We start from the raw sequence: 288358 nt of genomic DNA on the forward strand, positions 1-288358 counted from the left end.
CATTTGATCCACAGATTTGACGTTTCTTTCTGTCAGTGTGGGGTCATCTTCCTGTACAACGGCGGCGGCGGCTCTCAGGAGCTGAGGTACCAAGCAGCCAGGATGGTTTCCGGGGAGCCAGGAGGGGGCGATATTGAGCGCTCACTGATTGGTCACCAGGAACGGCAATCTCCGAGGCCTGATGATAGACATGGAGGTTATGCGGCGCCGTTGCTAGGTTACGGGCTCTCTGTGTTATGGCAGGAGTCTGTGCGCCCTGTTATCTTGTATGTGCTAAAGCGGCGATGCTGTGGTGCTGATACAGACATATGTGTCTGTATGAGAGGACAAGATGGGCACAGATGACTAGTCAGGAAATAAACAGGTTACAGAATAATATGCAGACTACCACACCAGCACAGCCAACTCCTATAGATTGTCCTCTGGTCAGTAAGGCTTCTTTCCATACATATTATTCCACATGGTCATCTATCATCTATCCAAGTATAATGGACCAACATACAATAATGATTTCTACGGATGGAGAAGCTGTTTGTGCACGGTCTCTATAAGGGTTGGCCTACATACAGATTTTTTGTTTCACAGCAGCCGCAGTCCACAGGAATACATTTAGTTACAGGATTGTCACTATAATACTGGGGCGATTGCAGGGTCATGGTTAATGTAACCTCATACACCTATATGAGTGATGGAGTTGTGCCACAGGTAGTTTCTGGTCACACAACAGGGAATTGCCAAATATATCCCCAGGCTTGCAAGAAACTTTCATGAGGCAATCATGTGAAAAAATATTAAAGAGAAAGAAAAAGGTTGATGTGGTCACTCAGCTTTCCCAGTATCTTGTAGTCAGTATGATGGAGGTCACTCAGCTTTCCCAGTATCTTGTACTTAGTATGATGGAGATCACCCAGCTTTCCCAGTATCTTGTAGTCAGTATGATGGAGGTCACCCAGCTTTCCCAGTATCTTGTAGTAAGTATGATGGAGACCACCCAGCTTTCCCAGTATCTTGTAGTCAGTATGATGGAGGTCACCCAGCTTTCCCAGTATCTTGTAGTCAGTATGATGGAGGTTACCCAGCTTTCCCAGCATCTTGTATAGTAGTCAGTGTATTGGAGGTCACCCAGCTTTCCTAGCATCTTGTAGTCAGTATGATGGAGGTCACCCAGCTTTCCCAGCATCTTGTAGTCAGTATGATGGAGGTCACCCAGCTTTCCAAGTATCTTGTAGTCCGTATGATGGAGGTCACCCAGCTTTCCCAGCATCTTGAAAGTTTCACACAGTGCGCCATCTACCCTAAGGGCCCTATTCCACTGGACGATTATCGTTAGCTTAATCGCTAACGATCAACGATCTCAAACGACCGCTTTGAGAGTTTCTTGAGATCGTTAGGGCAATTCAATTAAGCGACGGTCGTTAAATCAAGTCGTTTTTGCGGTCGTTTCTAGGTCGTTGTTCGTTCGCTTCACATTGATTCAACAGAACGATACGCATGCGATTTATGTACAAGTAGGTTTTTTTTTTTTTTTTGGTCCACCTATATGGGTGTTTTCAGTCAGTACGGAATCCAATCAGCTTCCATCTTGGAATCCATCTTGGATTAGTGCAAAACTACAACAGAACTACAACTACAAGTACAACAGATCGTAATTTGAAGACCCAAGCCTTTCAAGCCTTTCGCCCTCATCCACTCAACTATTCCTAGGCTATTGTTCTCCATCGCTAACCAAATCGCCGCACGTGACGCTGCCTTCGTTTCCGCCACGTGGCGCTGGCTTCGGCGGCCTACACTTCCGGTCGACCAAAACCCCTTTGAATCGATCGTAATTTGAAGACCCAAGCGCGGGGAAAAGTTCAAGCCTTTCGCCCTCATCCACTCAACTATTCCTAGGCTATTGTTCTCCATCGCTAACCAAATCGCCGCACGTGACGCTGCCTTCGTTTCCGCCACGTGGCGCTGGCTTCGGCGGCCTACACTTCCGGTCGACCAAAACCCCTTTGAATCGAACGTAATTTGAAGACCCAAGCGCGGGGAAAAGTTCAAGCCTTTCGCCCTCATCCACTCAACTATTCCTAGGCTATTGTTCTCCATCGCTAACCAAATCGCCGCACGTGACGCTGCCTTCGTTTCCGCCACGTGGCGCTGGCTTCGGCGGCCTACACTTCCGGTCGACCAAAACCCCTTTGAATCGATCGTAATTTGAAGACCCAAGCGCGGGGAAAAGTTCAAGCCTTTCGCCCTCATCCACTCAACTATTCCTAGGCTATTGATCTCCATCGCTAACCAAATCGCCGCACGTGACGCTGCCTTCGTTTCCGCCACGTGGCGCTGGCTTCGGCGGCCTACACTTCCGGTCGACCAAAACCCCTTTGAATCGATCGTAATTTGAAGACCCAAGCGCGGGGAAAAGTTCAAGCCTTTCGCCCTCATCCACTCAACTATTCCTAGGCTATTGTTCTCCATCGCTAACCAAATCGCCGCACGTGACGCTGCCTTCGTTTCCGCCACGTGGCGCTGGCTTCGGCGGCCTACACTTCCGGTCGACCAAAACCCCTTTGAATCGATCGTAATTTGAAGACCCAAGCGCGGGGAAAAGTTCAAGCCTTTCGCCCTCATCCACTCAACTATTCCTAGGCTATTGTTCTCCATCGCTAACCAAATCGCCGCACGTGACGCTGCCTTCGTTTCCGCCACGTGGCGCTGGCTTCGGCGGCCTACACTTCCGGTCGACCAAAACCCCTTTGAATCGATCGTAATTTGAAGACCCAAGCGCGGGGAAAAGTTCAAGCCTTTCGCCCTCATCCACTCAACTATTCCTAGGCTATTGATCTCCATCGCTAACCAAATCGCCGCACGTGACGCTGCCTTCGTTTCCGCCACGTGGCGCTGGCTTCGGCGGCCTACACTTCCGGTCGACCAAAACCCCTTTGAATCGATCGTAATTTGAAGACCCAAGCGCGGGGAAAAGTTCAAGCCTTTCGCCCTCATCCACTCAACTATTCCTAGGCTATTGTTCTCCATCGCTAACCAAATCGCCGCACGTGACGCTGCCTTCGTTTCCGCCACGTGGCGCTGGCTTCGGCGGCCTACACTTCCGGTCGACCAAAACCCCTTTGAATCGATCGTAATTTGAAGACCCAAGCGCGGGGAAAAGTTCAAGCCTTTCGCCCTCATCCACTCAACTATTCCTAGGCTATTGTTCTCCATCGCTAACCAAATCGCCGCACGTGACGCTGCCTTCGTTTCCGCCACGTGGCGCTGGCTTCGGCGGCCTACACTTCCGGTCGACCAAAACCCCTTTGAATCGATCGTAATTTGAAGACCCAAGCGCGGGGAAAAGTTCAAGCCTTTCGCCCTCATCCACTCAACTATTCCTAGGCTATTGTTCTCCATCGCTAACCAAATCGCCGCACGTGACGCTGCCTTCGTTTCCGCCACGTGGCGCTGGCTTCGGCGGCCTACACTTCCGGTCGACCAAAATCGTTAACTGCATTTCAACCGAACGATTATCGTTTAGATACGAACGATTTAGCGATAATCTGAACGATAATCGTCCAGTGGAATAGGGCCCTAAGGCTGGCCCTGTCCAGATGGAGCATCCATGGTGTATTTACACAGAGAAATTTATCTGACAGATTTTTTAGGCCAAAGTCAGGAATGGATTTGAGAAGAGGCGAAATCCCAGTCTTTCCTTTATGACATATTCCGTGTTTATAGTCTGTTCCTGGCTTTGGCTTAAAAAATCTGTCAGATAAGTCTCTCTGTGTAAACGCACAGCCAATCACTAGCTGCGGCTGTCTCAGCCAGTGGTTGGCTGTGCGGCCTGTCACCTTAGAGGCCAGCTCTGCAGTTCCAGTGGCAGCTGTGGGACCAGGCAGAAGGCAGGAAAATACAGAAGAACGGACAAAGGCGTTGGAGAGCGTGAACAGGTATGTATAAACGTTATTATTTCTTTCACACATTTATACACACATAGTGATCCGCAGTCAGTGGACAATGATTTTAGGTCAGGACCAAATGACATGATGAGCCGATGACTGCTGTCATCAGTTCATCATTGTATTTTTTACATGGAGCGGTAATCTGCCAAATCGGCCTGATTCAGCCGATTATCGCTCTGTGTATTAGGGCCCTAAGATATACATGTTTTGTTATATGTTATTGTACACTCAGATTACCTTCTGCAGGACTACTCCTGTGCTGCATCCATTCTGTTGAATTCACTACCTCACACCGACAAACCTTTTCCTTTAACAAGATGTAAAAGAACTTTTTTGTTACCTTCTTATATATTGCTGTATATTTGTTCCACCACCAGGTGTGTGAACTCATTATTAGTCTTATGACATGGACTGAACCATGAACTGTCATTTAGACTCAAATGACAGCCTTAGAAATATTCACCAACTCTGAGCTGATGTGGATTTCCACTAAAATTTACACCTTGAGGCTATGTTCACACTACGTAAGTTTCCGTCTGTAGCGCGTTCCATGAATAAGCGTCCGGAGACTTACGTAGTTTGCGTATAATGGAAAGTATACGATGTACGGCTGCACAGTTCACACTACGTACGAACTTACGCCCGGATCGTACGCGGCGGCGTAAAAAATAAACCAGACCATTGTTTGCGGACGAAAATGCCGTAACTTACGCCCGTAGCGTTACATGCGGTCCCGTACGTAGTGGTGATTTCTTCATTTTTGCAGCTTTTTGTGCCGATCCAAAAGGTTCTGTGGGGTGTCCGGGGCTAGGCGAAGCTTTCCAAGTAAAAGACCGCTGTCAGATCGCTATGTAGGGCACTCGGGAAGCGTAAGTAGACTTCGGGCGTAAGTTCACGGTCCGTACGTAGCTGGCCGCAAGTAGCGTAAATCTCCGGTCGGAGTTTACCGCTTATATGTCCGGCCGCGAAAATATGCGGCCGGACATATACGCAGTGTGAACATAGCCTAATCTTATAGTGCGTTTACACGGAACGATTATCGTTCAAATTTTCGCGATAACCATCACACTTGAGCGATAATCGGCTTGTGTAAACACAGCAAACGATCAAGCGACGAGCGAGAATTCGTTCATTGTGATCTTATAACATGTTCTCAAATCGTCACTGGTCGTTCACTAAAAATTTGCAGATCGCTTAGTGTAAAGAGTCTTTCAACGATTCAACGATTAGTGTGAGACAGGCTTAAGCGATCTTAAATCGATCAATAATGATTTTTCCAAACGATATATCATTCCATCTAAACCCTGATTGTTATAAAAAACACATTGTTACTTTGAAATCGTTAATCATTCGATTGGGCAAATTATCGCTCTGTGTAAACGCAGCATAAGTAAACCGTGTGGGGGGGCGAAGCTCCCCACTTGTTAAAAATCACATCACCATTATGGTAAACCACACACACATTGCAAAGTATCGAGAAGGTCATTACACGTAAGATTCAATTTTTCCACTAGTATGTGGCAAATGGCATTTGTTTTATAAGGCTATACATAGTAGCGTGGTCATTATTTTTAGTCAAAACCAGGAGTGGGTCCAAAACACAGAAAAAGGTAAAAAAAAATTATAGTTATAGTTTTTCTCTGTGTCAGTTCCACTCCTGGTTGCAAGATACTTCATTTGAACATAGCCTAAGGATTTTTTACTTTCCTGTGTGATTATGGAGCATAGTTGCTGGACCCGTCTTTTTTCAACCCTGTTAACCTCGTGGTGGCGAACTTATGACATGCATGCCAGTGGGGCCACTGAGAGTTCAGTCTCTAAATGGTTTACCATTACAGTTATAAACCACGTAACTGTTCCCTAAAGACAACAGTTCTAGAATATGGGGGGGGGGGGGGGGGGGGGAAGCAGGGCCGTTTCTATAGGCGGGCGGGCCGGGAGACCGCACGGGGCGCCGACAGCTAGAGGGCGCTGGTGTCACCCCCGGCAGACTGCCCGCGTCATCATCTGCCCCTCTGGCCGCCCCTCCACCTACCCCATCATCTTCCCCTCTGGCCGCACCTCCACCTACCCCATCATCTGCCCCTCCGGCCGCCCCTCCACCTACCCCATCATCTGCCCCTCTGGCCGCCCCTCCACCTACCCCATCATCTGCCCGCCCCTCCACCTACCCCATCATCTGCCCCTCCGCTTCTGGACCAATAACCTGCGGTCGCGCCGCCCGCAGCTCCGCTCAGCTTGTGGTCGGAGGCAGCATTCTGCCTCCGGCCACAAGAGGCTGCTCTCTCCCCCTAGAGCTCTGGCACACGATGACATCACTCGTGCGCTTGTGCTCAGAGCGGGGAGAGAAGACGCGGGACGCAGGACCTGCTGTGCTGCATTTAGGTGAGTATAATATTTTTTGCTTTATACAGAAAGCCTGCAAAGGTGGGAGGGGATCAAAACAACAGGGGAGATGCCTACATGGGGGTGGGGGGATCTAACAGGGGAGATGCCTACATATGGGGGGATCTAACAGAGGAGATGCTTACATGGGGGGGGGGGGAATCTAACAGGTGATATGCCTACATGGGGGGGGGGAATCTAACAGGGGAGATGCCTACATGGGGTGGGGGGGGGGATCTAACGGGATACTGTATGCCTACATGGGGGGGGGGAATCTAACAGGGGAGATGCCTACATGGGGGGGATCTAACAGGGGAGATGCCTACATATGGGGGGGATCTAACAGGGGATATGCCTACATGGGGGGGATCTAACAGGGGATATGCCTACATTGGGGGGCGGGATCTAACAGGGGAGATGCCGACATGGGGGGGGGGGGAACTAACAGGGGAGATGCCTACATATGGGGGGGGGATCTAACAGGGGATATGCCTACATGGGGGGGGGGATCTAACAGGGGAGATGTCTACTTTGGGGGGGGGGGGATCTAAGAGGGGAGATGCCTACATGGGGGGGGGATCTAACAGGGGAGATGCCTACATATAGGGGGGGATCTAACAGGGGATATGCCTACATTGGGGGGGGGGGATCTAACAGGGGATATGCCTACATGGGGGGGGATCTAACAGGGGAGATGCCTACATGGGGGGGGGGGGGGAATCTAACAGGGGATATGCCTACATGGGGGGGGGGGGGAAGAGGGTGAGGGGGCTAAACCATAGTGAGGTTGCCTACATAGCAGGTGAGTAGGGCTAACTAACAGAGGAGATGTCTAAAGGGGGCAGGGGGCTAACTGCCAGGGGGAGTGCCTACCATGGGGGATGCTATCTGCTGGGGGGCTAACTATCTAAACTGCCATGTCTCCTACATTGGGGGTTACTATGTATAGGGGGGAGGTTTAACTATCAGGGAGATTACACACAGGGTGTATGGCTAAATGCCTAAGGGGGTGGGGGCTAACTAACGGGGGATTACCTACAGAGGGAATACTACATACTGGTAGGCTTACTATTGGGGGATCCCTACCTGCTACGTGCTGTGGAGACTACCTACAGGGGATTAGCTACATTGCGGACACTACCTATTAAGGGGGGGGGGGGGGGCAACCTGCACAGGGAGGCCTAAGTTCTATACAGAGGCACACAGGGGGGGCCTAACTTCTATACAGATGCACACAGGGGGGCCTAACTTCTATACAGATGCACACGGGGGGGGGGGGGGGGGTTACTGCCTAACTTCTATACAGATGCACACGGGGGGGGGGGGGGGCTAACTTCTATACAGATGCACACAGGGGGGCAGCCCACATACCTAATGACTTTACTGCACATGACACAAAAATGTGGAAGTTGTTGAAAAAGTGCGGAGCCTAAGATGTTTGTCTGGCAGGTTCAGAAGAGATGAATTGTTGCTGCAAGAAATCGTCATGGTGGTCTGGGCCAGAAGGAGAGGAAAAGGAAAGTGACGCCTCGGATCAAAGAAGACGTCACCTGTGAGTACCTGAATGACTTTTTTTTTGCCTCAAGTTAAAAAGGGTTGAATAACACTGCTCTATGCCATAATACACACACTGCTTCTCTCTAGTAACAAATGCCCCCCCCCCCCCCCCCCCCCCCCGACAGCGCTTTTAGCAAGATTCGCCCTGTAGTTAAAATTACCTAGGAACGGCCCTGGGGGGAAGATACAGACATACACATAAACACAGGGCCGGCGTCAGCACCCGGCTAACTAGGGCAAATGCCGGGGCCCACAGCTCCTCTAGGGGCCCAGTCCCGTTTGTTACTACATTTTTTTTGTTAGTAAAAAAGAAAAAAAAGTGTAGTAACAAAGGGGACTGGGCCCCTAGAGGCCGCATGTGACAGTTAGGGGCCCACCGATCCATACTGGGGTCCCCGGGCACCTGTCTTCTTTCACAAATCTTCCCTACAGCCGAGTAGGAAAGGACCTTTCAGTGTGAAGGACCTTTGATGATGTCACGGGTCATGTGATCAGACATCTGACCTGATTGAGGGCAGCACGGTAGGCTCTGCAAACTAAGTGTTCTGTATGTACTGGTTTCTAGTTGTTCTGTGTATAGAGGTCCTGCTGTATATATATATATATATATATATATTACAGCAGGACCTCTATACACAAAACAACTAGATATCTGTATGTATGTATGTATGTATGTATGTATCTATCTATCTATCTCCTATCTATCTCCTATCTATCTCCTATCTATCTATCTATCTATCTATCTATCTATCTATCTCCTATCTATCTATCTATCTTCTATCTATCTATCTATCTATCTATCTCCTATCTATCTATCTATCTCCTATCTATCTATCTATCTATCTTTCTATCTATCTATCTATCTATCTATCTATCTCCTATCTATCTATCTCCTAATCTATCTATCTATCTTTCTATCTATCTATCTTCTATCTATCTATCTATCTATCTATCTCCTATCTATCTATCTATCTATCTATCTATCTATCTATCTATCTTCTATCTATCTATCTATCTATCTATCTATCTATCTATCTATCTATCTCCTATCTATCTATCTATCTATCTATCTATCTATCTATCTATCTATCTATCTATCTCCTATCTATCTATCTTCTATCTATCTTCTATCTATCCAGGGCCGGCGTTAGGGGGGGGCAAGCAGGGCAAATGCCCAGGGCCCCCATCCCCCAGGGGCCCCCTACCGCAGTTCCAGTGGAGAGGAGAGCACAGACAGCATCCTGCAGCGTCTGTGAATGATCCCTGGCTGCTGCTATCAGGGGTCACGCAGAGGCTGCAGGACGCTGGTCTCGGTGTCTGCTCCCCCTCCCCCTAGCTCCTCTCTGCACGTGACTTCCTGCTCTGGTGTGGAGCTGTCGGGACGATGGAGGAGAGGGCTGCCGGGTGAGGATGACAGCCTGCTGCTGCTGCTGCTGCAAGGAACATGAGGGGGATTCACCACTACAACCAGCATGCTAGAGGGAGTAAGTATACTGTATATGTAGTGTGTGTATGAATGTAAGTGTATAATAGATGAATGCAGTGTGTATTACATGTCAAGTGTATAGTGTGTGGGCTAGATGGTTTGTATCTGTACAATGTGTTTTCGTGGGTGTGTGAGTGTGTGTATATATATATAATGGTGTGTGTGTATTAGCACTGCTGACTCCAAGTGTTGAGGTGAATAGACTGTATATAGGAGCTGCAGCCATTCTCCAGCCTCATCAGTCCTATGTAATTGCTGCAGCTCCTATGTACAGTGTATGATGACATCACCAAGGCAATACGGTGTATTTAATTGGGAAAAAAATAAGGTGGTATTCAGTCTTTAGGTGGTGGTCACTGTATGGTGGTAATATTGGTCTGTATATAGTGTCATTATGCAGTGGTCACTCTTTGGCATTAATATTGGTCTGTATATAGCATATATACTGTATATAGTCATTACTGCCATAGATTGACTACCACATAATGACACTATACAGACCAATATTACCGCCATACAGTGACCACCACATAATGACTCTATATACACACTATATACAGACCAATAGTACAACCATAGAGTGATCGCCACATAATGTTGGTCTGTATATAGTGTGTATATAGAGTCATTATACAGGGGTCAGTCTATGGCAGTAATTTTGGTCTGTATATAGAGTCATTATGCAGTGGTCACTCTATGGCGGTAATATTGGTCTGTATATAGAGTGTATATAGAGCCATTATACAGGGGTCAGCCTATTTCAATAATATTGGTCTGTATATAGAGTCATTATGCAGTGGTCAATCTATGGCGGTAATATTGGTCTGTATATAGTGTGTATATAGAGTTATTATGTGGTGGTCAGTCTATGGCGGTAATATTGGTCTGTATATAGCGTATATATAGAGTTATTACTGCCATAGATTGACTGCTACATAATGACTCTATATATACACTATATACAGACCAATAGTACAGCCATAGGGTGACAGCCACATAATATTGGTCTGTATACAGTGTATATAGAGTCATTTATTATACAGTGGTCAGTCTATAGCGGTAATATTGGTCTGTATATAGTGTATATAGAGTCATTATGGGGCGGTCACTTTATGGTGGTAATATTGGCCTATATATAGTGTGTTTTCTTCAATAACGGTATGGAGGTAATATTTGGTCTGATTATAGTGATTTTTTTTAATTAATTTTTTTAAAGCAATTCATATAAATAGTTCTTGTGTTTACACCACTAGCGGCAGTCCTGACATGTAACGGCAGTCCTGACATGTAGGGGCAGTCCTGGCATTTAGCGGCTGTCCTGGCATTTAGCGGCAGTCCTGGCATGTAGCGGCAGTCCTGGCATGTAGTGGCAGTCCTGGCATTTAGCGGCAGTCCTGGCATTTAGCGGCAGTCCTGGCATGTAGCGGCAGTCCCAGAATGTAGCGGCAGTCCTGACATGTAGGGGCAGTCCCAGAATGTAGCGGCAGTCCTGACATGTAGGGGCAGTCCTGGCATGTAGGGGCAGTCCTGGCATTTAGCGGCAGTCCTGGCATGTAGCGGCAGTCCTGGCATGTAGCGGCAGTCCCAGAATGTAGTGGCGGTCCTGACATGTAGGGGCAGTCCCGACATGTAGGGGCAGTCCCGACATGTAGGGGCGGTCCCGACATGTAGGAGCAGTCCCAAAATGTAGCGGCGGTCCCGGCATGTAGCGGCAGTCCTGACATGTAGCGGCAGTCCTGGCATGTAACCTTCTGAACTGAGTAAGGGCCCTAATACATGGAGCGAAAATTGTCCGAATCAGGATGCTATCGCTCTGTGAGGACGCTGGGGAACATGATCAGGTAGTATAAATCACAGACACGGCCTGAGGACACCGGGGAACGTGATCAGGTAGTATATATCTTTATTGTTTACTATATACAGCAAGGATTGCGCACACATCACTAATGATATACTGTATATATACACATAGGGGGAGATTTATCAAACATGGTGTAAAGTGAAACTGGCACAGTTGCCCCTAGCAACCAATCAGATTCCACCTTTCATCACTCAGATTCTAAGTAGGTGGAATCTGATTGGTTGCTAGGGGCAACTGAGCCAGTTCTTCTTTACACCAGTTTGATAAATCTCCTCCATAGCTTTTGCTGTAGTAGGCTCTCTAAGCGAGCTCCATTCTACCAGATTGGCGCTCACTTCTGCAGAATATCAGGCCGTGTAATACGGCCTTAAAAGTGGCCGTACACTTCCAATAACTGCTGGCTGAACAATCCTTCAGCTGACCATTATCTCTCCCATCTGGTCCCGTCCTCCCCATACACAGAAATTTGGCACATCTGAGTTTTCCTGTGTTTTCTATAAGAGGGGAAAGCCATAGCCATACAGATCTGATGGCGGCTTATCTCTCTTAGAACAAAGAGGTTGGGCATTAATTTTCCATCAAGCTCGACCCCCTATGTCCACTGATATCATCTGTCAGAGGACTGTCCAGAGAGCCCCATACACCTTACACTGATGGCCGAACCCACCACGAGCAACAGGTACCACCAACAAAAGAGTAAAATGTATGGGGACCTTAAATTGTTGCTAAAATATTTCAGCATTTGGGGCCCCACCTTTAACTTTGCCCAGGGCCACATCTAGTCTAAAACCGGCCCTGTATCTATCTTCTATCTATCTATCTATCTATCTATCTATCTATCTATCTATCTATCTTCTATCTATCTATCTATCTATCTATCTATCTATCTATCTATCTATCTGTCTGTCTATCTCCTATCTGTCTATCTATCTATCTCCTATCTATCTATCTATCTATCTATCTATCTATCTATCTATCTATCTATCTCATATCTATCTATCTCAGGGCTCCAGACTAAAAAATTTACCTGGGAGCCATTGGCTCCTAACCTGAAAAATGTAGGCGCCAAATAGAATATTTGGTCGCCAACATTTTAAACCATGTAAAATTAATGTTATGTTAAATGGGACTTACTGTGTGCAGAGGCCACGGCAGCCTCCTCCTCCTTTAGATTCTTTCTTTTCTTAGTTTGAAAACGTTGAACATGGAAACTTGCAACTTGACAACCATATACAGTCTGACTCAGTACTTCAGCTTCACTTGGCTAGCCTTTTAATGAGGCTTACTCTTCTGAACTTGAACTTAAAGGGAACCTGTCGACCCCCGTGCCGGGGTGACAGGCTCCCAACCCCCCGTTAGAGCCCCCTATACTCACCTCATCGCGCCGGGTCCCGCTTCTGAAGATGGTCGGGTCACGGAGATCTCAGCCGCTGCAGCCCGGCGTGCACACTGAGAGATGGTCCAACGCTCATAGAGAATGACGGGAGAGTCCAGCGCTCCGTCATTCTCTATGAGCGTTGGACTCATCTCTCAGTGTGCGCGCCGGGCTGCAGCGGCTTAGATCTCCGTGACCTGACCACCTCCAGAAGCGAGACCCGGCGCGATGAGGTGAGTATAGGGGGTTCTAACGGGGGGTTGGGAGCCTGTCACCCCGTCACCGGGGGTGACAGGTTCCCTTTAAAAGCTTGCAACAGTCTATACATACTGAGCTAGACTTATGACTGCAGCCATAGTGACCCCCCACAAGATGTGTATATAGATAGATATATCTCTCACCTAGTGACTAATGCAAGTGACCCCCTACAATACACACACCTGAGGGGCCCTGATAATAATAATTGTGCATATATCTATCTCCCAGTGTCTGCAGCCAGTTTGCCCTACACTTATAGATGGCCCCCTCCTTTTATAGATGCACCCTCCTCCCCCCATTATAGATGACCCCCTCTACCCCCATTATAGATGCCCCCTCCTCCCCCATTATAGATGCCCCCTCCTCCCCCCATTATAGATGCCCCCTCCTCCCCCCCCATTATAGATGCCCCCTCCTTCCCCCATTATAGATGCCCCCTCCTCCCCCCATTATAGATGCCCCCTCCTCCCCCCATTATAGATGCCCCCTCCCCCCCCCATTATAGATGCCCCCTCTTCTCCCCCCCTTATAGATACCCCCTCCCCTTATAGATGGCCCCCTCTCCCCCCATTATAGATGCCCCCCTTCTCTTCCCCCCATTATAGATGCCCCCCCCCTTTCCTCTATGCTAAGCAGTATTTAAAAAAAATAAACACACAAACTCAACTGACAACCCGCTCCCCCGGCGATCCTCTTCTTCTTCAGGCGCTGTCCCCGGCTGATGCGCGGCTGCCGGGGGTGTCCCGTCCTATCCCCGGCAGCGCGGCGCGTCAATGAGCTCTCTGTACGTGCGCTTCCTGTGCCGGAAGTCAGGGCCCCAGGCAGCTCACTGATGCGCCGCGCTGCCGGGGATAGGATGGGACACCCCCGGCAGCCGCGCATCAGCCGGGGATATATAAAGAGACAGCGCGCCGGGGCCAGTCGCAAATGGCGCCCAGATTAATAAATCTGGGCGCCATTTGCAAAATGTCAGTCGCATTGGCGACCATTTTGGTCGCCATCTGGAGCCCTGTATCTCCTATCTATCTATCTCCTATCTATCTATCTCCTATCTATCTATCTATCTATCTATCTATCTATCTATCTTCTCTCTCTCTCTATCTATCATATGAACATGGTGAGACCTCTAGTTCTCCTATATACAGGTCCTGCAGTGATATTCAGTGTGTATGTATATATATATATATATATATATATATATATATACACTGTATATCACTGCAGGACCTGTATATAGGAGAACTAGAGGTCTCACCATGTTTATATAATATATATATAATCATGCTGGTGCTGCTAGTTCTCCTGTATACAGCTCCTGCTCTGTGTGTGTGTATGTATATACACACACACACACACACACACACAGCAGGAGCTGTATACAGTCCTGACTACCACAGAGATCAGGAGATACAGGAGGAGAAAGATATGCAGCAGCCGCATGTTTCTTTTGCTGCAAATCTTTCCTCACCTGTCTCTCCATGATTTGCTCCTCAAAGGGGCCCGCCGAAGCTCTGTCGCCCAAAGGGCCCACAAAAAGCTGGAGCCGGCCCTGCATAAACATATTGATAGAAATGAGATATAAAGTTACAAGATACAATGTAAAATATTTAGGAGATAGATAGGTATTGTTTCTTACTTGTCACATTCAGCAACGTCCCATCACCAAGTCCAGATAATCTTTCACTATGATGTAAAAAGCTGACTTCACAGTAATACATTCCAGTGTCTGTGAGATTCACTTTGTGTATGGTGATTTTGGCTGATCTGGTTTGGATGAATACTTCTGTGTCGTCTCTGATGATCCGGCCGGTGAAATCCTTACTACTATTAGACACCACTTGCCCAATCCTCGGTAGATGTCTGTACCACTTGTAAAACCCAGCTGTCACATCCTCTGCTGCAGAGACGTTGTAGGTACATGGTAAGGTGACATCACTGCCTTCATAGCCATATACTACAGGGTCCTGAAACACCTGGATCATCTGGGAGAGGAACCCTGATATACAGATATATTACACGTTACATTCAAATTCAGATAATTGGCAGAAAATCAAAACATAAAACAACAAGGAATCCCATGTAACCCTGCTAGATGCTAAAGAGAATCTCTAGGCCCTATTAATGAGAGGAGAACTTCTGGTGTCCTATGCCAAGCTCCCTGTGATATCATCTGTAGCCATGAAAGACACAACAAGCTGGACACAAAGCTTACCCTCCAGAGCTCCCAGTATGAGCACCACCTGCACTTGGCTCATCATCCTGCGTATTGTAGTCATGCACTGAAGCCTCTGTTCATCTGTACAGGAAGTGACCAGGGGTGTCGCAGACTCCTGGGTACAGATGACTGCAGAACAGAAATTACTAATGAAGAGTGAGCGTCATACTCCAGGCCACAGTTATTTGTGGAAATCTCCAAACTTCTCCTTTATGAATGCACACAACAATGCCTGCTCACCCTGTGCAAGTGGTTTGCTAGTAATGCTGAGCATGTTCATGACTTCATATACAGTACATACATCTTAGGAGGGAACTTTCATTTGTCTGTTAGGGTGTCACTGTCTTTTAGAAAAACTTTTGACATGCTCAGAGACATATGAAAAGGTTTGATCAGTTGTGGTCTGGGTGCTGAGACTCCCAACAATCGATATAATGAGTGGGAGGAAGCTCTTAGCTGAGGGCTGTTTCTCGCCAGCTTTCTCAAAGCAGAGAAGTATAAGCTTACCTGAACACTTATGCCCCTATTCCACTGGTCGTCAGAGGAGCAAACGAGCGCTCTCAGCGCTCGTTTCCTCCTCGTTCCCCGCTCGCTGCCGCCGCTATTCGACGCGGCTGCAGCGAGCGGGTGAGTGCGGGAGGGGCGGCGGGGAGCTGCGGGGGGGCTGCCCGGGGGATTGCTAGATCGTCCGGGCAGCCCATAGGATATAGCAGCATCTGCTGCCGACGCTCCTATTCAACGGAGCGACGGCAGCAGATCGCTGCTATATCAGTCGCTTGTTTTTCAACATGTTGAAAAACAAGCGACTGCAACGATCAGCCGACATGAACGATGTCGGCTGATCGTTGCACTCTATTCCACGGGACGATTATCGTCCGTAGCGGCCGATATCGGCCGAATGCGAATGATAATCGTTCCGTGGAATAGGGCCTTTATTCTGATTCCTTCTAGCAAGTGGTGGGGGACATGTCATAGGTTTCTTTAAATGACAGTGACACATTAAAGGGGTAGTGCGGTGCTACACATTTATTCACTAAATAACACACATTACAAAGTTATACAACTTTGTAATGTGTGTTATGTAAGTGAATGGCCCCCTTCCCCATGTTCCCCCCATCCCCAGAAGTGTGGTGCATTATACTCGCCAAATTACTGTGGACTCCGGCCGCCATCTTGGGACAATGACATCATCTTCAGGAGGCTGGCTGGACTGCTCCAGCCCTCCCTCATGTCGCCCCCCCCCGGCGCTTCATCAGCTGCTCAGCCACCAGTAGCTTTGGCAGATCAATATTATTATAAAAAAACTGTTTAAGGGTGCCTTCACACGTACCGTATCGCTGCGTATTTAACGCTGTGTATTTATCGCTGCATTTTTATCGCTGTGTGTTTGGTGCGATTTTTACATGCGAGTTTTGATTTTCACACGATTTTCATGTAAAAATCACACCAAACACGCACAATAAAAACGCAGCGATAAAAACGCAGCGTTAAATATGCAGCGATACGGTACGTGTGAAGCTACCCTAACAACACATTGTACATGTGGGAGTTCTCCAAGCACCAGAACAGCTACCAGGTTATGGCCATTATCACACATGACCATGCCTTGTTTTAGCTACAGCGCTGAGACCCACAGTTCCTTCTGCTGCATTATGGCGTGCAGCACCTCTGAGACGCTGTGCTTCTTCTCACTGAAGCTGATGAGATTTAGCACGGCCTGTTGACACTTCCCCACGCCAGTGCTGCAGCACTACCAGCTAGCTGCTGAGGGCCATGTTACAGTGCATGTTCCTGCAATCCAGACTCTTGGCAATCGACAAGACTGGACTGTGTGGATGACTGGGTGGAGGACAGATGAAATATAAATCGAGAAGGAAGAGGAGAATGAGTTCTCCGAGCCGTCAAAGAGGGTAATGGAAACTGTGATAGAAAAAAGGCCAGCAATCTTGGGCGGGGGTAGCAAATAGCCCTTCCCTGGGTGTAACCCGGTCCCCGCCTCCACAAAGTTCACCCAGTGTGCCATCAGGAAGATGTAGGGTTCCTAGCCCACAAGCCTTTATCCATGTGTCGGTGGACTTTTGCATTAACCGTATTACTCCGTATTACGCCTGTACGAATAAGACACTTGTTGGTGCTAGGGTGGCACAGCAGGAAAAGAAGTGACAGCTAGGGAAGAGTAGCGAGGTACGGTGTCTGCCATCAGGTAATAAAAAGGCTTCAGTTTCAAAAAGCCTAAAAAACAGCATCTCCAGGGCCAGCTGTTTGAAAATGTGGCCATTTAATGATTGTGCGTGATGCGCACTTCCGCCTGCAATTAAATGATTTGGATATAGACAACTGAAGGGACGTGGCAAGAGATTGTGCAGGCGAAGGGGAAGCAGAAGGCAATGGAGCAGATAAAAACAAAGGGGCAGATGCAGCATGTGTGCTGATGGACTGGACTGCAGTGTGAGCAGCCAAAACAGGGGAAGAGGCAGTGGAGGGCACCCACTGTCGCAGGTTGTTGTCTGTTGGCTCTCTCCTATTCAGTCCAGCGCTTGGCTTCCAAGTTCCTTCGCATGCCGGTGGTGGTCAGCTTGCCATTTTTAGAGCCCCTACTCAGCTTGGAATGGCACAGTGCTCAAAGCGCTCTAAATTTGTCATATGCACACACATTAAAATATCTCCACACCAAGGAAGAATGAGCCCTCGATAGGGGAGCTTAGCGCGAGGGCCTGCTACGGGGAAAAGCTGTGACCCTGCTGGCTCTAGCCTGCCTTATTCGTATGGACTGTGATCTGCTTCTGCCCACCCCACTGCCTCTTCCTGCCTTTTTACGGTGCTACACATTCCTCCACATCCCTTCTGCTTTCCTTGTTAGACATGACACCAGGCCAGGTCGGGTCACTCACTTTGTCGTCCACCACCTCCTCTTACACTTCCTTACTCTGCTCCTCCTCCTACCCACTGGACGTACCAGAAGCCTCCCTTGCTCAGCAATTTACACTCAAGTTTCCGTTCCACACCATCATCAGTCAGAGATGGAGGTGTTTGGGCATCAGTACAAATAAAATTCTCAGGTAGCTCCTGCGATTCATGCAGTACTTGAGAGGACTCAAATTCAGGAAAGGGACCTCAGAAGAGCTTCTGGGAGTGAGAAAGGATGGGATCACTCGGTTGGTAACATTGGGAGTCTGCAATCCAGACTCTTGGCAATCGACGAGACTGGACTATGTGGATGACTGGGTGGAGGACAGATGAAACAAACATCGAGAAGGAGGAGAGGTTCTCCGAGCTGTCAAAGAAGGTAAAGGAATCTGTGAAAGAAACAAGGCCAGCAATCTTGGGCAGCAAGTAGCCCATCCGTGGGTGTAACCCGGTCTCCGCCTCCACAACGTTCACCCAGAGTGCAGTCAGGGAGATGTAGTGTCCCTGGTCACGAGTGCTTGTCCACTTGTCGGTGGTCAAGTGGACCTTTGCGTTACTTCGGGCATGCCTGATGTTACCGGACACGTGTTGGTGCAAGGGGGTGGAGCAGCACAGCGGGAAAAGTAGTGACGGCTAGGGACCGAATACCCAGGGACGTCATCCGCCATCAGGTTGAGGAAGGCTTGCGTTTCCAAAAGCCTAAACGGCAACATCTCCAGGGCCAGCAGTTTGGAGATGTGGCAGTTTAACGTTTGCCCATGTGGGTGAGTTGTTTCAAAATGTAAAGAGGACGGTGTCTGACCACATCACGCACACAATAACAGTTAGCGGTGGGTGCTGTTTGATCTCCCCCTTGCCTATGCCATCTGTAGTTGTCATAGGCAATGTGATTTAAAAGAGGGTGCAGGAAAATTTTTCTTTCACTTACAATTTGGCTTTCTGTCCATGCTAATGTAGAGGAAAGAAGATTTCCTTCATTTTTTTCCACTTTAAAAAGAGGTTATATTGTGTTTGGAGTGTATTGTTGATAGGCTGTGATAGTGGCGTAATAATGCGACTTGGGCGTGTTAGACGCACTCAGTCATGCTTCCCCTACTATCCCAGTTGCATTCCAGAGGCGTGTGCATGATTTCCTGAGGTGTCATTGTGGACTTTGAAACCTAAATTCGACCACTTGGAGGTCACCAAGAAATTAGCATTTTTCTCCTATAGACTTTAATGGGGTTTAATATTCAATCGAATAGTCAAACATTGCAGTCTGTCCGAAAATGTCACTACTCGCTCATCTCTAATGACCATAAATAAATAAAAAAATAAACATATCCTATCAGAACAAAATATGAAAAGGGTAAAACCATCCCACCTCCACACTCAGGGCCGGATTAAGGAAAGGGCACCAGGGGCATGTGCCTCAGGGCCCCCACCACAAAAGGGCCCCCACCAACCCGAACCAGGAAGCAGGGTTCCAGGTTCTGGCTGGTGCATTTTTATTATTTTTTTTTTCAACCCCCCCCCCTCTGCCGCCCCCCTGCTCCTTCCTGCTCGGCAGCGGTGCACAGTGGTGTCATTGCGCCGAGCAGGAAGTCCGGGCACCGCGTGCTGCTGCTGTGAGCTTCCGTGCCTGTGTGTAACAGGCTGTCTGCCGGAAGCTCACCTGGCCAGCCTGCCTAACCTGCCCCTCGGCCGATCCCCCTGCCCCCAGCTTCTCTCCCTGCCCCTCCAGCCCATCGGCCGATCCCCCTGCCCCCAGCTTCTCTCTCTGCCCCTCCAGCCCCTCAGCCGATCCCCCTGCCCCCCAGATTCTCTCCCTGCCCCTCAGCCGATCTCCCTACCCCCAGCTTCTCTCTCTGCCCCCCCCCAGGTTCTCTCCCTGCCCCTCCAGCCCCTCGGCTGTTCCCTCTGCCCCCAGCTTCTCTTCCTGTACCTCCAGCCCCTCAGCCGATCCCCCTACCCCCAGCTTCTTTCTCTGCCCCCCCAGATTCTCTTCCTGTCCCTCCAGCCCCTCAGCCGATCCCCCTGCCCCCCAGCTTCTCTCCCTGCCCCCCAGCTTCTCTCCCTGCCCCCCCAGCTTCTCTCCCTGCCCCCCCCTAGCTGCTCACCCTGCCCCCTGCTTCTCCCCCTGCCCCTATCACCCCAGCTGCCCCATCTTCTCCCCCTGCCCCCCAGCCTCTGCCCTGTCACTCCAGCTGCTCCCCCTCCCCCTATTACCCCAGCTGCCCCCATCTTCTCCCCCTGCCCCCCCAGCTTCTCCTCTGTCACCACAGCTCGTCCCCCTGCCCCTATCACCCCAGCTGCCCCCCATCTTCTCCCCCTGCCCCCCAGCTTCTCCCCTGTCACCACAGCTGCTCCCCCTCCCTCTGTCACCTCAGCTGCTCTCCCTGTCCCCCAGCTTCTCCCCCTCCCCCTGTCACCCCAGCTGCTCCCCCTCCCCCTGCCCCCAGCTTCTCCCCCTGTCAGTGTCACCCAAGCTGTTCCCCCTTTCACCCAAGCTGCTCCCCCTTCCCCTGTCAGCCCAGCTGCTCCCCCTGTCCCTGCCCCCCTAGCTGCTATCCTTGCCCCCCTAGCTGCTCCCCCTCCCCCAGCCACCACAGCTGCTCCCCCTCCCCCAGCCACCCCAGCTACTCCCCCTCCCCCAGCCACCCCAGCTACTCCCCCTGTCCCTGTCACACCCAGCTGCTCCCTCTGTCCCTGCCACCCCCAGCTGCCTCCCTTCCCCAGTCAACCCCAGCTGCCCCTCTGCAGATGAGTTGTGGTCGGAGAAGTCTTCATGATGGCTGCACCAGATGGAGAGGAAAGCAAAGAGTGAGCGACAGCAATTTGAGAAGACGTCACCTGTGAGTCATTAGTAACTGCACTGTAATCACTTCTATAGTGTGCAGAGCCTGGGTACCAGTGGGGTCTAAATAGGTCAGTGTATTGTTTGCGGTAGTGTACTGACACAGCCCCGCAGTCATTACAGTACACTAGCGCAAACTTTTAAACTAGAATCCAACAACTCCCAGCATATCCTGAGGGCTGCAGACTGTCACTACATGCTGGGAGTTGTAGTGCCTGCAGCTGTTGTAGTTTGGTCCTAGGTGCATTATACACTGGGTGCTTTGTGGGAGATCAGAATACATAGATCTGTGGCGGCTCAGTGTAGGGAAGTGACCCCAGAACAGCACTAATAGGGGATAGGGGGAGATGTTTTTGTTCTATCCCCTATCAGTAATGTTCTGGGGTCACTTCCCTACACTGAGCGCCCACAGATCTATGTATTCTTATATGCCACAAAGCATCCAGTGTATAATGCACCTAGGACCAAACTACAACAGCTGCAGGCACTACAACTCCCAGCATGTAGTGACAATCTGCAGCCCTCAGGATATGCTGGGAGTTGTAGTACACTATAGACAGATGTATTGCTGGACCTTCAGGGCTGATGGTTGTCAGCCACAGATTGCAGCCACCAGTGATTTATTAAAGGGTTGTCCTCTCAGAGACTACAACTCCCAGCATACCCTGAGAGCTGTATAAAAGTAGGGGGTTCTGAGAGTTTTAGTTCAACTGAAAATGTTTTTAACCCTTAGCCGCACCAGGGCGTTATTGTACGTCCTGGCAGGAGGTTCCTTTCCGCACCAGGACGTACAATAACTTCCCGGCTCCCGGTGCTCACTGTTTACATAGACAGTGACCGGGAGCCGCGACTAAACTGTCAGCTGATAGCTGACAGTTTAGTGTCGGTGCCGCCGGACTCCCTGAAGGGCTCCAGCACAGGCGATCGCCGGCATCAGTGGATCGGTAACGATCCACTGATCCCGGTGAAGCCAGCAGTAAACCCCCGGTCCCGGTCTCTGCCGAGTTCAGGGATCCGGGGGAAGCATGCTGGCTCTCTGCACCTCCCCCCCAAGCTGCCAGGCTCCCTCCACTGCCGCTGCACGGCTTCCCCCGCCACCGGGATCCGCCTCCTGCCACGGGGATCGCCCTCCTGCCGGGCTACCCCTCCTGCCGCTCGCCCTCCTGCCGGGCTCCCTCCAATATGGGGATCGCCCTCCTGCCGGGCTCCCCCCCTCCACAGGGATCCCACTGCTGCCGGGCTTCCCCCCCCTCCCCCTCCGATCTGGGCTCCCTCTGCTGCCGCGAACCCCCCCCCCGACCCCCCCCCCCCCCCCCCCCCCCCTCTCCCTGCCATGGCTCCCTCCATTTCCATTTTCTCCCCCGTTGCTGCCCCCCACTGCCGCGGCCCGGTACTCACCTGGCAGGTCACAGCAGGTCGCTCCTTCCTCCTCCTCCATGCAGCACTCCCTCCCCGGTCCCAGAACTCACTCTAAGCTTCGGGATCCGGGGATGACCCCCTCCTGCTGCAGCATGTACCAGCGTCTGTCTAATGACGCTGGTACATGCTGCTATATACTGTGATTGACAGCTCTGTGATCAGAGCTGTCAATTACAGTATCTGATCGTTCCAGGAGGGCAGAGCATGGATGCAGGCTCTGATCCCTCACTTTGTGAAGAGATCAGAGCCTGCATCCATATACTGTAAAACACACACACAAATACACACATAATAATAAAAAAAAAAACCTCCCCTGAGATCTCCCAGTAATAAGGGAGATCTTAGTTGGTGTCTGTCAGTCAGCGTCCGTTAGTAAGTGTCAGTGTCCGTTAGTGTCATTGTCAGCTAGCGTCCGTTAGTGTCAGCGTCCATTAGTAAGTGTCATTGTCCGTGTCAGTGTCCGTTAGTGTCATTGTCAGCTAGCGTCCGTTAGTGTCAGCGTCAGTGTCCGTTAGTAAGCGTCAGTGTCAGTCAGCGTCCCTTAGTAAGCGTCAGTGTCTGTCAGTACGTATCAGTCAGAGTCCGTTAGTAAGCTTCAGTCAGTGTCCATCAGTGTCCGTCATTCAGCATCCGTCAGTAAGCATCAATAAGCATCAGTCAGCATCCATAAGTAGGTGTCAGTAAGTGTCAGTCACCTTTTATAAGTCAGTGTCAGTCAGCATCCGTTAGTAAGAGTCAATCAGTGTCCGTTAGTAATCATCAGTCAATGTCCTTAAATAAGCATCAGTCAGTGTCCATTATTTAGTGGGAGTAAGCGTCAGTCAGTGTCCGTTAGTAAGTGTCTGTAAACGTCCGTACATTTACTGCTAGAGCTGGAGTGTACATACAGACAGAGGTGCTCCTTCTCTTCTGAGCCATGTTGTGCGTCCGTACAATTTTTTACGTTCACAAATTGGGTATTTTCTTACTCAGGAGAAATTGCTTTACAAATTTTGGGGGGCTTTTGCTTCTCCAAGCTTTTTGGAATTTGGAAAATTTGGGGTTTCACTAACGTGTAAGTGTGAAAAATGTGATTTTTAATGTTCATGGGCCCCTTTTGCAAAAAACTGTGAAAAACTTGTGGGGTCAAAATGCCCACTGTACCACTTGTTACGTTCCTTAAGGGGTGTAGTTTTTAAAATGGGGTCACTTGTGGGGGGTTCCCACTGTCTCAGCACTAGGGGGGCTCTGTAACTGTAACATGGTCTCCTACATTTATTCCAGCCAAATCCACGCTCCAAAATCCAAAGGGTGCTCCCTCTCTTCTAAGCCATGTTGTGCGCTTGTGCAGCACTTTATTTCCACAAATGGGGTATTAATAAAAACTGCAGATTCAGAGGAATAAATGTTTTATTACATTTTACTTTTTATAGCTGGTTTGGTATGAAAAAAATAGGATTGAATTGGGATCTCTGCAAAGAAAGTGGAAATTTTTACTTTCCACACTTTCTTTGAAGTTATTCCTGTGAAATGCGTAAAGGGTTAAAAAACTGTATGAATGTCAATTTGAATACTTGAAAGGGTGAAGATTTCAAAATGGGGTGAATTATGGGCGTTTTCTTGTAAACAGGCCTCTAGAATATGCTTCAAAACTGATCTGGTCCCTAAAAAAATCTGAGTTTAAATTTTCACAAAAATTTTGAAAGTTGCTACTAAACAATTACGGTCTCTAAAATCCCCCAAAAAAGTTAAAGCATGTTCACCAAATGCTGCCAATATAAAGTAGACTTGTTATAGATATGAATTAATCAATAATTTATGTGGTATAACTATCTTCCTTATTGGCAGAAACTTTCAAATTTAGAGAAATGCAATAATTTTTACATTTTTCACAACATTTTGGAGTTTTTCACAAAAAAACGCTAAAGGTATCGATCCAAATTTACCACTAACATAAAGTAGAATATGTCACGAAAAAACAATCTTGGAATCACAAGGATTGATAAAAGCATTCCAAAGTTACAGAGGCATAAAATGACACATGTCATATTTGAAAAATTTGGCTGTGTCATAAATGCCAAAACTGGCTGTGTCCCCTAAGGGTTAAGGAAGCATTTGTCACAGATACAGATGAATCCAGAAAAGGATGGGGTTAGCATGTCGTGTCTCACTGGTTCTATATTGGTGGGCCCCAAGGATCATTTCCACTGGTGGGCCCCTGGTACCCCAGTCCGACACTGGACAGAAGCGGTCCCCCACCATACACCACGCTGGGGCTCAGGGGTGTGTGTGTGTGCCTCAGCATGCAAAGTGCCTTGGGCAGCATGAATTCTAAATACAGGCCTGCATCTATGGCAGGGTCCCGCGGAGAACTACAGCTACCAGGACACCACTGGGGATTGGGGGGGAGAACTACAGCATCGCTACATTTAATAGTGATGTACGACTGATGGCTGATCGAGCCTTATCATAGGCTCTATAAGCAAGCGCCAATCTAGCAGAACGGCGCTACTTACCCAGGAGATCAGGCTATGTAATATGGCACTAAGACTGTGGCTAAGAGCACACAGAAAGTGCTGGGTTCTTACATTGCATTATTAACACAAACACAATGTGAGAACCCACCCTGATACTCACCCCCTTCCCGCACCTGTCTCTAGGGCCTGGCATCTTCCTCTGCACTGCAGCCTTTAGTGACTATTCACGTGCACAACAGAGGAGGATGCTGAGTCACACATGGTAAGTCCCCCTTTTTTTGGCCAATAAGGCAATTCCAGCTCTGCAGAGCTTTTTGGAAAAGAAGTTTGGCAACTCCTTGCGCCTCTGTCTCTCTAATCGGGTGCACCTTGGCGCGGACATTTGGAGTTCTAACTACTGACAAGGGCAGTATATGTGCATCACTGCTCATTGGATAAACATTCCTCTGGAAAAGGCACAGCGGCAGCCACAATGAATTGAAGTCACACCACTCTGGCCTCCTAGGCTAATTTAGGGCCAATATTCAGCCGACATCGTTCATGTCGGCTGATCGTTGCAGTCGCTTGTTTTTCAACATGTTGAAAAACAAGCGACTGATACAGCAACGATCTGCTGCCATCGCCCTGTTAAATAGGAGCATCGGAAGCAGACGCTGCTGTATCCTATGGGCTGCCCGGACGATCAGCGATCACCTGGGCAGCCCCCCCCCGCAGCTACCGCAGCAATCGGGGAACGAGGAGCAAACGAGCGCTGAGAGCGCTCGTTTGCTCTTCTAGACAGCCCGTGGAATAGGGCCATTAGTCTACCACTGTCAGGCTGTCCTGCACTTGCACGGCCTAGGTGAATGCAGCCATTTTTATGTTATAAGTCATCTGGGCGACTCTGAGATGGTTTTCTTTCCAAATATTGTACCTTACGACGTTTAAAAATGTAAATTTTTCAATTTAAATTCAAGTTTAATAAAAATGTATTTTTTAACTCAATTTTAGTCAATTTCGAATAACATTTTTAAATTTTATTCTATTTTGATTAGAAGATTGCTCAGTTCCTGTTATGAGTGTCCAATACAGGTCAAGCCCTGACCCGCATTCTGGTGCTGTAGTCATTTGATTTTGATTCTATTTTTTATTTTTTAAAGTTTTTAAATTTTAATTTCAATTTAAAATTTTAGAATACTTCTGTCTGGGCTCCGGCCCCATTCGCCATTCTCTCTCCCTCCTGTACACTATGCTGGGCTCCCCGCCGGAAGAACCACCTCTCCCATTTCTTGCTGCCTGGGAGGGAGATCTAGGTATTTCCTTCTCTGCGGCTAAAGTAGACAGAATCTTCACATGCACCCATTCCTGTTCCATCTCGTCTCGCCTGCAGGAAGCGGGCTACAAATTACTCTCACGCTGGTACCGAGTCCCCACTCGACTCCATCAGATTTTTCCGGAGGTCTCGCCATTATGTTGGAGAAATTGTGGTGAAGAGGGCACCCTTGCACACACTTTCTGGACCTGTCCCAAACTGGTACCCTTCTGGAAAGAAGTGTGGCGAATCTCCTCTACCTTTACTGATCACCCGCTCCCCTTCTCTCCATCGCTCTTCCTCCTGCATATTTCCGACATCTCTCTGAAATCCTACCGGCGCTCTGTCCTCAGCGCTTTGTCCTTGCTGCGCAAGCATGTATCCCGGCCCTATGGCGCCGCCCTGAACCCCCCCAGTATCGCTATGTGGTTCCGCAAAATCGAGGACATTAAACACATGGAAGACCTCACTGCACAGTTATACGGACGGAACTCTAAGTTCTTTCGGACATGGATTTACTGGGAACGATTCACCGAGACGACCGAGTACAGGACGCTTTTGACTCAGTGAGGCGCGGCCCCCCGGGTTCCCCCCTCCCTCCCCCCATTTTTTTTCTTCTTCTTCTTCTTCTTCTTCTTCTTCTTCTTCTTCTTCTTCTTCTTCTTCTTCTTCTTCTTCTTCTTCTCTCTCCCCCCCTCCTTTTGCTCCCCCCTCCTCTTCCCCCTGCTTCTTCATCCCTTTTAGAAACTACTCCTCGGTCATGGTCCGAGTGGTAGTCCACTTTCTTACTTTTTCATACCCTTTAAAGGTTACCTCCCGTTGGGGGTTGTGTAATGCACTTGGTGTCTGTACCATAATTACCTGTTGTTGTTGTTTGTTTCTTATGTTCTTTCATGAGCGATTCTATGGATGTACCGTTTTCCCTTTTGAGTGTGTGTGCACTGTTGTTTTTATAAAATTGAGAATAAAAAAAATAAAAAATTTTAGAATACAATTTGACACGAGACACCAATCTCACATTTGCTAGGATAAGTTAGGAAAAGGTTATATACACACTATTGTATTCACTATTATATACAACACACTACAATATACTAATAATAAACAATATAACTAACTAAAACTCATTTTGCATAGATTCCTCTGCTCCTTCCCAGGACTAAGGGATCTCCTAAAGATGGCGCGGAAACTTTCTACCAATAAATAGAAGAAAATAGGCTTCTCACCAGTTTGCTGTTATCATTGGTCTGACTGGAACCAACTCACTCTGTAGCTACAGATCGAATACTACGACGTCTTCTTGACTTGAATTTCTTCATTTTGAATTTAGATGCAGCATATAAAAGCTCACAGCTGATGCAGACATCAAACTCGGACGCCCAGGTACATCCTCACCACGGACGTTTCGGAGGCATAGACTCCTCCTTCCTCATGCGCGAATACTTTGTATACACTTCAGCCACTCGTACATGGCATGTAACACCCTCTGCCAGATCCAACGCAATTGTGGACCACAACAACATCGGCTGATTTGCCATGTGCCAACGCAGTGTAAAATCCTTTCACATGTTGAATCATCTGGACCAACAGTGATTATATTTTGTACACTGGAGGGGCGGGGAGGTGTGTTTAACCTCTTAACAACCCATGCGCCGTTAGTGGAGTTCAGAGAGGGGCCGTGCCGTGACCACACTCTAAACTGCCGCAATGCCGGCTGCTTTCTGTCGGGATCTACTAATCCTGACGCCTCATAATGACATTTAAATGCAGCTGTCAGACATGACAGACATGGCTCGGTATTCTATGTATCTGTTCTGCAGCAGACCAGAGTAAGGGTGCGTGCACACTACGGAATTCCTGTGTATGAGCCGCGGCGGATTCTGTCACTCGTACCCGAACGCAGCAGCGCGCATCTCCTCCCGTGCCATAGACACTATTCTATGCACGGGCGGATTATGCATTCTGCCGAAACAAGTGACATGTCAATTCTCTCGGCGGAGTGCGGAATCCGCCTGTGCATAGAATAGTGTCTATGGCATTGGCGGAGATGCGCGCCGCCGCATGCAGGTACAGCGTTATAAGGATGGGAATAGAGCAATTTTAAAGAACATTTAGTTTTTTAAAAAGATTTTTTTAAAGCTGCTAAATAAAATAAAAGTTATACAAGTTGTAATCGTAATCGTACTGACTTGAGGAACATATGTAACATGTCAGTTTTAAGGTAAACAGCGTAAACACGAAACCACCCCAAATTTTAAAAAAAAGGGTTTTATTTTCAATTTTACCACACATATAATTTTTTTTCTGGTTTGGCAGCATATTTTATGCAAAAGCGCTATGGCCTTTTAAACACGAGGAGGAAAAAACAAAACTGCAAAAATGAAAATTGGCTCAGACCTTAAGGGGTTAATATATCTGCCCTGACTTCTTTGATGGACTTTTGCCTTCACCTATCACTTGGGAAAGTTAATTATTGCACCTGTACATATGAGAGCAGGGTTGTACATGGGATCATGCTTGAAAATGGTGATTAATTCGCCTAAACGTCCCATTGGGACATTTTTGCTGTGCTGCACAGCGTTGTAATTTTCTTCATACGTTTGATGGAATAAACACTTTTTCACTTTGAAATTTGAGTGCTGCAGAGTATCTGCTTGTTATCTATCTATATAATTGTTTCTCTATATTTCCATATATGCCCTTTGCAGGGTAAGCACTATACTGTGCATTCCTAAAGCAGAAGGTTGGAGGTTTCCACAAATAACTGTGGCCTGGAGTATGACGCTCACTCTTCATTAGTAATTTCTGTTCTGCAGTCATCTGTACCTGGAAGTCTGCAACACCCCAGGACACTTCCTGTACAGATGAACAGAGGCTTCAGTGCATGACTACAATACGCAGGATGATGAGCCAAGTGCAGGTGGTGCTCATACTGGGAGCTCTGGAGGGTAAGCTTTGTGTCCAGCTTGTTGTGTCTGTGTTGTGGCTACAGATGATATCACAGGGAGCCTTACATGGGACATTAGACAGTCTCGTCTTCATATAGTCCCATCATTACTAGGACCTGGAGGGATTCTCTTTAGCATCTAGCAGGGTTACATGGGATTCCTTGTTGTTTTATGTTTTGATTTTCTGCTAATTATCTGAATTTGAATGTAACGTGTAATATATCTGTATATCAGGGTGCCTCTCCCAGATGATCCAGGTGTTTCAGGACCCTGTAGTATATGGCTATGAAGGCAGTGATGTCACCTTACCATGTACCTACAACGTCTCTGCAGCAGAGGATGTGACAGCTGGGTTTTACAAGTGGTACAGACATCTACCGAGGATTGGGCAAGTGGTGTCTAATAGTAGTAAGGATTTCACCGGCCGGATCATCAGAGAGGACACAGAAGTATTCATCCAAACCAGATCAGCCAAAATCACCATACACAAAGTGAATATCACACACACTGGAATGTATTACTGTGAAGTCAGCTTTTTACATCATAATGAAAGAATATCTGGACTTGGTGATGGGACGTTGCTGAATGTGACAAGTAAGAAACAATACCTATCTATCTATCTATCTATCTATCTATCGCTACATTGTTTCATTTATCTATAAAAATGGAAAATTGGCATAAAGTATAAGACATCAGTTTGAGTTTCCTGGTGTGACCCTTGCCTCCTTGTCAGTACAGAGGAAGGAGAAGGAGTCATAGGACAGAAATTTTGGGCTAAACTCCGCCTTTGCTAATGAGTCAAACATTTATTTGCAATAAAGGTCCAGTTGGTGGCAACAAAGAGTAAGGTCTCTTCTAGAGATGAGCAAACCTCGAGCATGCTCGAGTCGATCCGAACCCGAACTTTCGGCATTTGATTAGCGGTGGCTGCTGAAGTACGCGTTTCTGCCAACCATGTCCTTCATCAACTTTTCAAAGCTGATGAAGGCCATGCTTGGCCGAAACACATACTGCTGTGAATTTTGATGCATTCATGCACTGAATAAATGAACAAAAGAACTTATTGGTGAGTGCTGGGTTTCCTTCTCTACCTGCTGCTGGAATATACAGTTTCCACCACAAGCACCACCGACTCCTCGGAGTGCTGTCCTTCCATCTTTACTACATACTATGATGCAGTCATTCTCAAAGACCCACAATTCTATAATACCATTCAACAGATTACATTATCCACCAGACATTCATAGATCTATGGACTACATCTCAGATCTATTTACAACGCATCAGATCACACGGTGCACCAGACATGGTTTCTAAATGTGTAGGGATCTCTAACACCTTTATTATATATTTACCTGTTTGTCCTTTCAGTGTTTGGTCCTCAACATGTGCTTCTTCTCAGATTTTTCAGACATTTTAGAAATTGGAATCATGAACAGTTATGTCATTGTGGTCCGGATGGCTCTGGGGATCCTGGCTTTGCTCGCTGTTCTGGCGCTGTGTTGTGTACACTTTGGTGAGTGATGATTTCTAGAGATGAGCGAATAGTGAAATATTCGATAATTCGAATAGCTCCCGATATTCGACTATTTGACAGAATATCAAATCCCATTATAGTCTATGGGAGAAAAATACTTGGGACCTGGAAATCAATATTCGACCACTAGGAGGTCACCAAGTGCACAATGAAACCTCAGGAAATGACGCCAACACCTCTAGAATGCATATGGGACAGCAGGGGACGCATGCCTGGGTACATGACCGTAAAGTAGAAGTATACCTTTTAGTCTAGCGGTACTTGCGTACGTTTTAGGTGGTGCGTAATATTAGCGAATGTTTTTTGTTCTGTTTATTCAGTACACTTGCGAAATACAATTGTTTGCAGAGCTATATATTGCCCAGCCAGTGGTGTGTATTGCACACATGTATATACTGCATATATATATATATATATATATATATATATATATATATATATATATTGACATGTGAGGCTGGACAGCACTGTGTGGCTCTGTGGCTCAAACGGGTGCTTCAACCTCCAATGGTCGGACTCCTGGACCACCTTAGTAGTACAATAAAGTCGAGAGGCAGCACTCCAGTATTCAGTGAAAAACAAAAATGATTTATTCACCCATCGGTGTGCAACGTTTCGATCTCCAAATGAGATCTTTTTCAAGCAACAAACAAGAGTGGGGCACAGACTGGTATATAACATCAAAGCTCCACCTCAATCAATTAATTACATCATAGAGATTATCATACATAAACATAATCAAAATCAGTGCATCGGTGTACGTAATGCATAATTCATATATATACAATAATAATAGTGTGTAAGGGCTGTGGTTATAGTCCATGATCGGCATAAAATAACTGTACATAGTCCATATATAACTGATAATCAAAGAGTCCATGATCCATAGGGTTAATGGAGGGGGCCGTACGGTGGTGCAGTATAGGTGGTGCAGTACGATGTATGACTAAGCGGTGACATCCCTTCAGCCCTCCAGATAAACAAAGTTCTAAGGTGATGTTATTGGTGAGTATGACGAGCCACGATCCATAACCAGATCGGAAATAAAACATAAAAGAATTAATACCGACCTGGCAAAACCTCATACCATGAGTGATGTGACAATGTGAATCAATATACTGTATATACAAGAGGGAACTAATACACAAAACCACCGGCAAAGTAGGATATAGACTGGGACTACTGGGATCAGTCACATAAAGGCTCTCAAAGAAAAATCAACATTTAACCCTTTCGGGTGCACTGTATCTAATTTAGCTATCCACTGTGCTTCTTTTCTTTTTAACATATTCTGTCTGTTTCCACCCCGACGTGGAGGTGGTATATGACCAATTATGCAGAATCTCATTTGTTGTAATGAATGTCCATGTTGTTTAAAATGACGCGGCACTGGTAATTCGCACATAGGGCAGGGGCATTGTAGAACGTAAATAATAAACTCTGATTTGCATGTTAAATGGTATTTTAGTCTGTATTGTTTCTGTGTGATGGGATGTGTGAAATAATCCCCTTTAAGCATAAGTGGACAGTTATCACAACTCATACATGGGAAACTGCCAGGTTTTAAAAAGAGGCAAGATCAATCTTGGATGGGACACAATCTGCATGCATATATATTGATTCACATTGTCACATCACTCATGGTATGAGGTTTTGCCAGGTCGGCATTAATTCTTTTATGTTTTATTTCCGATCTGGTTATGGATCGTGGCTCATCATACTCACCAATAACATCACCTTAGAACTTTTTTTATCTGGAGGGCTGAAGGGATGTCACCGCTTAGTCATACATCGTACTGCACCACCTATACTCCACTTCTCTATACCACCCTGGGCATCTTTGCATGCTATGGATTTGCACACAGTAGACAAGGAAGGTTCCAGTCCAGGGAAGAAGGAATTTTCTCTTTTTTCCCCCATGAAAGACATGGTACCAACCAGCCGAACAAACTCCCCGAGTGACACCGTGTGGGTGCTGGGATAACTGTTGGGCATGCTGTAGCACTCTAGCTGTGATGCTCTGCCTCTCTGGGAGTGTGCTGCCATCGCATCTGTGGTTGGAAGGTGGTTGCTATGGAGCCTGAGATGACGCTTTCGCTTAAGGGCTAACTTTCCATTTCCAAGATGGCTCCCGGGACTTGCGATCCTCGGCGCGCGTACGCAAGCTTCCGATGATGACCCGATGTGATGACGTCCTTTTCAGCTGTCCCAGAGGATATGCGTTTCCCCCTGCGCATGCCCGGTAATGCTGTTTACAAACGGAGACATCCACATGGAGCGCGGGATGGAACAGCTGATTGATAAGTTTGCCTGGTGAGTGACGGCCCCCTCCATTAACCCTATGGATCATGGACTCTTTGATTATCAGTTATATATGGACTATGTACAGTTATTTAATGCCGATCATGGACTATAACCACAGCCCTTACACACTATTATTGTATATATATGAATTATGTATTATGTACACCGATGCACTGATTTTGATTATGTTTATGTATGATAATCTCTATGATGTAATTAATTGGGGGAGGCACTAGGGGTGGAGCTTTGATGTTATATACCAGTCTGTGCCCCACTCTTGTTTGTCGTTTGAAAAAGATCTCATTGGGAGATCGAAACGTTGCACACCGATGGGTGAATAAATCATTTTCGTTTTTCACGGAATACTGGAGTGCTGCCTCTTCTCGACTTTATTATTATATATACAGTATACTCATATATAGACCAAAAAACGGCCTGTCCTCTAGCCCACTACACAACTCCTATACAACGGACAACAGTATAATCAATAATAGTCTTTATTTAAATTCACATAAAAATTATTTCAGACAAACAATATTAAAAAAGCCATAATAGCCATACACATGGGGCGAATAGTACACAGGAAATATTTGAACAGTATTGCACAAGATCCAGTAAACCAGTTATGTTACAATCTATTAGTATTGGTTCATTGCACGTGTGATCGGTCTCTTGGCAACGCGCCGTGACGTCACACGGGGACCCGTCCATGTGACGGATCACGTGATGTAGTCGCGCTGCCGCGCCGGGTGCGATCACGTGGCCGGAAGTGAGGACGGCGTCTGGAGGCCGGATTCTCCATTAGAGATCAGTATATAAGGGACCTTGGGATAGGGGAACATCACCTCCTAGAGAAAGCTTTGCGCGAAACGTGCGTTGGAGGGGAGCGTGCATACACCCTGACCACAGGTACTGGATACTTTATGTAATCTCACCCTTCTCTATTAATTATTTTGTGCTGCCACTGGGTTTTGTGCAATATAAATTATATTCACTCTTTGAAGGGAATTGTGCAATGAACCAATACTAATAGATTGTAACATAACTGGTTTACTGGATCTTGTGCAATACTGTTCAAATATTTCCTGTGTACTATTCGCCCCATGTGTATGGCTATTATGGCTTTTTTAATATTGTTTGTCTGAAATAATTTTTATGTGAATTTAAATAAAGACTATTATTGATTATACTGTTGTCCGTTGTATAGGAGTTGTATTATATATACAGTTAGGGCCAGAAATATTTGGACAGTGACACAAGTTTTGTTATTTTAGCTGTTTACAAAAACATGTTCAGAAATACAATTATATATATAATATGGGCTGAAAGTGCACACTCCCAGCTGTAATATGAGAGTTTCCACATCCAAATCGGAGAAAGGGTTTAGGAATCATAGCTCTGTAATGCATAGCCTCCTCTTTTTCAAGGGCCAAAAGTAATTGGACAATGGACTCTAAGGGCTGCAATTAACTCTGAAGACGTCTCCCTCGTTAACCTGTAATCAATGAAGTGGTTAAAAGGTCTGGGGATGATTCCAGGTGTGTGGTTTTGCATTTGGAAGCTGTTGCTGTGACCAGACAACATGCGGTCAAAGGAACTCTCAATTGAGGTGAAGCAGAACATCCTGAGGCTGAAAAAAAAGAAAAAATCCATCAGAGAGATAGCAGACATGCTTGGAGTAGCAAAATCAACAGTCGGGTAAATTCTGAGAAAAAAGGAATTGACTGGTGAGCTTGGGAACTCAAAAAGGCCTGGGCGTCCACGGAAGACAACAGTGGTGGATGATCGCCACTTTCTTTTGGTGAAGAAGAACCTGTTCACAACATCAACTGAAGTCCAGAACACTCTCAGGGAAGTAGGTGTATCTGTCTCTAAGTCAACAGTAAAGAGAAGACTCCATGAAAGTAAATACAAAGGGTTCACATCTAGATGCAAACCATTCATCAATTCCAAAAATAGACAGGCCAGAGTTAAATTTGCCGAAAAACACCTCAAGAAGCCAGCTCAGTTCTGGAAAAGTATTCTATAGACAGATGACACAAAGATCAACCTGTACCAGAATTGTGGGAAGAAAAAAGTTTGGCGAAGAAAGGGAACGGCACATGATCCAAGGCACACCACATCCTCTGTAAAATATGGTGGAGGCAACGTGATGGCAATGGCATGCATGGCTTTCAATGGCACTGGGTCACTTGTGTTTATTGATGACATAACAGCAGACAAGAGTAGCCGGATGAATTCTGAAGTGGACCGGGATATACTTTCAGCCCAGATTCAGCCAAATGCTGCAAAGTTGATTGGACGGCGCTTCATAGTACAGATGGACAATGACCCCAAGCATACAGCCAAAGCTACCCAGGAGTTCATGAGTGCAAAAAAGTGGAACATTCTGCAATGGCCAAGTCAATCACCAGATCTTAACCCAATTGAGCATGCATTTCACTTGCTCAAATCCAGACTTAGGCTGGGTTCACACTACGTATATTTGAGGCTGTATATTTGAGGCTGTATAGCAACCAAAACCAGGAGTGGATTGAAGACACAGAAAGGATCTGTTTACATAATGTTGAAATTGATTGGATGGCCGCCATTTAATGGCAAATATATGCTGTTTTTTTAAAACAACGGCTGTTATATTGAAATAATGGCAGATATTTACCATTATATGACGGGCATCCACTCAGTTTCAACATTGTGTGGACAGATCCTTTCTGTGTTTTCAATCCACTCCTGGTTTTGGTTGCTATGAGGACCTGACAAGAGGAGCAAATACTGCCTGAAATATACTGTGTGTGAACCCAGCCTTAAGACGGAAAGACCCACAAACAAGCAAGACCTGAAGGCTGAGGCTGTAAAGGCCTGGAAAAGTATTAAGGAGGAAACCCAGAGTTTGGTGATGTCCATGGGTTCCAGATTTAAGGCAGTGATTGCCTCCAAAGGATTCGCAACAAAATATTGAAAAAATATATATTTTGTTTGGGTTATGTTTATTTGTCCAATTACTTTTAAGCTCCTAAAACGTGGAGTGTTTGTAAAGAAATGTGTAAAATTCCTACATTTTCTATCAGATATTTTTGTTCAACCCTTTAAATTAAACGTTACAATCTGCACTTGAATTCTGTTGTAGAGGTTTCATTTTAAATCGAATGCGGTGGCATGCAGAGACCAACTCGCGAAAATTGTGTCACTGTCCAAATATTTCTGGCCCTAACTGTATGTATATATATATATATATATATATATATATATATATATATATATATATATATATATATATCCACTTTCAGCATTACGCCACTATCACAGACTACAACTATAAACTCCAAACACAATATAACCGCTTTGTATAATGGAAAAAATACTCTGACAACTTATTTCCTCTACATTATCGTGGACAGAAAGCTAAATATTGACCAAAAGAAAATTTATCATGCAGCCATTTAAATCACAAAAAGCAAAGTTGGTGTGGGGATTACTTTAAAAGGCAATAGAGTCTCTCTCCCCATGCTGTTTAGCCAAACAGCAGTCCTTTTATTTTTTGAGTCTCTTTGACTGCTCCAGTAAAGCTGGACCCGGATCAGCTGTGGAAATAACCTACAGTCACTGTCTAAAGCTACCGGTTCACTTCACCAAGGCCAGGCACCTCGTTGACACGTATCTGTCCTCTAAAAGGACAAATAGTATCTTCTCAGAAGGCCCATCAGGTGAGCCCTCAAAAAATTAGCTTGAGGCCCATGAGGTGAGCCCTCAAAAAAAGTGTATAGAGGCCTATGAACTTAGGCCCATGAGGTGAACCCTCAAAAAAAATTGTATTGAGGCCTATGAACTTAAAGGGGTTGTCGGGATTTTTCAATAAACTAGCATTGCATTGACCTCTGTTGGTGTTGCATATTCTACATACACTTCTATTTTTTATTTAGAGCGCCTACTGTGTTTTCAGCCTTAGTCACATGACCACTCTGCCTGTGTTTTCTTTACTTCCTGTGATATTCTGTTCCCTTTCTGTTTCCTGTTCCTGCCAGTGAGGGAACAGTAAGTCATAAGGTGGGTGGGATTATGCATATATTTCTTTAGCACTACCCCTAACATCTAACTTACATCTGAGCCCAGAAGAAACTGCAGCATGACAGACCACAATCTCTGTACAGCACTGCAGCATAGGTTGGAGCTATAAACAGTAAATAAAGGAGCTATGGGGCTGATTTATCAAAACTTGTGCAGAGGAACAGGGAAGCAGTTGCCCCATAGCAACCAGTCAGATTATAGGTTTCATTTTCCAAGGCCTTTTTTTTTTAAATGAAAGAAGCAATCTGATTGGTTGCTACGGGTAACTGCTCCCCTCCACAGGCTTTGCTAAATCTTTCCCTATATTGTTACTATTGTAGTGCAAAGATGTACAGTGTTAGGGCAGTGCTGCTGCTGTGTGTAATATGGAGAGGAGAGAGGAGACTTCACCTCATGTCAGTCACCATTATATCTATTTCTTGCTGAGGTAAACTTGTAACAGATTCCTGGCTCATTGAAACCCCACCCACCTGTAGGATGGCTTTTGTAGTGTTTATGTAATCAAGGACTACAACTCCTATCATGTACATGTGTGCTGGGGTTTGAAGTCCTACAACAGATAAAAGTGTGAAAAAACTAGTTGATTTGATAACATAAGTAATTGGCAGACACTGAGCCACCATGCTGTTCAAAAGACACTCGTAGTAATACAGACATTCCCTGCCTATAGGTAGAGTGGGCGGAGCTAGATTCAGAGAGAAGGGAGGGGAGCTACAGGCTTGCAGAGCTGTGATGTCACTGCTGACCCCTGTGACCTGGAAGTTCTTTATGTAAACAAACACAAAAAGCAGCATTAGAGGATGCCCAGGGACACAGAAGCGAAAAAAGGTTAGAGAAAACCATTAAGGGAAAGAGACAGATTACAAATTATTCACATTTTCAATAAGAAAAAAATGTTGGACAACCTCTTTAAGCCCATGATGTGAGCCCTAAAAAAAAACTGTATAGAGGCCTATGAAATTAGGCCCACGAGGTGAGCCATTACAAAAATGTGAACATGGCCTTTCAGGTGAGCCTTGATATTTTTTTTTTTAATGGCCCATTTCTATGGTAGTGGATGAGGGGAAGGGGGAAATGGGCCATTTAAAAAAAAAATATCAAGGCTCACCTGAAAGGCCATGTTCACATTTTTTTTAAGGGCTCACCTCGTGGGCCTAATTTCATAGGCCTCTATACAGGGGAAGGGGGAAATGACCTAGAGCTGAAACATGCGACTTCACTTCTCGAGACTTTCAACTGGTGGAGAAGCAAAGTCTGGGTCTATCCACTGGGCGTTCATTTTGATGAGCGTTAGCCGGTCAGCACTGTCAGTTGACAGCACCTACAAGGCGTATAATAGGAGTTTGAGCCACGTGTCCAACCCAGTATGTGTAGGGCGTCGAGAGACCAGGGAGGACAGGGTTGTAGTCGGCCAGGTACTCCCACAACATCCGCCGATACTTGTCCCTCCTGTTCGTACTAGGCCCTGCCGTGATGGAACCTTGGCGAGGGGGTGCCATGAACGTGTCCCATACTTTGGAGAGTCTTCCCCTGGTAGCCGTGGACCTGATAGATGTCTGGCTGGGAGGAACTTACTTCTCTGCCACCAGCAATGGAAGGTGGGAATATCTCCATCATATTCTGCAGCAGTTCCCTCTGGTACTGAAGTATTCTGGTGGTCCTCTCTGGAATGAACGAGGAGACGTTATCTTTATACCGGGGGGCCAGCATTGCGAAAACCCAGTATTTTTTGCTCCCCATTATGTGGACAACCCTTTTGTCCCTTGCAAAGCAGAACAACATAAATTCAGCCATGTGTGCCAGGCTGTGAATTGACATCACTTTGCTGCCCCCACCAGAAGGATTGCTCAATATTTCCTCCTCCTCTTCCTCCTCTGCCTCCTCTTTGTCCCATCCTTGCTGTACCAATGGGATGCAAAAAACTGCACCACTATCCTTTATTTCTATTGTTGTAAAAACGATTCTATATCCAGTATATGGCTGTATACTGTTAGTGTGGGATAATACCTCTTATCTTGCTACCACTGATTTGCGCAGTCTGCGTCCTGTAAAGGCGTTGACCAGCCCTTTATTTCTATTGTTGTAAAAACAATGCTATATCCGGTATACGGCTGTATACTGTTAGTGCGGGATAAATTAAAAACTATTTGGTACAGCTAAATTGTATTGAAAAAAGTTAAACGGCTACTACAATACATAGCGCAAAGCGAAGAGGACAGGGAAGCGGAAATGCTGCTAGGGTTTTAAGCTGCGGTCAAGTGATTGGGGATACAGCGTGTGCTTCAGAGGGACGTCCAGTATCGCATGCATCCACCATCCCTGGCTTTATAGGAAAGTGTTTGAAGGGGGCGGGTTACACAACTATCGAGGCCTGGTCAGCGTGACCAAGTGTTACGATGGATGGTAAAGAGTGCTTCCAGTCATTTATCCACTAACCAGTCATCCACTCACTCCAGTCTCGAGGCTAGCCAAGAGTCTGACACTCATGTTTCCAAACCTGTATACTGTTAGTGTGGGATAATACCTCTTATCTTGCTACTACTGATTTGCGCAGTCTGCATCCTGTGAAGGTGTTGACCAGCCCTTTAATTCTATTGTTGTAATCTGGTACAACTAAATTGTATTGAAAAAAGTTAAACGGCTACTACAATGCGTAGCACAAAGCAAAGAGGACAGGGACGCGGAAATGCTGCTAGGGTTTCAAGCAGTGGTCAAGTGATTCGGGGGACAGTGCGTGCTTCAGAGGAACATCCAGTATTGCATGAATCCACCATCCCTGGCTTTATAGGACAGTTGTGCAGGGGGTGGGGTACACAACTGTCGAGGCCCGATCAGCGTGACCAAGTATTACGATGGATGGCGAAGAGTCGTTACAGTCATTTATCTACTCACTCCAGTCTCGAGGCTAGCCAAGAGTCTGACACTCATGTCTCCAAACCTGCACAATTAGTCCATCATAGTCATCCCACCCTTGCCCACTCCGAGGAGCTCTTTTCGGGTCCTTTTTTCCCAATTGGACAGTATTCAAATACTTGATCAATCCCAAGAGCTACCTGAGGATTATATCTGTAGCGATGCACAAAATCTGGAGCATTCGCCATGTCTAGTTTATTTTGCTGTTGTGGACCCGCAACCTGAAGTCGTGAGGACTGATGATGAGGAGACCTAATTGCCGTTAAGCCAAACAGTTAACATGCCCAGTGTGCAGGAGGAGCAGCAGAGTGAGGAGATAGAAGAGGAGGGGCTGGACGATGAAGTGAACGACCCAACCTGGCAAGGGGTGATGTCCAGTGGGGAAAGAAGTGGAGGTGTGCAGGCCCGCGCAGCACCAAAAAAGGCGCAAAGAGGCAGAGGGATGTTCAGAGGTAGAGGACAGACGAGTCATCGAAGGCAGGCCAGAGTCACCAGGGTCGAAGCTTTTCCCCGAAGCAGCCAGTGACGCCAAGCTCCCCCCTTGAGGTCACGCAGTTCTTTGGTGTGGAGTTTTTTTAATGTTTGTGCGGATGACAAACTGAGCGCCACGTGCACGCTATGTCACTCCAAACTAAGTAGAGGCTCGGAGAAGAGCAAATTGACCACAGCATCACCTGGAAGCACTGGGCTCAGTGGGAAAGAGCAAACGCAGGAGAACCTGCGCCCGGCGTTGCCACTGCTGACTCTTCCCCTGTTCTCTCTGCTAGCGCTACAGTCCAGACCACCAGCCAGGACATCTCACCATCTGCCTGTGCTTTGGCCACTTTGGGACCTTCTTCAGCTTCCCAATTGCCTGTGTCTGCTCCTTCGCAGGTATACTAAGAGGTGTTATCCCACACACAGAGTATACAGCCGTATACTGGATATAGTATTGATTTTTAAAATAATAAAATTAAATAACTGATCAAGTATTTCACAGAACGCAGACTGCGCAAATCAGTAGTAGCAAGATAACAACTATTATCCCACACACAGAGCATACAGCAATATACTGGATATAGTATTGATTTTTAAATTAATAGAATGAAATAGCTGGTCAAGTCTTTCACAGTACGCAGACTGTGCAAATCAGTAGTAGCAAGATAACAGCTATTATCCCACACACAGAGTATACAGCTGTATACTGGATATAGTATTGATTTTTAAAATAATAGAATAAAAAAGCTGGTCAAGTCTTTAACAGGACGCAGACTTTGCAAACCAGTAGTAGCAAGATAACAGCTATTATCCCACACACAGAGTATACAGCCGTATACACTATCAGGGGGTGTCTGAACACACTGCCTGTCTCACAACAGCTTCTAAATCTCTTCTAAATCGTTTTTATAGTTTTAGCCCTAACAAGGGCTTTTGGGGATCCCTTCCTACCTAACTTCACCTAAAAGCTTTCTCTCCTTGGTATACAGTCTGTCCCTCTCTAGCTCCAAGCAGCAACTGACATGAATCTCAAATGACTATTCTAAGATTCAGGAAGTCACATGGTTTAGCCAGCCAATCACAGTTAGAGGTTTTTTTTTGTTGTTTTTTTTTTTTTAAGTCCTGCCTATTCCTAGTGCCAGGGGATGTGGGAGGGTGAATCAAATTTTTACTGCGTTTTTTCTCTAATATTCGACTACAATCCAATAGCTTGTATAGCGTACTATTCGATCGAATACTATTCGCTCATCACTAATTATTTTCCCTTTGTTGTATATGAACTCTCTCCAGTACAATCATCCAAAGTAATTGTTAATTATTTCTTTATTTAGAATACATTGGCATGCAGAAAAATGAGGAATGATGGAAGGATTTCCAGGTCAGGAGGGAGGACTCACATTACTCATTCATTGCTTTTTTAAAAAAATCTTAACAATTAATTGTAATCTATAGATGGTTGGCAGTGTTCTTTGTTCTTGTGTCCTCTCCAGTAAGATATCAGGGATCATTACATTTGGTGCATGATCCAAAATGGGTTAACTTCTTGGTCTTATATTTCTGTTGCTATTTTTTGCGCCATGATGTGTTCTTTCTATCGATACCTTAACTGTGTATATGTGACTTTTTGATCGCTTTTTATTACAATTTTTCTGGATTTGATGCAACAAAAAATGCACAATTTTGCACTTTGGGATTTTTTTTGTGCTTATGCCGTTTACCATACGAGATCAGGAATGTGATTTATTAATATTTTGGGCGATTATGCACGCGGCATTACCAAACATGTTTGTTTATTTATTTATTTTTTATTTATAACATGGGAAAAGGGGGTGATTCAAACTTTTAATAGGGGAGGGGGCTTTTTATTAATAACAACACTTTTTTTTCCTTTTACACTTATACTTGAAGCCCCCCTGGGGGACTTCTAGTATAAGCACTCTGATCTCTCATTAAGATCTATGCTGTATAGATATACAGCATAGATCAATGAGATTAGTGTTCTATTGCTTTTGGCTGCTGCAGCCAAAAGCAATAGAATGCTGAGCCGGGATCAGCACCATTACGGCGCAGACCCCAGTCGGCACCAGACACAGATGTTGTCGCGGAGGAGCGATCTCCCTACTAGACACCAGGGAAAAGCTGCAATGAAGTTTTCAGATGCAGCAGTCAACTTTGACAGCTGCATCTGAAGACTTAATTAGCGGGCACGGCAAATAGTTGCGGCCCCAGGCTACATACGGCACCCAAGACCGCGGCGGTTCAGAGCGTGGACGCCGTGCGGCCTCGCTCTGAATGCCCCCACCCGCACGAGGACGTACAGTTATGTCCTCGTGCGGGAAGGGGTTAAAGTAAAGGGCTTCACGATTATCGAGCTGTCTAATAGGCTTGGTAAGCAAGCACTGATCTAGTGGGGACATGTTTTTTGACTCATTTTCCTTGTGGTTTCTATCCCTAAGTGATTTTTTTAATTGTTTTTAACAATACGGTGTGTTTTTGCTATTTGTATCAATAAAGCATTATTTCTTTACTGTGGTGGGTACACCAATTTTTGTGTCCTTTCTTTCTCTTTTCCTTGGGATGTGTAAACCTTCCATATCAGTAGACATGAGTAGAGAGTAGGGATGTCACGATAGCAGCTACAGTTATGGCTGAAAACATGAGCACTGGGCAGACCCTTAAATCAAATAAGTCTAGCGCTATCAACTCTTCAGGGGATACCACAAATGAAGCCCACGTTTCTTACTTGTTATATCAGATATTGGAGAAGTACCTGCATTAGAGTGAAGTTGGTCGGATGTGCTTCAATTGTACGTGGTGCAATAATCCATGTTCTAAGATACAGTGATGTGATGTGAAAGAGTGACAAGACATCTCAGGCTTGCTCTGCCATTCAGTAGAGTCAGGACCCTGCTACAGCCACTGAATAGATGAGCGGGCCTGCCAACATCATGTCTCAAGCCCTAAGACCAGAAAGCGGACAGAGACCGGGGGACCAGAGCAGCATGATGTCCTGGCTGGAGTACCCCTTAATAAAAGTTGCTGTAAGCACAGTTTGAATGCAACATTATATCTACTAGGATCCCAAACCAAAGAATGAACTGCTGGCAGGTCTCTAGACAGTTGAGTTACCCCTATACCACAGCTCCAACACATTTGGGCTCAGAGATTCAACTATATCTGAGTGTTTCTTTCAGACACAGCTAAGCTAGCAGGAGGCTGGGCAGCATTGATTATTCTTGAAGAAAAGGGAGAAGGAAGGAGTGGTGAGGTGTGCCAGAGTGCAGCACAAACAACTCCTGTTTGACTCTTCATTACAGTACAGTACAGTGTATAATCCGCTACACAGACAAATTACCAAAAGGTACCACGCTGACTAGGGGACTGCCAGCTACAGCACATTGTCATCACCATAGGTAGCTGACAGATTTGCTTTAAGTGTTCTATTCGCTGATATGCCATAGTAGCTATGTACGTCAGTAATACATAGCCACTACTTTTAGCCCTCTCCACCCTCGCATTGTTTGTTAAATCACTAAATACTCTTCAAATTACCTGCATAAGAGCATTTAGGGTGTTGCTCCGGGCCGGAAAGCAACGCCGCGGCCAGCCCAGTCCGCACCCGATGCATATTCAAACTGCATAGTGGGCTGTATACACTGCGACTGCGCAGGGAAGCACCGGATGCTTTCCGCGCATGCGTGAACCCCCCTACGCCACCAACGATCCTCTCGGAGGTCCCTCAAGACGTAAGTATAAAGTCTTTCCTATACTTACATCCTGAGGGATCGGCGGTGGCTCGGGGGGTAATTTGCATAAGAGCATTTAGTGATTTAACTAACAATATGGGGGCGGAGAGGGCTAAAAGTAGTGGCTATGTATTACTGACATACATAGCTACTATGGCATATCAGCAGGTTCTCTGGGAAGAACCTGCTGATAGTACCGCTTTAATGGAAAATAGTCCATAGGTCTGGAAAGTGGTCATTTGGATACAAAGGAACTGAAACCAAGTGGATTCACTATTACCTTTACTAAGTAAACCAGTTTATGTTCATGAGAATTAAAGTTAATTGGGAAAAGCAGAAGTAAAATTACATGTGGTTGCTCTACTTCAATATCAACAGCAAATGTGGCCTATGTGGTGTGTCACATAAATATTTTCATTTAACAGAGGAATAAAACATATATCTAATTTTATTTGCAGTCCAGGCACTGTAGCAGCAGTAAATTGTGTCTTCCCAACATGTTTCCAATGCAATGTGCATACTTAATCATGGCATAAAATTAAAGCATGTTTAACACCACCTGTAGCAATAACAAATCTGATCTAAAGATTAAGGGTTCTCTTGCATCTGCTTTTGATCAGGGTTTTTTTATGCAGTTTTGAAGCCAAAACCAGGTGTGGATCATAATGAATTAATGTAATATTATAGGGGTACTCCATAGATTAAAAATGTGTTTTTAATACTTTGTTTTAATCAAGTTATATTACTTTGTAATATAACTTTATAAGAAAAAATGCATTGATTTTTATTTAAAATCACAGTCCATTGCCAGGCAGCAGTAAGGGGTGCACAGCAGTGTTATACAGAGCAGAGTTTATTCCCCCATTTATTGTATATTCTTACATGCAGTACACAGGGCAGGGAGGCTGCCTGACACGATTGTGGTGTCGGGCAGCCTCTGCACTGTGAGTGGTGAAAGCTCTCACTACTCACTCAGAGCACTAGAACAGTGCAGGGACTTAGCAACTGCTGGGTTAGAGCCTCGCAGTTCCCAATAAACGGTGGTGGCAGAAGATGGGACGTGTCGCCTCTTACTGCTGCCAGGCACTGGAAGTGTGTTCGCAAATAAAAAACTATATTACAAAGCAATAAAACTTTGTTAAACCAATGTATTAGCAAAAAAATATTTGTGTTGGTCTCCAGAGTACCCCTTTAATATATAAATAGATGTCTATTCTACTCATGTTTCCTATTGGCTTAAAGTTAGCTGTACAGTACTAAAAACAATATGTGATATGGTACTGCATTGTGTAAAAGTGCTGACAGTGTCACAGACACACCACTGTGGTAGTGGCAGCTCGTTGCAACAATGGCCGTGATTACCGCTGAAATTACATTATGTGAACATGGCCTTAAAGTAATTGCTTACAGAGAAATGCAAATGGTCACTATTAAAGAAGCAGTCCAGGCTTTTCTTTTATTCTTCCTTCGCTGCAGGCTGTCACATATACTTACCAATGATGATCGGTGCCGCTTGGATCCTGCGGGCGCCCACCTTCAGCTCTGTGGCTTAAAAGGTCAGAAGTCAGGGTCCCCAAGGGCTCTCATACAGATGGATTGGTATTCCTGTCTTCTGGCCTTCAATAGACCCGTAGAAAGAAGAGGGGTAAGAAGAGCTGTGACGTCCCTGCCAGTGGGATCCAAGCGGTGCCGTAGGACCGGAATGAAGCCACGCCGTGGGACACCGATTGTCATGCTGTAAACCGCAACTAAGCTCAAGTAACTGTAACTCCACAAAATTACACTAGATGGCAGCAGAGTCCATCTAGTGCTTTCTACTAGATGCTGAACCTTCTCAAGCAAACTTTTAGTGTTAACAAAATTAAGCTACGTTATGCTGCATTTACACGAAACGATAATTGGCCCGATTGTACAATAAACAATGTCGGAGTAACGTTTTTTTTCCACAACGGTCAGCGTTTAGATGGTACAATATATCGTAGGGAAATTCGCTCTGCGATCGTTTTGCGATCGCTTAAGCCTATCTCACACATTCATTAAATCGGCGAACGACTGTTTACATGGAACAATCTGCGAATTTTTTGCGAACGACGAACGACGATTTTGGAACATGTTGTAAGATCAAAATGAACGATTTCTCATTCGTCGTTTGATCGTTCGCAGCGTTTACACATACGATTATCGCTCGAAATCGATCGTTATCGCACGATAATCGTTTTGTGTAAACGCAGCATTAGTCTTTGTTAGGAGCACCTGTTGATGGTTCAATTCAGAGTTGATGGGAAGTATAGCTATTCTTCATATCAAAAATGATGGACGCCACAAAATGGGTCTACTGGGAGGCATTGATGTCTGTTGTGTGATGGCACTGGCACTTTGTCTTGGCTTCTGCTTACAAGAAGAGAATAATAAGCAACACGTGTATGCCTTGTCCATTTATATGAGGCATGCCTCTAACTCAGGGGTGTCAAATACAATTCCCATACTTTCCCATAACCCTAAAATGATTATTTATGAAGATATAAATTGGTGGAATCTTAAAAAATAATGCAATATGGTAACTTTTGGGGGGTACCTGTGTCTACATAATGCACTATATCAGGGGTCCTCAACTGGCGGACCGCGGTCCGAACCCGGACCGCGGAGGCCAGCTGTCCGGACCCCTGGTCAGACCTCCTAACCGCCCGGGACGGAACGGATCCGGGGCGGTTAGGAGGTCCCGCTCCCCACCGCACTGCCTCCCGCCCCATAGGCGTACTGTCCTTAGATGTCAGTACGCCTGTGGGGCTGGGGGCAGTGTCGGTCCGGCCCCCGGCTAATACGCGCTCTCTGGGGATGTCCCAGGGATTCCCCAGCAGAGCGCGCACCACAGACCTCAGTGTACGCTGCCGGCCTGTCCTTCCCGGAAGTGCAGGCCGGCGGCGTACGCTGAGGTCACTGATGCGCGCTCTGCTGGGGAATCCCCAGGACATCCCTACAGAGCGCGTATCAGCCGGGGGCCGGACCGACGGGAAGAGAAGACAGCCGCAGCGGGGAACGAGGTGCTAGGTGAGTTGTTTTTGTTATTTTTTTTTCTGTCTGGGGGGCATCTACAAGGGGGGAGCGCACAAGTGGACTATATACTACAGGGGGACCTCACAGGGGGCTATATACTACTGAGGGGGCTATATACTACTGGGGGGAGCGCACAGGGGGCTATATACTACAGGGGGGACCTCACAGGGGGCTATATACTACTGAGGGGGCTATATACTACTGGGGGGAGCGCACAGGGGGTTATATACTACAGGGGGGACCTCACAGGGGCTATATACTACAGGGGGAAAGCACAAGGGGGGCTATATACTACTGGGGGGGACCTCACAGGGGGCTATATACTACTGGGGGGAAAGCACAGGGGCGCTATATACTACTGGGGGGAGCTCACAGGGGGTTATATACTACAGGGGGACAGCGCACGGGGGGGCTATATACTACAGGGGGAGCTCACAGGGGGCTATATACTACAGGGGGGAGCTCACAGGGGGGCTATATACTACTTGGGGGGAGCTCACGGGGGCTATATACTACTGGGGGGAGCTCACAGGGGGCTATATACTACAGGGGGAGAGCACAGGGGGGCTATATACTACTGGGGGGAGCTCACAGGGGGCTATATACTACTGGGGGACAGCGCACAGGGGGCTATATACTACAGGGGGAGAGCGCACAGGGGGGCTATATACTACTGGGGGGAGCTCACAGGGGGCTATATTCTACAGGGGGAGAGCGCGGGGAGGCTATATACTACTGGGGGGAGCTCACAGGGGGCTATATACTACAGGGGGAGAGCGCACAGGGGGGCTATATACTACTGGGGGAGCAACAGGGGGCTATATACTACTGAGGGAGAGCGCACGGGGGGGCTATACACTACTGGGGGAGCAACAGGGGGGCTATATACTACCAGGGCAGTCACCCCCTTTGTACCTAATATCAAAGGCCTGGTGAGAGAGAAAAAAATGCCAGTTTTCCCGCTAATAAGCAGCAATTCTGTATATAAATAGTTGAACGTTTGTGACAAAGTAACAAAACACGTTTCCTACTGATGTTCAGCTCGGACCTTCACCTGACAATAGACCCCGGTAAGTGGCCCCTCACTAAAAGTTGTTGAGTACCCCTGCACTATGGTAAAAGCAACATGATACCATTATTCTATAGGTCAGCCCGAACACAACCACATGCAGGTTTACACAGATTCTCTAATGTTATATATTTTTTTAATTAATTCTTTTTTTTGGCAATTAATTATTAATAAAATGGGGCTACAGGGCTGTACGGGGTGTAATTTTTCCCGCCATGATCTCTAGTTTTTATTAATACCATATTTGTGATGATCGGACGTTTTGATCACTTTTTATTATTTATCACATTTTTTTTATATATAATGTAACATAAAATCGGTAATCCTTGCACTTTACCCCCTCTGTTTGTGTACGCTGTTCACGATGACAATTGTTATATTTTAATAGATTGGACGATTGTTATATTTTAATAGATCGTTTCTTTATTTATTTTATATGTTTTATTTATATAATGGTAGGGGGTATTTAAACTTTTATTGGGGGAGGGGCTTTGGGTTAGTGTAATAAAGATTTTAACTTTTTTGTTACACATTTTAAGTTCCCCTGGGGGACTTTTACATTCATTACTTTGATTTCATACACTGATAATTGCTATTCCATGCAGGCTCAGTGAGCAGATCGCCGATTGGACCGCACGGTGGCAGGTGAGAGACCTCCGGCAGTCCGTTACAATGATCGGGACCCCCGCAGTCATACTGTGGTGATCCCGATCGGTAAGTGACAGGGTACTCCCCCTGTCACTTACACTTAAATGCTCGCGACGTTTAAGGGGTTAATGACAAGCTGCAGCGCGATCGCTGCAGCCTGTCAGTAACTGTGAGGGCCGGGCTGTTCACTGCAGTCGGCCCCCACCTCCTACGAAGCGCGCTCCGATCCGGAGCGCGCTTCATAGCAAAGGACGTACCGGTACACCCAGGATCGTCAGGGCACAGACTTCCGGGGCGTACCAGTACGTCCTCAGTCGACTAGGGGCTAACAGCTGCTGCTGCCCTAGGCACTAAACCTGCAGACGCCCCATCTTCACTCACCATTAAGCATTATGATTTCCTAGTTTCTGAACATCATATGCATACATCATATTCATCTGATCAGTCTAAGGCCGCGTTTCCACATTTACTATATGTCACGACATGCAGCCGAATGCCAGACCCTCATGCGATAACCAATACAATAGGCATATGGCCAATAATCCTGGTAACAGCACATGACTACTTGGTTTGTCTGAATCACATTTTTCATGGTTTTTAATTGCTTAAAATATAAACAAATTTCCACATTGAATCAATAATTAGATCAGTCAGCATATTATCTGAAGGAATTCTCACCACAGGGTTGGTAGATTGGTAGGTAATAGCTCCAGGCAGCACATTTAACACAGCCACACCAGACCTGACCAATACCACCATACTGTGACTGGATAACACCGCCACACCAGACCTGACCAATCCCACCATACTGTGACTGGATAACACCGCCACACCAGACCTGACCAATACCACCATACTGTGACTGGATAACACCGCCACACCAGACCTGACCAATACCACCATACTGTGACTGGATAACACTGCCACACCAGACCTGACCAATCCCACCATACTGTGACTGGATAACACCGCCACATCAGACCTGACCAATACCACCATAACCCCCCCCCCCCCCTCAAAAAGACACCAGATTTACTGGCAAGTCTGAAAGGGAGGTGGGAGCCTAGAAAAACAAACAAACAAGAAAAAAAGTTGTCACCTTCCCCCTGCTCCCAGGTGCTGCCCCAGGCCCTGCTTGTATTCCCACATAGATTAAAGTGACTGTCCCAGCAGTACATTTGCTTTAAAGGGGTAGTGCGGCGCTAAGGCTAGGTTCACACTGCGTTTTCAGCATCCATTTAATGCATCCGTTTTTTGAAAAAAACGCATAAAAAACGGATTGCAAAAAACGGATTCATTTGTGTGCATCAGTTTTTCCATTAACTTCCATTATAAAAAAAAAACGGATCCTTTTTTTTGACGGACCAAAACGGACAAAAAAAACGTTGCTGACCCTATTTTTCTGGACGTTAAAAAATAACACACATTACAAAGTTATACAACTTTGTAATGTATGTTATGTATGTGAATGGCCCCCTTCCCGTGTTCCCCGACCCCCGCCCATGTACCCGGAAGTGTAGTGCATACTAAAATGGTGCACTAAAAGGGTGCACAGCAGTTGGTTCTGAGGTGCAATGCATGATGGGAGATGTAGTTTCCTGGCTGGGTGCCCTATTCTAAAACTGGGATCATGTGTAAAAGCTTGAATCTGGGACTATTAGCAGCGTAGACAAGTGGGAAAGGCTTCAAACAATCAGTGGGGGATTGGTGAGTGCACCTTCCCGATGTGAGATGGATGATGTACTGGCTTGCTAAGGATGTGAACCTGAATCCTTAGCCTGATGTACGTACACTATTGGGTTTGATAACCGCTATAAAGAACCTGGACAGCTGAGCTCTGGTGACGATGAGAATGGGCTGTACACAACAACAATGGGCTGTGTGTAACAACCACAGGAGCCTGCTAAACAGGGGAAGCCTAAGCTCCAGCAGATTTCATCATCAGTTGAGCATTGCTTCTGTTTGTTTAAGACAGGGCTGTCCAGGCAGGATGGGAATGGTAGTTTTGCAACAGCTGGAGGGCCGAAGTACCCTTTAAAGCAAGACATCACAAGAAACTGAAGAAGACTACATAGCAGCAATAGGCTTGGGCTACACCCTGATTTATACCATCACATACAATGCACATCCAAGGGTAGCAATGTTGCTCTGCCTGCATTGCAGCTAGTAAAGGTGAATCTGATCAAGTTGTTTTCTCCATAGATGTCAGCAAGCAGTCCAATTTCCAACCAATAATAATACATGGAGACGAGACGTTCATATCAAGTTCATTTTATTCTGCTGTGACAGAAATATCTTGTAAGGGGTCAACCGATTACTGAGTACAACACAGGATGTGACACAGTGAATACTATGGGGCACAGCCGGACAGGGAGACACATCATTCATATACAGGTCAGGTCATTGCACTTTGCACCACTGTAAACTTCATCATTTTATACTTTTAAATAGAATTTCATAATTTATATATATATATAACTTTCCCATTATCTTTCTCTTACCACCCTCCCCCCCACCATGACACCTCCCCCCCATATAAAGCAAAAGTGAGAGTAACTCTAGAAGGTCATTCCTGGAAGATGTAAATAAGTCTGGAGACAGAACTTTCCTGGGTGTCACTTGAAAGCCACTGTTGGCCATAATGTCTCGTCTTCTCTGTCTACAGGAATATAATAAAAGCTCCCTTTATACACAAATAAAAGAGTGAGCATAGTAGATGGATTTGAGGGTATGGCCTCACGAGTAGCTGCTCATAATCTTGGATTTTTTTGTCTTTTTCTAATCTTTTTTTCCCTAGCTTTCTAACATAAACATTTACACGCTGTACAGGTATATATATATACAGGGTGGCCGTAGGAAAGGCCAGCGACATCACCGACAACTATGCCAATAGATCATTACTAAGAGCTTCGGCACCCAACCCACTAATAACCTATACTTCAATATCCTTAGTACAAGGGCACACTCCGGAGACCACAACTATGCATGAGGTGGATGGGTGACATACAGATTTCTATAGGTCACTGTCCAAGCTCTCACTAATTCCCTATGATATTCTACGTTCTTAGCAGAAAGAGCAATGGTAATATCCATCTGTCATGTGGCTAGACAACTCTAGATTCTTCCCTGGTGATCAATCCTCAGCTGGTTCATATGATGTGGATGATGTCTCTGTGCTTTCTTTGTACTAGCATTGTTCTGTATTCTCCGGGGTGAGAATTCCACGCCTCTGCTCTATTTTTTTGATCATTTGAATACTAATAAAACATTCTATGGTAATTGCAGTGATTGGGCTGTTATATGGTCTCCAGATATGTACAGTCTTATCGTAAACTAACAACCACTGAACCTGTTCATTATTGAGATCCTGCGGTCGTCCTGTCAGCAACCGTCATGCACTTTGGACCTTTTTATTTGTTAGTCTTTGTTCTTTGACTAGAGTCAATCGGATGTGCGCACATTGGCAGATGGGGGGGGGGGGGGTAACTCTAAACTAGACACACAGGGAGATACTGGGGGGCAAATTCCATCCTAACAAGAATCTGCAATCATTAAAAATGAGATGAAACCGTGCACAGTACAGAGTAGCGAGCCATGCATCAGGACAAGACACAAATCGTACAGGCTATATGGCTACTAGCCTTTGGCAAAATCCTTATTAGAGTCAAACATGCCACTAACATCATACACACAGGGCTATAAACATATCAACCCAGGGTCACAGATTCAAATAAACCCATATACATAATAACATTGAAATTCTGATAAATATGGACACAGCATCGACCACCCCTCCCAACCTCCCCCCAAGACCTGTTGCATAGACAATTAGACATGATCATTGAATGAATGGAAGCGCCAATGGATAGACCAGTGTCAGCTCTGAGCATGCTCAACAGGACAGGGATCGCTTCACAGTAAGCGGACAAAGGAGCAACGTTACAATACTGTAGCAGTTCAGGATGGGGATGACTTGTTCCATAAGGGCGCATGCGGCAGAAGGACAGACGCTCGGTGAGGGTGAAGACCGTCTCTCTGAGCATGCCCACTGGAGATGGCTTAGGACTTGAAGTGCACAGTTTATTCGTCTTTAGAAGAGAGAGACAGGAGGACACGCTCCCGCCATCTTGTGCTCTTTATCTGCTCTCTATTGCTTTTAGAGAAACCCAATGTGCGAAACCAATCAAAAAACCAATAATGATGAGCAATAAATAGACAGAAAAGCAAAATAAATATATGAGGTATATGACAAAACCGAATCGAGATGTTAAGGCTGCTGAAACCAACACAGAAAAAAACGCGACAGATGAGGAAACCGCCATTGGAACGGCTCATTGATGGCTTACTAATCAGTGACAGATATGCCTGGCCGCCATTTATTCTTCTAGGAGGCGGCTGATAAGCACACTGCCTCTCAGAGTCCTATGGCCTCATGCTTCAATAGGTGAACAGTGAACGGTCCTCACGTCTCCTCTTGGATTTGGTATTTAATGGTCCCCTCCCCTGACAGAGTAGGAGCACAGGATACCACGCCTCAGAGATGGAATGATGTCAGAATGTGGAGCTTGTCACTCCAAGCCCTATAATCAATGCTCCTGAGTGGAGATCTCAGGAAGATACATGAAGAAATAATATATGCAGAATCCTGGACTCTGAGTGTAAGATCTAGGTGAGAGAACAAAGGGCGCCTGCCGTGGCTGAGAAGTCCTATCCAATGGCACTGGGCATCCCCTTTCACTGCTCTCTGGAGATTGTCCTTTTGTGGCCTTATATACACATGTATAGGATGGTAAGGTTTCCATCACTCCTCAAACAGGGTGACTTCTTCCAATACTCCAGCAGCATCTACATCCCCTGCAGAAGACTGAAAGGAAAGGACTGGTTAATTGTGTGCATGATGGCAAAATACTATTTACAAATGTGAACATTACATGAGGACCCTCAATGACACTCACTAGGTGCACTGTGCAGTAGACAGCCCTAGATTAGATAAGGTCCTGATAAACAATGCTGTTCCATATGCTTAGGATGAGAACTAGAGATGAGCAAACCTCGAGCATGCTCGAGTCCATCGGAACCCGATCGTTCGGCATTTCATTAGTGGTGGCTGTTGAAGTTGGATAACTGCAATGACACTCCAACATGTGTGCACACAGCCCTAATTTCACTGCACACTTCTGCACAATTAGAGAAATCAGTGCAACACCTGCTTCTGGCTGGTCAGAGATGGTGAATCACTCAGGGGATTGGGGGATCCAGCCAAGCCTCCTGGTACATTACGCCCTGCCCCCTGTCTGCATCATCAGCCTGATCTCAGCAAACACACACAATGTGAGACAGAGGCATGAAAGATTTGTCTCCTAAGGGGAGATAGCAGAAGGAGCAGGAGACAATGTGGATTTGCACAGGGGCCATTTTTTTCACTTCCTGGATTTCTATCAGCTACCAGTTTGGCAGAACCGTACAGATACGGTAATACATTGTATAGACACAAATATTTAACTGTTAATGTACTTTTAATAGAAAACTAATTTTTCTTATCCGGAGTTCCCCTTTAATTCCAAAGTGCTATACAAGCCATAGAGGGTGACAAACAAGAACATTACAAAATCAAAACACATTATATGAATAAGGTAAATGGCAGACTGGTACATGGGGATGGATGCCCAATCACAGGATATACAGGACACTATATCACATTATATACAGGACGCTGTATCAAGATATATAGGACCCTGGATCACAGGGTATACAGGGGGGCACATGATACACTGGACACTGGTTACCAGAACATACAGAATACTGTATAATGGGACAGACGTAGAGGACAATGAATTGTGGAAATACAGCACACTGCATCATAGAATATACAGGACATTCGTCACTGTTCTAAAGGGGCACATTTTAGCATGTATCTACACTATATATTATGAAAGTATTTTCTGTGACAAAACAACAGAGGATATTTCTAACACATGACCCTGATGTCTTCTCTTTGTGTGTTTTTATATTTCGGGGTTCCCTTACCAGTTTGACTTCAATCTGCATCATAAATACATGCTCCATATGGAAATACTCACTTTTATACCCAGAGTCCAGCGCTGCAGGTTATTATATCATGATTCTTCTTCAGCTCTCCATCTTGGAGCAGAAATAGAAAAAACAAGGTTAAACTAAACGCCATAGTGAAGCAATGTAATAAAAAAATTACCAGGTTCATATACTTACTGCATGGCTCACAGATAAAGTTAATGGCTCTTACAAATGGAGTATACTGTATGCCATACACAGAATAGAGAAGAAATCAGGCAATACCTTTTGGAGGCTAACTGAGTATATTTGATTGTAAGCTTTCGAGAGTCCAGCTCCCTTTTTCAGACATGATCATTGTCCCATATATATAGGGGTGTATGTATCATTTGCACATGAACACTTTTTCTGTGCTGTGCAAAAATGTCCAGTCCATGTGCAAAAATTATTATTAGGAGCACGGGCCTTGAAAAGTTTGGAGCATTTTTTTGGCTAAAAATAAAAGGCTAACAAATTATGTCAGGGTCTGACTGGAGTACTGCTGCATGATTATTTTTGCGCAAAACCAAAAATTGCACAAGATAAATCTGGTTAAATAGTAGCTAACATAAAACCAAACATGTTGCACCTTGGACCTATGGACTGATTTTATCTGTGGTTTTCTGATAAAGGATATAGTTTTATGGGAATGGACTTGCCGTGGATACCTTTTTCCTATTGTATTCTGCTAACATAAAACCACACCGCCTCTGAGCTAAAACTAAAATTGAAAATGATGCAGCCAGCGTAAACTGCTGAAAAACAGAGCAAATGGCTTGATAAGTGCTGCAAAAAAAACATAAGCTGTGCAAAAGAACACTTTTTTTTGCCAAAATAATGGTGCAAAATAAATGATAAATACCCCCATAGTGTATCTTTCAAACACATATTGAAAAATGTATTCTGTACTACTCTGTACTATAAACTGTCTGGGCCTCACAGGCTTCCATAGCTGGCAGACCTAGAAGTAGAGATGAGCGAACCGGGCCAAAGTTTTGGTTTGTACGAACCCGAACCATTGCCATTTGAATCCCGCTGTCTTCCCATTCCGTGGGAAAGGTGAAGACAGCCAGAGTCCTGCCTGGAACACAGGAATACAATCATAGGCTGTATCCTTATTTTCCATCTCTTCCACATCTCTTTCCCATGCAACAAGAAGACAGCACGAGTCAAATGCCAATGGTTCAGGCTTATACGAACGAGAACCTCAGCCGGGTTTGCTCATCTCTATCTGGAAGCCATAATTTTGCCTCCTGCTGTCATGACAACCATCGGAACCCTGCAATCACATTACATTGGGGTTGTCAATCGGCAACGGGGAAGCCCCTTCAACTCTAAAGATGCAGAGGTCATTACTGATCACAGCATCTATGTGGTTAAATTGCTGAGACCAGTGTTCTTGGTAGCTGCAGTTATTTACAGCTGGCTCTTGACGCGGATTCTGTGGCCTCTTCTTCTGAGCCCACAAAATTGGTATGACATAACTGTACAGCATGGTTCACTAAGTTAAAGGAAACTATCAGCAGGTCAGACGAATCTAACCTGCTGATAGCCCCTTATAGCACCCAGGACTTTGGCGCCAGTCCTGTGCTGTTAATTGGAGTAATGTTTGCTCTGTTGCACTGTTAGGAGCACTGCCGCATCATCGGCCCACTCCTTCTTATGATAATCAATGGAGCAGACAGGCCAGATGATGATGCAGTGCTCCTAACCACCCACCTAAGCAAAGATTACTCCGACTAACAGCGCGTGACCAGTAAAGAGGTGGAAGGTAACACACACCTGCTGATAGTTCCCTTTTAAAACTCACCGTGACTTAGTTACGCCATGGTGCCAGGGGTTATCCAGCGCTACAAAAAATGGCTACTTTCTTTCAGAGACAACACAACTCTTGTCTCCAGTTCAGGTGTGGTTTGCAATTAAGCTCTATTCACTTCAATGGACCTGAGCAGCAAAACCCCACCCAAGCTGGAGACAAGAGTGGGGCTGTTTCTGGAAGAAAGTGGCCATGTTTTTCTAGTGCTGGATAACCCCTTTAACAACATGGCAAATACATAGTGATATATGATAAAAACAAGTCAAATTTTTACAATGCATGAACTGACTGCTGCCTTTATACATGGTAACCACCATTACTCCCACGTCCTTGACTTTTCAATTACTTCTTCTCTTCTGTGTAACGCTCTTTCAACCAGTGTAGAAATCTGTGAGGGAGCTTTAAATACCCAATACCACTCAACATCCCTTCTTCCCCATTATATATCTATCCCTAATCCTCCCTTACTCTAAAATATCCACACCCATCTATACATCACTCATGCATTCTCCTAGTTAAAGCGACTCTGTACCCACAATCTGAACCCCCAAACCTCTTGTACCTTCAGTTGGCTGCTTTTAATCCAAGATCTGTCCACGGGAGTATCTGTGCCCTAACTTTGCACCACCCCTCCGTCCCTCCTCCCCACCCTCTTCATCATTAGGAATGCCACTGGAAAATTTTCTCCATGCTGAACATGTGTTTAACGATCCAGCCCGTGTGCAGGGCTAAAACAGCTGATGAATAGGAGACAATCTGTCTGGAGCATTCCTAATGATGAGGAGGGCGGGGAGGAGGGACAGAGAGGTTGTGCCAAAGTTCAAAAGTTGTTTTTTAGGACAATAACTGCATCACCTGCCGAACGGACCCCAGGACAGATCTTGGATTAAAAGCAGCTATCTGAAGTGGTTTGGGGGGTTCAGGTTGTGGGTACAGAGTCACTTTAAATGTAATGTGCAAACCAGTGGCGTAGCTACCATAGAGGCAGGGAAAGCGGTTGCTATGGGGCCCGTGGAGGGAGGGGGCCCAGGGAAGATAAGAGCCTCCTGTGTCCTTTTGCTTAACCCCTTATGTACTGCAGTGTGCAAGTGACCCAGTGTTCTCTTACATGCTGCAACACAAAAAAGGGTTAACAATTAGCTCTCTGCCACACTACCCTGATAACCTCTGACCTCTGTTCTCTGAGCTCCTGCAGAGGTCAGGGGTTATCAGTGCAGGAGTAGTGAAGGAGAGAGCTAATTGTCTTGTGTATTAACCCTTTGTTTGTGTTGCAGCATGTAGGAAAACACTGGGTCACTTACACACTGCAGTAAATAAAGGGTTAAGCAAAAGGTAGTCTGCTCCTGCACCTATGTATATAACCATGAGGCTCCTAATACGCTGCTATAGGTAAATACAGTGGATGGACAGAACAAGCAGACATTGGCTTCCTCCTCTGCCAGTCACTGTTGTGGCTGCACATGGGATTCTGCCTCTGGCCACAAGAGATTTTTTTTTTTTTTGCCACATCACCGAATATATATATATTATAGTTTGTAGGGGGGCCCCATAAAGTTTTTTGCTATGGGGCCCCATGAATCCTAGCTACGCCCCTGGTGCAAACCCATAACAAAGGCAAATGTAGAGCAAGATGGAGACTCACCTCAGATCGTGCTCACCAAAACGAGGAAAACTTCTTGCCAAAGGCAGACACAGCTGAAAATAGAAGACAGAGTTAGTTAAAGACCATGATGTCCATGTTGTAAGGAGACAATAATTGTGTACAGAGGCATAAAAGGGAGATTTATCAAGCTGTTTAATAGTAAGATTGTCATTATTGCCTATAGCAACAAATTCAAGCTCAGCTGTGCTTTTTATATATGAAAGCTGAGCTATGACTGGTTACTGTGGTCGAAACAGCTTTATAAATCTTTCCCATCACTACAGGTACCTTCTGTCTACTGGTGAGAAAGTACAACAACGACCCCTGTCTTTATCTCAAGGCCTTATTACACAGAGCCGATAATCTGCTCATTTAGGCCGATTTGGCAGATTATGGCTCTGTGTAATAAGACAATGATCAGCCGAAGGAATGATGATCGGTTGATGGCTGTCTTTCAACATGATAAAAAATCAACAGCCGTCATGCATACTTATGCGTCGAGGCTCCCCCAGTGTTCTGCAGCCTTTATCCTGCGATTCATGCTCTCCACAGCCGCCTCTGACACTTCTGCCCCATATCTTTACTATTATGGGGCACCAGGACACCAGGATAACAAGGGTAAGTATAAACTTAATTGTTTTCTAATTGAAAGCAAGGGATGCACAGACATTGCTAACAATGTCATGATCGTCAAGCTGTGAGCTCAGTAAGCAGATGCTTATTCAGCAATATGGCCTTTAGTTATAAACTGCCACATGACACTGAGGGGCCAGAATCACTGATGAATTAATACACTGATATTCTTCACTGAAACACTGATGTCCCCAACCTGTTATGGGTATCATACACATTTAATAATATCTTTCATACGACATATAATACACTTTTATCATACACAATATGATATAAACACATCATATCATACACCAAATACCTGTCATACCATATATCATAGATAATATCATGCCATACCATATATCATTCACATGTAATACCAAATATACATCATGTCATACCAAACACCTGTCATATATGTATAATGCCAGACATCATACACTATACTGTATCATACCAAGTGTCACAGAGTGTCTGGAGAAGTGGTAGATAGGGTATATATTTGCCCAAGATTCCTCATGTCTCTTATATAAAAAAAAGCAACCAGGAAAATAGAGTGGCCAGAGATCAGTGGTTTCTGCAGTTCTGGTTTGGGCAAAACCAGTTAGCAGGGCCTGTGTTGTTGGAGTGGGTCATTTGCTCAGAAGCTGTGAGAGCCATAGTGGTACGTACGATTCTGTTATGTTTGGTGCCTGGTATTAGGCCGGCACCCAGTCAGTCAGGTATCCTTCTGTTTATTAGGTGCCGGACAGGCATAGGCTTTTGTTTCTTATGTTTTATTTCTGTACCTCAATCTCTAAATAAAACTGGATGAGGTCAGTTGTACTAACTCCAGTTGTTCTGCCTGTGCCTGTTAAAGTTTGCCCATCTACCCAGGCGACGACTAATCCGATACCTAATCCCCTACACAAGTATTCTCCAGTAAATCCATATTCCTTATGTCGGACTGTGTATTACACCATATGTCAAACTCCTGTTATATCACTTAGCATACACCAAACATTTGTCATACATGATAAACCTGCCATATTACACATCATACATGTCATACCACATATTATACAGATAATAATAAATATCATTAAAGGAGAATTTCCATGAAATTTTAAAAAAAGGAGAAAGGCACTCGCCCCCATGCCTCCATAGTGCTGCTCCTGCTGAAGGCTGCCGGATGTCATTTGCTGATGGAATCCAGGTACGTCACGTACTCTGCTCTTCCAGCTGCAACATCATGGCCCGGCTGAGTGATTGCCTACTCAGCCAGTCAGTGACTGGGGTGGTGTCCTGTCCCAGTCACTGACTGGCTGAGCAGGCAATCACTTGGCCGGGTATGTAACGTTGCAGTGGGAAGCGCTGCTGGACAGCGGAGGCTGTCAGCTGGACCCGGGAGTGGAGCTACGGGGCATGTGGATGGGTAAGATTACTTTATCTATTACTTTTCTGCACCCCCTGCCTTCCTCCCTTTTTTGAATTTCACAGGACTTCTCCTTTATTTCATCATTCATGTCATATCATCACACTCCTGTAACACATCATAAAAACATTATAATTATAGTAACCACAAATGCAGTGTGAACCCAGCCTTATCCAGAGACTTTTTCTGCTGCTGCCTTACCCTCGGTCAGTTTTCCTGCTTGTTCAGCTGCACCTCCAGGGAGGATTTTGGAAAACACGCTTTCACCTTCGGGGGCGGGCTGTCCTGGTGCAGCTCCTGTTGTGGTTGGTTTTGGCCCAATTTTTGCACCTGTAAAAGAATAAACTGAGATGAGAAGTCTAGAGAAAGTTTCTAAAGTGTGTCATATGTGATATTCTTCTCCAGAACGCAAAAACTGTCATACAAACGTTTCATTCACACCTGTCTGAGATGTTATTTTACACCTCCTACGTTTTTTTGTCAGCAAAATGAAAAAAAAAAGAGACATTTTATTGCTAAACAACTGAACTGTGGTGCAGTGACAAGGACACTCTGCAGGACTGACATGTTCCTAAATTCACAAACGTTGAGAAACGTGATGGTGTCTATGCGTTTTGGTTGATCTTCCTGAGCTTAAACATGATTCCTTTGAGTGTACTTACTAGGCTTTGCTCTCACTAGCCAGAATCCTGCTCCACACTGACAAGGGGAAAAAACCCTGAAACAGCTGTCTGTGGATAGACTATAACTATGTACCTTGCCTGGGTCAAGGTACATAGTCCCTGGTCATGTGATGCCATGCTTGAGTGTGGCTTTTTGGAAAGTGGTTTCCTTGACTGGAGACCCCCTTGGCTTGGTTGTTACTTCCCAGTAGAAGGTCTGGCTAGCTCACTGATGTTGAGAAACAAGTCATGGTGTCTCCACAGTATTTTTGCATATTTGTCTTCCAAGGGGCAATGTTCTTAGATTCACTGATGTTGAGAAACACATGATGGGGTCTCTGTGGTGTTTTGGTTGATCTCCCTAAGCTCCACCATTATTCTTTTGAATGCACTTACTAGGCATTGCTCCCAATAGCCTGATTTCTGCTCCACACTGTTGAGGGGCAAACAGCTGTCTGTAGATCGACATCTTGCTTGGGTATTTCCAAGGTCATGTCATGCTTGACTGTGGCGTGTTGGAAGGTGGTCCCCTTGACTGGAGACTTCCCTTGGCTTCCTGGTAGAAGGTCTGACTAGCTCACTGATGGTGTGAAACATGTGAAGGTGTCTACATTGTGTTGTGGTTGAACTCCCTGAGGTCAACAATCATTCCTTTGCATGCAATGACACTTACACCTTGTGCCACTGACTCCTATTGCCGCTATACCTCAACAGCATTGTCACTCAGTGACAGTGACAACCATTTGCACTGTCTACCAGCTGTACTGACAGCCAGTGGCATGGTGAACATCCAGCACAAGTAACACCAGTGGCACTTACATTTAGTTGCATTGACACTCAGGAGCACTGACAGCCAGCTGCATTGACGTCCGAAGCGCTAACATCCATTGTCTTTGACATTTACCTAGGAAGCTCTCTGACTACTTAGAGAAGGAGGTTACACATAAACCCCAAATTTGTTCAACCTTCCGAACACTTCATGTACTACCTAAGATGCTTGTTCCTTCTCCCTGACAGTCCATTTCTCATGTCTCACTTTTGGACCACATACACAGTTGACCCCATCACTTCCAAAACCTGAACTTACTTTCTTCATGGGGCAACATGGTTCCAAGAGGCTGCCTTCAGACTGCTGATTCTATACACATGACTATGTATAGATGGTAACATATAAGACTATGTATGACTGGTAACATGTATTCTATACAGACTATAATTTTCAATCTGTGTTTTATGCTTAGCTGTATTACTTTGGCTATTACTACCTCAAGTGGTCTAATAGTGATAACCCTAATGATAGGATCCCCTCCTGACACACAGCTGATGGCCCTGGGCTGTGGAGTGGAACGTTTCCGTCTGCTGCTAGACGCACCTGCAGGAGCTGCTGGCACTGATGTCTGTGGACCCCTTCCTGGCTGAACTGCAGGCTTTGCTGCCGTCTTGGAGACATCCACTGGTTCCACTTTTGGCTGGAATAGATCAAGCAAAATGTTGTATTTACAATGTCCACTTTAAAATATAATGTATATAATATGTAAAATTCAGCAGGGAAGAACAGACAATGATGACCCCACGGGAATACAAGCCATATGTGTGTGTTAAGACTTAAATCATACTCATGTTGTGAACAAAGTTTATGTAAAGTATATGAGCACAGCATTGGGGAGAGTAACTATTTGCAGTAACTTTTGACATATTCTCAGATGTGTCTAAGGTTACTGATCATAGGTCTCTGGGGTGCAATGAGATCCCAAGATGCAGTGGAGGGCAGTACAAAGCATTGTTCTCTACTCCCCAGCCAGCAGGACATCCTATTTGTTGCACTCTCCTCCCAGATGTATTTTAAGATCGCAGCAGGTCTCAGGAGTGAGACCCAGTGAGGTCAGTAACTGTTTACATGTCTGAGGACATGTATCCAAGAGGATCCAACAGCATCCAGGCAAGTTCAAAAACAAAAAACTCAAGTATTTATTGAGTGACCAAGTACAAAGCTATGTTTTAACCCCATATGGTCTTTATCCAGCATGGTTGACAAACACTATCTGATTGGTCACTCAATAAACTCAATTTTTTGCACTTGCCTGGATGCTGTTGGATCCTCTTGGATATAATGTATGTACAGAAGCCTTCAATTGTCATTACTGGCATTCCAGCGTGCATTCCTTTCCAAAAAAGACTACTTAAAATATGCTGTTGGTCTGTTTGTTTTGGTTATGTCTGAGGACATGTCAAAGGTTATTGCAAATTACAGCAACACTTTAAGGCTGGATTATACAGCCCAAGACGTGCTATAAAAGAATACCTCCTTGACTGGCACTCATTTACAGAGCCAGGTCTGCATGAACAATCGCTGGTTAATCTGTGTGGCCCTTTTGCTTTCACCAGCCGTTAGCCACACACATCTCTTATTACACAGGGAGATGTCCGGCCAACAGATGATTATTTTATTGACATATCAAAACTACTAAGCTAAATCTTTGGCTGTGCAGGCATGGTGGGAATTGTAGTTTTGTAACAGCTGAAGGGTCTGAGTTTGACAATCCTGATAAAAGCTCCAGCATCAACTATAGCTGTGTCCAGTGGCGGAACTACCGCCGTAGCAACGGTAGCGGTTGCTACGGGGCCCGCCGCATCAAGGGGCCCGGCCCGGCCAGCTAGTCCTTGTGTCCTCTCAGAGTTCAGTTTCTCCCCGGTTAGGCCACCCGGGGAGAAACTGTCTGGACTCTGTATTTGAACTATGGACGGGCCCGCACCTACCCGTACGTACGGGGCCCGCCCCGGCATCTGTCCCCGCCTCTGTCCCCGCGGCCGCCTCTCACGTAGCTTAGTCCCCGGGGCGGCGGGCCGCCTCCGAAGTCACTGCTGAGCCGTCTCCTCCCCCACGTAAGTGCACGCACGCACTCACGCAGGTCCTCTCTGCTGTGCCGTACCGTGGGGGAGGGGGCGGAGTCACAGGCGCCATTATTGAGGCGGACTGACGGAGAGCAAGTGACTTGGGCCCCAGAGGTATCCCTGCTGCTGCAGCTGCTGAGTAGCTGCCTGTCACTGTGTGTGTGTATGGGGGGGGGGAAATGATGATGATGATGGGGGGGGGCAGGGGGGGGAAAGATGATGATGATGATGGGGGGGCAGGGGGGGAATGATGATGATGATGATGGGGGGCAGGGGGGGAATGATGATGATGATGATGGGGGGCAGGGGGGGGAATGATGATGGGGGGCAGGGGGGGAACGATGATGATGATGGGGGGGGCAGGGGGGGATGATGATGGGGGGGGGCAGGGGGGGAAAGATGATGATGATGGGGGGGCAGGGGGGAATGATGATGATGATGATGGGGGGGCAGGGGGGGAAAGATGATGATGATGGGGGGGCAGGGGGGGAAAGATGATGATGATGGGGGGGCAGGGGGGAATGATGATGATGATGGGGGGGCAGGGGGGGAAAGATGATGATGGGGGGGCAGGGGGGGAAAGATGATGATGGGAGGGGGCAGGGGGGGAATGATGATGGGGGGCAGGGGGGGAATGATGATGATGATGGGGGGGCAAGGGGGGAAAGATGATGATGATGGGGGGGGCAAGGGGGGAAAGATGATGATGGGGGGCAGGGGGGGGAATGATGATGGGGGCAGGGGGGGAATGATGATGATGATGATGGGGGGCAGGGGGGGAAAGATGATGATGATGGGGGGGCAGGGGGGAATGATGATGATGATGGGGGGGCAGGGGGGGAAAGATGATGATGGGGGGCAGGGGGGGAAAGATGATGATGGGAGGGGGCAGGGGGGGAATGATGATGGGGGGCAGGGGGGGGAATGATGATGATGATGGGGGGGCAAGGGGGGAAAGATGATGATGATGGGGGGGGCAAGGGGGGAAAGATGATGATGGGGGGCAGGGGGGGGAATGATGATGGGGGCAGGGGGGGAATGATGATAATGATGGGGGGGCAGGGGGGGAATGATGATGGGGGGGCAGGGGGGGAATGATGATGATGATGATGGGGGGGCAGGGGGGGAATGATGATGATGATGATGGGGGGCAAGGGGGGAAAGATGATGATGGGGGGCAGGGGGGGAATGATGATGGGGGGGCGGGGGGGAATGATGATGGGGGGGCGGGGGGGGAATGATGATGGGGGGCGGGGGGGGGAATGATGATGATGGGGGGGCAGGGGGGGAAAGATGATGGGGGGGCAGGGGGGGAAAGATGATGATGATGGGGGGGGGGCAGAGGGGGAAAGATGATGATGATGATGGGGGGGCAGGGGGGGAATGATGATGATAATGGGGGGGCCAGGGAGGAATGATGATGATAGGGGGGGAATGATGATGATGATGGGGGGCAGGGGGGGGAATGATGATGATGATGGGGGGGCAGGGGGGGAAAGATGATGATGATGGGGGGGCAAGGGCTGGAATGATGATGATGATGATGATGGGGGGGGGGGGATAATGATGATGATTATGATCCCAGGCCCTAATAAGATGCAGGCCAAAATCATGGGGGGGGGCCCAATGTGAAAGTTTGCTATGGGGCCCTGCCATTTCTAGTTACGCCCCTGGCTGTGTCCCAGTCAACGGTAATCTGTGTTAATAAATTACTTATCCCAATGGCAACATCTTAAATAATAAAGATTTGCTTTTGAAAGATGCATGCACTACACTGTGTACTACAGTATGAGGGATATAGAGGTGCAGAGATAGCAATCACTCCAGGGCCCTGGTGCCTATGGGCGAGAAAAGTCCCCTCTGGTACATAAGATGCTTTAATGTTGAGGCCCGGTATTATAAAGAACTTTCTTTGTGACATCTTTAGCTGTTCTCAGTTACCATGTTGATAAGGGTCAGGTAAGGTTTACACTGGCCCTACATTATAGTTGTGTCTTACTTACTTGTGCAGATTGCTGAGTAGGTTGCAGGTTCTGCTGTGGTTTCACCATCTGTTGTGGCTGCTGCTGCTGTGCCCGCAATGCTGCCTGTCCTTGAGGCCCAGACTGCTGCGGTTGTTGTCGAGAAGCAGTCTGTGTCTGGCTCCCGGGTATTTGCTGCTGCTGCTGGGGTTGTGGCGGCTGCTGTTGCTGCACAGCTGTCCGAGATTGCTGACTTGGGCCTTGCTGATGCTGTGGCTGCTGATGAGTTGTTTGATGCGAAGCTGTTTGATGAGACACTGGCTGATGAGCAGACTGGTGAGACACTGGCTGATGAGCAGACTGGTGAGACACTGGCTGATGAGCAGACTGGTGAGACACTGGCTGATGAGAAGACTGGTGAGACCCTTGCTGTGATGGTCCAGTTGCCTGCTGTTGTTGTCTGGAACTCTGTTGCTGTGGCTGCTGTTGTCTTGGTTGCTGCTGCTGACCAGACTGTGGCTGTCTTGCTTGTTGCGATCCCTGGTGATGAGGGTCAGATTTCTGCTGTTGTGATATCTGGGACTGTCTTTGGGACTTCTGTGTTTCTGAACTATGGTGATAACTAGATGATTGTCTTGACGGTTGAGAATAGTCAGAGCTTTGTGGATAGCCAGATTGTGATCTAGAATCTGATTGTTGTGACTTCTTTAAAGAGGATGATGACTGGGAATGTGAGCGCGATTCATGTCTCCCTTGATCTCTTGGGTGCTGTTTAGATGATCGTCTAGACTGTTCATCCAGGTGTCGGGAAGAAGAAGAATGCCTTCCAGAATCTCCATGATGTCTATGTTCTTTAGAAGAATGGCGAGGCTGAGAATACTCTTCAGGTTGCCACATATCCTCATCAGGAGGTTCATCATAATCATGATATGTATGTTTGACTGGCATTTTCTTTTGTGAGGAGGAATAATACCTTGATCGATCAGAACGCGCTTCTCTTGGTTTATCAAACCAATCAGTTTCTTCCTGACCCAAATGATAGGCTTTAGAAACCAAAAAAACAAACTGTGGTCAGCTGCGGTGACCAATGATGAAGACAAAAGATACTGAAGCCATGCAACAAACAAGAATCAGAATAGGACATGCAAGCATGGTCAGAGATACACCAAAGGGCCAATACTTGTCTGTCACAAATCACTGGGAGTGCACCATGTGATAACACACATAAAATAAAAACAAACAAAAAAAACCCACCACGAAAACTGCTGATAAGCACCATGCTGACACAAAGTAACGGCAAAAAGATGAGGTGGGAAGGCACAGCATGCAAATGCAGGAAAAGGCAGATTTCTTTATGACGTGCATGAGACAATAGAAATGAGGTAATTGTCTCCAGCATGCTGAGACATCACCACTTATAGTCTTTACCTTCACTATCTGACACAACACAGTGGGAATCATCCATCATGTAAGCTTCCTCTTGTTTATAGGTATGATTTCTTGGCACTTCTTTAACATGTTCTTGTACGTCAGGCAGTGAGTGGCTGGAACAGAACTGAGGACAACTGTCCACTGCAGACTGAGACATGGAGCCACCAGATGACCGAGAACCACCAATGGACTTCCCAAGAGGGCTTACAGGGCTTTCTTCTTCTGAGGCCTGTGTCCGCATTGGAGCCCTTCCTCGACTTTGACTCATTGTAAGACTTGAAGGTTTGGAACTTGATTTGTGATATCTATCTGAACTGTCTCGTTCATAGGATTTGCTTCTACTGCTCCCTGAGTCTCGACTTGTTTTTTCTATCCCATAACTGGATGCTGAGCGTGAGCGGCTTCCACTACTATAAATTCTATCATCTTCATCCACAAGATCTCTATTGGAAACACCGTAATATTTCTGCTGTTCATACACATTTTTCTTTAAGCCATACGTAATCTCATCTTGAAGTTTCTTAGCTCTTGAAGACACACTGCTGCTGTTGCTTATTGATGAAGTCACCGTGTATGAAGCTGCCAAGTCAGACTCTACGTCTTTAGCCTCCTCGATCGGAGAAAACTTGGAGATTTTCTGTTCCATTCCTTGTTTTCTGTGTTTGCTTCTCTTGGATGACACAACAGCGGGTGCAAGATTCTTGGAGGAATGTTTTTGCATTCCAACACTAGATCCATGCTTCTCTGATCGTGTACAGTGCCTAGAATCATTATCGCCATAATAATAGGAACTACTAGCAGAGTCTCGCCCATTACTGTCATTGCTTCGTTGGTAGCTGCTTCTCCCTCTGTAATCTGCACTATGGTGATCATACACATCTTCTTCAGACTCTTCCTCAGCTCTGGAATAACAGCATGGCTTACTTGAAACATCACTTTCCAAGTGGCCATTTTTCTCTTGTATGTGGCGTCCATTACTTTTCTGCTGCAGGGACTGGGGTGCAGGTTCTACTTTTTGGCTTTCTGATGATGGCGGGTTCTCTTTTGTTAGTTCACTGATATCCTCAATCATTACATAGTTTCGAGGAATGTTTTGTTCAAGGTTTGTATAAAGAGAGTCTGAGGGATAACTATTGGTGGGGCTTTCTGCTCCATTGCCCCTTTCTGCATGTCTTACTTCTGTGGCCTTGTACTGCTCATAATTACTGGCTACAGTTGTGTTACTAAAGCCAGTGTCAGCAGTTGCTGATGATATGACTACTGTGGGGTTTCCAATTACCTCATAATTTGTAGGGACTTTATGCTCTAGATCAGCAAGTGACGTTTGCCTAGGTTTCTGATGAGTGCTCTGGCTGTCAGTTTGTTGTGGAAAACCTGCATGTAAAGAGGTTTGTAATGGAGTCTGGTTGGCATAGGTGGTTTGGGCTTGATAAGGGTTTGGTGGCCTAAAACCTGCATGATTCTGAAGGTCTGTCTGATAACCTGTTGTTGGTGCAATATTGTGAGTTTGATATGAACTTTGTGCAGAATAACTGGGTAACTGGGATTGGAAATTGTTTTGTGATGGACCATTGCTAGACACAGGATATTGTGGATGCTGAAACCTGGTCTGTTGGGTAGGGACAGAAACTGGGGTCACTGCTTGGCCTGTAGAGTATTGATAAGTGCCAGATGTATAAGAGGAAGATGAGGTTTGAAACTGTTGTGTGGTCTGAAAATCCGAATACTGTGCTGCAGAGCTGGTCCTGTTTAAGAGGGTGCTGCTGTCATAGCCACTCATTCGCATATTGTTGAGTTCACTATCTGACATGTAATCTCTATTTTCACCCATGGATCTGAGGTAAGAGAAATCTCTAGGTCCCCCTCTATCTTTAACAAGGGATTCCTTCCTCTGAGTAATGCCAAGTTCTAAATACTTCAGTTTAGCATCAATCTCCTTTTCTTCCTCTTCCAGCTCAGCCTGCTGTTTACGTAGTTTAGTTGATTCTTGCTCTACAATCTTCAGATCATGGTCAATGGTTTTAAGAAAACCAACTTTTGGCATCTGTATGGCTTGGCCTCCTGTCATCTTCTGGGTAAGATTCGGCATGTATATTTGGGTATGAGCCTGACTGGTGGTCAGTGGAAGGTGAGCTTCATCAGGAGGAGGGCTGGGCAGGGTTCGCTTCACTTTGCGTGTCAAAGTATTTGACTGGAAAGCTGTAATCTACAACGAATAAAATAGATGTGTAGACTGCCAAACAACACAACATAAAATAAAAAGCTTACAATGAAAAGAACAGAACTGTTCATTAAAAAAGAAAAATGTACAAAAACAACTGTTTACTGTCAACTATCCAACTGTCTTCTGTCTGATATCAAGTCTCTAATCAGCCATCTCTGTACTGTTTACTATTAGCTGCCTGCTACTTTCTACTGCCATCATTTATCAACTATTTGCTGTCCAGCAACTGCCTACTGTCTTCCATCTTCTGCTTAAACTGCTAACTACTTACTAACTGCTGTCTCCTATCTACTGTCAACTATCTACTGCCAGGTGCTGTCTTCCATTGAAGGTCTGCTATCTAATATGTGCTGACTACTGGCCAAAAAAGTGAATATATGGTGTGTAAAAGAACAAATCAGCTATGCATTGATCTGATACATATAAAGAAATGTAGACCATTTTCAGGGTTGGACAGCTGACTAACTGGTAGGGTCAGGAGTGTGGAATTATTGGCACTTTCATTACTGTTAATAGTTAATATCTTTGGCCCACTACAATCAATGGGTGTACAAAAAGTGGTCTACAGAACAATAGCAGCGTGTTATAGTTGCTCTTTCTTGTATCTAATGTAAGGGGTTCCCATGAAAGATATCAATTTACCCAATTATGGCACATTAAAATTATTTGTGCTAAGAGTTTCTTTAAAAGCATGCAGAACTACAGTACTGGTGGTATGAATTCACTGTGGAAGGTAAGAAGGGCGATATGAGTAGCAGACAGCTTCTAAATACATTTATCTGCTGCTCTTAATACTGTAGTCTATCAGTACACAGGTTAAACTTGTCCAACATCAGAGCATGTAACTGAATCACTGGTACTAAAAAAGGGCTTGGAACGTGTTATTTCTGTAGGTGGGAACCAGCATGATGACATGTTATACAGTAGGTGTCATGAGCAGCACAGAGTGTTTATGGAACGTGAAAGCTTTACCCATGCTTTTCCACTAAAATCTACAGATACCTTTGGCCTCATGTGATGTTAAAGTGTCACTGTCGTTAAATTTTTTTTTTGCAGAAATCAATAGTCCAGGCGATTTTAATAAACTTTGTAAAACAAATATGCCATTATCTTCATGTAAAAAGACTTTCCCCAGGTCCCCCCTCCTCTCCTTTCTGTCATCCACTCCTCAGAATCAGGAAATCTCGACTGTTTTTTCATCAGTCGGATCTGTCTGGTCTATGAAGAGGGGAGGGTGGAGGAGGAAGGAGCCAGATTAGTGGGCAGCTGAAAGCCGAGAACAAAGGATTGCACAGCAGGGGAGCTACAGTATTCAGAGCCCTAATTAGAGGTCAGAGAGGTCCTTGGTGCCTGTCACAGGAGAGAGCCCAGGATGTGAGTGTAAATTAACTCTTTGTTGTCCTGTTTTTGCTGCCTTTACTTTCTCTCTCCATAGGAAAACCATGAAGACAGGGGGAGAGCTTCAAACTGCTTTTTCATGATAAAAATTCATTTTTTGGCTAATAAACCCAATTACAAAGTTTCTTAAAATCGCCTGGACTATTGATTTCTGCAATAAAAATTTTAACGACAGTGACACTTTAACTCTCTATTTATTTGGTTAACAAATTCAAGAACAAGGTGGAACCATTCTGTGGACAGAATAAGGTGGTGCCATATTCTTCACAGCGAAGAATAACAGGCTCTTCTCATAAAACATAGCAGAGAGGACATAATTCGTCTGTGCAAAGGTCCATCACTGCTCCTATTAGTGTCTGTAACCTAGATACATGACCCATGATAGGCAATGTTTCAGAGGATCACTCTCTTTTTATGACTATAAACAATAAATAAGGTAAATCAGATTTATGAAAGGGGACATATTTTTGGTTCCTCTTCAGGCTTTTCAAATTTACCATATTGACGCCATCTTGAGAGACGTCTCACTACATTGTCTATTCTCTACTATGTCTATTCATTAGACCTTTTACACTTTGCTCCATGCAATAAAAAAATATGATCACATACTATACAATAATGTATAACTATGCCCCCCAATCGTATCACGTTGCTGTGATGCCCAGTTATTTGGCGGCAGCATTCATGGCCCTGGTGCTGAAAAATGGGAAACTTACAAAAGTGCTAAAAATAGTAAGAAAATCCAGAGCTCCACTAACTACTAAATAAATACATGGCAGTGTTGTTTACTAATGCTTACAAGAAAACATAAAACTTAAAATAAATAAAGTGACTGAGAATGAAACAAAGGGAACAGTGATAAAGAGTGCTGGCTATACATGTGCAGGGCGCGGCCTCATGTGTAAGTCTAGCCAATATCAGTACAATGCAGGATACTGCGCTATGTCTCTTACCTGACCACCTTGCAGTAACTGATGCTGATACAAAGAGAACCTGTCCTTGGCAGACTCTTCAGATGTAGGACTTAGGGGTTTAGGATCCGACAAAGATCTCTGCATGGTTTTTATTGGACGGGGTAGGATCTGTTGTCGTTGTATAGTTTCAGCTGTAAAATGTTTTTGAGGGGTAACATGGGCTTTGTTCAGCCTTTCACTAGAAGCAAATGTAGATTCCAGTAATCTGTGGGGTGAAAGTGGTGACACTGGTGAATACAGAACTTGGGGAGACTTGGGGGGCTGTCGATTAACTAGCTGAGAAAGTGTATCTGCTGGCAAATGTGACTGGTAACCAATTTCCAAAGGGTCAGGCTTCTTCTTCTCAAATTTCGTGGCTCCTTGTTGTCTTGGCATATTACCATCCAATGGCCCAGAGGTTGCAGTCTGTATATTAGAATAAGGGGATATAGTTGTAGGGACATTAAGCTGGGGGACCACAATACCATGTGACTGAGTTTCTGGTTCTGTCTGGCACGCAAGACTTTCGCCTTTCTGTGTCTTTTCTGGAGCTGATATATACTTTACTATTTCTACTTTGGGATCTGGAGTGGTTATATGAATGGATGGTGAGACTCTCTGCAGCTGGTCTGGTTCTGTCTGGACAGAGCAGTCACTAATGGTCTGAATTGCTATACTCGATGTTCCTTTAGAATCATGTTTGCTATCTGAACTGGAGTCAGAATGTCGAGAAAATCTTGATCTACGCCTGCGTGTTGGTTGTTCCCATTCTGCATTGTCTTCATCATCTGTCTGGACACTGCAGTCTGTGCTTCTCTTTGTTCGGCGTCGACGTGATATATAAAACCTGTCTTCACCATCCTCATCATCAGTTTGTACACTACTATCTGTTATCTTCTTGACAATGTGTGGTTCGTGGTTGTCATCTGTGTTGTAGGCATCCCTGAGACGTGGCATTGAGTTTCTTTTCTTTATAGTTCTATTCACTTCCCACTGTTCATCAGTTTGTAGTGACATCTCTGAGGCCGAGTTAGTAAGTGGCCTCTGAGGTCCCGGATAGCGTGGTTGCCCCTGAGCATCTGGAATAGGTGGAGCCATAGCCATGAATTGTGGGTTTACAGGCTGCCAGTACTGCCCACTTTGAGCAAGGGTTCTTTGCATTTCAGTGGCAATTTCTGATACTGTCTGGGGTGGAAGTCGCACGGTCTGATCACAGGCTGGAGGGATTGAAGTCTTTTGCCTCTTCTGCTCTTCCAGTTGCTGTTGAAGCTGTTGCTGTAGTTGTTGAATTTGTTCCAGCTGCAACCTTTGCTGTGCTAGTTGTTCCCGTTGCATGGCGAACTGAGCTTGGCGTTCTTCTTGCTGTTGTTGAAGCACTTGGTGCTTAATTGACTGCAACTCTTGGAGCTCTCTCTGCACTAGCATCTGTTCTTTCTCTCTGTGACGCTGCAGCTCTAAGCGTTCCCTTTCTAGCTCTTCATGTAATCGGAGTTGCCTCATTGCCTCTATCTCTACTCTTTCCCTTTCAATCTGTAGCATGTGCTCCTGCTGTTTTCGCTGTCGCTCTTCTTCTTTTTCTTTTTCCTCTTTTTCAGGCCCAGCTTTAAACGCAACTGACTGGTTCTCAGTTACAGTCTTTTGCTGCGACTGACCATTTTCTTTGGAAGAACTCTGCACTCCTGAAGATACAGGTGGGACTTCAGCAGTGACATCTGTGGTTGTTGTATCTGCACATATATGAGATGTTACTATAGAGGCTGAGGCTACTGTTGAGGCCGGTGGGAGTGATGATACAGTGGTTGAGCTAACTGAACATGTTGTACTAGCTGGAAAGGTGCTGGCAGGTTTTCCTAAGTAAACAGGGGTATCAAATGTTGATCCTGAAGAAGTAGGTGGAAACCTATTTACTGCTGGATAGCGATATGCTGACTGGGGCCCCAATGGCATCCTCGGAGTAACAAGTGGCACCCTAGTAAGACTGGCTAGAGGGACAGCAGTTATGCTGCCGGTGGCATATGGCCTATACAAACCTCTGATCATAGGTCTTAAAACAGGAGCTGGTTGTGTGGTGATAGGTAGTGTAGAAGCTATAGGTGTATTGATAGTTGAGTAAATCATACCATCTGCTGCTCTCACAGTAGCTGCAGGTGGGTACATCTGTCTAATCGTGCTAGATCGTGGACCTGGTATATTATATTGTGCTAAATTTCCAAAGCCTTGACGGGTTTCTGAGAAATGAGGCCCATACATCATGTTTTGCCTAATAGGTGCCACTCCTTGCTGATTTGACAGCAGATTGGCACCTGGCCCTGTACCAACTGAACTAGGTCCATACTGCATTAGATCTGGGCTGTTTGTATGCCGCCCCCCATACTGGTCCATAGAGTTAAGAGCAGCACACATTCTACTTATTTCTCGAGCTGTTGTTGCACTGTATTGAGCAAGATTTGACTCTTGAAAGTTAGAAAGATCTCTAGCAGAATATCTGTAGTCAGAGTAAATATTGGACATTGAACTATATCGTCTTATGGGTAGTGAACTGTTAAACAAATCAGTGGGCTGGCGGAGGTCAGTAAATGAACCATACTGTAATCCCTGACCTATGTAGCTTCCATCACTGAAGTTCATGCTGTAGGAGCTTTTCATTGTGCTTAGATCCATTGCACTGTCTCCTCCTGGAACCTGGTAAGGTTGATACAAACCAATATTGGATAAATTAGTCTCTGACATGGATGAATGCAGCCTTCCTGGAGGGCCATAAGGGTAGAATTTCTGCTCATCATAAAAGTTCTGGGCAGGTGCAGAAGGCGGGGGAGGTGGTGGCACCATAGGTCTTGATTCTCTATATTGATAGTTTTCAGGCATTTCTTGTTCTCTCGGTCCGAAATACTGTACTCCTTGTCTAGCTGCCTGTGCAGCATCCACTGTGCCTTTGTCTGGTACCTTCGAGGAATTGTAAGCACCAGCACAACTACCACCAAAGGGGAACTTGTAGACTACATCACAGCACACTACTTGGCTTTCAGGCTTCATCCCTGTAAGATCTAGGGCATTTGGAGCCTGTTCTTCTGTCATAAGTTTTGTAACAGGGCCAGACACCTTCTCATCTAGGTGTACCATCATGGAGTGAGGCTGGCTTCCAGCAATATTGATAGGAGGATGTGGAGCTTTAGACTCAGGAACACTCTTATAATCTGTAAAACCCATGCCCTGGTCCTGTTGGAATTGTCTGGGCATGGCACTGATGTTTGCAATGTTTTGTGTGCTACCAGGTTGTGACCCTATATCTCGTTTAACCACAGATGTGACCTGACTAGAGAGGTTATATCTTGCAAATATGTCTTTCTGCAAGTTTCCTGCTTCTTCTGGTTTGTCACTACTTCCTCTCATTATCCCAGACTGGGCTGTCTGTTCAATGTGTTTGGCTTGTGTTAAGCACACTGCATTTCCTGTCCCTTGACCAAAATCTACCCTGTTCTGATATGGATCTCCATACACTATTGGCTTTTTTGGCTGTGACACAATCATAGAGGAAGCAACAGTTATACTAACAGTTGTGGCTGTACCAATAACAGCATGAGGTTGTTCTTGGGCATTCAAATTAACAATCAAGGGCTGGACAGCAGTAGACTGGCGTGCTGGAGATGGGTCCATTGTCAAGGAATATCGCCTAGATTCAGTGGCTAAAGATGTAAGATCCATGCCATGATCAGTCATAATCACTGGGGCAGTTTTCATGGCTGTCCTTAAATCAACCGCACTGCTGCTCGGTTTGGGACCAGGCTCCACACGTGATGTTCCAGGAATAGAAGAGATTCTACACAGTGATATATTTTCTGGTGGCAAGGAACCCCAGTTAAAGGTATTGCTGGAACCATCTACCATAGCAATGGGCTGACTTTTAGAAGAAATCATGTGCATTCCTGAAGATGGAGACCTTTCTATGGCTGTGTGTGTCTTAGTATAGCTAGACTGTATTTGTTCTTGCTGAGACTGTGAACTACTGACTGGTGTTTGACTGTAGCTATGAAGAGTTTGCTGACGATTTAATCTAGTTGGTGATGTGACTGGGGATGTAGAGGAACTGACATTTTTAGGTTTAGCTTGGATGGAGGTATCGGATGCTAGTGTTATAACCATGAATGGAGTTTCTTGAGAAGACTGCTGTCTAGACAGACGAGGTGACCTAGTGCGGTCTGGTGTCTGTGTTCCTTGAGCTATCATAGGCGATGTCAGTGCAGAAGAATTATCCATCCGATTAATGTTCTGAGTCTGGGATGAAAACTCAGCAGTACTTCTGCTTCCACCAGAAATATTTACTCTAGGCGAAGAATGGGTTGGACTTTGTGTGGGTGAGGTAGGAGACAGGGGAGGACTTGTACTCTTGAAGAAAGATATCACTTTTGATGTCAATGACACTGAATTTGTCCCGCTGCTTTGCCCTTTATCTCTTGATGCATTTATCTCTGTGGCCATTCTATTTTTATATTGCTCTTCATTTGCACTATAGTCCATGCTTCCTCTAGATTGTCCATAGCTTCTATGAGAAGGAGATGCTCCCTCAGCGTTTGTACTAGGGGAGAATGATGTAGATGTTTGAGTGGTGGAAACTTTGCCATAGTGATAAGTAGATGATATTGCTTTTGAGCTAGGAACTGAGGATGAACTATGAAGTTTTGTCTGATCAAGTCCATCTTTAGAAAAGTGCTGTGTAACCCGGACATCTGGTATGACCCGGCCAGAGAGGCTTTCAGAAGAAGCAAATGACACTGGGGCAGAAAGCTGAGTTGGGCTTGTACCAGGAGTAAGTGGACCACTAACTTGTTTCAACATCTCATTGTAAGCATTCTCTGCATTTAAAAATTGCTTATCAGCATAGGCTTCCACCTTCTTGTCTTCCTGTAAGTCGATTGATGATGACTGATGCATTCTTGATATATTCTGAGAGGTTTGCAAAATTTCATCATAAACTGTTCCAGGTGTCGTTAAGTCCATGTTAAAGTCATTTTGAGAACCTACACTTCTACTGCTGTCATAGCCATAATCATCAATATATTGATACTCATAGTTGTTCTGATTCTGGCTACCAGCATAGCTGACCTGCTGATAGTTATTTCCATAGATGATATTCTGCTGTGATTGCTGCTGTTTCTGGAACAGTTCAGCTTTTCTCATCATTTCTTCATAAACCTCCTCAGCACTCTTTAGAGGTTTATTGCCAGTTGAGGAAGTGGAAGTTTTTTCTGTTGGAGAATACAAAGACATAAATGATGGCAAGTTGTATTCACTCCCTGATTTATATAATTTAGAAGCAATCATTTCAAAACCTTCTGCTTCTGAATCAATGGAAGGAGAATATTCAGAACAAGAAGATCTGTGCAGTTCTTCCATCTCTGCAGCTTGCCTCATTTCTTCTGTGGGTGACGCATCCTCTATGGGAGACAGATTGCTGGGTGGTGTCTTTGATCTTTCTCTTCTTCTTTGGGCTCTTAGTTCTTCTTTGTCTCTTTTTGTCTTGCGAGCTGTACTTCTGATCCTTTGCTGTTCCACTTCTCTCATTTTTTCCTGTTCTCGTAATAGTTCTTCTTCTTCTCTCAATTCTTCTTCCTCTGATGAATCTTCAATCGTGGGTAATAAAGGACCATGTGAGCGATGGCGAGCTTTCCTCTGCTGCTTGACCTCTTCTAGACGCTGTCTTCGACTAGGACTGCTATCACTGTCTTCTTCAAGTGATGACAATGATGTGGGCGATGTTCCGCTTGTGTAGCTTGGTGTTGTTGCAGGTAATGTAGAAGAGTATTCTCCTCTAGATCGTTCTTCTGGTGAACCAGTTAAGCTTTCCATCTCTAACTCTGGTTCCCTATCTAGACTAATGTCTGTCTCCTGGTCAAGATCAATGTCTCTGTTATAGTTATTTGTGCTATTCAACTCAATAGTCTTAAATCGTCTAAGCCCTCCTTGAGTTGCGGACACGTCTTCTTCCTCCTCCACATCTACATCTTTTCTACTGTCATCGTACACATCACTGGAGTTATAAGCAAGAGACCTTTTTGAGGAGGAAATACCTTTGGCTTTTTCTGCATCTGTTTTGTGTCCATTTTTACTACTGCTGTATTTTACATGGTTATAAGGTTGATCGTCATCGTCCAGATTGTCTTCTTCTGCACTCATTTCTAAAAGCTGTCTTCTCATAAATTCTTCATCTGAGAAGCCTCCCTTTTGTTGTCTTAATGGTAATGGAGAGAAACCTTCACTACTGTCTTCCACATAATCATGGCGCAGCCTACTTCCAAAATCATCTGAGGACTCGGTACACTCCTTCTGATCCCTCTGATTTTCCCATTCCAGTGAATCCTCGTCTTCTTCTAGGATATCTTCTAATTCTTCATCAGAATCAAAAGCTTCAGGAGTAATGGATAGTGACTTAGGCCTCTGCTTTTGTTTTTGATCTTCTCGTAAGCCATGCAACTTGTCACCTTGGGAAGAACCTTTTGATTCCAACAGTGGTCTAACAGTACTTTCCAATTTGGTAAGCTCCGAGGGGCTTGGCGGGCTGCGTTGAGATATACCTGTTGCATTTAATTTCTCTTCTTCTTGCTGCACCAGTCCAGCAATCTCACTTTGTGAACTGGAGATTCCATCAGAGGAGTATCCTGTGTCACTTAGACTTTGAGGGCTGCGGGACAAGTCATGGGAATAAGGCTTGCTTATATCCTGCAGAAAATCAATAATAAATGTAGTTAGTAAAATAGGCACAGTCTAATGTAGCTTACAAATTTATTGTATTCATTAAAAGCCTTTTTTGTGGAATGGTAATTCATTAAAGAACTTGCTACAATATTACATGTGCAGTTGACTTATGGTGCGTTTACACAGACAGATTTCTCCTCTTTTTAAATCCATTCCTGGCTTTGGCTTTCAATCAGTCAGATAAATCTGTCTGTGTAAACGCACCATAACAAAATGTCCTTACTGTGAACACTATAGATAAGGTATAAAGTCATTGTATTGCAATTTATCTAAAGACTACACCTTACAGCAGGCTGTAGTAATAAGTCCATCCGAACCCGATTGTTCGGCATTTGATTAGTGGGGGCTGCTGAACTTGGATAAACCTCTAAGGTTGTCTGGAAAACATGGATACAGCCAATGACTATATCCATGTTTTCCACATAGCCTTAGGGCTTTATCCAACTTCAGCAGCCACCGCTAATCAAATGCCGAAAGTTCGGGTTCGGATGGACTCGAGCATGCTCAAGGTTCGCTCATCTCTAGTTCTGTTCCTTTCATATTTCTGGGTTAAATTTTAAAGGACAACTCCGGCGGGACCCCCCCCCCCCAAAAAAAAACACAGACACACACAGACACCATACTCACCATCCCTCCGGTGACGATCGCCACTCCATTCGCCCGCCGTCCGCCTCACCGTCACCTGCCTCCGCCGTCCAGCGATGTCTCTTGCTTCCGGGTCCATGAGAGAGAAAAGGCTGCCAGTGCGCTTGCGCACCGGCAGCCTTTTCATTGGCTGGAGCGCATCACATGGCTTCCAGCAAGTTATATAAAGTTATATAACTTTGTAATGTGTGTTAAAGGGAACCAATCACCCAGAAAATCAATGTAAAGACAAGGATATGTGCTGATAGATCACCCAGCACACTTCCCAAATATGCCCCTGTAACCTCTGTGCCCCCCTCAATTAGACAGTAATCTTACTTTGTTCAGGTCACGCGCTGTATGTAAATTTTTGCTAAGTAGTCCTGGTGGGCGTATGTAGTCCTGTTGGGCGTATGTAGTCACGGTCCGGGGGCGTATCTAGTCACGGTCCTGGGGAGTATCTAGTCACGGTCCGGGGCTGTAATCACGCCCAGAGGGGCGTGATTCGGAGGCTTGCGGTCCAGTGACGTCATCCGGCGGCTTGCGTTCCGCGTCGCGGCCGCGCCGACGTGTTCGGGAACCCGCGCATGCGCAGTACGGCGGGAGACGACGACGTACTGCGCATGCGCAGGTTCCCGAACACGTCAGCGCGGCCGCGACGCGGAACGCAAGCCGCCGGATGACGTCACTGGACCGCAAGCCTCCGAATCACGCCCCTCTGGGCGTGATTACAGCCCCAGACCGTGACTACATACGCCCCCGGACCGTGACTGCATACGCCCACCAGGACTACATACGCCCACCAGGACTACTTAGCAAAAATTTACATACAGCGCGTGACCTGAACAAAGTAAGATTACTGTCTAATTGAGGGGGGCACAGAGGTTACAGGGGCATATTTGGGAAGTGTGCTGGGTGATCTATCAGCACATATCCTTGTCTTTACATTGATTTTCTGGGTGATTGGTTCCCTTTAAATAAGCCAAAAAAAAATGTCTGAGTTGCCGGAGTTGTCCTTTAAGAATACACTTGGTTAGGAAAACAAAATATCCAACCACCTCCTGAGATGCCCCCCTTAAATTCTATAAGCCAAACATAGGGGAGCATTCTGAATCTTTTGTCTGGAAAAGAAAAAAAATCTGCAAACTGTTTCTGTACTTATAATAAAAGTCAGTTGTGGGCATTCAAAAAATACAAGTCAGAGGGGGCAACTGTAGCCTTTAAACATTACAAAGAAGTCAACAAAACCTGTAAAAATGTAATAAAAGCAGCAAAAAATCACAATGAAAGGCAGGTAGCCATAGATAGCAAAAGAAACCCCCAAAAATTCTTCAAATATATTAATGTAAAAAAACCAAGCTCAGAGCATGTAGGACCCCTAAATAATGGTGATGGGGAGTTAATAACTGGGGATCAGGAGAAAGCTGAGTTACTTAATGGGTTCTTCAGCTCTGTATATACAAAAGAAGAGGATGGAGCTGTGGTGGGTGGGGCCAGTACTGAGGTGGGTGGGGCCAGTGCTGCTAACACATGTAATGTACTGAACTGGTTTACTATAGATATGGTCCAAGATAAATTAAATAAACTCAATGTAACCAAAGCTCCAGGGCCTGATGGATTACACCTCAGAGTTCGTAAGGAGCTCAGTTCTGTAATTTCTCTACCCTTGTATGAAATATTCAGTGATTCTTTGCTTACTGGTATTGTGCCGAGGGACTGGCGTAAGACAAATCTAGTGCTGATCTTCAAAAAGGGCTCTCGAACTTCCCCAGGTAACTATAGACCTGTAAGCTTAACGTCCATTGTGAGGCAACTATTTGAGGGGCTTATAAGGGACTACATCCAGGAATATGTAGTGGCTAGTAGTATTATAAGTGATAACCAGCATGGTTTTACTAAGGATAGAAGCTGTCAAACCAACCTAATACGTTTCTATGAAAAGCTGTTGATATCGTGTACCTGGATTTTGCAAAAGCGTTTGACACAGTTCCTCATGGGCGTCTGATGGGTAAGTTAAAGTCTATCGGTTTGGAAAGTTTAATGTGTAACTGGATTGAAAACTGGCTTAATATTCGTACCCAAAAAGTGGTGGTCAATGATTCCTACTTCGAATGGTCCCCGGTAATAAGTGGTGTACCCCAAGGGTCAGTACTGGGCCCCCTTCAGTTTAACTTGTTTATTAATGATATTGAGAATGGAATTAACAGCAATGTTTCTATCTTTGCAGATGACACCAAGCTTTGTAGTACAGTACAGTCTATGGAGGATGTGCAGATGTTACAGGATGACTTAGACACACTAAGTGTTTGGGCGTCCACTTGGCAAATGAGGTTCAATGTGGATAAATGTAAAGTTATGCACCTGGGTACTAGTAACCCAAATGCATCATATGTCCTAGGGGGGGTTACTCTGGGAGAGTCGCTGATAGAGAAGGATCTGGGTGTACTTGTAGATAATAGACTACAGAACAGCACACAATGTCAGTCAGCTGCTTCTAATTCTAAGGCCAGCAGGATATTGTCCTGCATTGAAACAGGTATGGACTCTCGGGACAGGGATATAATATTACCGCTTTATAAAGCTTTGGTGCAGCCTCATCTGGAGTATGCTGTCCAGTTTTGGAACCCGATTCATAAAAAGGACGTCCTAGAGCTGGAGAGGGTACAAAGACGGGCAACTAAACTAATAAGGGGAATGGAGCGTCTTAGTTATGAGGATAAATGGCCCCTACAAGAAATATGGGGAAAAGATGTTCCAGGTAAAACCCCCTCAAAGGACAAGGGGGCACTGCCTCCGCCTGGAGAAAAAAAGGTTCACTCTCCGAAGGCGAAAAGCCTTCTTTACCATGAGAACTGTGAATCTGTGAAACTTTCCACAGTCTACCCCAGAATCTGGTCACAACAAAAACAGTAGAGGGCTTCAAAACAGGGCTAGACAAGGTCTTAGACCAAAATAACTTAAGTGCATATGTTTAGAACCTATCACCCCTCCCCCTTCCCTGTATCCATCCCCTCCTTGGTTGAACTTGATGAACATGTGTCTTTTTTCAACCGTATTAACTATGTAACTATACTGTATGGGCACTTGACTTTGAACACACAGAGTGGGGCCAATAACCTGTATTAAAGGAGAACGCGGCCAAAATTTATTAATTTTTGTATGTTATTATATAAGCTAAGTTAGACAAATTCCTAATGTACACAAATTATGAGAAATGCACATATAGTGCTATTTTCCTCACTTTAGTAGTTTAGACAGGCTTCAATTTCTCTAAAAAAAAAGGTGACGTCACAAATGGGGTGTATTTACATGTAGCAACAAGGGGTGCGGTCAGGGGCGGGCTGGGCCGGGGGGCAGGAGGGCATGTGCCCCCCGGGCCGGTCTTCCCCACCAATGAGTGGGCCGCGACGCGCGGCCGACTCTCTACAGTAGTTGAGACTGAAAGAATAGCGCGGCCGGCCGCCGCGCTATTCCCTCAGTCTCTTCCGGGCCGCCTGATCCCCCCAGGAGCCGCAGACGTGCTGTACGCAGGCACGTCTGCAGGCACCTACATCAGGTCCCCAGCGGTGACGTCACTTCCCTGACGCGCCGCTGAGGACCTGATAGGAAAGGGAGAGGAGAGGAGCCGCCGCGCTGCAGCAGCAACAGGGAGAAGCTGCTGCACACTGAAGATCCGGCCCGAGGAGAGGCGAGTTGTTTTTCTTTTTTTTTTAAACCCATTAACATGTGGCCACACCGGGGGGAGGGGGGGGGCTATTCTATGAGGGGGGGTGCACAAGGGGGCTATTCTATGAGGGGGGATGGACAAGGAGGCTATTCTATATGGGGGGGTGCATGGGGGCTATTCTATGAGGGGGGATGCGCAGGGGGGATATTCTATGAGGGGGGATGCACAGGGGGGGCTATTCTATGAAGGGGGATGCACAGGGGGGCTATTCTATAAGGGGGGATGCACAGGGGGGCTATTCTATGAGGGGGGATGCGCAGGGGGGCTATTCTATATTGGGGGGATGCACAGGGGGGCTATTCTATGAAGGGGGATGCACAGGGGGGCTATTCTATGAGGGGGGATGCACAGGGGGGCTATTCTATGAAGGGGGATGCACAGTGGGGCTATTCTATGAGGGGGGATGCGCAGGGGGGCTATTCTATATTGGGGGGATGCACAGGGGGGCTATTCTATGAAGGGGGATGCACAGGGGGCTATTCTATGAGGGGGGATGCTCAGGAGGCTATTCTATGAGGGGGGATGGACAAGGAGGCTATTCTATATGGGGGGGTGCATGGGGGCTATTCTATGAGGGGGGATGCACAGGGGGGATATTCTATTAGGGGGGGGGATGCACAGGGGGGCTATTCTATGAAGGGGGATGCACAGGGGGGCTATTCTATGAGGGGGGGTGCACAAGGGGGCTATTCTATGAGGGGGGATGGACAAGGAGGCTATTCTATATGGGGGGGTGCATGGGGGCTATTCTATGAGGGGGGATGCACAGGGGGGATATTCTATTAGGGGGATGCACAGGGGGGCTATTCTATGAGGGGGGATGCGCAGGGGGGATATTCTATGAGGGGGATGCACAGGGGGGCTATTCTATGAAGGGGGATGCACAGGGGGGGCTATTCTATGAAGGGGGATGCACAGGGGGAGCTATTCTATGAGGGGGGGATGCACAGGGGGAGCTATTCTATAAGGGGGGATGCACAGGGGGGGCTATTCTATAAAGGAGAATGCACAGGGGGGCTATTCTATGAAGGGGGATGCACAGGGGGCTATTCTATATGGGGGGGGGTGCACAGGGGGCTATTCTATATGGGGGGGGTGCATGGGGGCTATTCTATATGGGAGGATGCACAGGGGGGGTTATTCTATATTGGGGGAATGCACAGGGGGCTATTCTATGAGGGGGGGATGCACAGGGGGAGCTATTCTATAAGGGGGGATGCACAGGGGGAGCTATTCTATAAGGGAGAATGCACAGGGGGGCTATTCTATATGGGGGGATGCACAGGGGGAGCTATTCTATATTGGGGGGATGCACGGGGGGGCTATTCTATAAGGGGGGATGCACAGGGGGGCTATTCTATAAGGGAGAATGCACAGGGGGGCTATTCTATATGTGGGGATGCACAGGGGGAGCTATTCTATAAGGGGGATGCACAGGGGGGCTATTCTATGAAGGGGAATGCACAGGGGGCTATTCTATGAGGGGGGATGCGCAGGGGGAGCTATTCTATGAGGGGGGATGCGAAGGGGGAGCTATTCTATGAGGGGGGGGGATGCACAGGGGGAGCTATTCTATGAGGGGGATGCACAGGGGGCTATTCTATATGGGAGAATGCACAGGGGGGCTATTCTATATTGGGGGGGATGCACAGGGGGGCTATTCTATGAGGGGGGATGCACAGGGGGCTATTCTATGAGGGGGGGATGCACGGGGGGGGGCTTTTCTATAAGGGGGATGCACAGGGGGAGCTATTCTATAAAGGAGAACGCACAGGGGGCTATTCTATGAAGGGGGATGCACAGGGGGCTATTCTATGAGGGGGGATGCACAGGGGGCTATTCTACGAGGGGGGTTGCACAAGGGGGCTATTCTATATGGGGGGATGCACAGGGGGGGGCTATCCTATATGGGGGATGCACAGGTGGGCTATTCTATATGGAGAGATGTGCAGCGGGGGGCTATTCTATATGGAGGGATGTATTGATGAGGATGTTGCTGGAGCAAGAAGCCTAAAATGTCTGTCTGACAGATCCCGTGGAGAGGAGTCATGGCCAGAGAAGCCTTCATGATGGCCGGAGCCGGATGGAGAAGAAAAGGAAAAGTGGACGTCTCTTCATGCAGAGAAGACGCCTACTGTGAGTCACTGAATGTAACTGCACTATAATAACTTATAAGGTCTTTTAACTTATCAGGGGTGTCAAACTATGTCCCTCCAGATGTTGCAAAACTACAATTCCCGTCATGGTTTATCTGTCCAGTCATGATGGGATTTGTAGTGTTGTAACAACTGGAGGGACGGAGTTTGACAACTGTGTTCTATTGTCAGTGTTCTTATACCGGAGATAGATAGGAGATAGATAGGTGATAGATAGATAGATAGATAGGAGATAGATAGATAGATAGATAGGAGATAGATAGATAGATAGATAGATAGATAGATAGATAGATAGATAGGAGATAGATAGATAGATAGATAGATAGATAGATAGATAGATAGGAGATAGATAGATAGATAGATAGATAGATAGGAGATAGATAGATAGGAGATAGATAGGAGATAGATAGATAGATAGATAGATAGGAGATAGATAGAAGATAGATAGGAGATAGATAGATAGAAGATAGATAGATAGATAGATAGATAGATAGGAGATAGATAGATAGATAGATAGATAGATAGATAGATAGATAGGAGATAGATAGATAGATAGATAGGAGATAGATAGATAGATAGATAGATAGATAGATAGATAGATAATGGATAGATAGATAGATAGGAGATAGATAGATAGATAGATAGATAGATAGGAGATAGATAGATAGATAGAGAGATAGGAGATAGGAGATAGATAGGTAGATAGGAGATAGATAGATAGGAGATAGATAGATAGATAGATAGGAGATGGATAGATAGATAGATAGATAGATAGATAGATAGATAGATAGATAGATAGATAGATAGATAGATAGATAGATAGGAGATAGATAGGAGATAGATAGATAGGAGATAGATAGGAGATAGATAGATAGGAGATAGATAGGAGATAGATAGATAGACAGGAGATAGATAGATAGATAGATAGATAGATAGATAGATAGATAGATAGGAGATAGATAGGAGATAGATAGATAGATAGATAGATAGATAGATAGATAGATAGATAGATAGATAGATAATAGATAGATGATAGATAGATAGATAGATAGATAGGAGATAGATAGATAGATAGATAATAGATAGATGATAGATAGATAGGAGATAGATAGATAGATAGATAGATAGATAGATAGATAGATAGGAGATAGATAGGAGATAGATAGATAGGAGATAGATAGATAGATAGATAGATAGATAGATAGGAGATAGATAGATAGATAGATATCCAGTAGGAAATAGCTATCTAGCAGTTCATTATGTATCTTTGATTACACATGAGATCACAACCAGCAGACACATTTTAATAATGAGAACCTTCTATGGGGATGATCCTGGTATTTGTACAGTGGATGTTAGTTAGTAATGGCGGTGGTGGTGAAGGGGTTGTGATATTTGTTTCTTTTATACTGGTATTATTGGTCTTGTTATACTGGATCTCAGTTATGGTGTGGTGCTATTAGTTAGTATGGGGTGGTAATGGTTGTGGTCACAGTGACAATATATGTTTCTTATATACTGGTGTATTGGATTTGGTCAGTAACGGTATATTTCTTCTATCCCCTATTAGTTCTATTCTGGGGTCACATCCACACACTGATCCCCCACAGAACTATGTATTCTGATCTCCCACAAAGCCTCCAGTATACAATACACCAGGAATCCTCCAAGTACAACAGCTGCAAACACTACAACTCCCAGCATTTACTTACAGTCTGCAGCCCTCAGGATATGCTGGGAGTTGTAGTACATCCTCTGATAACAGCTGGTGCTGCAGAGATTCAGGGCTGATGGTTTTAACATGATAAGAGAACCAAAAGGGCATTACAGCACTGATAACAGGGTCACCGGGTACACAGCATGGTACCTTAAGGGTGCATTCACACAGACAGATTTAGCTGACAGATTTTTGAAGCCAAAGCCAGGAATGGAGTTGAAAAGAGGAGAAATCTCAGTTTTTCCTTTATTACCTGTTCTCTGCTTATAGTCTGTTCCTGGCTTTGGCTTCAAACATCGGTCAGATAAATCTCTCTGTTTAAAGGCATCCTAAGGTACTATGCTGTGCACCTGGAGCTAGGTTCCCTTTAATCCAATAGATGTATATCACAAGGGCTTTTCGTGGCTGGGAACACTGGCCACAATACTATAATTCTGTGGCGCATGTGTAATCTTCCTTTCCCGCACTTATTTGGGGAGGGTAATACCAGGTAAGGGCCAGGGTGGTGGATGGGCCGCTAGCCTGCCAGTCAAGGGCCAGTGCCGTGTGCTTGCCCCCCAGGCTAAAATCTGCCAGCCAGCCCCTGGGTGCGGTATATGTAGACATTACAAGGTAACAATAGCTCGGGCCTTTCCTGTACTTTACTCACAAAATTCAGCTACTGTGGCCCCCTCAATCCCCCCCCCGCACTGACAGGAGCCCTGCAGTGCAAAAATCCCCCCCCCCCCGAAGACCCCCAAACTAACCCTCCCCCCGGGCAACCCGATCTCATTACAAGTAACACCGCAGCCCCGTCCTATGTGCTGGATGCTACCCGCCGCCAACTCCCTCACGCCCTAAAAGGAGCCTCCAGTGAAAACATTCCCCCCCCCCCAAAGACCCCCAAACTCCCCCCCTGGTCACTGCGAACGGAACACCAACACGTACCAACTGGGTGCAGTGTGCAGTTATTGATCATGTTTGGCGGGAGAGAGGCAGCAGGGACCGCAACAGAGGAGCGTTCGCCACGCTGCACACAGGATAGACTGGTAATCCCGTCGTATCTCCCGTCGAACATGATCAATTACTGCAGCGGGAGAGAGGCAGTGGGGACACACTTTTTTCCACTACACGGCTCCTGTCAAGGCGGGGGGGGGGGGGGGCACAGTAGCTGAATTTTGTCAGTAAAGCACAGGAAAGGCCCTAGCTATTGTTACAATGTAATGTCTACATATACTGCGCCCTCTGCTGGACACTTCATGTAAATACACCGATTTGTGACGCACCTTTTTTTTTAGAGAAATTGAAGGCTGTCTGAACTACTAAATTGAGGAAAATAGCACTGTATGTGAATTTCCCATATTTAGTGTACATTAGGATTTTATCTAACTTTGCTTATGTAATAACAAATAAAAAAATACATTTTGGCTGGAGTTCTCCTTTAAATACAGCCTTCTGTGTCCAAAATCACCCCAACTTCTTTCACTTTCAATTAACTTCATTAACAACTCACCTCTTGATCTCTCATCTTTTGAATCTCAGAGGATGACTTCCCATTCTTTGATCCAGACTCTTTTTTACTGCCCACGGTTTTTCCCTTTGGCACCATCTGCTTTGACAACTTTTGAGAATCTGCAGGAGCTCTAGGCTGGGTTACATCTTCCAGAATGGTTCTATCTTCATTCTTGATTAGTTCTGAACTCCTGAGGTGGTTTTGTTGAGAACTTCTCTTGTCAGGAATGTTATCTGGGGTGTGTCCGGCAGTCCCCCTCTGTTGACTCACTGCTCCTGTCTGATGCTGAGGAGATGCTGTGGGTACAGGTGCAGATTTCTGGTGATGGGGAGATCCTGTCTGGCTTGGAACTGGCTGGTGTCTTTGTAACCCTGATGACAGACCTCCAGGGACATGTTTGGGAGATGCTCCTGCAGAGATTCCCGGCTGGTGCCTTGGTGAACCTTGTTTAGATGATGGTAAGGGTGATGGTGGAGCATCTCCTAGGCTTCCCTCTAATAACCGCTGAGTTTGGCAGTTCAAACATAACCATTCATTTTTCTGTAATAAGGATAAAGAAATTAGTTTGGTGAGACAACCACATAAGCTTTAAAAAAAAAAAAAAAAAAAAGATGCAGGACCCACATCTTTGACGATCTATTTGTACTGCAGCAGGGGCAAGGTCAGCTCCAAGTTTATGTAGGCTTTTGGCTGACAAAATCTTAATGGGCCTCTTTAATAGAGGGTGCACACTGACTGCACGTGGCACCTTCATCTCACCCCCTTGCAGTCTGCTGCTGCAAATACACACTAGAAAGGGTCAACTGCAAAGAGTCTGATTCATATCTCCCTTCCACAAGCCCCTTTTTCTTCCATCCTCCAACTGGTGTTTTTCCCAGGGCAAAAGTGCCAATAGCAGAAAGTCACTCCCTCCTAACTCCTTCCAGCCCATGCAGTCACCTCACCCAACCCCATGTCTCCTCAGTTCACAGAGCTGACCTTCAGCCAGTTCGCCCGCCCTCCCTTCTTTTTGGTTATAAGTAATTTACAGTGCTGTTCACTTAGTTTATTTACTGTGTGAAGTTATTCTGCTAATTAAGTCACAGCTGGCGGAAAATACCTGCTTAGCAGGCGTGTGGGTTAGTAAGGAGGACTTGCACGGCATGAGTCTGTTGTGGGCATATTGCTTACAGACCATCATTTGAGATTTCAGCACTACACGCCTGTTTATTGGTATGGTTAATAAAGCTATTATTAAAAGAAGGCAGACCACCATCTTGCAAAAGAAAAAGTGACATTCGTGTCTGTGTCATTATTTTCTAGTTATCTTTAAAATTGTTGATGTTGATGTTGAAGTTGCTGGAAAACCCATACCAAGACCAGTATTACCAACAATACCTGTATACGAGGGACAAATAATACCATCACATCATTATGACTGCCATGACCACCATACTGTTACTGAATAAAATCTTATACTATATTAAGAACAATAACTCCTAAACAGTGACCATATGTTGGTAGATACCAGTTCTACACAGGCTTTACAGACGGTACAAATGATGACAGTGCACTTATATCCAATGACCTACAGGTGACTGGCTCGGCCAGGACAGAAAGGAAAAAGATTTTGAACAGTTCTGCACTTGTGTTTTTTCCTCCTGGTGTTTAAAAGGCCATAGCGCTTTTATTTTTCACCTACAGACTCATATGAGGTCTTATTTTTGTGACACCAATTGCAATTTGTAATGACACACTTTCTATAAAATATGCTTTGAAACTGAGAAAAAATATTTAAGGTAAAATTGAAAAACAACAACAATTTTTTTCATTTCGGGGGAATTTCATCTCTATGCCATTCACCATGTGGTAAAACTGATGTTATCTATGTACCTATGTTATCATGCACTGCAGCCTGTCGGCTGATCGTTGAGTTTTATTACACAGGACGATTATCGTCCGTAACGGACATTATAAGCCGATAATCCTTTTGTCCAATAGGGCCTAGTGACAGGTGACAGGAGCCCCCCCACTGTGATTGCAGAGATCCCACTTTCCCAGACCGCCGGAGGACTCTTACTGAGAGGTACTGCCGGAGGTCTCTGTGGTGGCTGGCGTTCTACTCGTAGAGTCTGCCACAGGCAGAGTCTGCCAAAAAGTACACATTTTCTTTAAAAAAACAAGCCCTTATGTGGCCATGTAGATAGAAAAATGAAAATGATATAGCTCTTAGAATTGGCGCGATCACTTAGGTAATTTTGGGCTGGGTCATGAAAGGGTTAAGGGTACGTTCACGCACTCTCAACAAACTGTCCGTAGTACAGACAGTGTCCTGCGGAGTGGATCTCAGACCTCCGTGCTTCATGAAGAATTAATATACTTTTTAAATGTTCACACTGGTGAACTGTTAAAGCCGCACGGCTGTGATAGTACACCAGTACAAACTTTCAAATAGTATCAGAGCTCCCAACATCATAATTAATCATGATGCGGGGAGCTCAGAGATCCACTCTGCAGGACACCGTTCTTACTATGGACAGTTTACGGAGAGCGCGTGGATGTACCCTAAGTCAGTACAATTCCAACGATACCCAATTCATATAGCTTTTATATTATTTTACTACTTTTAATAAATGAAATCTTAAAAAACTAAATAAATGTGGTTAAAATTGCTCTATTTTGACTTTTTATCTATAACTTTTTACATCAAAATCTGTACTTTTTACCGGTAGCACACTTGTGTATATGTAGCTTTTTGATAACTTTTTATTCAATTTTTTTCCAGGATGTGATCAAAAATCAGCAGTCTCGCACTTTGGTGGTCTTCTGCACTTATGTCGCTCACAGTGCGTGATCAGGAATGTGATAATTTAAAAGTATGGGCAATTCCATGCAATAACAAAGAGAGATTTATTTGACAGATTTTTGAAGCCAAAGCCAGGAAAAGACTATAAATAGAGTCATAACGAAAAGACTGAGATTTCTCCTCTCTTCAAATACGTTTATGGCGTTGGTTTAAAAAAATCTTACAGATAAATCTGTGTGTGTGTGTAAACACACCATCAGCCGCCTCGAAAGGGAGGGGATGCAGGGGGAGACGGAAAGAAAAGCTCACACACAGTAATTTATATCTTCAGCAGAAAGCAGCAGCTCAGAACTAGGGGAAGGCAGCCTGTATCAATTGCTGGTGTCAGGCCTCGGACTGGATCAGTTCTTTGCAATCTCGCTGGGGGGAGCTGTTCCAGAACACTGAACCACCAATGAGGTAATTTTAGGCCACATAAATGCTGCTGTCAGTTTTAACGATGTAATCTAAATGGTTTACAGCCGGCATGGACGATAGCTTCGTGTCGGCTATTAGCTGTCGGGTATAGAGAGGGCGCACATAAATCTGAACCTTTGTGTGCGTGGCTTTGACACTGATTTTGAAAAATAATTACTTTCAAGTTGCTGATAGCTGGTATAACCAATGTAATGGCACAGTTATGTGGACCCCAGTAGCATGGAAGATTTCAAGTACTCTTCTGGTAGTAATAGAAGCAAAAAAAAGTTGTTGTTTTTTGTGTTGACAATCCAATCCTTCCATATATAAAAACTTGGTATAGATTTTTAGATATTTTTATGGCGTGGGAGGGCAACAAATAATTTTGTAGCCTACCTGAAATTTACCAGCAAATTCACCGTCAAAAAAACTAGAATTTTTGGATGTTCTGGTAAAGATAACAAGTGGATCTCTGATTGCAAAAAGTTATCGATAGACTTTTGCTTCAAGCACCTTTTTACCTTATGATAGCTACCATCCTTCGCATATCAAACGAGCACTACCGTTTAGCCAGTTTCTCCCACTAAGAAAAATAAACAGTCCAGAACAAGATTTTTTGGAAAAAAGGCTAGAGCTTAAGTCCAACTTACTTAATAGAGATTACCCTTGATAGGGTTTATTTGATGATTCCTAATTACTGGGACATTCCTTACCTTGAAACTTCTGATACATGGCACAACAAGAAATGTTTCTCATCATGAAATATGTCTCACGACTCCTTATCAGGTTTGAAGGCCATTCTTAGAAGAAAGCTGACTGTTTTGTTAAATAGGGTTCTGGGAATGATGTGAAGGTGTCTTAGCAAAGAATGTATTTTTCTAACCTTTTAACCTATATATATGGTAAACAACACATTGTGCCAGCTTGACTGCGCAGGACAGGAAACTGCTGACCATCTATGGAATGACCTATTAGAGTGTGATATGTATGTGTCTTGTGACTTAAGACCCCGCCTGTATTGAATGTTTATGTAATTCATGTGAATACACTGTGTATGAGTAGTGCCGCCCCATATTCTGTCTATAAAATTAATAAAGGGGGCGCTTCCCAAACTTACATTACTGATACGTACATGAGTTGTCTGTGTCTGTGATTTTAAGTTGTTAGCAGAACTGCAGCTGCTAACTTTAATCTGAAACCATCCTATACCTGGGTAGTGACTTGTCTCCATAGAGTCAGGTCAACATCAAAATTTCACCTTATCACCCAGAACATCTTTTAAATGAAGCAGTGAAAAGGGCAGCAGTCATTCCCAGGAAAGAGATGTTTAAAGCAAATGTAACATCAGATCCCTATCGGCACCGATCAGGTAATGTAAAAAAAAAAACATTGTACCTGATGGTACATTTGCTCTAATGGGAAACTATCAGCAGGTAAGGGTCCATTTACACAGAAAGATTATCTGCCAAAGATTTGAAGCCAAAGCCAGGAATAGATTTGAAATAAGGAACAGGCTTTCCTTTATGACCTGATCTCTGCTTATAGTCTGTTTCTGGATTTGGCTTTAAATCTTTGGCAGATAATCTGTCAGAAAATCTCTCTGTGTAAATAGACCCTAACCTTCTGATAGCTCCCTAGTGCGTACGGGGCGCATTACCTTCATCTTTGGCGCTGTTCCCGTGCTGGTATCAGGAGGTTAGATTCATCTAACCTGCTTATAGTTCCCCGTTAATAAAAATTATTTTTAAAAAAACACAAAGAAAAAAAGAAAAACAATTGTCGGTTTGTATTCTCCTTCCAGTGCAATCGCCTTGCAGATACGATCAAGTTAAATATTAAGGGTATAAACCCACACACCGTATACGCAGCGTATTTACTGCTGTGATACGCAGCAAATACGCAGCAAATACACAGCAGATTAGATCTAAATAACTGAACACAGCATCAAATCTGCTGCGTATTTGTTGCGTATCTGCTGCGTATACGGTGTGTGGGTTTGTACCCTTAAAGTGTCACTGTCGTGAATTTTTTTTTTGCAGAAATCAATAGTCCAGGCGATTTTAAGAAACTTTGTAATTGGGTTTATTATCCGAAAAATGCATTTTTATCATGAAAAAGCAGTTTGAAGCTCTCCCCCCTGTCTTCATTGTTCTCCTATGGAGAGAGCTAAAGAAAAGACCAAAACAGGACAACAAAGAGTTAATCTACAAATCCCTCACCCGTTATCTGTTCTGACCATCACCAGTGACCTGTCTGAGCTCGGATTACAGCTGTCACCCAGCTCCGTGCCTGTAATCCTCTGTTATCTGCTTTCTGCTGCCGGCTAACTCCCTCCTTCCTCCTCCCCCCTCCCCTCTCCCTAGAGCAGACAGGGGACGTCTCCTGCAACAAGTCACAATTTTCAGATTTTTCAGAGTGGATGAAAAAGAGGAAGGAGGGGGGGGACCTGGGAAAAGGCTTTTTACATGCAGATAATGGCAGATTTGGCTAATAAACCCAATTACAAAGTTTCTTAAAATCGCCTGGACTATTGATTTCTGCAAAAAAAAAAAAATACGACAGTGACTCTTTAAAGAAGAAAAAAAAATTGGTACATCCTTAGGCTATGTTCACACAAAGAATTTTGATCAGTATTTTTTCAACCAAAACCCAGAGCAGGTTGAAAATGCAGAAAGCCTATGTTCACACATAGTATTTCTGTCAGTCTTTTTTCAAACAAAATCAGGAGCAGAACTGACAGGGCAGAATTATAAAAAAGATGCCGCAGTTGGGCCACGACCACAGAATGTCCTTTTTTGCCCGCTGAATGACTATTTTTTATGACAAGTGTATATTTGCGGCCAAATAATGTTTGTTATTTCAAAATAAAGCCCATTAGTTAAAAATACGGACATTAATTGGCAGCTAAATGACAAAACTAAACAAAAACAGCCATCAAACGACCAAAAAAGGCATTGTGTTGTCATGGCCATTCTGTTTTCAGCCCACTCCTGGTTTTGGTTGAAAAAAGACTGACAGAAATAATATGTGTGAAAATAGCCTTAAAGTGAACCTGTTCTTAAGGGAAAAGCCTCAAAGGGCTATTCCCCCCCAAGCGCTAAAAAATTTAATGCTCCCAAACCTAGCTGGTCTCACTTACCAAGTCCCCCTGAGTATTTTGAGCCAGCTTTCTAGCTGCTGATGTTCCTGGTTCAAAAGTTTTGAAAAGTTTATGTCCAAGATGGTGCTGGCCAGGAAACTACATTTCCCATCATGCAGTTCTTCCTTAGCTTTCTTTCCTGCCAACTGCTCCTCATTACTACATTCCATGAGGGAAGGGGGGGGGCTACGTGTCATTGCCATAGAGCAGTCAGAGAGGGAGACTGATCTGCAGCAGTGCCTGGTTAGGACTCTGACAGCTGACACCCTTCCCAGTCCTGCTGCAGGATTACTGTTTGGGCTGTGTAGCCCCCTCCATGACAGCAACCACCTCCTCCCCTGAGTCATTCTGGTCTCCTGCAGTCCGGTCCCTGACAGCTAACACTCACAGCTTTATGCAAATGACAGAGTCCGGGGCTTCACACACAGAGAATGAGAGAGATAAAAGAATGGGGGGAGGGGGGAAAGCTGCCCAGAGCGGGCTACACACACCGTGAGGGAGAAAGTTGTCAGCATGGGGGGAGGAGGGGGGAGAGCTGCTGGGGAGGAGGGAGAAGGAAACTGATCAGCATGGACTGTGTATGCTGACAGAAAGAGACACAGAGTGAGGAGGCTGAGGGAGGTGGAGATAGACTTCGGCAGCAGGGGCTGTCAGGTGTCCTCACTTCAGCCTATTGATGGGAGGGAGGACACGTGACCCCCGACTCCGAGGGTGGGGGCCAGGAGGAGGGAGTGTGTCGGGGTGGACTGGACTGAGCTCATTCTCTGCATGCACGTGGGGTGAGGAGACAGGAAAAGCAGCAAAAGGACACCGAACACATAATAACTTGTATTGGCCAATATGTGAAGCTGTGGATGGGCTTTTACATAGTGTCAAAAAGATTTTGGGGGGAATACCCCTTTAAGAATATACTAGTCAGGAGTGCGCTAACCTGCAGTGACAAGAATAAAGTTTGGTTACAAAGTGCCTCTTTAAGGGTATGTTCACACTACGGAATTGGTGAGGAATTTCAAGTGAAATCTACGCTGCAGATGTCGCTTGTAGTCCCGCCTGTCCCGGTGTAATTTCTCAAGAGCAATCGGCGCCCCCTCCAAAGAATTGACATGTCATGGATTGCGCTTGAGAAATCACATTGAATCAACGGGGCAGGCAGAACTTCAAGTGGCATCCATCAAATTCCGTTGTTTGAATATACCATGAAAGGTAATGACAGATGTGGTTGCTTTTCCTACGGTAAACAATTTATTCTAGAAAACATATATAATATTAGAGGAACACAAGTTATGGTGAGAGTTTATTTGTTGCCGCACACACTACGTGATTTACTGCCGCATCTGCAGAAGATTTTATTATGGCTCTACCACCCACCCCCTTTTTATGACATTTAGAGAACATCTACAATCTATTTGACCCTCCTAGTTTCAAAGAGCATATAAAGATGAGACATAATGGCAATGCAGAAGATGTACTACTTATTGGACTCAAGAGACTTGAGTAAGTTACTCCAAGCCATCCTCTGTAATCCCACAGTGAGTTCCAAACAGTTTTTAATATTTGTAATGTTTTTAAAGAAGAAGTCCGTTGAAAATTTTTATTAAGGTATTGTATTGCCCCCCAAAATTTATACAAATCACCAATATACACTTATTATGAGAAAAGCTTATAAAGTGCTTTTTTCCCTGTACTTACTACTGCATCAAGGCTTCATTTCCTGGATAAAATGGTGATGTCACGACTCGACTCCCAGAGCTGTGTGGGCTGTGGCTGCTGGAGTGGATGATGGCAGGGGGACACTGAGGGAAACAGGGCACTGGAGGGACACTGAGCATCCCCCTGCCATCATCCTTTCCAGCAGCCACAGCCTGCACAGCTCTGGGAGTCCGGTCGTGACATCACCATTTTATCCAGGAAGTGAAGCCTTGATGCAGTAGTAAGTGCAGGGAAAAAAGCACTTTATAAGCATTTCCCGTAATAAGTGTATATTGTTGATTTGTATAACTTTTGGGGGGCAATACAATACTTTAATAAAAGTTTTCGCCAGACTTCTCCTTTAATGTATACATGCTGAAACTGGTAAGTGCTATATTTTTCTGTACTTGTACTGGCATGTCCATGCTGGTTGTTTAGTGACACAAAACTAGGTGACAAGTGTACATGGCATGAAAAAATTGTAATTTTGTAAGGCTGGGTTCCCACTGACGTTTTTCTCTCTGCCACGGTTCCGTTTAGCTGTTCCGTTTTTAAACAACATAAACGGAATCTGACGTATCCGTCCAACGCCCCATACATTTCTATGTATTTTTATTGTGCTCCGTTTGTCACATTTGTGCTCCGTTTGCATGTATTTCGTCAGGTTTCCGTTTTTGTAAACGAAAAAAAAAATCTTGCATCCAGTTTTTTTCCCACCATTTGAAAAAACGGAACACAAACGGAAAGTGCACTTCCGTTTTTTTTTTTTTTTTTTTACATTATAGTCAATGAGGACTAAACAGAAAGTATTTCCTTTCACATCCGTTTGCAAGTTAACAGTTTTCATCAGTTATTTCACAGAGCATGCGCAGAAGTGAGAAACCAAAGGAAAAAATAAAATGATATGCAAACTGATGCCGACTGATGCAAACGGATGCCGACTGATGCAAACTGATTTGCATCAGTCTGCTCATAAGTTTTTGCTTACCCATTCAATTAATATGGAGGGATTGGTTGGCAAATAAGAAAAACGTTAGTGTGAACCCAGCCTAAGAGTATTTTCACTGACAAGGTACTGATTATTTCAGTTAGGAGCAGTATTGAGAGTAGAGTATCAGGAGTGGGGGTAGTAGTAGAAATAGTAGTGGGAGTAGTGTCAGGAGTGGGACTAGTAGTGTGGGAGCAGCATTGAGAGTAGGGATGTCACGATACCAGAATTTTGAGTTCAATACCAATACCAGCTTTCTTATTTCGATACTCGATACTAATTCGATACTAAAAGTTTGAAAAAAATATGTAAAAATACAAATATAATATTTTTTTTGAAAAAAGGGAACAGGGATTATTAGAACCTTTATAATGATTTTTTTTTAATTTTAACTTTTTTTTAACACTTTTTAATTCCCCTCTACCCCGCAGCATACCTCCCTGTGCACAACAACTCCCAGTATACCTTCTTATGCACTACAACTCCCAGCATACCTTCTTGTGGCGATTTGTAGTGCACAAGCGGGTATTCTGGGAGTTGTGGTGCATAAGAAGGAATGCTGGGAGTTGTAGTACACAAGGAGGTATGCTGGGAGTTGTAGTACACAAAGAGGTATGCTGGGATGTTGTGTCGGGAGGCTGCTGCTGCACAACTGCAACTTTCAGCATACCTCCTTGTGCACTACAACCCTTAGCATACCTCCTTGTGCACTACAAATCTCCAGCATACCTCCTTGTGTACAACTCCCCACAAGAAGGTGTGCTGGGAGTTGTAGTGCACAAGAAGGTATGCTGGGAGTTGTAGTGCAAAAGAAGGTATGCTGGGAGATGTAGTGCATAAGGAGTTATGTTGAGGGTTGTAGTGCACAAGGAGGTATGCTGGGAGTGGCAGTTGTACAGCAGCAACCTCCTGACACAACTTCCAGCAGCACAACTTCTTGTGCACTACAACCCCCAGCATACCTCATTGTGCACAAAGAGGTATGCTGGGGGTTGTAGTGCACAAGGAGGTATGCTTCTGGGAGTTGTAGTGCATTAGCAGCCTCCTGACACAACAACTCCCAGCAGCATACCTCCTTGTGCACAACAACTCCCAGCATACCTGCTTGTGCACAGCAACTCCCCACAAGAAGGTATGCTGGGAGTTGTAGTGGACACAGAGGTATGCTGGGAGTTGTTGTGTCAGGAGGCTGCTAATGCACTACAACTCCCAGCAGCATACCTCCTTGTGCACTACAACCCCCAGCATACCTCTTTGTGCCCAAGGAGGTATGCTGGGAGTTTTAGTGCACAAGAATATGTGTTTCTGGAAGTTGTAGTGCATTAGCAGCCTCCTGACACAACAACTCCCAGCATACCTCCTTGTGTTAAACAACTCCCCACAAGAAGGTATGCTGGGAGTTGCTGTTCCACTGTACCGGACGACCCAAAGGAAAGGGGGGGTGGCGCAGTATTGTGGACACTGGAGGGTGTGACACTGCGAGGGACCGCATTGCACTGGCAGGTCCTGGTGGTGGTGCGGCGCGGGGGACCCGGCTGCAGCAGCGGGAACTGGCGGGTACGGGGGACCCGGCTGCAGCAGTGGGTCCTGAGTGTGTGTGTGGGGGGGAAATAGTTAAATGACTGCCGCCCGTGAGGTCGCGGCCAGCAGTCATTAGCAGTGGCGGTCTTTCCATATGCAGAAGACTCCTGCTGCATATGGAGCGGCTCAGGAGGGGTTAAATGCCGCCGTCAGGTGTGACAGCGGCATCTACCCTGTAAAATAGCCGACACAAGCGATCGCTATGTGCCGGCTATTTAAATTTGGCGCCGCCAGGAGCGGAGTACAAGCGGGCCGAGGAAGTGACAGGTGGGAGCAGGGGGCGGCACACAGAGAACATGGCCGGCGCTCAGATAGCTGCCGGCCGTGTTCTCTGCGCTATACCTTATGTTAAGCTGCGTTATTAGGCAGTTTAACATAAAGTATCGATACCAGAAAATCCTGGTACCGAACGGTTTTTCTGCCCGAAATATCGATAGTAGTATCGATATTTCGGTGCATTGTGCATCACTAATTGAGAGTAGTAGTATCAGGAGTGGGGGCAGTAGTATCAGTAGGTACCTGGTAGGCATGGGGGGGGCACTGTGTCAAGTCCTCACCCGCTCTCCAGTAATCGCTCTCTTGGTCTCTCTTGCCCCGGGGGCTGCTCTAGGCAGATTAATTGAAATAACTTAATTACTGACCCAGCCATACTGCTGACAGATCCAATAGCAGTTTACATCCCTGCCTGTTCCTGACATATTTCATCTGCTACCCTGACTTTTTCAAAGAATCAGCTGATTTAACAGTCCCACGTCCCTCCAGCGTGAAGCTGCTTCTCTGCATGACAATCTGTGGAGAGAAGGTGGCAGTTACACTATAACAGACAGCTATGACTACTGGTGGAACATGCGGGTTACCTGCAGTTACAGTGACTATGAGGGAAGAGAGCACAATGGTGTGATAGCCTGCTGTAAATAAGATTGAAGTGTGAAGGTAGCCTGCTGTGACTACTAGAAAAGTGCATGCAAGGGGAAGGGACACTTCTGTGACAATTGTGGAAATGTGGAGGTATCCTGCTATGATAAGAGGAGCTGAATTCAGTCAACTGGGTGAGAGAGCAGGGAGTACTTAGCAAGAACCACATGTGGGCTGAGGGCAAGATGTTGAAAACAGTGCAATAATCGTGATTTTTCAGCAATTCTAAGCAAAATTATTGGGAGTTTATTAGTGATGAGCAAGCATGCTCGTCCGAGCTTGGTACTCGATCGAGTATTAGGGTACTCGATGGTACTCGTTACTCGGACGAGCATCTCGCGATACTCGAGAAAATCTCATCATCCGTTTCCTGTAAGTTTGGGCGCTATTTCTCAGCCAATAAACATGCAGGAGACTCTTTGGTACATCCTGCGATCATGTGGGACCCATACATGTCGATAGCAGCGATTGGTTGGCCAGATCAGATGACCCTGCCATATAAAACGCGCAGTCGGCAGTGCTCGCTTCAGACGCATGCTGTGAGAGATTAGGGACAGAGCTGCTGCTGGTCAGGGAGAGTGTCAGTGTAGGATTTAGCATTCCAGTAGGCAGGGAATACTAGCAATACAAACAAAAAGCCCTTTTCAGGGCTTCAAATAGTTTTTTAATAGTATTACTACAGACTGCTGGTTGGGACTTGCAGTGCTGCTACCACAATTTCAGCAGCACACTGTGGTGAACGGCTGCTCGCAGAAAGGGGACATTAAGTGTAGCATATAGACCCCTAAGAAGTGCCCAGTGTACTCTTTTTTGATTTTGGGTCTGGCAGTGCTGCTGTACTACATTGGATTGCTGGGATTTGTAGTACACCTGCATAAACCTTCACTGCTCATTGTAAGGGGGTATCCCAGCGTGTGTCTAGGTCCAGCCACTACCAGATTGTACCGTACAGCCCCCCCCTAAACTAGTGAGTACTACACTGTATTGCTGGGATTTGTAGTACACCTGCATAAAACTTCACTGCTCATTGTAAGGGTATAAACCCACACACCGTATATGCAGCGTATTTACTGCTGCGATACGCAGCAAACTCGCAGCAAACTCGCAGCAGATTAGATCTAAATAACTGAACACAGCATCAAATCTGTACCAACAAATCTGCTGCGTATTTGTTGCATATCTGCTGCATATACGGTGTGTGGGTTTATACCCTAAGGGGGTATCCCAGCGTGTGTCTAGGTCCAGCCACTACCAGATTGTACCGTACAGCCCCCCCTAGACTAGTGAGTACTACACTGTATTGCTGGGATTTGTAGTACACCTGCATAAAACTTCACTGCTCATTGTAAGGGGGTATCCCAGCATGTGTGTATAGGTCCAGCCACTACCAGATTGTACTGTACAGCCCCACCTAAACTATTGGGTACTACACTGTATTGCTGGGATTTGTAGTACACCTGCATAAAACTTCACTGCTCATTGTAAGGGGGTATCCCAGCGTGTGTCTAGGTCCAGCCACTACCAGATTGTACCGTACAGTGGTACTACACTGTATTGCTGGGATTTGTAGTACACCTACATAAAACTTCACTGCTCATTGTAAGGGGGTATCACAGAGTGTGTGTATAGGTCCAGCCACTACCAGATTGTACCATACAGCCCCCCCAAAACTAGTGTGTACTACACTGTATTGCTGTGATTTGTGGTACACCTGCATAGAACTCCAAGATACACGCCACTGTTCAAAGGAACAGAGAGTGATAATGGTGGATCCTAATTTAGCATCCTTGTGTTGTCCATTTCGTACCAGACAATCTGTGGATGTCAACTTGCGGATGTTCTCTGCTGTCCTTTCATTTTTTAGCTCGGGGCCTCTTAAGAAGACTGTATTGTTATTCTTTGTCCCTACCTCCGAAGAGATGCCTATCACGCACAACTGCATGAGGGTGTGAGGCTAAATCTAGCCATAATCCGGCTATTTTAGTTTTAAGCGCAGCAGCACTGCCGTGGGTAAGCGCCAACAGGCGGTGCTCAAACTGGTGAACAGCACCTTCTACCTTCCTTGGATGTTTTAGCCGTTTTGAAGGCAGGATTGATCAGGCCTTTTACCAGTAGCTTCTTTCCTTCCTTGGATGTTGTAGCAGCCTTTTTGAAGGCAGGATTCACCAGGCCTTTCACCAGTACCGTCTACCTTCCTTGGATGTTGTAGCCTTTTTAAAGGCAGGATTGACCAGGTCTTTTTAATACACAGGCTACCGCACTTGCCCTCTCTTAGAGACTCTTTAAAGGATTGAAAGTGTATTTGTTCTAATTCCGTGGCCTCTTAAGAAGACTGTATTGTTATTCTTCGTCCCTACCTCCAAAGAGATGCCTATCACGCAAAACTGCATGAGGGTGTGAGGCAAAATCTAGCCATAATCCGGCTATTATAGTTGTAGGCGCAGCAGCACTGCCGTGGGTAAGCACCAACAGGCGTTGCTCAAACTGATGAACAGCACCTTCTACCTTCCTTGAATGTTTTAGCCGTTTTGAAGGCAGGATTGACCAGGCCTTTCATTAGTAGCTTCTAACCTTCCTTGGATGTTGTCGTAGCCTTTTTAAAGGCAGGATTGACCAGGTCTTTTTAATACACAGGCTACCGCACTTGCCGTCTCTTAGAGACTCTTTAAAGGATTAAAAGTGTATTTGTTCAAATTCCGGGGGCCTCTTAAGAAGACTGTATTGTTCTCTGTGTCCTCACTCATTTGCCCGACGTCACACTATGTCTGCCGAGGAGCGGGACTGGTTGCCGGGGGCCCGCCGATCGCGCCCCCGCCAACCAGCCAGCTGTTTTATTTTTTTTTTTGGTCTAGCCGTGGCGGGGCCTCACCACCCCCGGCCTAGCAAGTTAGCTGTCAGCACCCGGGTTCGTGTCCACTAAATATCCCAGCCCCTCGACTCACTCCAATTTTTGGGTGGGCTCACTTGCTTCCTCACTCACTTTCAATGGTTCTCTGTGTGCTCAATGCCATGCAGTGTCTGGCCTAATTTTGGGGAGGCTCACTTGCTTCCTCACTTACTTTTAATGGTTCTCTGTGTGCTCACTGCCATGCTAGTTCTGGTATAATTTTTGGAAGGTTGACTGGCTACCGATTCTACCTTGCTCACTCTGTCCTCACCGCCATGCTGTGTCAGGATGAAATTTTTGGCTGGTTCATGATATGCTACCTCTGTTTTAATGGTTCCCTACGTTCTCACTGCCATGCTGTATCAGGCTGAGTTTTTGGGTGGTCCATATGCCTACCTCTGTTTTAACCAGGCTGTTGCACAGAATTAGGCATAATGGTGCCATTAGGCAGCCTCAGAGGCATGCATACATGCTGCCCCTGCTGTTTCCTGTCCATTTCTGTGGTGTTTCCATCATTTTCTGAGGTTGACAGGTTTTCACAAGACCTTCCCTCTACCGAACTTGGGTCCCCTACAAAAATGCTTGAGTCTCCCATTGACTTCAATGGGGTTCGTTACTCGAAATGAGCACTCGAGTATTGGGAGATATTTGTCTCGAGTAACGAGCATCCGAGCATTTTAGTACTCGCTCATCACTAGAGTTTATAACTCTACGTAACTGTTACCTGTGAAAATCTTAAATTCAAAATTAGCTGAAACTTAGGATACATTCATATGTTCACTTTATTTGTCTGCACTTGCAGACAGACTACGTACCCATTCAGTTCTATGGTCCTGTTTACACACCCGTAGATGTTACCAGTAGATATCAATGTCACAAAATAGATGCTGGCAGACTCTAGTATGGACTGCAGTTGGTGCACAGAACCCAATTAACCTATGAATGTTTTCAGGCAATTGTGGACGGCTGCAGATGCCAATCCGTAGTGCTGTCTGTAGCGTGGATCCGGGCCACGGACAGCACTACAGATTTGTGGATTGGGCCTTAGAGGAGAAGTCAGGGCAAAGCTATTTTGGGGATGGGGAGGGGATGGGGAGGGAGAGGATAACAGAAATAATGTGCTCCTACTTCCCCTGCTCCAGTCCCCAGCCGCTTCCTGGTCTGGACTGGTCAGCTCAGCCTGTCAGCGGCTGTAGTGGGATGTAAGAGGATGTTATTTATTTTGTCCTCCCCTCCCCAAGAGGGGAGCTTTACCTGAACTTCCCCTTTAAGCACAAAACTGTACACCAGTGCAAATGGCATCAGCAGCACTCATTTCTCTCCTGGCCTGATAGATTGTTATAATGTATCCGTGCAGATAAAATTTTCCAGTCTGGAGGGCATGATGTCTGCCTCATACTGACTGGATACAGCAGTAACAAACCTTCAGTGTGAAATGTATTAGGTCAGGAGGGATTTTTAGTCTCAAGAAATAAAGAGTGCTGCCACTTACTGACAGCATGCAGAGATATTGACATGAGTGAGGAATAACATATTATACAGTACACTGATAAAGATTATTTTGCGAGAGGCTGCAAATCATTTGAGATTAGGACAAAGTTGAAACTTCATGATATATTTTATTCTTAGAAATGCGTTGTTCTGTCATAACCTCTGATCTGCAAACATGAAACCACAGTCTCCTCTATGGAAACCATCTTATGGATGCAAGCCCTAAATCATACACGCTATACTGTACATAAATAATAAATGTCCTCCGGATATTACCAGATCGCTTGGCGAATGGCAGCATAGTGCAGCCTTTACTGATACAGATATATGGGGGGGGGGGGGGGGACTAGAAACACTGGAAGGAAATGACCCCTCCCTGTCCTGCTGGGAAGCAACAATTATCCTAATTAATGGTGTAAAAGCTACAATTATCCGATGTGCGAAGAACACAGATGCAGCACTATACATCAGCGCACGCTTTCTCCCGCTACCATAATCCTTAACGCCACCGAGTAAATGTAGGAGCAGCCATTACCAGGGCCTGTGCCGCAGATACTGCAGAGCCCTAGCTCATGTTAGTGCTGTAACAGAGACTGTGGGAATATATGCTGGTGCAACGCCCTGGCCCCTAGGGGCCACTCCGCAGTATAGATGGTGCTAACAGGCAGGAATCGGGGCAGCTGTAGGATAATGTGGTCACGGTGTAGGCACGAGGGTGATACAGCTCGAAACCGGGCTCCTGACCATGCGGGAATACTGGGCAAGCGATTCTTCGTTGTCCTTAGTCAGGGCACCAATTATCACACCAATGCCAAGGTTCAGAAACAACGGTAGTTGTATATTTATTGTAACGGTGGTAACTAGTAGCAACAGTCTCTCCGGATGCAACCGGGTATAAGGCAGACTTGAATAAAGCAGAGTAATGGGTGATGCTGCAATAGGCTGTGAGAGTAGCGTGATGAATGATGGGAGTAGTAGTGAAACTGAAGTTGAGATGCTGGGTGGAATGAGACTTGAATGAAATACTTGCTGTTGATGATTAGAGAAGATGATGATGAGAGGAACTGAAGAATGACTGAAGAACGGCACCCAGATGAGAATCTTGAGACTTGAGACAGGAACACAGCCAGTGGACCGGAGCAGCAGAGCACACGCAGGCCTCTCTCTTAGCAGGGAGAGAGGACAAACACACAACCTATCCCCTCTGGGATAGGAGATAGACTCTGAACTTGTCTCCTGAAGGTGGAGAACAAGACTGAGGCAGAACAAGAAGTCACATCGTAACCCCAGCCAAAAACTCGATGACCATTGGTATTACCATGGAAGCAGGGCACAGTCACGTGACATCCAGCCACTGCATAATCATACCATTAGGCATATACAGAGAAATATACATGAGGAGTACCATACTTGAACACTAGGAGGCGACATAATACCATTAGGCACTGATACCTGAATAAACATGCCATAAATGAATAAAATAGCAGACCTGAATACTGCAGGGGTGACACAATACACGCAGTTTGCAGTGGACCATAGCTTTCCAGAACAGAACTGGTTATAATAAAAGTATGAGCATAAGAAGGGCTGTTCTGGGACACTGCACTGGGGTCTATGTATCCTGTAGTAGGCCATTCCGTCAATGCCCCAGACTGAGGACTGTGTTATGTAGAAAGCCAGAGAGAGAAAAAGAGATAAAGTTGAAAAAAAAACCTGTCCTCCTGCCCCTGGAGCCACAGTGCCACTGCTGACTGTCAGCTCCTGTTTCTTCTGGCTTCCTGTGTCAGGACCCAGCAGGAACTACATGCTCAGCCAGTAAGTGACTGCAAAAAGTCCTGCCTCAGTCACTGAGCCGGGTTGTGATGTCGCAGGATCGCGAGATCCAGCAGACCAGCAGGGGACACTGCGTGGTGGTGCTGCAGGGACACGGGGATAGGTAAGTTTATCTTCTTTATTATGCAAGCACAATCCCCACTCCCCCTTGTAGTACCCAAGAGTAAGGGCACCTTTGATCATGGGCATGTGCAGACATTTGCTATCATAATACACCTCATATAACTCTTTCCCAAACAGATCAATTAAGGCCCTATTCCACCAACAGATCTGACGACAGATTATCTGCCGAAGATTTGAAGCCAAACTCAGGAACAGACTATAATCAGAGAACAGGTCATAAAGGAAAGACTGGATTTCTCCCCTTTTCAAATCCACTCCTGGGTTTACTTCAAATCTTTGGCAGATAATCTGTCGTCAGATCTTTTGGTGCAATAGGGCCTTTAGGCTCTTGCCCTGCTTGATTGGCCCTGCTTAATTGGTCTGTTTGGGGAGGAGGTATGTGAGATCTATCATAAAAAGAACGTCTGTCTTCATAGCTAGGTGATAGTCTATCTTTTCCTGAAGATGTTGTTTACTCCACTTCCCACCCCCACCCACTAGAAGGATCTAGTTTTCTCACAAACAGTATAAGGCCCCGTTGGCGCCCGCTCCTGCCCTGTCCGCGCTGAAGAATGAACATGTTCATTCTTCAGCGCGGACAGAGCAGGAGTGCGCGCCTCCCATTGACTCCCATTATGAGCGGGAGGCTAACGGCTTTCGGAATTGTCCGCCGCGGAATTCCGCTAGTTTTGCTCAGTGGGAACGAGGCCTTAAAAGGAAGAGTCAGTCCATAGCCTTTTGTTCTGCAGATAGAGACTAGAAAGGTAAAGAGACTCTGCTAGACCACACAGAAGACAAACAAGAAGATACTGACTCTACAGACCCTGGGTCACCAGCCCTTTGACCAGAGCACAAGCCTGCAGAGACCTAGAAGAAGACGGCTAGCTTAGGTTTTTCCCTTGCACATAAAACCTTCTGCTAGTGGTCGGAGACTGGAGAAGCCAGCTCAGTACTTTGCCTGTATTGTTTTGCACCTGAAATTTCCTCAGTAAAGAGGCATGCTGTTTACTGTGAACCTAGGCAGGCTTTATGCAATGATCTTCATTTTTATTGAATTGGGATGTGGGCGTATCTGTGCGCGCTGGCATCTCAATTCCCCGCTGCACGCTCCATTGTGTGCACTGACAGGTTTTCTGCACCCGCTATTCAGTGAATAGCGGCTGCAAAAAACTGACCGCTAGGGATCCAGGCCGGAGTGAATACTATGTGTATACACTCCGGCCGGGATTCCATAGACGGCAGCACTACGTAAGTTCTGTAGTAATCACGGCTGTGATTAGTATGGAACTTTCGTAGTGTGAACATAGCAATAACATGTAAAAGTCCCCTAGGGGGAGGTAAAATGTAAAAAATAAAAAAAATTGAAAGTTTTAAAAAACATGACATAGCCCCTCCCCCAGTAAAAATTTAAATCACCCAACTTTCCCATTTTGATAAATTAAACACATAATAATAATAAAAAAAATTAAACATATTATATACCGTAGTAAGCGTAATTGTATTAACCCCTTGCCTCTAAAGCCTGTTTTGGCCTTAATGACCAAGCTAATTTTTTAAAATCTGACCTGTCTCACTTTATGCGCTTATAGCTCAGTGATGCTTTAACGTATGCTAGCGATTCTGAGATTGTTTTTTCGTCACATATGCTACTTTATGTTAGTGGCAAAATTTGGTCACTACTTTGTGTTTTTTTTTGTGAAAAACATCAAAATATCATGAAAAATTTGAAAAATTTGCATTTTATGAACTTTGAAATTCTCTGCTTCTTAAAAAAAAAGTCATAGCACATAAATTAGTTACTAAATCACATTATCAATATGTCTTCTTAATTCTGGCACAATTTGGTAAACATATTTTACTTTTTTAAGGTGTTACGGGGCTTAGAAATTTATTAGCAATATATCAAATTTTCGTGAAATTTCCAAAATGGATTTTTTTTAGGGACCAGTTCTTTTTTTAAATGGATTTAGGAGGCTTGTATACTGGAAACCCCCATAAGTGACCCCATTTTGGAAACTAGACACCTTAAAGAATTAATCTAGGGGTATAATGAGCATTTTAACCCTACAGGGGCTGGAGGAAAGTGTTCACCATTAGTCCGTAAAAAAATGGAAAATTAAAATTTTCCAATAATATATACGTTTAGATTAAAGTTTCTAATTTTCAAAAGGAACATGAGAAAAAAAGCACCCCAAAATTTGTAACGCAGGTTCTCTTGAGTACAACAGTACCCCATATGTTGGCGTAAACCACCGTATGGGCACACAGCGGGGCTCAGAAGGAAGGGAGCGCCAATTAGCTTTTTTAATGCAGATTTTGCTGAAGAAGTTTCCGAGCGCCAGGTGTGTTTGCAGTGCCCCTGTAGTGTCAGCAGAGAGAAACCCCCCCATAAGTCACCCCATTTTCGAAAGTACACCCCCTCAAAGAATACATCTTGGTGTGTTGACCATTTTGACCCCACAGGTATTAGAGGAAAGTATTCAGAATTATACAGTTAAAATGAAAAACCTGAATTTTTCCAATAATATGTTAGTTTAGTTTGAAATTTCTCAATTTCACAAGGAACAGGAGAAAAAAAGTACCCCAAAATCTGTAACGCAGGTTCTCCTGAGTAGAACGGTACCCCATACGTGGGCATAAACCTCTGTATGGGCACACAGCCGGGCTCAGAAGGGAAGGAGCGCCAATTAGCATTTTCAGTGCAGATTTTGCTGAAGAAGTTTCTGAGTGCCAGGTGCATTTGCAGAGCCCCTGTATTGCCAGCGGAGTAAAATCTCCCCATAAGTCACTCCATTTTGGAAAGTACACCCCTCAAAGAATTCATTTTGGGGTGTGGTGAGCATTTTGACCTCACAGGTATTAGAGGAAAGTATTCAAAAGTAGAGAGTAAAAATGAAAAATTCAAATTTTTCCAATAATATGTTTGCTAAGTTAGAAATTTCTAAATTTCACGAGGAACAGGAGAGAACATTCACCCCACAATCTGTAACGCAGGTTCTCCTGAGTAGAACGGTACCCCATATATGGGCATAAACCATTGTATGGGCACACAGGAGGGCTCAGAAGGAAGGGAGCGCCAATTAGCATTTTCAGTGCAGATTTTTCTGAAGAAGTTTCTGAGCGCCAGGTGCATTTGCAGAGCCCCTGTAGTGCCATCGGAGTAAAATCTCACCATAAGTCACCCCATTTTGGAAAGTGCACCCCTCAGAGAATTCATCTTGGGGTGTGGTGAGCATTTTGACCCCACAGGTATTAGAGGAAAGTATTCAAAAGTAGACAGTAAAAATTAAAAACTCGAATTTTTCCAATAATATGTTCCTTTAGTTTGAAATTTCTCAATTTCACGAGGAACAGGGGAGAAAATTCACCCCAAAATCTGTAAAGCAGGTTCTCCTGAGTAGAACGGTACCCCATATGTGGGCATAATCCACCCTATGGGCACACAGCGGGGCTCAGAAGGAAGGGAGCGCCAATCAGCATTTTCAGTGCAGATTTTGCTGAAGAAGTTTCTGAGCGCCAGGTGTGTTTGCAGCGTCCCTGTAGCGCAAGCGGAGTAAAAAAAAAAACCATAAGTCCCCCCATTTTAGAAAGTGCACCCTTCAGAGAATTCATCTTGGGGTGTGGTGAGCATTTTGACCCCACAGGTATTAGAGGAAAGTATTCAAAATTGGCCATTAAAAATGAAAAACTCGAATTTTTCCATTAATATGTTGGTTTAGTTTAAAATTTCTAAATTTCACGAGGAATAAGAGAAAAAATTCACCCCAAAATCTGTAACGCAGGTTCTCCTGAGTAGAACAGTACCCCATATGTGGGCATAAACCACTGTATGGGCACACAGCAGGGCTCAGAAGGAAGGGAGCGCCAATTTGCTGGAGCAAAACCGCAGCTAGTAATGGTTAATAGAACAGCGCAGTTACTAAAATACAATAAAAAAAATGAGATTGCAGGTAATGCGGCGTGGTTTACGGGCAACCTGGGGTGGTGATGGGCAACCTGCTGTGGTTACGGGTAATCTTGAGGTGATTACAGGCAACCTGCTGTGGTTACGGCCAACATGAGGTGGTTACGGACAATCTGGGTTGGTTACGGATAAACTAAAGTGCTTATATGTAATTTGGGTTGGTTACGGGCAATCTGGAGGGGGTCATTGGCAATTTGGGGTGGTTAGAGGCAACGTGCGGTGGTTACGGGCAACGTGCGGTGGTTACGGGCAACGTGCGGTGGTCAGGGGCAACGTGGGGTGGTCAGAGGCAGCGTGCGGTGGTCAGAGGCAGCGTGCGGTGGTCAGAGGCAGCGTGCGGTGGTCAGAGGCAACGTGCGGTGGTCAGAGGCAACGTGCGGTGGTTAGAGGCAACGTGCGGTGGTTAGAGGCAGTGTGCGGTGGTTACGGTCAACGTGTGGTGGTTACGGGCAACGTGCGGTGGTTGCGTGCAATCTGGGGAGGTTACGTGCAATCTGGCGTGATTACGGACAACCTGGGGCGGTTACAGGCAACCTGGGGCGGTTACGGGTAATCTGGGGGGTTAGGGGTAATCTGGGAGTAAACTGCAGTTATTACTATAATAATGAAAAGTGTGTGTTTTATTTTTTTGTGTGTTTGTCACTTTTTGTACTTTTACACATTCTTTTTCACTGTATTACTATGATTACTGTGATATTTTCTATCACAGTAATCATAGTTCAGTGACAGAGACCAAATTGGTCTCTGTCACTTTAAATTTTCAGAGTTGGCTGGTTGTGAAGCGCATGCGCACTTCATAACCAGCCAGGACGTCGAGGAGGAAGGAGCTCCAGGATCAGGTAACGTATATGGGGAAGGGGGGGGGGGGTGACTGGGGGATGGGGGTGACAGGGGGGGTGGGGGGGGCGACTTGGGGGGGCGACACTGTAACACTTTTTATCCCCTGTCACCAATGATTTATGGTGACAGGGGATAAAAAGTGCCGGCAGCACTGGGAACAGGCGATCGGCGGTATATACTATATACCGCCGATCGCCTGCTCCGGGACCACACGGGGGGGTCCCCGATCACTGCCCCATACTCTCCGCTACCTCCGGTGGCGGAGAGCATGGGGCTTTGATCATTATTTTATTTCCATCCCTGCGAACAAACATCGTTTGTTCGTAGGGATGGGGGCGGCCATCTTGGATCTGATGGCCGCCCGGGTACGGTGATCTGGGGTCTGATCGGGGGGCTGATCTGGGGTTTGAGGGGACATTTTTCATCTCCCCCCACCGTGGATTCACGGTGGGGGGAGATGAAAGCTCTCGGCAGCGCCGGTAATTCCCGGTACCGGAGATCACCGCTATAACGGTAATAGCGGTGATCTCCGGTATCGGAGGACGAGGGGAGGGGGGCCGAGGGACATACTAGTTGTGGCGGTGGGGGGAGGCAACGTGCTGCAGCCTCCCCCAGCCGCCCGATCGCCGGCATTTTACAAATCTCCCCATAGACGCTGCAGTCGCATTGACCGCGGCGTTTATGGGGTTAACTGCCCGGGGAGAGCGCGGCTCCCCTCCGGGCAGAGGCAGCAGGGGGATGCTGTGTGACACAGCCTCCTCCTGCTGCCCGATCTCACCTAGGGACAGAGGGGGGAGGCAGGAAAGCCATGACGTTCCTGGAACGTCATGTTGCGGGAACTACCTGCTTTACACGACGTTCCAGGAACGTCATTTTGCGGCAAGGGGTTAAAATAAAACAATACTGTTCCAACGTGGTAAACAGCGTAAACAAAAAGCAGTTTAAAAAAGCCAGGATTGATGATTTTTTAAATTACATTTTATTTAAAAAAAAAATTATAAAATAGATCAATATGTCTCATCTACACATAAATGGTATTAATAAAAACTAGAGATCATGGCACAAAAAATGACACCCCAAACAGCCCTGTAGGTGAAAAAATATAAGCGCTATAAGAGTCACAATAGGGCAATTGAAATCACTCTTACTTGCAAAAAAAAGTTTTGTTAAAAAAATTTGAAAACATTAGAAACGCTACATAAACTGCATATTGCTGTATTCAGACTGACCTATAGAATAAAGATATCATGTCAGTTTTACCATAAAGTGCATTATGTAAACATGGAACCCCCCTAAATGTATTTTTTCCCCTAATTTCACCCCATAAATAATATTTTGGGAGTTACGTCATACATATTATGTTAATTTGAAAGGCTTTACTACTAAGTACACTTATTTTTGAAAAAAAAACAAGACCTCACATAGCCCTTTAGATGGAAAAATAAAAGAAGAGTTATAGCTCTTAGAAGGCGAGGAGGGAAAAAAAGATGAAAACGCAAAATTGAAAATTATTGCAGTACTTAAGGTCATTTTGGGTTCTGTCCCTAAGGGGTTAAAGGGGAAATAACTGGCCTAGGTTATCAATCACTGACCAGCAGGGTTCTGAAACCTGGCACCCCTGCTGATCAGCTATTCACAATTCACAATCAGCTCGCCTGCCGTTCACATAAACAGGAGCTGAAATGCAGTTACATGTCACCTCTGCTACACAGTGCATAGAGCCAACTGCTTCTGGCCCCATCTACTGTGTAGTTTAAGTACTGAACAGCTAATCGGCAGGTGTTCCCGTTGTCTGACCCCTGCTGATCAGTGATTTAATCTTCAAATAATACCACAATAATGCCTAAATACCATTACCACATGGTCCTCACATGCTGCAATACTGCACACACAGTCCATATAATATTGCCACATAACACTGATATAATACTATTTAATAGCTGCACAGTTCTGTAAGTAAGCATTCTGTATGACTACTGAAACTGTCAGTGGAACAACATGTTTTATCATCCTTATGGCTCCCTAGGAGATGACAAAACTAGTATTCTACCCCCTAAACCTGGCCCTGTAAATTAGTAATGGAATTCATGTTTTGCTTGCCAATTATGTTTGGAGGGTGCTTCATTGTCACCTAGTGGCATGTGAGTATGTGACCTCGATATTGTACAAGCTCATAAGCAAAGAAATCCTAAATTTAGGAAATCCTTCACATCCATCTTGGATGTCATGAAGAAGGCCACTGTAACATTGGTGCAATGGGATTGATTTGCCACATTGCACATTCACCCTCATGTCCCCTCCCGTGAAAATCTAGGATCCAGGAATTAAAACTCATCTACTATTACTGAGCTTCCATCTTCTACTGAGGTCACAACATGCTATGTAAAACACAAAGACTAATGTATGAAACAGTAACCTGCAGAATCAGCCTGAATTCTAAAGCATGAAATATTATTTCTAGGGAGCCGGGGGATTATGTGTCGCAAGACTAAAATAGGTCACAGAAAGACGAGCTCCAACTGTATTCTGGCAACTCTCACTTATAGCGCACCTATCATTTACCCTGTTTTTCAATAAATCAATAGTGTATGCTGGGATAATGAGCTGTATAATATTTCTTATTATAGAACATTGCCTCCACATCCCCATGCTGAAAATGACATAGTCTGTAACTGCTCAGAATCTCTGCAGTCACTGAAAAAAACACATATTACACAGACCAGGCCAGGGTAGGGGAGAAGTGAAGAGAATAGATAAGAGAAGACAAAAGCTACATCAGCTCTGAATGCACAGGAAACCTCAGGTGCGCCCAAATTTTACATGGGGGCCGGGTGTGTGTGGGGGATTACTTAGAACTGGAGTGTAACAGAGTGTTGGTAAATCCCTCCATCATCTTAGTCTCTAACATCAGTGCTTAACTGGGATCATGCTTTCAAAAACATAAGATTTACAAGTTAAAATGTATTTACTTGGCCACGCTCCAGAGCTCAGGACCACGTCCGCCGCTTCCACTGTTTATGATGCTTACGACTTTGTATGACTGTGGCTGTGGCCACCAACCTTACTCTTAGCACAGGTGGTTAGCTATTGAGAGTGCATGCCTGCTAAGCCAATCGTGCTTTGCTTCGCAGTCCCTTGTGCTCTTAGCCTAGGCTATTAAAACAGATACATGCCATATTGTGTATTCATGGACATCACCAGCGGTTGGATAGTACTTTGACCTCAAGTGACCCCTCTAAACCGCTTGTACCTTCAGATAGCTGCTTTTAATCCAAGGTCTGTCCTGGGGTCTGTTTGGCAGGTGATGCAGTTATTGTCCTAAAAAACAACTTTTAAACTTGCAGCCCTGTGTCAAATTGGTGTGGCTTGGAGTACCCATGCCCCAGGATTGCAACGCCTCTCCGTCTCTCCTCCCCACCCCCCTCATCATTAGGAATGCCCCTGGGCAGGATTTTTCCTATTCATCACCTGTCTGAACACTGCACAGGTGCCTTAACAATCCAGCACATGTGCAGTGTTCAGATAGGTGAAAAATTGTTCTAGGGGCATTCCTAGTGATGAAGAGGGCGGGAAGGAGGGATGAAGAGGTGTCGCTTTAATCCTAGGACATGGGTACTTTAGGCCATGTCAATTTGACACAGGGCTGCAACTTTAAAAGATGTTTGACAGATCTTGGAATAAAAGTAGCTTAACGGTTTGAGGGTTGAGATTGTGGGAACAGAGTCGCTTTAATCCTTTGTCTACTGATCATATACTTTGTTACCTTCTGACTATTCACCCTTGGACTGTACCCTGGTAACCTGTTGACAACTGATTCTGCTGAAACATGCACTCCTGGCTACTGACCCTTGGACCTTTTTTACCCACTGCCCACTGGATTCTGCTAATATGTGACCTCCTTCACCCTTCAACTGAACTTTGATTACCTGCCACTGCTGACTCTGTTACATGACCTCCAGGTACTAAACCTGGCTAGTACCCTTCTTATCCTTCCATTATCCCTATACTTTGCTCTCACCTAGTCTGTGTTGTAACTCGCGGTGACATGTATTCCATGTTGGTCATTGCTCTCATTCATTGATCTATAATAAATATTATCATGAAGATTCTTGGCAGAGAGGATCTTAGCAGAACATAGCATTTGTTTCCCAGCTGCTTTGTAACAGTGATTGCTACGTCTGTTCAGTGGGTTGTGGGGGAGTTTTGGGTAACAGTATCTGTGTCAATCCTTCCCACTCACCACCTTGAAGATAAGAAGCTGCTGACAAGCCTAGAAAAGATTTAAATTTTGTTCCATTTTAATGCTGATTTTTAAACGCAGAAATACCAGTTGTTAACACTGCGCAGTATGCTCTATCACTGTGGTAATGATAAACTGCTGCATATTAAAATGAACCTGAGTGCCTAGAAACCCTGATGACATCCACTAACTGAAAATGATTGCGGAGTTAAAAAACATCCAGAAAAACTTTCTCTAATTTTCTGCATTAGTAACGTGGTGCAGTGACGTCACCGACGCGGGCAGGAAATTAAGTCGCTGACTCGGCTGGCCTCTAGCTTGGGTACGTACCTTGAAAATGTTAAAAACCTTCCAAACTGCTCTCTCCGAATATGCTCTATACTCTATACTCTTTCCTAGATGTCAGCACTTGCCTCCTGTTCCTACCAGGATGTCAGTGCACACTTTGGGCGGGTTTACACTACGGAATTCTCGCGGACAATGTCCGCGGAATTCCGTCAGCTGTCCGCCCGCACATCTGGGCGCCTTTCAGCCGGCCCCATAGACACCATTCTATGGGCCGGCGTATTCCGCTATACGATTAAAGAAGTGTCATGTCACTTCTTTTAGCGGATCACGGAATACGCCAGCCCATAGAATGGTGTCTATGGAGCCGGCGGAAAAGCGCGTGCCCGTGCGGGCGGACAGCTGACGGAATTCCGCTGACATTGTCCGCGAGAATTCCGTAGTGTGAACCCGCCCTTTCTCTGCATCAATAGAGAAGCTAATATTGAAGCAGGAGAGAGCAGGGCAGGAGCAGTGCGAGGACAGGAGCCAACCTATTTTTTATGCCAGTGTTTCTCAAGCTTCAGTGTTTTTCAGCGCGTCATACCCCCCCCCCCCCTTCAGCCCCAGTGTAATTACTCGCTCCCCACCGCCCCCCTGTGGCTCCTGCTGCAGCGCTGGCCCTGATGCACAGCAACAAAACCTCTGTAACCACACAGCGGCATTATACTAAGTGAATTGTTGCACAACAAATAGCATTGTCTCCTAGTAAGCATGCAGAGTTGATAATATAATTACCCTAAGTCAATTTCCCTCAGTTGATATACAACCTGCATGATAAACAGGTGTCTTAGTGCGCAAAGGACTGCGAGTCTGGGACTTCCTGTAATTGCCTTCGTATCTATATACTGTCAACGATGAATGATTACACTGAAAGACTTGAAAAATAAACAATGATTTGGAGGTCAGCTCAAAAGATGCGACATACGAAAAAACAAGTTTTCGATTGCTGACGCGTTTACACTAGATTATCGCTTATATTCGAAAGATTTAACAATTTTTTTTGCCCGTGTAAAAGGCCCTTAACACCAGTAGTGAATTATAATAGGGGCGTTTCGGGCAGCAGCCCGGGGCCCTGAGCTCCTGGGGGGCCCATGACCACCCAAAAAGACATATACTTTCAGTGGTGTACTGTCTCCTGGCTACACTTCCGCCATGATTTGCAAAAGATCACAGTTTTTTTTATGGCAATTTTGCACAAATCAGGACATCATGACATTATCTATCCTGTACTATGAACGCCAGGCTAGTGCTGCCATAGTTTCAGTGGGGAGGGGGGGGCCCAGGCTTGGTGAACAGCCCGGGGCCTATGGTAAAGTTAATCCGCCCCTGCTTAACACTAGTTGCTTTTAACCAGAATAATGCACTAAAAGTTTTGCACCAATTACACCAAACTCCTTGCACTTTCAAAATAGTAAATCTGGGCCATTGTGTGATTGCTGTATGTTCAGTCTAATGCTATATAAACCCACTAATTTGATCCAACTGTGCACATTTTTCTAAACATGTAAAAGCCATTATTATGCAATACATAATCAAATAATATAAAAATGTGGACCACTGATTTACTCCACAACAGGACATGTTGTACTCCATTTGCTACATCTCCCGATTGCTGTTGCCAGATCACTTGCCACATGATCTGCAGCAGTAAGAGAGTCCAGCTGAGCACTACCGAGATTGTGTGTTCTGTAGCTTGGTGACTCCGAACAGTATGACATAAGCCGGCTGTACACTGCTGATTCTGGAGGGATGAATTGGGGCTTCAGGATGACTGACAGTGCTGCTAGGGAGAGCTCTGACCAGCATGATATAAGCCGGCTGTACAATGCTGATTCTGGAGAGAAGAGTGGGAGGCTTCAGAATGACTGACAGGGCTGCTGGGGGGAGCACTAAGCTGCATGACGTAACTGGCCATACACTGCTGTTACTGGAGTGATGGGCATCAGGACAGTTCTGTGAGTGCTGATGATTTATATAGGAACCTGTTATCACGACACATTACCTAACTATAAGGACTGCACCAAGCAGCAAAATTAACACATCAGATTAAGTTTTTGACAGACATCTGCTTACAGTCTGCTGAGCTTCCTGTTATAAGGACCACAGAACTGTTATTCATGGTTGTAAAATATTGTTCAGAGCTGAAGGTTCAGGGCTGGAGCTCAGACTTCATGATCTTTGTTATGCCGTGTATTACACGGAACAATAATCTGCCCAACCGGGCCAATACGACAGATTAACGCTCAGTGTAATAAAGACAACAATCAGCAAAAGGAACTATCATCTGCTGATCGTTGTTTTTGAATCTGTTTAAAAATCCTCGGCCAGCTAATGCTACGGTAAATTAAAAAATAAATATTATACTTACCTGTCCATGCTCCCCAAGTGTCCTCCTGGCTTGTTCCTGTGTTCTCCGCTCACCACAGCCGCCTCAAGCACTTCCAAACCATGACTATGGGTATTGCTGAGTTCCTTCTGGCTACCCTCCAACCAATTCCTCCCTCCTCTAGCCATCCTCTCAACGCCCAAACAACCCCCCTTTACCTTTATTACACAGACTTTCACCGACACCAGATTAGCGTTGGAATAGAATGACCACAACAGCCTTTTATTAAAGTGCTTGAACACAGAACAATAAACACATCAACAAGTATCAAATATTATCAAAATATTATCAAATTATCTGAAATATTATCTAACTAATAAAGGCTATGCAGGCTGTCATGACAAATCAGGAACAAAAAGACCCACACCCAGCCCACCATCGCAAACCTCGCTTTGCTACATAAGTGCGGGTGGGCTGAAGCTGGTCCAGCGTGCGACTGAAGATCCACGTGTTTCTCTTCGTGTTCTTGACTTCGGCTCCTCCTCTGGTAAGTGACCACAACCAATCCCATCCCTCACTAAGTTCCCTGAACTTTGCTTGACCCCTTCCCCTCACACCTGCTACTATTCACTCCACCACTTAATTAACCCTTTCCTTGCCTACAGTCCCAGCTAAACCCAGTCATGCTGGGCCTCCGCTATGCTGCGCCCGCACCGTGCCCTTCCTTGACTATGGGTATTGCTGAGTTCCTTCTGGCTACCCCCCAACCAATTCCTCCCTCCTCTAGCCATCCTCCCAACGCCCAAACAACCCCCCTTTACCTTTATTACACAGACTTTCACCGACCCCAGATTAGCGTTGGAATAGAACGGCCACAACAGCCTTTTATTAAAGTGCTTGAACACAGAACAATAAATAACACATCAACAAGTATCAAATATTATCAAAATATTATCAAATTATCTGAAATATTATCTAACTAATCAAGCCAGTAAGGTCTGGCAGGGCGCCCTGAGGGCAGTACCAACCAAACTAACATTTTCCCCTAGCCGCACCGCGCCGACTCAGGAGCTGACAATAAGTCAAATGGTACTGCCAATTCACCCCACCGTTCCCAGGGACCTATCCCGAAGGGAACAACACAACTCAACACTCCACACTTTGTCATCAACAGGTAACAATTGTAAGAAGGGAAGCCATCCCTATGATGGGTCCCCCATTTTCAGGTCCATTTTAAGTGCCCTGCAAGATCTCCCTATGCCACAGAGAGCATGCTTGACACCTTAATGATGCGAACCCCGCCATACCCAGAGTGCCTTTTAAATTCCTTCCTGGAGGCCCAAACACCAAATGTCAGTGCCCACCCCATTAAGGTGAACCCCGTCCTCCAGCCCGCTCCATAGCATTCCCCAACCCCAATCCACCTAATCAGGGCCTCACTTCTTGGGAAACCAAACTGCCGACCATCGACTCTGACTGCTGCCCTCCACAAAGGAGTGCCCCACAATCCACAACAGGCACACCTCCGCAGCTGGAAAAACAAAACAAAAACAGAAACCAAAACACAATGTAACCCAAGCCAAAGCCAGCCCCCCAACAGGATAGACAGTAAGAAAGGACAGGGAGACCCCAAGATTGTTAAGCACACGGCAACTGTGGCCTCACGTACAGGCGTTACCTCAGAGACTCCCACCGCCTGATACGCTTAATCACCGCCTCTGGAAGATCCCACCTCACCGCCTTAGTCGCGGCCCCAATACGGAAGCAGTGCAAATTAAATGCAGCAAAAGGAAGCTGCAGGACCTGCAACACCCTCTTAAAAACTGCTACAAACTGAAACCTAGAGAGAGACCTATTATCCGCATGCATCAGCAGTGAACCACCAACCCCAGGCCTGACTTCCAAAAAGCTCCGTAAACACACCACCGGACAAACCACGCAGCCCGCCACCTTATGCAAAGCGATCTGCACCCCCCTACCCCCACGCATTGTCTTGGAATGACGCAACACACAAACCACCTGCTCCTTCCCCACAGGTACGTCACCAAACTGCAAACCGCCTCCCGCCTTGCACGAACTACTCACCAGTTCACTTATCCGAAAAGCCCCGAAATACGCCAACACATAAGCTGCACCAAACAATCTGCGCTCGTACTCGTCACTACACACACCACCCAACCGGTCAACTATATCCCGCAGCAGCGCAAAGGACACATGTCTCCTCCCATCCGCAAGAGACCCCTGAGACCCATTCCCCTTCAGGGCTTGCCGCACCAAAAAATGCTTAGTCCAGTCATACACCTGAAACAGTTTAAACCAGAAAGCCAACCCTGTCAATCGACCCCGCATTTTTGACTTGGAGACGCCCTTTGCAAAGGAATCCCCCAGACAACAATACCGTCAACATATCACCTGAAATCGGATCACAACTCACCTCTGCGCAAAGACCCAACCACTCCCTCCAAGCGGCACTATAAGCAGTCCAGGTACTACAACTCACCGATCTCCTCACAAGATCTAACGATGTCCGAACGACAGTTCCCAGAGACTGTGAGGACAGGGGGTCCCGTGTTGCTCCGTGTCCGGCGCCAACCTCCAGAACCTGTCCCACTGAAACCGAGAAAGAGCATCAGCTATCGAATTACACACACCCGGTACATGCTCTGCCACCACCCACGAGTTTAAGGAAAGACAAGTCAACACCAAGCGACGCAACAAACGCACCACTGGAGGAGAGGATGCCGACAAAGAATTGATAGCATTCACCAGCACCAGATTGTCACAATGCAAGTGGATCCGTTTATACGCCAGCTGCTCTCTCCAAACCTCCAAAGCCGCAATGATCGGAAACAACTCCAGTAATGCTAAATTCTTTAAAAACCCAGCATCCCGCCACAAAACTGGCCAGTCGCTCACCATCCACTGACCAAATACGCACCAAAACCCACACTACCTGCCACATTGGTGCACAAATCCAGCGCCCCATTATCCATCCAGTCATCCTGCCAAACAGACCGCCCATTGTACAATGCCAAGAAATTCAGCCACACATGCAGATCCTCTCTCAACCTAACAAAATGCAATGGGCTACGAACCCAATGGACAGCCGTCTGCAAAAAATCCGACCCATCGGGATAATCCGGCAGGCAAAATTCAGTTTGCCCAGAACGGACTGCAACTGGCGCAAGCGAACCTTCTTCGCTGACGCCAATTAGAGGGGTTTCGGTAGCTTGTAGTGACGGGGCTCCCGGCATGTCGGGACATCCTCGTCGATTGGGGATCCGCATCCCCACCGGGAGAGGACACAGGAAGCAGGGAGGAGGCGCCAGACACAGACCCCCGGCCTGTGCGAGCCGTTAGATTCCTCCTGATGCGCGCGGCCCGGAGGATCCCTGGAGGGGCTCCTAGCACGCCTCTGTCTTTTAGGGCCAGGGGAGGGACTTAGCCACACTGGCGGCCGGCTCCTGCGCGGACGCCGCCCACAAGGTAAGTAAGGAGCTGAGGGGCCCGGTGTGGAGGCCATGAGTGGCGGGGAAAGCGGGGGCTCCATGGCAAGTCTAACCTGCTCTTGCAGCCAAGCAGCCCCTCGCTCCTCCACCATGCTCCTCAGAGATCGCAGAATTTCCTGGTCAGCCATAGGGAACGCAGCGCGGCCATCCTCTCTGAAGCTGGTCCAGCGTGCGACTGAAGATCCACGTGCTCCTCTTCCTGTTTTGGACTTCGGCTCCTCCTCTGGTAAGTGACCACAACCAATCCCGTCCCTCACTAAGTTCCCTGAACTTTGCTTGACCCCTTCCCCTCACACCTGCTTCTATTCATTCCACCACTTAATTAACCCTTTCCTTGCCTACAGTCCCAGCTAAACCCAGTCATGCGGGGCTCCGCTATGCTGCGCCCGCTCCGTGCCCTTCCTGTCTCTGAAGTGACAGGCCGCTCAGCCAATCACTGGCCACGGTGCTGTCCTGTCTCAGAAAGTGAGTGGCCAAATGGTCTCTGACTTCAGATGCTTCCTCTATCTGAAGTACCTGAAGTGGCTGTGGTGAGAAGGGAATACTTGTTCGTACCTTGCAAAACCGCCTCCAAGACTTTGCCCGAGCCTCCTCCATACTCTGGAACTCTCTACCCAGACACATCCGGCTCTCATCCACCATCAAGTCCTTCAAAAGTAACCTGAAAACCCATCTCTTCAAAGAAGGCTAAAACCTATAACAATTCTGCATCACACTTGACTGGCTGCACTTTACCTCCTGTTTCTCTCCTATTACCTTATAGATGATAAGCCTTAGCAGGCAAGGTCCTCTCCCTTCATGTACCAGTCTGCCATTTGCCTTCATGTAATGTTTTTTTTTTTATCTTGTATTGTTCCTGTTTGTTACCCCCATTGCTTGTATAGTGCTCTGGAATTAAGGGGGCTTTATAAATAAATAATAATAATACATGAACAAGGCTGGAGGACACTGGGGTAGTCTGATCAGGTAAGTATATCTCTTTATTCATTCTCTATAGGAGTTTTACACCAAAGCAAGGGCTGCACAGACATTACTACTGATGTTTGTGGAGCCCTGCCGTGCAATTATTGAGCTGTTTATAGGCTTGGTAAGCAAGCGGCAATCTAGCAGATCAGCGCTTGTTTACAGTGCGGGGTTGGACCATGTAATATTTTCCTTACATGTTCAGGTTTATAGTGAAGACTCAGACATTTTGAAGCTTCTTCTATGAGAATATGTTACATGCTTGAGGACGTGTTCCTTTTACACTGTACATGTGAACTATTATCAGGGGACAGAATTACGTGCAACTCCATTAGACCGACCAATGGTACTTACTATACAGGAGAAAGCCATATACAGTGACAAAGAGGGGCGCACTGTATAGAGCTGGCAGTGAATGAAACGCTTCTGGCAAAACTCTGGGTTAATGCAGCAGATCTATGCGTAAAGTGTTAGATGGGGTGGGGAGCAATGAACCATCTATTATCCTTAATGGCCATGTACTCCACTCACTAACAGCTTATACTACACCAGGATATGGGGGTGCAGAACCAGCATGTGATATGACAATGTAGAATCAACACATATGTAGGAGAACAAATGATGTAGTGGAATCAGCCTGAGAAAGGAGCTGAACCAACACAATAAGAGAACAGAACCAGCACATAATATAAGAGAACAGAGTCAGCACATGATATAACAGAACACATCAAGTACATGGTATAAGAGAATAGAGACAGCACATGATATAGGAGAACAGAGTCAGCACATTACAGAACAGAACACATCCAGTACATGGTGTAAGAGAATCGAGACAGCACATGATATAGGAGAACAGAGTCAGCACATTACAGAACAGAACACATCCAGTACATGGTGTAAGAGAATCGAGACAGCACATGACAGAACAGAACACATCCAGTACATGGTATAAGAGAATAGAGACAGCACCTGACAGAACAGAACACATCCAGTACATGGTATAAGAGAATAGAGACAGCACATGACAGAACAGAACACATCCAGTACATGGTATAAGAGAACAGAACCTGTAAACGGTATAAGTGAACAGAACCAGTATATGGAATAGGAGAACAGAGCGAGCACATGATATGGGGGAGCAGAGCCAGTACATGATATAGGGGAGCAGAAGCAGCACATGATATGGCGGAGCAGAGCCAGTACATGATATGAGGGAGCAGAACCAGCACATGATATGGGGAAGCAGAACCAGCACATGATATGTGGGAGCAGAACCAGTGTGGTGTCCCACCACGGGTTTTGCTATTGGTTACACCCTTCGTAAAAGCCTGTGGTTATTGTATACATGTGGTGATGAAGGTAATGATAAAGTTTCGCCATGAGATGTCGCTGTATTAGATGTATGTACTTAGAAGCTGCACAGCTGAAGTATGTAAAGGGTTATTGTTTATTTGTGTGTCACATGGATCTGTGAACCTATAGGAATCCTCTCTTCTTCTCTCTTATCATCTCTCTCTTTACTTCTTCTATTGCATTTTTGACCCACTCACAGCGCAGCTTAGATAGGCTGAGGAAGGAAGTCACATGGGTGGAGGAGGTGCAGGAGTCTTTTGTGTTGGACATTGTAGAGGAAGGACACAAGCTAGACAGCTCTCTACAGTGGTCCTCCTTGGGCCCTGGCCCTCTGTCAGGTCCCCTAGCCCCAAGCAGGTCAGTCTAAGCCAGAACCCCGTATGGGTAGGAAGCAAGACAAGAGACAGCTATCAGTTTCTACTCACTAACGCTACACAGCACTATGCAGTGTTAAACCCCTTTCAGGAGAGGACAAGTCACAGACAACCTCAACCCACGCTGTGGACTAGGAGAGTCACAGTGCAGGACAGTATCCACAGACAGCAGTAAGCTAGGAACAGATCCGTAAGCTAAGGCCTAGGAACTCTATCTCGCAGCACAGTTGTCAGCAGGGAACCATCAGCATTCCGCTCATCCCAGATAACAATATTGGGGCCTTGTGTCACCCTCATAGGCCGGTGGGCATTAGGTGATGTGAAGACCCAAAGGTCAATACACGGGCACGAGTATTCTTCTTCTTCTTCTAAGTATTCTTTTACCTCATCCTCCAACATCCTGGCAGAGCACAGTACTACTTGGGTTGAGACTCTCACAACATCCTCCTCTCTGCTACTCTGATTCTTTTTATCTCTCAACACGCTATTCAATTCACACGACTGTACCCTCTACTACATTCCTATCATAGATCTGGTATCAAGTGTATTATCAAGTGCTCTCTTAAGAGAAACCTATACTGTCAAGGCAAATCTGTATAACTTGCTGCACACAAGTACTTCTCAAGTAAAAACCAGCATGATATGATAAAGTATGATAAAGAGACTATGTGATTCTTCATCCCACACCGACACAGTGTACACTACAGCCTTGGGACACTTCCCCTTTCTGTGGGTGGCAGTTCCGATAGTCCGGGAGGGTTAATACACCACTTCGGCCCACCAAGGGACCCCAGAAACCCAGCAGGACACTGCCCACAGGAGAACAAAGTACAACCGGCCTTCTAAAATAAAAGCAGGCGTGCCAGCACACCTGTGTGCCTACGCGGCACTGGCGTCATGACATAACATCTTAAGGCCCGGTTGTATCTCAGCCAACCACCACCGGAGTGGCGTCACAACACCCCGGGGGTACGCCACACCAGCACATGATATGAGGGGGGGGGGGCAGAGCCAGCACATGATGTTGGGGGAACAGAGACAGTTGATGGTATTGGTGAATGGAACAAGTATGTGATATGTGGTGGAGAACCAAGACATGATACAGTAGACCAGAACCAGCACATAATGGGGGAGATTTATCAAAGGGTGTAAAAGTTAGACTGGTGCAAACTGGCCACAGCAACCAATCACAGCTCCTCTTTCCTTTAACCAGAGCTGGAAGCTGAGCAGTGATTGGTTGCCGTGGGCAGTTTGCACAAGTCTAAATTTTACACCCTTTGATAAATCTCCCCCAATATGTTGGAGCAGAAACCACACATGATATGGGTATGTGGGACAAGCACATTATGTAGGAGCACATATCAGCACATAATATGTGTGGTCACGTTATGGGATGCAGAACAGGCACATTATATAGGGGAGCAGAAGCAGCACATGATGAGGGGGAGAACAACTAGCATATGATGGGGGAGAGCAGATCCAAGACATCATATGGAATATAGAACCAGCAAATAATATAAGGGTAATGTATTATTTCTATAATTTGTATAAAGCTAGCACCCCACTATGAACAGTACCTCTCATATCAGTACCACACGTGAAATTGGGGTGTAGTGTTTTATTTATATCATCTATCAGTGTCACATGATGTAGAAAGTAACATATCTCATACGTGGCACGCCAACATCTGTGGGAGAGTAACTGGGTCATGGCAGGGGAGTTAAACAACCAGTTACGTCCCACTGTGAGAAGTGACTCACATACTGGAGAACTATACATGAAATGTACAGCTAGACCCTCACAGTGACATTGGGGAAGAGGTGAAGGGTGCTGGTGTAAAGAACAATCACGCCTCATGGGCAGGTGGAACACAATAAGTGTTATTTATGGAATAGGTGGTACAGAGTATACTCGGTGACTGGGGATATCTGAATGACCACCACAACACGGCTGAAGCTCTGCATAGATCCCTCTGACCATACAACACAAAAGGAGCATAATGACCTCCAGTCGACTACTTAACCTGAATCCCCCCAGTAACAACCATGTCTGCACCCACTGACCCCTGTGCCTGGACACACTATCATTCTTCTTTGCTCTTTTCTTATAGTCTTATAGACAAAAGGAACCTCCAAGAGTCTCTAAGGATAACACCAGTTTCCTTCTCACATCCTTGCAGTTAGCTGCAACTATAAATGGAGCTTTGCAGATCACTCATTGAGTTACATCCTGAGCTGCATGAACAGTTTATCCACCCTAACCCTACCATCCTCACCACCACTATCATCCTCTCTATCATCATTCAACATGGACATTGCCTTGCAGCAAGGGCTAAGCTTTATCGCCATTGTACAATATAGTCACCCAATCCCATACAGTAAGCTACAGTGTCAGTAACTCAGGGAGAAACATTTTTGTCCTCTTTTTATATAGTAGCTGCTGATATGCACATATAGTTATAGTTGTCCTAGCTCAAACCACAAACTACAGAACAAGGATCCAGGGGAGTCATTTCTGTCCCGGCTCACCCATTAGCCTGCAAAACTAATTTTCTGTCTTCCCCATTAGCAGTGAGGAGGAGGAGAGTGATCCAGGGATGAGGAAGAACAAGAGGTACACAAAATCTGCTGATTTCCAGGTTTGCTAGTGAAGAACACTCATGTAAAGTATAAGGATGTGTTCACAGTTTTATTGTGGTACTGCATCATTTAAATGCAGCACTTAAATATATAATTGCAGTGATGCATGATATTATTGTGGTACTGCATCATTTCTGCGAAGACGCTGCAGTACTGCGACAGTGCTGCAATAAAACGCCAATGTGTGTGAACATAGCCTAAAAGGAATGTAATGGGCAGAACCTACATGTAATGAGAAAAGATTGCAGGCAATGTCGCCACTAGGTGCAAGAAAAGCCAACAAGCTGATTACCTGATATAAGATGGCTGCCTAATGTCAATGATATAAGAGGGCCAAGATGTGTGACTGGTATAAGATAAAGACTTGGGGAAGATTTATCAAAGATGCCTCCTCCTGTGTCTAATTTATCAAGAAACCAGGCAAAAATCTACCCCTGCTCTGGATTTACGTGCAATGCCTGTGCCCCGCATAGGGCCAGCCGGCTGTATTAAGTGGTGTGCACCTCTTAGTAAATTTGTCTGAGGAAAGGGGGTAAGGCTTTATTTAAAAGGAGTACGCCAATCCCTCTTGGTGTTACTGAGATAGGACACTACCTGGAGGTCTGTTGCCACTGATATAAGACAGCCACTCAGTGTCACTCATATAAGACAGAGGGCTGATGTTGCTGATGTAAGGTGTCGGCCTGGTGTCAGAAATAAAAGATGGAAGTGAAATGAATTTGCGCCACTAAAGTAACATAGCTTTCCTATGTCACTAATAGAAGAAAGCTGCCTGGTAACACTGATGGCCGCCAATATACAATGGCCATCTGGTATTACTGATAAAGGTCGGAGGCCTGGTGTCGCTGCTATATTATGGCCACCTGGTATTACTGCAATAAATTAGCTACATTGTGTCATTGATAACTTGACCACCTGGTGTAATCAAAATGAATTGGCTACCCAATATGACTAATATAAGAAGACCACCCAGTATCACTGATATAATAGGGGAGCCTGGTGTCAATCATCTAGGCTGGAGACCTTGCTAACATAAAATGGCAGCCTGGTGTCATTGATATAAAATGGAGGCTTGCTGTTGCTAATAAAAGATGGCAGCTTGTTGTCACTGATATAAGATGGTGGCCTGGTGTAACACACTGTAACATATATTATGGCCACTGGGCCTGGGTTACCGATATAACATAGCAGCTTAGTTTCTCATAGGTGCAAGACAAAAAAGTCAGTCAGTGTGACTGTGTGGATGGTCATCGCATGCACATGTGTTAAGATTAAGTGGTGCAAGTCCTCATAGATGGAGTTCAGCCTGCTTGCCATATGTTCCAATGTTTTTTCTGCCAATGTGGCTGCTTGATGTCTACTCCTGATCTTCACCACCATCATCACACCTCCTAACTATCCTGTTAGGGACATGTGCAGGGTCCCTGCGTGTCCCGCTCACCCACACCAGTGTTAGCAAAGCGTGCTGCCACCAGGTGCTGCAAGTGGCCCTTTAATTGAATGTATTGAAGTCAGCTCACCTCTATAAATTCCCAAAGGTACGGTACATTCAGGGAGGGTGCATGGATTCCACAGCGGCTGGCCATGAATTCACAAATAGGACAATTAAGGTGATGGTTCCAGCACTCCAAAAATTATTAAAATCCCCAAAATCTTTATTAAATATCCATATAAAAAATTATTGTAGTACAGCTCGTGTTGTCTGGAAAGATCAACGCGTTTCGCACATGCGCGCTTAGTTGTGTTCATTTCCAGACAACACAAGCTGTACCACCACAGTATTTAATATGGATATTTAATAAAGATTTTTAGGATTTTAATAACTTTTGCAGTGCTAAAACCATCACCTTCACTGGCCCTTCAATTGTGAGCACTCCTAAAGAGCGCTCACAATTAAATGAAGCACCGAACATCACTGACATGAATGCAGAGATGGCCTTACTACTAAATAGGGGCACGGAGGGACCTAACTGTTATACAGATGCACAGAGGAGAACTAACTATTACATGGGGGCAAAGAGGGACTGAACTACTATATAGGGGCAGAGAGGAGTCCTAACTATTATATACGGGGAACACAGGGGCCTAAGTACTATATGGCAGTACTATACATAGAAGGCCTAAATACTCTATGGAGGCACATAGGTGCCTGGCTACTATATATGGGTAAAGAGGGGGCCTATCCTCTATATGGTAGAACAGAGGAAGCTTATCTATAATATAAGGGCACGGATGGGAGGTTTCTACTATGTGAGGGCAGAAAGTGGGCGCTATGACAGTGTGGAACAATACAGATAGGGACAATTTATAGAGGTAAGGAGGGTGCTGGAGCAAAGAGTATAAAATGTTTGTCTCACAGATTCTGCAGCGATGAGCTGTGTCTAGGAGAAGTCTTCATGATGGCCCAGCCAGGTGTAGACTAAAAGGAAAAGTGAGTGACTCCAATCAGAGAAGACACCCCTGTGTGTCAATGGATGTAACTGCACTGTTATCATTTATATAGTGTGCAGAGCCTGTGTAACATTGGTATCTACCTTTATATAGGTCACTGCATATAGGGATACTGATATTTGTACAGTGGATGTTATTTAGTAATGGTATGGTGGTATTAATAACTATGGGGGACATTTATCAAGGGGTTTTCTCCAATTTTTGGTGAATAATTGCATTTTTCACCCATTTTTTGTCTAAGTTCTATTTATGAACCAGTATTCGACAGGTGAATATTTTTAGATGCGACTTTTTTTTAAATCTGCTTGTTTTAAGTATTCACCCAAAAATTTGCATAATCTAAGATTAGCGCCCAATTTATCATTTGCGACTTTTTAAAAAGTCGCATAAACAGGCGCAAGCTTACGTCTGGTCAGAACCAGGTGAATAAAACTGCGCGATTTTTTCATAGTTGCGCCTTTTTTGCGCCTTTTTATTTAGATGCATTTACTATGGCAGTGCTACATTTTAATGAATCAGTCACAAGAAATTAGAACAAAATACACACCAATCCCCATTAGAATAGTTGCACTTATTAGACTCCTTAGTAAATGTTCCTCTATGTGATTGTATTGGTGGTGGTAAAGGTGCAGTGATAATATTTGTTTCTTATATACTAGTATTATTGGTCTCGGTTTACCGGATTTGGTCAGTAACAGTGTTATGGTGTGGTTTGAATACAATTCTGGCTTTTGCCACATTTTCTGCAACAAAAAATCTTCAGCGTGTGGGCCTACCCTATAATTGTGTGAACAACAGAGAGAAAAGTGTTTTTTTTATGTGTGACTATGGGGTATGGTATAGCTATGGGCCATGGTATGGCTATGGGGGCATAGTATGGCTATGAGGTTGTGACTATGTGGGCATGGCACATTGCTGTCACCAAAAGTTGGTAGGTATGCCATTATAATCATTATCACCTCCTTGTTTCCCAGCCTCTTAGAGTCTTTATATTTGATATTTGCAATCCGCTACAAAGATCCAACTGACAGAATAACTAAAGTGTCCACAGAGCCAGGACACTCCATCGTCAAAATACAACATTATATATGCAGATCATCCAACAGACAGGACCAGTTCTTGTGTCAGGACCCCATCCTATAGGAAGATCCATCCAACACACAGCACTAACAGAGGCATATGCCAGGCTCCAAAGCTGGAAGACAATCATTATAAATGGAGATAAGGCTTACATGGCTAACATAAGACGCTAACAAAAGAATAAAAAGAAGAGCCAAAATTGAGTGCCAGGATACAATCCTATATGGAGATCCAGCTGAGAGACAGTGGTACCAGAAAGAAGAGAAAAAAAGCCAGGCTCCAGTGCCAGGGCACAATTTTATAGGGACATGTGACAGATGGAACTAACCGTAGTGTCTAAAGAAAACAAGGCTCCTAAACTGGGACATAATCATATAACCCACAGCCAGTGCTAACAGAAACATCAGCAGAAGAGCCAGGCTCCAGTGCCAGGACACAATGCTACAGGAGGATCCAGCTTATCAGAAAAATTGAGAGGCTGTAGGGTTACAACAATTTTTATTAGGACATCTTGCCAACAGCTGGCACCAATGGAAGCGTCAGAAGAAGAGCAAAGCTCCAGTGCTGTAACCTAAACTTTAGAGAGATCCAGCCAAGAGACAAACAGAAGAAGAGTCAGCAGAAGTGCAGGGACACAGTATGATAGGGAGATCTAGCTGACAAACCAATGTGTCAGAAGAAGAGCCAGGCTCCACTACTAGGGGCAATCTCACATAAAGACCTGGCTGACAGACCAATGGAAGCATCAGAAAATAGGACTGGCTCCACTACCTAGAGGTCCTGGTGACAGGTGGCAATAATATAATTCTCAGAAAAAGACTCAGGCCCCACTACCAGGTGCCATTCTCACATGAAGACCTGGCTGACAGAGCAATGGAAGTATCAGGTGAAAAGACAGGCTACATTACTGAGAGGTCCTGGTGACAGGCAGCAACAACACAACCGTCAGAAGAAGCTAGAGCTAGGATACAATTTTACAGGGAGATTGGGCTGACAGATGCAGCTAACAGAAGTGCCAGATAAGGAGCCAGGTGCTGGGACACAGGTAGATCCTGGCGTCCTGCTCAGCCAATGAGTGCTCTGTCCTGCTGCAGCCACTGATTGGCGGAACGTCAGGATGCCAGAAGCCGTAGAAGTAAGCAAGAGGGTGGACCGGTAATGTAAGCACCTGGCTCCGTGGGTTAAGGGGGACAGCATTTTTTTTATACATGCAGCCCAATGAAAATCCCGCTACGAGTATGTAAACTTATTGAAACTAACAGTGTCGGGAATCGCAGCAGATTTCACTGTGAACTCACAGCGTGAAATCTGCTGCCATTCCATTCTGTGTGAAACTGGCCTTAAAGCGAGATCTGAGAGATAAAGCTCACAAAAGCATCATATAAGAGCAAGAGAGCAAGGCTACTATGCCAAACACAATGTAATATTGAGATCCATCTAACAGAGGCATTAGAAACAGAGCCAGGCTCCCATTACCAGGACTTAAAGGAGAAGTCCGGCAAACGTTTTTTTTATTAAAGTATTGTATTGCCCCCCAAAAGTTATACAAATCACCAATATACACTTATTAGGGGAAATACTTTTCTCCTGCACTTACTACTGCATCAAGGCTTCATTTCCTGGATAACATGGTGATGTCATGTCCCGACTCCCAGAGCTGTGCGAGCTGTGGCTGCTGGAAAGCATGATGGCAGAGGGATGCTCAGTGTCCCTCTAGTGCCCTGTGTCCCTCAGTGTCCCCCTGCCATCATCCTCTCCAGCAGCCACAGCTCTGGGAGTCCGGTCGTGACATCACCATTTTATCCAGGAAGTGAAGCCTTGATGCAGTAGTAAGTGCAGGGAAAAAAGCACTTTATAATCATTTCCTGTAATAAGCGTATATTGGGGATTTGTATAACTTTTGGGGGGCAATACAATGCTTTAATTTTCGCCGGACTTCTCCTTTAATCTTTTAGGGACATCTGGCTACTGGAAGGAATAGCCAGGCTCCAGTGCTAGGACACAATAGTGTAGGGAGATTTGGCCAACAGGCAGACAGAAGCTTCAAGGCTCCAATGTTGGGATACAATAATACAATGACATCCAGCCAACAGACGGAGCTAACAGAAGTATCAGAAGAAGACTCAGGCTCCAGAGCCAAGACACAATCTTGTAGAGGAACAATGCTGATAGACAGTGCTAACAGACTTGTCAGAAGAAGAGTCGTAGAGTCAAGATGTAGTGTAAGGACACAATCTTAGAGGGTGATCTGGGGACAGATGAATGGCACAGGGACCTGAGCTGGGACACCATCTTAAAGGGGGGCAGGCCTGATAGACCTAATGATGTGTCAGAGGAAAAGCCAGTTCAGGCAAACAATCTTATAAGGAGATTTGGCCAAAAGACAGCGCTAGTGGAAGCATCAAAAGAAAAGCTGGTCTCCAATGCTGGGAAACAATCTGCTGTTGGGATTGTTCTCTGTAAGGATTACATAACGTGACATGTGCAGACAGTTGCCTGGAGACCGGAGATGGCAGCGCTGCATCAACATTTATCCACCCCTGCTAAGATTTCAGCGCACTAAATCCAGTAATTGATACTGTGCAGGACTACAAATACCTGTGTGCCTCCCAGGCCTGGCCAGAGTTGAAGTACAGAGCAAAAACCTAAGGAGCTTTATGTAATAAAAACCTTTAGATGGCTGTAAGGTGTCTTCTAGTCCGGTCACATCCAGTGGTGAGGCCATTGTTCTGCTGCTTCTCAGTGTACTGTAGTCAGCAGCAGGATGAATACATACAATATATTTTCTCTCTACAGCTTATAATACCATAACTCGGATTAGTCATAAAACCTGCAGTCATACATAGAATTCTATTTTCTGTTAGATCTCAGGCTGCAGGATTTCCCACCTTTCTGTCCCCTTGGTTATATATGTTTCTGGATAAACCTGGGTGACAACCAATATGGCCAACGTTATATTCCGCCTCATAGATGAGTCTTGAATAATAAAACTGCCTAATATTTCAGTGACATCCTCCTTCTTGTATACCTTCAGACACTTATTACACCCCCAGAGCGTCTTCAACAAATTAAACATTGCAGCAGATTCCTTGTTACAGGAGTTTTCCCTGACATTTATTACTGCATCTGATCCCGATTCTTCTGTAGCCTATTTGCAGATAAAGGAGGAGAGTTATCAAGCCCTGTGCAAAGGAACAATGGTGTAGTTGCTCACTGCAACCAATCAAAATCCAGCTTTTATTTTTGAAAGTCCTTTGAATAAAGAAAGCTGTAATCTGACTGGTGGCTATGGGCAACTACACTTTGCACTGCGTGCTGAAGGAGCATGGACAGGTAAGCATTTGCCATTGATTATTTTTGCCAGCCCAGCAGCTAGTTAGTTAAATCTGTCTTTCACTACATTTTCACATTTGTACAGAGTATCGCAGCATATTTCACTGCCAAACTCACAGCATAAAATCTGCTGCGAATGCGGTACGTGTGAATGCACCCTAAGGCTATGTTCACACTACGTAAGTTCCGCAGTAATCGTAGTGCTGCAGGCTAATTGAATCCCGGCCAGAGTGTCTTCACATAGTAGACACTCCGGCCGGGATCCCTAGCGGCACCATAGAAAACTGACATGTCAGTTTTCTGCAGCCGCTATTCAGTGAAAGCCCTGGCAGTGAAAAACAGAAAACCCTGGCAGTTCACACAATGGAGCAAGTGGCTCCGGCCACATGCTCCATTGTGTGCTGTGAGGAGTTCTGATGCGGGCACGCACGTATGCGCCCGCATCAGAACTCAGCGGCGCTAAAGATCATCCGGGAAGATCTTTTCTGAGACTGGCTGTTCCGTGACCCGGCCGGGTCAAGGAATGGCCGGTCTCATACTACGTGTGACTATTGCCTAAAGGGGTATTCTGCAATTCATTCCATACTTTAATATCTATTCAGTCTCCTTCTTCCTCCAGTTCTGATCCTGCTGCTTTTTGCTGAAGACAAAGAAATCTGTGTCTAAGCCGTTGGCTCCATCTCTGCTCTGAACCCCTTCCCTTCTGAGGTGGCTCATGTAAATAAATTTCTGTTAGGGTGATAACACACATGACCGATGCGCAGCAGATCTGCAGCAGATTTGATGGTGCAGATTTGATGCTGTGTTCAGTTATTTACATCAAATCTGCTGCATATCGCAGCAGAAAATTCACTGCGACATGGTGTGTGTGAAGCTACTCTTAGGCTGTATCTGCAGCTTTGTAATGCTAGGAGGGTTAATCTGAGGTCAAGTACATAATGAACTCACTGTGATTATCCCTCCCGGCCGGCAATACAAAGTTGCAGATAAAGCTGGGCAGGGACTTATTTACATGAGCCGTATCGGAATTTTGAAATAAATTTTTAGTCTCACCATGGACATCTACATATGAAAAGTTATGTTTGATACCCCTTTAAGTATTTCCTAGCATCTATGCAAAATTTATAGAATGCGACAAATAAAGAATGCACACATTTTTGCAAGTTCCCTCTGAAATTTCAAAATAAATTTGTCACAGGTAAGCGTCAAAATGAGGAATTCCCCCTTAATTGCTGTCAGTGGCATTTTTAATTGTAAAATATTGTTTTGTCACCCCAAGCACAGAAGATTTATCTACATTAATCTTAATTTGCCATTCCTCTGACAAAGCCTCTAAGTACTCCAAATAGCTCTATAGTTTATTACTGTACATCTAACTTTCAGGTGTCTGAAAAAGCCATGTGACAACCATAAAGTAAAGAGCTCTTCAGGTTTCATAGTCCCTGGCAAGTCCAAACTTTTTCTCCAGTTTCACCATATCCCCCAGACTTCTCTTATGCTGCACCTGCTCTCAAAACACGTGACAGATGGGATGAAAAGCTTCCAATTACTGGATATCAGGGTCACTGCCAGGGCAGTTTCTAAGGCTTTTTGGCAACAGGGCGAATGTCGATAAAAGCGCCCCCCCCCCCCCCCCCCCCCGGACCAGTTCTGGGGAAAGAAGGGGGGCTTTTATCATAATTCGGGTTACTAGGAAGAAGCAGTGGTGTGTATTACGGCATAGAAAAGTGTTGCACCCCTACCAGATAATGCTCTACTGAATACAAAAATATAATTCAGTGACTCACAGGTGACGTCTTCTTTGATCTGAGGCGTCACTTTCCTTTTCCTCTCCATCTGGCCTGGACCACCATGACGACTTCTTGCAGCTGTAATTCATCTGAACCTGCCAGACAAACATCTTAGGCTCCGCACTTATCCAGCATCTTCCTTCCCTTTTCCTACCTATAGGGTCCCAATCTGTAATAATTGCATTATGGCCTGTTTGGTGCACAAAAGTCAGTAGGTGTGTGGATTGTCCCCTGTATGTAGGATCCCCTGCTGTACTTCCATATAGTAATAATGTCCCCTGCTGCTGTACCTCCATGTAGTAATAATGTCCCCTGCTGTACCTCCTTATAGTAATAATGTCCCCTGCTATGTCCTCATATAGTAATAAAGTCCCCCTGCATTGCCCCATATAGTAATAATAATGTCCCCCATATATTTATAATGTCCCCTGCATTATCCCCCATATAGTAATAATGGGCTTCCTGCATTGTCCCCATATAGTAATAATGTGTCCCATGCATTATCCCCCATATAGTAATAATGTGTCCCCTGCATTATCCCCCATATAGTAATAATGTGCCTCTTGAACTGTCCCCTATACACTTATAATAATGTCCCCTGCACTGTCCCCCATATACTTATGATGTCCCCTGCATTGCCCCAAATGTAGTAATAAAGTCCCCCTGCATTGTCCCCCACATATTTATAATGTCCCCTGCATTGCCCCCATATATTTATAATGTCCCCTGCATTGTCACCTACATATTTATAATGTCCCCAGCATTGTCCTCCACATAGTATAACCCCCCTTTGTAGCTCCAACATTGTATAGTCCCACGTAGTATAGTCCCTCTTTGTAGCCCCCACATTGTATACCCCCATAGGATACTCACCTATCACAACGCTCCCCCGCAGTCTCTCCTCCTGGAGCCGCTATTTCCAAGTACAGAGACTTCCGCTGCAGGCTACCTGTCATCAGAAGTCCCCTGGTCCAGCCCCGCGGCGTCCGCACTCTCTCCATGGCTCTGGACATGACGTCACATCTGAGCCAAGCAGGAGAGGAGTGAGGGCGCTACGAGGCTGAGACAGTGAACTTCCGATGCAGGAAGCCTGCATCAGAAGTCTCTGTATTTACATCAGCTGCGGCGGCACGGCACTTCAGTTTCCGCGGGCGGGGGCTGCAGGGAAACCGGGCTCCTGCTCACAGCACTCACAGTGAATGCTGGCGGGGGGGCAACAATAATGTGAGTGTGCGGGGGCCGGATGCTGTCGGGCACCGCCGGGCGCCCCCTGGCTCTTGGCGCCCCGTGCGGTGGCCCGGCTCGCCCGGCCCTAGAAACGGCCCTGGTCACTGCGCACCACCCAATAACACTTTGAACACTGTAATAAGCCAGAATGATGGAAGGACGCAAACAACATATTATTTATAATGGTGCTATCATTTCCCCACATCACTATCTTGTATTGAGTGAAGGGTGTGTTATCATCTCGTATATCCCTATGAAGAGTCCTTTGTAAGTATAACTTTATTGGTGATGCTAATTTAGGATACTAGTGATGCCATTTGGTCATTATAAGTGATAGGTATATGATTTTTTCCAAAATGTATGTATAATTGTTATGGTCTGGGACTGTAAAATGGCATATAATGTATGCTCTTTTCATCTACTGTATCTACTATTACTAGACAGATTTATTATTATTTGTATTGGTTGCTATAACAGTTGATTACTTATATTTGCCACTTATAATTTGACTAATGACACATATAGGTGGCTTAATATGTATACATTTAGGGTACAAACACACACACCGTATACGCAGCAAATACGCAGCAAATACGCAGCAGATACGCAGCAGATTTGATGGTGCAGATTTGATGCTGTGTTCAGTTATTTAGATCTAATCTGCTGTGTATCTGCTGCGTATTTGCTGCGTATCGCAGCAGTAAATACGTGTGTGTTTTTACCAGGCTGGGTTCACACTACGTATATTTCAGTCAGTATTGTGGTCCTCATATTGCAACCAAAACCAGGAGTGGATTAAAAACACAGAAAGGCTCTGTTCACACAATGTTGAAATTGAGTGGATGGCCGCCATTTAATGGCAAATATTTGCTGTTATTTTAAAACAACATTGTGTGGACAGAGCCTTTCTGTGTTTTTAATCCACTCCTGGTTTTGGTTGCAATATGAGAACCACAATACTGACTGAAATATACGTAGTGTGAACCCAGCTTATGGTGCGTTTACAAAGGCAGATTTATCTGACAAATTTTTGAAGCCAAAGTCAGGAATGGATTTGAAGAAGAAATATCAGACTTTCCTTTATGACCTGTTCCCGGTATATAATATATTCCTGGCTTTGGCTTCAAGAATCTGTCAGATAAATCTGTCTGTGTAAACGCACCATTACTACATTCAATTATGCTCCAAAAAGGCTGTGCATACTGCTAACCATTGCATTTGGTGAATAAAGTTGTTCTAACTTTTTTTTAGCATCCGACAAATGCTGCAGTTTCCATTCATGGGGTGAGATATCCTCAGATTCCAGATCTTAAAGGGGTTATCCAGCACTCCAAAAACATGGCCACTTTCTTCCAGAGACAGACCCACTCTTGTCTCCAGCTTGGGCGGGGTTTTGCTGCTCAGTTCCATTAAAGTGAATGAAGCTTAATTGCAAAGCGCACCTGAACTGGAGACAAGAGTTGTGTTGTCTCTTAGGGTATATTCACACGAACGGTCTCGCAGCGAGAATCGGCAGGTCCTGGCAGTTCCCACAAACTATATACTCGCTGTGGTCTGAATGACTGCAGCGAGTATGTAATTCTGCCGCCCTTAACCCCTTCTGCTCCCGGCCGGCTCCCCCGCTGTAAGCATACATTACCTGTCCTCGCTGCACGGGTCCGGCGTCCTGCTCTTCCGCCCAGCTAGATCAGTGGCTGCGGCTGGGCAACACACTGATTGGCCGGGCGGAAGAGCAGGACGCCGGACCCGTGCAGCGAGGACAGGTAATGTATGCTTACAGCGGGGGAGCCGGCCGGGAGCAGAAGGGGTTAAGGGCGGCAGAATTACATACTCGCTGCGGTCGTTCAAACCGCAGCGAGTATATAGTTTGTGGGAACTGCCAGGACCTGCCGGTCTCGCAGCGAGAATCTCGCTGCGAGACCGTTCGTGTGAATATACCCTAAAAGGAAGTGGCCATGTTTTTGTAGCACTGGATAACCCCTTTAAGAATATTTCAGTAGTTAATTTAGCCGCAGACACGTTGGCTGAGGGAGAACTGAGAGTCGCAGCAGATGTCACGTTCTTCAGAGCAGCGATAACACAATTAAGGTGTCATAATACAAACTAGTAAGAGAAGAGGAGCAATAACAGCCATAATCTCTGTGCAGATTGGATTAGAGAAGCAGAGAACTCTATGGAGAGAGTGTGCTAGAGGAATCGCAGCATGTAAATCCCTCATCCGGCACAATCATTTACCTTTAAGTAAGGGGGAGAAATCTGATAATAACCTCAAACATCTGCGCCTGATGCAACAAAAAAACAAATCCAAATCCACAAATGATTATCTGTTACTGGAGATCTAAAGTTATCAACATATTATTAGCAGTACATCTCTGACATACCACAAAAGGAACCACACTGACATCACAACTAACACTACATCACTGACGTACCAGAATGGAAACCACATTGACATCACAACTAACACTACATGACTGACGTACCACAACAGGAACCACACTGACATCACAACTAACACTACATCACTGACGTACCAGAATGGGAACCACATTGACATCACAACTAACACTACATGACTGACATACCACAACGGGAACCACATTGACATCACAACTAACACTACATCACAGACGTACCAGAATGGGAACCACATTGACATCACAACTAACACTACATGACTGACATACCACAACGGGAACCACATTGACATCACAACTAACACTACATCACAGACGTACCACAATGGGAACCACATTGACATCACAACTAACACTACATGACTGACATACCACAACAGGAACAACAGTGACACCACAACTAACTCTACATCACTGACGTACCACAACAGATATCACAATGACACCACAACTAAAAGTACATACTGACATCAAAATTAGCATTACATCACTTATGTACCACAACTGGGACCACAATGACATCACAACTAACACAATATCACTAATGTGCCACAACAAAAACCACACTAACACCCCAACTAAAAGTAGATCACTGATGTAACACAACAACAACCACACTGACACCACAACTAACAATACATCTCTGATGGACCACAACAGGAACTAAACTAACACCACAACTAGCACTACATCACTGACGTACCACAACGTGAACCACACTGACATCACAACTACGTAACTGATGTACCGAACAGGAACCACAATGACACCACAACTAGAAAAACATCACTGATGCAGAACAACCAAAACTACATCACTAATATCACAACCACCACCACATCTCTGATGCACTAGAACCAAAACGATATCACTAATGTTGCAACCACCATATCACTGATGCGACAGAACTAGAGATGAGCGAACCTTGCGCATGCTCGAGTCTATCCGAACCCGATTGTTCGGCATTTGATTAGCGGTGGCTGCTGAAGTTGGATAAAGCTCTAAGGTTGTCTGGAAAACATGGATACAGCCAATGACTATATCCATGTTTTCTACATAGCCTTAGGGCTTTATCCAACTTCAGCAGCCACCGCTAATCAAATGCCGAACGATCGGGTTCAGATGGACTCGAGCATGCGCAAGGTTCGCTCATCTCTAGACAAAACCAAAACTACATCACTGATGCTACAAGTATCACCACATCACTGGGCATCACAGTCAAAACTACATCACTGTTACCATAAGCGACAGTACCACTGACCATAATCAGCACTATATTACTAAGAAGACAAGCAGCAATTTGAAAATATCAGTGCTGAAAGCTTGTGTCCAATTCTAACACTTTGACTTTAACTTGTTGGATTGTTGCAATTTAGCAAATAAATGAGTACGGACATGCTGAGACTTCCAACTAATCTAGAGGGAGGAAGAGCTACTTCATTCACATTACAGACACACATTTGTCCACAGGACTGCTAAAGGAACCACACACACATTAAAATACTGGTTCAATGGAAAGAAAAACCCAATAATTCTGAAAGGGACTAAAGATAACATCTGTGCTCAGTACAGTATACTACGTGTACTACATACAGTATTTCCCAGAATAAATAGATTTTGTGATCAGATGGATGTGGCCATGAATACAAGATGTGTTCACTGCGCATATCTGCAGGTACCTGGCAGAGGCTGGAAAACCCCTCATAGGAAGAGTGAAACATTCCAGACAGGAATAGAACCATCACACACATTTTAATTAGAGGTGAATAAATTAGGAGTTTGATTCCTCAGCTGTAGAGGGAATAAACAACACGGCAGGAGGTGACAATTTTCATTAATCATCATGGATTGGAGGGCTCTGCTCGATACCTGTACTGTTTCCTCTAGGGGTTCACTGTGATAGAGTGGTTAGCATGAGACTGGTGGAGGTGTACACCACTTCCTGCAGGACAATCAGCAGCTGATAAGTACCGGAAGGCTTCAGTTTTTTAAATAGCAGTCATTTACTAATGTATATAACTTTCTGGTACCAATCTGTCTCCAGAGTACCCCTTTAAGACTAAATGCTTCTGCATATAGCATAATGTTACCTGCAACTGGGGAAAGACCACATGGTGACCGCCAACCCACCATGCAGCTGACACAGGAATTCTGGCTAGTACAGAGTGTCACTGACAGTGTCACCCCCTTTTTGCATTCTCCTCTACACAGGTGTAATGGGTAAGTGGGCGGGGCTTCACAGCAACAACACCACTTAGCCACGCCCACGGTGCCACCATTGGCTCGCCCCTCCGTGACTTTATCGGCACATAGGTCTGTCCCCTGGACGCCCATTGGTAAAGGCCAACCTAGAGGGGGTGGGGCCTAGACATTTAGGCAAGCCTGTTCTAATGGTTGGCAAGGGGGCGGGGCCTATGTGTCGACGTTACGGAGGGGCTGGGCGACGATGGCGCTGTTGCTGTGAAGCCCCGCCCACTTAGCACAATCTACAGTTGATAAAAGATCACTTTTTACTTGAACAAGCACCATGACGTATGATATAAAATAAGGTATGAAAACTGCTAGCTTTATATTTTACCTTGTAAAAGAAGTCAGAATGCAAAAAGGGGCCGACAGTGTCACTTTAATATATCACGACTGCCTTCTCTGTGAGCGCTCAGACGACCTGGGAAACACAGGACATCCTGTTTTTTGGCTCTCTGAGAAAAAAAAGAGTCAGAAAACAGGAAGGGCTGTGTTTTCCATAATAACTAAAAATAAAATAATGAATGTAAATTGCAAACTTGCTTTATATCACATCTACTGTTGATTTAGATTTTAAAAGTTATAATGACAGATACACTTTAAGGCCATGTTCACGCAACGTATATTTTCGTAAAAGTACGGCTGTTGTTGCTGATTGTAACAACGGCCGTGATTAATAAGAAAATATATGTTACCTGGCCTCTATGGAAACCCGGCCTGAGTGTATACATATAGTATATGCTCCGGCCGGGGTCTCTCGCGGCGCCATAGAAAACTGACATCTCAGTTTTTGCGGCCGCTATTCATTGAATAGCGGCTGCAGAAAATCCTGTCTGTGCACACTATGGAGCAAGCAGCTATGGACGCTCGCTCCGTAGTGTGCAGTGAGGAGTTCTAATGCGGGCGCGCACAGATGCCCCCGCATCAGAACTCTGTGGCCCTAAAGATCATCTGAGACTGCCCGTTCCGTGACCCGGTCTTTAACGAGGTCTGAACATGGCCTAAGGAAGCAGAATACTTTGATGACTATAGCAGTGCATGGTCACATATCAGATTTCTGCAGTCATCACAACCATTTTCACCCTTGTTGAAGCATTGCCAATCTTTATCTTTTTGATTTCAGCAAATTTATTATCTTGCCTGGGGCCGGACTGTGTTCAGCCAGATACAATTTCCAACATCTGTCACTTTATTAGTTGCTGCCTGATCTGTGTAGTGCTGGAGGGTGTCAGGCTGAGAGTGGAGCACTCTGTGATCGTAGTGCTGGGACTGCCACATGTATGTTCTCTGTGTCATTAATCATGGGTGCAGGTCCCTGGCTGACACAGTTGTGACTCCACTGCAGTCACCTATAATGTTCTGACTCCAGCACTGACATAAGACCAGCAGTAGAGAAGGCCTGTCAAGTTTTCAATTATATTTCTCCACCTGTTAAAGAGACTGTCAGTAGGTTTAGGCTGTCCTATCTCAGGGTAGCATAAACTAGTGACAGATGTTACAGGATGACTTAGACACACTGAGTGTTTGGGCGTCCACTTGGCAAATGAGGTTCAATGTGGATAAATGTAAAGTTATGCACCTGGGTACTAGTAACCCAAATGCATCATATGTCCTCGGGGGAGTTACTTTGGGAGAGTCGCTGATGGAGAAGGATCTGGGTGTACTTGTAGATAATAGACTACAGAACAGCACACAATGTCAGTCAGTGGCTTCTAAGGGCAGCAGGATATTGTCATGCATTAAAACAGGCCTGGACTCACAGGACAGGGATATAATATTACTGCTTTATAAAGCTTTGGTGCGGCCTCATCTGGAGTATGCTGTCCAGTTTTGGAACCCGATTCATAAAAAGAATGTTCTAGAGCTGGAGAGGGTACAAAGACGGGCAACTAAACTAATAAGGGGAATGGAGCATCTTAGTTATGAGGAGAGATTAAAAGAATTACATTTGTTTAGTCTGGAGAAGAGACGTTTAAGGGGAGATATGATTAATTTATTTAAATATATAAATGGCCCCTACAAGAAATATGGGGAAAAGATGTTCCAGGTAAAACCCCCTCAAAGGACAAGAGGTCACTGCCTCCGTCTGGAAAAAAAAACCTCCGGAGGCAACACCCAGGATCTGGTCACAGCAACAACAGTAGAGGGCTTCAAAACAGGGCTAGACAAGTTCTTAGAGCAAAATAATATAAATGCATATGTATAGAACCTATCACCCCTCCCCCTTCCCTGTATCCATCCCTTCCTTGGTTGAACTTGATGGACATGTGTCTTTTTTCAACCGTATTAACTATGTAACTATGTATAAGCTGAACAGAATGATGTATCACTCACATTTTTCTGTGCATATGATTCAGTGTTATCCCCCTGAATTACAAGGACAGTAGTCTCCTACATTATGTGCATGAGCTCAGTATTCCTGGATATTCATGAGAAGCAGAAAACTCCACCCACCAGATGCTGATTGGCAGTTATCTATCCATGCTGTACATAGGCAGTCAGCTGCCAATCAGCAGCTGGAGGGGGGAGGAGGGGTGTGGCAAGAATCCTATTTTCCCTGCATATTAGAAGAACGGCTGAACCAGGTGATGTAAGGAATACATTGTTATGTTCAGAATTTCTGTCACTAGTTAATGCTGCCCTCATTTAAAGGAGAAGTCCAGCCAAAACTATTTTTTAATATGTTATTACTTACGGAAAGTTAGACAAATTTCTAATGTACATTAATTATGGGAAATGCACATAAATGGCTATTTCCCTTAATTTAGTAGATCAGAGAGACTTCAGATTCTCTAAAAAAAGATGACGTCACGAACCGGGGGTGTAATTACAATGGATTTCCAGCAGGGGTGCACTATATATAGAAGTCAATGAGTACCATTGACTTCTATATATAGTGCACCCCTGCTGGACACTCCATTGTAATTACAATGAATGTGTATGTAAATGTAATACAGTATACAGTGTTTTTGATTGAATACATTTATGGAATACATTGGGGAGCAAGTGTCCTTGCCGCCCACCCACCTAACCGCCGCCGCTACCGAACGCCCGCTGCTGCCGAACGCCCGCCACTATGGACTAGACTCAACTACTACTCTCATGGTGATGGGAGAGTAGTAGCTGGGTTATATCGCCGCCGCTGATGCTGCTGCTGATGGGCGCAGGGGGAGCCGCTCATCAATGTGCAGCTATCATCCCCCCCCTCCTCCTCCTCCAGCCAAACTTAAAGGGGTTGTCCGGCGATAAAAAATTATTCACAGAATAACACACATTACAAAGTTATACAACTTTGTAATGTATGTTATGTCTGTGAATGGCCCCCTTCCCCGTGTCCCACCACCCCCACCCGTGTACCCAGAAGTGTGGTGCGCTATACATTACCTGTCACGTGCCGACCACGGTCTCCGATCCTCAGCAGTGACGTCTTCTTCGGGAGGCCAGCGGATCTTCCCGAGCCAATCGCGGCTGAGCAGCTGATGACGTGGCCGCGTCATCAGCCGCTCAGCCGCGATTGGCTGAGCACAGTTATGCTCAGCCAATCGCGGCTGAGCTTCGGATGACGCTGCAGAGGGCGGCCGGCACTCGGGAAGATCCGCTGGCCTCCCGAAGAAGACGTCACTGCTGACGATCGGAGACCGTGGACGACACGAGATGCGGTGAGTATAATGCACCACACTTTCGGGTCTAGCGTGGGTGGGGGGAAACACGGGGAACGGGGCCATTCACAGACATAACATACATTACAAAGTTGTATAACTTTGTAATGTGTGTTATTCTGTGAATAATTTTTTATCGCCGGACAACCCCTTTAACACTATGTGATGGTTGACTCCCCGCCCGGCCACCACTTTCCGATCACACATGCCGGCCGGGGACACCAGGAAGCACCGGGAGCCAGCACGTGTGATTGGAGAGCGGCGCCGGGTGGGGAGTCAGCCATCACATAGTGTAAAGTTTGACCGGAGGAGGAGCGGGGAGCGGAGGGGGATGATAGCTGTACAGTGATGAGCGTCTCCCCCTGCGCCCATCAGCAGCAGCATCAGCGGCGGCGATATAACCCAGCTACTACTCTCCCATCACCACGAGAGTAGTAGTTGAGTCTAATCCAGAGCGGCGGACGTTCGGCAGCGGCGGGCGTTCGGTAGCGGCGGCGGTTTGGCGGGCGGGCGGCGGTTCAGCGGGTTACTGTTATGTACTGATTGATTACATTTATGGAATACTTTGGGGAGCAAGGACACTTGCTCCCCAAAGTATTCCATAAATGTATTCAATCAAAAACACTGTATACTGTATTACATTTACATACACATCCATTGTAATTACAATGGAGTGTCCAGCAGGGGCGCACTATATATAGAAGTCAATGGTACTCATTGACTTCTATATATAGTGCGCCCCTGCTGGACACTCCATTGTAATTACACCCCCGCTTCGTGACGTCATCTCTTTTTAGAGAATCTGAAGTCTCCCTGATCTACTAAATTAAGGGAAATAGCCCTATATGTGCATTTCCCATAATTAATGTACATTAGAAATTTGTCTAACTTTCCATAAGTAATAACATATTAAAAAATAGTTTTGGGCGGAGTTGTCCTTTAAGACAACGTAAACCGACTGACAAATTCCCTTTAAGCTCTCTTGTTGGTATTGCCTACATAAAAAAACATGAGAAATTTACATCACAGTTGCAACCTTAGCCTAAAGCCCCTATTTCACGGGTCGTTTCCCCGCATTCCCTCGTTCCCCTATTCAACGCGGCTGCAGCGAGCGGGTAAGTGCGGGAGGGGCAGCGGGGAGCTGCGGGGGGGCTGATCGTCCGGGCAGCCCATAGGATACAGCAGTGTCTGCTGCCGATGCTCCTATTCAATGGAGCAACGGCAGCAGATCGTTGCTGTATCAGTCGCTTGTTTTTCAACATGTTGAAAAACAAGCGTCTGCAACGATCAGCCGACATGAACGATGTCGGCTGATCGTTGCACTCTATTCCACGGGACGATTATCGTCCGTAGCGGCCGAAATCGGCCGAATACGGACGATAATTGTTCCGTGGAATAGGGCCTTAAGGCGTTAGCCTACACAGGCTGTATGAAGGGACAGAGACCCCTGCAGCTTCATACTATGGAGATATCCCCCCCCCACACACCTGAAGCAACCTACATAATAAGGCGGAGCATGGCATGATTCATATGAAGGTGCAGAACAGCCTATGAAGCCTCGCTGGGTGAAGAATTACTGAGGATTCATGGAGCTGTAATACAGTTGTGTGCATTAGCAGCATGGAGGCAAACATGGCGCCAGCGCTGGTTATTTTATAGATTACTGAACACATTCAGCATCAAAGTGAAGATTGCTCGGAGCACATTGAGTGACTTGGGCCTTTGATTAGCAGAACAGGGAGATGGATGGAACATTCTCTCTGTATTTGGTGGATTTACACCGCTCTGTGATCCTGCATTGGCCCCGCTCAGATAAAAGCTGTGCTGCAGCTATTATAAGAGCAATGTCTGTAGCAGCCTGATAACCTCACTCCGTCTGATGATAGATCTATTCTCAGGAACTGCAGCTTCTATTACAGGTTCTGCCGCACTCAATCCCTGGAAGCTGCTCGGAGCTCAGAATGAGCAAAACAAAACGGGGAAAAAAAAAACAGGAAAAAGACAAATCAGATGATTATTAATGATGTGTGAGGCTGGAGTCGCTGTAAACACTATGTTCCCTTATGTTCTTACAAGGTTTGCCCCCTCATATGATATAGAGATAACACTGATAACAGATGCCCATCATGGTCAATAACATCACACCACAGGCTCCATAGCGGGGTGGGGGTTGTAAGGCTGATATGCACCTAGCACCAATCCCCTAACACATTCATATTTCAGTCCTATAAATGCACAGTGTAGAGGTGGCTGTGACTGATCTTTAACCATACAAGCCCCGGTTTCCTTTAGTTCATTGGTAAATCCACGTGACACACTGAATGACATAGATTTTGGCTGCAATTTGTTTCCCATGGTAACTATCGAAAAGCAACAACGGCTTATCTGGAATAGTGACAAGAAGAGCTGCGCAAGCAACTGAAGTCTGCTCCACAGCACAAAATCATAGATCTCTGCAATGCCTGTAGGATGTCACCCCATCCCCCCTCACCAAAGCTAGGCTAGAGTGTATGTGTGTATATATCTGTGTATAATATAAAAAATATTGTGTATCTCTATATCTATTTACTTTTGTTAAGTATTAATTTCACTATTCACTTTCACCTTTTTCCCTGTCCTTCCATGTCATATCTGAACAATACTAAAGACAGCCTTGTGAATTCTGAGCCTTCTGGTTCATGAAAACAATGCCAGGGTCTGTGACTGGCCATACACATACGACAGCTATAGGCTGAGCGTTCATGTGTTATAAATGGAATGGAGAAGAGGGGCATGCTTCCAGGTAGAGATGATCGAAGCAAATCCAGAAAATCTAAATATGCTGCAAAACTGGCCATCAATTTGCTTCATTCTGTGAAGCAAATCCACCCATTTGTTAGGAAAATTCACGATGAAACAAGATGGTGGCTGCACATGCTGTCTGGACTGTCACTGGGTGGAAAAAAGGAATTAATCATCATCCCTAGCGCCCGTCCAATCAGCTGCAGGCCCCTCTGTGATGTCAGCACCTCACCCTGTTTACAGAGGTGACAGGCAGTTAGAGCAGAGCAGGGAGAGACTAACAGAGCGATATAGGGACAGATAGGAAAAGGTAGGAGGGCTGATTGTGGGTTATTGTTTGTTGTAGCTGTCAACCAAGAGTCCAGTTTACCAAGGAATTCACTGGGACCAGTGAAGACACAGACCATATTATTCACACACTGGGCACTGTAAACTCCTATTAAGTTATACCAATCTACTGGGATCAGTGAATTGAGCATGCGCCTTACATAATCATTGGTTGCATTCCACTCCTAGGCTATGTTCACACGGCGTGTAAGACCGGCCGTTCCATGACCCCAGCCGGGTCACGAAACGGCCGGTCTCAGCCCGGATCATCACAGCCGCTACTTGATCTTTCCGACTGCGGAGCTCTGATGCGGGCGCATCAGCGCGCGTCCGCATCAGAGCTTCCCATAGCACACAGTGAAGCAAGCAGCCGGAGCCGCTTGCTTCACTGTGTGAACTGACAGGTCTTTCTGCGGCCGGAATTCACTGAATTCCGGCCGCAGAGAACTGACATGTCATTTTTTTCCGGCGCCTCATGGGAATCTCGGCCAGAGCATATACGATGTGTGTACGCTCCAACTGGGATCCCATTGAAAATAAGGCTATGTTCCACCCCTCAAAACTACAGCTGTAGTTCTGCAGCGAGAACTACGGCCGTAGTTTTACGTAGTGTGAACATAGCCCTACTGTGTAAAACAAATTTGGTTTCATTACTGAACTGAGTGTGCGCCTTACATAATCGGTGCTCTCACTCTACTCCTACTGTGTTAAAGTTGGGTTTCATTACTGAACTGGGTGTGCGCTGTACTTAATCACTCCACTCCTACTGTGTTATACAAGTTGGGTTTCATTACTGAACTGATTGTGCACTGTACATAATAAATGGCCACACTCCACACCTACTGTGTTAAACAAATATTGTTTCATTACTGAACTAGTGTGCGCCTTATATAATTAGTGGTCGCACTCCACTCCCGTCCAGGGAAAAAAAAAAAATAACACTGGTGATCCACCAAGGTCCACTGCTGTCCATGGCAGAAATTGGATGATTGACTGGCTGATTGACTTTTTTTTTCCTATTGTTGACACTTTTACAACAACATGCTTTAACAAATTCACCTTTCTGTAATAGCCCCAGTACTGAAGCTACTATAGTTTTGGTGGTTCTAGTGAAATTCATTAAGATTAGATTAACGAATCTTAACAAGTTTGACCCAAAATTTGCAAAACGGATTTCCGGCTGCATTGCTCATTTCTACTTCCAGGCATCTCTGACAGTAGCCTTTTCCCTTGATAACAAAAGGAGTGAAATACAACATAATCTGTTGGGAAAGATGTACAAGATGATTAGACAGTATCAGTGGGTTCAACCAACATTTTTTCAATGAGTATAGGGACCTTAAGTGTTACCACCAGCCCACGAGAATTACCCAGAGGCTCCACCAAACATGAACCTTTCTACTGATGTTAAAGAAAAACTGACAGCATGGATATGCATACATCAGTGCTGCCAGTTACCTACTAAGAGAGCATTGCATAGGTACCTTTAGCACAGTGTCCTGAGGCAGGCTTGTAACAATGTCTGCACCCCCCCCCCCCTCCTAGAGGAATGATAGACAGTCGTCCCATTTTCAGCTATGATAAGAAAGCAGGGTGTGCACAAACAGTGTCACAAACCTACCTCTGTGACACTGTCACCAGAAACTATAGCTAATTTAAAATAAAAAGCTGCCCATATTTCCTTCAGATCCCAGTCCGAGATACAAGGGCTACTTGCCCTGTATTTCTGGGTGAATGCAACTACCCAGTGACTGAATGGAGAGTGATTGGAGCAGTAATAGGACTGTCCAGCACAGGTCGCATGGTGACATCATCAGTCATGCTCCCTAAACTGGGTGCATCCTCCAGTGGGAGGAGCTGCAGCGTGGGAGCCAGGAGAGGTAGGCCACCACCGCCCCGTCAATCAAGTGGCTATATATACTGAGCGAGGACACTTTTAAGGAACAAACTTCTTTGTGAGGACACTAATGGGGGGATTAACTTCCAAGTGGGGCATTAATGGGGGATTAACTATTGTGTGGAAAACTACTGGAGTAGCATAACTACCATGTAGATATTGGGGGCTTAACTATTGTATGAGGCACTATTGGGGGCCAGCTACTAAGTGGGACCACTAATGGGAGTAACTACTGTGTGGAAGCACTAATAGGGCACTAATACTGCATGGGATACAAAAGGGGGCATTATTACCATTTGGGGCACTATGAAAGGGGAGCTGGTATAGAGGTGTATAGGGGATATTGTAAAAGTGTAGAGCCTAAGATGATTTTATGATTCTATGGAGATAAGCTGTGACTAAATGGGGAAAATGACGAAAGAGAATGACTCCTATCAGAGATGAGCCACTGAGTGTACCGAACTGTACTGTATTTATTATATGGTTGCTGTATGGACATGATGGTCTCTATAAAGTGTTTTGTGCTGTATGATAGTACCACTCAAGTCATTAGGCGGTGGTAACACACGTCATGGTGTGACAGTATTGTCTCCCGTATAGTGTTGTTATTGGTATTATTGCCCTTGGTACAAAGGGTTTTATTTGTAGTTACTATGTGGTGGAAATATGTGGAAAATCGTGTAGCGGTACCATTTGGCTTTCATATAGAGCTGGTCTTGGTATACTAACAATATCTGGCATAATACTTGTCCCTTGTATCCTGGTACTTGGTAACAACATAACTATAGAGGTATACAGTACTTCACTTAGCCAGTAGTAGCCACTGTGATTTTCTGCATGAAAAACTGTTGCAGAAAATATTTAGCGTGCCTGCCCATGTGTGAACTATAGGTGGAGCATAAAAATGTAAGGGTGATGCCAATAACACAGCAGTAATCAGAAGAAATCTATAGATAAAGATACATCTAAAGCCGCGGCTGCAAAGCGAGTTCTTCTATTCTGGCTTCAGCCGCTCATATCTCACATGTCCTAGATTCCTCCATCTCTGACTGACAATGAATAGAGCTTCTCCTCAAGGCATTTCCTAATTCTGCTGTTCTGACACATTTTACTGAATCACAGGATGTAATTGTCGACATTTTAATCACTGCCACATTTGCACATCAGACTCTTCTGCCTGACGGTCGGCCATGTAATTATCCCCATTTTACAGTGTTTGCAATGAAAAGGGAATAAAAATAAGATTTTTGAGGTAGAAGAAAATGGCAGGGACAGAGGACAGACGCTGCTCTCCATTTTCCATGGAAAAATGGAATGACAGAAAAAGTGCTAGAACAGTGCCAGTACTGATGATAATTACTAAAGCCACATGTATGTTCCATAGCAAGGCCAGATCTGCACAGGTAACCACTCAATACAGGACACACAACTATAAAGCACAGTCTCCCTCAGGTGCAACCAGTACATGAGCTGGTCACTCATCAACCCGGATCACTCCAGAGAAGATGTCATGGCAGTAGGATCTGTGTGACATACCCAAACCCAGATAAATACAGATGAAGAGGTCATGACAGAGGATTCATGTGTGTAACCAGTCCTCATGGCCCACCAACAAGTCATGTTTTCAGGTTTTCCTTAGTATTTCACAGGTGATATAATTATCACAGGTATGTATGGGATGTATGTATGTATAGGATGTCAAAACATGACCTGTAGATGGGCTATGAGGACTGTAAATGAAGGGCTCACAGCCAGGGATGTATTAACAGCTCCTGCTGCCCTAGGCACTAAACCTGAAGACGCCCCATCTTCACGCACCTATTGGCGATACCAGACCTGACCAATACCACCATACTCCCCACCTCCCTGGAAAAGACACCAGATTTACTGGCAAGTCTGAACAGGAGGAGGGAAACTAAAAAAATAAAAACAAAAAAAAAATAGTTTTTTTCTGTCCCCCTGCTCCCTGGTGCTGCCCCCCTGCAAGGTGCTGCCCTAGGCACAGGACCACGGGTGCCTAGTGGTAAATACGGCCCTGCTCACAGCTATATAAAGATGTGTGTGACCATCCTCATACCCAGATAACTATAGAAGAGCACATGGCAGTGGAGATAAATAAGATTATCCCTAAGCCCAGACAGAGCGCTCAAGGTAGCAGAGAAGAATATGACCCTTCCCAACTTCATAAAACTACAGAAGGAGAGGTCACGGCAGTGGACATGTGTATGAGTATCCCCGATCCTCAAATACACAAGAAGGAGTAGACATGGCAACAAAGGAGAGCTCATGGCAGCAGAGATGTTGAAGTCTATCCCCAACCCTAAATATCTACAGTGGGAGAAAGGTGATGCCAGCAGAGATGTGTGTAATCATCCCTAACCCAAAATTACTTCAAAGGGAGAATTCATGGCAATAAAATAATGTGTGTGACCATTGCCAACCTCAGATAACATTAGAGAAGTTGCCAACCTCAGATAACATTAGAGAAACACTCTTGGCAGTGAACAGATGTGAGCGACCATCTCCTACCCTGGAAAACTCCAAAAGAAGAGCACATGCACATGTGTTAATCTATAATCCTTAAGGGATAGCTTATGGCAGCAGAGGTATATGTGGCCATCCCCAACCAAATAGTTCTTGTGGGAGAGCCCATGTTGTAGAGAGAGTGGTGTGACCACTTCCATTCCCACATAACTCCACAGAGATGCTTATTTCCACACTCAGATAGCCTGGTCATTGCCTGACGTTTAAAAATGTAACTTTTAATTTTACTAAGGACATGATTGGTATTTTACAGAATTTCCAGTCCATTAACATGATTGAAAAAATTTGCCCCTAAGAACTAAAAATCTATTTACTATATTATAATATATCAAGAAAATGAGGTATGGCAGCTACATGCAATTATAAGCCATGAGCAAAAATGTGATGTTTCCACATCACATAAGTTACAAGCCTAACACAGTGCAGAGATGGAAGAAGGGTATATATATATATATATATATATATATATATATATATATATATATATATATATATATCCAGCCGTACAGGGGCCGTTCGCTATGTTGTGCTATGTCTACAGAATAGACACTGAAGATAAGAGGTGTTCTGGTATTGTACTTCAGCTATTGACATGTATAGTGCTACGCACAATGTTCTTCACACTGCGGAGACTGCCTATTACCAATGTCACAGTTGGACGCATCTTTGCACTGCTGAAATAGGTCAGATTCACTATGCACAGCATTACATTGTAGGATTACATTTGTTTTTACAGATAGATTTCTGCGATAAGCCAAGCAGATCAGCCGGGCATTACATGAATAACACCACTGCATTCTGAGATTGGGAAAAAGGCGATGATCAGCTGGAACATGATATGTCATTAATATGGTCCCAGTTACAGTATTCCTTCGGAAAATGTGAGAGTATCATGCCTGTTATTAATATCAGTTGCCTTCAATGTCCAGCTATGAACCTGGCCCCATGGTACCACCTCAGGGGCTAAAAGCTGCAGCAGGGCATGAAGGGACACACCCAACCGATGCTAAAGATGCCCACACCTCAGATTACACAGCAGAGCGCAGCCAACATTACCTGCCAATGACTCATTGATTTCTGCTGCCTCCAGATAAAATTAAAAGCTTTTCTCCTCGAATCAATAGGAACCTTACAACAGTAATTCAGTACTCCCAGTGAAACACTCTTAAAGGGAAATGATTCTGTGGCAAATATCTGAACAGCGGGGTAATGGTGTTGAATAATAGCACAGGAGCGGATAAGATGTCTTTATATCATTAATACAGTTTCAGGGGGTCTACCTTAGGGCCGCCGCCTGCTCTAGACGAGGTTTACAGAGACTCTTCTGCTGCTCCCACCAGCTGCAAGCGCCCCTCCTGCCAAGAAGCCTTCCGCAGCAGGACCAGGTACAAGCAGAGAAATTAAGGCCAACGTTAACATATTAAGCAGTTGGCTGCGTTAAGTGATTCCTGCATCCTGCAGAGACCTCGAGGCATCATGTAGAGTCTATGCATAAAATAAACACTTAATGAGTGCAGAGAGTCTGAGCTTCAGGTAAGCTGAAGTGTACAAGCCTTTATAATGACCCAATAGAGATAAGCAATGTGGTGGGTTTAGCGACCAGTGCAGCATGTACCGCCTAACGGTATATTCCACTGACTGTATATGCAGAGGATTTTATGCTGAGTAAAGTTTCATTTATATTGATTTACACAGCTTGAAGCGAATGTAAATCCCCCTGCAAACCCCCCCCCCCCCCTTTCCCTTCCAAACCGCTGGTACTGCTGGATAGCCATGTTTAATCCAAACCCTGTCCTGTGGTCCGTTAGGCTACCTTGTCATCACGGGGACATGTCACTTGTATGGTGCATGCATGGTAAGAATTACTGCAAACTGGAGCCCGTACCTCTCTGGAGACAGAAGTGACAGGTTCCAACACAGAAGAAGTATTAGGCCCAATGACAAGGTAGAAAATAGTCAAATTTCCAAGAAGAAGGGTGTTGATTTGGCACATCCAAGGGTAGAAAAACTGTTAAAATATTAAACTTTATTCCATGTTTAGATTAAAATAGAACCCACTCAGGGCAACACTCTAGCTTGACGATGCGTTTGGCGCATGCATGCTTAGTCAGGTCTAAAGCAATATGGGTGTGCAATGATTAAAAGACCACAAATGGCCAATCCCAAACGTGAAATATGTCACATGTTAGGGTATGTTCACATCTCGTTTTTGGCCCCACATCGGGGCAGTTTACGTCCAGTAAATGAGCAGAGCATAGTCACATAATGACTCCATCCTGTTCCTTCAAGTCAATGTGGCCATCGGCCGTACTCCAGGCTGCACGTCAGCATCCTTTTTTCACTGATTCCTGACATGTAGCCATGTGGGGCCAAAAACGAGATGTGAACATACCCTTAAAGAAACAAAGTTTGTTGAATATACCAGCTGTGTTTAGACCAAACAGCAGATAATGTGTGCAAGGAAGAATCTCAGTGCATGAATGAATTGCACAAGACCTTTTGCTATATCCCCAGTTCGGGATAATGCTGTTATCCTGGGCAAGCAGCATATGTGTCTCCATTGTTCTTATGGATCACTAAAATAAAGGAATTTAGCACTGCATTGCTGCACCCAGGTGACTATTTTCTAACTAACTTACATGCGTTTGGAGTGCGGGCCCATGCAGAGTGGTTGCGTCCAGGTGCTGAGCTGGTTTCATTCTCTTCCATTGCAATGACAAGGTAGCCTAGAGCAAAGGAGCTGGGCCTCTTCAGCGAGCCCAGGGGCATCACTTTAGAGAAGCAGGGCAGGGAGTAAAACCCGAGAGACGATGAGGGCCTAGGGCACGGATGCTCCAGGCCCCGCCTCTTAGACACAGCGCAGACAAAATAAAAGATGTTTTTTAGGAAAACAAAGGCATCAGCAGAAAAACGGACAATGGAACAGGGCTTGGATTGAATGTGGCTCTCCAACGATACAAGTGGTTTGGTACCAACTAAATTAATATTAAATACTTTGCTTTAATAAAGTTATATTACTTTTATTTTGGGGGGTGCTGTCCGTTAAAACCTCTATGTCCATAAAAAACAGTCAACAGTTATCGCTCCCCAAAACCCCACACAAACTTTCGCCATTGCTGAGCATTCATGTGTCCTCTATAGGGAGAGGCAGCCCTCAACCAGAAAGCTCTCATGTTAGCTTATCTCTTTTCTGGAAATAGATGAAATCTAACATGCCTGATTCTTGTCTCCTGACATTATTTGTCAGGGGAGGGCAGAAGCCACCATACACTTTAGACCAGGGCTTCTCAATTCCAGTCCTCAGGCCTCACCAACAGGTCATGTTTTGAGGATTTCCCATACAAAGGACACCTGTGAGAATACCTGATACACTGAGTATAATTATATCACCTGTGCAATACTAAGGAAATCCTCAAAACATCACCTGTTGATGAGACCTGAGGACTGGATTTGAGAAGCACTGCTTTAGACAGTCGCCGAGTTCAGCCACCTTTTGTCTATAGTGCATGGGTTCTTTTACTTCTTCCATGAGCGGGTGTTAGGGGTTTGATGAACTGTCAATCTTGAAAGTCTGCATTTTTTTTTAATGTAGAAGTGAGCAGTGATGCATACACTGTATGCATCATCCATCAACTGGTATGTATAACCCATCACCTGTAAAGCGAGCAGGATAGGGGAAAAGTAGAACCCCCTGGCAATCTCCGCATCAGACACCGCCTGTTATAAATCTCCGCATCAGACCCCGGGGCTCTGTTATAAACAGAGCCCCGGGTCAGCATGTGATCCGCAGCTCTATTCATTCCTATGGAGCGACGGAAAGAGCCGAGTACAGCGCTTTTTTGGCATTCTTTGTGGCTCCTCCCAATTATAAATCCGGAGTAAAGTCCAGCACTCCTTAAATGGAATATACTTAATTTGATCTAAAATGTGAAGATACTTGGTGGCCTCTCCCAATTATGAATCCAACATAAAGTACAGCACTCCTTAAGCTGAAAATACTTCTTTATTTATTACTAAAGTGTTACAAGGATGGCTCGTGCAAAGTGCAAGTAACTTTCAGACATGTTTAATAGTGCACTGTACTGAACTCACTAAATTCAGTGATCAAAAGGGTTCATCTCAAAATATGTCTGCAGAGTACCAAGTACTAAGCTTTTGATGCTTTTGTATTTAAAGGGGTTATCCAGCGCTACAAAAACATGCCCACTTTTCCCCCTACTGTTGTCTCCAGTTCAGGTGCGGTTTGCAATTAAGCTCCATTTACTTCAATGGAACTGAATTTCAAAACCCCACCCAAACTGGAGACAAAAGTAGGGGGAAAAGTGGCCATGTTTTTGTAGTGCTGGATAACCCCTTTAAATACAAAAGGATTTTCATCTTAAAGGCGAACTTCGGATAAGAAAAACTTGTTTTCTATTAAAAGTACATTAAAAGTTATATAGATGCGTCTATATAATGTATTACTGTATCTGTACAGTTCTGCCACACTGGTAGCTGATAGAAATCCAGGAAGTGAAAAAAAATGGCCCCTGTGCCAATTCACATTGTCTCCTGCTCCTGCTGCTATCCCCCCCTAGGAGACAAATCTTACATGCCTGTCTCACATTGTGTTTGTTTGCTGATGATGCAGACAGGGGGCAGGGCGTGATGTCATGTGGATCCCCCAATCCCCTGAGTGATTCACCATCTCTGACCAGCCAGAAGCAGGTGCTGCACTAATTTTACTGATTGTAGTGGGTGGGAGCTGTGATGATCACATGAGGGAAAGCATTGCATTCTGGGAAATGCCAAACCAAGAAGAACAGAACAGAGAACCCCCCCCCCCCCCCCCCCAACAAATGGATTTTTGGTAGTTTCAAAACTGGGATAGACAGGTAAGTAATGTGTTATGCTTCTATAGAAGTTTCATTTTTTTAACCTCTACCTGGAATTCCCCTTTAAGGAGTGCTGGGCTTTATATTACTTCACACTGCATGGTTAGGGGCAGTAAGTATACTTCCTATACAACAATACAATTCAGCTGAAAGTGGAAAAACGCATACTATGGAAGTATTGTGCTGTAATTCAGTAATCTTTGTAGAACGATCCATTCTTTCACAGATCCTTGTAAAGGCTTGGGTTTATACTCCTGTGGCAATGGGACTGAATGAAACAATGTTTAAGAGGTCTGTTCCAATACTTTTGTCGATATACAGTAGTTTACGGTATATAGACTGATTGTACAATTTATGGCTGTTTGGATGAGATGATGTTGGCTCCAAAAAGTATAATCAAAATGACAACCAGAAAGATACCTGATCAGTGAACCTCATCCTCCTTTACAATAAATTCTTCTTAATTCATCTTGTGCATGAACCTGAACATCTGCAGCTGATCTGATGGGCCGATGTCAGAATGTAATGTGCTGCTGTATTTTAGTGTTCATAAAGCTGGAGTCACAGGTTTGTCAGAACCTCACCGTTTACATGGAGCGATAATTGGCAGAATCAGGTTGATTCAGCCAATTATGGCTCTGTGTAATAGAGACAATGATTAGCCGATTAAAACGATCATTGTCTGATTGTGTCTTTTGGTCCTGACTTTAAATCTTCAGCTGCCGACCACGCAGCACTAAGTGTAATAGCGGTGGGCAGCCGACGGCTGATGACTGTGTAAAAGAAAATAATGAAGTGTATCCATTACCTCTCAATGCTCCCTGGTGCTCTTCTTTCCTCTGCTTGCTTCCCAGAGCCACCACTGTAGCTTCAGAGCAGATCTCTGAACTGACAGGCAGCTCAGCTATGGCGGACCTGGCCAGTGATTGGCTTAGCGACTTGTCAGTTCAGAGACCCGCTCTGAGGCTACAGCGGCAGCTCCAGGAAGCAAGCAGAGTGTAGAAGAACACCAGGGATCTTGGAGGTGTGATGGCCAAAAGGTATGGTCGCATTTATTATATTTTGCAATCCAAAAGATGGTCATAGATGGTCATAAGGTTTACTGATGTTCTCAATTACATGCAGATGCATTTACATTAAAGTGACACTGTCACCTTCTTTGTGCATTTTGACATCTCTACACAGGTGTAAAGGGTAAATTTAGCGTTTTTCATACTTTATTTTATATCATACGTCATGGTGCTTGTTAAAGTAAAAAGTCATCTTTTATCAACTGCAGATTGAGTTAAGCGGGCGGGGCCTCGTGGCATTAGCGCCACTTAGCCACACCCACAACGCCACAGTTGACCCCGCCCCCTCGTTGGCCATTGGAACAGGCTGGCTGAAAGGGGCCAACGGCACCGTTGTGGGCGGGGCTAAGTGGTGCTTATGCTGAGAGGCCACGCCCACTTAATACAATCTGCAGTTGATAAAAGGACACTTTATACTTGAACAAGCACCATGACGTATGCTATGAAATAGGGTATGATGTCAGAATGCAGTGTCACTTTAAATGGTTTTACAATTTCCTGAGATCTTTAAAGGGAACCTGTCCCCATGATTATGCTGTCCAATCTATCAGAATCATGTTATACAGCAGAGCTAAGCAGATTAATATATATATATATATATATATATATATATATATATATATATATTTCTGTGTGAAAAGATTTAATACAACAATTTTATTCATTTAAATTCCTACTTATTAATGTAAAGCAGCAGTTCCCAATCGGGGTGCCCCCAGAACCCGCCAGGTGTGCTACAGGATCCCGGTGGTAACTTTAAGCATCCTTAGAAGGTGTGTTCGCTCAGCTTTTAGGGATGCACCGCTCATTTTAATGTTCTGTCTGCAGGTACTGGCAGGTACTAAAGAGATGAATTGTAGCTGGAAGAAATTGTCATAGTGATCTGGGAAAAGGGAAAGTGAACCACGCAGATCAAAGAAGATGTCACCTGTGAGTCACTGAATGGCGTTTTTGTATTTTGTAGAACACTATTTGGTAGGGGTGCCCTGAGGTGGAAAAGGTTGGTAAACACTAGTGTAAAGTTGGGGAAAGATTGGTTTGATTTTTACACACAGAAGTATGGAAAGGAGTAAAGAGAATATGTAGAATTAAATACAGATTTCACAGTAATATGGGATAATTTTAACCCCTTAAGGAGCGGGCCAATTTCCATTTTTCGCTTTCTTCCTTGTGCTTGCATTTTTTCAACTAGAGACCCACATGAGCCCTTATTTTTTGCGCCTCTAATTGTACTTTGCAATGACAGATCTAATTTTTGCATAAAGTATGCTGTGAAAACAGAAAAAGATTATATGTGTGGTGAACTTAAAAATTAAAACACTTTTTTTTATTTAAGGGGGTTTTGTGTTTACACCGTTTGCCCTAGGATAAAACCGACATATTATACATGTTTCTCAAGTTAGTACGATTACAACAATATGTAAATTGTGTAACTTTTATTTATTAAAAAAGTAAAACCTAAAATGACTGTTCCTTAATATTGCTCTATTACCTTACCTTATAACGCTTTTATTTTTTGGTCTATGAGGCTGTGTGAGGTGCCATTTTTTGCGCCATCATCTGTCATTTCTGTTGGTACCTTGTGTGCGTTTATGCAACTTTTTGATAACTTTTCTTTCTGGATTTGTTGTGACCAAACAAATCCTGGATATGTTGTGACCAAAAATGCGCAATTTTGCATTTTGGAATTTCTTTGCACTTACGCCGTTTACCGTGCGAGATCAGGAATGTGATAATTTAATATAGATGATACCCAGCTGTATACCTCCTCCGGTGATATCACCCCCGCTCTTTTACAGGACACCAGTAACTGTCTGTCTGCCGTCTCTAACGCTATGTCCTCCCTATTCCTAAAACTCAACCTACTCAGCAAGCCCGCTGCCTTGGGGTTATGTTTGACTCAGATCTCTCCTTCACTCCTCATATTGAATCTCTTTCACATTCCTGTAATCTGCATCTAAAAAACATATCAAAAATCCGTCCCTTCCTTACTGTTGAATCTGCTAAAACTCTTACTGCCACTCTGATTCATTCCCGTCTTGACTACTGCAATTCCCTACTAATCGGCCTTCCTTCCTCTAAACTCTTCTCTCTCCAGTCCATTCTCAATACAGCAGCCAGGCCCATCTCCATGTCCAGCCGCTATACCAATGCCTCCCCCCTGTGCCAGTCACTACACTGGCTCCCTATTAAACACAGGATACAATACAAAGTCCTCCTGCTCACACATAAAGCTCTCCACAGTGCTGCACCTCCCTATATCTCCTCCCTCATCTCTGTCTACCGCTCTACCCATGCCTTACGCTCCTCTAATGACTTACGACTAACATCCACCTTAATTCCGCACCTCTCACTCCCATCTCCAGGACTTCACCCGAGCTGCACCAGTTCTATGGAATGCATTACCCAAGACTGTCAGACTTGCCTCCAATACCCAAAGCTTAAAACGTGCCCTCAATACACATCTGTTCAAACAGGCTTACCAGGTTTCCTAAATTGCCCCCCTCCCTCCAGCAAATACATACGCCAGGCATTTAAGCACTTAGACCTGTAGCAGTCAGGCATTGGTTGGTGACTGGTTTACCCACCTTTAACAGCACTGCCTTATTTATAAAGATGGCCGGACCATGCTAAAAAGGAAGGACTTTGCCTCTCTGCCATTTTGTCTCGCTCCCCCTCCTAATAGTCTGTAAGCTGATGCATGCGAGTAGGGCCCTCACTCCTCATGTATGGATAACTATATGTATATCTCTGTAATGTCTGATTTTTGTCTATGTATGTAACCCCAGAATTGTAAAGTGCTGCGGAATCTGTTGGCGCTATATAAATAAAAATTATTATTATTATTATTATTTTGGGCGCTTATACACACGGCGATACCAAATATGTTTATTTATATTTATAAAATAGAGGGGGTGATTTATTAGGGGGACCCGCCACTAGCACACCAGGCATGGGGGCAAACAGCCTGAAAAATGCAGCTGTTTGACGGCTGCATTTCAATGGCTAATTAGCGAATCGGACCATGCACTTTAATTGCTGTGGTCCCGGGCTGCAGTTAGCACCCGGGATTGCGGCAGTTCAGAGTGTGGTTGCTGCGCGGCCCCCCTCTGACCCCCCCCCCCAGCTTTGCCAGGGCGTAGAATCTGATTGGAGTCACAAATTCAAATATTTGCGGGTAAAAAATGCATTTGAAAAACGCAGGAGAAAAATAATTAGAGTAACACATAGCAAAGAAAACAATATTAGGAAGTTAAGGGGCAGTAGACACGTAATCTCTAGGATTTATAGGATTTTGCAAGAGCAAATATATGATCAAGTTCTGCAAGACATAGAAAACTATAGGACAAAGAGCTACAGTAGGTACCTTCTCAGAAAAGATGGGAAATCATTGTCAGTAGTATAAGTTTACTTCGGAGGAAAAAGTAATTTCATTACAGCATGCGAGGCTGGGAGAGACGCGGCAACGAGTCATTTGGGCGAAGGGCGGGGATGAATGACAGGCAGACCGACCCGTTAGATGCAATAAAACTACTTTTTCCTCAATCTAAAGCTACTGCTACAGATGGGGCTGGTATGCTCCAGGAGCTGCACAGTAGATTTTAAGGATGCAGCTGGGAACCATATCTGCACAATTGGAAAACAATAAAGTGACCATTGTTGATGAGGAAGGAAATTCAGTGACCATTGCTTATGAGGAAGACGATCTTAAGACCATTGGAACAAAATTCAGTGGCCATTGTTGATAAGGGAGGCAACTCAGAGACCATTGTTAATGTGGAAGACAATTCAGTGACCGGTGATAAAGAGGAAGACAATTTAGTGATCATTGTTGATGAAGAAGACAATTCAGTGCCAACTAATTATGAAGAAGACAATTCAGTGATTAATGATAATGGGGAAGACAATTCAGAGACCACTGATCATGACAAGGACAATTCAGTGACCACTGTTGATAAATAAGGCAAATCAGTGACCTTTGTTGATGAGGAAGACAATTCAGTGACCAATGATCATGGGGAAGACAATTTTGTGACCATTGTTGATGAGGAAGACAATTCAATGATCATTGATAACAAGAAAAACAATTCAAGGACCACTCGACTTTTATGATTTGTGATTGTAACAAATGAATTATTTATGGTCTGCTCAGTATACACTTATAGGTAATGGATATAGAATGATGAGCATTGACCCAGCCTGAGCTATACGAAGCACTGAGCTATATTACAGATGCTGGAACATAAAACTGATATAGCTAGAAGGAGCTGTGGATGTGATGTGATTGCTCTTGTCTCATAATCAGATTCAGCCCTCAGTAATGAGATTGAAGGTTGTGTTACACTCAATACACTGACAAAATCCATGTAGTCCACAATTACAAGGATCAACAAAACTCCTTTGGGCACGATAGGGCCTTATAGAATGTTTGAACATAACATGACTTATCCTTTCATTATAATTCTATGGAACTCTGACTACAGGACACCAAGAGTTCTTGAAAGGTATCAGAAAGGGAGTGAAGGTGCAATGTATTAATCTGAAAGAATAAGAAGAGAGAGACCACTCTGGAGCTCCTGCATACAGGGAAAGAAGGGGAACCAAAAATGTAGAAGTGTCAGAGATATACATATAAATACAGAGGGAAAAGACTGTAAATGAAGGTGTTAAAACTTGGCCAGGATGGGCATAGCCAAAGAGGGCTGAGGAAGAAGGCACACTACCTAAAATATGTCTGTCTATACAGATGCAAGGGAAGAAACAAAGAGGAGATAATATTTCAATAATTCCCCAGGGGAAGTAAAGGGGACATGAAAATGGTAATATCTGGATGTCTCTACAAGGAACAGGTGAAGCATAAAGGTGTTAATGTTGGAGATGGCTAGGGATGGATTTATCACAGATCACACTATAGATTACTATAGCTCCCCAGGCACCTGGCAGAGAAAGTTAATTCAATCATCGGCGACAGCTCCAGGATAACTCAGTTCAAGCCGTTAATTACAGCCAAGTAAATGGATTACACAACCAGGGTTGGGGAATTGAACGTCACTGTGTGGGATTTAACGGAGAGGAAAATTTAGCTGTGAGCGCTATACCTGATCCAAAAAGGTCAGAACATCAATAAATATGACAGATGTGAGCACTCACTATCACCACCATCATCCCTATTAGTATCATCACCATCACTGTCACTGTCATTGTCTTCACATCACTGTTCTGGTGAAAGTCAAAATAGAATGGTCCCCACCACCTAGTCCTGTGAACTCATTACCAGGTGAACTCATTCTTCATGATCCAGTTACCAATCACCCCCAGGTACCAGTGCATCTTGTAGGTCACTTCAGAAATCACCCACAGATCCTGCTACTGGATGCCTGATGGTGTAGAAAGAGCCATGGTATTTATCTATCACACACCTGAGAAGTGTCCCTAGGGCCCTTGCACGGCCCTTTGGACTGGTCTGAGCAGTATGGGCTGTATGTAGATATAAATCCTATTTGTGGCCTTTGTTTATCACTAAACATATATATCGGGCTAGTGGCAGCCTGATAATAGACTGATGCACAGCAGGGTAAGGGTAATATGTTCTTGTGACTTCCATTTCTGACATTTCACATCATTAGCCGATGTAGACAGTAAGGGGGCTCATGCTGTGATCCATCTGTCACCAAAGCTCCAGAGCCTTCATATAGGGCCCCCCAGTGGTGCAGAGCACAGGACACTGCATGCTACATAACACGAGGACTTTCTATCTATATGGAGTTAACCCCTTTCTCTGGATACACTGTAGAAGCTTTTCTGCAGAAGTATTCATCCAACAAATGGTCAATAATCCATATAAAACTGATTGTGGATATCAACAGCCTCCTAATTCCAGACATAATAAGGGTTCCTCCTCTCTGGAGCCTCCCTTCATGGGTTATAATACCAAACCTTAATAATCCAGAGCCAAAAACAAAGTCATCCCTGACCAAAGAAGCTAATCTTCCTATCTTGCACACAATGTATCACTCCTATGAGCTATGATCCCAGGAACTCACCATCTATTCTCCCCATGTCTACAGCAGTTGTATTCAGTCATGTGCTGGGGCTCTGGCTTTACTGTAGTCAGGGTCCCCACAGGACACTTTTCTTCTTTAGGATTTAAAGTGGCTCCTAATCCACAAACCGGTTTATTTCTGTTAATTCCCTTATTTCAGAATAGCAGCAGAGTAGCCAATATGAGAAGAGCCATGGAAAAATAGTGGGGGTTAGATATATAAAGAACATGTACAAGGCCATGTGTGATGTCATAACCTGATGACATCATCATGACAAGAAGATTGGCTTAATGTGGACAACCAGAAAGAAAGAGATGAGAGCAGCAGAAGCTGCTGCAGTCAGACTGTTACAGCAATCCTACCTCTAGGTATATACTAGGCAGTAGAGATACATAAAACAGCAGCACAGAGGATAAGTAGTAGGTGCAAGTTAACATTTTATTTATGCCCAGTCACTTTGGAGGGTATTTATCTGAAGGCCTCTGAGCACTGATATATTTTTATTCCCAGTTTATAGAAAGGGTTAATTGATGCTCTGTCAGGAAACGCGTGGCTGCTTTAGATCTATCTGCACCTGTGGTTTTTTGCTATTTATAGTGGGTATTTTTGTTTTGCTGTATCTGATGCCAGATTGTGTTTACAGGAGTCACCATCCTGCTCTCTGTTCACCACGTTCTCAGAATGCAACAACAAAGAGCGATACTTTCTCTGCAGAAAAGCTGCAAGTTTTCTCTTGTTATACTGTAGGAGATCATTCACCACAACAAGATGCCAAATCATCCACCACAACTAATCAGATGTCTGCATTCTTTTACAGTATCACATGATGAATGCCCACCATTGTAACACCATTCACATCTAATCTTTACTGTCTGTTTTGGGGTAGATTCATGAGATACCGTATTTTTCGCTTTATAAGACGGACCTGGTGATAAGACGCACCTGGGTTTTAGAGAACGGAAATCTGAAAAAAATATTTAGAACCAAAAAGTGGGCATAATGTTATGCATTATTTGGTAAAGGTCCTTTTACATTTAGGATGGTATAGGGTTTAGAAGTTTAACAGCAAATTCTTCAAATTTAATGTACAGCAACAGGGGCGATGATCTGGTACACTAAGGGACAGCAATACGGTACAGCATTGGGACAGGGTCGACAGTAAGGTTAGGGAAGGTTTTTTGTTTTTTTTTTCTTGTTAGAGTTTGCAATACCACATGTTCCTTTTGATAATTCGGGGTCAGTGTTGTTTCTGGCCCTTTAATCCTTTCCCCGCCACCATCTAGTGCTGAAATCCATGGCCCTTATGATGTTGAAGGGGCTGGGGGGATGATCTAGATGTGCTACAGGAGCCATTTCTTGCCTCTCAGTGGCACAGGTGCAGTAGGGAAGTGAAGTCTCCCTCTCTTTACCTTCCCTCGCCGCACCTGAGACACAGAGAGGGAAGTCGGATCACCCCCCCCCCCCCCAGCTCCTGCAACATCATAACAAGCATGGACTTTAGAGGTGAAGTTTGCAGAGGAACTCCGCATAAGAAAAACTTGTTTTCTATTAAAAGTACATTAAAAGTTATATAGATGTGTCTATACAATGTATTACTGTATCTGTACAGTTCTTCCACACTAGTAGCCGATAGAAATCCAGGAAGTGAAAAAAAATGGCCCCTGTGCCAATTCACATTGTCTCCTGCTCCTGCTGCTATCCCCCCCTAGGAGACAAATCTTACATGCCTCTGTCTCACATTGTGTGTGTTTGCTGATGATGCATACAGGGGGCAGGGCATGATGTCACAGGAGGCTTGGCTGGATAACCCAATCCCCTGAGTGATCCACCATCTCTGACCAGCCAGACGCAGGTGCAGCACTAATTTTACTGATTGTAATGGGTGGGGGCTGTGATGATCACATGAGGGAAAGCATTGCATTCTGGGAAATGCCAAACCAGAAAGAACAGAAACACAAAACAGAGAACCCCCCCCCAAACAAATGGATTTTTGGTAGTTTCAAAACTGTGATAGACAGGTAAGTAATGTGTTAACCTCTACCTGGAGTTCCCTTTAAGTGACCGGCATCACCAACCCCTCCTCCCCTTGATATTTACCACATGTAAAGCTGTAAATGGGTTTCCAGCTGTTTAACCCTCTGCTGTGTCCAGCGATAAGATCCAATTATGGGGCTGCACAAGGGCCGATGTATATCCTCCATCTCAGTGGCGCAGGCACAGTGACAACTGGCACAACTGAGATGGAGGGCAGTGCTTTCAGCATATGCACAACCCCCCCGGGCACCCACATGGAGAGGGTTAAACAGCTTCAGATGTGGTAAGTATTAAAAAATGTGGTGCCAATGACTTCAACTTCCTTTTATAAGACCTCTCTCTGACCCCACTCTGAGAGGAAAAAAGTGCATCTTATAAAGAGAAAAATATCCCAGAGCTATCACTAATGACAACAATGGTGGAAAAACCTGGGGTATATACCACTAACTAATAAACTAATCCATAAGGACTGCAGATATGTAAGTGGCTGGAGTAAAAGAAATGATGCAACAGCAGGAAAGTCAATGAACCTCTGCATGTCACAGGAGTATGACGCATGATGTACACAGTCACCGCTCAGCCAATAGTGTGCACTGACAGGGTTTTCAGTTGTCAGGCTTGTCAGTTTTCTACGGAGCTGCGAGAAATCCCAGTCGGAGCGTATACTATGAGGCCAGGTAACATATATTTTCGTAATAATCATGGCCTTTGTTGCACTTGGCAACAACGGCCGTATTTTTACGAAAATATACGTTGTGTGAACATGGCCTAAGGGTGCCAGAGTGGGCTGTGAAGACATCCTTACGGGATAGGAGTACCTCTTTAAGATATGTTTTAAGCTGATGAGTAAAGATCATTTTTCTCTGCCTGTGTCCTGATGTTCACACCCCTGAAGTCAGCAGCTTAGAACCCATCTCTTAACAGTAGACAATCAGTTGATTTTGAGGGAGGACCAGGAATGGATAGGAATTTGCGCAATTATTTTGTTTTGTTTGAAGAATGGTGATTTCTGAGCAATTTCCCTCTCATTGTTGAACACATAATAATCAGCTGAGTCCTGGGAGCGCACAGCCAGCCTCCTGCCAGATGAGGCTTATTGTTTGATAGTACCATGACCATACAAAAACTCCCACCAGCTCGGAAGGAGGGGAACAAAAACATAGCACTGATCTAGGTGCCTAGACACAGGTTTAGACTACTTCCCTCAGCTGGCACCCACACATTTACTGAAGTTACTTCTATCCTTGCATGTGGCAGAATTACAGCCAGAGCTGCACTCACAATTATTCACTGTGTACATGAATTACATTACAAATCCTGTACTCTACATCCTGCATCTTACTCTATGGCTAGGTTCACACTATGTAACTGTGCAGCTGTATTTTTTATGTGGCTGTAAATGTGCAGATGAAACTCCGGCCGTGGGAAAAAATAGACATGCGGCTCAAAACATACGGTCATTTACTTTGAAATCTGGTTGAACTAAAAATAACAAATAAAATCTTAAGAAAGTGATGCAAACACCTCTGGATGCATCTGGGAAAGCAGGGAAACAGTTTACATGAATTGCTATTACCGGGGTTTGCGATCCTCTGCAGTTTTCCGATGTCTCTCATGGTTAATCTATTAAAATAATAAAACACATTTTCGTTGTAATAAAGTGCCTTTCATGGTCAATAATTTAATTCTAACGAATCCATCATTTTGCAATTAAATATACTGTTAAAATAAATAGATATATAAATAAATGTATATTTATATATATATTTATTTTTTGACAGTATATTTAATTGCACAATGATGGATTCGTTAGAATTAAATTATTGACCAACGAAACTGAATTTATTTCAACGAAATTGTGTTTTATTAATTAAATATTAATTAGTACAGGAAGCTCCATAAGCCGTTAATTCATATTGCCGGCAATAGAGCTTTCTGTACTAATTATCACTTTACTTTAATGAACACATCAAATGTTTCTTCTAATTATGTTATGACAATAGCATTATTAGAAGAAACATTTAGAATTATATGTGCGCTCAGCTGATTGGCTGATCGGCTCAGCACACATATAATGAGCCGGTCCGCAGTACAGTGACTTCATTGTGCTGCGGACCAGCGAAGAGACAACATCGGGACATCGGATGGTGAGTATAGAGCTCTCCCCACCCCCTCCCCAGCACTGCACCCCTCCCAGCAAGGAAGGGGGGGTCAGTTAACCCCTTCCTTGCTGGGATGGGTGCAGTCTGACATCAGTCTGGCCCCCAAGGGGTTAAGGGGGATGCAATACATTCTCCCTTAACCCCTTGGGGGCCAGACTGTAAGCAGCGATCTGTAAAGATGCTGCATACTGTAAGGAGCACAACACCGCTCACAATGATGGGTGTTGTGCTCCTGTTTGTGTGTTTTTTGTGTGTTTCTCCCTTTTTGTTTTTCAGATATCGGTATCCTGGGGATTACGTCGGATTCCGTGGACTACGTCGATGACCAGCGTTTTTTTTATGTTTTTTTTTAATAAAATGGTCAATGAGGGGTGTGGGGGTGTTTTTATTTGAATAAAAAATTTTTTTTACTTGTGTCTTGTCTTTATTTCTTTACTTTATAGACTTAGTAGTGGAAGCCGTCTAATAGACGGAATCCATTACTAAGTCGGGGCCTAGTGTTAGCCGGTATAAAATGGCTAACACTAACCCCCCATTATTACCCCAGTACCCAATGCCACCAGGGGTACTGGGAAGAGCCGGGTGCCAGTGGTCCCGGAGCGTCAAAATTGGCGCTCCTGGACCGGGCGGCAGCAGGCTGGTAAGATTTAGGCTGGGGAGGGCCTAAAACAATGGCTCTTCCCACCCTGGTGTTACCAGGCTGCTGTCGTTTGGTTTTTAACCCGGCTGGTTATAAAAATAGGGGGAACCCTATGCGGTTTTTTTAAATTATTTATTTATTTAAAAAAAAAAACGCATAGGGTCCCCCCTATTTTTATAACCAGCAGGGTTAAAAACCAAACGACAGCAGCCTGGTAACACCAGGGTGGGAAGAGCCATTGTTTTAGGCCCTCCCCAGCCTAAATCTTACCAGCCTGCTGCCGCCCGGTCCAGGAGCGCCAATTTTGATGCTGCGGGACCACTGGCACCCGGCTCTTCCCAGTACCCCTGGTGGCATTGGGTACTGGGGTAATAATAGGGGGTTAGTGTTAGCCATTTTATACCGGCTAACACTAGGCCCCAACTTAGTAATGGATTCCGTCTATTAGACGGCTTCCACTACTAAGTCTATAAAGTAAAGAAATAAAGACAACACACAAGTAAAAAAAAATTTTTATTCAAATAAAAACACCCCCACACCCCTCATTGACCATTTTATGAAAAAAAACCATTAAAAAAAACGCTGGTCATCGACGTAGTCCACGGAATCCGACGTAATCCCCAGGATACAGATATCTAAAAAACAAAAAGGGAGAAACACACAAAAAACACACAAACAGGAGCACAACACCCATCATTGTGAGCGGTGTTGTGCTCCTTACAGTATGCAGCATCTTTACAGATCGCTGCTTACAGTCTGGCCCCCAAGGGGTTAAGGGAGGATGTATTGCATCCCCCTTAACCCCTTGGGGGCCAGACTGATGTCAGACTGCACACATCCCAGCAAGGAAGGGGTTAACTGACCCCCCCTTCCTTGCTGGGAGGGGTGCAGTGCTGGGGAGGGGGTGGGGAGAGCTCTATACTCACCCCCATGTGTCCTCTTCGCTGGTCCGCAGCACAATGAAGTCACTGTACTGCGGACCGGCTCATTATATGTGCGCTGAGCCGATCAGCCAATCAGCTGAGCGCACATATAATTCTAAATGTTTCTTCTAATAATGCTATTGTGATAACATAATTAGAAGAAACATTTGATGTTTTCATTAAAGTAAAGTGATAATTAGTACAGAAAGCTCTATTGCCGGCATATGAATTAACGGCTTATGGAGCTTCCTGTACTAATTAATATTTAATTAATAAAACACAATTTCGTTGAAATAAATTCAGTTTCGTTGGTCAATAATTTAATTCTAACGAATCCATCATTGTGCAATTAATTATACTGTCAAAAAATAAATATATATATAAATATACATTTATTTATATATCTATTTATTTTAACAGTATATTTAATTGCCAAATGATGGATTCGTTAGAATTAAATTATTGATTAACGAAAGGGACTTTATTACAAAGAGAATGTGTTTTATTAATTTAATATATTAACTATTAGAGGCATCGGCATTCGGCATCATTGCCGGCTATTTTTGAAGTACTCCGTACGGACCGCCTGTCAATCCTCGGCCGCATCTCCAGCCGCAAACAATGGTCTTGTTCATTTTTTACGGGTCCGTTTACGATAGGGCCGTAGATTCATACATAGTGTGCACTGTGCAGCCGTATATCCTATACTTTCCAGCGTACGCATGAACCACCAAAAATACCGCCGCACAATTACAGCCGCAAATACAGCCGCACAGTTACATAGTCTGAACCTGGCCTAAAGCTGTACTCACCGGTGTCTCAGATGTCAGTTTTAACTAGGCGCTGTCATAAAACTTTTGACATGTCACAGAGACACACATATAAAGTTTTGATCGTCTGGGTTCTGAGTGTTCAGACAGCAACTGATCAGGAGACCAAGCTAGGAGAGGTCCCCATTGCCGTGTGTTCCTCTCCCTGCTCTATGTCCTTCTGGATGGACTTCAGGTCTGAACAAGGCATAAGCTTCTTTGCAAGTTTGTTGCGTCTCATGCAGTCAGTGAACCAGACTAGAAATGTATACCAGCTTTGTACTGGAAGTGTCACTGGTTATAACTTTCCAAGTATAAATCAACAGTAGTTGTGATATAAAGCAAGTTTGCAATTCACATTCAGAACTTATTTTTTAGTTTTTATGCTGTAAAACAAAGCTGAACTTACCAGAACTCCAGGTCCAGTCTCCTGAAGGCAGATTTTTAGTGAAAAAAAGAGACTTAACACATGTACTGCCTTCTCTGTGAGCGGAGATGACCTGGGATACACAGGACTTCCTGTTTTCAAACTCTTCAGGAAAAAAAAGCCAGAAGACAGGAAGTCCCGTGTTTTCTATGATAAAATAAAATAAAAACGTAAATTGCAAACTTCTACTGTGAATTTAGGTTTAGAAAGTTATAATGACGTTTACACTTAAAGTAATTTCTGACATAACACCCCCTCCTGCTAAGTCCCAACTCCTTTTTGTGGGATAGGTAATAAGTTACAAAATTGAGTGCAAAACAGGGTACAACTTTTTGGTGCCAGAATATTATGTTGACAACTTATCCCTCTTATACTTCTCAGTAGCTACAGCAAAACTCTGATGGGTGCATTTATCATCATCTTCAGCCTGCACAATATACACATAAATAATATAACAAGTCCATCCCAGTAAAGCCCAATGGATAAAGCAGTGCACTTACTTCCACCAAGTGGGGAGTCGGGTTGAAGCCACAGAGGTTGCACACTTGCTTCTTACAAGAGGTGCAGCTATTATAGTTGGGGGCATCACTGGATCCCACGTTCAGGTCTGTTTTGCACAGTGGGCACACCACCTTCGGCACATCCTTTGGCTTAATGTGTTCACTCTTCCCAGGCTTGTGAAGAGGGGACCCCTCAGCCCTGCTTGGGGCAGGAGGTCCTGACCCCTGTGGTTTTGTGCCCAAGTCCTTGCTTGCATCACTAAAAACTATTTTTGGAGGCACTTTACCTGGGGACTGCTGACTCTGTGGGGTTGGTTCAGGGACAGATATCAATGTGCTTGCCTGGTTCAAGAGAGAAGCCCCAAAACCAAACAGCTTTCCTGTCAGCCCTTCCTGGGCCTGGTCCTGTGTACCATGGGCTGAAGTTGCAGGAGTTTTTGCAGGGGAACCTCCAAGGTTTTTCCTCTGTTCAGCCGGGGAAGGCTTTCCTTGAGAATGTTGGGGGGAATTCCTCAGCATCTCCAGAGGAGCAGTGGGTTTTGTTTGTCCTTGGCTGATTTGTTCTCTTTGTTGTGTGGGTTGAGCTCTCCCTTGTGGATGAGACATGGTTGAGCCCTCTACCTGCATATTCCCAAGGGATGGGTCTGCACCACCCTTTACATGAGGTTGGTATTGAGTTTGGGGTTTATGTTGGGCTTGTGATTGTATTTCATTTCTACTTTGGGCTTGTGGTTTCTGTTGAACTTGGGGCTGGTATTGGGCTTTCTGGGTATGATGGCTTTGACTTTGATCTTGTGATTGACCTTGTGGCTGCTGGGGGCGATGCTGCTGTTGAGTTTGAGGAAAGGACTGTGGGAGGTGCTGAGGCGTCTGGGGGTGGTGCAAAGGGGACTGTGAGTGGTGCTGAGGGGTCTGTGACTGGTGCTGAGGGGCTTGTGGGTGGTGCTGAGGGGTCTGTGACTGGTGCTGAGGGGCTTGTGGGTGGTGCTGAGTGGTTTGTGGGTGGTGCTGAGAAGCTTGCGGGTGGTGCTGAGAAGCTTGCGGGTGGTGCTGAGAAGCTTGCGGGTGGTGCTGAGAAGCTTGCGGGTGGTGCTGAGGGGTCTGCTGAGAGGGTGGTGGCTGTTGGTGATGCTTTGCTGCTGGAGGAGGAGAATGTGACAGTGGGAGCTGATGAAGAGACTGTGACATAGTTGGAGGTTTCATCTGCTTGGCTGGAGACATTGAAGGAGACAGAGGAGAGTGGAGCTGCTGCTGGCTCTTTGATCTGGTTGCAGTGGTCATGTCCATCCCAAGAGCCCTCTGCATCTGGCAATTTAGGCACAACCATTCCTTCACCTACGGAGAGAGCAGACAGAGCCCATTCATTGGTCAGAGATGGCTTTAGGATAGTACAATAAAATCTGTGAATTAGAGAGGGGGTAACTGGTGCTGGTAACCTGACATGTATGGGATCAAATAAATGAAATGAAGGAATTTATCACATTCTATGTACTGGCAATACAGTGACTCATTTAGCTGATGTGGACAATACTAAAGAGCGGCAGCATCCCCAATAAGCACCTGACCGACCATCCCATGTCCCCACACCTGCTGACTGCTCATTCTGGAAAGGATGCAGCATCTCTAGGACGTGTTGATCTGTCTCTTAGGAGTCTCGGTGATACGCTAATGTCTGAATTAACTTAATTAAAGAGGCTGCATGAAAACTGGGAGTCTTTTCATTACTGTAATCCCCAGGACACTGCGCTGCTGAACAAATATTGACACTTTATAGGATAATCAGCGCCGCGCACACAGATCCTCACCACAAGACAAGCAATTAAGGTAGCAAAATACAGATGCACCAGGGTGATTCCTCTGAACACAAGCAGCAGCCATCACAAGAAACAAAAAGCTAAACAGACATTATACACCAGGATCTGAGAAGATAATTCTCATTTGTATTCCATGTCCAGCTATCCTGTCCTCCTACAATGTAGTATACTATAGAAGGATCCCATCCAGGTCATGTTTAAGATGCTGATGGCTGAAAGCTGCCATTTTACCAAAGCCCAAACTAGGGCAATACTGTACATAAGTAGAAATGTCCGCTCATCCCTAAAAGACCAGCAAGTGTCAGGCAGGTTCTAGAGACACCCACCATCATGGTCATAATGTATACAACAGCCTCACAGGAGCAGCTCCACCATCATGGTCATAATGTACAGCACAGCCTCACAGGAGCAGCTCCGCCATCATGGTCATAATGTATGGCACAGCCTCACAGGAGCAGCTCCGCCATCATCGTCATAATGTATGGCACAGCCTCACAGGAGCAGCTCCACCATCATGGTTATATTGTATGGCACAGCCTCACAGGAGCAGCTCCGCCATCATGGTCATAATGTATGGCACAGCCTCACAGGAGCAGCTCCGCCATCATCGTCATAATGTATGGCACAGCCTCACAGGAGCAGCTCCACCATCATGGTTATATTGTAAAGCACAGCCTCACAGGAGGAGCAGTTCCACTATCGTGGTCATAATAATGTATAATGTGTGTACAATAAGACCACTACCTGTCCAATATAACACCACTAATCTAATATAACCAGCACCTGTTACCTGTAACCTGCACCTGTCTCCAGTGACCAGCATCTTTTTCCAGTAACCAGCAACCATCTAGTATAACCAGCATCTGTCTCCTGTAACCTGCATTTGTCTACAGCAGCCTGCAACTATCATCAGTAACCAGCAGATGTCCACCATTACCAGTACCTGTCCGGTATAACCAGCATCTGTCCCCAGTAACTAGCATCTGTCCAATACAACCAACAACTGTCCAGTATAACAAGAACCTGTCCCCAGTAACTAGCATCTATCCAATACAACCAACACCTGTCCAGTATAACAAGAACCTGTCCCCAGTAACTAGCATCTTTTCAATACAACCAACACCGGTTTAGTATAACAAGCACCTGTCCATGGCACCTAGCATCTGTCCAATACAACCAACACATGTTCAGTAAAACAAGCACCCGTCTATGGTACCTAGCATCCAGGCCTGGATTGGTAATCTGGCATACCGGGAACATGCCCGGTGGGTTGCCTCGATTACCAGTCCGGGGGGCTGCCTGGTCTGCATATTTTTACAATGGACACCAATCGGGCCGCGGCCATTGTCAGGGGGGCTGCAGTCACAACACCAGGGGAAGGGAGGTCCGCCAACTCGAAACTGATTGCGGGCGCTGTCAGAACTGGGGGGGGGGGGGGGGACGGGACACACGGTCTGGGGCCACAGCCATCTGCTAGGCATTGATCGCGGCTGCTGCCAGCACCAGGGGGAGGTGGTGTGCAGCCACCTGCCAGACACTGATCACAGCCACTGGCCTGTTAATCAGCTGTTGCGGGCTGAGGGCCGACCACAACCAGACTCATGTCATCAGTCCTTCGCTGACTAAATGACAGGTTCAAAAGTGGCCCCTTCAGTCCAGGGAGGGTCCTCGGCAGCTGATCCGCAGCGCTGGGAGGCCGTGGCCTGTTGCTTTTAATTTAGGACACTGACATGCCCTATAACAGTAAATTCTGGCAGCGTCCGGTGATCCCTTAGCCCTGCAGTAGCCCTCAGCAGGAGCTAAGGGGTTCCCAATCGCAGCCAGAACTTACTGTTATAGGGCATGTCAGTGTCCTAATTTAAAGTAACAGGCAGCCCCGCAGCCTCCCGCTGCTGCGCTGCGGATCAGCTGCATAGGACCCTCCTCGGACTGCAGAGGCTGTGTCAGCAAGTCATTCGTTGAGTGGTCGGGCAAAACAGCGACTGTGGGAACGACTGAAGAGGTGAATAACTTGTTGGGTTTTTTTTTATTCATTACAAAAGAACATGAGAAGGGGCTACCACTACTTGGGGGTAGGACACAGGAGGAAGATTAGAGGGTAATATCACTACTTGATGGGCACAGGAGGGAGGATTATTACAATTTCTGGACACAGAGAAGAGCTATTGCTACCTCGGGGCACAGGATGGGGGATTACAGCTACTTGGGGGCACAGGATGGCGTGATTACTGTTACTTGGTGGCACAGGATGGCGGGATTACTCTTACTTGGTGGTATAGGAGGGTAGGAGGGGGAGATTGTGACTATTTGGGGGCATAGAATAGGGTTTATCATAGTTTATAGGTGCAGAAGGGATCTTTTTAAGTGTCCAGACAAAAAAGGAAAATGTATACACCGTAGAGGGTCAGAAGGGGCTAATTTCTGTGCGGGTCTGTAATAAGGGAAACTATTCATGTTTGGGGCACTATGGATGGGGTATGGGATAGAGGTGACAGGTGTATAGACTGCTGGAGAAGCGTGGAACCTAAAGTGTTTGTCTGACAGATGCTGTGGGGACAAATCATGGCTCACAGAAGTCTTCATGATGGCCCGGACTGAAAGAAGGTGAAAAGGAAAAATGAACAACTCTGATGACCTGTGAGTCAATGTGGGATGTAACTGCACTTTCCATCACTATACTGTCACTGTGTGGGGGTCATGTTGTACAATACAGTGTTTTTTATTCAGTACCAGTACTGGTTGAGGTGGATGGAATAGAGAGTCTGAAATAGTACAGCAAATTTTGCTGCAGCACCTTTCTCTCTCTCTCGTTTTTTATTTATTTTATTCACTGGGCCGGGGGTGGGGATGTTTGATATTTTACATGGGCTAAAAGGATGCTTTATGTGCCAGGGCAGCTTTTTAGTCTCAGTCCAGCCCTGCTAGCCTCTGTCCAATACAACCAACACCTGTCCAGTATAACAATCACCTGTCCATAGTACTATACCTAGCATCTGTACAATACAACCAACACCTGTCCAGTATAACAATCACCTGTCCATGGTACTATACCTAGCATCTGTCCAATACAACCAACACCTGTCCAGTATAACAATCACCTGTCCATGGTAGGCTGGGTTCACACTGCGTTTTTGCAATCCGTTTTTTGCAAAAAAAAACGGATGAAAAACGGATGAAAAAAACGGATGCATTTGTGTGCATCCGTTTTGATCCGTTTTCCATTGACTTCCATTGTAAAAAAACGGATCAAAACGGATCCGTTTTTTTAACGGACACAAAAGTAGTGTCAGATACGTTTTTGTGTCCGTCAAAAAAAACGAATCCGTTTTGATCCTTTTTTTTTTTTACAATGGAAGTCAATGGAAAAACAGATCAAAACGGATGCACACAAATGCATCCGTTTTTTTTTTCATCCGTTTTTTTGCAAAAAACGGATTGCAAAAACGGATTGCAAAAACGCAGTGTGAACCCAGCCGTACCTAGCATCTGTTCAATACAACCAACACCTGTCCAGTATAACAAGCACCTGTCCCCAGTAACTAGCATCTGTACAATACAACCAACACCTGTCCAGTATAACAAGCACCTGTCCCCAGTAACTAGCATCTGTACAATACAACCAACACCTGTCCAGTATAACAAGCACCTGTCCATGGTACATAGCATCTGTAAAATAAAACCAACACCTGTCCAGTATCACAAGCACCTGTCCCCAGTAACTAGCGTCTGTCCAATACAACAAACAGCTGTCCAGTATAACAAGCACCTGTCCCCAGTAACTAGCATCTATCCAATACAACCAACACCTGTCCAATATAACAAGCACCTGTCCATGGTACCTAGCATCTGTAAAATACAACCAACACCTGTCCAGTATAACAAGCACCTGTCCCCAGTAACTAGCATCTGTACAATACAACCAACACCTGTCCAGTATAACAAGCACCTGTCCCCAGTAACTAGCATCTATCCAATACAACCAACAACTGTCCAGTATAACAAGCACCTGTCCCCAGTAACTAGCATCTATCCAATACAACCAACACCTGTCCAATATAACAAGCACCTGTCCATGGTACCTAGCATCTGTACAATACAACCAACACCTGCCCAGTATCACAAGCACCTGTCCCCAGTAACTAGCATTGGACAAATACAACCAACACCTGCCCAGTATCACAAGCACCTGTCCCCAGTAACTAGCATCTGTCCAATACAACCAACACCTGTCCAGTATAACGAGCACCTGTCCCCAGTAACTAGCATCTGTACAATACAACCAGCACCTGTCCAATATAACAAGCACCTGTCCATGGTACCTAGCATCTGTACAATACAACCAGCACCTGTCCAGTATAACGAGCACCCAGCGTCGGACTGGGCCACCGGGGAGCCGGGGGATCCCCCGGTGGGCCCCACCCCCTCCTCCCTCTTGCAGGGCCCTTCCCCTAAGCCAGAGAGGGGCCTCCCGTTTGGAAGCTGCCTAGTGTCGGGAGCTCAACGGGCCCCCTGCTGGCTCCCACACTGCTGGGTGAGTTCAGCACGGCATCAGGGCCCGTTCTTTCTGTAATCATTGGCCCTCCCCTCCCCCCTGCTCACCTGGCTCCTTACATCAGCTCTGGGCCTCAGCGCTGCCCTCTTCCTGCCTGTCAGGAGAGCGGCAGCAGCAGGGCCTCCTCCATCCCCCCTCCCCTCTGCAGTCATGTGACTCTCCTGTTGCTGTGTGTGTGCAGTCGGTGCACAGGAGATGGGGAGAGGCTGCAGGCTGCCTGGCTGGGAGAAGAGAAGATGGAGACAAGAAGACTGAAGCCTCCTGCCCTGCTGAACATGTAAGTGTGTGTGTATATACTTGTCTATCTGTCATCAGTGTGTGTCTGTACATGTGTCATGTGTTTATGCATGTGAGTAATATATATGTGTGTTTTCTATGATGTATATAGTGTATATTATGTAATGTAGTTCTATAGATGGTTTATATGTGTAATCTGCATGCTTTTGTATCTGTGTATCCATGTTGGTGAGTCTGTGTGTGTTAGTATGATTAGATGTATATATGTAAGGTGTGTTGTGTCTGCATGTTTGTGTATGTCTGCAGTATGTCTATTTGTGTATATATGTATACAGTGTGTATGTCTGCAGTCTGCAGTATGTCTATTTGTGTATATATGTATACAGTGTGTATGTCTGCAGTATGTCTATTTGAGTATATATGTATACAGTGTGTATGGCTGCAGTATGTCTATTTGAGTATATATGTATACTGTGTGTATGTCTGCAGTATGTCTATTTGTGTATATATGTATACAGTATGTATGTCTGCAGTATGTCTATTTGTGTATATATGTATACAGTGTGTATGGCTGCAGTATGTCTATTTGTGTATATATGTATACAGTGTGTATGTCTGCAGTATGTCTATTTGTGTATATATGTATACAGTATGTATGTCTGCAGTATGTCTATTTGTGTATATATGTATACAGTGTGTATGGCTGCAGTATGTCTATTTGTGTATATATGTATACTGTGTGTATGGCTGCAGTATGTCTATTTGTGTATATATGTATACAGTATGTATGTCTACAGTATGTCTATTTGTGTATATATGTATACTGTATGTATGTGATGAGAAGTTCACACTTTGGAGGTCCAGTTGTGCAGGAGATCCGTGAGGCTTAGGCTCTGATCAGCTGAGGATTCTCACATCACAGATGATAGGTGTTGTAGTAGATATAACAGTAAGACTTTAATCAATGGATGACGGGTTTCATCAGATGAGATCATCAGATCTATTGAGGATTCCCTTAGAAACGCCTCATCCATTGATTTAAATCTTACTCCTACGTCTACTACAACACCTATTATCTTTAATGTAAGAATCCTGAATCAGCTGATCAGCGCCCAAGCCTCACGGATCTCCTGCACAACTGGGACCTCCAGAGTGTGAACTTCTTCTCAACTATTGTACCGACTCAAGAATAAAGATATAAGCAGCAGACACAGACACAAGTGGGATAATGCCCCCCTCACCAAACTGCACCCCCTCTGGAGCAGCAGCAGTAGTATCAGTGATAGGTAGGATTATGCCCCCCCTCATCTGACTGCACCCCCTCCGGAGCAGCAGTATCAGTGATAGGTAGGATAATACCCCCCCTCACCAGACTGCACCCCCTCCGGAGCAGTAGTATCAGTGATAGGTAGGATAATACCCCCTCACCAGACTGCACCCCCTCCGGAGCAGTAGTATCAGTGATAGGTAGGATTATGCCCCCCCTCACCAGACTGCACCCCCTCCGGAGCAGCAGTATCAGTGATAGGTAGGATTATGCCCCCTCACCAGACTGCACCCCCTCCGGAGCAGTAGTATCAGTGATAGGGAGGATTATGCCCCCTCACCAGACTGCACCCCCTCCGGAGCAGCAGCAGCAGTATCAGTGATAGGTAGGATAATACCCCCTCACCAGACTGCACCCCCTCCGGAGCAGCAGTATTAGTGATAGGTAGGATTATGCCCCCTCACCAGACTGCACCCCCTCCAGAGCAGCAGTATCAGTGATAGGGAGGATTATGCCCCCTCACCAGACTGCACCCCCTCCGGAGCAGCAGTATCAGTGATAGGTAGGATTATGCCCCCCCCTCACCAGACTGCACCCCCTTCAGAGCAGCAGTATCAGTGATAGGGAGGATTATGCCCCCTCACCAGACTGCACCCCCTCCGGAGCAGCAGTATCAGTGATAGGTAGGATAATACCCCCTCACCAGACTGCACCCCCTCCGGAGCAGCAGCAGTATTAGTGATAGGTAGGATTATGCCCCCTCACCAGACTGCACCCCCTCCGGAGCAGTAGTATCAGTGATAGGTAGGATTATGCCCCCCTCACCAGACTGCACCCCCTCCGGAGCAGTAGTATCAGTGATAGGTAGGATTATGCCCCCTCACCAGACTGCACCCCCTCCGGAGCAGTAGTATCAGTGATAGGTAGGATTATGCCCCCTCATCTGACTGCACCCCCTCCGGAGCAGTAGTATCAGTGATAGGTAGGATTATGCCCCCTCATCTGACTGCACCCCCTCTGGAGCAGCATCAGTATCAGTGATAGGTAGGATAATACCCCCTCACCAGACTGCACCCCCTCCGGAGCAGTAGTATCAGTGATAGGTAGGATAATACCGCCTCACCAGACTGCACCCCCTCCGGAGCAGCAGCAGAGGCAGCACTAAAGTAGTAGTAATTCTTGTGATTTTATTCACACCCTCTAGCGCGATGTTTCGTTTTAGCTCTGAGTAAGGCTAAACATTGCACAAGAGGGAGTTAATAAAGTCACAAGATTTTTTACTACTTTGGTACTATCTTCGCTGCTGAATTATTGTACCAAGTCTCCTGGTTCCGTTGAAAGGGCTGAAAGCGGCATCAAGGTGTACAAACCACCGCTAAGGTGACTGGCGGTGTTGGGCTTGTAGCATGACCGCCCAAGGTGAGCAGCAAGTTTAGCCACTTACACACATTTGTTCTGCAGTAATACGCTATGTGCGCCGCATGGTGTTCTCTCTCTTCTACTAGTAGATGTATAAAATGGCAGATTACATCTTAAAGCCATGTTCACACAACATATGTTTTGCATAAATCTTAGCTGTTGTTGCAATTTGCAATAACAGCCGTGATTTATGCAAAACATACGTTGTATTGGAATGAATGGAATCCCAGACGGAGCGTATACACATAGTATACGCTCCAGCCGCACGAAAAACTGACATGTCATTTTTCTGCGGCCGTACAGACATGGCAGTTCACACAATGGAGTGTGCGGCTCCGGCCACACGCTCCGTTGTGTGCAGTGGTGAATTCGGATGCGGGTGCACACTGGTGCACCTGCATCCGAATTCAGCAGAAATGAAGATCATCCGGCCAGTACTGCAGTACTATCCGGGATGATCTCCAGTAACATTGGCCGCTCTGTGACCCAGCTGCGTCACAAAACAGCCTGTGTTATATGTGGTGTGAACCCAGCCTAAATCTAGGTTTACACACAGTATTTTTGCTCAGTATTTTGCAACCAAAACCAGGAGTAGATTGAAAACACAGAAAGGCTATGTTCCCACACTGTAGAAATTTAGTGGATGGCCGCCATTTAATGGCAAATAATTGGTGTTATTTTAAATTTCAACAGGGTGTGAACAGAGCCTTTCTGTGTTTCAAATCCACTCCCGGTTTTGGTTACAAAAAAAATGACCAAAATACTGTGTGAACCTAGCTGTGTGACACCATGCTTACCGCTTTCTTTCCACTGGTGCACTCCTGCTGCTTCTACTGGTCCTGACTCGCTGACAACCCGCTCAGCCAATCACTGCAATGACCTGCTGCAGCCATTGATTGTGAATATTTGCAGTCTTTAAAGTGTTAACTGTTATTTGAATGAACTTTTGACATATGAGAGGTTTAGCTTGGTCGGGGTCTCTCTGATAGTAACAGCCAGGTGAAGCATCACTCCCAGACCTTGTGCGCAGTCCGGCTGATTACAGGTCACTGTCTCCACTATATTATATAAAGTTTGTTTCCTGTAATCAGCAGAACCCCGAAGAAATACATGTTATTAAATGGCCCAGATTGCAGCCGGGCTGCATAGACTTGGGCAGCGTGCGGTTATGGACGGTGCATTTATGGAGGCATACACGGATGTGTGCAAGAGCCTGGACTGTCATTATAAAAACTTTTGACATCATGCAGATGTGTGAAATGTTTCGATCAGTCGGGGTGTCAGTGCTGAGACCTCCTGTGGTGGCTAGATCATCACTCCATCAGTCATGTTACACATGACGGGCCCATAGACTATAATGGAACCCATCTCCTATAATGAGTGCTCAGCCCCTCACTTGCATTATGATGGACTGAGTGACATTCTGGCCATTGTTGGGTGTCTCACCCCTGAGACAGATTAAACTTTTAATCACGTCTGTCTGACATTTTGTATTGACTTTAAAGGGGTACTCCGGTGAAAAATATTTTTTTAAACTAACTGGTGTGAGGAAGTTATACGAATTTATTTATTACTTCTAATTAAAAATCTCCAGTCTTCCCGTACTTATCAGCTGCTGTATGTCTTGCAGGAAGTGGTGTATTGTTTCCAGTCTGACACATTGCTTTCTGCTGCCACCTCTGTCCATGTCAGGAACTGTCCAGAGCAGGAGAGGTTTTCTATGGGGATTTGCTGCTGCTCTGGACAGTTCCTGACATGGACAGAGGTGGCAGCAGAGAGCACTGTGTCAGATTAATAAGAATACACCACTTCCTGCAGGACATACAGTAGCTGATAAGTACTGAAAGACTGAAGATTTTTAATTAGAAGTAATTTACTAATCTGTAACTTCTGACATCAGATTAAAAAAAATATATATATATTTTTTTTTACCAGAGTACCCCTTTAACGCTTTAATGACCACTGATGTGCTTTTCATGATGGTCCTTTAAAGTCTTATTCCAGCCCAACAGCTTGTGGTGAGGCTAGAATAAACCGTCATGGGTCTCCTCTGCTGGAGATTGTAATAGAGGAGCAGACTAGATGGTCATTTTTTCCTTCATCTTCTGAGGCTGTGTTCACACATGACATTTTTTATGTGTTTTTACAGCAATATTGTTGGAATTTCATTAAAGTTTCTACATAAATGGTGCAGTTTTACCACAACTGCATAAATCAGTAACAACTGTATAAGTGACTGGCACTGCACTAGCGTTGCTGCTCACATACACAGCTCTATGCAAAGTCTCTGTACTAACGTGAAAGGTTTGGCGCTGATTATGTCTTTATATGTTGGGTGGGCCCCAAGAATCAATTTCCCTGGTGGGCCAAGGTACCCCAGTCCGACACTGCGAGCACCTGTCCCCAGTAACTAGCATCTGTACAATACAACCAGCACCTGTCCAGTATAACGAGCACCTGTCCCCAGTAACTAGCATCTGTACAATACAACCAGCACCTGTCCAGTATAACGAGCACCTGTCCCCAGTAACTAGCATCTGTACAATACAACCAGCACCTGTCCAGTATAACGAGCACCTGTCCCCAGTAACTAGCATCTGTACAATACAACCAACACCTGTCCAGTATAACGAGCACCTGTCCCCAGTAACTAGCATCTGTACAATACAACCAGCACCTGCCAAGTATCACAAGCACCTGTCCCCAGTAACTAGCATTGGACAAATACAACCAACACCTGCCCAGTATCACAAGCACCTGTCCTAAGTACCTACTGTAGCATCTGTCCAATACAACCAACACATGTCCAGTATAACAATCACAAGTCCATGGTACGTTGCATCTGTCCAAAACAGCCATCACCTGTCCAGTATAAAACAAACCTTTCCCTAGTGAGCAGCCCCTGCCACCTGTAACGGGCAGCTGTTCATTATAATCAGTTCTTGTTCAACATTTTTATTGATTTTTCGGCATTTTGACAGAAAGAAGTATATTTATAATCAGTTCTTGTTCTCCTTAAAGGGAATCTTTCAGGTCTAACTCATGTTGCTATGCTGTTACAACAAGGAAATATACAGGATCTTTGATTTATCCAGCTGTGCATCCAGAATGTAGAAAAATGCTTTTATTCTTTAGAACAAAGAGTCAAAGATGCTTTCCCGAGATCCTGATCTGCCGCGAGCTGGAATGACTGACACCCCCCCCCCCTACTTGATTGATACCTGGAAGCTGAGTCCCAAGCAGGGATAGGTTTGAGAGGGGGGGGTAAGAAGGTGTTACAGCTTGCAGCAGATTAGGAGCTTGGGAAAGCCACTTTTACTCTTTGTACTATAGAATAAAAGCATTTTCACGCTTTGGAAGCACAGATGGATATATGACAGGTACTGTGTGTCTCCTTGACCTAACTGCTATCTAGCAGAACATAAATTGCAGCTAACAGATTCCCTCCTCTTGAGTCCCCAGTTTTTCTATTCTGTAACTTGGGCTTCTCTCCAGAAGTTATCAGTAATTAAAGGGGTTATCCAACGCTACAAAAACATGGCCACACAGAGTTGTGGGGGAGACGGGATGACCTTTACAATGGAACTAGCTCCCAGGTAACCGGGATGGTCACTATCCCCTCACATCTTACACTTTATACTTCCAGGCGATGAGAGCGGCTACCGTTACTCACCAAATTTAGACAGGGGGCACGGGCAGTCGCAGGAGGCGGACGTCTGCAGTACATGCAATGCATAGTTGTACTATATTATATCTTACTGAGCATTCTTGATACAAATGTTGGATATGGTGTCTCTGAAGTTGGACCCCTGTTTGGGTCCTGGTTGTATAGTTATGCAGTGAAAAATGCTATACTTTTTTCTTTATTTGTTGCTACAAAATCCAAATAAATATATATTTAAAAAAAAAACATGGCCACTTTCCCCCTACTGTTGTCTCCAGTTTGGGTGGAGTTTTTAAACTCAGTTTCATTTAAGTAAATGGAGCTTAATTGCAAACCGCACCTGAACTGGAGACAACAGTAGGTGGAAAAGTGGCCATGTTTTTGTAGCGCTGGATAACCCCTTAAATAATATGACAGATGCTCAGACCAGTTTGCTAAAAGGAGATGGTCTATGCAACCAGTTCTGTATCAGAGTGGATTCGGGTGTTTTTATTATTGGCATATATTATATATACAGTAGATGTGACTGGCAGGTGTTTGCATAGGGATCTGTGATATCAGGAATGGAAGGAACCCCATTACTGAGCAGGACATTGTTTCACATTCATCCTGATCCTTTCCTGTGTATCCAGCATATTCCACAGTCTAATTGCATCTAGAACAATGCCACCACACCAAAAGAGGAAAATTGCCGCTGTTACTAGCCTGCAAAATGATGCTTGCTGTTATCCAGCTGAGTAAAGCTCCATTACAAGACAGAGAAGTCATTACCTTTGTGCTATCATTCAAGAGGCAAGTAAACCCAGCACCAGAACCTGGTTTCATAAAAATACATCAAAACCACTGCATTTCTTGTAGTTTTGTTAAACTTAGGGAATAACCAGTGATGTGTCATCTTTGCGTGTCCAAACCCTTACACCCATGTTACATCCATATCAGGCTGGAAAATAATGGCAATGCTGGATCCCCTGCATGCCGGACACCAAAGCCACCTTGACTTTAATGGGGCCAGTTGGATTGCCGACAAGGTGACTGGCAATTTACCAGATAAAATACCATTGCATGCTGCTCGTTGATTTTTTTTAATGCAATCTGCCAATGCCTCTCCCGCCCAACCATCATCCACATTCATGATTTCATTCTATCTACCCACCACCCACCCTACATGCCCCTCTATCCATTTACCTCCCATTAATAAAACAGCTTCTATCAAACTACTTTATCCAACTACTATTACCTCAACAATAGCACCATTAACCAACTATGACCCACTTCCTAAAACTAAAATCCATCCAACTACTTCAAAGTCAGCAACACCTCATCCAAAATGTCAAGTCTATCCAAATACTGCTCCCTCCCAAATACCTGACACTAACAACTGCCATCCTGATACTACCTCTCTATCCAACTATCCCCCACCTGCCAACACTACACTTTATTGACCAAACACCCACCCCTTTACCAGAAATAACCCAACAACCACCCAGTCCACTGTACCTCCCATCTTACTCCCACCTTTTCTTTAATTCCAAACTCTAACTACTTCCTACATCTCAACACCCTAGTTTATCCAAATGCCATGTATTCCCTAATACCCTCCATATTTAACTGACATTCATTTTCAAAATCCAGGTGTACCCAACAGAAACTCACTCTTTAGTACCTGTCTATCCAACTATCATCCATTGCCCAACATCTGTCCTAACCTCCACCCGAGGAACACCACAACTGTCCACTGCTATGTATTGTACCCCATACTGCATGTGGCAGAGCACAAGAAGATGCTCCTCACTAATAGATTACTTTTTTTCTCCCCACAACCTCAAATAGATCACACTGGCCCATGAGGATTAGAATAAGGAATCTGTGTAGAAAAATGGTGAAACAATGGTGCACATTCACAAAATCCACATCCAAGTGTTTCCATTATCAACTAGCAAAATTTTGACTGTATCTCTGGAAATGATTTGGGAATAAGGCCTTATTCACATGTCCTGATCCATGATCGCGGATCTGTGACCACTGATAAATTTAGGGGACATTGAATCCTACAAGCCTATTCAGACGATCCGTGCCACAAAACAATACGACATAACCTAGTGCGGAGGCGGATCGTGGCATGGATTCACTAAGATTTGATGTAGCAACTGCACCTCTGGATGTGACTGGAATATAAAGGCCCTTTTACACGTGACGATTATCAGCTGAACAGCCTGATTATTGCCTGAGGGGCTACTCACGGCGTGTAAGTACAGTAGTGGGAATATTTAGACAGTTTCAGAGCACCCAGGATCCAAATGAATGCTACTGCTGGGAACTCCAAGGTCCAGTCCGCAGAATACTGTACGTGCATGGATGTGAATAGCCCCTCATGTAAAAGGCAGAACACCGAATAAACAAGTGAAAAACACTCACTCCCAATAATGAGCCTGTTTTAATGATCATGTAAGACATAATGCAGCTGCACAGTTGTGAATGCTCTGGATGTGAATGGAGTATGAGACATGATATCTTAGCAGAAGTAATGACATCTCTGAATATGATTGAAACATAAGTCAATGAGGAAACGTTGTGTATGCAGCTTTTGATGTAAATGAATATAAGTTAAGATGTAACTTAGGATCAGTACAGGGTATTATTTGTGGGTCATGCAGTGGGCTAGTTCAGTGTGATACGAAGGGCACAGGAGACACATAACATAACAGTTTTCAGATCCATAGGGGAGATGCGCTCATTATAACAAAATGTTTAACGTTACCTCTGTCAGATGAGGGTTGGGGTTGAAACCACACTGGTTGCACACCTCGCTGCGACACTGGGTGCATTTGTTAAAGTTTGGCTGATTTGGAGAGGAGGTGAGGTCTGTTGTGTTGCATATAGGGCAGAGCGTGCTGCTGGGGAGAGGGGCGATCTGCGGCACTGAGTAGGGCGAGGTTGGGGTAGTGCCTCTGTCTGGAGATGCTGAGGGTGATCTTCCAGCACGATGACCTTTGCTTTCCACCTGCAGTGTCCTTCTGGAGACGTCAGACGCCTGCTGGGGCGGGGAGACATGGCTTTTCACTTCTTTTGTGCTTTCAGGGGTTTGTCTAAACGTCTGAGGAGCGGAACTCTGCCCAGCTAAACGTCCAGGATTCTCCAACCTCCCAGGAGCACTGCAACAGAAAACAAAAAGTTAACTTAAATGAGATGACACACTTTATACACAGAAAACTCTATTCCTTCTATTACCGCTATTACCTCTTGTCCAAGAGGTTGTTAGAGCCCCGACCCATTACAGACATTATTGAATATAAAACTAATATAATGACATTTTGATGAGATGTCCATGAGATCCACAAACCTTATACTATACTAACAAAAACTCAATTTAGTACTGCTGACAAGGTAGTCACAGCCCCAGCCCCTGTTACAGACATCATTGACTATAACAGTAATAACCTAATACTACAGTACCAGATTAGTATAATGGTCTTGTAATTATACATTAAAGAGGTTCACACATAAAATACTTGGCTGCTTCCCTCTACAAACACCATTATCCATAGGTTATATCTGTTACTGCAGCATAGGGCATTCATGTGAAAGGGGTAGAACTGCAATGTTAGATAAAGCCCATGGACAGTAGTGCTACTGTGTCTGAAAGAAAGTGGCCTTTTTGTAATGTATGCAACCCCTTTATCAAGAATAACAAAATCTTAGACAGTTCTATAGCTATTGCAGCGGGAAAGAGGATGGTTGGGGGCAAAGTGAATTTCTGCTCTAGAATTGCTGAATCCATGTATTAGTATGAGTTCAGTCATCGGCCACCATACAAGAATCAACCTCCAGGACCATCAGTCATATTTACTAAGTACAAAATCTGGGCAGCCCTGTTGCTCCAGCAACTTATTGCCCTAGCACAATACCTGAGCAGCCATATTGCTCTAGCATAGGACCTAGGCAGCCCTATTACTTTGGCACATAACCTGGGTTACCCTATTGCTTTAGCACAGGATATACGCAACTCTTAAGTCCAACATGGGACCTAGGCCCACAATACTGCTCCAGAACAAAACATGAAAAGGAATAAAGGAATTTCCTCACCAATAATGTGACCCCATAAAACTAACCAGAGGGCTTGTTCCAGTTAAACAACCATAGTGAGGCAATGGTCTCATCAGCTGCCTTTGCACATGGCTCTCCTTAACTCCTCCAAGGGGTAGATTAGAATTAAGAATTGGTCACAGCCCCCTCCCCCTGCATCCTCAATATGGGCAGTAGAGGGAGAACCAAGTGCAAAGGGTTGGTATTGCTGGGAAGGTATTGCTCTAAGTTTTCATGAATGTGAGCAATTTCTCCCTCATCACGAAGTGATAGGATTTGCCCAGCTTGCCTGTGGGTATCTTCATATGAAGAAGATGAGCTTGTGCTGAGGACTTGTATTGGTGTTCCCGACATTCAGGCAGTTGTGTAGGATGATTTTACAGACCACACCCTGACACTGTTGGTCAATTACTACTAATGCTGATTAGGCTCTGCTCTCCTCCAAGTCAGCTAGCTAAGCAGTCCTAATGACTGACCAAAGAAAGACGATGGAGACAGCACATGTGATGAACAAAAACATGACTTTAATTCACACCCTGTAATGCGATGTTTCGGCTATCACTCAGCCTTTCTTAAGCGTGTTGGATTGGTTAATGATTGACCAGACATTATGTCAAGCTAGCTGGCTTATTCCAACATCAGATCTCGCTACAAAAGTCTTACAATTTTCCCAATTTGGAGACTACATGTTAGGAATCTACCTGTAGGGACCTTGGCACAGTCCTCACGTCGTAAGTTACGACCAAGACTGCACTTTTGGCCATGATTTGACACTTGTTTTATTTACTTGTATTTCGCCTGTATTCTGAACACTAGTCTATCCCTGTTTAGGTTTGTTCAGCCCCTCCCATCTTGCCTGTTGTGTCCTGGCAAGCTCAGGGTTAATTCTGCTGCTGTTTCATTAGTCTGACTGATGGTTCTTCCTACCAGTCAGGTTGTCTGTTTCGCAGCTGTGTGTTGAGGAATCAGAGGCCGGTCCAACCAGCTTCTGGACCAGACCTCTGTTCCCATATATAGTGTGTGTATTGCCTATTTTCCTGGTCGGTTATTGAGTTCTCTTTGCCTGCTATATTTTGCTACTGCTGTTTACCTGACCTTTGCTTCATATTCTGACTCCTTGATAGTGATGAGCGAGTACTAAAATGCTCGGGTGCTCGTTAACCTGAAACGAATATCTCCCGATACTCGAGTGCTCATTTCGAGTAACGAACCCCATTGAAGTCAATGGGAGACACTAGCATTTTTGCAGGAGACTCAAGTTCGGTAGAGGGAAGGTCGTGTGAAAACCTGTCAACCTCAGAAATTGATGGAAACACAACGGAAATGGACAGGAAACAGCAGGGGCAGCATGTATGCATGCCTCTCAGGCTGCCTAATGGCACCATTATGCCTAATTCTGTGCAACAGCCTGGTTAAAACAGAGGTAGGCATATAGACCACCCAAAAACTCAGCCTGACACAGCATGGCAGTGAGAACACAGGGAACCATTAAAACAGAGGTAGTATATCATGAACCACCCAAAAATTCAGCCTGACACAGCAGGGCAGTGAGGACAGAGTAAACAAGGTAGAAGCGGTAGCCAGTGAGCCTTCCAAAAATTATACCAGACCTAGCATAGCAGTGAGCACACAGAGAACCATTAAAGTCGATGAGGAAGCAAATGAGCCTTCCAAAAATTATACCAGACACAGCATGGCAGTGAGCACACAGAGAACCATTAAGAAAAATTAATAAAAAATTAAATTAAGAAAAAAGTGCAATATATCTATACATGGTGTCTTAGTAAGGGGTGGTGTGGTACATCATGGTGCAAATGTTTGGGGGGGAAAGCACACATCCTTCTAAACCATCAAAGTGATAAAAGTGAACTCAAACTGTGCAATCAAAGAACAACAACCAATGAAAAGTGAGATAAGTGCAGAACTTTTAACTTTTACAATGTGAACTATGAACTGAAAACAGTCACCCAACAATAGTGACATCCCATTCCCTAGTTGACTAATGTGACAATTCTAAGTGCTAACTGGTTTAAGTGCTAACAAACAAGCATGAGCACAGCTAGATAGATTTCTCTCTCATACTGTGCAAACTTACAATATGTGTATATCCCAACAAATTAAACTGAAGGGTAACCATCATTTCCAAATTTCAGATATGTCACCAAACTTATTAGGGTCCAAGTGCTGACCCTAACCCTACTTGCTTAAAGGAAGGGGCAGAGGGCCCTCAGCAGAGTGAGGCATCTGTTCCTTCCTGATAATCAGTTCCCGGATAGACAAACAGAAACAAAAAGGTGACGACCTGACCACCTGTGCCCTATTTTGGCAACTGTTGGGGGTAAGGAGGCTAACATGTCAATATGAAAGTTATAGTCACGTCAATCGTTCTATGAAGTGATCGTTACCCTCCTCTTTAAGGCACAAACAGCATTAACAAATTATTACCTGTGGCGGTGTGTATCCTAAACGTCATTTTTGTCAACTCCATTTCCTCACTCTCCTCCTCACTTTGAGTTACATCCATGACAACAACCTCACTGTCTGACAACCAGGTCTTATCGTCATCATCAAACACCTCTTCCAACACCGCTTGCAAGCCCCCACTCTCATCACCCACTGACCGCGTGAGCTGCATCGTTTGGGCATCAGGACAGATGGACTGCTCCGGTTGCTCTGACTCAGGGAAGGCTCCAGAAAAGAGTTCCTGGGAGCATGGTGGTGGATCTGAATCCCTTCTTTCCCTGGAGGGGCCAGGCTGTGGGGAAGGAGGCTGAGCTAATGGAGCAAGGGTTCCACTCCCTTGGGTAGCGTGGGTGGACTGTGTGGAAGACTGGGTGGTGGATAAGTTACTGGACACATTATCCGCTATCCACGTGATCACCTGTTCACACTGCTGCGGTTTCAATATCGGTCTACCTTGAGACCCCATAAGTTGGGCAAAGAAGCTAGGGAGTGGACGTCTGCGGTGTGCCACTGCTACCTCAACAGGTGCTGCTGTGTCACCCTGCCCTCAACCACAGCCTCCGGCAACGGTATCACTTGGAACCCCACGCCCTCGTCCTCGACCCTTACTCCTGGGGGTCACCATTTTATGGACAATGCACAGTATGGAACTTAGATAGGCCTTGCGTATGAAATACAGAAATCAGGAAAAATACTTGTGCTCCCACAAGTTTTGGGGGGGGCTGTACGGTACAATCTGGTAGTGGCTGGACCTATATACACTCTGTGACACCCCATTACAATGAGCAGTGAAGTGCTATGCAGCTGTACTACAAATCTCAGCAATACAGTGTAGTACCCACGAGTTTTGGGGGGGCTGTACGGTACAATCTGGCTAGGCCAGCTGTCAGTCACCATCAAGGGTACACCTGATGCCTCTCCACCAAGGGTGATGAGGCCCCGGCCACGGCTAGCTGGTTAGTGTGACGTCAGAGCATGGCACTGAGGACACAGAGAAGAATTAGAAGTGAGTGAGGAAGCAATTGAGCCTCCCAAAAATTAGGCCAGACACTGCATGGCAGAAGAAGACTTGGCTGTTGGCTGAGAATTGAAGGAAGAGGAGGAAGAGGAGGAGAGGAGATAACAGGAATCTTCATGTTGAGCTGCTTTCCCCTAGTAGACAATTGAATTCAGGTGAAATCCAGGCTTTGTTCATTTTTATAAACGTCAGCCTGTCAGCGCTGTCAGTTGACAGGCGGTTGCGCTTATCAGTGATGATGGCACCAGCTGCACTGAAGACACACTCTGACAACACGCTAGCAGCCGGGCAGCCCAGCACCTCAAAGGCATAAAGCACCAGTTCGGGCCACGTATCCAGCTTTGCAACCCAGTAGTTGTAGGTAGAGTGATCGGGAAGGACGGTGGTATGGTGGTCAGCAAGGTACTCCCTCACCATCTTCCTGAAGGCTTCCCCCCTACTCTGTCTAGACTGGGGACGGTTGACATAGTCTTGCTGGGGTTCCATGAAACTGTCAAAAGGCCTTGGAGAGTGTTCCCCTGCCCCTTGACAAGCTGCCTGCTACACCGCTCCTCTCCCCAGCTCTTTGGCCCACAGAACTACGTACTCTGGCGCTAGTGGTGTCAGATGGGAAGTACATTTTTAGCTCCTGCACCAGGGCCTGTTGATATTGATTCGCTCTCATACTGCGTTCCTCGGCAGGAATGACAGTGGAAAAGTTCGGTTTGTACTGAGGGTCCAGGAGGGTGAACACCCAGTAATCTGTGTTGTCCAAAACCAGTAGTCAACATGGATGCCAGTTAAGGCCCAGCAACAAGGAGGCAAGGACAGGTACACCAGTAGTCAACATGGATGCCAGTTAAGGCCCAGCAACAAGGAGGCAAGGGCAGGCACACCAGTAGTCTACATGGATGCCAGTTAAGGCCCAGCAACAGGGAGGCAAGGGCAGGCACACCTGTAGTCAACATGGATGCCAGTTAAGGCCCAGCAGTAGCCAACAAGTAGCCTTCTACCCCCAGTACCCTTTCAATTTTCAATTTGACGGTAGCGGTTGGGGTAACATTCACTGCATAATGTAACTACTCACTTCTACCCTCACCACCCTTTCAATTTTCAATTTGACTGCAGCAGTTGGGGTAACATTCCCTGCATAATGTGACTCACCACCTCTCTCCCCACCGCTGTTTGATTTTGAATTTGACTTTGATCCTTGAGGATCTGGCAAGTGTCTCATGCAAAGGGATCATCACTTGAGGGGTAGTGTACTACAAATCCCAGCGATACAGTGTAGTACCCACTTGTTTAGAGGGGGCTGTACGGTACAATCTGGTAGTGGCTGGACCTAGACACACACTGGGATACCCCCTTACAATGAGCAGTGAAGTTTTATGCAGGTGTACTACAAATCTCAGCAATACAGTGTAGTACCCACTAGTTTAGGGGGGGGGGGCTGTACGGTACAATCTGGTAGTGGCTGGACCTAGACACACGCTGGGATACCCCCTTACAATCAGGGGCGGATTAACTTTACCATAGGCCCCGGGCTGTTCACCAAGCCTGGGCCCCCCCACCCCACTGTAACTATGGAAGCACTAGCCTGGCGTTCATAGTACAGGATAGATAATGTCATGATGTCCTGATTTGTGCAAAATTGCCATAAGAAAACAGTGATTTTTTGCAAATCATGGCAGAAGTGTAGCCAGGAGACAGTACACCATTGAAAGTATAAGTCTTTTTGGGTGGTCATGGGCCCCCCAGGAGCTCAGGGCCCGGGCTGCCGTCCAAAACACCCCTATTATAATCCACTACTGCTTACAATGAGCAGTGAAGTTATATGCAGGTGTAAAACAAATCCCAGCAATATAGTGTAGTACCCACTAGTTTAGGGGGGCTGTACGGTACAATCTGGTAGTGGCTGGACCTAGACACACTCTCTGACACCCCTGTCCAATGAGCAGTGAAGTTCTATGCAGGTGTACTACAAATCCCAGCAATCCAATGTAGTACAGCAGAACCACCAGCCCCAAAATCAAAAAAGAGTACACTGGGCACTTCTTAGAGGTCTGTATGCAACACATAATGTCCACTTTCTGCCAGCAGCCGATCACCACAGTGTGCTAGTTAAATCGTGGTAGCAGCACTGCAAGTCCCAGCCAGCAGTCTGTAGTAATACTATTAAAAAACTATTTGAAGCCCTGAAAAGGGCTGTTTGTTTGTATTGCTAGTATTCCCTGCCTACTGGAACGCTAAATCCTACACTGACACTCTCCCTGAGAAGCAGCAGCTCTGTCCCTAATCTCTCACAGCATGCGTCTGAAGCGAGTACTGCTGGCTGCACGTTTTATATGACAGGGTCATCTGATCTGGCCAACTAATCGCTGCTATCGACATGTATGGGTCCCACGTGATCGCAGGATGTATCAAAGAGTCTCCTGCATGTTTATTGGCTGAGAAATAGCGCCCAAACTTACAGGAAATGGATGATGAGATTTTCTCGAGTATCGTGAGATGCTCGTCCGAGTAACGAGTACCATCGAGTACCTTAATACTGGATCGAGTACCAAGCTCGGACGAGCATGCTCTCTCATCACTAATCCTTGATTGCTGCCTTAATATCTGTTTTGTGATTTTGTACTTTTGCTGCCCACTGCTGCTGACCCGGATTGTCCATCCCACTATATTGTGTTTGTTTGTCTGTCTGTGTTCTGTGTGCCACTTTTTACCTATACATGTCCACAGCTGCCTAGGGCTGACAGTGGCAAGTAGGTAGGGACAGTAAGCGGGCACTAGTTTAATGCTCGCTGTCTGTGTCTGTATTGCCACTACCTTACTCATGACACTGTAGTAAAATCAGCTTATAGTTGTGGACCAGAACTGTACCATCTGATGTATCAATATACTGCCAATGACTCCCTAAGTTATATTTCTCTTTTCCAATATAGACATACCTAGGAAAGATTAGAGTTGGGAAAGCGTTCAAGTTGGGGTCGTGCTTGTCAAGACAGTAGCTCCAATTAGGTAGGGTCAGCAAGCTAATGAGGGATCCAGTAGACTAGGGCCATCCATAGCACTTTTTCAGTTGTGTGCCCCCTACCTGATTATGTTTGTGACCATGACTTGGTATATTGTGACTGTGGATATAATTTATCTTTTTTTACATGTGTGGTATTTGGAGATGAGCAAACCGCTCATCTAAACGAAGCGAAGTGCTTTGTTTGACCTGTGCACTGCTCAGCAATCCGCCGTCCTTTCAGAGTTGTTCTGCTCCCTGCCTTTCCTCCCAGGATGCCTGTCTTATCTCCCAGTTTCCCAGGATTGGATCCAGCTGACACTGATCAGCTTACATGCACAATGTCGGCTGATCGTTGTCTTTCAACATGTTAAAACGTGAACAATCCAGATAAAAGCGATATGCTGCCGTCGCTTAGTGTAATAGGAGCGGTGGCAGCAGACCGTCCCTATGTTCTATGGGCTGCCTGGACGATCTAGCGATCTCCCAGGCAGCCACCCTGGCTCTTACCTGCTCGCTGCCGATGCGTGTAATAGCGCCAGCAGCAAGCGGGGAATGAGGAGTAAGTGGGCGCTTGTTTGCTCCTCTGAATCGTCCCTTATAGTAGGGGCTTTAGGGTACTATTACACGGAACGATAATTGGCCGAATCCCCAGGTCCCACGCGCTCCAGCTTCAGAGCCGCCTGTCTTAGCCAATCACTGGCCGGGACCGCCGTGGCCAGTGATTGGCTGAGAGGCCTGTCAGATGAGACAGGCCGCTCTGAAGCTGGAGCGCGCGGGACCTGGGGAGGAGCCCTGCAGCCTGAACAGGTAATGTATAAAGTCAAGCAAGGACTGCAAGGACATCAGTAACGATGTCCCTGCAGCTCTTGTTAAACGATAATCAGGCTGTATAATAGGCCCAGTAAACAAGCGCCGATCTAGCAGATCAGCGGTAGTTTACAGTTATTATTAGGCCTTCATCGGCCCATGTAATACCACCCTTAGTCCAGAGATCTTCTCTCCTCTTAAAGAGGAGAGGTGAACATTTCACCTGCCTGGTGGGTCCTATAGGGAACTGCCTTGTGCTTCAATTATATATGTTCCTGATCAGAAGAGACCTTTTCAGGTAAGAAACTCCCTAGTGGAAGAGGAAGGGCTGGTGTTGAATGTCAAAGCACTAAACAGGTTTCTAGGACCACCTTAAAGAGTCACTGTTGTATTTATTTATTTATTTTTCCAGAAATCAATAGTCCAGGCGATTTTAAGAAACTTTGTAATTGGGTTTATTAGCCAAATCTGCCATTATCTGCATGTAAAAAGCCTTTTCCCAGGTCCCCCCCTCCTTCCTCTTTTCCATCCACTGCAAAAAATCTGAAAATTGTGACTTGTTGCATGAGTCGTACCCTGTCTGCTCTAGGGCGAGGGGAGGGGGGAGGAGGAAGGAGGGAGTTAGCTGGCAGCAGAAAGCAGGTAACAGAGGATTACAGGCATGGAGCTGGGTGGCAGCTGTAATCTGAGCTCAGACAGGTCAGTGGTGACTGTCCCAGGAGATAACGGGTGAGGTATTTGTAGATTAACTCTTTGTTGTCCTGTTTTGGTCTTTTCTTTAGCTCTCTCCATAGGAGAACAATGAAGACAGGGGGGAGAGCTTCAAACTGCTTTTTCATGATAAAAATGCATTTTTTGGCTAATAAACCTAATTGCAAAGTTTCTTAAAATCGCCTGGACTATTGATTTCTGCAAAAACAAAAATTCACGACAGTGACACTTTAAGGAAATTTGAGAACATGTTCACCATAAAGTGGATGTTTGGCATGCCGTAACCAAGGGCAACAGGTTATTAAACAAAGCAGTTACATGGGGGCTTTAGTAAGTCCATATGTCTCAAATGATACATTTTAAGAAATGCTTATACATTTGAAATATGTTACATTTAACATCAGTGCAATGAATCAGTTTAGACTGAGTTTTCTTCTGGACACAACCGCTTTAATGCTAGGTTCGCACTGCGTTTTTGCTGTTAGTTTAATGTAGATGTTAAAATGAAAATCAAATGCAAAAACTGATGGTAAAAATCGATGCTGCTGTATGCTATACAGCAGAATTTATTTCTCACCGACTACCCTTATTAAAAAAAATGTACACAAAAATGTGGTTAACTACGTTTTTATGTTAAAATTAAACATCGTGAAACGGATGGAAAAACAAAGTATGAACCCAGCCTTAGGGTCCATTTACACAGAAAGATTATCTGACAGATTATCTGCCAAAGATTTGAAGCCAAAGCCAGAAATGGATTTGAAAAGAGGAGAAATCTCAGGCTTTAGTCTGTTCCTGGCTTTGGCTTCACATCTTTGGCAGATAATCTGTCAGATAATCTTTCTGTGTAAATGGACCCTAACATGTTGGGGAGGAAGGGGGGCTAATTTATCAATTTTCTTTTCTGCATTACCAACAGGCACATATACCCAAAAACCTTTAGGTGTCTGTTATTCTTCCCTTAGATTCCTGCAAAACATGCATGCTGTAGCACAGGACTTTCATCTATTAAGCCCCTATTACGCAGGGTGGTGCAGTGGAGCAAACAAGCGCTGTCAGCGCTCGCGGGGGGGGGGGGGGGGGGGGTTGTGGGCTGCAAGGAGCTGCGGGGGGCAGCCCGGGTGATTGCTAGATGGTCCAGGCAGCCCATAGAAGATAGCTGGAGCGATGTCAGAAGATCGCAGCTATCTTAGTCATTTGTCTTTCAACATGTTAAAAGGCAATGACAGACAACAATCTTCCGACATCGTTCATGTCGGCTGATCGTTGTCTTCTAATACAAGAGGCGATTATTGCCCATAATAGGGCCTTTAGCGTTCTGGCGATAAAGCCATGTGTTAGAATGGAGTTGCTACTGACAGTCAGTGACATTAGGTGAGGGTCTCAGAGGGACATTAGATGCTCTATCAGACACTTTCACCTCCATTTATACAGGAAGTACAGTAGTCCAGGGATTCAGCTGCTTTGACATTTCAGATAGCATCTCCTCCAGATAACATTTGAACGTCAGGACGCTCAGCAATGAGCCCAGAGAATGCTGGGAAATTGTACTACAGATCCAAACAAAAAGGGTTTAAACAAAACAAAGTTAAAAAGGCCATTATAACAGGCCGTCAAACTTACAACAGTCCACATAGCAGTGGAGCGACATTATAACAGTCCAGAGCTTATAACCATCCAGAAGCTATATATATTAGCAGTCCGGAACTTACAACATTACAGCGGGTATAACAGTCCAGAGCTTATAGGAGAGAGGAAACCAGGAAGTGATCACATGACCAGAGAAGAAAAATGGAACAGGAATATAGGCTTCTTTACTAAAAACAGCACATTTGTTCTCCTTTATATACTGTATATGTATGTGCCATATAGATATATGCCTGGCACTACCTCTTTATCTCCCAGGAAGTCTACCATAGTTTGTTTTCCTACCCACCCTGGTTAATAAAGGGAGTTATATCCAGTGCATAACAACATAGGAAACTTAAATACAAAATACCATAGCCCAGTAGTACCAAACAGTTCACACTTTTTAAAGCGTTTTTGCAGGTTTTTCTTGACTTTTCACTGAGGTCTTAAAGCGCCACTATCAGCAGGTTCGGGCAAGTGAACCTGCTGATATGCACCAGCCGCTAATAACCATAGGACCTCAGTTCCGATCTTCATACTCCTGTGGGGTCCAGCACTAGGCAGATATTTGATAATTCCCGATATGCTAACTAGCGGGTTCCGAGCATTTGTGGCATTCCCCATCTGCCCGGAGCAACCGCTCGGCCAGCCTAGCCTGCCCTCCGGCCCACCCACTATGCATATTCATACATGTATAGCTAGGCCGCTTGTTACTGAAGCATGTGCAGGGAGCAGCCTGTAACAAGTGGCCCTACTATGCATACAGTATATGAATATGCGTAGTGGGCGGGCCGGGAGGGCAGGTTAGGCGAGCTGAGCGGGTGCTGCGGGCAGACGGGGAACTCCCCAAATGCTCGGAACCTGCTAATTGGCATATCGGGAATTATCAAATATCTGCCTAGTGCCGGACCCCACAGAAGTATGAAGAACGGCACTGAGGTCCTACGGTTATTAACGGCTGGTGCATATCAGTAGGTTCACTGGCCCGAACCTGCTGATAGTGCCGCTTTAACCCCTTAAGGATGAGAGATTTTTTTGTTGTTGTTGTTGCACTTCTGTTTTTTACTCCTCATGTTTAAAAGTCCATACCGCTTTAATTTTTTCACCTGCAGACCCATATGAGGTCTTCTTTTTTGCGACACCAGTTGATCTCAGTAATGACATGCTTCATTTTTCCATAAAATATGCAGAGAAACTGGAGAGAAATTATTTGGGTTTGCCATGTTGAAAAACGAACATGTCAGCTATATTTGTCAAGTCAGTACGATTACAATGATACCCAATTTACATAAACTTTATTTTATTTTAATACTTTAAAAAAATGTCAACGTAAAAAAAATTAATCAATTGACTAAAATTGCTTTACCGTTTTTATCTTTCAGTCTATAGGGATGTTCGAGGTCTAATTTTTATGAAACATAATTGGTAGTTTTTTGCGTATATGTGACTTTTTGATCACTTTTTACTCAATTCAGTCCTCTGTGCGAGCTATTAGCAGCGCCCCTGGCTGCTGATAGTACCGAGGAGGCACCGTGTATAGGCTTGAGTCCTGAGCTTGCCCACACTGTTGACTTGCTTACACTGTTGAAGGCACCAGGACGATGCTTGTCCTGTGTCGTCAATCGGTTAAAGGAGTTGTCCAGCTAGAGAAACGTTTATCTATATAGCTGCAGTTATATAGAAAATAATGAGCCTATGCTCAACTCTCTGAGCTCTCCTGGTGTCCCCCGCTGATTGCAGCCCTGACACTTTTGGGACGGACTTGTCTTGTCAGTGGCCGCCGGCTCGGCCAATCAATGGCCACTGAGCTGTTCCGTCTCTGTCAGTGATTGGCTGAGCGGGCTGTTACTGCCAAGATGAGTCAGTATCGGAATTGACAGTAAAGCATTCAGCAGGAGACACCAGAGACACTATAGCATTAATGACATAATTGGTGCATTGTGGTACACAATGGCACATAGAAAGACATAGAAAATAAAACCAAAACACTAATAAGACCCATAATGAATTTGAAAACCCAAATCTTAGTAATATGGCCCAGTGTATCACCGCATTTGTCTCATTCAGAGATGCCAAAGCTATAAAGTATCAGCATTAGAAAAAACATCATCTCATTAGATCAAATGTCCAAAAAGGTTAAAAGACAAGTGTCAGTAGGAATCTGAAAAATGTGAAAGTGACATTCTGTCATCAAGACATTCATTGGGTTCATCTTGCCTCCTTACAGCAAGCTGGGATTAATCAGCGAGGACCCCCTCCTTCCCTCCCGGCAGGTCTACTTAGAGAGAGAAGCTGCTGTCAGTGTCATGGAACTCAGGCCATCTGCAGGCATCAGCGTCTACAACGATATCATTACCATATATTAGCTTATAATTAGCAGGACCTTCCCAGGGAATCACTGCATCAGTAGGGTTCAGATATGGAGAGATGGCTTTCTGCCTTTCTACAAGAAAACAAGACTATAGAATGCCAGGGCGTCACCTCCATTAAAGAGCTTTAAAGAGCAGTGAATACCAGGAGACTGTGGCATCAACCTCTCCCTTAAATAACAAATACCCATGTAACGCATTTGGAAATTAAAAAAGCCTTCCAGCAATTTCTTTGCTTGCTTATATAGTGCAGCACAGACTATTGTCAAAGAATAATGTACGCCTTATCTATACATGTTTTAGCTGATGTGTCTTTTATGTTTGCCATCTTTCTCGCCCCTTCTAATGCAGCATACATTTCCCATGGTGTCTTTGCAGAGAAAAAGGGAGGAGTCATATGTAATTGCTGCAATTAATAGATCAGTGACAAAGAACTCTACCCCACTCACACAGTGTGATGCACCTTCCACAAAACTACATTTCCCATCATGCCTGGGCAGCCAAAGCTTTGCCTGTCCAGGCATAATGGGAATTGTAGTTTGGCTACAACTGATGGACTACAGATTTGACACCATTGCAGTACAGAATCTGCACACAGAAGAGATAGGCGATGTAAGTCTGGGAATTTGTATACTGCAACTGATCACTGTAGGGATTTACACACCAAAGGGCCCTAGTACACCAAGCAATTATCCTCCGTATGTGGCCGATTATAAGCCGATAATTGATTGGTGCAATAGGTAGTGTTACAGGGCAAACATCAGCCGACATGAACAGGTCAGCGCTTACTTGCTCCCAAATATCAGACTGTGTAGTAGGCCCTCAACTCTCCTACTATATAACTGCACTCCTGCTCCCTTAGATAAGGCTGAAATCATGTAGCACTGAGAATATGCAGACAGAGCTTGGAAACAACAGACGGGATCTGATAGGTTCTGATGTTATCCCGTAGTTCAAAGAAAGTCAGTGACACAGAAGTCACATGTCCTGTCTATACATGAAAGCATTTAGAATAATGCAAGTCTGAGAGGTGATCACATGACCAAGCTGCAATAACAAAAGGGCTGAAAGCGTATGGATGCTGCTGAGTTAGGATGAAAGAAATTACGCCTCTGGAATATGGCTGCAGCAGTCCAAAAAATGTCACAGAGTTTTTACTTATTTATTTTTCCTACCAGAATTTGTAGCGGTCTAGGTGTAGCACAAAACGATGCAACATTTACCCTCTTCCAGCATGCAGTAAAGCAACCATCAGCTGCTTTATATACAATACTAGAAAATGTACCTGGTGCTGCCCGGGTATAAAGTGTCAGTGTGTTAAGTAGATTTGTTCTAAGTTGCCCAGGAGGCCAATCTATGTCTTTGTTTTTTTTTTGTTTAAGGGGAAATCGCCAGTAGCCCTTCATACCTGACAATTCTGCACTGTTTATGTAAATTGTAGCTTATGCACATTAAAAATAAACTAAAAACTTAAAACATCCTAAATACCTAATAACCAAACTGAGATGTCATGTGATCAGACTGTATACAGAGCTTGGTTATATACAACATTGGCAGTGTTATATACAGAGCCTGGTTATAAACAACATTGTCAGTGTTATTTACAGCCTGGTTATATACAACATTGGCAGTGTTATATACAGCTTGGTTATATAAATTGTTGGCAGTGTTATATACATAGCCTGGTTGTATGCAACATTTTCAGTGTTATTTACAGCCTGGTTATATACAACATTGGCAGTGTTATATAAAGAGCCTGGTTATATACAACATTGGCAGTCTTATATAAAGAGCCTGGTTATATACAACAGTGACAGTGCTATTGCCAGGTGCATAGACATAAAGATTTTTACCTGATACAACTCTGGAGCAGCAACATAGAATTGTCCATGCGGAAAACATGCAGAATCCAGATTTATGCGCCACCTGCAGTGATCGGCCTTGGGCCTTGTTTATTGTTATTGCAAATGGTGCTTAACAGGAAACTGCAATCTTTTAAAAGGTATTGTTTCATCTGAGTTATTCAGTGGAATTAGTGTATACCTGTAGTGCATAGTTGGAGGGGTTCTGTATACCTAAAGTGTATAGTTTTTAGGGGTCCCGTATATATCTGTAGTGTATAGGTGGGGGGGTGTATACCTATAGTGCATAGTTGGGAGGGTCCTGTATACCTGTAGTGTGTAGTTGGGGGGGCAGTATACCTGTAGTGTATAGTTGAGAGGGGTCCTGTATACCAGTAGTGTATAGTTGGGGGGGCTGTATACCTGTACTGTATAGTTTTGGAAGTCCTGTATAACTGCAGTGTATAGTTGGTGAAGGTCCTGTATACCTGTACTGTATAGTTTGGGGGTCCTGTATACCTGAAGTATATAGTTGGTGAAGGTGCTGTATACCTGTAATGTATAGTTGGTAGAGGTCTTGTATACCTGTAGTTCATAGTTTGGGGGTCCTGTATACCTGTAGTGTATAGTTTGAGGGTCTTGTATACCTGTAATATATAGCTGGTGCAGGTCCCGTGCACCAGTAGTGTATAGTTTTGGGGTCCTGTATACCTGTAGTGTCCTGTATACCTGCAGGGTCGTATTTACCATTAGGCACCCATGGTCTAATGCCTAGGGCAGCACCTTGCAGAGGGGCAGTACCAGGGAGCAGGGGGAAGGAAACAACTTTATTTTTTTTATATTTCTAGTCTCCCACCTCCTGTTCAGACTTGCCAGAAAATCTGGTGTCTTTTCAAAGGGGGTGGGGGGTATGGCGGCATTGGTCAGGTCTGGTATAGCGGTGTTATCCAGTCACAGTATGGCGGTATTGGTCAGGTCTGGTATTGTGATGTTATCCAGTCACAGTATGGCGGTATTGGTCAGGTCTGGTATAGCGGTGCTATCCAGTCCCAGTATGGCAGTATTGGTCAGGTCTGGTATAGCAGTGTTTTCCAGTCACAGTATGGCAGTATTGGTCACGTCTGGTATGGCGGTGTTAACCAGTCACAGTGTGTCGGTATTGGTCAGGTCTGGTGTGGCGGTGTTATCCAGTCACAGTATGGCGGTATTGGTCAGGTCTGGTATGACAGCGTTATCCAGTCACAGTATGGCGGTATTGGTCAGGTCTGGTATAGCAGTGTTATCCAGTCACAGAATGGCGGTATTGGCCTGGTCTGCTATAGCTGTGTTATCCAGTCACAGTATGGTGGTATTGGTCAGGTCTGGTATGGCGGTGTTATACAGTCACAATATGGTGGTAATGGTCAGGTCTGGTATGGTGGTGTTATCCAGTCACAGTATGGCGGTATTATCCAGGTCTGGTATGGCGGTGTTATACAGTCACAATATGGCGGTAATGGTCAGGTCTGGTATGGTGGTGTTATCCAGTCACAGTATGGTGGTATTAGCCAGGTCTGGTATAGCGGTGTTATGCAGTCACAGTATGGCGGTATTGGTCAGGTATGACAATGTTATCCAGTCACAGTTTGGCAGTATTGGTCAGGTCTGGTATGACAGTGTTATCCAGTCACAGTATGGCGTTATTGGTCACGTCTGGTATAGCGGTGTTATCCAGTCACAGTATGGCGGTATTGGCCTGGTCTGCTATAGCTGTGTTATCCAGTCACAGTATGGCGGTATTTGTCAGGTCTGTTTTGGCGGTGTTATCCAGTCACAGTGTGTCGGTATTGGTCAGGTCTGGTATTGTGGTGTTATCCAGTCACAGTATGGCGGTATTGGTCAGGTCTGGTATAGCGGTGCTATCCAGTCCCAGTATGGCAGTAATGGTCAGGTCTGGTATAGCAGTGTCCCACCTCCTGTTCAGACTTGCCAGAAAATCTGGTGTCTTTTCGAGGGGGGGGGGGGGGTATGGCGGAATTGGTCAGGTCTGGTATAGCGATGTTATCCAGTCACAGTATGGCGATATTGGTCAGGTCTGGTATTGTGGTGTTATCCAGTCACAGTATGGCAGTATTGGTCAGGTCTGGTATAGCGGTGCTATCCAGTCCCAGTATGGCAGTATTGGTCAGGTCTGGTATAGCAGTGTTTTCCAGTCACAGTATGGCAGTATTGGTCACGTCTGGTATGACGGTGTTAACCAGTCACAGTGTGTCGGTATTGGTCAGGTCTGGTGTGGCGGTGTTATCCAGTCACAGTATGGCAGAATTGGTCAGGTCTGGTATGGCGATGTTATACAGTCACAATATGGCGGTAATGGTCAGGTCTGGTATGGTGGTGTTATCCAGTCACAGTATGGCGGTATTAGCCAGGTCTGGTATAGCGGTGTTATCCAGTCACAGTATGGCGGCATTGGTCAGGTCTGGTATGACAATGTTATCCAGTCACAGTTTGGCGGTATTGGTCAGGTCTGGTATGACAGCGTTATCCAGTCACAGTATGGCGGTATTGGTCAGGTCTGGTATAGCAGTGTTATCCAGTCACATTATGGCGGTATTGGCCTGGTCTGCTATAGCTGTGTTATCCAGTCACAGTATGGCGGTATTGGTCAGGTCTGGTATAGCGGTGTTATCCAGTCACAGTATGGCGGTATTGGTCAGGTCTAGTATTGTGATGTTATCCAGTCACAGTATGGCGGTATTGGTCAAGTCTGGTATAGCGGTGCTATCCAGTCCCAGTATGGCAGTATTGGTCAGATCTGGTATAGCAGTGTTTTCCAGTCACAGTATGGCAGTATTGGTCACGTCTGGTATGGCGGTGTTAACCAGTCACAGTGTGTCGGTATTGGTCAGGTCTGGTGTGGCGGTGTTATCCAGTCACAGTATGGCGGTATTGGTCAGGTCTGGTATGACAGCGTTATCCAGTCACAGTATGGCGGTATTGGTCAGGTCTGGTATAGCAGTGTTATCCAGTCACAATATGGCGGTATTGGCCTGGTCTGCTATAGCTGTGTTATCCAGTCACAGTATGGCGGTATTGGTCAGGTCTGGTATGGCGGTGTTATACAGTCACAATATGGTGGTAATGGTCAGGTCTGGTATGGTGGTGTTATCCAGTCACAGTATGGCGGTATTAGCCAGGTCTGGTATGGCGGTGTTATACAGTCACAATATGGCGGTAATGGTCAGGTCTGGTATGGTGGTGTTATCCAGTCACAGTATGGCGGTATTAGCCAGGTCTGGTATAGCGGTGTTATGCAGTCACAGTATGGCGGTATTGGTCAGGTCTGGTATGACAATGTTATCCAGTCACAGTTTGGCAGTATTGGTCAGGTCTGGTATGACAGTGTTATCCAGTCACAGTATGGCGTTATTGGTCAGGTCTGGTATAGCGGTGTTATCCAGTCACAGTATGGCGGTATTGGCCTGGTCTGCTATAGCTGTGTTATCCAGTCACAGTGTGTCGGTATTGGTCAGGTCTGGTATTGTGGTGTTATCCAGTCACAGTATGGCGGTATTGGTCAGGTCTGGTATAGCGGTGCTATCCAGTCCCAGTATGGCAGTAATGGTCAGGTCTGGTATAGCAGTGTCCCACCTCCTGTTCAGACTTGCCAGAAAATCTGGTGTCTTTTCGAGGGGGGGGGGGGGTATGGCGGCATTGGTCAGGTCTGGTATAGCGGTGTTATCCAGTCACAGTATGGCGATATTGGTCAGGTCTGGTATTGTGGTGTTATCCAGTCACAGTATGGCAGTATTGGTCAGGTCTGGTATAGCAGTGTTTTCCAGTCACAGTATGGCAGTATTGGTCACGTCTGGTATGACGGTGTTAACCAGTCACAGTGTGTCGGTATTGGTCAGGTCTGGTGTGGCGGTGTTATCCAGTCACAGTATGGCGGTATTGGTCAGGTCTGGTGTGGCGGTGTTATCCAGTCACAGTATGGCGGTATTGGTCAGGTCTGGTATGACAGCGTTATCCAGGCACAGTATGGCGGTATTGGTCAGGTCTGGTATAGCAGTGTTATCCAGTCACAGTATGGCGGTATTGGCCTGGTCTGCTATAGCTGTGTTATCCAGTCACAGTATGGCGGTATTGGTCAGGTCTGGTATGGCGGTGTTATACAGTCACAATATGGTGGTAATGGTCAGGTCTGGTATGGTGGTGTTATCCAGTCACAGTATGGTGGTATTAGCCAGGTCTGGTATAGCGGTGTTATGCAGTCACAGTATGGCGGTATTGGTCAGGTCTGGTATGACAATGTTATCCAGTCACAGTTTGGCGGTATTGGTCAGGTCTGGTATGACAGTGTTATCTAGTCACAGTATGGCGTTATTGGTCAGGTCTGGTATAGCGGTGTTATCCAGTCACAGTATGGCGGTATTGGCCTGGTCTGCTATAGCTGTGTTATCCAGTCACAGTATGGCGGTATTTGTCAGGTCTGGTATGGCGGTGTTATCCAGTCACAGTGTGTCGGTATTGGTCAGGTCTGGTATTGTGGTGTTATCCAGTCACAGTATGGCGGTATTGGTCAGGTCTGGTATAGCGGTGCTATCCAGTCCCAGTATGGCAGTATTGGTCAGGTCTGGTATAGCAGTGTCCCACCTCCTGTTCAGACTTGCCAGAAAATCTGGTGTCTTTTCGAGGGGGGGGGGGTATGGTGGCATTGGTCAGGTCTGGTATTGTGGTGTTATCCAGTCACAGTATGGCGGTATTGGTCAGGTCTGGTATAGCGGTGCTATCCAGTCCCAGTATGGCAGTATTGGTCAGGTCTGGTATAGCAGTGTTTTCCAGTCACAGTATGGCAGTATTGGTCACATCTGGTATGGCGGTGTTAACCAGTCACAGTGTGTCGGTATTTGTCAGGTCTGGTGTGGCGGTGTTATCCAGTCACAGTATGGCGGTATTGGTCAGGTCTGGTATGGTGGTGTTATACAGTCACAATATGGCGGTAATGGTCAGGTCCGGTATGGTGGTGTTATCCAGTCACAGTATGGCGGTATTAGCCAGGTCTGGTATAGCGGTGTTATCCAGTCACAGTATGGCGGTATTGGTCAGGTCTGGTATGACAATGTTATCCAGTCACAGTTTGGCGGTATTGGTCAGGTCTGGTATGACAGCGTTATCCAGTCACAGTATGGCGGTATTGGTCAGGTCTGGTATAGCAGTGTTATCCAGTCACAGTATGGCGGTATTGGCCTGGTCTGCTATAGCTGTGTTATCCAGTCACAGTATGGCGGTATTGGTCAGGTCTGGTATGGCGGTGTTATACAGTCACAATATGGTGGTAATGGTCAGGTCTGGTATGGTGGTGTTATCCAGTCACAGTATGGCGGTATTAGCCAGGTCTGGTATGGCGGTGTTATACAGTCACAATATGGCGGTAATGGTCAGGTCTGGTATGGTGGTGTTATCCAGTCACAGTATGGCGGTATTAGCCAGGTCTGGTATAGCGGTGTTATGCAGTCACAGTATGGCGGTATTGGTCAGGTCTGGTATGACAATGTTATCCAGTCACAGTTTGGCGGTATTGGTCAGGTCTGGTATGACAGTGTTCTCCAGTCACAGTATGGCGTTATTGGTCAGGTCTGGTATATCGGTGTTATCCAGTCACAGTATGGCGGTATTGGCCTGGTCTGCTATAGCTGTGTTATCCAGTCACAGTATGGTGGTATTTGTCAGGTCTGGTATGGCGGTGTTATCCAGTCACAGTGTGTCGGTATTGGTCAGGTCTGGTGGTGTTATGTAGTCACAGTATGGCGGTATTTGTCAGGTCTTGTGGTGTTATCCAGTCACAGTGTGGTGGTATTGGTAAGGTCTGGTATAGCGGTGCTATCCAGTCACAGTATGGCAGTATTGGTCAGGTGTGGTATGAAAGTGTTATCCAGTCACAGTATGGCGGTATTGATCAGGTCTGGTATTACAGTGTTACCCAGTCACAGTATGACAGTATTGGTCAGGTCTGATATGGCGGTGTTATCCAGTCACGGTGTGTCAGTATTGGTCAGGTCTGGTATGGCAGTGTTATCCTGTCACAGTATGGCGGTATTGGTCAGTTCTGGTATTACAGTGTTATCCAGTCACAGTATTATGGTATTGGTCAGGTCTGGTATGGCGGTGTTATCCAGTCACAGTATGGCGGTATCGGTCAGGTCTAGTATGATAGTGTTATCCTATCACAGTATGGCGGTATTGGTCAGGTCTGGTGTGGCGGTGTTATCCAGTCACAGTATGGCGGTATTGGTCAGGTCTAGTATGATAGTGTTATCCTGTCACAGTATGGCGGTATTGGTCAGGTCTGGCGGTGTTATCCAGTCACAGTGTGTCGGTATTGGTCAGGTCTGGTATGGCGGTGTTATCCAGTCACAGTATGGTGGTATTGGTCAGGTCTGGTGTGGCAGTGTTATCCAGTCACAGTGTGGCAGTATTGGTCAGGTCTGGTGTGGCGGTGTTAAATGTGACGTCTGGAGCTATTATCTACCAATCTACCTATCCTGATGCAAATTGGTAAGTGAAGATGGGGCATCCTCAGGTTTAGTGCTTAGAGCAGCAGCAGCTGGTAATACTGCCCTGTATACCTGTAGTGTCCTGTATACCTGTACTGTATAGATGGAGTAGGGGGTCTACCAGTTATTTTTGTGGACATTGTGAGGCAGCTTCCCTAGCAACCACAGCTCCCTGTGAAAATGAAAGTAATAATCCTATTGGTTGCTAAGGCTCCCAACTGCCGTTTCTGCTGAAGAGCTGCGGTGCTAATTATATCACCTGTGTGTGCAGTGAGGAGATTTTCCCATTCATTTCTATAGGGCACCGCTTTTGCCCTTCCCCCTCCCCTACTGTACATCTAGCGGGGACGGGACCTTCACTCTAACCTGCCCAGGCACCCAATGTATCTGTGGGCCAAATTTGGGGTCAAACGGTTCAGGCGTTTGGAAGTCTATATGGGACAGATGGACAGACAGACAGACAGACTTTCATTTTTATGATCTAGATATTTACAACATCTCAGATCACCTGCAATATACACTAATGCTCCCAGCAAATACATATGACTAGAATAAGCATTCAACCCACATTGCAAATCTGATAGATTGTTGTTGTTGTTGTTGTTGTTGTTCCTTCCTTCCTGGTTCCTCATATTCTATTGTGCATGAGTAAGTAAACATAACTATCTGACATGTATACACATGAACATATATCCTACTATGTTTTCATGTCGGGGGCTGGATCCACCACCAGTCCTAATGGCTATACTATGAGATATTAGTCAGGAACCTGGACCAATCGTTGAAGGTGAAATTATCAGAGAGGTTGGAGGTAGACAGATGGACTACACCAGATGGTAAAATACAGCTATGACCAGAGGAGGAAGAAAAGAAGATGCCAGGGCAGCAAGGTGTGCGAAAATAGATTGCTTGCCCTGCATGCTATGTGACCCTACATCAGGGCATAAGAAATCAGGCAATGTGGGCCACATCCTATCAGTCTGGATCAGACGTGTCAAACACAGGCTCTCCAGCCGTTACAAAATTACAATACCCATCATGCCTGGACAGCCAAAGCTTTAGCTTAGGCTGTCCAGGCATGATGGGAATTGTAGTTCTAAAACAGTTGGAGGGCCTGAGTTTGACAACCCTGGTCTGGATGAATAAAGCCGCATCTGTAAAGTAATAACACCCTGTCTGAATATTCACAAAATTCAATAAGGAGTAACATCTACAACTGTGAGCATAACAAAAGCCAATATAATACTATATATAATATATAGCCAATGCAATACATACAGTATATACTACATGTGGACAGAACTCAGCAGACGCAACCTATTTCTTACAATAATGTACATTATTATTCATAATGTTCATTATACATTATGTGGATTATTAGAGAGAATTGGTTGTTACATTCGTTTTTGCAAAAAAACGGATGGAAAAGCAGAAGCATTTGTGTGCATGCATTTTGATCCATTTTACCATTGACTTTCATTACAAAAAAAAAAATTATCAAAACGCATCCTTTTTTTAACATACAAAAAAATTTGGTTGATCATGTTTTTGTGTATGTAAAAAAAAATGGATAGGTTTTAACCCTTTTTTTATAATGGAAGTCAAGGAAAAAACAGATCAAAACGGATGCACACAAATGCAAATAAAAAAAAATTCAAGAAAATCAAATATGATTTTTAAAAATTCTAATTCAGCCTCTTACAGACCTGTTAGTTTTAGTGATAGTAATAGTGATGCGCAGCTGACAAGTCTGTAAAGAAAATAATAAAATTCATACATTACCTGCAGCCACCCATTCTGTGTTGGTAGTGGAATGCCCATAGACAACTAAGCCAGTGATTGTGGTTGTCGTGACGCTAGTGCTAGTCCAGCACACAGGTAAGATGTTAGTACCTGCTTTGTGTATGGCCTGTCACTTCAGAGACCGTCTCTGAAGTTCCACCAGAGACTGTGAAAGCATAAAGAAGACAGGAAGACATAGGAGAGTGTGGAGAGGAAATATATGAACTTTATTATTACACTTGTAAAGCGAGGGCTGCTTGGACATTGCTAAAGATCTCCATGCAGCCCTTGCTTCATGATAATCAAGCCATGTAATAGGCTCAATAAACAAGCAATGATATAGCAGATTGGCGCTCGTTTACAATATTGATCACGCCATCTAATATGGCCCTAAGGGCATAAGTGACATAATTGTACACCTGCACAAGGCTAGGATGGGCTATAGGTCAATAAGCAAGCAGCTTGGTGAGAAGGCAACAGCTGTTGGCACAGTTGCCAATCTTCCTTGGTCTTGGGCTCCATAAAAGATCTCGTCTTGTGGGGTAAGGATGATTTTGAAAAAGGTCAGGAAACTAGACAGGAGGACCTAGTCAATGACCTGAAGAGAGTTGGGACCACAGTCTCAAACATTACTGTTAGTAACACACTATGCCATCATGGAATAAAATCATGAAAGTCACAAAAGGTACCCCTTCTCATGCCAGCACTTGTCAGCCCAAAAAGGTCATTTGGTCAGATGGGACCAAAGTAGCACGTTTTGGTATTAACTCCACTCACCATGTTTACAGGATAAAGGTTAGGTGCAAACGCAAGCATGGGGGTGTGAAGCATGGGGGTGCTTGTTACTAGTCTCAAAACATGGGACTAGCCAGATATCCCTCCAGGGAGGGACCTAGCAAAGGGATGGCTCCTGTGCGGAGACCACCAAAAACCACCATATTAAGTGGCCCCTTTAGTCAATATCCAACTTAATTACGAGTCTGACAATATGATCAAGGAAATACTGTATTGAGCACTTTAACCAGCAACTGACAGTGACTTCTTTGGCTGGTCTCCCTGATATCAGTGATCTGTTTGCATCATGTTATAGAGCAGAAGCAGACAAGCAGATTGATTTGGATAGAGTAGATAGCATTGGCTGGGTAACAGGTTCCCTTTAAGAAGCATTTTAAGGTCCTAGAGTGTAAAGGCCCTATTCCACGGAACGAATATCGTCCGTATTCGGCCGATATCTGCCGTTACTGCCGATAATCGTCCTGTGGAATAGGAGGCAATGATCAGCCGACATCGTTCATGTCGGCTGATCGTTAAAGTAATTTGTCTTTTAACATGTTGAAAGACAAACGACTTATATAGCAGCGTTCTGGTGCCACTGATCCGTGTAACAGGAGCGGAGGCAGCAGACCGCTGCTATATCCTATGGGCTGCCCGGACCATCAGCGATCACTTGGGCAGCTCCCCTGCAGCTTCTCCCGGCCCTCATCTGCCCGCTGCTGCCGCGCGGAATAGCTCACAGCCCTCGTTTGCTCCTCAGAGTCGGGCCGTGGAATAGGGACTTAAATCTTTAGAGGAAGTAGAACCTCACTGTTGCCCTGCGACAGCCCCAAAACTTGAAAGATCTGGAGGAGTGGGACAAAATCCCCCTGCAGTGTGTGCAAACTTGGTCAACAACTACAGGGAAATGTCTGACCTCTGTTATTGCAAATAAAGGTTTCTGTACAAATATTAAGTGCTATTTTTCTATTGAATGGATTATGGAGGAGGGGGGTGATAAATGCTGGTGATCTGTCAGTAGCTTTTCTCCATGTTTCATAGTATTTTCATGCATCGTTCTCTGCTGAACAGTGAATGGATATAAAGGGGGGGGGGGGGGGGGGAGAAAATATATAAGTATGTGACTTGGTTAGCATCCAGGAGTCCTCAGCTATCAATATGGTGATCTGCCTCCTGATAACAATGCTGATCTGCCTGCAGATCAGCACTGTTGTCAGGAGGCAGGTCAGCAGTGTTATCAGGAGGCAGATCAGCATTGTTATCAGGAGGCAGATCAGCTATGTTATCAGGAGGGAGATCAGCAGTGTTACCAGGAGGCAGATGAGCAGTGTTATCAGGAGGCAGATGAGCAGTGTAATCAGGAGGCAGATCAGCAGTGTAATCAGGAGGCAGATCAGCAGTGTAATCAGGAGGCAGATCAGCAGTGTAATCAGGAGGCAGATCAGCAGTTTTATCAGGAGGGAGATCAGCAGTGTTATCAGGAGGCAGATCAGCAGTGTTATCAGGAGGCAGATCAGCAGTGTTATCAGGAGGCAGGTCAGCAGTGTTATCAGGAGGCAGATCAGCAGTGTTATCAGGAGGCAGATCAGCAGTGTTATCAGGAGGCAGATCAGCACTGTTGTCAGGAGGCAGGTCAGCAGTGTTATCAGGAGGCAGGTCAGCAGTGTTATCAGGAGGCAGGTCAGCAGTGTTATCAGGAGGCAGATCAGCAGTGTTATCAGGAGGCAGGTCAGCAGTGTTATCAGGAGGCAGATCAGCAGTGTTATCAGGAGGCAGATCAGCAGTGTTAGCAGGAAGGAGATCAGCAGTGTTATCAGGAGACAGATCAGCAGTGCTTTAGGAGGCAGATCAGCAGTTTTATCAGGAGGCAGATCAGCAGTGTTACCAGAGGCAGGTACTGTTATCAGGCCACAGACCACCTCTGTTATCAAGAGGGAGAACACTATTTTTATTACTAAATCAGCACTATTATTAGGACCACAGATTATGTTGTTATCGGGATGAGTAGGCCATTATTATCAGGCAGAACACAGGTCACCACTGCTATCTGGAGGGATTAAACCCTCAATAGATTCCAGTGATATAGAAAAGGGAGTGATATGAAGCTAGTGACCCATGGGTTTCATGAGGCATCAGCAATGGATACATTGACCTCTAAGGGGTTAGGCAGTATTTTGTTTGGGAGAAATCATTAAAGCGCATTAACAGTAAATATTCTAAGTTATTGCTGTGACGAGGCCTTAAGAACAGAACCTGTACAGTGAAGATATAGATGTATAATGTTCAGCCCTGAGCCTGCTACTAGGACCCAGAGTAAGGATGAAGAGCAGATAGCCTCAGATTACAACCTGTCATAGCTGGGGGAGGGGTCATTGATTCCTGGCCATGTATGCATCTCAGGGTAAGGACGGCTGGGGGAACATTAGATCACTGAGTGTAAATCTGCTGAGAGAGGGAAATGTAAGCATATTCAATCATGGTCCCAGCAGTAACATGTACACTCATCACTGTTTTGCTGCAATTATCTGTATTACATGTCATAATGATGATAAGGTGCAGTATGTTCACCAAAAAGTGGTCCAGCAAAAGGGATGTAGCAAAATACATATACCTAGGCTGATGACTGACATCACACCTAAGATCTAATGTGTGTTATATATACACATTAGACATCTGCACATCCCATAAATGACAAATCACATCATGCATGGACTAGGGCCACCAATGACTGGACATCAATCTCTGCATATATATATATATGTTATTTATGCCATTCATTCCCTATTGCTATAGGGCACCAAAATATTCTACTGAGATTATAATCATTCTGAACTTGTCAAATATCTGAATGTCCTATTTAGGGTAAAAACGTCCATGGACACAGGACAGTCGCTAAGCTTCTTCATATCTTCCTCCAGGACAGTGGATTCACATATTCTCACATATGCACATATTCTCATATACTTCAAAGACGGTGGATATGCATCTTGCCAGTAACCTCCAGAGCAGAGGATGTGTATCTCCACCTCCCTCCTGGAGAAGAGGAGTACATCTATCCAGTTCCTCCTAGACACAGAATGTTCATCTTCTTCCACTCCTTCTATGACACAGGATGTGTAGTTTCCAGCTCCCCTAAGACAATAGGTTTGCTTATTCTCAGCTCCTTTCAGGAAAGCAGATGTGCTTCTATCCAGCTCCCTCCAGGATAATGGATTCCCAGCTACTGATTTTCTTTATGATTGATCTTGTTATTTTAGAGGTGGCTGAAGGCCATGGAACAGTCCATGCTCGAGTCTCCTTGCAATCAGAGAAATCACTTCTGTTGACATTTATGATGTTGACTCCTGCTGTGGAGAGTTTCCTATGTTCACATCCACTAAGCAGGGGTCCAGGTCCACTTCATTGCCTAGATCTCTATGGTAATATTGGGACATATGTAACTGGGACCCAGACAACATATTAATAAACAGAAACCAAGGCCCACAGCTGGGGGACCCTACAACCCCACCCTGTTCTCTCACAAGTCTTCAGACAAAACTCAGCCTTTGGCTTCTTCTTCTTCATTGTTAATGGCCAATTCATTTCCACAACTTTCACATATTGATTAATTATGTGGATTTCTGCAATCAGCTAGAGTCTACCATCGTCAGATTGCTCCAAGGGAATGTAATCAGCTTTGAGGAGCAGCTTTGGCTGATGATCGTGGTTATGTCGTATGTGAGGATAATTCGCCGTGGAGAACAACTGTTTCTCCAAAGAACAGCTTCTGACTGGGAAATTCAGTAATGAAATCAGCTCTGCGGTGCCTAAAAGCTGCCATCGCTTTTAAGAAGAGTCTACTTTTTATGGATGCTCTTATACTTACAGGTTTTGCTCAGGTTATGAGATGCAGTTTGGAGCTAAAATCAGGAAAGGATAAAAAAGAAAAAAAGAGAAAAAAAGAGAAGTGGTGTTTGTCTTTAATGCTCTACATTATGATCCACGCCTAGTTTTGGCTTCATTAACTGCATCACAAAACATGAACAAAAGCTGATCAAAACCTGAAAGCGGAAGAGCGCCCTTAGGGAGGCTGGAGAAGCAGCTGAAAGCAAGCAGCCCTCATCTCACCCTAATTCTGCAGCATGGGAAATCCATCTCCAGGGGCCTATCACACAACCAGGTTACCCGGAGAGATTCAGGACAGCCAGTCACTGTCCACCCTTCCCCCAGATTTAAGAAGGGAGCAGAAAAACTGCTCAGTGCCTTTGCTAAGACTCTAACCTGAACATGAAGCAGAGGGATCTTTTCATCACTGTTCTCCTTTATGGTAAAATATAACCTGTAATATATGTCTATAGGTTCCAGGCTTCTGTGTGGCCCAGGGCTTATTGTATTCAGCCTCTGAGGACAAGTAATGTGAGATTTCCCAATCCTTAAAGGAGTATTTCCATCTCACCATCACACCAATCCCAAGAATGGAGACACATTTGTCCCTGTTAATCTTTAATAAAAAGAACACAGTCCTGCGTATCCATTGCGGCCTGTGCTCCAATTAACGTTTCTAAGTTCAACCATCGAAAACATTTGGTGGCCCGAAAGAAGATGGATAGAGAACAGGCCTGTCAGGTGGATTGATTGTGGGACAATTGCGTCTCTGTTCTCGTCAAAGGTGCAGAACCCCATAGCAAGCTGAGATGGGAATACCCCTTAAAGACCTCTAATGTTACCTAAATCTAACCAACACCAGGATCCTGTCCACTGTCAAGCTGCTCCACGCTAAAATGTGATCCACGGAGAAGACTGTCATTCTAGACTAGTTTAGAAAGCGAGAGTCCGTGGAGCCTCAGTTACGAGTCTCAAAACACGGGATAGCCAGATATCTCTAGCCTGTAGCCAACGGGGTGCCTCCATGATGGGGAGAGCACCACACCACCCTGATAGATAACCCCTTAAGTCCCACTCGGTTGCGAGTATTGGAACATAGACAGGGAAACAACAGGGTGGCCCCTTTTGTCAATGTCTAACTCAAGGTGCGAGTATTGCGATCATGACAAGGGCTTGCAAAGGCAGGCTTCCACCCACAGACAGCCGTTTCGGGGTTTTTGCCCCTCGTCAGTGTGGGGTAGGATTCTGGCTAGTTGGGGCAATGAAAAATTAACCAACAAAACACAGTAATCACTGAACTCAAGGAGAACAGCGAAAAAAATTCCAATGAAGTACTCAATCAAGAGTCTCCACTGATGCCCCCAAAAATTTAAAAAAAATTTAAATTTTTGGGGGCATCAGTGGAGACTCTTGATTGAGTACTTCATTGGAATTTTTTTCGCTGTTCTCCTTGAGTTCAGTGATTACTGTGTTTTGTTGGTTAATTTTTCATTGCCCCAACTAGCCAGAATCCTACCCCACACTGACGAGGGGCAAAAACCCCGAAACGGCTGTCTGTGGGTGGAAGCCTGCCTTTGCAAGCCCTTGTCATGATCGCAATACTCGCACCTTGAGTTAGACATTGACAAAAGGGGCCACCCTGTTGTTTCCCTGTCTATGTTCCAATACTCGCAACCGAGTGGGACTTAAGGGGTTATCTATCAGGGTGGTGTGGTGCTCTCCCCATCATGGAGGCACCCCGTTGGCTACAGGCTAGAGATATCTGGCTATCCCGTGTTTTGAGACTCGTAACTGAGGCTCCACGGACTCTTGTTTTGCATATTGAAATTTTTGGGGGCATCAGTGGAGACTCTTGATTGAGTACTTCATTGGAATTTTTTTCGCTGTTCTCCTTGAGTTCAGTGATTACTGTGTTTTGTTGGTTAATTTTTCATTGCCCCAACTAGCCAGAATCCTACCCCACACTGACGAGGGGCAAAAACCCCGAAACGGCTGTCTGTGGGTGGAAGCCTGCCTTTGCAAGCCCTTGTCATGATCGCAATACTCGCACCTTGAGTTAGACATTGACAAAAGGGGCCACCCTGTTGTTTCCCTGTCTATGTTCCAATACTCGCAACCGAGTGGGACTTAAGGGGTTATCTATCAGGGTGGTGTGGTGCTCTCCCCATCATGGAGGCACCCCGTTGGCTACAGGCTAGAGATATCTGGCTATCCCGTGTTTTGAGACTCGTAACTGAGGCTCCACGGACTCTTGTTTTGCATATTGAAATTTTTGGGGGCATCAGTGGAGACTCTTGATTGAGTACTTCATTGGAATTTTTTTCGCTGTTCTCCTTGAGTTCAGTGATTACTGTGTTTTGTTGGTTAGTTTAGAAAGCGACATTGTTCTGATCCTGGCAACTTGTATTTATAAACTTGTTCTTTGAGATGTACATTCACCTCTTAATTATATAATGTAAAGATTTAGAAACATCCTGATCTATACATGCACAATTCTACTGCTACACTGTGCATGAAATTACACCATAAAATAAATTTTTAATTCACAAATGAAAACAATGGCGCTTCTGTCTGGCTGTGCTAAGAGCCTACCATCTTTGGACTCATTCAAAGAAAAGTTCTGCAGTCTGGTGAAAAGTACTGGGTAGTTTTTACAACATTAAGGGTACAAACCAACACACCGTATACGCAGCAGATACGCAGCAGATACGCAACAAATACGCAAAAAATACGCAACAAATATGCAGCAGATTTGATGGTGAAGATTTGATGCTGTGTTCAGTTATTTAGATCTAATCTGCGTATTTGCTGCGTATCGCAGTAGTAAATACGCTGCATATACGGTGTGTGGGTTTATACCCTAATGGTAAAGATTCCTTTATAACCGGCTACAGCAAAGCACCTTTCTGATTTTCACTGTTGACTATTGTACAAAACTACAGATTTGTGTTCTTTTACAGGAAAGAAAAAAATGAGCCTGCAACATTTCTGTCTTTTGCATCATGTTATAACAGAAAATATAAATGTAAAAGAACAAAACAAATTGCATAAAACCATTAACTTTCAAAAGGTGGCAAAGCCATAGGATGCCCCAAAACGGACTCTCTCCAGTTACAGCAGTGAAGTCTAAAACTTTTACACTCTAAAGTACAACTGATGACCCCCCCTAACATGAGTCTGTAACTGTGCCCCTTGGTGACCAGTCAGAGCGGCCTTAGGGGGATGATTAGATGCTCACATGTGGAGGAGTGCTGACCTGATGCTAATACTAGGGAAAGGCTTCAACTCATCTTACCACCAAAACCTGCTACATACATGTGCCCTGCCCTCAGTCTTGTAACATGTTATGAAACCTGCTGAGATTAACCTTACACATACATGACCAGCATATTACACGCATGACTTTGTCCTGGGTGTAGTCATGAGGCAACAGCTCCTTCTCCTCAATCCTCCACTATCCATCTCTAGCATCTAACCACCCTTCTCATTCTGCTCAATCCTCCACTATCCATCTCTAGCATCTAACCACCCTGCTCCTTCTTCTCAATCCTCCACTATCCATCTCTAGCATCTAACCACCCTTCTCATTCTGCTCAATCCTCCACTATCCATCTCTAGCATCCAACCACCCTGCTCCTTCTCCTCAATCCTCCACTATCCATCTCTAGCATCCAACCACCCTGCTCCTTCTGTTCAATCCTCCACTATCCATCTCTAGCATCCAACCACCCTGCTCCTTCTCCTCAATCCTCCACTATCCATCTCTAGCATCCAACCACCCTGCTCCTTCTCCTCAATCCTCCACTATCCATCTCTAGCATCCAACCACCCTGCTCCTTCTCCTCAATCCTCCACTATCCATCTCTAGCATCTAACCACCCTTCTCATTCTGCTCAATCCTCCACTATCCATCTCTAGCATCTAACCACCCTGCTAATTCTGCTCAATCCTCCACTATCCATCTCTAGCATTCAACCACCCTGCTCCTTCTCCTCAATCCTCCACTATCCATCTCTAGCATCCAACCACCCTGCTCCTTCTGTTCAATCCTCCACTATCCATCTCTAGCATTCAACCACCCTGCTCCTTCTCCTCAATCCTCCACTATCCATCTCTAGCATCCAACCACCCTGCTCCTTCTGTTCAATCCTCCACTATCCATCTCTAGCATTCAACCACCCTGCTCCTTCTCCTCAATCCTCCACTATCCATCTCTAGCATCCAACCACCCTGCTCCTTCTGCTCAATCCTCCACTATCCATCTCTAGCATTCACCCTCCCTGTTCCTCCTCCTCATTCCTCCACTATCCATCCCCAACACCCACCATCTTCTCCATTATTCATCCTCCTCAATTCTCTACTATAAGCTCCAACATTCCCACTCTCTTCTCTTCATCATCATTCATTATTTCTACACTATCTAGATCCTAAATCAACTTTCCCAACTACTTCTCCTTTGGCCTCCTCATTCTTCTATTATCCAGTTCCAGAATCCATGTCCCCTGCTCTTTTTTCTTGACTATCTAGTTATTGCAGCACCTACCTACCCTACTCCCCTTCTTTCTCCTCCAATATCCAGCTTCAACACCCACCCTCCAGCTACAGAATACACCTTCCTTTCTCCTTCTATTCATTCTTCCTCAATCCAGCTCAACCATTCAGCCGCCCTACTCCTTCTCATTCAACTATCAAGTTTCAGTATCCAACCTTTCTGCTCCTCCTACTCATTCTCACACTACTGCGGGACCCCACCTTCTCCTGCTTATTCCTCTATTATTAAGTTCTAGTATCTCCCTTCGCCGATCCTCCTTTTCCTTATTTTTTTCCCTATCCATGACATATAAGGCCATCCACAACCTGTCCTCTCCATATATATCTGACTTGATATCATCCCTCACGCAACCTCCAATCTTCCAAACACCTCCGTTTGTGCTCTCCCCTTGTCTGTACCTCACAACACACAACCGCCTCCAAGATTTTGGCTGAGCTTCCTCACTACTCTGGAAATTTCTACCCTGACACATCCAGCTCCCATCCACCATCAAGACCTTCAAAAGTAACCTGAAAACATATCTCTTTTAACTAGACTACAACCTATAATAATTGTGCACCACACTTTGACTAGCTGCCCCTTTACCTTCTGTCTCCCTCCCCTTAACTTTGTAGGTTGTAAGTCCTCATGGGCAGGGTCCTCTATCCCTATGTACCAGTCTGCCATTTACTTTATACTGTACATGTACCATGTTTTAATTTTATAATATTCTGTTTGTTAACACTTATCACATGTATAGTGCTCTGAGATTAAGAGTGCTTTAAAAATAAATAATAATATCCAGCTCCAGCATCCACCCTCCCATCTCCTACTTCTACTTGTTCTTCAATTATACCTTCCCCTTTCCCATCTCCTTCTCTTCCACTATCCAACTCCAGTATCCATCCACCCTTTCTGCTGCTGATATTCCTACTCATTCCTCCACTATACAGCTCCAACATCCACCCTCTCTGCTCCTTCTTCTAACTCCACTACCCAACATGTCATTCCTCCACTATTCAGCCAAAGCATCTTTCTTCCTGCGCTTGTTCCTTATTGTTCCCTTATCAAAAATTTGCATCCACTTTTACTTTTATTAATTCCTTAACTATCTTGCATCCATCTTACCTGCTGATCCTGCTCATTCCTACACTACTTAACTCCAACAACTGCCCTCACTGCTCCTCTTCCTCCTCCTCTTTCCTCCATGCCCCAGCATTTATTTTCCTTGCCCTTCCTCATTTCTATAGGCTCCAGCATTCCCTCTTCTAGCTCCTCCTCCTTATTCCTTCACTACCTTGCTCCAGCATCCATCCTCCCACCCACTACCCCTCTTCATTCTTCTACTATCCTTTTCCATCATCTTTCCTGCCTCATTACTTTACTATCCAGCTTCAGCATCTGCCCTCCATACTACTTCTACTCATTCATCCACTATCTAGCTGCAACCGATAGCTGCTCCTCCTCATTCTTCCACTATCCCATTCCAGCATTCTCTTCTTCCTTCTCCTTTCTCTGCTATCAAGTGTCTTTATCCACTATCCATCTCCAGCATCCACCATCCCTGCTCCTCCTGCCTTTTCATCCACTATCCATCTCCACATCTACCATCCCTGCTCTTCCTGCCTTTTCATTCCCTATCCATCTCCAGCATCCAACATCCCTGTCTCTCCTTATGTCTTTCCCCCACTATCCATCTCCGGCATCCACCATCCCTGCCTCTCCTTATATCTATCCTTCACTATGCAGCTCTAGCATCCACCATCCCTGTCTCTCCTTATCTCTTACCCCCACTATCCATCTCCAGCATCCACCATCCCTGTCTCTCCTTATCTCTTACCCCCACTATCCATCTCCAGCATCCACCATCCCTGTCTCTCCTTATATCTTTCCCTCTCTATGCAGCTCCAGCATCCACCATCCCTGTCTCTCCTTATCTCTTTCCCTCACTATCCATCTGCGGCATCCACCATCCCTGTCTCTCCTTATCTCTTTCCCTCACTATCCATCTCCAGCATCCACCATCCCTATCTCTCCTTATCTCTTACCCCCACTATCCATCTCCAGCATCCACCATCCCTGTATCTCCTTATCTCTTTCCCTAACTATGCAGCTCCAGCATCCACCATCCCTGTCTTTCCTTATCTCTTTCCCTAACTATCCAGCTCTAGCATTAATCCTCCTTGCTCCTCCTGTTTATTCATCCAATATCCACCTTCACAATGCACCATTGTTGCTCCTCTTTTTCTTTACTATCCACCTCCAGCATCCACTCTCCCTGCTCCTCATATTCCTTATGCTCCAATATCAAGCTCCAGCATCCACCCTCCAATATTCTGCTCCAGCATCCACCCTCTCTGTTCCCTCACTAATGCACTGATATACACAGTACAGCGGCAGTGCCTATGACAATATCCTTACACGCTGGTCTCTATTCCTCCAGAATCTGCATCTCCCATTTATTTCCAGGTGTGCAGAAGATGTGGCTGCACTGACAGTCTAATATCACACATCAGGCATTGGTGCCATGTAAAACCAACAGAGTCCAGAACATTCACAGAGACTGCATGAAAAGCTCCATCCTGACAACCCGTCACCGCTACAACAAACACCATCAGCAGGCAGGAATATAGATTCCCCTTCAGCTCATTCTCATATTTTCCAAATTCCCTCAATAGGAAAAAGAGCTGGAGAGACATGATGCAGGAAAACATACAGAATACCCCCCGGGGAGGGTATCACGTGCAAAACAATATCTCCTGAGCACGAGTGGCACAGCAATGATGACAAGAACTACGTGAAATCGCTGCATCGCAAACATCACAGGCCACAGCCTCAAGACCCTCACACCAGACAGCAAGCAACCAATCAAATCCTCTGCAACAAAGCCTCTGCATCCACCCCATCCAGCTCTGTGAAGCATCCATGGAGGGAAAGTAAAAGAACATGGAAACCAGGATTACAGTGCAACAAAGATAGACACCAAAGGAAAAAAGGACACTCAACTGGACAGGGGAACAAAGATGGAGGCGAGGAGGGAAACTAGGATGGAGGCATGGGGGAACATCAGAACAATGGTCGGGGGTATATGAATATAGGTCTGGAGAGTGGAACAAGAGTGGAGGTTGAGAAGGACAAGTATGGAGGACTGGGAGTGGATGGAGAGCAGGAGGGAAATATGGATGGAGCTAGTTAGCATAAGGATGCAGGTCAGGTGGAGAGACAATAACGAAGACCACAAAAACAATATGGAGGACAGGGGATGAACAGGGATAGAGAGCAAGGGGAAAAGGATGAAGGACTGCGGGAAACAGAAAAAGATTCAAAGGAGAACAATAATAGAGGCCAGGGAAAAACTAAAATGGAAGACTAGGGAGGAACAGGGATTAAGGCAGAAGGAATAAGGATGAGGATGAGAGACGATATATATATATAGTATGAGGCACACACACACCGGGAACTGTATTTGTAGACTACAAATTTACACTAGGGGCTATGTGGTTATAAATATACATGTGGCACATACATGGTAGGCCCCATGATTATATACAGTACACACCTAGAAAGGGGCACTGCTATTCTACATACCGTGGGGACACAGTGATTCTATATCCATATCCATAGGGCACACACATATACAGCAGACACTATTATACTATATAGATAGATATGGTACACACATACATGGGGGACATTGTGATAACATATGTGTGGTGCACATATATACCAATCACACAGCTATATATATGGGGTGCACACATATACCAATCACACAGCTATATATATGGGGTGCACACATATACCAATCACACAGCTATATACATGGGGTGCACACATATACCAATCACACAGCTATATATATATGGGGTACACATATAACAATCACACAGCTATATATATGGGGTACACACATATACCAATCACACAGCTATATATATGGGGTGCACACATATACCAATCACACAGCTATATATATGGGGTGCACACATATACCAATCACACAGCTATATATATGGGGTGCACACATATACCAATCACACAGCTATATATATGGGGTGCACACATATACCAATCACACAGCTATATACATGGGGTGCACACATATACCAATCACACAGCTATATATATGGGGTACACATATAACAATCACACAGCTATATATATGGGGTGCACACATATACCAATCACACAGCTATATATATATGGGGTACACATATAACAATCACACAGCTATACATATGGGGTACACACATATACCAATCACACAGCTATATATATGGGGTGCACATATACCAATTATACAACTATATATATGGGGTACACACATATACCAATCACACAGCTATATATATGGGGTGCACACATATACCAATCACACAGCTATATATATGGGGTGCACACATATACCAATCACACAGCTATATATATATGGGGTACACATATACCAATCACACAGCTATATATATGGGGTGCACACATATACCAATCACACAGCTATATATATGGGGTGCACATATACCAATTATACAACTATATATATGGGGTACACACATATACCAATCACACAGCTATATATATGGGGTGCACACATATACCAATCACACAGCTATATATATGGGGTACACATATACCAATCACACAGCTATACATATGGGGTACACACATATACCAATCACACAGCTATATATATGGGGTGCACACATATACCAATCACACAGCTATATATATGGGGTGCACATATACCAATCACACAGCTATATATATGGGGTACACACATATACCAATCACACAGCTATATATATGGGGTGCACATATACCAATCACACAGCTATATATATGGGGTGCACATATACCAATTATACAACTATATATATGGGGTACACACATATACCAATCACACAGCTATATATATGGGGTGCACATATACCAATCACACAGCTATATATATGGGGTGCACATATACCAATCACACAGCTATATATATGGGGTGCACACATATATACGAATTACACACACACACACACACACACACACATATATATATATATATATATATATATATATATATATATATTGCACACATACATTGTGCACAATCACATTGCGATTACATATATGGGGTACACACACATACCAATTACACAGCTATATACACATGGGATACACACATATACAAGGCACACAGTTATATACACATGGGGTACACACATATACAAGGCACACAGTTATATACACATGGGGTACACACATACCAATTACACAGCTATATACACATGGGATACACACATATACAAGGCACACAGTTATATACACATGGGGTACACACATACCAATTACACAGCTATATACACATGGGATACACACATATACAAGGCACACAGTTATATACACATGGGATACACACATATACAAGGCACACAGTTATATACACATGGGGTACACACATACCAATTACACAGCTATATACACATGGGGTACACACATATACAGGGCACACAGTTATATACACATGGGGTACATACATACCAATTACACAGCTTTTTATACAAGGGATACAAAGATATACAGGGCACACAGTTACATACATAACATTACATACATAACATACAGTTATTTATATGGGGTACATACATATATGGGGAGCATGGGGAGGCTAGATGGACCCAGTGGTCTTTTTCTGCTGACAATCTTCTATGTTTCTATTATATATACACCTGACCGCTCTGGGGCCCCCCATACACATAGGTAAGACAGCCCATGGAAGCCTCATTACACAAAAAGAATCATGTGGCATCTATGGGGCCCCTCATACACGAAGAAAGTCATGTGACAGTTCTTGGGCCCCACAAAGTACACAGGAGCAGTCATTTCACAGCATTTAAGCCCTTCAAACAGGGAGAACACATTGAGGGCTCTGGGGGCCCCTTACACACACAAGGAGAAATATGTGACCACTCTGGGGCCCTCATACACAGGAGAGTCATGTGACCGCTCTGGGGCCCCTCATACACAGGAGAATCATGTGACCGCTCTGGGCCCCCTCATACACAGGAGAGTCATGTGACCACTCTGGGGCTCCTCATACACAGGAGAGTCATGTGACCACTCTGGGGCTCCTCATACACAGGAGAGTCATGTGACCGCTCTGGGGCTCCTCATACACAGGAGAGTCATGTGACCGCTCTCGGGCTCATCATACACAGGAGAGTCATGTGACCGCTCTGGGGCCCCTCATACACAGGAGAATCATGTGACCGCTCTGGGGCTCCTCATACACAGGAGAATCATGAGACCGCTCTGGGGCCCCTCATACACAGGAGAATCATGAGACCGCTCTGGGGCCCTCATACACAGGAGAATCATGTGACAGTTCTGGGGCCCCTCATACACAGGAGAATCATGTGACAGTTCTGGGGACCCTCATACACAGGAGAGTCATGTGACAGTTCTGGGGACCCTCATACACAGGAGAGTCATGTGACAGTTCTGGGCCCCTCATACACAGGAGAGTCATGTGACTGCTCTGGGGCCCCCTCATACACAGGAGAGTCATTTTACCACTCTGGGGCCCCTCATACACAGGAGAATCATGTGACCCCTCTGGGGCTCCTCATACACAGGAGAGTCATGTGACCGCTCTGGGGCTCCTCATACACAGGAGAGTCATGTGACCGCTCTCGGGCTCATCATACACAGGAGAGTCATGTGACCGCTCTGGGGCCCCTCATACACAGGAGAATCATGTGACAGTTCTGGGCCCCTCATACACAGGAGAGTCATGTGACTGCTCTGGGGCCCCCTCATACACAGGAGAGTCATGTTACCACTCTGGGGCCCCTCATACACAGGAGAATCATGTGACCGCTCTGGGGCCCTCAGACACAGGAGAGTCATGTGACAGTTCTGGGCCCCTCATACACAGGAGAGTCATGTGACCGCTCTGGAGCCCCTCAGACACAGGAGAGTCATGTGACCGCTCTGGGGCCCCTCATACACAGGAGAATCATGTGACCGCTCTGGGGCCCCTCAGACACAGGAGAATCATGTGACTGCTCTGGGGCCCTCATACACAGGAGAATCATGTGACCGCTCTGGGGCCCCTCAGACACAGGAGAGTCATGTGACAGTTCTGGGCCCCTCATACACAGGAGAGTCATGTGACTGCTCTGGGGCCCCCTCATACACAGGAGAGTCATGTTACCACTCTGGGGCCCCTCATACACAGGAGAATCATGTGACCGCTCTGGGGCCCCTCAGACACAGGAGAATCATGTGACTGCTCTGGGGCCCTCATACACAGGAGAATCATGTGACCGCTCTGGGGCCCCTCAGACACAGGAGAGTCATGTGACCGCTCTGGGGCCCCTCATACACAGGAGAATCATGTGACCGCTCTGGGGCCCCTCATACACAGGAGAGTCATGTGACCGCTCTGGGGCTCCTCATACACAGGAGAATCATGAGACCGCTCTGGGGCCCCTCATACACAGGAGAATCATGAGACCGCTCTGGGGCCCTCATACACAGGAGAATCATGTGACAGTTCTAGGGCCCCTCATACACAGGAGAATCATGTGACAGTTCTGGGGACCCTCATACACAGGAGAGTCATGTGACAGTTCTGGGGACCCTCATACACAGGAGAGTCATGTGACAGTTCTGGGCCCCTCATACACAGGAGAGTCATGTGACTGCTCTGGGGCCCCCTCATACACAGGAGAGTCATGTTACCACTCTGGGGCCCCTCATACACAGGAGAATCATGTGACCACTCTGGGGCTCCTCATACACAGGAGAGTCATGTGACCGCTCTGGGGCTCCTCATACACAGGAGAGTCATGTGACCGCTCTGGGGCCCCTCATACACAGGAGAATCATGTGACAGTTCTGGGCCCCTCATACACAGGAGAGTCATGTGACTGCTCTGGGGCCCCTCATACACAGGAGAATCATGTGACCGCTCTGGGCCCCTCATACACAGGAGAATCATGTGACCGCTCTGGGGCCCTCAGACACAGGAGAGTCATGTGACAGTTCTGGGCCCCTCATACACAGGAGAGTCATGTGACCGCTCTGGAGCCCCTCAGACACAGGAGAGTCATGTGACCGCTCTGGGGCCCCTCATACACAGGAGAATCATGTGACCGCTCTGGGGCCCCTCAGACACAGGAGAATCATGTGACTGCTCTGGGGCCCTCATACACAGGAGAATCATGTGACCGCTCTGGGGCCCCTCAGACACAGGAGAGTCATGTGACCGCTCTGGGGCCCCTCAGACACAGGAGAATCATGTGACCGCTCTGGGGCCCCTCAGACACACGGTGAGTTATGTGACAGCTCGGGGGTCCCCGCCTCCCATACACAGAAGAGTCATGTGACCGCTCTGGGGCCCCTCATACACAGGAGAGTCCTGTGACCGCTCTGGGGCCCCTCAGACACAGGAGAATCATGTGACCGCTCTGGGGCCCTCATACACAGGAGAATCATGTGACCGCTCTGGGGCCCCTCAGACACAGGAGAATCATGTGACCGCTCTGGGGCCCCTCAGACACAGGAGAGTCATGTGACCGCTCTGGGGCCCCTCAGACACAGGAGAGTCATGTGACCGCTCTGGGGCCCCTCAGACACAGGAGAGTCATGTGACCGCTCTGGGGCCCCTCAGACACACGGTGAGTTATGTGACAGCTCGGGGGTCCCCGCCTCCCATACACAGGTAGATGCCCCTCACATCCCCTCCCTCACGTCCCCCCTCTCCCCCCATCTCTCACCTGACTTCCCCGAGCCGGGCTCCTGCAGAGGAGGCTGCGGCGCTGCTGCTGGGCCCGGGGAGCTGTCCACCTCGGCTTGGTGCTGAAGCTCCGGGCCCGGGGCTGGGAAGAGGCTGGCCGGCTCCCCCTCCGCCCTCGCCAGCCTCCAGGCTGGCCTCATTCCCCATGCCGCGCTCTGTGTGCGGGGAGAAGGCCTGCGGGAACCGGAGCAACGAGCAGCGGAGGACTCAGCGTCACTGCCCGAAACGGTCCTCCGCCATCCCGGCCCTGCGCGTCCACGTCCGGTCACATGTTGGCGCCGGGAACGCGCCTCCCTTACTGCCAGAAGCCGGGAGGAGGAGGGAGAGAGAGAATGGAGGAAATGGAAGACAGGGGCCATGAAATAGAGAGGGAGAGGGGGCCCCAAACAGAGAAGACAGAGCCCAGATAGCGGGGAACCCGGAGGAGGGCGGGGGATACAGGGGGAGGGGGAGAGAGGAGCCCTGAGGTGCAGAGAGATGGGGTCTACAGATGGAATGGGGGCTGAGAAGCTGGGCCACAAGATAGGAAGGACCATAGAAGGGGGCAAATAGACTGGGAATCCTGAGAGAGAGAGAGAACTAAATATATAAAAATATGACTTGCTTGAACCATGAAGGGTGGTAAAAGTAAAGTCCTGAGGTAAAGAGAAAGGTGGCCCTAAGAAAGAGAGAGAGAAGGGAGGTTATACAGGAGAGGGGGGGGGGATGAGAAACAGAGACATGGAAGGGGGGAACCTAGAAATAGGAGCAGGTAAAATAGAGAAGATAGAGATGGGCTCCCACTATTGAGAGATGAGGTCTAAAGATAGAGAGGGGGGGGGGGGGTAGAGAAAGAGAGAGTTTGGAAGTCATATGGTAACCCTAAGAACCCTGAGAGAGAGAACCTTGTGATAGACAATGGCAGCTCAAGATAGAAAGAGAAGGGAACCCTGGGGTAGAGGGAGTGTAGTGTCCTATGAGAGCTTTGAGATCATAGAGGGGAGATGGAGAGGAAGAAGGGTGGCCCAGGAAGGAAAAATGGGGTTCTGTTGTAGAGATGAAGAGACAGGGCCCTAAAACAGTGTGGGGAGGCACAAGAGTGAGAGGCAGAAGGAACCTGAGAAAAAGGAGAGGTAGTTGGGCCCTTAGATGAAGACAGTGGCCCTCAGACAAGAGAGAGAGGAGAAGAGACTGACATAAATGGGAAGGGCTAAGAGGTAGATAGAGGAGAGATACATGAAAGATATGAGTGACTATGTGTATGGGGTCATAGAAATGAATGGGTCCTTATTCTGTCCGCATGTGCAGGTCCACAAATGCGGACAGAATAAGACAGATGTTAGCACAGCAAGTATTGGAAAGAATATTAACACTACATATTGGTTGGATCTATCTGAAAAAATGGACAATAAATCTCTGCCTCCTCCAATATTTATATTTATATTTTTTCTCCCCTCAATATGTGGTTGGGTAGCCTAGGGGATTTCTAACTGTTCAGCAATATATTAATGATGTCAGTGTTATTCATTGTGTCCATTTTTATTTTGTTTCATGCATCGGGCTTTAGGGTACGTTCACACATACAGGATCGGCAGCAGAGTTGGTGCAGATTTGAACTTGCAGATTCAAAGCAAATCTGCAGCTTCAAATCTGCACCATCAAATCTGCTGCAGATTCTGTACATGTGAAGCTACCCTTATACAGAAAACTTAAAGGGGTAGTTCAGCAAAAAATGTTTTCTTTCAAATCAACTGGTGCCAGAAAGTGCCTGAGATTTGTAATTTACTTCTTTTTAAAAATCTCAAGTCTTCTGGTACTTATCAGCTGCTGTATGCGCTGCAGGAATGGTGTATTTTCTCCAGTCTAACAAAGTGCTCTGTGCTGCCACCTCTGTCCGTGTCAGGAACTGTCCAGAGCAGTATAATCATCAATAAACTTGGGTTCATCGTTTCCTACTGTGCTAGCCACATTATTTTAGGTTGCACATCGAATAGTGTCAGACAACCAGACCTAACTTAGGTTATTACTAGGGATGAGCGAACCGTTACGAACCAGATTCGTTACGAACTTTGGAAAAAGTTCAGTTCGGCACCGAACTTTGAGAAAGTTTGTTACGAATTTGGTAAAAATAACAACGGCGGCGCAAAATTCTACTTTTTTCACAAAATAGACCAGGATACAAAGGATTATTACTCCTATAATTCCTTGTATCTTGGTTTTCTGTGAATATCAAGATGTGTTCCATCACCCCTGTTAGGGTGAGACCTTAAATTAGTCTCCTCAGATACACCTGGGTGCTGCCTAATCAAAAATGCAATGTGACAGCTGTCTGTAAGTATTAACCAAGACACATGAAAGCAACTTCAATTTTCAAGCTTATCAAATTTATTAAGTGAAAATCAGTTCATAGCTTTAAAATCAGGTTAAAAAAATAGAAGAACCCCGTTTAGCCACAACAACAAAAAGTAAAAAAAAAAAAAAGTCCCATTACTGTCCGAGAAACAAAAAAAGTCTAGTAAAAAGTCCCATCACTGTCCGAGAAAAAAAAAGTCCCATCGGCTGTCCCATCACTGCACAGTTGTGTAGAAAAATGTTGGTGACTCTTAGGGATCCTTGGTGTCCAAGACCGTGCACCCCAGTGCTGATGTCTGGTCCTTTAATTATGGGCAACATTCCCCCAGAAGACCACCAGAAAGTTATCCCATTCTTGCCATTGTCACCTCCCCGGTGCTTTAGGGGGCCAGTTTTGCATAAGTTCTGCGTCCACCAGCTTGCAACCATCCACCGCTTTGACTGCAGTCCAACCTGCCCCGGTGTCTTACCAACGATGTCAGGCCCAGCGCTCTCAGGCTGTCCTCCATTTGGTGAGCCTGGGTGAACGGAGCCACAGTGGGCAGGAGCTCCTCCGGACCATCAGGGAGGAGAAGGAAATATATGAATGGCTGACCCCAGGACAACTAATGGTGGAAAGTGATGTAGCCCACAAAGGGAGGAACCTTTTCTCTGCAGTGCAGCAGGGAGTCATACACTTTGTATGGCACATGTGATAAACCTCATAGTGCACAGGTTCATAGTGTTCAGGTGTGGTGAACAACATCATCAGTGAGGATTCCCAGGCCACCACTCCAAGGCTGAACATCCTCCTCCTCCTCCTCCTCCTCCTCCTCCTCCGTCAATAGTCTGTTCTCAACCATACTGGCCTGGGTGCAATCAGGCACTGCCTCCTCCTCCTCAAATAGTCTGTTCACAATCATACTGGGCTGGGTGCAATCAAGTGGTGCCGCCTCCTCCAATAGTCTCTTTTCAACCATACTGGGCTGGGTGAAATCAAGTGCTTCTGCCTCCTCCGTCAATAATCTGTTCTCCATCACACTGGGTCCAATCCAGTACTATTACTGCTGCTGGTTCCACTGTCAAATGTCTGTTTTCCACCCTACTGGGTCCAAGGAACTTTGTGTCATATGTCACATGTAATCACTTACACCTTGGCTAATTTTTTTCACTATTTTTGCACTTCGATTTTTTTCCCCTTTTTTCATTGTAATAGCAACTGCAACTAAACAAAACTATACCCTATCAGGCTCTCACTATTGTAGCTGCAATTATTCAGCTGTTATAGCAAGATTCGTTTTAGGTTTGGTTCGTACAAATCCGAACTTTGCGAAAGTTCACCGGATTGAGCTGAACCTTTCAAAAGTTCGCTCATATCTAGTTATTACTCCTGCCTCATGTTTTAATTTTAAGAAAGTGGACTGACCCATTACATCCCTGTAAACAAAACTGGTGGAACCTTATCATGAGGAATAAATTATCCAAAAATTTTATTCTTTACTTATGAAGGGGAAAAGTGAAATAAATAAGCGGATCTGGGGTATGCGGGACTCTCTAAAGGCTTAGGCCCCATTCACACGTCCGTGTCAGTTTTTACTGTCAGGAAATCCTGATCAGGAGACCTTAAATGTCATCAGGAAAGTATCAGGATTTCCTGACAATAATCCGTTTTTACCTTCAGGAAACCATCAGGAAAAAAAATAGGACACGATCTGAGATGTATTTATGCAAACTGGATGGTCACAGCTTGCAGAAGTACAACTCCCATCATGCCCGGCTGACAGGTCATGATGGAAGTTGTACATCTGCAGTCTGTGGTCACCCAGGTTGCAGGACATGATTGGAGTTGTAGTTCTGCAACCTGGATGGCCACAGGCTGCAGAAGTACAACTCCCATCATGACTTGTTAGCAGGACATGGTGGGAGTTGTACTTCTGCAACCTGGATGGCCACAGGCTGCAGAAGTTCAACTCCCATCATGACCTGTCAGCATGGGCATGGTTGGAGTTGTAGTTCTGCAACCTAGATGGCTGCAGATGTACAACTCCCATCATGACCTGTCAGCATGGGCATGGTGGGAGTTGTAGTTCTGTAAGCTGGATGGCCACAGGCTGCAGAAGTACAACTCCCATCATGACTTGTCAGCAGGACATGGTGGGAGTTGTACTTCTGCAACCTGGATGGCCACAGGCTGCAGAAGTACAACTCCCATCATGACCTGTCAGCAGGACATGGTGGGAGTTGTACTTTCGCAACCTGGATGGCCACAGGCTGCAGAAGTACAACTCCTATCATGACCTGTCAGCATGGGCATGGTGGGAGTTGTACTTCTGCAACCTGGATGGCCACAGGCTGCAGAAGTACAACTCCCATCATGATCTGTCAGCATGGGCATGGTGGGAGTTGTACTTCTGCAACCTGGATGGCTGCAGAAGTACAACTCCCATCATGGCCTGCGAGTGGCTGCGGGGGGGGGGGGGGAATTGGGGATGTGCTCCAGTGTGGTACCTGTAGAAGAGTAGGTGGACGAAGAGGCAGCAGTAGGCCGGGGCAGACCGGGGGCAGCGGCGGAAGGTGGTCCGGGTGAGTGGAACACCGGACGCTTTCCTGATGTGCATCAGGAAAGCGTCCGGGGCCCGGGCGCTCCCATAGACTTCTATGGGGGCGTCCGGGCCGGATTTCCGGACGAAAATAGGACTGATTCTAAAAAATCCGGTCCTATTTTCCGGAACGGACACCCTTCCGGAAAATTCCGGAAGGGTGTCCGTGTCCAATGAAAGTCTATGCGTCCGGAAATCCGTCCGGATTTCCTGATAGGAAATCCGGGTGGTTTTTCCGGACGTGTATAACTCTCACCCTATGTAATTTTTTTTCTCATATCGTTGTGTTGGTTTCCAAGGGAAACGGGCTTAAAAGGGATATGTCTTTGTAATTTTGTTAGTTAAATTGTGCTGTGAAATGTGCTATATGATGTTTATTTATTGTACTATCAATATTGAATTTTTAGAAGTGCTATACAAAAGTGTGCTAAATATTGTAAAAAAATGTACAATCTGTACTGTATGCGCTCCACAATGGTCAATATGACTTTTTTTTAAATAAAAAAAAAGTTTTAAAGTGGCACTGTCTTTTAAAAAAACTTTTGACATATCAGAATGTTAGTCCGGGTGTGAGTGTTCAGACCCTTACTGATCGTGAGAACTAGCGAGGAAAAGACTGATTCAGGCTCATAGACTTTCATCATGGGTCTGACTCATCACATGACATCTTATTCTCACGATCAATAGGGGTCCGAACACTGACCAAGGCCGATGAAAACTTTTGTAATGTCAAGTGTTTTATAATGATAGTGTCACTTTAATTTTTTTAAAGTAATAAAATAAAATAAAAGTTATATAAATTGAGGAACAAAGATAACATGTCAGTTTTACCACACAACGAATGGCGTGAAGACAACCGTCTCTCCCCCCCCCCCCCCCCCCCCCCCCTTAAAAATAGATCTCACATGGGTCGGTAGGTGAAAAAATGAAAGCAATATGACCTTTTAAACACAATGAGAATAAAACTAAAGTGCATAAATGAAAATTGGTCAGCTGAAAGTCCCAAGCAGGGTCAGAGATAGGAGTGGGTTCCAGTTAGTCCTTGAACCAACAACTATCTGCATCAGCCCAGTGGTCCGCCCAGTGACATCCCTTTTTAATGCATATTTATTAAACGCTAAGTTTTAGCCTCACGTCTGGAGTGCCGGAATCCACCACTTTTTTTCTCCCATACCTATGTTCAGTAATCAGTGCCTAGCCAGCACCGGACATCCGTGCACCCTCCACTCCCTGTGATTGCTGCAAGGAAGACAACGCCTAGGTGACCTGAATCCCTTTCCTATTTTTTCCTTTTTGTTTAATATCTGCATCAGCAGCCTGAAACACGCAGCTGACAGATTCCCTTTATAACATGGGTACTCAACAACTTTCAGTGAAGGTCCATTTACCGGGGTCTATTGTCAGGTGAAGGTCCGAGCTGAACATCAGTAGTAAACATGTTTTGTTAACGTTTCACAAACGTTGTTGAACTTTTTACATACAGAATTGATGCTTATTAGTGGCATTTTTTCTCTCTCACAGCAAATTAGGGACAAAGGGGGTGACTGCCCCCAGTAGTATATAGCCCCCCTGTTGCTCCCCTAGTAGTATATAGCCCCCCTGTGCGCTCTTACCCAGTAGTAAATAGGCCCTGTGCGCTCTTCGCTTGTAGTATATAGCCCCCCCGAGCTCTCTTCCCCAGTAGTATATAGCCCCCCTGTGCACTCTGCCCCTGTAGGATATAGCCCCCCTGTGCACTCTCCCCCGTAGTATCAGTGGCGGATTAAACATACCCTGGGCCCCGGGCTGTCCACCCAACCTGGGCCCCCCCCCCCCGTCAATCCGCCCACATTATAATCCGCTACTTCCCCCCCACCCTACCCCGCTGTTCCCAATAAACACTGCCTGCCTCCCCTCCCTGCTGTGCCCAGTAAACATAATGATTGGTCCCTTGCTGCTACCCCCAGTACACATTGTCCACTCCACCTCCACCATCCCCAATAAACATATTGCAACTTGTTCCCCTGCTGTTGCCACCAATAAACATCTCCCCCCCACCCCATAAACATCTTGTCACCTCACCAGGCTCATCTGGTCCCCTGCTGTTGCCCCCCCCCCCCCAAGGTCACAGCAGCACAGAGGATGTCAGGAGAGGAGGGTGCTGATCTATAGGAGAGGTCCGAGCAGCACAGAGGATGTCAGGAGAGGAGGGTGCTGATCTATAGGAGAGGTCCGAGCAGCACAGAGGATGTCAGGAGAGGAGGGTGCTGATCTATAGGAGAGGTCCGAGCAGCACAGAGGATGTCAGGAGAGGAGGATGCTGTTCTATAGAGGAGGTCACAGGTATACTCACCTCTGGCTGATCCAGGTGCATCTCTCTCTTCCTCTCTGGTCGGTTAGCTGCTCTAACAGGTTGGCCAGTTCTGAGGGCCCCCTGCCACGCTGCCAGTCCCCCCAAAACATCCTCCCCACCCGGGGCCTCCTGAGTTTATTGAGGCCGCTCTGACACCTGTCCCTCGCAGTTTACCCCCCAGGGCTGTTTCTAGGTAATTTGAACTAAAGGGCGAATCTTGCTAAAAGCGTTGTTACTAGGAAGAAGCAGTGTGTGTATTATGGCATGTAGCAGTGTTATTCAACCCTTGGGGCAAAAAAAAGTTATTCAGTGACTCACAGGTGACGTCTTCTTCTGAGGCGTCACTTTCCTATTCCTTTCCTCCTGGCCTGGACCTCCATGATGATTTCTTCCAGCTACAATTCGTCTCTTCTGAACCTGCCAAACAATTTAAGCTCTGCACTTTTACAACTTCCACTTTTGTGTGTCATGTGCAGCAAAGTCAGTAGCTATGTGGGTTGCCCCCTGTATGTAGCATCCCCTGCTACCTGCTTTGCCTCCATATAGTAATAATGTCCCCTGCTGTGCCTCCATATAGTAATAATCCCCCTGTGCTGTCCCCACAGTAATGATCCCCCCTGAGCTCTGCCCCCACTGTAATAATCCCCCTGCGCTCTGCTCCACTCCCCATAGTAAAAATCCCCCCATGCTGTCCTCATATTAATACCCCCCCCCCGTGGTCTGCCCCATAGTAATAATCTCCCTCTGTGCCAAACACACACAAAAAAAAACAAAAAACCTTATACTCACCTTTATACATGCTTGAGGAAGATGTGTGAGGGGGCAGCAGTCGCCGGCCAGGTGATGAGCGCCCGACTCGGCTGAGCCGAGCGCGGTTCGAGGAGGAGGAGGGAGGGGGCGGAGCTTCGGTCCGGCGAGCGGTCCGGCAGTCGGGGCAGCTGATGGGGAGGTGAGGTCAGGCCAGGTGATGGGGCGGGCCGCTAAGTGATGTCCTGGGGGTGCCCGGCCCACCTGCACTGTCCGCGGCTGCCGGAGCTTTCAGGGAGCCGCTCTGCCTCTTTAGAAGCAAGCTGATGAACACCGGCCCCGGAGGCTCACTGCTCCAGTCGCGCGGCGCCAGTACTTCCCTTCCCCCTTGCTCGGTGCCGGACATGTAATGGCTGACGTCACACGTCCACAGCGAAGCAGGGGGGAAGGGAAGTACTGGCGCCGCGCGACTGGAGCAGTGAGCCTCCGGGGCCGGTGTTCATCAGCTTGCTTCTAAAGAGGCAGAGCGGCTCCCTGAAGGCTCCGGCAGCAGCGGACAGTGCAGGTGGTGGGTACAAACTGCGAGGGACAGGTGGCAGGGCAGCCTCAATAGACTCAGGAGGCCCCGGGTGGGGAGGATGTTTTGGGGGGACTGGCAGAGTGGCAGGCGGCCCTCAGACTGATAATGTGGGCGGCGTGGCATGGGCCCCCCGGAGCCTCGGGCCCCGGGCGGCCGCCCATACCGCCCACATTATAAACCGCCATTGCGTAGTATACAGCCCCCCTGTGCACTCTCCCCCAATAGTATATAGCCCCCTGTGTGCTCTTCCCCAGTAGTATATGGCCCCCCTGTGCGCTCCTCCCCTGTAGTATATAGCTAGTCTAAGTACAAAAATTGATGTGTGGCTAATCCATAAATGTTAGCGCTGCCCAAAAGACTACAACAATTAGAGGTAGAAAGAAGTTAAAACATTTATTAAAAGTGCACAATATTTACGCATTTCGAGGAACAGAGGTCCTCTTCATCAGAATAGTAGTGCACTTTCAATAATGTAGCCCCCCCGGTGTGCTTTCCCCCGAAAGTATATAGCCCCCCTGTGTGCTCTCCCCTAGTAGTATATAGCCCCCCTGTGCGCTCTCCCCCTGTAGTACATAGCCCCCTGTGCTCTCTCCCCCTGTAGTATATAGCCCCCCTGTGCGCTCTTCTCAGTAGTATATAGCCCCCCTGTGCACTCTCCCCCAGTAGTATATAGCCCCCCTGTGCGCTCTCCCCCTGTAGTGTATATAGCCTCCCTGTGCGCTCTCCCCTTGTAGTATATAGCCCCCCTGTGCGCTCTTCCCCTGTAGTATAAAGCCCCCCTGTGAGCTCTTCCCCTGTAGTACATAGCTCCCTGTGCGCTCTGCCCCAGTAGTATATAGCCTCCCTGTGCACTGTGCCCCTGTAGTATATAGCCCCCCTGTGCGCTCTCCCCCAGTAGTATGTAGACGCCCTGTGCGCTCTCCCCCAGTAGTATATAGCCCCCCGTGCGCTCTCCCCCAGTAGTTTATAGACCCCCTGTGCGCTCTCCCCCTATAGTACATAACCCCCTGTGCTCTCTCCCCCTGTAGTATAAAGCCCCCCGTGCGCTCTCCCCCAGTAGTATATAGCCCCCCTGTGCACTGTGCCCCTGTAGTATATAGCCCCCATGTGAGCTCTGCCTCAGTAGTATATAGCCCCCCTGTGCGCTCTCCCCCTGTAGTATATAGCCTCCCTGTGCACTCTCCCCCAGTAGTATATAGCCTCCCTGTGCGCTCTCCCCCTGTAGTATATAGCCCCCTGTGCGCTTTCCCCTAGTAGTATATAGCCCCCCCGTGCGCTCTTCCCCTGTAGTATATAGCCCCCTGTGCACTCTGCCCCAGTAGTATATAGCCCCCCTGTGCACTGTGCCCCTGTAGTATATAGCCCCCATGTGCGCTCTCCCCAGTAGTATATAGCCCCCCTGTATGATCTCCCCCAGTAGTAAGTAGCTCCCCTGTGCTCTCTCCCCCAGTAGTATATAGCCCCCTGTGCGCTCTCCCCCAGTAGTATATAGCCACCCTGTGCACTGTGCCTCTGTAGTATATAGCCCCCCCTGTGCGCTCTGCCCCAGTAGTATATAGCCTCCCTGTGCGTTTTCCCCCTGTAGTATATAGCCTCCCTGTGCGCTCTCCCCCAGTAGTATATAGCCTCCCTGTGCGCTCTCCCCAGTTGTATATAGCCCCCTTGTGCGCTCTCCCCCTGTAGTATGTAGCCCCCCTGTTGTGCGCTCTCCCCAGTAGTATAAAGCCCCCCTGTGAGCTCTCCCCCACTAGTATATAGCTTCCCTGTGCACTGTGCCCCTGTAGTATATAACCCCCCCTGTGCGCTCTTCCCCTGTGGTATATAGCCCCCCTGTGCACTCTCCCTCAGTAGTATATAGCCCCCATGTGCGATCTTACCCAGTAGTATATAGCCCCCCCTGTGCACTCTTCCCCTGTGGTATATAGCCCCCCTGTGCACTCTCCCCCAGTAGTATATAGCCCCCCCCTGTGCGCTCTCCCCCAGTAGTATATAGCCCCCCTGTGCGATCTTCCCCAGTAGTATGTAGCCCCCCTGTGTGCTCTCCCCCTGTAGTATATAGCCCCTTTGTGTGCTCTCCCCGGGTAGTATATAGCCCCCTGTGTGCTTTCCCCCAGTAGTATATAGCCCCCCTTTGCACTGTGCCCCTGTAGTATATAGCCCCCCTGTGCGCTCTCCCACAGTAGCATATAGCCCCTGTGTGCACTCTCCCCCAGTAGTATATAGCCCCCCTGCGCGCTCTTCCACTGTAGTATATAGCCCCCCCTGTGCGCTTTCCCCCAGTAGTATATAGCCCCCCTTTGCACTGTGCCCCTGTAGTATATAGCCCCCCTGTGCACTCTCCCCCAGTAGTATATAGCCCCCCTGTGCAATCTTCCCCAGTAGTATATAGCCCCCCTGTGCGCTCTTCCCCTGTAGTATATAGTCAACCTGTGCACTTTCCCCCAGTAGTATATATTGTTCCTGTGCGCTCTCCCCCTGTAGTATATAGTCCCCCTGTGCGCTCTCCTTCAGTAGTATATAGTACCCCTGTGCACTCTCCCCCTCTTATATAGCCCCCCTGTGCGCTCTCACCCTCCCATATAGCTCCCCTGTGCACTCTTCCCCCCCCCATATAGTCCCCCTGTGCACTCTTCCCCTCCCATATAGCATAATAAAACAAACACTTAAACTCACCTGGGTCCGGTGTCTCTTCTCTTCACTCTTGTGGCCGCACTGCAGCAGTCACAAGAGGCCGCTCTCCCCTGTCCTGGCGTCAGCCCTCCAGTGACGTCACTCGAGCACCGAAACCAGAGGCAGAGAGTGGCCTCTTGTGACAGGGAGGGAGCCAATGTCTCGTTACGAGCGCTCACAGTTATTGTGCAGAGCGCAGCTCAGTATACAGGTATACTGAGCTGCAGCAGGGGTCCGGACAGCTGGACAGCTGGACAACTTTTTTGTTGTTGTTGTTCAATATATTTCAATCGCAAAGCAGTATGTCAAAGATTTTTCATTAAAATATAGAAAACGAGGACTTCCGGTTCCGGCGCGGGGATGTGAGTAGCCGCACGCCGGAGCTCCTGCCCGACCCCAGCCTGTACCTGACAACAACGGTCCCCCGGGACGACCGCACGCAGCCTCACAGACCCCCACAGCGGCAGGAAGACCCGATGGACAAATTTGTCCAGAAAGGAGCGCCGAAACTGCTCCCCCCGCAGCAGCCAGCCGCAGAGCACCAGCGGGCCGGATCCAAGATGGCGCCGAGCGCCGGACCCGGAACGGGAGGTGAGGAGGCACAGGACATGGAGACTAGCTCCACACACGTGCAGCAGCAACAGCATGGACTGTCAGGCGACCCCCAGCCAGTGCAGGACACAGCCACACTGCTAACCCCTGCAGCTGGGGCACAGAACATGCCCACTGGCCCCCCTCTGCCACCCTCTGCAAATCTTCCCTTTGACTATAAGCAATTGGCAGCAGAGGTGGTAAAGCTGATGGCACCAGAAATACAGAGATCAGTGGAACAGACAATAAGATCCACACTACAGCAGCTACAAACTGAGGTGTCTGCTCACTCCACACGCATAACAACGCTAGAGACCAGAGTGTCCTCACTAGAAGATGAAAGTAAAGAGACACATGACAGGTTACAGCTAATGGAAGATGAAATGGCCAGGGTCAATGAAAAATTAGAGGATCTGGAAAACCGCTCCCGTCGCAATAACTTACGTCTGATAGGAGTGAGCGAGAGGGTTCTGCCTAATGAACTGCAGATGTTTTGTGAGAAAGATCTGCCAAAAGCGCTAGGACTACAACACCCATGCAGAGTCGAAAGAGCGCACAGGCTAGGCCCCCCTCCGGATGTCAATGCCACTCCCCACACAGGGAATCCGGCTCACTCACAACGCCCGCGCCAGGTTATCTTCAAACTCCTGGACTATAATGACAAAATAGAGCTACTAAGAGCTTACCGCAAACGCAGGGAGCCCCTCATGTTTCACCGCGCTAAAATCCTATTGTTTGAAGACTTCTCTGTAGATGTCACCAAAAGAAGGAGGGCATTCAGCTCAATCTGCTCCGCATTATTCCAGGCCAAGAGACGCTTTCAACTGCAATACCCCGCCATTCTGCGGGTATTCCACAGTGATGGTTCCTTTTCCTCCTACAAAACGCCAGAGGCGGCAGCGGATGCTCTAAACCTTCCAACCAATCCTCCACAAGACCCTGGACCTCGCTCATCCCATCGCCACAACAGAGGCCGATCATCTTCACCTATGGAAACCAGACGCTCCACCTCTAATTCCCGTCGCCGTCATGATTCGAGGAAACATGCTGAACGCAAGAGGAGACGACGCTCATCTGAACGTCGCGCAGGAAACAGCCGCACACCCTCCCCAGACTGACTTGGGACACTTGCCTTTTCTTCAGACTGGACCTGCTCCGCCTACGAGGTACTGTTGACCTACACCCACTACCTCTGGCCAACCCCCTGCTGTCCCGCACATCCTCCACTCTCCCTAGATGCAATCTGCCATAGCCGTGTTTCTCGTAACCCCTTTGGCTAACGAGCTCACGAGAGCCCTCCCCCTCCATTTCAGGGACTCGGATTTCAATATCCTTTCTTCTGGGCTGTGGGAACGGTGGTGCAGGCCGCATCCTCGAAAAAAGGAAGTCTCTTACCCACTAGACAGGAGTGGTTTTCTAATCACCATCACTCTTGTTACGGGATTTGTTGTTATTTAATTTGTTACCACTGTTGAGCTATGTTTAGCTCTTTCACTAATTCATGTACTAATTATGTTGATGGTTGTATTGTACAGGATTGTCTAGACTTAACGGCATGCACTCAAGGGAGGGGAAAACAGATCCGACCCAATACCAACAGCACCATTCCTTATCTTCCGTGTCTTAGTAACCTTCTTATACTGCCCCCCCCCCCCACTGATTACCAATGAGTGAATCCATAAGAGTAATCTCATGGAATGTAAAAGGCCTACGCTCACCTCAGAAACGGGTGACAATTCTACGCCACCTTAAGAAACTACGCCCAACCATTGCCCTGTTACAAGAGACGCATCTGTCAGCGTCTGATTTTTTTCGGCTGAAAAAGTTTTGGGTTGGATCTGTTTTTGGCTCCCCGGCTGCCGAGGGGAAAGCAGGGGTGATCACACTAGTGCATAAATCCTTCTCCTTTTCCCTATTGGCGCACACCACAGACGAGGCGGGTCGGTTCTCCCATCTGGAGCTGGAGCACAATGGTGAGCCATACAGTATATACAACCTCTACGCTCCAAACGGGGAAAACAAACCCTATTTTGATCACCTTGTCTCAGCGCTCCAATCAGATGCCATACCCACAAAACTGATAGGGGGAGATCTTAATACGGTAGCTGATACTACGACCGATAGAAAACACACCACCTCAACCCCCCCTCAGCCACGACTTAGAGACAAGATACTCCCCACTGTACTGGAGGCAACTGACCTAAGTGATAGCTGGAGAGTACAACACCCCGACGGTCACGACTTCACACATTTCTCTCATGTCCACGGTTCCTGGTCTCGAATCGACTATCTTCTGCTAAGTCCCCCCCTTATTAGACGTATGACGGACGCACAGATAGCTGACCTAGTCATCTCGGACCATGCTCCCATATCGGTTGAATTCCAGACTCCATCTCCGAAACTCCAAGACTTTATTTGGAGGTTCCCCACTTACCTGACTAGAGACGAAGCCTTTCAGGAACTCTTACAAGGATGGTGGCTGGAATTCGACTATCACAATAGTGCCCACAAAGACAACCCAGCACTTTATTGGGAGTCAGCAAAGGCGGTCCTTAGGGGGCGCATCCTGGCTCACCACAGTGCCATCAAAAAGAAAACACAGCAGGCTTATCAGACGGCTAGTACCTCATTGAGAGAGGCCTACTCCCGGTTCCTGAATTCCCCCACACCCATTCATAGAACACAATGGAACACAGCGCGCTCTGCCTTTGAATTTTGGATAGACAAGCGTGAGCAAATGCACAGGTCTTACTATGAAACTGACCTCTTCCGGCAGGGAAACAAAACAGGTAGACTTTTGGCCCGCTTGGCCAAAGGCGGCCGCCACTTATCCCACATCCAGTCCCTTAAGGACAACACTGGCACTACACACACACAGCCCCATTCCATTAATGCACAAATGGGACAATACTACGCCTCATTATATAGCTCGACCCACACAGACCAGTCAGAAGGTCGCGACTTTTTACAGACCCTTTCTCTCCCCACAGTGACCCCGGAACAACTGGAATTTTTGAACTCCGATGTTACTGGGGAAGAGGTAGCAGCGGTGATTCGATCTCTTCCCAACGGAAAATCCCCAGGACCAGATGGCTACCCAGGGGAATTTTATAAACTTATTATTTCCCAAGTTTCTTTGCCCCTAGCGGATTATTTCAATGCCATTCTGCATACTGGTCAAATCTCTCGAGACGCCAAACTGGCCTACATAAAAGTGCTTCCTAAGCCCGGCAAGGACCCTGCAGACCCTGGGTCTTATCGACCAATATCACTCATAAATCAGGACCTGAAAATTATATAAAAAATTATGGCGAATAGACTCTCCTCCTTTCTACCCGACCTCATTGGGTCACACCAGGTGGGCTTTGTACGTGGTAGGGCGGCGGTCACCAACATACGTAAAGTTCTTTTGACACTGGACAGGGTACAGCACCGACCCCAACCAGGTGAACAACCAGCGCTTTTAACGCTTGACGCTGAGAAAGCGTTTGATAACGTCAGATGGGACTGGTTGGGATCGGTGCTGGACAGTTTTGGGCTAACTGGCACGTTTAGGGTGTTTCTCCAGGGGCTATATAGCGACTTGAGGGCACAGGTCCATACTCCCGGGGTATTATCAGCCCCATTGGTGTTAGAGAAGGGGACCAGACAAGGGTGCCCCCTCTCCCCCATCTTGTTTGACCTGGCCCTAGAACCCTTGGCTCGCCACCTGACAGAATCCGACCTGTATGAGGGTATAGAGGTTGGGTCGAAATCAGTGAAAGCCGCAATGTTCGCGGACGATATTCTATTGTTCTTACGTAACCCGGGGAACAGCGTAACCAAAATAGTAGACTTCCTACACTTCTATGGCCGGTTCTCGGGTTACAAAATAAATGTAGCCAAGAGCGAAATCTTGCCGCTGGGAGCACGGACCCCTCCATGGAAAGCGGAAACAGATCGATTGCAAATAAACCTAGCATCCTCCTCGATTACGTACTTAGGGATTAAAATTGGTAGGACCTCAGACACGCTCTATTCCCTAAACTATGGCCCCATTGTAACTAAGATTATATCTGAACTGCAGGGATGGCATAATCTACCTCTAACGTTCATGGGGCGCTGCCATTTAATTAAGATGATTAGTTTCCCACGTTTACTCTACCTTCTGCAGACCTTGCCGGTCCTGGTGAAACACAAAGATGTTCAAAAATTACATAAAGCATTTTCCACCTTCATATGGAAGGGAAAACGTCCGAGAATTTCTTTACAAAAATTAATGCTGGGGAAATTGGATGGGGGCCTGAATCTCCCTAGTATTAGGGGCTACAACTTGGCCTGCATGCTTCGGCATGCATTGGACTGGTTTCACGGCTCATCTTTCTTCTCCAACCTTGAGTTGGAGAAAGAATTTGCCTCCCCTTGGGATTTAAGAACTCTGTGCCACACGGCCTATGCAAAATTACCGAAAGAGATTAAGACGTCAGTGCTACTTAGGGACACCATGGTGGCCTGGAAGGAAGTGCGGAAGGCATATGGCCTACCCTTTCTTCTTTCAAAATATGTGCCTCTTTCCAGACACCCTGAGATGGCCCGGGGATGCATACAGCCGTGGCTCCATCAATGGGCAACTAGGGGACTCCGGGTGGTGGGGGATCTCATAGACCGGGAACATCACAAATGGCATACAGTCGCAACACTAGTCACTAAGTTTGACATCCCCTCCTCTCAACTCTTGCACTTCTTTCAACTCCATGCATTTTACACCAACAGACTGCGTGACTTATCCAAAGAATCCCCAACTAATCCGTTCGACGACATAATAAGCTCTACGCCGGGACATGCCTCTATCTCTTTCCTATACATGGCTCTTAGGGACCGTATCCTGAAAGTGAGCAAACAACAACTGTTTAAATCATGGGCGCATTATACCCGAGACCAGAATATTGTGGAGGTGATCCTGTCGGGGTGGCAGAGGATACGGAAATGTGTAATCAATGAAAGATGGCGAGAAACCTATTTTAAGCTAGCCCACGGAGCCTTATATGGCTTTAACATTCTCCCATCTCCTGCTTTCCCCGACAGAATTACTTCGTGCCCTAAATGTAAGACCCCTCTCACCAACCTATGGCACGGCGCATGGTCCTGCACTTATACTACACAATTCTGGCAGGAAGTGCTTGACTATATACAGAAATATTGGAAACTCAAACTGGCCTTGACACCTCAAACAGTACTGTTTCACCAACTACGCCCACCCGAAGAGGTGGGAGACGGGCGTCCACCTCCACAACTAGTCAGCGTAATCCTTTTAGTAGCTCTTAGATGCCTATTCCTCAATTGGTTATCAGCCACCCCGCCTGATCTCCCCTTAGTTATCTCACAACTTAAATTATTCTTTGGGGTAGACCGTATTGATGCTGAAAGACATAAAAAAAGAGGCACTAAGAGATTTTTCCAGAAATGGAGAACATTCCTTGTTACACACTATGACACTCAAGAAATTGCGAACATAGTTCGCCCGTTCCGCCTAACGGAATGGTACTGTAAGGCGGATATTGCTAACACACTAGGGGCTCTACGACTACCGCCTCCGTCAAGAGGCCACGAGTGACTTGTATTTGACGCACCCTGACCCCCCTTTACTTGTACGGTCAATCGCACGTACACCAACAATTGGCATTAGGCCTAACATGTACTCATCCTGCCGCCTTCATCTCCCCCTCCCATATGCAGAGAATGATGAGAATTATTGACCACAAGGATCCTGTATTGCTCGTGGTTTAGTTTTTGTATTGTTGTTTTTATTGTACTGTTTGTACTCCTGAGATCTTTGTACAGTACCTTATGCACATTTCTTTTTGTTTCTTTGGAAAACCAAATAAAACATTATAATAAAAAAAAAAAAAATATATAGAAAACCTGTCAGACATGATATAGAGGCTGGTTGTCAGTAATAATAGATGGAATAGCTGTTGTGAAGTGAAGTACAGGGTGTGTGGCTCTCATGTATGTCTGGTCCCCACATAATTATATTACTATAATCTTATATTCAGTATATATGTCAGTAACAGGGGACAGGATTGCAGTCACCTGTCAGTCATGGTATAGAGGTTATGTGTTAGCAGTACTGGGCCTCCTGAAATGGTTTACTTGACATTTCCTGCTGGGCTATTACAGCCTGAAATTAAAATACTACATTTTCTATAATGGACTTGACAAAATGTACCTGATTGTTACAGTGGAATGAACAAAATACCTTATTTAGAAGAGAGAATAATTAAAAACTGTAAAAGTGTATATGCATATGTATTCACCCCTTTGCTAACCTCATAGGTGCTATGGTCAATAGCAACGGTTGAACTGTTGCATTTATAGAGTTGACAGAGGGCAGTAGCCTTGCAAGGGGAAGTGCAATTGTGGGGTCCCAATGGTTACTATATTAGCCAAAGGCCAGATCATGACCTCCAGCCTTCTATGTAGAGGCCTGTAGAGGCCACAGGCTAGATCTCACAGGTTGTAGCAGTCAGTAATGATCCTTTTACATGGAGCGATAAATCGCTCAATCAATTGTTTAGCGATTTTAAAGCAACAATTTTGTTTTTATGCCGATCAGCGTTTAGACAATTTATCGTTTAAAAAAATCGTTTTTATGACCACTTAAGTTTTTCTCACACACTACGGTGAATCTCTGAAACACTGTTTAGATAAAAAGATCAGCGAATTATCAGCGAACGACCAATGATGATTTGAGAACATGATCACGATGAACAATTTCTTGCTCGTCGCTTGATTGTTAGCTGCATTAACATGAGCAGATAATTGCTCAAATGTGATCGTTATTGCGCAGATTTGAACGATAATCGCTCCGTGTAAAAGGACCATAAGAAACTGCAGGTATGGTATACAGCAGCACACAGCATGTACTGTACTATACCAAAAATCAGACGATCGCAGTGTATAGTCCATTAAGCAGCCAAAAATGACGTTTTAGTTTAGTTCTCCTATGCCTGTCAGATTTCTCAGATGTTTGTTCCCTTTTGTCTCTTTTGCATCTGTATTGTCATTTTTTTGCATTGGCTAAAGAGAAAAAGGTTTGTGTGGCGGTTTTATTTCCACACAAACATGAGGGGTACATTGTCACCTATGTGAGGGGATGGCATATACAAAACGCATTTATAAACCAGACATTCACTGCAAGATAGCCTGGACAGAGATGCAGGTATGTGTTCCAGGGACAGTGGCTGCGGCAGGGCAACACACTGATTGGCCGGGCACGAGAGCAGGACGCCGGGACCCCGTGGAGCGAGGAGGTATGTATACAGAGCGGAGCGGGAGGCGTTTAGACCGCTGCGTGTATGTAATGACAGTGATCTGCCAGGACCTAGCCGACTCGCAGCGTTATTAACGCCAGTGGCATTACTAATGACGAAGAGGGGGGGGGAGGGATGGAAGGAAGGGTGGTGGAAAGTTAGGGCACAGATACTCTAGGCCACGGCCGTTTGGCACAGGGCTGCAAGTTTAAAAAGTTGTTTTGTATTTTTTAGGACAATAACTGCATCACCTGCCGAACGGACCACAGGACAGATCTTGGATTAAAATCAGCTATCCGAAGGTACAAGCGGTTGGGGGGGGGGGGGGGGGGGGACAGATTGTGGGTACAGAGTCGCTGTTAGCTTTATTACATTGTGTAATGTATCTCCCATGTATGTGTGTTGTGTGTATGGAGATGTGGCCTCCAGACAGACACTATTCTTCTTATGTATTTTTTAAATGGAAAAGTCCACTTTTTTACTCTTGTGTTGCCAAGAGTATTGCTACAAATAGCTTCATTAACCTAATTGTCACCTAGGGACAGGTCTGAAGTGGAAGGAATAACTACAGTTCTTGTTTCAGACTGCTGTTTGTGTTATATTGGAGCAAGTATGGACACAAAACTCTTGGAACAGTGCAATGTTATCAGGAATTTCTCTCATTTCTTTGCACTTTTTCACAGTAAATGAGTGATGAGTTATAGCAATGGGTGCACTGCACAATTTGAAACAAATGTAACAACCTGGAGTTGTATCAACAAGAACTGCCCACTCAGCCAATCACTTACTGAGGCAGTTAAAGGGTATTTTGGCAAAGCAAAATCTTGTTTTTCCTTTTTCTTCATAACTTTATTATATGACTTTAGTGAAGAAAATCAAATTTTCTTAATAGTTTTCATTGACTGGAAGCGGTAAGGGTGGCATGACATTTCTGCTGCCACCAGTGGCTGTGTCAGGAACTGCGGGGCTTCAGAAGCCCTGATCTTTGCACAATAAAGCTCCTATTACATGGAGCGATGCAAAGGAGCAAACGAGCGCTGTCAGCGGTAAGGGTGGCATGACATTTCTGCTGCCACCAGTGGTTGTGTCGGGAACTGCGGGGCTTCAGAAGCCCTGATCTCTGCTCAATAAAGCCCCTATTACATGGGGCGATGCAAAGGAGCAAATGAGCGCTGTCAGCGCTCGCTTGCTCCTCGTTCCCCGCTTGCTGCCGGTGATATTACATGCATCGGCAGCGTGCAGGTAAGAGCCAGGGTGATCACTAGATCGTCCGGGCAGCCCATAGAATATAGCAGCAGTCTGCTGCCGCCGCTCCTACTCCACGGAGCAACGTCAGCAGATCGTTGCTATCTTAGTCGTTTGTCTTTCAACATGTCGAAAGACAATGACAGAAAACAATCAGCCGACATTGTTCATGTCGGCTTATCTTTGTCTTCTATCACACAAGACGATTATCAGCCGAATATGGACGATAATCGTTTTGTGTAATAGGGCCTTTAGAGTCCTATTAGACAAAGCAAGTTTTCGCTTTTCCTGATTAGCCATAAACAATTGCAAATGAGTGCTTTTGTAAACAACCGGAATCGTTCATCTTAATACATGGAACAATAGTCGTCAGTCACGCAAAGATTTGTAAAAGATTAGTGAGCAATTATCAATGATTTTATGGTCAGCTCAAAAGATGTAAATAACGACATATGAACAAATGTTTATTAGTCGTTTGATCGCTGCCTGCATACACTCAGAAATTATTACTTAAATTCGAACAATATAACAATTAACCACACAATAATCTTTCCCGTAAGGCCCTATTACAGGGAGCGCTTAATAGCAGAATCAGGCAGATATCACTCTGGGTAATGAAGACAATGGTCAGCCCGAAAAGCAAGCAATCGTTCACTCGTTGGCTGATTGTTGTCTTTGAAGATGTTTAAAAATGATTGGCCACGTATTGCTTCATGTAAAAGCCGATGAGTGTCTGACAACTGATTAAAGGGGTACTCTGGCATCAGTATCTAGAACATAATAAAGATTTTATGCTTGCCTCTTCACTCTCCCCTGCTGACTGTGGTCGCTGCAGACACTTCCTCAGACAACCTTCCTCGGCAGTGACAGCCCACTCAGCCAAATACAGCCCGTTAAAGAAGCTGCAAGGGACTGGGTTAGGTGAGTATTATTATTTTATTTTTCCATTTTTAATGCAGCCCCCAAAATCTTAAACATTTTATATGTCTATAACAGCCTACTACACATACAGCCATGGCAGGCCTGGAGGCCGTTGTTAGGCCCACAGCTGCGAGGGCAACTGTTGTCCACCATTATAACATTTGTGAGGTGACAGGGGGAGCCAACTTTACGTTTTTCAAGCTTCACAGCAGGTACATAGATCAGCAGAGGATCATTCATTATTGTTATTATTATTAATATAGTGACTAGAAGTAAGGCCTTCTAAATATTAGCAAATGTTTTAATTATCTGACTTTTTGCGCAGAATCCTATGGTGTGGAGCATGTGAGTCATGGAGTAACAAGCATGACCCTGGCAGTTACAGCAGAGTCCCAGTTGTCTGTTACAGCAGGATCTTGCTGTTTGATTTAACAGATAGACCACCTTTCCTCTGTCAAATCCCTTTTATGCCATGGTTGGTAATGACTACAAGCATCTGAAATGTTTAACTGTAGATTATAAATTTCCACACACTTCTCAAAGTGTCACTATCATTACAAAAAACTTTCAACATGTCATAGAGACATGTCAAAAGTTTTGAGTTTGAGTGTTCAGACCTGTACCAATTGGAGGAATGAGAGAGGAGAAAATGTGCTGCAGCATGTCCACTCTCTGCTCTGTGTTAAAAAAAGAGTCAAACCTATAAAAGAGCTCTATGGAGCCCAACTTTTTTCTAACTCAGAGCAAGGAAAGGACATGCTGCGTCCTCTCCCCGCTCTCTATCTCTCTATGACATATCAAAAGTTTTTTGTAATGACAGTGACACTTTAATATGCGTCTACATGACAGGTCAGCTGCAAGCAGCTGACTTTTCTGTCCACGAGGGGTTAATAATAAATAATATTTAACTGTTTATTATATATATTGTTTTTCACTATTTATAGCTATGGCCAGGGTAAGATTAGCAGGCCCACACAGGTCTACGGGGGGCTGCACTTAACTGTGTACATATATGTTTATTAGAGACAGCATGTATAAAATACCATAAATGGGAGGGAGGGGGGGGGGTATAGTGAAAGATGACATAAGTATATAGATCAGGCCATTTACAATCCCCCTCCACACACACACACTCCCTACACAGTGACTTATGTGCAGGCCACAGAGCATGCATAGAAAACTCTATGAATAGGCATGTCAGATCTCTTAAATAGGGTAAGATCTAGTCCATTGTGCCTATGTCCATGGGGCTTGGAATTGAGAAAAATGATCATCTTTCAGTATCTGATTCTAATCATTAAAAAGAAAAATCTATATATATATATACATATGTCTTAACCCCTCCTAACCCAAGACATATAGTTAAGGCATGGGTTTGAAGAGGAGGCATGATGCAGGCTTGTGAGCCAGGTCAATGTCATACCCAGTTAATGCTGTCTGCTATATGCCAATGGCACCCATTAGTAATGATCAGCAGTAGAGATCACTATGACCGGCACCCGGTCATGTAATGTTATGCACTACCGAATAATTCCTTTTAATAGATCCCTTGAGGCTGCTTTCTTTCAGAAATTCCTCCTGTCCTCAATTTGGATGTGGTATTACAGCTAATTTCCACTGAATTGCAATACTGCACACAACCTGGATAACCCCTTTAAGGCTATGTTCCCACATAGTATTTTTGCTCAGTATTTTGCTCAATATTTTGCAACCAAAACCAGGAGTGTATTGGAAACAAAGAAACGCTATCTTCACCCACTGTTAAAATTTAGTGCATTTTAATGCATTGTTTTAAAATAATGGTAATTATTTGCCATTAAATGTTGGCCACCCACTAAATTTCAACAGTGTGGGAACATAGCCTTTTTGTGTTTCCAATCCACTCCTGGTTTTGGTTGAGTGGGAACATAGCCTAAAACTTAGTTAAAAAAAGGGAAAACAAATTTTAAATATAAAATAAAAAAATCCAATTAAAAATTCAAATCATCACCATTGTCAGGAACTTTCCTTTCTGTGATCCACCAGCAGCTGTTCTTCCTTTGCTGCGGCAATTAAGGCAGGACATAGTGGCCACACCTACCAGGTCATCTGACCTCACGGCCAGGCAGCCAGCCAAGAGCCACAGTGATGCTGGGGCAATCGCACATAGCGCTCACAGACAACAGCAGGAGGGAAATTGAAAGAAAATGTGTTATGAAAAGATGACCTATATGTTAAACAATTTTTTTAAAAGAATTTTTGGTGATTTTTTTTCTAATTTGCCCTTTTTCTCTCTATAATATAAAACAATCCTGAATTTTTGCCGTTTTAGGCTAGACCTAAACAAAGCTGAAACTTCCTGTTCTGTCTGTGGTGATAAGAGGAGGCTGCTATAAAGTGATCTGTATCGCATTAAGGTGACAGGTGATACCCGTAGATAGATAGCACCAGTATGAGACAACAGCAGCTCCTTGTGGAATGACTTCTTCATTCCATTTCAAGGGGATAGGGTCTGTCTATTGTCGTCTATGTCTAACAGGCTTGCCATAAATAATGTGACTAAATTCTGTTAAACAGCTCAGGCAAGATGGCAGCCTCCATAAAAATGTACAAAAAATTAAAATAAACTCTAGAGGACATCATCTTCCGTGATATATACCCCATCAAGAACCACCCTTACTATAGCCTTATACCACTCAAGAAACCATGAGAGATGTTAAAACCTTACAAAACAAGTACCCTTTCGAGAACTATTACGCGACATCTAACTACCACCAAGCTATTGTAAAAACCCCAAGAACAGTTATAAGCCAGTCACCATGTGTGTCCATAAAAATAGAACATGAATGCTACTATTCCTTAGCACAAGTGCCAGTGAATAAAGATCTCATGGCTGTGGTAACAAGAAGGGAAATGTCCTCTTTGAGAAACATAGTCATGGGGATTTGTGCCTGGATAATAGTGTTCTTGGGGCATAAGTTGCTGTGGAAAATATATGCCTGTGTTGGGAATGGTTTAATTGGCCTACACCATGGGCACTAAATCTGAAGATGGGGTTCTTTATATGTATGCAAATTGATTATGTGTATTTCCTAGGGGATGATCATAGTATTGAGCGTGTAAAGGGGGAACATTACTTAATATTAGAAAAAAAAAGTCTAAATACTTATGAAGGGCAAATGTTTTAATGGGCACTTGCCTGTTTGCTGACTGCTTTCTGAAGTTTCAGTCCTTAACATCAGGCACAGGGGAAATACAGTCTTATCTAGGCTTGGTTCAGTTTGATAAAAGTAAGCCTCTTCACTCTGGGGCAAGACAGCTGAGTGATGGCAACTGCAGCTGTTATTGGTTATGGGTGAGAAAGGGGGTAGAGTTCCTGGTTCTTCTAGGCAATGGGGTGTTTGCGTTCAATGTTCTGCCACATCAAAGTTGTACCTGGGTTTGCACCCAAACCCCAACCCACTTTCTAGTCACAGGTAATGCATATGGCATGATGATATGTGCCACCACTGAGATGGAAAAACTGCCACACCTCTGATCGCAGTGCGCTGGCAGCTAGCCAGCCTCTGGAACCACAAGTTGTGCTTGGGACCTGATGCTGACTTGGTGGAACAAACACATCTTCATCCTGTGATCAGAATGACAACGCCTGTGCTCCACGATTAAATGTGGGGTCTGCCACATCATCATCATAGCTGAGGATAAAGATTTCCTCTCCAAGGCTGTCTTCCTCCAGTGGCATGTCTTTCTAGCCCATTGCTTTGTAAGTAGATTCCCCTGCCTGGCTCTCTTGCTGTTGGGCCTAGTAACCCCTGGGGTTTTAACGCTGCATTCCAAATGCTGACTGCCCTTGCATTCCTCAAAATGATCATTGGCTGAGAGTCTGGGGGGAGTTTCCTTGGCCCTGTCTCCTGTCGTGTCATGGCCTGCAAGTGACCTTTGGTGGACCATCAGTCAGAAAGCTTTGGACAAATTTAGCACAGTGAGGATCCTTTAGATGATGGCTGGATTCTAGATTGACTACTGACTGCCGTGGAGCTGGAACTTTGAAGTATCCATTCCACGATAGTAGCCAGGCTAGTATTCACCTGACCACTGGGTCTTACTGGGAGCTGCCACCATTTCCACCCCCTTGACTGCTACCTCTCTCGCTGCCACTGACCAAACCCTGAAAAGGGCCAGACTTCTTTAGATGCTTCGACATTCTTGCAGGGGACAATTTATTTGAATCAAAATTAAATTAAATAAATCAAAAGCAAAAAAAACACAGGCTGTATCCATGTTTTCTTCATAGCCCTAAGGAGGCATGAAGTTTTTCTTAGCACTAATCTCGACCACAATCTGATCCATGAACCGGGAGGTTTAGTAATGATCAGTGATTTAACTCTTGGTCATGGGGGTTAGCACTAAGTAGATATTGTGTGCCATTGACGGGAGAGATTGACACACAGATTGTCCTCTTCCATACCTGTGGCCTTATTGTGTGGCTCTGAGACTAACATCAGATTAATTTAAAAAGGATGTTTGAAAACTGCTTGAAATAAAATGAAATAATGATGAAGGGTAATTATTAGTGATGAGCGAGCATGCTCGTCCGAGCTTGGTACTCGTTCGAGTATTAGGGTACTCGGTACTTGTTACTCGGACAAGCGATATTTGAGACAATGGCATCTTCTTCTTCCTGTATGTTTGGCGCCTTTTACTCAGCCAATCATCAAGCAGGAGAGTCTTTGGGAGCTTGTAGCATCACGCGGGAACCCTACATGTCGATAGCAGCGATTGGCTGGTCAGATCAGATGACCCTGGCATATAAGAATCTAGGTCAGCGGCGCTCACCTCACATACATGCTGGAAGCGATTAGGGAGAGAGCTGCTGATTGTCAGGGAGAGCGTTAGGGAGGAAATTAGCATTCCTGTAGGAAGGCATACTAGAGAAAGAACCCAACAGTCCTTGTAAGGGCTTAAAATCTTTATTTTTTGGGGATTACTCCAGACTGCTGGCTGGGACTTGCAGTGCCGCTACCACGATTTTAGCTGCACACTGTGGTGATCGACTGCTGGCAGAAAGGGGGCAGCGGGGTTGCATACAGACCCTAAAGAAGTCCTCAGTATTTTTTGTGGCTGGTGCTGCTGCTGTTGTACATTGTATTGCTGCGATTTGTAATACAGCTGCATAGAACCTCACTGCTGATTGTCCTGTGTAACACATGGCATACCACCACTTACACACAGACTATACGACAACCTCCAAAAACGAGTGTGACCAGTATCTTTTGTAATCTGCAGCCAGTCAGCAGGGTTGCTTTATTTTTTAGTGCAGCCATATCCAAGCTCACTGCTGATTGTCCTGTGTAAGAGGATGGCATACACCATATAGCAGCACTTACCCACAGACTATACGACAACCTTTAAAAACTAGTGTGACCAGTCTCTTTTGTCATCTGCAGCCAGTCTGCAGGGTTGCTTTATTTTTTTTGTGCATCCATATCCAACCTTAATGCTCATTGTCCTGTGTAGGAGGTGGCATACACCATATAGCACCATTTACACACAGACTCTATACGACTACCTCCAAGAGTAGTCTGAGTAATATATTTTCTTGGCTTGTTGTGATCTGTAGTGCAGCTATCTCAGTCTTGACTGTGCAGTGTCCATAAAATGGTGAACCCCAGGGGTAAGGTTCAAGGACGAGGGCGTGGGGTTCCAAGCAATGCAGTGGGCAGAGGCCGTGGTTCTTGGCAGGGTGACACAGCACCCATTGAGGAGGGAGCAGTGGCACACCGCAGACATTCACTCCCAAGCTTCTTCTCGCAACTTACGGGGTCTCAGGGTACACCGCTATTGAAACCACAGCAGTGTGAACAGATGACGTGGATAGCGGATAATGTGTCCAGTAACTTATCCACCACCCAGGGTACCCATGCTCAATCCTTAGCTGTTGAGCATGTATGGCCTGAAGAGGAGGAATTGTTGGAGGAGGAGGAAATTGAGAGTCAGCCTATTGGGGACAGGGAATTCCTGCGTGTTGGGACCCTGGCGCACATGGCTGACTTCAAGTTAGGCTATCTTTCCCGTGACCCTCGGGTTAAAAAAAATATTTTTATCGCCATGCTGTGTCAGGCCTAATTTTTGGGAGGTTGAAGGCCTGCTTTATCTACCTTGTTCACTGAGTTCTCACCGCAATGCTGTGTCAGGCCTAATTTTTGGGAGGTTGAACCATCATCTACTTTGTTCACTGTGTTCTCACCGCTGCTGTATCCTGCATAATTTACGCTGTATCTGGCATAATTTTTGAAAGGTTCCACGCCTGCCTCATCTAAAGCCGGTAAAGGCCACTTTATGGGCTTTTTTTTAAATCTTCAATTTCAATTTTCAAATCAAATCAACTTTAATTCAAGTGCTATTTTGCAGGGCTCTCAGGTCATCTATTGCAGTGATTTTCAACCAGTGTGCCACGACACATGGTCGGGTGTGCCGCGGGGAAACTATGGTGCCCCTGCAGATCGCCCCGCTGCTGCTGTCCGCCTCACCTACTGGCCGCCTGTAGCGCCCGGACGTGCTCCTACTATCCAATCAGCGGAGACCAAGAGCGTGGTGCACTGCGGCGGGCCGTGATGCACGCATCCAATCAACGTGTGCGCTACGGCCCGCCGCAGCGCACCACGCTCCAGGTCTCCGCTGATTGGAAGAGCACGTCCGGGCCCTACGGGCGGCCAGTAGGTGAGGCGGACAGCAGCGGCGACTATCTCGGAGGAGGTGAGGAGGAAGGGGGGGAGAGAAACCTGGGGATGGGGGAGAGAAACAGGAGAAAACAATGGGGGAGAGAAACATGGGGATGGGGGAGAGAAACATGGGCATGGGTAGAGAAACATGGGGATGGGGGAGAGAAACCTGGAGATGGGGGAGAGAAACATGGGGATGGGGGAGAGAAGCATGGGGGAGAAACGGGGGGGAGAGACTGGGGGAGAAGCATGGGGGAGAGAAACATGGGGATGGGGGAGAAACAGGGGAGAGAAGCAGGGGGAGAGAAACATGGGGATGGGGGAGAGAAACATGGGTATGGGGGAGAAAGAGGGGACAGAAGCAGGGGGGAGAGAAACATGGGGATGGGGGAGAAAAAGGGGAGAGAAGCAGGGGGGAGAGAAACATGGGCATGGGGGAGAGAAACAGCGGAGAGAAGTTTGGTGGAGTGAAGCAGGGGGGAGAGAAGTATGGTGGAGAGAAGCACAGGAGAGAAGCATGGGGGAGAGAAGCATAGGGGGGAGAAGTATGGTGGAGAGAAGCACAGGAGAGAAGTAGGGGGGAGAAGTATGGTGGAGAGAAGCACAGGAGAGAAGCATGGGGGAGAGAAGCACAGGAGAGAAGCAGGGGGAGAAGTATGGTGGAGGGAACACAGGAGAGAAGTAGGGGGGAGAAGTATGGTGGAGAGAAGCACATGAGAGAAGTAGGGGGGAGAGAAGCATGGGGGAGAGAAGCACAGGAGAGAAGCAGGGGGGAGAAGTACAGGAGAGAAGCAGGGGGGAGAAGTATGGTGGAGAGAAGCACAGGAGAGAAGCATGGGGGAGAGAAGCACAGGAGAGAAGCAGGGGGGAGAAGTATGGTGGAGAGAAGCACAGGAGAGAAGCATGGGGGAGAAGTATGGTGGAGAGAACACAGGAGAGAAGTAGGGGGGAGAAGTAGGGGGGAGAGAAGCACAGGAGAGAAGCATGGGGGAGAGAAGCACAGGAGAGAAGCAGGGGGGAGAAGTACAGGAGAGTAGCAGGGGGGAGAAGTATGGTGGAGAGAAGCACAGGAGAGAAGTAGGGGGGAGAGAAGCACAGGAGAGAAGCAGGGGGGAGAAGTATGGCGGAGAGAAGCACAGGAGAGAAGTAGGCGGGAGAAGTATGGTGGAGAGAAGCACAGGAGAGAAGTAGGGGAGAAGTATGGTGGAGAGAAGCACGGGAGAGAAGTAGGGGGCAGAAGTATGGTGGAGAGAAGCAGGGGGAGAGAAGTATGGTGGAGAGAAGCATGGGGGAGAAGTATGGTGGAGAGAAGCACAGTAGAGAAGTAGGGGGGAGAAGTATGGTGGAGAGAAGCAGGGGGAAAGAAGTATGGGGGAGAGAAGCAGGGGGGAGAAGTTTGGTGGAGAGAAGCACAGGAGAGAAGTATGGTGGAGAGAAGCAGGGGGGAGAGAAGTATGGTGGAGAGAAGCAGGGGGGAGAGAAGTATGGTGGAGAGGAACATGGGAGAGGTATGGTGGAGAGAAGCACAGGAGAGAAGCACAGGGGGGAGAAGAAAACAAGCCCAGGTTTCACACTGAGTGAGTATAAATACATTTAGAATCTATATTATTAACTATATGTATAATATGTACTGTTTTAGTGTCATTTTGTGCCATTTTGGTTGGTGGTGTGCCCCGGGATTTTTTAAGTATAAAAAGTGTGCCGCGGCTCAAAAAAGGTTGAAAATCACTGATCTATTGTATCTCCAAGATACTGTATATGTCACAGTTAAAAGGAACAGACACCAAGGAACAGGAACCATATAAATGGTGGATAGAAACTTGCGGGTGTCCTCGGCCGTCCTTTTTATTTTGTAGCTGTTTCAAAGGCAGAAGTCAGCAGTTCGGTAGAGGCCACTTTATGGCCTTTTTTTTTTAATCTTCAATTTCAATTTTTAAATCAAATTGACTTCAATTTGACTTATAGTCGAATTCAAATTAAAGTTCAAATTCAACTATTCTGCAGGGCTGTCTGGTCATCTATTGTATCTCCAAGATATACGCCACAGCTAAAAGGAACAGACAGTAAATATGGTGGAAAAAGTCCACCTACTACTACTGCACTTGCCCTTTCTTAGATACTCTTTAAAGGATTAAAAGTGTATTCATTCAAATTCCAGGGCCTCTTAAGAAGACTGTATTGTTATTTCTTCGTCCCTACCTCCAATGATTTTGCCTCTCATGCACAACTGCATGAGGGTGTGAGGTTAAATCTAGCCATAATCCGGCTATTTTATTGGATGATTGTATTGTCCATTTCATACCATGTTATAGTCAAAGTCAAAATTTAAACTAATTCGAATTCAAACTCAAATTTTAAGTCAAACTCTAAATCAAATTATAATTCAAATTTCAAAAAACATTTTTTTAGAAAAATTAATTGTAAATTCGGTCGCCAGAACAGAAGCGGTGGGGAGAAGTGGTGAGTGACATGATACTGGGAAAATTTATAATCAGGTGTCTAGTCCACGGATTTTGGCCAGAGACCACAGGGACCAAAATAACAGCGCTAACGGCTTCAATGTGCAGTAAGTCCAGTAATTAATTTTAATAGTCTCATGTACAATGAGTTGTACATGAGACTATTAAAGTTAAAGGGGTAGTGCGGCGCTAAACATTTATTCACAAAATAACACTCGTTACAAAGTTATACAACATTGTAATGTGTGTTATGTAAGTGAATGGCCCCCTTCCTCGTATTCCTCCCACCCTGGAAGTGTGGTGCATTATACTCACCGCATTACTGTCGACCCCATCCACCATCTTGGGACAATGACGACATCTTCGGGAGGCCCGCCGAACCACTCCAGACGTTCCTCATGCCGGCCCCCCTCTGCCGCGTCATCAGCTGCTCAGCCGTGATTGGCTGAGCATAACTGTGCTCAGCCAATCGCTGCTGAGCATCTGATGACGCGGCAGAGGGGGGCCAACATGAGGGACGGCTGGAGCGGCTCAGACAGCCTACCCCTTTAATTACTGTACTTACTGCACATTGAAGCCATTAGCGCTGTTATTTTGGTCCCTGTGGTCCCCGGCCAAAATCCGTGAACTAAACACCTGATCTTAAACTCTCCACTCCCTGATCCCCTGGCTTGAAATCGTGGTATCCTCAACTGGACCAAGCTGCTCTGGCTATCATCATCATCATCTTCTACACTAACAACGCATAGAGGTGTTGTGTTCTGAGCACAACACCATCAGGTGAGCAGTTTAAGACTCAAACTGTTTTCACTTGTCTCATTTTTCTTACGTTATCACCCTATGGCGCCTTGTATGTCTCTATAGCCTTTATAATACTGGGAAAATTACCCCAACTGCTAAAGTACTCAGGGGGTGTCATGCCCCAGCCCTGGTCAGTCTAGTGAATTAAAAAGACAAGTTATTAAGGGGGGGAGGAGGGGAGCAGTCAGCTTGTCAGGCACTGGCAGGAGAACACTCTCCAAGGCCTTTGACCTTTAAAGTGACCTTCAGGCCTTTGACCTTGGTCGTATGTGCCTTGCCCATCTTGGTCTGGGTCAGTACTATTGTCTTGAGGTTGACCACCAGGCTGTTGCCCAGAATTTGGCGTAATGTTGCGATTAGGCAGTCTCAGAGGCATCCATGCATGCTGCCCCTGCTGTTTCCTGTCCATTTTTGTGGTGTTCCGTGGTGTCAGGCTAAGTTTTTAGGTGGGTTATATGCTACCTCTGTTTTAATGGTTCCCTGTGTTCTCACTGCCATGCTGTGTCAGGCTAAATTTTGGGGTGGTTCAAATGCTACCTCTGTTTTAATGGTTTCCTGTGTCCTCACTGCTATGCTGTGTCAGGCTAAATTTTTGGGTGGTTCATATGCTACCACTGTTTTAATGGTTCCTGGTGTTCTCACTGCCCTGCTGTTGTTCAGAATTTTGCCTAATGGTGCGATTAGGCAGCCTCAGAGGCATCCATACTTGCTGCCCCCACTGTTTCCTATCAATTTTTGTGGTGTTTCCATAATTTTCTGAGGTTGACAGGTTTTCACACGACCTTCCCTCTACCGAACTTGAGTCTCCTGCAAAAATGCTCGAGTCTCCCATTGACTTTAATGGGGTTCGTTACTCGAAACGAGCACCCGAGTATCGGGAAATATTTGTCTCGAGTAATGAGCACCCAAGCATTTTAGTACACGCTCATCACTAGTAATTATCCATTTTATGCAGAGGGTCCAGTGGTCGCTGATGATGCTCAGGAATGGATTCAGCCTGTACAAGTGCAGTGCAACTCACATTATGGGCATATCCCTGCATGAATACTATAGGACAACTATGAGATTTTTATTGACACTGCAAGACCCTACATGGAGCACAATTGGATCTTTCAGTCTGTTACAAGTAGAACATCAAGACCTTTATACACTTTATATAGGACTATGTTTACATCACATTTTTCCCGTATGGACAAGGTATTTATAAGCAACTTGTTGAAAAAGGTTGGCATCATATACGGATGCCAAACTCCAGACGGACCCAGGTTAATGATTCCTGAAACATTAACATATGCGTACAGAAAAGGACCAATTGTAGCCACTAGTTGGCTATATCAGTCCACAAACCTCAACAGATCAATCTTTAGCACTCCACAGTACATGTTGGAAACCTGTTTTGACAGGTTGCTTGTGTATACCCAGAGTGAACAGGGAAAATGTAAGAGAAACATACACCAACTGTGCTAAACCTCTTGAATTTTTTTCTGATTAGAGTTTGCACAGAGTCAGCGCTTTACTGATAGCTGCATCTGATTGAAGAACTGTAACTAGTTGCAACTGGTCTCTCATCTGCTGCCCTCATTATATATTTTTTTGTACATAGACCCTATTACCACAGTTCCAAACTTCAAAGCAACAAAATCAAAAAGAAGCTTCAGCACTGGGTGCCATAATCATTTATGTGCAGACAACAATGCCACCAAGTGGTGAGCATGAATACTGCAGGGAACACATGTGTGATTGAGGCACCACACACTGAAAAATGGTGGCAGTGAGGAAGGAGAGGGCGATAAGGATGACATCAACAAGAGGCACAAAAGCCAATGCCATCCAGGGTTGCTTCTCTAGATCTAGGACATCTGGAAGGACTGGGCTGAATCTGGAGAATGTGCATTCTTTCTTGAAGGAGTCAGCTTTGCTATGTGTCCAGTTTTTTGTGTTTATATTTATTTGGCAGTGTGATGCTGCTTCTAATTGTGTTCGGTCTTGCACATTTTTTTTGCCATGTTCTTCTCTCACCTGTCCCTACCTGAGAGGCACCTTGCACACTGAGTAAAAGAGGCTGAATTTACGAGCAGAATCCGTTTGTGCCTCTCCTTTTCGCTCAAATAATGAGGAGCCTCTTTTACTCAGTGTGCAAGGACCCTTAGGGGAATGTAAGGGACTTATAATAATAGTAATATATTGGATGCTTAGTGTATGGGTCCTTTATGCAGCACCCCTTGGCTTTTGTTCATGCAATGTCCCAGAACAGATGTGCCAATGCTGTTCTGTTTGCCTATGTCAGTACTAACAAACGTGTTCTTGGCTGAAGGTGTATTATTGCAATCTCACCACTTGATGTCTCTATGTTTCGCTATTGCCAGGCACAGGTGAAGGAAACGTGTTAAGGGTTAAATGTATATGTGACCAAAGCCATGTACTGGACTTGTTTTTGCCACCAGCTGAAAGTTGGTTCAGATCCAATGAATGCCTGTGGAGGGTACCTCTCACTTGCCAGGCACACTTCTCCAATCAGAGCTCCCTGAGGCATAAATATATATATATATATATATATATATATATATATATGTATATATATATATATATATATACACACTACCGTTCAAAAGTTTGGGGTCACATTAAAATGTCCTTATTTTTTAAGGAAAAGCACTGTACTTTTCAATGAAGATAACTTTAAACTAGTCCTAACTTTAAACAAATACACTCTATACATTGCTAATGTGGTAAATGACTATTCTAGCTGCAAATGTCTGTTTTTTGGTGCAATATCTACATAGGTGTATAGAGGCCCATTTCCAGCAACTATCACTCCAGTGTTCTAATGATACAATGTGTTCTAATTGATGATTAGAAAACCCTTGTGCAATTATGTTCACACATCTGAAAACCGTCTAGCTCGTTACAGAAGCTACAAAACTGACCTTCCTTTGAGCAGATTGTGTTTCTGGAGCATCACATTTGTGGGGTCAATTAAACGCTCAAAATGGCCAAATGGCATCTGAAACTCGACAGTCTATTCTTGTTCTTAGAAATGAAGGCTATTCCATGCGAGAAATTGCTAAGAAATTGAAGATTTCCTACAACGGTGTGTACTACTCCCTTCAGAGGACAGCACAAACAGGCTCTAACCAGAGTAGAAAAAGAAGTGGGAGGCCACTTTGCACAACTAAGCAAGAAGATAAGCACATAAGAGTCTCTAGTTTTAGAAACAGACGCCTCACAGGTCCCCAACTGGCATCTTCATTAAATAGTATCCGCAAAACACCAGTGTCAACATCTACAGTGAAGAGCTACCTTTATTGCACTTTCAAAAAGCTGTTATTACCGTGTATTGTGCCTTTAAGAAACCTTTCAGTAAACATTCCAACTGGACTGGACCACGGATTAACACATTCAGTGGGGCTAATCTATATCAAAGCTTCTCAACATAGGGTCTGAATGGATTTTGCATCAAGAGGTGAAACCATGTTCTCTATATTGAAGTCAATAGGAAATAGGTTACATTTGGTTTTCACATGGTTTCCCATGGAGAACCTGCATTGGGATCCACATAAAAAAGATCTGTGTAAACATTCACCCCGACATCCAGGGCAGAGCCCGCCCAACCCCCGGTAAAGCCCCAGATACTTACCCCGTCCTGCAAGTCCTGCTCCACTGGAGCAGTGATTTCCTATGAACATCAGACTCATCCCTTGTCCATACCTCCCAACTTTTGCAAAGAGGGACATGTGCCCCGCGGTCCCCATAGCCACGCCCCCATAGTGACCCTCCATAGCCACGCCCCCATAGCGGGCCTCCATAGCCACACCCCCATAGCAACTCCCCTACAGTCACCACATGCTGCTGACTCAATAGTGCCCGATATAGTATCCAATCCCCCCAAAAATGCCCTATATAGTATCCAATCCCCCATTATTATGCCTCATATAGTGCCCCACATAGTAGCCAATGCCCCCATATAGTGCCCCACATAGTAGCCAATGCCCCCATATAGTGCCCCACATAGTAGCCAATCCCCATATAGTGCCCCACATAGTAGTCAATCCCCCATATAGTGCCCCACATAGTAGCCAATCCCCATATAGTGCCCCACATAGTAGCCAATCCCCCCATATAGTGCCCCACATAGTAGCCAATCCCCCATATAGTGCCCCACATAGTAGCCAATCCCCATATAGTGTCCCACATAGTAGCCAATCCCCCCATATAGTGCCTCACATAGTAGCCAATGCCCCCATATAGTGCCCCACATAGTAGCCAATCCCCCCATATAGTGCCCCACATAGTAGCCAATCCCCCATATAGCGCCCCACATAGTAGCCAATCCTCCCATTTTTGTGGCCCGACCAGAAAAACAATAAACCAGTAACTCACCTGTCCGCCGGTCCCAGCAGCTTCTCTCCCGGCAGGGCGCGCGCTCCTGTCATTCTCCGGGGCAGACAGCGGGGTATACAAACACTGACTGTACCGGAAGTAATTCATGACAGAGGCCGCAGGTCACTTCCGGCACAGTCAGTGTCTGTATACCCCGCTGCCCGCCCCGGAGGATGACGGGAGTGCGCACTCTGCTGGGAGAGGAGCTGCTGGGACTGGCGGACAGGTGAGTTACTGGTTTATTGTTTTTTTGGTGGGGCCACATATAATGCGGGACACTGGGTGCCGTTCCGGGACCGCGGGACAGCACCCCGAAAACGGGACTGTCCCACGGAATCCGGGACGGTTGGGAGCTATGCTTGTCATTTACATATGGCGTGCACAGACCGCCAGAGGGCGGTTTCTCCGTGGCGGGACTAGCTTCTGGAGCGGGACTTGCAGGACTGGGTAAGTACCGGGGCTCTACCAGTGGGTCGGGCAGGCTCTGCCCCAATGCCAAGGTAAAAGGTTTCTTTTAAGCATTGTTCACATCACATTTTGTGTCACTGGAGCACTACTACATCAGGAAACTGTGAAAATGATATACTAACATATCCTTGCTTAGATCAGCATAGTCAGTTCAATGGCCTGAGTGTCAGTCAGTTAGTGGTTACGTTCAGGTAAATGTCTGAGCAATAAATATTGACTATGTCTATTGAAATGAATGGAGTCTGTGCCGATCCAGAGAGGGATATGTCTGTATGTCATTTTGACAGTTTCCCGTTGTATCCTCCGTGCCTCAAAGGCACCGATCCTGCTGTGTACAAGCTCTTAGACTGCTGTATACTCTACCTTTTACTGATTTTTATATGAAGGAACACTTAGGGGTTTTTTTATGTATTCTGTCGCATAGTAATATAATCAATCTAATACCTTAAACTTGTGAAATGAAACCTTTCAAAAAATGTGCATATTATACAAATAATATGAATTAGCTGTAAAGTATAAATATAAATTCTAGTAGCCAGTATAAAACATTGGCTGAGCTAATGTCCCTTTTAATGGGTAGCATGAAGTGTAATACAGGCTCATATCTGGGTACCTCTGGGGTTCTGCATATGCTAGAATAGTTTATGATCACATATAAGCTACTGACATACAAAAAAAATGTTAATTGAAAGAATATTTTCTGTTTCTTGCAAAATGAGACATTTCAAGCCGAAAAAACCCCAATAAGTATTATTAAAAATAAATAAATAAAACAATTATGGCATAATTCTAATACATTCCTGAAACATCAGTGGGGGTTAAATGATGACTACACCCCTAGGTAAATTCAATAAAGGGTGAATTTTCCAAGATGGAGATTTTGGGGAATGTTTCATAGTCTTTGGTACCTCAAACTACTTTGCAATCCCAATATGATGTCTAAAAACACCCTGGTAAAAAATCTAAAAGTCAAGTAGAGCACTAACACCACTTATAGGATGCGTGTAAGGCCCCATTCACACGTCCGTGTCAGTTTTTACTGTCAGGAAATCCTGATCAGGAGACCTCAAATGTCATCAGGAAAGTATCAGGATTTCCTGACAGTAATCCGTTTTTACCATCAGGAAACCATCAGGAAAAACCTTCAGGATTTCCTGATGAGATGGTCTAGTATGCCAACATAAATCACAGGTACCCACACAGCCCCTAGTATACCTGGATGGCCACAGGCTGCAGAACTACAACTCCCATCATGGCCTGTCAGCAGAGCCATGATGGGAGTTGTACTTCTGCAACCTGGATGGCCATAGGCTGCAGAACTACAACTCCCATCATGGCCTGTCAGCAGAGCCATGATGGGAGTTGTACTTCTGCAACCTGGATGGCCACAGGCTGCAGAACTACAACTCCCATCATGGCCTGCCAGCAGAGCCATGATGGGAGTTGTACTTCTGCAACCTGGATGGCCACAGGCTGCAGAACTACAACTCCCATCATGGCCTGTCAGCAGAGCCATGATGGGAGTAGTACTTCTGCAACCTGGATGGCCACAGGCTGCAGAACTACAACTCCCATCATGGCCTGCCAGCAGAGCATGGTGGGAGTAGTGGTCCTAAAGGGGTAATCTCACCTGTCCTGGATCCTGCTCTGTCGGGGCAGCGAGGTTGAGGTCCGGGCAGAGTGCAGTGCAGAGATCCGGGCGGCGGCAGCGGTCGGAGGTGCGGAGCATGTGGCGGGCCGGTGGTGAGTTTCCGGGGGGGGGGGGATGGAGGCGGGCGGGCGAGCGGGCGGGCGAGCGGCCCCGGTGATCGGCCCTGGCTCTCTACCATTCCGGAATCACGGGCACTTTGCTGATATACATCAGGAAAATGCCCGTGATTCCGGCGCTCCCATAGACTTCTATGGGGGAGTCCGTGCCGGATTTCCGGACGAAAATAGGACAGGATCTAAAAAATCCGATCCTATTTTCCGGAACGGACACCCTTCCGGAGATATCCGGAAGGGTGTCCATGTCTAATGTTAGCCTATGAGTCCGGAAATCCGGACAGATTTTCCGGACGTGTGAAGGGGGCCTAACACTGCACAATCTGTAAAATCTGGTAATATCTGCTGTGTTACAATAGATTACAGTTGAACATTTGCACATTTCTCCTCCATTTGCCTTAAAGTGTACCTGTCATTTCAAAAGAATGTTAAAAAACCTGCATGGTTTTGTTAGATTAAAGCGACTGTACCCACAATCTGACCCCCCCAAACCACTTGTACCTTCAGATAGCTGCTTTTAATCCAAGATCTGTCCTGCGATCCGTTCGGCAGGGGATGCAGTTATCATCCTAAAATAATACTTTAAGGGTACAAACACACACACACCGTATATGCAGAAGATACGCAGCAAATACGCAGCAGATCTGCAGTAGATTTAATGGTGCAGATTTGATGCTGTGTTCAGTTATTTAGATCTAATCTGCTGCGTATTTGCTGCGTATTTGCTGCGTATCGCAGCAGTAAATACGCTGCGTATATGGTGTGTGTGTTTGTACCCTTAAACTTGAAGCCCATGCCCTATTTTTGCATAACCTCTCTGTCCCTCCTCCCCACCTTTTCATCATTGGGAATGGTCCAGGCAGATTGCTTCCTATTCCCCACCTGTGGCAGCCTGGCACATGGGCTGGATCGTTAAGGACCTGTACAATGTTCTGCATGGAGAAAATGTTTCAGTGGCATTCCTAATGATGAAGAGGGTGGGGAGGAGGGACAGAGGGATGGTGCAAAGTTAGGGCACAGATACAACCGTTTGGCACGGGCTTCAAGTTTAAAAGTATTTTTTTAGAACAATAACTGCATCACCTGCCAAACGGACCCCCGGACAGATCTTGGATTAAAAGCAGCTATCCGAAGGTACAAGTGGTTTGGGGGATCAGATTGTGGGTACAGAGTCGCTTTAACTATCCTACTGTTGAGTCCCTTAGAGCGCCCTCCATGGTGCATAGCTTTTTCCCATTTTCTCCATTTTCGGGGTTCAAATAGAGCTGAACTGTTTGCCAGTAGTATCGCACAGATCTTCCTTTGACTTGCAACACCTACTTATCTCTACTCTGCCTAATAAAGTTTCCTTACAGGAGCCACCCCTTGGCTGGGTCCTTCCTGGAGGGATATCTGGCTAGTCCTGTGTTTTGAGACTCTTCAATGAGGTTCTTCTTTTGCATATTCATGTTTCCCAGGGGGCAATGCACCTAGGATTTCACTGCATTGAGGGCTTTCACTAGCAGCCGGAAGTGTTATCGTTAGACTGGTCTCCCTGAGATCAGCGATCTGTTTCTCTTATGACTGTACTAGGCATTGCTCCCACCTAGCCAGAATCCTACTCGACACTGATGAGGGACAACACCCCAAAACAGCTGTATGTGGATGGATACCTGGCCTTAGTTTTACCCTTGTCATTACATTGACTTATAGGGCCACTTAATATGGTGGTTTTGGTGGTTTCCTTACAGGAGCCACCCCTTGGCTGGGTCCTTCCTGGAGGGATATCTGGCTAGACCTGTGTTTTAAAACTCTTCAATAAGGCTTCACAGGTTCTTCTTTTGCAAATTTATGTTTTCCAGGGGGCAATGCACCTAGGATTTCACTGCATTAAGAGCTTTCACTAGCAGCGGGCAGTGTTATTGTTTGGCTGGTCTCCCTGAGATCAGTGATCTGTTTCTCTTACTGCCTAATGCCATGACATAGTGCTGGTGAGACCCCATTCGACTGAACAGGCTGGCACTGTTCTGGGGATGATTTACAATACACTAGCATGTATAGAATGCGGAGGGGGAAGGGCTTACTGATGTTCTGGATTTGCACAGTGCTGTGTGTGCAGAAATGTAGGAAGGAAGGAGATAAACTAATCATTGAACTGCTGATGAGATGAGAGGGAAGCCTTGATTTACCTTTTAGAAACAGTGTGGATCCTCTAAAGGATTTGATGAAGGGAGACAGGCTTACAGATTGGCGTTACACAGAAGTAACACAGCCCAGACACTGGCTAATCCTTGCTCCCACTTCCTGTCTTCTGTGCTGCTCTGTCTGTTACTAGAGACAGATTTCCTTTAAAGGGGTTATCCAGTGCTACAAAAACATGGCCACTTTCCCCCTACTGTTGTCTCCAGTGTAGGTGGGGTTTTGAAACTCGGTTCCATTAAAGTAAATGGAGCTTAATAGCAAACCACACCTGAACTGGAGACAACAGTAGGGGGAAAAGTGGCCATGTTTTTGTAGCGCTGGATAACCCCTTTAACAACAGACAATAAGCAGCAGATATCTACCTAGCCAAGACTACCAATATGTTACAGATAAGCTATGAAATGTATGTAAGTTGTCTAAATGACTGTGGCCATTTAATCCTGAGAACCACCTAAAGGGCTATAACATTTATAGATTGTAGACTCCTGTGAGCAGGACCCTCACTCCTGTTGTGTAAATAATTAGTGTGTCATTCTGTAATTTCTGAGGTGAGTCTGTATACCCTCACAATTGTTCTCTGTAATTCTGTAATGTCTGAGGTGTGTCTGTGTACCCTCACATTTGTTCTGTCTGTAATGCCGGAGGTGTGTCTGTATACCCTCACAATTGTAAAGTGCTGCAGAATTTGTTGTTACATCAATATTATTATTATTAATTATAAAAATATTAATAAAAACCCCTTAATGACCTTAGGCGTACATTTACGCCCCCGCTGACTGGGCCTTAATGCAGGAGGGGCATAAATGTACGCCCTGCCGGGTCCCAGGCTATGGAGCGGGTTCAGGAGCTGAGCTCACCCCATAGCAGACGAGGAACGGCTGCTATCTGCAGCCAGGCCCTCACCCTCAATGGCAGGCCGCCACAATCGCGCAGCCGCCCCCCATTTACCCCTTAAACGCTGCAATTGCACTGTCTTCAATCATCTGATTCAGTCTGCCACAGGCAGGTTGTATTAGAAGATCACCGATAACACTGACCCCTGCTATGCTATGGCATAGCAGTAATCAGTGTGTGCAATCTAATGTATGTATGTAAAAGTCCGCTAAGGGGACTTAAAAAATGTTAAAAAAAACAATAAAAGTTTTAATAAATGTCCCAAAGCTCCTCCCCAATAAAAGTGAATATCACTCCCCTTCCCATTTTATACATAAAACACATAAAAATAATAAAGTTAATTAACATATAATCGTACCGTCCGATCTATTAAAATAAAACAATATTGTTCCTGCACGGTGACGGCGTGAACAAAAAGCAGTAAAAAAAAATGCAGAGATTGTTTTTTATAATTACATTTTATGTATAAAAAGAATTTAAAAAGCGATTAATATGTTTGAGCTAGAAAAAATTTTTACTAATAAAAACTAGAGATCATGATGAAAAAAATGATGCCCCAAATGACTCCGTAGGTGAAAAAATAAAAGCGCTATAAGAGTCACAATAGGGCCATTTTAAATATACCTATTTGCAAAAAAAAGTTTTACTGCTAATAAAAATACTAAAATGTTAGAAAACCTAGTAAACATGCATATCGCTGTGTTCAGACTGACCTATAGAATAAAGAAAAAAATGTCAATTTTACCGTAAAGTGCATTACGTAAACATTGAAACCCCCAGAATTGCATTTTTTTTACCCAAATTCACCACATAAATGATATTTTTGTGGTTCTGTCATTCATTTTATGGCAAATTGAAAGATGTCATTACAAAGTACACCTGCTCCTGAAAAAAACAAGCCCTCACATGGCCCTGTAGGTGGAAAAATAAAAGTGTTATGGGTCTTAGAAGGTAAGGAGGAAAAAATAAAAACGCAAAAGTGACGATTGGCCCAGTCCTTAAAGGGAACCATTCACCCCGTGGCCCCCGGCAGAAACTGACATACAGTGACGTAAAGGTCAATATACTTACCACATCGCTCCCGGTCCCGTCCCGGATCCCGTTGTTGACACGGAGAAATCGCTGATTCTTCTTCTCCCGCCCATTATGGTAATGAGCTGAGATGAGTCCAACGTCCATAGGAAACGACGGACGAGTCCAACTTATTCATGAGGTCCTCTTCTCGTCGCCGCCCATCCACGCCTCCTGGAACTTGATTGACGTCTTCAGTCTTCTGACGAATTCCCGCGCAGGCGCCGTTGCAATGGTCTCGTCACCTCTTCTGTGCCTGCGCGGTAAACAGGTTACGTGTTCGAGCCAATCGGCGCACGCGCAGTAAACAGTGAAGCTGCGGAGCGGCTTCAATTGTGAACTGCGCATGCGCCGAAAACGACTGTCACAGCGAGGAGGAAGAGGACCCGGCGTCAATCAAGTGTCGGAGGCGGGGAGAAGGCTGGATTTCGATTTCTCCGTGTCAACAACGGGATCCAGGACGGGACCGGGAGCTATGTGGTAAGTATATTGACCTTATGTCACTGTATGTCAGTTTCTGCCGGGGGCCACGGGGTGAATGGTTCCCTTTAAGGCTATTTCAGGCCCGGTCCTTAAGGGCTTAATAATACTATACTGAGTATACTATACTATACTATACTGAGTATAATATACTGGAGGACCACACTATACTGAGTATAATATACTGGAGGACAACACTATACTGAGTGTAATATACTGGAGGACAACACTATACTGAGTATAATATACTGGAGGACCACACTATACTGAGTATAATATACTGGAGGAGAACACTATACTGAGCATAATATACTGGAAGGCTGGAGGACCACACTATACTGAGTATAAGATACTGGAGGACCACACTATACTGAGTATAATATACTGGAGGAGCACACTATACTGAGTAAAATATACTGGAAGGCTGGAGGAGCACACTATACTGAGTATAATATACTGGAGGAGCACACTATACTAAGTATAATATACCGGAGGACCACACTATACTGAGTATAATATACTGGAGGACCACACTATACTGAGTATAATATACTGGAGGACCACACTATACTGAGTATAATATACTGGAGGACCACACTATACTGAGTATAATATACTGGAGGACCACACTATACTGACATACCTCCCAACTTTTGCAAAGAGCAAAGAGGGACATGTGCTACGCGGTCCCCATAGCCACGCCCCCATAGCGACCCTCCATAGCCATGCCCCCATAGCCACGCCCCCATAGTGTCCAATCCCCAACATAGTGCCCCACATAGAATCCAATCCCCCACATAGTTGCCAATGCCCCCATATAGAGCCCCACATAGTAGCCTATGCCCCATATAGTGCCCCACATAGTAGCCAATGCCCCCATATAGTGCCCCACATAGTATGCAATGCCCCATATAGTGCCCCACATAGTAGCCAATGCCCCCATATAGAGCCCCACATAGTAGCCTATGCCCCATATAGTGTCCCACATAGTAGCCAATGCCCCCATATAGTGCCCCACATAGTAGCCAATCCCCATATAGTGCCCCACATAGTAGCCAATCCCCCCATATAGTGCCCCACATAGTAGCCAATCCCCATATAGTACCCCACATAGTAGCCAATCCCCCCATATAGTGCCTCACATAGTAGCCAATCCCCCATATAGTGCCCCACATAGTAGCCAATCCCCTCATATAGTGCCCCACAAAGTAGCCAATCCCCCATATAGTGACCACATAGTAGCCAATCCCCATATAGTGCCCCACATAGTAGCCAATCCCCTCATATAGTGCCCCACATAGTATCCAATCCCCCATATAGTGCCCCACATAGTATCCAATGCCCCCATATAGTGCCCCACATAGTAGCCAATGCCCCCATATAGTGCCCCACATACTATCCAATCCCCCATATAGTGCCCCACATAGTAGCCAATGCCCCCATATAGTGCCCCACATAGTAGCCAATCCCCCATATAGCGCCCCACATAGTAGCCAATCCCCCATATATGCCCACATAGTAGCCAATGCCCCATATAGTGCCCCACATAGTAGCCAATGCCCCCATATAGTGCCCCACATAGTAGCCAATCCCCCCATATAGTGCCCACATAGTAGCCAAACCCCCATAGAGTGCCCACATCATAGCCAATCCCCATGTAGTGCCCCACATAGTAGCCAATGCCCCCATAGAGTGCCCACATAGTAGCCAATGCCCCCATATATGCCCCACATAGTAACCAATTCCCCCATATATGCCCGACATAGTAGCCAATGCCCATATAGTGCCCCACATAGTAGCCAATGCCCCCATATATGCCCCACATAGTAGCCAATGCCCCCATATATGCCCCACATAGTAGCCAATCCCCATATAGTGCCCCACATAGTAGCCAATGCCCCCATATATGCCCCACATAGTAGCCAATGCCCCCATATATGCCCCACATAGTAGCCAATCCCCATATAGTGCCCCACATAGTAGCCAATGCCCCCATATAGTGCCCCACATAGTAGCCAATCCCCCATATAGTGCCCACATAGTAGCCAATCCCCCATATAGTGCTCCACATAGTAGCCAATCCCCATATAGTGCCCCACATAGTAGCCAATGCCCCCATATAGTGCCCCACATAGTAGCCATCACCCATATAGCGCCCCACATATTATCCAATCCCCCCATATAGTAGCCAATCCCCCATATAGCGCCCCACATAGTAGCCAATCCCCCCATTTGTGTGGCCCGACCAGAAAAACAATAAACCAGTAACTCACCTGTCCGCCGGTCCCAGCAGCTCCTCTCCCGGCAGAGTGCGCACTCCCGTCATCCTCCGGGGCGGGCAGCGGGGTATACAGACACTGACTGTACCGGAAGTGACCTGCAGCCTCCATCATAAATCACTTCCGGCACAGTCAGTGACTCTGTACCCCGCTGCCCGCCCCGGAGGATGACGGGAGTGCACGCTCTGCCGGGAGAGGATAATATACTGGAGGAGCACACTATACTGAGTATATGATGTTGGAAAGCTGGAGGACCTTTACCTGGCTGAGATATAGTTAATATCCCACTTGCTATAGTGCCCCTCTCTCCTCTTCATGCCCTCTGCACTCTGTAAGTAACACACTCTGTAACAGCACACTCGCGGGCCGCGTTGGGGGCGGGGCTTGTGAAAACGGGGCGGGGCTTATCGGGATATTATAGGCCCCCTCAAAATAGAGAGTCAGCAAAAAAGTACTGCAACTATATATGCTTTGCAACTATGGATACTGCAGCCCCCTCCCCTGTAGCCCCCCCTGACCAGTATGTGCCCCCTCTGTGCTGTGCAAGATCCCCCTCTCCTCTGTGCAGTGCCCCCATAGTAAGTTACAAAACAAAAAACTCCTACTCACCTCACATCTGCTCCTCATCCAGCTCTTCTCCTGGCCGGTCCTAAGCCCGTCCTCTTCCAGCTTCCAGTGCAGGCAGACTGTCATACAGGCTGCCTGCACAGAAAGGATGGGTCTCTGTCCCAGCGTGCCGTCCTTTAGCTGTGCGTGCGTCTTAAAGGCGTACGCACAGCTAAAGGTCACTTCAGTCAATGGATCGGAATCTCAAATTCTAGATTCCTGGGCAGGTTCCCCCTAAGCTCAGGGCCCAGTCACTATGAAAGGTGGCAGCTGCAGCCCCAAACAGCCACTAGTGGACTGGTCCGGGACCGGGAGGCAAATATCACCCTGCCACCCAGACCAACCCACCTCTGTCAGTGGGCCCCCAGCCTTGGTGGGCCCAGGAGCGGCCGCCCCCTTTGCCCCTCCCTAATTTCGCTACTGCTGTGCACTGAAGGCTACAGTAGGCCACATCTTTCATGTAATGATCATGTGATTGACCTACAGGTGAACGACAAGTTACAAGACACAGATACTTTACAGTACTGTGTGAAATCCACAGGAAAAGTCTGCAGTGTATAAGCAGTGAGTTACTTTGCCTAAAATCTACTTCCAGTTCTGTTGATTTGATGCTGATTTTATTGCAGATTTTATTCTGTGTCTAACACAGCGGTACCTTGGTTTAAGAGTAACTCGGATTGAGAGTGTTTTGCAAGAAGAGCTCACAGTTTTTCAAAATTGTAACTTGGTGTAAAAGCATTGCTTTGGTCTAAAGCGACTCTGTACCCACAATCTGGGTGGGGTGCCTTTTTCTGCCTGAAATATTATTTGTGACTTTAAAGTGTTTGCCTTTACATTTAAATTATATAATGAACTAAAAAATTAACAGCAGAAGATCTGCATGATGTGTCCTCTGGTTGTGGTTTTAGAACTCCAATCAATTCACTTTAATAGAACTGACCTACAATATCACACATAAAGTGGGGGTGCTGTTTCTGGATGAAAGCAGATATTGGTGCATTTACACAGGGAGATTTATCCGACAGATTATTGAAGCCAAAGCCAGGAACAGACTATAAACAGAGAACAGGTCATAAAGGAAAGACTGAGATTTCTCCTCTTCTCAAATGCTTTCCTGGCTTTGGCTTCAAAAATCTGTCAGATAAATCACTATGTGTAAACGCACCGTAAATTTTTTAATCTTGGATAACCTCTTTAATATTTTTTAGCTGACATGCTGCATTGCAAACAGACACCAGGTGGAGCTAATGAGATGAGGAAAGCAAAACCACTGGAGCAACACAAACTATGGGGAACTCTGAATGAATGTTGGGGTCACTAAGGCTATGTTTACGCTTTTGACTGGAAGCGAGATAAAAACGCAGCAGAAATATAACAGACAGAAAATGCTATGGCCATAAAGCCCTCAAATATGCAAATGTGAATAAGGGTACAAACCCACACACCGTATGCGCAGCGTATTTTCTGCTGCTATACGCAACAGATACGCAGCAGATACGCAGCAGATACGCAGCAGATTAGATCTAAATAACTGAACACAGTATCAAATCTGCACCATCAAATCTGCTGCAGATCTGCTGCGTATATGGTGTGTGTGTTTGTACCCTAAATCCAGTTTACTGACATGTAACATCAGAATGTTGTGCTCAGTTGAAAAACACAAGAATCCACATTGTGTGATTTGCACCTATTATGTATCCTTCTGTTTGTAATGGTGGGCCTGCTTCCCTTTTATAGCCACTTATTGGGGTTCAGAACATTCCTGTACTATAGTCATGTCTATTTTGTTTGTCCCATATCAGGTGGTCAGGAGGGGTCCCTGAGACAGGAGTCTCAATTTTCAATATCTTAGTGAATAGGGCATTAATCTGAAATTACAAAGGTGTGGGCATTTAGGACAACTGGATCTTATCCAGGCTGTCAGATCTATTGTGTTTATGGGAAGTGATCCTCTATACCAGTAGTACCCCAAACAGGTCATGATTTGAGGATTTCCTTAGTATTTCACAGATGATATAATTATAGTCAGTGCATCAGGCATTACCACAGTTATTCTCTATATTAGATATCCTCAAATCATGACCAGTTTGGGGTACTTGAAGACTGGAGTTTAGAAACGCCTCTTTGCAGGATAGATGTTTTTCTTCTCATAGCCACATGGTGGGGCTGTTTTACCAGGTATACTCATGAGAGAGTTAGCTTAGGACTGGGAGTGTACAAATAGCAAAGTGGTGATATAGGAATACAGTAAGAGATGACACAATTACAGTGACATAGAACAGTGTTTCTCAATCTCCTCAAGCCAAGTACCCCCTAGCGATAAGATTTTTCACCCAAGTATTTCCAAGGAAGCGATCCGTTATAAACATTGACTAAATAAGGCCAAGCTTACACTGCAGCCTTAGGCTCTGGTTAAAGTCTCTGTCAGAAATTCATTCCCAGATCAGATCCCCTCTTAACGATGTAACTGATCCGCATGTCCCAGTAGTAATGCCTCTTGGTAGCCAGTCACAATGCCACCTGTAACAAGATATAGTGCCACTGTAGCCTGATACATTTGCTGCTCACTCTAGTTATTAATAATGCCCCAGGGAGTCAGATACCATGTCCCCTTGTACTCAGTTATGCCCACTCTACTCAGTTATGGTTCACTTTGCCAGTAATAATGGCCCTGTAGCCAGATATATCCCTATATATATACCCCCTGTATCCAGATATGCCCACTGTCGCCATGTATGTTTCCTGCAGGCAGATATGCCCCATGTAGCCAGTAATAGTCACGTACCACTATAGTCACGTATGCCCCTTATAGCCAGATATGTGCTTTGTGGACAGGTATGCCCCATGTAGCCACATATGCTAATTGCAGCCAAATATGCCCTATTGAGTCAGGTTTCTCCTTTTAATCAAAATATGCTCCCTGTTTCCAGTTATACTGCCTGTAGGCAGGTACGGCCACCTGTAGCCGTGTATACCTTCTGTAACCAGGTATGCCCCCTATAGCCAGATATGCACCCTGTATTTACTAATAATGCCCACATAGCCAGATATACTCCCTGTAGCTAGGTATGCCCCCTGTTGCCAGATATACCACCTGTAACTAGGTATGCCCCATCTAGCTAGCTATGCCCCTTGTAGCCAGTTATACCTACTGTAGCCTGTTATGCCCCTGCAGTGTCCCAGAATCCATGTGCCCCAGCTTTCTGTGTATGTATGTCAGTGGGCATTAAAGGGGGGATTTAGGAAGACTGGCGTACTCATACGCTGGTCTTACATTAGGCCTCGTCCCCTTTTCCATGGCTGTATTTAGTAAGAGGCACATATTAGTGAATCCAGTAGGCCGGGCTCCCGAACCTGCACCCGACATACCAAATCTACACCTGCTCCCAGCAGGTGTATATTTGGATCATGATTCATGCCTGCAAGCAGACATATATCATGATCAATGCGGCACTGGAGGAGGCAACGTATCCTCCTTCCTTCCCGCACCTTCATAAGCTCCTCCTGCCCGCCCATTAGGCAAGCGGGTTATACTGCAGGCATACTCCGAGGAGAAGGAGAGAATCTGAGCCCTTTCCCAAGCGTACGCCCTGGCTGGACCCTTTGTAAATATCCCCTTAAGTGTTATTTTTATTGTAGGGTTTTCTCAGGGCCTTTTCTAGGGCCGGGCGAGCCGGGCCACCGCACGGGGCGCCCACAGCTAGGGGGCGCCCTGTGGCATCCGACAGTACCCTGCCTGCAGCCCCCGCATCCTCAGGGCTGGCCCGAGGATCTGGAATCTAAGTTCCAGATCCCCTGGCCAGAGCAACCTTTAGCTGTGCGTACGCACCCACAGCCAAAGGAAACAGTGCCGGGGCAGAGACACAGAGGCTTCCTGTGCAGGCTGGGGCAGAGACACAGAGGCTTCCTGTGTAGGCGGCCTCTGTATGACAGGTGGCTGCCTGCACCGGAAGCCAGAAGAGGACGGGACTCACCAAGAAGAGGAGCTGGAGGCTGCAGGGTGACCGGTGAGTATCTGGTGGGGGAATCCTGCACAGAGGGAGCCCTGGATATGTCCCGATAATCCCGCCCCCCCCGGTGATAAGCCCGCCCCCCACAATAACCCCTGCCCCTGGCACCAAAGTTTACATGTCATCCAGCTTTCCCAGCATCCTGTATGTCAGTGTAATAGAGGTCCCCCTGCATTCTGTATGTCAGTGTAATGGAGGTCACCCAGCTTTCCCAGTATCATGTATGTCAATGTAATGGAGGTCACCCAGCTTTCCCAGTATCCTGTATGTCAATGTAATGGAGGTCACCCAGCTTTCCCAGTATCCTGTATGTCAGTGTATAATGGAGGTCATACAGCTTTCCCAGCATCCTGTATGTCAGTGTATAATGGAGGTCACACAGCTTTCCCAGTATCCTGTATGTCAGTGTATAATGGAGGTCACACAGCTCTCCCAGTATCCTGTATGTCAGTGTAATTGAGGTCACACAGCTTTTCCAGTATCCTGTATGTCAGTGTAATTGAGGTCACACAGCTTTCCCAGTATCCTGTATGTCAGTGTAATTGAGGTCACACAGCTTTCCCAGTATCCTGTATGTCAGTGTATAATGGAGGTCACCCAGCTCTCCCAGCATCCTGTATGTCAGTGTATAATGGAGGTCACACAGCTCTCCCAGTATCCTGTATGTCAGTGTAATTGAGGTCACACAGCTTTCCCAGTATCCTGTATGTTAGTGTAATTGAGGTCACACAGCTTTCCCAGTATCCTGTATGTCAGTGTAATTGAGGTCACTCAGCTTTCCCAGTATCCTGTATGTCAGTGTAATTGAGGTCACCCAGCTCTCCCAGCATCCTGTATGTCAGTGTATAATTGAGGTCACCAGCTTTCCCAGCATACAGTTTGGGACCTTATAAGTGGGAAAAGGGGAAGGAAGTTGCTGGAAGTGCAGAGCTTTTATCAAGACTCGCCCTGTTGTCGAAATGACCTAGAAACTGCCCTGGGTTTTCTGTGCTTACTGCAATTTGGCCACAAGATTTTTTCTTTATTTTCTTTACAGCAAGCACATTGAAGGATGTAAAGGGGATAATTGATATGTAACACTTGTAAGTGCATGTAAGTACGTTTGCCAGCCACCTCCCTACTCCGGGGCCTGTTAGAAGTTTTCCTTCAATTCTGCTCTATCAGGTAGAGAGGTACCTTTGGCTGCTCTCCATCAATGAGAAACACACCAAGCCCTTACTTATAAAGCTGGTGGAGGGAGCCATGCAGTTAGTTCTGATCTAGTTAAGTTCCTTAGTAGACCTATACAAAGCAGAAGTTTCTGAAGGAGTCCTTTCCAGGGCCTGGCCCTATGGCCCGGAGCCTGAGAAGCCAAGAAACTGTAAGCTGATTTCTTTTCTTCAAGTTCTTGCAAATCCGCCAATGAACTGCTAACGTAAAAGGGTAAGTACCTCTGAAGGGGATTCCACACCTGTTCACTTTGTGGGGGATTGTCACTCTCAAGTATCTGAAGGTCCTGTAAGTCTGAACAAGGACTTACACTTCTGAACAGATTTAAGAAGTGCAAAGCCAGGCCAAGGTACCCCACTGATTTTCAGCTTATGTTGGAAAGCTAGCTCTGCCCATATGGTCCAAACCTTCGGCCTGTACTACCTCATCTGGCACTCTGTGATCTCCCCCAGCATTAGACAGAACTTCATGGCTGTGAGTACAGGTTTTTCCTCCTTTTCTAGTATTTTTTTTACAGGGTTCCTGTTATCTTAAGACTACATTGAAATTGCTTACTTTCTTGGTCAATATATTTTTTCTGTTAACCAACTTCAGTACAATGTAGAAAACCCAAAGGACTCCATTCAAATCAATTGGGACTGTCAAGTGCCATTTGTGGTGAGGGATTCAACCTCACTGCTTTTGTCCTTGTTCTGATCCTATGATGGAGATTGATGCAAATGCGAACAGGGCCACAATTAGTCCTCATTGTGTTTATAAATATATACAGCTCAGATTATAGTCCTCTTGTGTATGGCTATGTGTCACTGGACCAGGTGGCCTTGTCCATTACACTATTACTATAATTTGGGGGCACTTCCTTGAGCTGCAGATTCTATTTTACCAGGGCATCTGTTACTTATTCACACTTTTCCAAATCTTAGGAAAACACTGTTTTCTTGTGGGTCCTATACTATTTTCTCTGTTGTATTAGAGAAGCTGTGTAGCTGTAGAAGAATGTAGCTGTGTATTCACTATTGCTGTACCTGAATAACATGGCACTCATGCACATAACAGAGTAAATATACATAAAGTCTTTACAGTATTCTCCTGTGGCAGCCTTTGAGGCTCCACTGCTATTCTCCATTACAACAAGACAATAACATCTCTAATTCATTTTATATTTAATTAAGTCAATGTGGGCTGATCTGCCACCAGCGCTGAACCCCACAATGTTACATGTAAGGAGAAGGAATCAATAATCATGTTCTGTATAATGGACTGTAAGCTCCTGGGACCATGGCAGGGATCGTAAGTAGTTTTGGCATTATGCTGTGGACGAGGCCTCCTGGAAAAGCAATCAGAGGGCAGCATGACAATATCAGGAAAAGGATGTTTGATACATCCTACTAGAAAATGTTTCTAACACGATATGAATGTGCTGTGCGTTCTTGAAAACAACATTTCTTGAAAAAAAAAAAAACCTCCCCAAAAGACCACCTCTTTGAGAAGGCAGAAAAACTGAAAAATGTATGCGACGTCCAGATTTCCCAACTTCCCAAAACCTTTCGGTTTTCATCATGAAATTATTTACAAAGGCAAAGCTGGTGGAAATATTCATGTTTATATAGTTTTATGAATTATGGGAATGGGGATATCATGAAAGTATGTAAAGTGTGGATCAGTTAACATTATTGATGGTTTGTGGAAGAAAAGCAGTAAACTTTTATAAAGATGGGTTGTGGGGCCAGTAGGTTTGTTTGATGTGGCAAAGTTCTTAGCTGATATGAAAATTGTAGGAGACGGCAGAAGACTGTGTGAAAAAACAGTTTGGGGACCAGAAAGATATGACAGTACAGATGTACTGTAGCATCGTAGTAAGCGAGTGCAGATTTAAATATGAGAAGCCCTTGTTTGAATTTTTTAAAAATGACCATGGGGTGGGTTTTCTTCCAATACCTCTCCACATCTCTGGAAGGTTGCCCTTTTTTTTTTTGCCAGATTGGTGACCAGGGGCCATTTATTGATTTGTTGAGTTCTGTTGTGTGCCTGAGGGGAGACTGAATTAAGAACAAAATAAAGCTAGCTGTACATTTATAAGTGCTGTTAGCTGAGCGTGTGTGTGTGTGTGTGTGTAAATCTGGCAGCAGATTATATCCCCAAGAAAAAAGGCAATTAAATAGTTATTACGGATAAAAAATACAGCATTTTTAAATCAACTGATGACGAAAAGTTATATAGCTTTGTTAATTACTTCTATTTAAAAAAACTGAAACCTTTCAGTACTTATCAGCTGCTGTATGCCCTACAGGAAGTGGTGTATTCTTTCCAGTCCAACACAGTTACCTGCTGCTTCCTATGTCCCTGGCAACTTTTCAGAGTAGGAGAACAAAGAGGTTGCCCTATAGATTTACTCCTGTTCTGGACAGTTCCTGACACTTTCTGCATGGCATACAGCAGCTGAAAGCTTTAAATTATTATTATTATTTTTTTAAATAAAAGTGATTTACAAACTTAGTAATCTACAGACCACCACACCAATGTTTATAGAAATAAAAACAGGCTACAGAATGCTGGCTACTTTACAAATCTGTATAACCTTCTGGCACCAATTTAAATTATTTTTTTTCCATTGCACGCCTTTGAAAACTAACAGTCCACTCCTTATCAACATTTGTCATCAGGAGAGAGTTAAGAAGCCACCATACACCTTAAATGGCTGTCCGGTGCCACTAAAAGCTTGCAGCTGTTCAGGAGTTTTGATACTTTGTACTAGAGAATAAATTCATTTTTCTACAGGCCCTATTCCACGGAACAATTATAATTCATAAACTCGCTCCAACGACTGCTCGTTAACGATAATCGCTTCGAGGAATTAGTGTAAACGAGCGAACGAAAAAGGCGAAATCATTATATTGTCGTTCAAAATTGTTTTTCAGCATGTCGGAAAAAAATCGTTGGTCTTTAAAAGATAATTCGCTAATCGGTTCGTAAAATTAGAAATCTTCCAGTCGTTCGTAAAAAGGTTTAAAAAAAGTAGGTGTGTCGTATGGTCATGATCACCCTGGCGAACGTTTTAAAGGACCATGTAACGACCACAAAATAATCGTTACACAACATATATCGTTCACGTTCCCACGTGTGTTATGTGTTATCGTTCGCTAAACAAAAAATTGTTTAGTGATCGTTAACGAGCAGTCATTGGAGCAAGTTTATGAGCAATAATCGTTCCATGTAATAGGGCCTTACCTCCTGGAAGCACAGATAGATATATGCGTCTCCCAGACCTAACAGCCATCTAACAGTGATGGCAGCTTGGAACAGTAATTACGGCTGACATATTTTTTTTAAGACCCCCATACTCATTAGTTAACCATTCTCTAAATCAGCCCTTTTCAGCTGGACCAGCTTACTATATACTGGAATGTGCACAGAGGCCTCCTGACTCTCCCAGAAGAGATTATATCAGGGGGGGAAGGTGCAATCCTGGGAGATAAGCCACCACTGGAGAAGTCTGACAGTGGCTTACTTCCTCTTTCTCGATTTAGAACCCATGAACATCCCTGACAGCTATTGAAGGTCTGCCGGTACCTTTAGGGTACAAACGCCCAGGCCGGATCCGCAGCGGATTTCTCGCTGTGAATTCGCAGCGAAATCCGCTGCAGATCCATTGCCTGTAGTTTCTATGGGAAGACATACTCACAGCAAGATTGACATCCTGCTGAGAGTATGTAACTGACAGCCCCGTTAACCCCCTGCCGGCCAAAGCATACTGTACCTGCTCCACGCTCCGGGTTGCTTTGAGGGTTCCCGGCTGGACACACTGATTGACTAAGCGGGAGGTCCAGACACCTGGAGCCCCCAAAGCAAGCTGGAGAGTGGAGAAGGTACAGTATGCTCCAGCTGGTGGAGAGTTAACGGGGCGGTCTCCTTACATACAGTGGGATGTCAATCCCGCTGTGAGAATTTCTTCCCATAGAAACTACAGGCAATGGATCCACAGTGGATTTCACTGCGAATTCGCAGCAAGAAATTCGCTCTGGATCCGACCTGTGTGTTTGTACCCTTAAGAAGGATTGGCCACTTAAGAGTTCATGAGGTCCAATACCATCTGACTAGGGATCGGCAAACTTTTGAAAAGTTCGGTTCGATCCGGAGAACTTTCGTAAAGTTCGGATTCCTACGAACCGAACCTAAAACGAACCTTGCTATAACGGCTAAATAATTGCAGCTACAATAGTGGGAGTCTGATAGGGTATAGTTTTGTTTAGTTGCAGTTGCTATTACAATGAAAAAAGTGGAAAAAATCAAAGTGCAAAAATAGTGAAAAAAAATTAGCCAAGGAGTAAGTGATTACACGGGACAAAGTTCCTTGGACCCAGTAGGGTGGAAAACAGACATTTGACAGTGGAACCAGCAGCAGTAATAGTACTGTATTGGACCCAGTATGGTTGAGAACAGACAATTGACAGAGGAGGAGGAGGCAGCAGCACTTGATTGCACCCAGCCCAGTATGGTTGAGAAGAGACTATTGGAGGAGGCGGCACCACTTGATTGCACCCAGGCCAGTATGGTTGAGAACAGACTATTTGAGGAGGAGTAGGCAGTACCTGATTGCACCCAGGCCAGTATGGTTGAGAACAGACAATTGACAGAGGAGGAGGATGTTCAGCCTTGGAGTGGTGGCCTGGGAATCCTCGCTGATGATGTTGTTCAGCGCACTTTACAGAACACGGACGAGTGGGATGATGTCATTGATCCCATAGACATGCCTGCTCACAAACAGAGTCGCGTCCTCAAAAGGGATCAACAATTTGCAGGAAATGTTCGAAGAAACCTGTGCACTATGAGGTTTATCACATGTGCCATACAAGGTGTATGACTCAGCCCTCCCTGCTGCACTGCAGAGACAATGTTCCTCCCATTCTGGGCTACAACACTTCCCACCGTTAGTTGACGTGGGGTCAGCCATTCATATATCTTCTCCCTGATGGTCCGGATAAATTAATAGTTCTGGCGACTACGCACGTGACGATATCAAACATGTTTACTTATTTTTATTTATAAAATGGGGAAAGAGGGATAATTTAAAATTTCATTAGGGGAAGGGATTTTTTATTAATAAAAAAAATATATTTTTTTTTACACACAGTCGAAAGCAATAGAATGCCGAGCCGGGATCAGCGCCATTACAGCACAGACCCCAGCCAGGTAAAGATGTGGGGATTACTCCTCCATGATCACGTTCCGGGGGGGGGGGGGGGGGCGGCGATCCCCCCCAATAGACACCAGGGATGGGAAAAAGCATTTTGAAAGCAGTTGTCAACCTTGACAGCTGCATTTAAAAGGCCAACTAGCGCATACGGTGATCGGACCGTGCCTGCTAATATCCGCAGTCCCGGGCTGCAAATAGCACCTGGGATTGCGGCGCGGTGGCCCCGCTCTGAACCTCCCCTCCTGCATCAGGGTGTTCAGTTATGTCCTCATGTAGAAAGGAGTTAAGAACTAACTCATATGCCGTGTCCCACCACGGGTGTTTCTGTTTTGAACACCCCTCACAAAAGCCTGGTACTTCAAAAGTAAAGTGGTGATGAAGATGTCAGTATTATGTATATTCATGTATATATATTGCACAGCTGTAGTCATGTAAAGGTTACTGTATTGTATTTTTGTGATTCTGTGCACCAATGAGAGGGACTCTTTTCTTCTACCTATCCCTACCCTCTTTTCTTCTCACACTCTCTTCTCTACCACTCACAGGAGCTGTTACATACACCCTGTAGGAAGTAGTCACATGGGGAGAGGAAGTGTAGTTCAGTTCTTCTCTGAGAAGCAAGACACACAGATCAGGCATCCCTGCTGAGCTTAGCCTGGCTCTGCCAGGTTCTCTGTTTGGGACAGACCAGCTGACAGACATGTATGAAGAACACATAGACATTTTTTTCTAAAGCAATACTTCCACTAAAGATGTAGTGCTAAACAGGTCAAGTCAGAGAACACCCCATCCCATGCTGTGAACATCTCAACACAGTGCAGGACAGTGTCCTAAAGCAGAGGAACTGATCCGGTTAGAGCAAAGCAGCCAAGGGCCTACGTACTCTATCTCGCAGTGCAGATGACACCGAATAGATTCAGACACTTAGCTCAACTCAGGTAACTAGGACTGGGGCTTCTGTCACCCTGGCGGGACAGGTAACTCGACACTACAGGGCAAGTATTCTTCACAAGTATTCTTCTTCTAAAGTTCCAGCAGAGCACAGTACTACATTGGGTTGGGACTCTCAAGACAAACGCCTCTCCACTTCTCTGAACTCTCTACTCTTTGCATTTAATGAAGTCAGCACTGCTATTTTACTCTCTACCTCAGTATCTCTCAGCACAGATTCAGTGAACGCAAGTCTGTACCTCCACAGTCACTATTTTTCCTGTATTACCAGTGACTTGATAGAAAAGAAAAGTTAAATTATTCTACTGGGACTCAGTGATCATTGCACCAGCACCTACACACAAGCTACACCGTCCTTGGGTCATTTCTAGAGATGAGCGAACCTCGAGCATGCTCGAGTCGATCCGAACCCGAACTTTCGGCATTTGATTAGCGGTGGCTGCTGAACTTGGATAAAGCCCTAAGGCTATGTGGAAATCATGGATATAGTCATTGGCTGTATCCATGTTTTCCAGACAACCTTAGAACTTTATCTAACTTCAGCAGCCCCAGCTAATCAAATACCGAAAGTTCGGGTTCGGATTGACTCGAACCCGAACCCGGTTCACTCATCTCTAGTCATTTCCCCTTTCTGTGGGTGTCGGTACCAACAATCCAGGTGGGTCACATCTCCACTCCGGACCACCGTGATAAGCACCCAAGAGAGTCGGCAGGTCACCGACCATTGGGGAGTAATATAGCCAGCCACAAAAAACTAAAAGCAGGTATACCATCACACCTGTGTGCTGAGTTAGTACTGGCTTTACGACAACCTCATAACTGGCTGAGCTATATTCCACCGACTATCCACCATAGGAGTGGCGTCACACAGCACCATCTAGCAGGTGACCGGTCAACCAACCGCCACATCTTCTCCCCTCATTCTCCCTATGCACTGACTGCAAATCAAGTGCAGTTAATGAATGTCATTTTTCATGGTTCTCAATAGCAAGGCTGACACCCAATTTGCATGTTTAGTGTAGTAGTTGTAGTGCCAGCTGAGCACGTTTGATATACTGAACTGTACAGAAAAGGATTTGAAATTGCTGACAACTCTGCTTTAGGCCAAGAGACCCATAGTCTCAGTACTGTATTTTTTCACATTACTTCATGCACCATCTGGTGGTAAAATATAAAAAATTACATGTAAAAACCTAGAATTTCCTTTATCGTGTTAAAGTATCTTTGACGTGTTGATTAGAGACGAGCGAACCTCGAGCATGCTCGAGTCGATCCGAACCCGAACTTTCGGCATTTGATTAGCGGTGGCTGCTGAAGTTGGATAAAGCCCTAAGGCTATGTGGAAAACATGGATATAGTCAGTGGCTGTATTCATGTTTTCCAGACAACCTTAGGGCTTTATCCAAGTTCAGCAGCCACTGCTAATCAAATGCTGATCGTTCGGGTTCAGATCGACTCGAACCCGAACCCGGTTCACTCATCTCTAGTGTTGATGCGTTAACGCATTCATGGTATGGATTGCTACATCTTTACCAATAAGGCTGGTCTTCCTCAGAACCTTGTCTTCTGGTGGCCCTCAGAGCCATCTCTGCTCTCAGCCCATAGAACTATGGGGGTATTTACTAACAAATCTAAAATTTTGTCAAAGATGTTTTGGGATCATTTCCAATCTAATGTGTTTAGTCAAATTTATGTAAATAGTCTAATAGCATAGTAAATGTGTCTTAAAAATAATGGTCTTTTAATTAGTCTAATAAATTCACCTGGTTTGGAACAGACGTAGTGATGCGCCAATATATGCGACTTTTAAAAAAATTGAGCAGTTGATAAATTTAGCTAAAAAAGAAGTCTGGCGCACTTTCAATCTAATTAACAACAAAAAATCTAATTCAAAAAGTTGCATCTAATTTGGATAGTCTTGTCTAAAAAAGCTTCATAAATTCATATTAGATTTATTTTGAGCGCAAACTAGATATATTAGACTAAAAACAGGCGCATTTAGTTTGATAAATGTCCCCCTATGTTTTTAAATGTTCCTCAGAACAATCACCTCTGGTGGCTCTCAAACCTGTCTCCTCTGGTACCCTTCAGAATCATGTCCACTGGTGGACCTCAGAAAAAACTCCACTGCTTGACCCCAGATCCAAATCATCTGTTCTAACTGGGCATGTGGCCCTATAAAACATCTTCTCTGTGGCACCAAGTATCACCTTCTCAGAGGCACCTCAGGACCATCTGCCTAGTCTGACACTAACATCTGTCTATGTGTCCACAGACACGTAGCATGTAATTTCTCATTTTTTTCTGTTCTTCATGCTTCATCCTCTGAGTGAGCCTGTGATGTGCAGTGACGCTTAGGAAACAATTACATCTCCAAGGCTTTGACTCAAGAAAATCAATGAGAGCGGAGGCACCTGAAGATTCAGCTACACATGGCAACTTCTGAATGGACAATGTACAAGTCATGTCACTATCCCAGTGCTGCCTAACAATGTACATATCATATCATGTTCAGATAACACTGATACCTATGTATCCCCTCTGCTCTAGTTTAAT

The 288358-nt window shown here is 45.5% G+C and overlaps 2 protein-coding genes across 3 annotated transcripts; one reads left to right on the plus strand and one right to left on the minus strand.

The window, feature by feature from the left end:
- The first annotated feature begins 28878 nt into the window (after nucleotides 1-28878).
- LOC138789817 (natural cytotoxicity triggering receptor 3-like) lies at nucleotides 28879-42713 on the plus strand. 2 transcript variants are annotated; one of them, XM_069968649.1, is made up of 5 exons: nucleotides 28879-28935; nucleotides 29170-29529; nucleotides 30338-30451; nucleotides 38304-38439; nucleotides 41563-42713. In XM_069968649.1, the coding sequence occupies exons 1-5, from the start codon at nucleotides 28890-28892 to the stop codon at nucleotides 41585-41587; spliced, it is 681 nt and encodes a 226-aa protein (XP_069824750.1). In that variant the 5' UTR covers nucleotides 28879-28889; the 3' UTR covers nucleotides 41588-42713. The 2 variants fall into 2 exon arrangements, with proteins under 2 accessions (XP_069824750.1, XP_069824751.1); XM_069968650.1 differs by lacking the exon at nucleotides 38304-38439.
- An 8290-nt stretch (nucleotides 42714-51003) lies between these two features.
- BSN (bassoon presynaptic cytomatrix protein) lies at nucleotides 51004-229300 on the minus strand. The gene is made up of 12 exons (XM_069966489.1): nucleotides 229047-229300; nucleotides 187637-188030; nucleotides 171926-173260; nucleotides 88292-88831; nucleotides 71826-78539; nucleotides 67248-69456; nucleotides 65862-66862; nucleotides 62339-62435; nucleotides 60506-60634; nucleotides 58276-58328; nucleotides 54829-54889; nucleotides 51004-53612 (listed from the first exon to the last, which is right to left on the minus strand). Exons 1-10 carry the CDS (start codon nucleotides 229211-229213, stop codon nucleotides 58288-58290), a joined length of 12627 nt encoding a protein of 4208 aa, XP_069822590.1. The 5' UTR covers nucleotides 229214-229300; the 3' UTR covers nucleotides 51004-53612; nucleotides 54829-54889; nucleotides 58276-58287.
- Nucleotides 229301-288358: the final 59058 nt, after the last annotated feature.

This window comes from Dendropsophus ebraccatus, chromosome 4 (assembly GCF_027789765.1).
Source record: "Dendropsophus ebraccatus isolate aDenEbr1 chromosome 4, aDenEbr1.pat, whole genome shotgun sequence".
In the NCBI taxonomy this organism is placed as follows: Eukaryota; Metazoa; Chordata; class Amphibia; order Anura; family Hylidae; genus Dendropsophus; species Dendropsophus ebraccatus.

Excerpts from the sequence above, each read along its gene's own strand:
- BSN (XM_069966489.1), bottom strand. The coding sequence starts at position 229,213 with ATGGGGAATGAGGCCAGCCTGGAGGCTGGCGAGGGCGGAGGGGGAGCC. Across the intron at positions 88,832-171,925 it reads CGACTCCCCACTTGGTGGAA|AAAAATGAATGGTTATGTTT; the intron begins GTAAGTGCACTG and ends TCCTTATTACAG. Across the intron at positions 69,457-71,825 it reads AGTTACTGCAAGGTGGTCAG|ATTACAGCTTTCCAGTCAAA; the intron begins GTAAGAGACATA and ends TATTCGTTGTAG.
- LOC138789817 (XM_069968649.1), top strand. The coding sequence starts at position 28,890 with ATGATGAGCCAAGTGCAGGTGGTGCTCATACTGGGAGCTCTGGAGG. Across the intron at positions 28,936-29,169 it reads CATACTGGGAGCTCTGGAGG|GGTGCCTCTCCCAGATGATC; the intron begins GTAAGCTTTGTG and ends TCTGTATATCAG. Across the intron at positions 38,440-41,562 it reads TCTGCCACCAGCAATGGAAG|AATACATTGGCATGCAGAAA; the intron begins GTGGGAATATCT and ends TTCTTTATTTAG.